The sequence below is a fragment of the Buteo buteo genome, chromosome 5 (assembly GCF_964188355.1).
Source record: "Buteo buteo chromosome 5, bButBut1.hap1.1, whole genome shotgun sequence".
Taxonomy (NCBI): domain Eukaryota; kingdom Metazoa; phylum Chordata; class Aves; order Accipitriformes; family Accipitridae; genus Buteo; species Buteo buteo.
The window spans coordinates 37707383-37944262 of record NC_134175.1 but is presented as its reverse complement, the minus strand read 5'-3'; the positions used below and the strand labels follow the sequence as shown (position 1 = coordinate 37944262).

Below are 236880 nucleotides of genomic sequence, written 5' to 3'. Positions count from 1 at the left end.
CATTTTCCTAGTCCTGGACCAGGACTGAACTGCAGAAAATACAACACAAACAAATAAAAAAAAATTATTCTTACCTGTAACAACGCAACCGTTTCCACCAGCTGGCTTTATCAACTCTATTAAAGACTGTCATAAAGATTCAGTGAAAAAACAGTGAACACCTCAAAAGAATTAAAGATCCACAGTAAGTAATTTAAAAGTTAACTGTACATCTTTATAAAAACTACTCTTGGAGTCACTAATTTTCATTAAAGGTAAATCAATACAAATGTTTGCATTTCTAGTAAAAAAATCTGATACAGGAAAACAATGCTTCTGGATATTATAGGGACTTTAAGGAATTTTTCAAACTATGCATGCGCTTTATTCTTGATACCATTATTTGGTGCACACCGAAGGGTTAATTTCTAGTGGAAAGAAAAGAACAGGCTCAAGAGAATTAAAGTAGATGTTTGCTGTACGTAAGCCTTCATGCATTGGAATCATTTATATTATCTAGATGCCAGCTGCATCACTCAAATATTCCACCTTAAAAATAATGTGGGTCCATGCATTTTCCTTAGAAAACCAGGAATAAAGCATAAGCCATTCTGAAAGAAAAGGGCAGATGATCCCATCAAAATGTCAACAGCTCTTTGTTATTCCAACATGGATTCTTACCTAAATTCTATATACTGTACTCAATTGCTGCAGATACTTAGCTGTTTCCAACTTTGGTAAATTACCAGTTTTCTTTTATTCATAGACAAATATTTGATCCATGATTGATCATGGAATACTATCGAGACGTAGAATTGAGGGTCACCTAGTTAGAATTGATACATTTCTCTTCACAGATTATGTGACATTTGTAGATGTCATTCAATGCTCTAATATCTTGAAGTGTCCCTGCCAAATTTAGGAGAAAACATTTACAGTCTTAAAGTAAGCATCCTTGACGGTTTAATGAGTCACAGCCTTGTGTATACAGATATCAGGGTCATCAGCATGCTAGAAGGAATACACATAAATGTCAAGCTAAATTTCTGTTTTGTTTCCAAACTCTATTTTGAAACAAGGCAACTCTACCAGATAAACCAAGCAAACATCTTAAATTGTGAAACTTTTTCTTAACTTGTCACTGTACAAGTGACAGAAATGCATGCTATTTCTACTACTTTACTCTGAAAGCCGAAGAACAAGTCTGGAAATGTTGCAGCATCTCAATGTCTTTACTAGGAATTTTGCAATACAGGATGTTCTCTCAAAACTTCACCTTTTAGAATCACATGAATAGGCTTCCAGAGAGGAAGAAAATGTGAAAATCTGAATCCCAAAAACTCAAAAATGAAGGGCAGGGAGAATTAAACCATTGCTTCAACATTTTCATTCATTTTAAGGCATTCACGGTCATTTATTTCTCTGCATACTTTGATAATAGTGACATTGAGTCATAAGCTAAGGGAAGACATGAGACATGATACTTCTCTTGGACATGGAGGTAAAGGTAAATTTAGTTTCTATATTGCAAAAATGTGCTGCTTGGAAAACAACCAGAGAACCTCCTACTCTTCCCCCCACTGCTCCTGATGTGTTGAATAGTAGCAGTAAGCCCCTTCCCTTGCACACGCGAGACAATGGTCCCTTCACTGTATGAAATCCTTAAATGCTTTGTTCTCCCCATTTATATCCCTTCACACAGATTTCTTATAGCTATTGCAGGTACAGCCCTGACAATTTAAGAGGAGTGAGGTCCTCTTTCCTGCCTAAGAGTGACAGGGGAATGTGGTCACAGCTAGCATCACCTGGTTTGATATTTGGCAAAAACTTGACAAAAAAAAGTACAGTGATGAGAAAGTCAAGAAAGAGCAGCACAAAATGAGGAGGCAGTCTCACATCTCCACATCCAGGCAGCTGTTTCACAGCACTGAAGTTACCTGGTCCAAAATGAGAGCATAGTGACAGACTAACCTCATTTAATCAGCTAATTCTGATAAACTCAATCAAACTTCTTGTGCAGAAACCTGGGCTGAAAGTGTGAACTAAACCTGGATGGGTCTATGCTAGAAGCTTGAGCCTCTAACACTTTAGCTAAAGGGAGAGAGTTTGATTAGCTGGAAGTTTGCTGAGCTTCCCAAAGACCAGTCCCTATAAAGGAAGAAAGTTTCATGATTTGCAATGCTCACATACACATTTCAGTCTAAATAACAAACTGAATATAACCAGAAATACCCAAACAGAGGAACTCCACATTCCATGAAGGAAAGGCTTTGATATTTCCCTTCCCTGTCATCATCTGATACCTTGAGAAGACAAAGGAACCTGCATGAAAATACATCAGATAAATTCTGGCTTGAAATGGGAACCTGAAACAGTGAAAACAAGCTATAATTTCCAGCTACTGCTAACGTTCCACTCCCCTTTCTCAAAAGTACATTTTTCCACCCAGTAATTCCATCTTATATGCAAAGAGAGGAATGAAAGAGAAACTGCTTATTGCAAGTATTTTATTTCAAATAAACATAGAAAAAAGAGCAAAATCATAAACTCATCTGTCTGTATGGCTTTTGCATTTACACATTTTTTTCGTGAGATACCATTTAGACCACTGCTGTGATTTTAGAAATTTTGAATGTCTTATTACAAAAAGAAGATAAAAAGGAATTAAAATCTCAGTTATGATCTGATCTTTTCAAATCCAAAAGACGTAGTAGTTCTGTATTCTAGCTATGGGGATTTGGAAGAGACTGTTCCTCATCTACTCCTGCTTCACTGAGGTCATTAGCTTGCTTATAGCTCTAATACTGTTGTCACACTACAGTGAGCAATAGTAGACTTCATACCCACAAATAGATATGATCCACTGCATACTATAGCTACTCATATTTAACTTCCAGAAACTGGTAACAAGCAGAAACCCAAAAGACAACTATTATAAGAGAACAGTATTTCTGGTCTACATAACACTAATGAGCTCCATCACAGCAAGACAAAGAAAACTGCCTGGATAAGAATAATCTTGCACAGCATTATCCTCTGGATGCATGTATACTTACAGATCTTCTGAGATCCTAGATTTAAAAAAAAAAAATAGACTATCCTTTCCTAGCATGTCAACACACTCCAGGCTTACCAAGACTTACACGGAAGACATTTAGCAAGGCAAGCAATCCTACATTCCCTAGACAGAGAAACAAATAGGTCCAAATCAGTTGCAAATCCTATCAATACTACATCTACTCATAGCCTCATAGGGGTATGATAATCCTAGAAACCACACAATTATTTCCTACTGAAATTGGATATTCCCATTCTATATAGGAAGCTTTTTTAAGGGAGGAAGAACAAGAAGGTTTGACCTTGCCATTAATGAAATGTTTCCTAGAGATATTAATTATCCTATCCACAAAACTCACAGCAAAGAAATCTTCATCTTCTTATATAAATATCAGAAAAGATATATATAAACACACACAATTTTTCTTTTTATACCATATGGGATGGAACTGTGCCCCAGACATGTTTTGATAAAGCTAATCTGATCAGCTATGCTCTTTTTTAAAAAAAATATTTCACAGGCTCCTGCTCATTGATATGGAAGGGTAGAGGCAGTTCTTTGGACACAAGTACCAGTCCCCAGTTGTCTCTTGCAATTAGAGGTTCCTATCCATCCCATAGGAATGTCCAGCTGATCACGAAGAATATACTGAATCATTGCTGTCTTTGATACCTGTTTCTCTTAGCCTCTTGGTTACAAAACCACTAGTCACTAAAACCATCAATCAGAATCACAGAAACGAACCAAGGAAAATATCTTCTAGCTAGCAGTTCTTACCCTTTTTTGATTTGCCATCGTCTTAAAAAACACTCCATAAAAACATTAAAGCATGACACAATAGGCTTCCTTGTTTTAGTCCATCTTTACAAATCCTTGAGCATGAACAACTCCTGAGACTAAAACATCACTCTTCCAGTCAAATTGTCCAACACGAGACTTCCAGACTTCAGATGCCAAGTAACCAATATTGATAACCAATAAAGAATTGGAGGATGCTTCCACTTGTTGCATTATCTTAAAGACATCTAAAAAATAATGAACTTTTTTCTGCTAACTTTTTCCCAACACCATGCAGTTGAAATACTAATCATAAAAATAAAGCAAAGGCCTAGGAAAGATTTTGTCCACTGAGAAGTAGCCAGTACAGTGGAAAAGCCTTAGGACCCTGACCTAACCCATCATCTGGGAAGCATAAAACTATTCCCCACCCAGCATACATTTTTCTGTAATTTAATTCATTTTAATTTTACCTGAATTGAACAACTGATATTTTATTGCTTCTTGTGGCAGAAACTCATTAATAGACCACTATTGTCTGTGCCAGTAGAATGAGGATAGTGTGCTATTTGTAACTTTTTTCTAGCCAAATAATTGCATAGATTTCATTTGCTCTCTCCCTCTCCCATAGTATTAGGTGGTGAAATTCCAACATCAATAAATTATTATAAATGTACATAATACCAAATTGTACATCAGTATAATTGCAGTATTTACAAGTACTACTTATGTGGCCCAGCATCATGACAGATAAAAACATTAACCTCTACCATACATTTGCCAATAATGCCTCATAAATTGAGATGACCCCACATCAGAAGATGCAGAAAGTAGAATTCAACACACTGAAACTGTTCACTGTGAGCCTAAAATCTACAGTCTAGCAAACACACAAACATTAGAGACATTTGCTTTGGTAGGATAGCATGGCTGAATTAGATCTTTCCTGCATCAACTTAATCTCACAGAGCAAATGAATGGATAAATGTAGCCATTCCTGCAGTCTTAGCTGGTGAGAAGGTGATTGATAAACTGCATCATGATATGAATTAGAAAGCTTTGCCAGCTGAGACTAATGTCTCAGAAATTTGCAAAGTTGGGATTTTTTGTAACCACCTATAAAATACAATGTAGGATAGAAGTGAAACAAATGGCTGCCCACACTTTCCAGCACTGATATCTATTTATATCACAAAACTAAGCTGACTAGCAACTAGTAAATTATTATTTCTTGGATGCATTTCGTGCCTTTGTTCTGTGTGAAAAGAATTGCATGTTATTTCATACAACTTCATCTGAAAATAACTGGTGTTTGACAGAGTTATCGTTATTACTATGCATTTATTATCTATGAATTTGTGACAATAACATAAAAGAAGCATCTATAAATGTGATAGTGAAATATTGATTGTGTTTTCAGTGGTATCTTAGAGGAAGATTTCTAATCAAGCCCTTCCAGATACGTGTAACTAATTCCCCACATACCTTTTTGATTCTCTAATCATCTAGAGTTAATGCTTCCTTTTTCCATCTGGGATGACACTATCTCTGCAGTATTTGGGAATCTTCAAGCAAATGCAAGTGGTTACCCCCATCTGCATAAAGGAGACAAAGACCTTCACAAGCTGAGCTACTGAGAGTAAAAGAGATTTGTCTAAATGTTTTTTAACTTCTTTTTGTCTACAACTGCAATTGTAAACTAAGGTAAGCACTAATTCAGTTAGAAAAACAAACAACTGATAACCAATTTCCAAAAGGAACCTAACTGCTAATGTAAACATGGCTGAAATCTTATGATATTACCTAAGAACTTATTTAAGGGAAGTTCTTAAGCACTCATTTTTATCAGCTTCCCTTAGACCCAGGTCAAAGATTTCTCTTCTGTCATAAATTAGCCTCTTTAACGTACACCGTAGGTGTTTTACTTAATTGCACACCCTAGATTCCCCATGTTACACCTTTCAACCTAAATAAACTGATTTTTTGTTTAAGACTAGATTTCTGTAATTGTGGATGTGTCAACGTTGATGTATTATACATTTCTCCATCAACAGTTCCTTTAGCATCTTAGTCATGTTCTCTGTCTACAGTTCTTTGACATTTCCCATGAGCACCTCCAAAAAACTGACCTTCATATGTTGGCATGGTTTCTAATTTTAAGAACATCAACATTTGCTAATGGGAAAGATACCACATGATGCTATTTTTCAGACCACTTCTAACAGTTACTTGCCCATACTTTCATATGGGCATTGTTTTATCTCATATTATTATACCTTTTCCAGTTTGTGTCCCAGCATGCAGTTTAAACTGTACAAATCTCCCATAAATGCTAATATTCAGATAAATGATTAAGATAATGCATATCAGGTCAGTTTGGTAATTGCCTATTTGCATACTCCTGGCTCATGGCAATACCACTTTGCCTAAATGTTCTTTATTGCAGGTTACTTGCATCATTTTGTATTTGTCAGGAGCTAAGAGCCCCCACAAACGTTCTGCAGTTCAGCTGACAAGTGGCAACCTGAATGCAAATCCTTATCTGCATTTTGCAGACAAAGAAATTTAACCTACTTTAAATGTATCCCAAACAGCTACTACTGCTTACTGGTTTCTTGAAGTTGCCTGAGCAACTTGCGTTCTGAAAAAATAATGGTTAACTTGAGCAAATTTGGGCAGTTTCATAGCTCATGTCCTGCATAGGGTAAAGCTCACAACTTTTTGCCTTTAAGAAAAATGTTTCATTCATACTTCCAAATTTTTCCATTTTTCCTCTAAAAATATAGAAACAATGTGATCTGAATAATCTGCTCACACCTTTCAGCTTCTGGTTTAGACACCAATTCTACATTTGACAGATTTCAAACAATAAAATGGTAAAAGCAGATCTTATCCTGAAACTTAACTGCAGCAACTATTCGCTTGCAGTTGTTTATCCCTTAGACACTTCCTTCCAAAATCCAGCCTTCCTTTAATCTGAGAAGTGGGCTGCTTCAGTGAGTTTACACTTCAATTTAACTGTTTTCCAACTAGATAAACACTTGACAGCAAACAGTACGTTTCAAACATTGCCAAGATTGGTACAATACCCTTTAAATGGTGTCAAAAGATTTGCTGTTTACTGCAATGCAGGACTGAAATTTACAATAGTGCCGGAAACATGCAAAATATCCCCCTAAATTATTTCCTGTCTTCTTTACTCTTATCTCTTCCAGACTGTAATCTCTTCAGAGTAGGAACTGTCTTTATTTTGAATTTCACATGACAGAGTGTCAAAGCTCAATGATTAACAAACTTTGTTAAAGATAAATCTCAGCAGAAGGCATACAGGACTGCAAAGGCTGTATTTTCTCTAATGAGGCCTACATGAAACTTTGGATGTACTGTACTATTTGTTACATGCAAATTCCCTTTTTAAGCAAGCATATGCAAAAGATAAACACAAATTGAGCACATTTATACATACAAGGGATAAGAGTCCTTGTCAAACAAGTATAACAAAACTCCTCTATCTTTGAGGAGGTATAGTAAGTACATTGCTTTTAATTTTTTTTTTTTTTTAATAGATACTCAATCACAGACTGTTAGTAAGGAATACTATAAATGCAGCACCACCTAGTGGTACCAAAACCACAGTGTAGTGTTTTCAGTGGTTTCGTTGAAGAAAATTACTTTGGAAACCATAGGGGAAACTCAGATGAAACTATTTTTAAAATACCCACATGACATCTACATGTTTGTTGTTTTTTTTTTTTAGTTCAGCATGAACATGAATAAATAACATGTTCAAGCTCTGGGTATACATTTACTTATTTTCTTTGAAAGGGAAAAAATATGTGAATGTGTGTATTAATCACAGAGGATAAAATATTTTTCTTTTTTTGTGCATAGATCTATACATATATATATTTTTTTAAATGATCAGGTATTAAAATAGTTACTACTCACACCTTCCCATCTAACTTTATTATTTATTGCTGCTGGTGTAAAATTTAGATGAAAACCTACATATGAATAAGTAATATCCAGCAGCTTTGGACCTCTTCCCTAATATTTTCCAACACACATTCCAGTAAACCATAGTTTATCTTGCTTCACTATATACAGTCCATGACATAGATGATCACCTTGCAAAAATCAGAAGGGTCTAATGTGTAACACCAGTTGGACTTGTCTCCCATAGTGATTGTATTGGCATATGTATTTATGTCTGTCCTAAGTAGCTGTACGGTGCTATGACTATAACTTGGTATAACTTGGATTTTAAATCATCTTAGTATCTGCTTTTCACATGACTCTGTAAATCCTCTATTGATACCTCAGGAGGTGAAAAACCCTGCAACACACCTGCCTCCATGGGAGCCTGCCAATGCAAACTAACATTGTTCTGGAAAAATGAGAATTAATGATATATTATACCCCTTCAGAGTCTTTCTCTGGGCATGCATAGGGGAAGTCTGGCACTAACAAAGATGTAAATCTTTAGTAATTATATGACAGTATTTTTTTACATTATGAACATGATGTGACAATGTAATATAGGAAGGAAAAAACAAACAAACAAAATCAATTATCAAAACCAGTAGTGGCCTCTTTTTTTTTTTGGTATGTGGTGCAAATAGCACACACATCAGGCACCCAAACTACTCTTGCCTCACCTCGTTTCTCTCGTCCGCCCCCATCCTACATGCAGTCCACAGCTCACCTCTCCAGTTCCTTAATTTTGATCTCATGTATGCTTCCATACATTATCTATTTGGTATAGCCCCAAAGCCTCCACTCTGTGACTCTCCTACTCCCTTTCCCCAGTCCTGTGCATGACAGCACAACTCTTCTGTTTCTAGCTCCAAACACACCCCCAGTGTCTACTTCTCTCATGTTCACAGCTGCCAGGCATGCTACTCTCCATCTTCATGGCCACATCAATGCTGAGGTATTTAGGGAGCTCATAAGTTTCATTCACCACTGGCATACAACTTTGCTGGAGTTGTGACTACTTCACCATTGACCTCATAGATTCCTTCCACGCCTATGTACCTACAACAGAGTAAGAAAAAAACAAAACAGACTGGCTAAATACAGTGATTCTAGTTAAACAATCACTTTATAGAATTCTTTTCACTGTGCTGCAACATTTCATGGCTGGTTGGGTTTTGCGTTTTTTTTTGTCTTCACCATTTCTCACAGTACATTTATTCTAAACTCTCATTCCCCTGATGGCTTGCAACTTTCTATACCAATTTGTTCATTGCTAGCTGGTGATACTTGTTTTGGGCAAGCACTGCCTTTTACCTTAAGCAGTAAACACCTTAACTTCAAGGTATTTGAAGAGAACATTTATCTCCTTCCTCCATATTCACTTTTTCTAAACTTCTAGATGTCCTTGCAGACATCAGTGTTTCCACTACCTGCTATCTAATCCAACTGAAAGGAGCATCATCAAGTCAGCACAATTTTGTGTCCAAAGAAACAAATTCTGCTAAGCCTATGGTTACATAGCTTCCAGATGTGCCAGGGCTTGATCTCCAAGCTTGTGGTCTGCTTAAATCACAGGGAGGCAGAACAAAAAGCTTTAAAGTATAACCTTTTCTCCACTCACAGAAACTTTATTAACCGGATAATCTTAGTAGTCGCCTTACCAGTTCAAATCAAACTCCACCTTTCTTGAACACATAACCACACTGTATATAGCACTTAAGATACAGGCTCACCTATTCTTCCCCAATCTCTGTCAGAGATACTTCATCTCATACGTTCTAGGCTGTATTTTTCACTATTCCAACACATTTGCAATTTCTAGTCATTAGTCATTACCTAGGTCTTCCTCTACACATTTAATTTTCAACTGGTGAGCTCCTCAAATAAATTTTTTTCATTCCCTACACACATGGCTTTTGCTATTAAATTCCATCCCATCTCTATTACATTCTGGGTTCTGGGGTTTTTTTAATATTTTTTTTTTAATACTTCATGCCTTCACTCTTTATATCATTAATATTCTTCTATGTATTAAGCAATCACCATTAATCAAAACATTGCATTAGAGTAAGTCCTAGGGTATTTCTTGAGTAACTTTGCCAGTAACTTTCGTCCAGAATGACAGTAATGTTAATATAATATTATCTCTCCTCCAACCAGGTCATTACACACCTTAAAATTCTTGTATGATTCCCCATCTTTTCTAGCTGAACTAGTAATTTCCCATGTAGCAGTTCTATCCAACAAGTTAAAAACTTGAAGATACTAAAGAAAAATGCAATTATAAATAGCAATTAAAATGAGAACCAGGACTTGTAAATTCTGTATAAATATTTTATTAAGTATAAAAGACAACTTACATGGATAGATGCTCTATTAAAACAAATCACAGGCTTTCTGTTTTCATGAAAAGAATCAAATGCTTTAAAGAGCATTTTAGAATGCCTCTTCCCTCTTCTACAGTGATGTATTACTTAAGGACAGATAACAAGGAGCAAATGTAGAGCAACATAGCAATAGCTGGTGTTTCTAATGATGTTATGACAATGGCAAAGGAGGGCACCATACAGAATCCAGATTTGGATTCAAGGCTTGGGCCCTTTGATCCCCAAATCAACAAACACAGGCAGAGTTATGGAGTCAAATACTCAATCCACAGACTTTTAAATAGACCTTTGCAAAACATCTCCTTTGGAATGTCAGCTAGCTCTGGCAAATACAACTCTCTTCATTCTATTTAAGATAGGGACAATTGGAAATAACAATGGGAAAGAAAAAAAAAAAAAAAAAGGAATAATGTGAAGCCCTGGAAAACAGCATCAGAAGGCAAGCTCATTCAAGGAAAAAACCCTCCACAGATTACCTGTTTTTCTTACAGTACATATACATGCTCAATACAGGAGTAACACTTTAAAGTCATCATGTAAACATTTAATCTTCTTACAGATCAGATCAATTTTGTTTAGTGTTGTTGTTTTATATATGAGATCCATACAAAGGAGATTTTTTTTTCTTTTGTCAAGACCTTGAAAAGGCACTACAAAAAGTAACAAAAATACTACAACAATGTGACTGTAGTAGTTAGCTATGTGGAATGTCATGTACACCATTAAAACTACAGTGTTATTTAATTTGTAACCTGTCTTTGACTTTTTACAGCTAGATGAGCAAAGAAAAATGTTGTCATTTTAAAAACCGCGTTGCAGAACGTTTTTCTAACTCTACATACATCTAAAAAGTTTACTATTATCAGTACGTAAACTACCTCACAAACAACAGTCAGAGCCTGACATGTAAACAGTTAACTATACATAATTACATAGTTAATTTCATATTAGGATATGTAGGTTTGAGCATTGTTCAAGGCATAACATGGTCCCAAGGTGTAAGGTTTCTCTCAAAAATGAGAACGTAAGGTTAGTGCAGTGATACTAAAGTTATCTAAAGACTAAAGTCTCATGCAAGAGAGACTTTTCTGTTAGTTGTCATAGGAAAAATAAAATAATAACTAAAAAAACCTTTCAGGTGTCCAGTCCTTGTATTGGACACTACATAGTAAAAAAAAAAAAATCTCCAAATACTTCTGCAGTCACATTTCCATCCCACAGAAAGCAACTGTGCACCTGCCTATGGATACAGCATGTTATGATGGGAAGTTTCCAGTTCTTACTGCTGAAGAACTGTGAAGACGGTTAATAGTAGCGTTTTAATTAAATGATAAAAATGTAACAACTACTTCATTTTTATTATTTACATTTGGTTTTGGCATAATATTAGCTAGATTAGTGAAAGTGGCTTGTGCTGTTCCACTCAGTTTATGCTTTGGTGATGAGGACAATGTCTGGGTTCATAACTGTACAATGTGACATTTAAACTTTTATTTTTAAGATTTTTTTTTTTAATTATATAGAAACATTTTATAAGGATTATGTTTGGATAAATTTTTAATTGTTCTGTATTTCAAGTCTAAACAAAGTGACATAAATTGTATTTTTTTTATCTTTAGTTTTCATATTACTGCATTAACTTTTTATTCCACGCAGAGTAAATGTTCTTACAGACAAGAGAAAAATGATCTCATAATTTCAATGTTATGTGGAAACTTTTAAAAAACACTGGAGGATGTGACACGGGAAAACATGAACTCATAAATGCAGCTAATTTTCACATATTATATAGTAACCCTCTTGCTCTCAAACAGAGTCAGCGAGTAGTTGACTTTTATGACAAAGCAGTGTAACAAAACCACTGAATGATACCAACATGTCTGAATTTAATTTTGTTTTTTTTCAGTGCATTTGTTGTTATTACTAGAAATCTTTCCAGGTAAAAAGAGATTTCAAGGGCAAGAAGGAATTTTTTCAGTATATATTTTCATATGTGTAATTATCTACTATAGGAGAGGTAATTTCTCTTATGTACTGGTAGATCTAAGGCAGAACATAATACTTGATCATTTTGCCAAATACCTACAAACCAGAGAACAAACGTGATTAAACATCCATAAGATCCAAGTCTGTTCCCATGAAAATCACGCAAGTATTTCCAAAACATTTGAGTCTCACTTTCTGTCAGAAAATCTCACATTGATGGAGTTTCCAGGAGTCAAAAGTCCATGGGTTTTGGCATGAACTGGTTTGGTTTTGGGAGAAATTTTGATCTCAAAATTCTGAAGCAACTGCGAAGATAAACAGGACAAGTATTAGAAAACCTGCAAAATTACAGATGAAGATTAGACTTTGGAAAAGAGAACATAACAGACTGTCACAAACAAAATATCTGTTGCCAGTTCTGTGGGGTCTAAGTGCTATAATTCCCACACAAGAAAGAAAAAATAGTTGTTACAAGGTAAAGATTATAGCTAAAAATCTTTCTCCTCTGATTGAGGGAGGACTCAGCCAGTCCTTTCTGAAGAATTTCCACACAACTAGATTGAACAGTCTGAGCTATCAAAGAAACTAAGGTCTCTTTCAAACCTTGCGAGCTTCCTCCCTATGTGTTTTTGATTTTGCTTCCTTTAATACAAATCAATATGTGTAATTATAAAACAAAGCAATAGAAGCGTCCCAATCCCATCACACACATTTCTCTTCGTGGGCAGAAGGAAACAAAACAAACATGAGACAGCAAGTGCACCAAGTGAAACAATCATCAAGGAGCCAAATAGTAGAACCTCTCCTGAACAGAATCACTGTGATTCAATCACACAGGTTCTCAATACATTAAACCTCTATTTCTATACACTTAATGAATGAAACTGAGAGAATTAGTTGCAAACATAAATCACAGAAATCGTGGGCTAAAACAAACTTCAAGAGATCTCACCTGTTTTGAAGCTGAACATAGAATACTTCAGCTATCTATTTTAAACTTTCAAGAAGAAAATACCACAACATCCTCAGCTTTTCCTAATATTAAATCTCAAACACTTTTTCCTAAAAACTAAGCACTCTGCTCTTATCCTTCTCCTAGTAAGTATGGTAAACAATGCACTATTTTCCTATACTTAACTACCTTTTCAGTGTTAGAAGTTTGATCAAATTTTCACCTCATTCTTCTCTTTTTCAAGCACCTCATTCTTAGTATTCTCTCCGTCTTCTGAATTGCCTCCAATTTGACTATATTGTCCTTAAAATGCAGCGCACACGGTTGGTTGCACATCATTGTCTAGCTGAGGATTCACCAGTGTTTGGTAAGACTGAGTAATTTAACTTCTCTTTCTGGCATACAACTTGCTTGTTAATACTGTTAATACATGCAAGAATTACACTGCCTTTTCAGAATTAGCATCATTATTATTGTTGGCCGATTTTTTACTATATCCCTACAGTCTGTTTCTATGGTACTAATTACCCAGCCAGCTGGTCAGCAATTTGTATTTATGCATTTGATTTCTTCTCAAGAGCAGTAACTTGCAACTGTCCTTAGTGAACAATTTTGTGTTGATTCTGGAATATTTCTCCATTTTTTCATAATTCTATATTCACATCCTCTGATTTTAACTTAATACATGTCAGCTTGATATCCTACGCAAACTCTAAAAGTATTCTCTAATCCATCATTTACACTGTTAATGAAAATACCAACCTAAATCAAATGCAGGACAGACTCTTATAGAATTTTAATTAAATGTTTTCCCAGTTCAACAGCAAATATTTGACAGCTACTGCCTCCAGCTATTTCTTTTTTCCAACCAGTTGTGCATGCGTTTTATAGGTACTTCCATCTGGAACAAACTTTATTTAATTTAATTGTGGGAACAATGTTTAGGACATGTGAAAATACTTCCTGAAGTCAGAATACATCATTTATTTTATATCCACCACATTAGGTAAATCATCAAGTCAAAGAAAGAAATCAGACTGGTCTGACATGATTTCTCATTGATCAGCTCCATGTTTCATGTGTTTCTATTTTTAAATTACTTAAATATCATCTCGATTCTTGTAAATAGGTTGTGTGCTCTTTTGTTCTAGTTTCTTTCCAGAAAACAAAAGCAGGCTCTCTATTACTTCCTTGATCCTCGTTTTCAAAAAGATGCAAGTATGTTTGTTTCATCCAGCCCCCTGAGAGCTATCTCACTCTGAGCTCTGAAAGACAGATGCTAATTGTTCAGAGATTGCTCTAGGAGTTTACTTAAGGAAATTCTAAGGCAAACTCAATCAAGTTTGCTTTGAATACATATAATAGGTCTAAATATTTTTATAGTTAAGTAACTATAAAGAGTCTCCAAATCTTTGAGGTTTGATTGCACAATCTGATCTCAATATTTAAGTTAAAGGGTGTCTTGTAAATGACAAAAAATGTAGCAGCTGTTGGGAAAGCTTTCTTTATGATATGAAGCCATGGAAAACAATATATATCAATATGTACTAACTATTTCTATAACTATAAATAATATATATCTAAAATGATAATAAAGTTAGAAGAAAGAATAAGAAGGGACAGAAAACCACAGAACATGGAAAAATTCTACTATTTGTCTTAACACTGTGGTCAGTAAAAGGATAAAAAAACTATTTTACACCTTTGTAGTACTGAATTCTTCGTAACTAAAATACTGAAACTGAGCAGGTAACTATACATTAAGAAAGATTTCCAATTTGCTTACAAAAACCTTCTGTACTAAATCCGTAGATTTCCTTAACAGTCTTACCTTTAGTTTTACTTCATTTGTACTATAAACACCTTTTCTTCTGCAATGTAGTTTAACTAGTATGCTACCTTTCAAGCATGATTATTTTCATTTTTTAAGCCTTTGCAGGATGAGTATGCTAGACAACACTCCAAAACAAAGTTTTTGAGCACTCTAAGTTATCCAGAAATGGTATACATAGAAAATTATCATACCAATATATTTTTCTTCTTGTAATGCTGTCACATAGTTCTAACCTGAATCAGTGCAAGATGAATTTCCAGCTCTGCAATTCTTTTTCCTATACAGCTTCGAATGCCATAACCAAAGGGGATGGAACCAAAATTGTCTACTCTGTCCAAATTATCTTTCCTCAGCCAGCGCTCAGGTCGGAACTCATTTGCCATTGAGAAATTTTCTTCGCTGTATGAAGTAGCATAATGACAGAGTGCCAGCTGTGTCTGAGGAAATATATTTATATTTAGCTAACTCCAATACACATCAAAAAATAAAAAAGCATTTGTAATTACTGTAATTTCTGCAACATGAGGTGATAAAAACTAAGTATCTTTCAGCAATTCTAGAAGAAAAAAGGATGCCTAGAAAATCAGATCCCTCTCAACTGGTCAAATGAAATAATCTTCAAATTGTTTTAAATTAATTATATTATAATATATACTTAATATATTCATTAAGTATATTATTGAATTAAGAATTCTGACTGTTTTAAAGCCACATTGCTCTAACACAGAAGTGCTGTCATTTAAAATAGAGCCATACAGTTCTACCATGATCTCTGTGTAATCTTTGAATAGTATGAAGAAAAGATTCATAATTTAAGAAGGAAATTAAACTCTTTCTACAAAGGGAATTAACATGCAAAGAATTAGAAAACCACAAGAATAATGAAATTTATGCTTTTTTAATCAAATTGTAGCATTGCAGGAAGATGTTATTAATAGACTCCACCCTGAAGAATATTAAGAACAAGTCATGATGGTAAATTTGATTAGCAGGTGAGGACTAAATCTAAAAAAACCCAAACAACAGCAATAAGTCAATTATAAAATCCATTTTTTGTCATATAAATGGGTATTATGGGAAATAGCTTCCTCTTAACACTCTAGCTTGGTGAAATCTTTTGAAATCAATGAAGCATATATATGTTGTAATTGCATTTCATACACAAAAATTAAACTGTGTTCTCTGCAGAGGACTGCAATAGAACCTACCCCTTTAGGTATCAAGTATCCTCCAACGATCAAGTCTTTTTGGGTCACTCTTCCATTTCCTGGCAATACTGGATATAACCTAGAGACAAATATTTGTGAGAAGTTCAACAGTAATAACTAGTACAACTTTAAAAGTTTAGATTCCAATTTGCATTCACAAATATACAATACAAATGCAATATGCATTCACAGCAAAAAGGTTTTTCAAAAGTACAGAACACCTTGGAGATTCAAAGACCTTGAATCATCTGTAAGAATATGATTAACACCTGAAAAAAGTTATTTACTTGTAGCTGGAAGTTGAGCTATTTGGTGTATGTATTTATTTGCTTTACACATGTAAAAACATGCAATCAATTGGTCAAGCTCGAGATGTTTTAGCACTACTGGGAGCTGAAAAAGCCTTGTTGATGCCTTCTCTAAAATCCTCTTATTCCCCTCACCTCACTGTGAACACTTGGTATAAACATGTAAAAAAAGCATGTCACATGCCTTCAATTTAAGTCAAGAAGCTTAAAATGATTGTAGTGGCACTGCAAAGTACCAGCATGGGGGAGGAGGTTGTTACAGTCCATCATACAGACTAATACTTAAACGGCAAAAATCAAGCTTTCAATTACCTACCTTAACAGACATGTCCTACATATATGATACTACTTCTACCATACTTAAAAATATTAAATATTATATAATCTATCATATTTCATTGCTTAGGCATCCTTGGAAACAACACTGCTACAATAAATAAAACCAGAAGCAGCAAATAGCAGTAACAACAACTAAATACAAATGTTAGCATGGACTCAAAATCCATTACAGCTGCGTGGAATTAATTTTTTTAATTAATGATTGCAGTTGTCTGTTACTTACCTCAAGGTTTCTTTCAGCACAGCTCTAATCAAAGGCAATTTCGGGACATCATGAGCAAGAGGAACTTGGTCTTTCCCCAGCTTATTGACTATTTCCTCATGAACACGTTGTTGAATCTCAGGGTGCTTTGCCAACAAGTATGTTGCCCAGGACAAAGTAAAAGAAGTCTAAGCAAGAAACCACAACCATCACCGTCAAGTCCAACAAGATTAGATTAAAAATAATTTCAAGCCAAGAAAAACAATCAGTTTTCAACTATGTGTTTTATACATCTGAAGTTATAAAACAGACTGGCAGTGATTCACATCTGGACTCAATGGGATGTTGTCAGATTTCACAATCCCCTCCTCCATCCCTTTTCCATCTAAAAATCCCCCCCATATCCAAACAATCCATGCTGATATTTTCCCAGGGAAATATAAAAAGCAACAGAAAAACCAAATGCAAACAAAACTACATAAACAACACTGAAACATCAACACTCTAAACAGCAATGGATTAAGTTAACTGTTAGTTTTCAATATGTATTTCACCTTTCCTCCCAACAAAAACATTTCACGGGAAACAAGATAAGAGAATACTACTCAGAACATTACTAACCCCTTTTAGGCATATGGTGGTCTCCTCATAGCATCCACACAACAGAATTTATATTACCCCTGCTAAGATTATACTTTATCCTTTAGTAAGCAATGCTACACCACAACTGGCACTTTCTATCTCTTGAAAATTCCAACTTGACTGAAATTAAGCATCCAATTGAAAGCTTTCTTAAGGAAGCTCGAAGAGGAGCTCATACATTTAAAGGGGCCCAAAAATGTTAAAATACACGTGTCCCCCCTCCCTCCTTAATGATTCTAATAATCATTAAGGCTCCAGAAAAGAGGTACTGTGTGAAAAATCATTTAAAAATATTTTATACGGAGGAAGAAACAGAACACAAGGCAGGAGACAGTTCAACTTTGAGACTTTGAGCACAAGATGATTTAAAGGAACCCATCATCTAATCCTTTTTCACCTCAGCTGGAAAAATTGCACTTCAGTGCACATTTGTGGTTTAGGACACACTCTGAAACCATGAATTCACTCTGTCTGTAGTAACATGGAACTAAGTAGAGTATTTCAACTCTTTTAAGTTTTTGTGATCCACTACTTACCATTCATTTAACGATGAGTCCCTGTGTTTAAGCTACCTGGATTTCAGGGACTATCCCATTCAAATACTAGACAGACTCAGGACATATTGCTTCTGCTATCAGCTGCACCCAAGACATTAAGGTCAAGCAAATGGCCTTACTTGAGCCCGTTTCCCTCACTGAAGACAGAAAATTTACCATGAAAAAAATGTATTTTCCATGTTCCTGAGTAAGTATGGCAGAGAAAGTGACAATGCAATCATTCTGTTCCTTACCTGTGTTGTTCTTGCTATCTTACAACATTTAAGAGAGAAAAATTGTAATTCCTACCCTAATTTTCTTGAATTATTTTTAAATGTATTTCTTTCAACTTGTGTTACAAAGACAGACAACCAGTATTGCTTTCTACACAGGAAACAGCTTTATTTTAGCTTCTCACTCATTAGCACAACAAAGCTTAAAGGCTGTAAACAATGTATGGGAAAAAACCCAACTTCTGGAAATGTCTTATTTTGCGCTTACAATTAAGATCAATTTAGAATGCAAATTCATCATGACAGTGACCTTTTATGTCTTGTCTTCCAACTGGGATATAATACTAGAAGTATCATTCTCAAAACCTTTCTTTTTTCTTGTAATATTGAGTGGCTGTCCCTTGCTAAAATGCAACCCTGTTCTATTCCTCTCAGAGCTCAGAAGAGCTGGCAATTGTGCCAGCTGTATACAGGACTTCTCTGATATAAACACTGTTTCTTCCCAGGTTCCCAGCTCCTTCATAACCTCTTAAAAATTAGCACTGTTCCAGGGAGAGCCAAAATGCTTTGTAGCCAAAAACTGCCTTACAATTCTGTTGAAAGCTTTTATAATCCTCTAAACCTCTTTCAGTTTCTATGATAAAATGAGATCTGAAGTAACAGCAGCAGGGGAAAAAAAGATTCCCTCAATTTCTGTCTTGTACTTGGAAATGAGGAAATCAGAAGTACCATCCTCTCACAAAAAGATTGTTGCCAGCTGAGAAAGCTGAGTCAAACAGAAAGAGAAACTCTTGCTGGCATGAATTTGAACATTGTCCTTTTACTTTAATGAGAACTCTGTCACACACTAAAAATGGAAAATTAATGGTCTGAAAGATTAGAAAATGAATGGGATGAATAACTGTGCTTTACTTAAGAAACAAACATCAAAAAGTTCTCCAAACTCATAAGCCCTTGGGATATTTAAGCAATGGAATAATCTTCAGCACATAAATAAGCTTTACATGTACTCCTTATTTCGGAACTCAAAAGTATTACTCTTGGGGTTTTATTTTTGTTTTCTTTAGAAACCTTACAAACTTGATTAAATCAAAAAAATCTGAATTCAATTAGAGATGGCCACTTAAAACGCTTCATTACCACAGGTCTTTGCCTCAGACTGACTGTATATTGCCAGCATAAACATGGGTATAGTGAACTTACACCTTACCCACATTAGTGCTGGCCTAACACGCCCCTCCTAATGGACTTCAGCAGAAACCAGGTATCTGATCCATAATGTGTGTCCCAGTTGACTTAACTAGCCATACATGAAAATCCTTTACCACATTCTACATATGAGTTTATTGATCAATTTTTTTCACACTATATTTCAGCAGCCTTTTCTATTGTGGTCTACCTAAAGAAGCACAAATACCAACCTGATATTCAAACTAGTAAAAGAAAATATATGAAATTGAAGCCAAATGTGAAGACAATTGCTATTTTATCTGTTCAATAAACTGTGGAACCAAATCCCAAATGATGGGTTCCTGTAAACCACAGCTAGAACAGAACACTGACTTCATTCCAGTAGAGAGATTACACAGTGCTGTAAGTATTTTCTATCACTTCAAAGATGTCATGACTTAAATGTGTCAGAAATTATGTCCTTATAAACAACATAACCCCCCTGAAGATAGCTGTGAATGGTACTGGTTTATGAAAACAAGTGTGCACAGGAAAAATGATAACAAGCTTACTGTGTCCACTCCTGCCAGAAGCATTTCAGTCATATTGGCATAGATCTCTTCCAAAGTAAGTTCCTTACTCACTAGAAGGTATGTAAGTAGCCCACCATTCACTTCTTCTCCTTGGTCCAGCCGAGACTGGATAGCCTTCAATTTGTTGTCAACATGGATTTGACCTTTAGGATTCAAAAAAATTGTTAAGCTTCCATTTTTATTTTTCTGCTGGTTCCATGTAGTAATGGCATTTCTCCCTTATGCTACACTACATAGCACGCCCCCCCCCCCCCCCCCCCCAAATATTTTTGAATTTGAATCTATTTTCTCAGGGAAAAGATAATAGAGTGGTGGTGGAGGTCCTTGGGTACTCATTGTAAGGAAAGACTGAGCTGACAGGAACCTTGGTAGCTCACAGCATGAGAATGCTGAGCATGAAGAAAGGACACAAGAGACTATAGTTTCTGACATGGAGTGAAGGAAGCTCAAGGTCAAGTTTTTACGCCCACCGGGCTTGTTTTCTGACGACTCTGCAAGAAGTGGTGAACTCTGCAGAGCATGCTGCAACTCAGCACACACAGGCTGCTACAAGATGTTAGCAGCAACTGGAAGGTCAAGCCACAGTACTGAATTACACTGAAAACAAAGATGGAGAGCATCAAGTAGTAACAAAAACTGAAAAACTTCAGTGAATAACATTTTGAGCAATTTCGTCCGCAGTCCCATTTATACTTTAGTGACTACAAACAGCATCTTCAGTGAAAGAAGGGCTTTAAAAAAAGGAAAACTCCTCAGAAAATTAATGCCTCACAGAATGAGCTTACAAAAAAGTGAACTAGAATCAACATATTCCTTTATGAAACCTACACAAATACACACATCACATACAGTGATTTTCATCATTTAATTCCTTTTTCACAAAGCGATTAAACAAAGAAACAGCATGACAACAAGTTTCAAACTGAACAAATTCCTCAAGAACAGTTTTTCAGCTGCTGTCAGGATAAAGCTGAAGTCTGCTGTTGTTTTTAACCCACAAAAGGGAACAAGAGAACTTTATCATGGGAAATAACTTAGAAGTGGCAGTGCAAAAAAGTATGTGTTTCACAGAAAATACACCTGTATCAGCATTAAATGGATTCCCTAATGCCTACTAGAGGTACAGATCAATACATATTAAAAATTAAACCTATTACACATACTGAAAGTTAAGAAACTAAAGATCTACCTTCAAGAAGACAAACACAGACCTACCTAGACCAATAGTGCTAATAAAATAAATTTAAAAATGCATGCAGCTTTCTAACATTAGAGAGGGAAAGAGAGTTAGGGGTTTTTAACACTCCAGAATGTTAAAAAAATTATCTATATTGCAAAAACAACTCTTTCTTCTTACTTACATGAAAGCTGATTCATAAAGTAGCCTGGAATGCTTTATTTACAGAAAAACATACTGTAGTACAGCAGTCTACTTCTATGTCAACTTATATGCTTGTATGTGTATATATAAACTTCACAAAGAGTTTAATTAATTGCTAAAGTCTAATATTTTACCCTTCTAGTCAGTTTTAGTGGTGATTATTTGTCAGAGTGCCTGACTGAATACTTGCTGAAGTCAACGAAACTACCCTCATTAAAATTTGAGTGGCTTAAGATAAAGCCTTAGCAAAGAACTTGGACCTGGAGTGAGGACTGGGTACTGAAACAGATGAAGACAAATAAAGAAACAGCAGTATAAAATAGGGGAATATTTAAAGTGTACAGGTAAAATTCTTTTTTCAATAGAGTGTTTTTTAAAACGGTTCCCTTGGCCAGTCTGCATTTAATATTAAACTTACTTCCGCCACCATGTTTTCTTGTAATTTTAGAAAAGAAATGCAGCAAGTCCTGTTCAAACACACACAGAACCTGCAGAAATACAGCTGAACTTTTCTACTACTAAATCTTACTAAATTTGAAGAGTCCATCCCAGGATTTGCAGAACTCTCTCCAGGGTTTTGGAATAAGTGGACGAAGCCATTTGGGAATAGCACCTGCATACATAGTGGTCTTAAACATACTAAACATCAACTCCAGAGCCTCAATATATTCAACAGTCTGCTGTGGGACGTTGTTTTCCAGGCAGCCCAACCGGCATTCATACAGAATAGTTGCCACACCTGCACATACAAAATCAAAGAATTTGCTATACACATGCATATATACATATTAATAATTTAAGGAATTAAAATGCTACCATAATGGAACTACCTTCCAAAAATATTTAGCTATTATTACTGCAGTTGGGAGCAGATCAAATAGAAATTTAAAACACAGTAAAAAAATCCCAGCTAAACATCATAGGGAGACAGTGGTTACAATGTCAATAATGCTCAGCATGAGAAAACAGCCAGGAATTCCACCAGCAGTAGAGCAGCCCTCCAGCATGTTTGCTGTGTTTCACATTGCACCGCTAATCCTGAGCCTGCCGTGTTGGCCTCTGAATACACAGGGACATACAAGTCCAAAGACATTTCTGGTAACTTGTGATAACACAGGACTTTCTTGCAGTGGCTATGCCTTTCTTCGTCATAAGCTGGTAGTAAATGAATAATGAGTATGCATAAATGGATAAAGAACTTGCACTCTAGACAGTGATTTTACTGCACACAATATACTCCATGTGGCCCTGAAAAACAGCAAGTGTGTGACACTGTTGCAAGTGACAATACTGACTCCTCTCTTGTTCCTGACTTGCTGTAATTTTCTCAGATGCTTTTCTGCAGTACTGCAGTGATCCCTACTAGGAATACCATTCCCTTTCCTCCCCTCAAATAACAGTACTTTATATATATTTTCATTAAATTCTTCTTCTCCACTCTGGACCATTTCTTACATTTATCAAGTTAATCCTTACCTGTCCATTAGTGTCCCTGCAATCTCTCAGCTCAGTTTTTATAAACACAGCCAAATTATCCAATACTAGACAGAGCTCAGCCAGAAACTGCCCTACTGGAGTTAGCCAAAATGTTCTCAGTTTGACAGAAAAACATTTCTTAATTACTTCCTGAACACAGGTTTCTAGCAATTTTTCCTGCCACCTTGCAAAATCTAGATCATATTGCCCAGTTTATTTATTAAAATATCACATATTATGGTATTAGAAGCATTCCTATTGTCAAAATAATCTTATTTAATGATTTTTCTAAAATCCAGTGAGGCAATTAGGTAATTTAAAAAAAAAAATTTAGATAATTTCTTAAAGCCATTTGCATCAAATCAGAAGTTTTTAAATAAATTTTGTGCTTTCATATTCATTAGTTAATAGTTTGTCTAAATCTTTCCAGGAAATATTAGAATAACTGTTAACTAGATAATTAGAGTAACTGGTCTATTAACACTCTAATCTCTTTTTTCTCTGTTTTTCCTATTAAAAGCAGGTACAATAATGATGTTTAACCTTGATCCTGCCCTCCATCAAACTCTCCATAAATTCTCAAGTATATATACAGAGATATTTTAAGAAACTTTTCTTTTTCTCTGTTGTTTGCTTTGTATTTCTTCTTTATTGACAAAAATAATTTTAAAAACTGGCTATTTTCAACTCACTCTTCCTTCCCTAATTTTCCTCCCTGGGAAGATATTTTTCTGTGCCTTTTATTTCTCTCGTGCCTCTTTCAGCAACTGCTAGTTCTTATGCATTCTTTTGCTCTTTACATGGTCCTTTCAAAAAAATCTTACACGCTGGTTCCCTGAAGAGCTGACAGTGTAAGTTAATTAAAACTGCAATTCATATAGGAAATAAGTGCGTGTCAGGCACAAGTTATAAATGAAAAGCTAAAAGAATGTGAAGAATTTAAACTAACCCATCAGTTAAAGTGAATCTGTAAGCTCAGAGTTTAAAATTCCGTAAAATTGGTAACTCTTAGTTTAATGCCATTTTTAAACATTATTAATGCAGAACAGACTGAGGTTAGTTTACCAAACAGGCAGCCAGCAATTTGATACAGCATCTTCATAGGTGAGCGGTTTGGAAGTTCTTGCAAATCTCAAATTATTCAGCTGCCTGTCAGCAAAGAGTACCAATGTTTTTAAAAGGCACTACGTATAACTAGATCAGGTTGTATGCAGTCAGTTGAAGGAATGCATGAAGTATGAATCACTGTTAGTTTTCTATAAGACCATGGGAAACGCCATACTAGCTCAGGCTGTAGTTCCATTCAGTGTTCCCTCATTAATGGTAGCCAGTGGCAGATGATTTTAAGGCAAGCATAACAATCCCACACTTGGCATGTGTAGGCAGGGTAAAGCAGTATCTTCTCCCACATTATGCTATGAACAGAATTTACATACATCACACAGTGATTCCTCACCTGGAATTTGGCCAGTATGTTGTCAGATTAACATGTCTTAGAAGTCACACTGTCAGAAGGTCAACACCCTTATTCTTGAGAAATTAATACAGAAATATGGAGTACTGAAACTGCTCAGGGCCTTGATTTTACATTTTACCTATATACCAGCAATTCCACAGGAATTGTCCCTTAATACAAGGTATCATCTCTTTGGACTCTACAAAGGAATTCCACTGATATCTACTGCCCTAAGTAGGAAAACACCTGAGTGCAGAACAAGCTTGCCTTTTCAGATCAATCACAATGGGGCACTAGCCATTTGACAAAAATGCCTAACCATAAGCACACTGCTTTATATGCATTTTCTTTACTGATATTATACAGCCTGGGCTTACCTTCCATTGAATACTTGAAGAAAAGGTTGTTAACATTGGTCACTGTTTCCCCATCGTCCTCTTGACTTCTGAGGGTGTGGATTCTTTTAATTAAGTCTGTGATAACTTCATTGACTCCTTCAGAGTAAACAGCCACATCTTTGGGTTTCAGAATTTTTTGCCTCAGTACACTTCTCATTTTTAGCCACTGTTCCCCCTCCCTAGAAGAAATTATTAATAATGTCTATACACAATTTTCCTTAACAATCATCACCTGGGTAAGAGCTCTGCAATGAAACTGTTTATGATTTTTTTCACGTCAAATGAAAGCAAGTGGTGAAATGAAAATAATGATAACGTATATTTGGTATTATGCTCCTACATTTTTATTCCACATTTATTGCACGTCCTCATTAAATTTCAGTGTTGCAACATGTACATGCATGTGTAAGTCAATCTCTAGTTTGAGTGACAGAACTTGTCCACTCAGTGTGCTGAATTTGACAAGTATCTCTGTATTAGTATTTTAGTAGCAGCTAACACAAGAAATTAGCAAAATTTGCTTATTAAAATTACTTTAAATAAATATTTGAATGGATAGTCTGCAAAATCGCTTTTACCTAGAATTGGTGCTTAATTACCAAAGAAAGGTATCACATTCAGATCTGACAAATCAATGATTTGAGCTAGTACCTTAAATTCCACTACTGATACATCACTTCCAGTTACCCTAATTCTAAACCTACAAAGGAATAGGATAGTAGACCTAGCTATAGAGAAACAATTTACAGCTAGATTCTCCTTTAGCTGAGCTATCTATTGAAATCTTTGTGCTGAAGACTAAAAATCTGAATTGCAGCATCTGCATACTTCCTATGAGCAGAGTATTTGGGAACAGTGGTTCCAGGGATATCTTTCAATTCCTTATGAAGACAGGCAATTATCTTTTATGCATTTATTTTAAATTGCTATGTATTTCCCATTAATTTTTTTCACCTGGAGCAATGCTGCTGCAGGGTACAGAAACTTATTGGCAAGCAAAAGAATTTAATCTCTTTAAACAGATACTTTCTGACTATCTCTTGATTTAAGATCTCATCTCACAAAACATCAAGGAACTGTTAGTTTGACTCTGAACTGCGGCTTAAGATTTGAGTCTGCAGTGCAATACATAACGCCTTTTGCCACCATGAAAGCAACAGACTGTCCATGACTCAGGAAATTAGTTTCCCTCTAAATAAACATCCTATGTCAGTAGGGACTGTGAGTAGTTCCCAGTGGCAATTAACCACACCCACATGCACTGCCAATTTATGCAAGCCGTAAAGACAGATAACTCTCTACAATCAGCCACATACAAAAATATCTGCACGAGGATGCACAAGAGTGTGAATTTACCATACAGTAACTTCTCTGCATTAATCTACTGAGGGGGTACTTTGGTGAACAATAAAGCTAAAGCCAACCTGAGCCAACAAGTCCACGCAGCACACTGCCAACCAGATGCAACAGTCTAGATCTGAAGCATTAAAAGCACAGTTTGCACGGTGCTGTGCCGAAGTTTGTAATCCCTATTCTGCAATACTGCTTCCAGGTAAGTGAGTCAGCTCAGACAACTCTAGCTGATACACACTCCCCAAGAATGTTTTTATGCAAGGCAGCTTGCTCTGCATTCAAACTACACATCACTACCATCCCTTTGAAAATTTACAGCAGAACAATTCCCCATAAATTCCTATGCTCTTCCCCCCACTAGACACACAAATTTCCCCACACAGTAAGGCCTGAATTCCCAAATGACCTGTACAGCCCTTCAGAAAAATCACTAAACTTTTACAAGAAAACAAAGAAAATTAAGGAGTAACAACACTTACGCAGAAATAAGTCCCGTGGCTCTCCCTCGTAGGTCTCTGTATTCCTGCCAGGATTCCATGTTAGCTCTTTGTGGTGCTCTACCTTCTGCTCGGAGGACTTGAGCAACCATATCTCGATCTGCAATGGATACAACAAACTGGGGACCAAAGTGAGACTTGAAGATCTTTCCATATTCCTGAGTGTGTTTTTGCTACAATAGCACCAACAAAGAGAAACAGAAGTAAAGTATTACTAAGGAAAATTAAAATAAAAGGAAACCGACAAATTTGTTATACAGTGAATCAATCTATCACATCTAGAACTTGATCCACAGCCTTCCGGTCAAGGAATGGTTTGAAATGTCAGGAGAAAGCATATAAGCATTACTGTCAAATATTCACAAGGAAAATGGAGAGGTCACACCATTCAGGGCCTCTGACTGAGAAGACCCAAAGCTCTAAGGCACAAAGCATGAGTGAAACCAAATACTGGGACATGGGGCACTTAAAAACACATCCCTTCAGATCAAACAGGTTAGAAAGAATGTCTGAAAAAGTGAAAAACATGGAGGTAAATAGGGTGAAATTAACAGTATAATACAAAGACATAGCAATTTACTTTTAATGTCTTTTGTAAATAAAGACTTTACCATTTTATTCTTTACAAAAAACTACTTATAAGTTTCTCACACCTAACCGACAACAATGATAGCATAGCAGCCTAGTGAAAAACTGTATTTTCTCACAGCTTCATCAGCAGTGAACTTTAGAAAGACATATGTTAATTCTGCAAAAGGACAGAAATGTTGAGGTCTTATCCCTGCAGTGAGGTTTATTTAGTGGCTGATCCACAAGTTGTATGATTCAAGCTGAAGGCAAGGAACAGGCAATTAAGAAAGAGCATTGGAAAACATTAAATTATGCATAAAAAAAACCCCAGAAGTTTTCCAGTAAGATTGCACTATCACTGTCCCATGAAATCTTACTGATTATTTCAAACAAATTTAATTCCGACATGGTCATCAAATGAAACACCCAATTCCCACGAATTCACTTGGAGTAGAGGTACGTCATAATTTTAGGGGAAAAAAACCTAAACTGCAAAGGAGTTGTTAAAGAGATATTATTAGGACTTTAGATTTAAGAAAGCTTTAAATTTTAAAGCCTTTATTTCAGGTTAAACTAGCAAGACAAGATAAACTGACCAAAGTTTAACTTCGGCATGTTACCTGCATCTAATCCCAAGACATCTGCTTGCAAAGTTATGTTGATGATAAATCAAAGATGTTTAATACAACTACACTAGTGAAAGTCTAGTGTTGACCAAAGATTAACTTATGAGAAATACTTTTTTAATCAGTCTCGGTTACAGAGATGAATTGTTTAATTGCCAACAGTAAGTTTACACATGAATCACTCTTCAGCATATGGTACCACGAGCTTATAAAAAAGTAACTCTTTTTGCCTGGTTTCCAAATAAAACAAGAGTTATGCAATTGTGGTCTCTGCCAGTCTCCTCTTAACTACTTTTGGAACACAACAGCCAATTTCAAGTTTAACAGAGAGTTAAAGGTCTCCTACAACTATATTCTTGCCATTTTCAAAAACCAGCATCTGGATTCAAATGAGACATACGTGTTAGTCACCCTGATGAGGGAAATGCTACAGTAGGATCTCAACTGTTACCGTTTCTGCTTGGTCTGCTGCTAACCAAACACCACATGCAGACCAATGTATGAAGAAGCACTCCCAAAACCCAGAATAGCTTTGCCTTGGAGTTATTTTAGGGATATTGAAACTGAACTTGGAGAGAATTGAGAGGATGAGTCTTTAAAGGAAAGCATGAGTTGGGAGACAAGTGCTGCAAGGAAAAGGCAGTGGAGTGAGGGAGACACAGGTCACCAGTCACAGAAAACAGGTTCAACAAATTTTGCTATTTTATGGAGCAGCTTGTTTTTTCCACTGATGGTGAGGTTTACATGGGAGCATAAACTTTAACAGAAAACAAATTAACTGTTGAGCCATCCAATCAAATAAATGAAATACTAGTTTTAAACCAGAAACAGATAAGGACAAGGTATTTGAACATCTCTTGCTTTCAACAGAATGATGTTCAGTGTATCAACTTCATGTTTAAAGATGTTCAGTGTATCAACTTCATGTTTAAAGAAATGCCCGGAATTTCTCCTCAATATTTTCTATCACAACATAGGTTTTCTTTCCCTTGATCCAAACCTTAAAAGTACTACACTTTAATGTCTCACATACCACTCTCACACCAGACATTCTTTCACACATCATAAATTCAAACTGCCAGCATCCAAACCCTCCCCCTCACCTTTCTTTTCTTTATAATTGCATAGCACTGATGAGACAAAAGAGATCTAACCCCATCAAATTAAAAATACTTTCCCTTTGTCATAATTGCTGTAGGCATTACTGCTTTGGCCAGGACTCACTGGAATCATGTTACTGAGAACAAAACCTCCTTTGTGAAAAAGTCCTCGACTTCCCCACCCCTTCTGCATATAGCGTACAAATACTTGTGTGTGCCGAAGGACATCGTTTAAGTAGCCATGCTGGTTACCAAAGGGTTTCAGATTAATTCATTCCTGATGTTCACTGTATTGTTAAATTTAAACAGACTGTTATTAATCCAGTTAATGCCTATTTGCATCCAGCGTGTATGCAAACAGGGCATCCATGACTTGTAAAATGATTTTTGAGACTCTAAACAGAATAAAAACTAGTATCGTATTACAACTCCTCCTTATCCTTCCTCCCGCTCCCCTTTCTAAGAATAACACTCGTTAAAGAATATATCCGTATCAGCTAGTGATAGTTGAAAAACATATACTATTTAGGTTGTCTTATATTCCTTTTAATATTTTGAATAATTTTCACTGTTTTGACTGTCAAAGAACTTGAATTCAGTGGTAGCATTTTTTTTTTTAGTGTTATGAGACTATGGTGAATACCTCTCAAATTCTGTACACCACCACAGAAGCAGAGAAAAAAAGAAATATAATGCAACAAAAAGCTCTAGCTATCATGAAGTTTCATCTGCATGCGTCTTGGTTAGCAAGCAATTAAGTTGAGCAATTCATCATTAGCAATCTAGTTTGGCTGCCATCAAACACAGTGTACACTGAGGAGCCTAACACTTTTTTTTAGAAATCTAAATGGTAAATACAACAAAGCCAGACAAAACCAAGCAACTTACGTGATTTTTTTTTTTCCTGTTTCCTGCCTCTTTCTGGTGTTTTTAGGCCCTTTGCAAATCCTAACTTTTGAATTTTGGTTCTCAAACGACTTAAAGTTCTGTCCTGTTCTCTTTAGTTTCCCTTCTCTGTTTTTACTTCCCTCTAATTTTTGTTGTTGTTGTTGTTATTTCAGTGATTTTCAGGCAATGAACATCTTAGGCTTGTCTGTGAATCTCTTCCTAGCGATCTGGGAAAGGTCACTAAGAAAAACAAAATAATAAATGCTACATTTGAGGTATTCCCAAAGAGATCTGTACTGCCAGTGGAAAGCATTATGGATCCACAACTGCAAAAGGGTGAAAACCACTGCTTTACTCCCTCAAACACAAGTGGCCGCTTTAGAATCACTTGGACTACCTGGGAAGGGGCCCCAGGAGATGCACTGTGACTTCTCAGGAATGAAACCCACGTGTTTGGCCAAGCAACAAGAAGAATTCATTTTTGGCTAGAGACAGCCTTACGGTAAGACACTTGCCCATGCCAACATCCAAGAAACGCAGTACGGAGGACGCATACTCGCCCGCCCAAGCCCCGATAACTGTCCTTCACCCACCTTCGCCGGGTGCGACTGAGGAAGGGGACCCGCCGCGGCCTGCGGACCACCCCCCAAGCGGAGGTGCCCAAACCACAGAGGGCGGTCCTCAACCCCCGCCCGGGTTCACCCTTATTTTACCGTCTCCTACCCCACAGCTGCCACACGCCAGGTGACAGGGGCCGCTCGCCCTCCCTCCTCCCGCCCCGCCACCAACCTCCCGCCGCCATCAGGCCCCGCTTCCCGCCTCCCCTCCCCCTCGCCGCACCGCCCGCCCGCCCGCGAGCCAATGGGGCCGCCAGGGGAGGGGGCGGCGGAGCCGGCCGGGGGCCGCGGGCGGGCGGGCAGCGCCGGCCGCCACCGCTGCCCCCCCCCCGGGAAGGTTTCAAACCGCCCGCCTCCTGCTGAGGGGAGGGTGGCAGCGGCGGCTGTGGGCCGGCCGGCCAGCGCTGACGGCAGCGGGGCCAGGCGCATCTACCGCCCCCTCAGGGGACCTATATAGAAGTATATTTATGTAAGGGGAGGCCAGGGGAGCGGTGAGGGTTGGGGAGACAAAATGGTCTCTGGCCACAGCGGGGGAGCGCCGGGCTGAGCTGAAGGAGGGAAAAGCGGCGGGAGCCCCCCCCCCCCTCCGCGCACCGCCCCGGCCGCCAGCCGCAGCGCGACTGAGGCGGTGCGGGCGGGAAGCCGCCCAGGGTGCCGGCACGGCCTCACCTTCAGGGTGGGCGCTGCCGCCCCACGTTCGAGGGAAGCCCCCGCTTCCCAGCTCCGCCCGCCAAAAATAAGCCCTCTGCCAAGTCCGCGAAGCAACCCGGTTCAAAAGATGGGAATTTCTAATTTTTTTGTCCAAGGCACCTACCTAAAAGTTCCAAAATACGCACAAAGATGAAGAGGGGGAAAGCTCAAAGACGGGGGGTGCCGGCGAGGCGGTCACCCCGCGTACGAGGGGAAGGGGGATCTCGGGCGGAGGGTGTCGGCAGGGCTCGGGGGCCACGTACTCCCCGGCTCCCCCCTACCACAAAAAAGCCAAAACCTCCGAGCGCTGCGGGGGGCGGGGGTTGAAGGGGGGGATCCTCTCCGTCCCGGCTCTTTCGTAACAGCGGGAAGGCGGCGGCGACTAGCTGCGGTGCTGGTAACCCGGTGGTTAGGCAACGCTTTGTGAGGGGAGAAGAGGAAAGGCTGAAGTGATCCTGACGTGAATAAAAATATTAAGTAGCCGAGCAAGCTGTACCTGGATTTCATGAATGCGGCCGAAGCCGTCCTTCCAGAAGAACTCGTAGAGGTTGTAGAGGGTGTTGGGTCCAGGCATTTCTTGCAGGCTCTTCACCCTGCCAAGCTGGTGCGGGGTGGGCTCCAGCAGCTCCCCTGGGCGCCCCGGGTCTGCCACCATCTCCTCGCCTTTGTTCTCTGCCGCCGCTGGTGAGTTATTCTGCACCTCCAGAGACTGGCTGCTGGAAAGTTTGGGCAGTTGGTGAAACCTGCCGACAAAAATCGCGTGGTAAAAGTAAGTTCTCTCAGATTCAAGCGCCTGCTTGCATTTCATTGTCAAAGCCCTCGTGAAGAAAGACATGTCTTTTAAATTCAGAAAGGTCCACTTTGCTCCTGCAGCTGCTTTTTATTTGGTTGCTCTTTCTTCACTGCCTGCTTTAACTTGTACAAGCAGCACTTCTTCAAACTTACTGCATGAGCATCAGTTTACACAGACCATTATTTAACGCTCCCTCCCCTAGGGCTGGAAAAGGGGGGTGGGTCTGGGATGAGACTTGAATAGAACGAACCTATTATTTTGTATAATTCAAAGCAGATAAGTTTACCCATTAAGCATGCAGCCAAAGTTTAGTTTTTCCCTCTTTCCCCCTTTGCTTTGGCAGAAAGCTCACATAAGGATTATCCTATCTTTCTCCTTCATTAAAAAGGTGGGTTTAGGGCTATTTTTTCTGTGGCATTAATTCACTCCCATATGTTAGAAAATACTGTATTTTCTGCGAGAAGTTCTCTTGGTACCATTCTTCATCCTTTAACATATATGGAAAACATTTCTGCATCCACATACAGATAGCAATGGTTTTACACAGCAGCCTTACAAAGAGTTCCTGTAAATTACAATATCCAGGGATGTTATTTGTATTGCAGAATGATTTATCTTTTGGACAGGAGCTTGTGCCAACTTTTGTAGAAAATCACCAGTGCCCTGTAACTACATAGTGTTCCACTACAGTTTTTCCTCAATTCGGCGGCATAGATCTGTAGTCACACACAGAGAACTTGAGCTCCAACCTGTGTATCAGTTTGGTTTGCACAGTTTCAGAAGTGTTTGTGCTATCTTCATGTGTATTTCTGTGTAATTCTGTAGGTGTTGGTGATAATCTGTAAAATGTTGATTAGTTTCAGAAATTATGTGGAAGAGACCACCTTGGTTTTAGCTGAATCAGAACCTCAGGTAAAGCTTGAGGACAGAGCAAAGTCTCAAGGAAGATCCACATTTCCAGAACTTAGTTATGAATAAACTGCTGGAAAAGTAAGTCTAGTGAGCTTCAAAGTTATTTGCCTTTGTTTTCCTTCTGTTTATTTTTCTACATTTATATTTTTGAGGCTGCAATCCAATTAAGATTTGTGTACATGCTTAAATTTTACCACTGATAACTCCACTGAAATAAATCTACCTCTGAAGTTAGACATGTGCACCAGTCTTTGTAGATACAGCAGTAAATATTACAGGAATAAAAGGCAGATGGTCAACAGTCTTAAAATCTGTAAAGTACATATTGGTTTGAGCTAAAACAATGTCTTTAAAATGGGCTTCATCATACTTGAAAGGGTCCAGAGAACAGCAACATTAAAAATTAAAAGGTTTTTTTTTTAAATGACATAAGGAGGAGGTTGAGAGAATTATTTCATCTGGGAAAGATGACTACCAGGAGCATGACAACAGCCTACAGATGTTTACACCTTTTGTTAAAAAAAAAATGCATGTCAGAGAGAGAAGACAGAAAATAAGGGGCTTAGTTTGCAGCTACAGATTTCTTGGTTAGATTTTCAGGCAGCCTTGCCATCACAGATATTTTGGGGATATCTCAGATATTTCAGATAGCCAACGTATCTCAGGAGGTTATGTAATTGCTATCACTGAACTTTGTAGTAACAGGTTTGAGAAACATCTGTTAGGCACGTCTGGGTACATCACTGTCTAGGTTACCTCTGAAGTTTCCCTTTTCCTCCTCCATTTCTACATGGTGTTGCTACATTATTTCTTTAATATTTATCTAAAGATGCGTTGAGAGACACAGTTACTCATAAAATAAATACTTATGAGGAAAAATATTAAAACCAGCTGGTGAGTGTAAAATTCAGAACAAGTTTATCATCATAAGTAAATGGAAGGCTCCCTTAGGGACAGTGGAGGACAAGAACAACAAGGAATATCTCCCAGAGCAAGTAGATGCACTATGAGATCTCTGCAGGAGGATTAAAAACCAGAACATTTATTTATTTGACAGAAAAGATGGACACACGTCCTAGAACATGCAAAGAACAATCCAAACTATCTAAATTATCCACACTATCTAAATTACATTTGTCATATTCTATGAACAATAACCACAAAAATTTAAAGGTGTTGAACAACAGTTGTCCCTAGATTGTAAGTCAACAAATAGAATGGAAAGAATAGGAATTCACTTTGTAATGAACAGCAATATAATCCCTTAGCTATACATATTAAAGGTTATAGCAGAATTTAAAAAAATAATTCTTAATCTCAGTACAATACTTCAAATTATTTTTTTTTTTCAAATTTATGCAGCAGTTCTCCAGCTTTAAAAATCATATTCATATTGTAATTCCTAGACTGATGGAGGGAATATATGCACTCTCCCTAAAAAAATGCTGCTCACAACTATCAGTATGGTAGGGGTTTTTTTTTATTATTTTAAAGTCATACACCATTAAGATAGTGTAAAGCATCTGCATCTGCTTTTGTTAATATGCTAGTGAGATAAACTCAGATACATTATGCTGTGAAGGCTACAGTTGTGCAACTGGCAGTAGCTTTCTCCTGTTGTACATTTTTGCAGTTAATTCCATATTTGGACATTGACTCTTTTCCCACCATTACCTCTTTTCCATAAAAAATCATTGCAGGAGAGAGTGTTTCTAGCCAAACTCCTTGAAAAAGAGTTTCAAAGTCTTGACTTGTAAGTACTTCACTAGAACAGTACCTGTTTTCCCTCTGAGGAATTTCTGGAGGTGGCAGTAGTCCCAGCATAGGAGCTGTGTTGTATAACCCCACTTTCATTCAGTCTTCTAAGCAGTTCACTTATTGTTAGATTTTTTTGTTTGTTTGCACTGAAAGAGTCTGAAACACAGATCCCATTTAAAATAAACAGGTAAACACTCAGAGAGTATGCAATTTCAGCAAAAGAGGGACCTGAAGGCAGCACTAATTATCCATATGCCGTTCACTTCAGGAGACATTAAACCACAGAACTTGTGTACAATGTACAGGACAGCAATACAGGACAGAGTGCTGTGTTATCATTTTAATATTATAAAGTAGAGTTGTCTTGTCTTTAATTGCAGCCAAGGCAGCTATGCTTCTTCACATCTGTAGCGCGTCTGGAGGATTATTTATGACATCATTTCTACCTTGCCAAGCTGTTCTTAAATAGTTACCTTGCTCACTACTGTATTCTCCAATGTAACGGCTACCTGAATACACATTTATGTATATTCTCTATTTACTAGCTCACCTGGTGTGGCATGTAAACCAGCTGCAGACATTCGGATCTCATTATTGGCAAATCTTTAATATTAGTCAAATAGTCTATGATTACCAGCTATCAAGTTTACATGTGCAGCTTATACAATCACAGTAAAGCCAATTTCAGGAAAAAATTCTAGCTATCCATCGTGCTAAGTCTCCTGAGGAATTTGATGCTCTCTCTGCTGTCTGGCTAGGCTTTGTTGTTGTTGTTTTTTAAGATAGCACTCAATGATGGAAAGTCTAAGACAGTTTCTCCCATTATCCACATGCAAATATTTATTAATGCAAAAAAATAAGAACAAAAATTACAGGAAAACCTCAAAGTATGTAATTAACTTTGAATAAGATTTTATACTTACCGTCTGTCTGCTTCTAAAGAAAAGGTGGAATATATGTGCCATTTGAGAAAAGAGTCCTAACCAGGGAGCACCTATGAGACACCTCCATTACTACTTACTATCTTGTATTTTTATTAGAAACTGCCATCAGTGTTTACAAACAAAAACAAATCCACCCCATCCTGAAGAATTTCCAGAGCGGGTTAGAGGCAACAGCTGAGTATAACAAAGAAATAAATGAAAAAAGCACAAAGTAGCAATGAATTAATGGTTAAAATTGCCAAATATCTTGGATATAACAGGAGAAGGATTTAAAGGGGAATAAGGATGCTGTTCTGCAGATCTGTATAAAGAGTGCCTGCCTTGTACAAAAGGAGATGTGAGTGGATTGACATCCACAGAAACGTAATTTTTAGGTAGCGCAGGTGGTGGACCAGTAGTAGGTCTGAGGACCACTGGGCCTAAAAGGCCGACATACTGTAGTTTGTCATAAGTGAGTAACAGATGACAAAAGAGTCACGAAATAGGTTATCAAATAACCCTGTTTTAACATTCAAAAATATCTATAAATAAAAGATATTTCTAGGAGGTTTGCTAGATGGAGTAGAAATGCAGAGCCACTAACAGATGCAGGCTCAAGTACACTATTGCAACACTACTATACAATAATTATCAATAATACTATAGTGACCCACCAGTGCAGATACAAGTTTGGTTTTCTACGTAAACTATGGAAGAAGAACACTCCAGACAACAATAGCCAAATTCTATGGTGGTTAAGTAACCAAGTACAGGAAGTGAGTATTTATGAATGTGAATGAACACATGTGGGCTACCACAACATGGAATGTGTAATTAAACTATTTGCTTCTCTTTGCTGTGCCAGATCATAATTGTGTGGTTCTGTTTGACTTTCAAATTAGAGTTATTAACGTATGTGCCTGCCACTAAGGTTGCTGCTTTACTGACACACTTAGCATCCTTTCTACTGCGGAATCTGAGTTGGAGGTCAAACTTGCAAACTGCAGCATTGTTAAATAATCAACATTATGAGTAAACCCCAAAATTGATGCTACAAGAGACAGATAAAGCTGAAATAAGTTTCCTAGAGTAGACCTGAAAAAGAGAAAGGAAGAGTGAAGGAAAGAAACCAACAACCACTTGAAAGAGCAGCAGAGGGTTTTACATAGTGAAAGGTTTAGGGTGGAACCTAAACTGGTGGAGGGATCGTCATTGCCTGATCCCATTTTCCTCTCAAATATGATCACAGGCTTGTTTCAGGTAACAGAAGTCCAGTAGTATTGCCACAGAACTCCCAGGAATAACAGTGAGTGTAGTAGCCATGATATAAAACCTCCTTCCAATCCACATAAAACCACCAAACCATAAAGAAGGGAGATGTTATGCCATCAGCACTAGCCAACCAAAACACATTTATGTGACTCGAAAGATAAGTATTTTCTCCTACTTCTGTGATCTTCCAGCGTGTATATTTATCAGACATCTTAACACCGACTCAAAAACACACTCAACAGTTCTTTAAACAATGACATTTGTCCTAGCCTGTCGGTCTGTCGAGCTTGTAAAACTGTTTTATATAACTACTCAGTTTGGACTTTTGTTATTTCAAACAAGTTGGAACACATGCCTCTTCACAGCAGAAGTGCTTGAATTTTAGTTAACTTTTGGTATGTAATGGGTTCACAGTATAAGCTAAACTTGACTATCAGTAATTTAGATTATGTATTATTTTTGGATGATAATTTGTCTCCAAATCCAGTCATACTGTTCTCTCAGTCCAGACCCCCTAGTGGGGTCATATTAATTGTACTTTGTTACCTTCACTTAGTTATTTCTAAATCCAATTTAAACTTGCCCTCCACTTTGTGTGAACTCTGACAAAGTTCACTTGAAGCTTTCTTTGTGTCCTAATAACATTGGTATTCAGAGTCAATGGTTACATTATCATCTTACCAGGAATTCTGTTTTCTTAGAATTATTCTCACTTTTTAAGTGTCTCGGTTATATCTGGCTTGTAGTTATTTGAATATTATTTTATGATATACAGTATAATAAATATTGTACTGTATGTTTTACATAACCGTTTAAATAGCTAATGCAGCTACAAGTATAATTTATGGAAGAGATTTGATTGGAGGCATTTAACTTTGCCTGAGTAACACCTTCAGCTAAGACTGTACAGATAGGCTCTTTGGAATATTTGCAAGGAAGAAAAGCTGAAAACAGCATCAAAACGTCAGAAATGTAAGCAAAAATTTTCAGTGTAGTTTGAAACATCTCTTTAGTGAAAAAGCTATACAGTTAGTCATGATTTTTGCCTTTTCTGACTGTCATCAAACCCATCTTCCGAAGATCTTCTCAAGTTGTGAAGTTACTTCTTTGGAATTTTAAAAGCCTTCTAAATTCCCATGCTTTTTCCTGAAAAGGGGACAAATTTGAACTTAACAGGCTATGAGGTGAGAACAGAGCTTATAGGTAATTTACTATTGAAGCAGCTTTAGTTTAAAAGAAAAATGAAAACTGCTTCTCTCAATCTTTAGTTTCATCTACCACATGACAACAATTAAAATCCTAACCGAATATTGTACAAAAAGATATTTAAATCAGAGTAAGCTAGCCAATCCCAGGTGTTGATAGCACTGTGCATGATTTACTGTTCAGTGTTTAACAAAAACCCCATGAATTGACTGCAACAAATGGAGTTCAGCTCTACTTGCAGACTTTTTGTAGCAGGTTTAGATCCTTATCCTATGCTTATTGTGTACCCCATTAAGTTATCCTGAGAACCACTTGCCTTTAAGTCCCAAGTTTTAAAATACACTAGAAAAAAAATTAAGGCATTACTAAAAATTATGACTATCAGGAGAGCATAAGGAACCAGAGGAATAGAAATCTGGTGTAGTTTAGTGCTTTGCTGAGCTACATGTAATGCTGCTGCAATTGTCACCCCAATGTCACTGTGCTCTTTTAGTCTAGAAGGCCATCTTAATGAATAACAACAATATCCTTCAAGCATCGATCCCTTCATAGACAGACACTTGCTGGTTTGCCACAAGGACGAAGAGCACATAAACACAAGTTTCAGTATTGTAGCCTATCAGAAACATAAACGAAGAAAAGCACTACTAAAAAATGACAATTCCTCAAGAAGATTAAGTTTCCTCAGTATGGAATTCAGCCTAAGGAGGTGGCCAGGGAGCAGAGTAAAAGCTTTTATTCCAACAAGGAAACCTGAATTACATCCAAGAAAATCGCACCTCCTCTGTCCACAGACTTCCAAGAAATAACGTACTTACCCCAAAGTTCACCCGCCTCTGCCATCGCTCATGGTCTGAAACACAGTTTTGCCACACCTATCTGTTATTTTGCCCCCAGTTTAGTGAGAGCCCTACAGCAAACATTTTCTCAGTCATCATCTAGCTATTGCTGTTCATTTGCAAGTCATCTGGATCCATGAACTGCATCGCACCTTGCTGCTGCTAGGAAACACAGAGTGTTGTGCAAGCATACTCACTCCCGTAGGGATAAACACAGCATTCAGAAAGGTATGTATATAGCAGTGCGAGGGCAGAAAGCAAGATTTTCTTCATGTGTACCATTTTCAAGGCAAACATGGAGCTCTCAGCCATGTTGTTCCACTGTCTACTTAGCAAGGGATCTCGTTATTCATTTGTGCAAGAGGCAGTGGCCAACAAGAGCATCTGATAAAGCACGAGTGCAGTCAGGTCCTCACAAGAGAGCTGGGTCCCAGATTCTTTGGATTCAGGCTACCGGGCAGCGAGAGCCCACCACGCACTGTCTGGTCACGGTGAAGCATTACGATTGCAGTCTACAGTACTGCTTCAAATGAAGACACCTGCCTGACAAAATACAGTGCTGAGTTTTGTGACTGAACAAGACAATTTACTTTCCTAGAGGGCTGGGATTACAGACTAATTCTGGAGCAGTCTATTGCGACCGCTGGGTGAGGAGCACTGCCGGACTGCGGATCAGTGAGGGTCCAGTGGAACAAAAGCCGCAGGCACCAGCAGTGTTTCTCAGCAACCAACCCCTGTCTGGAAAGCAGAACTGACCAACTATATGCCAGTACAGATGCTACCACGCGCAGCAGCAACTGTTTTGTAGTAAGTAAATGCATACCAGTCTGCCGCTCGCAGCTACGGTCTGGAGTAATAACAGGCAGCAATTACTGCAGTAATCATGTTGAAGTAATTAAATCTAAAGTTTGAATACCAACATGCTGTTAACTGAAGCATGGAGTCATTCTTACCTCGTAACATTATTATGCTTTACTTGATGCTGAGTACTGCATCCCACCCAGACCCATTACTTAGAAGAGCAAGATCATTAGTCATCATAGCCAAGATTTACTACAGAAGAACTAAAGCACTGACCTAAATCCAGCTACCACTAGTGCCACAATTACAAAAATCAGTACTACTATTAAGCCATTTCCACATTTAGTAGGGTTTTTTTTTTCAAGTTTATGAAGAGTGGAGAATAGTTCCAAAGCAATTCATAAAGTGTGTTAGAATTATGCAGAGGGACACTGGCTGACTTGCTCAGCTATCCCATTGTCACAGACCCCTCCCATTATACTAAATTATCATTTTTCTACTAACTGTTGCCACAAGAGCTCGTCCAAACTACTATTAGAAGTAAATAATGCTTTAAAACTGGGGAGAGGAAATCAGCACCAGAATACTGCACATAAATCTCTTCTGTATAAGCCACTCAAGCACTGTCATGCCCAGTCCCAGTTTGTGAGGCAGAAGACTCAGAACAAGAGAAAGAACCAGGCATTATGGTGTAGGGCTCAGAGACTAAAGAAACTTTAAACTGAACTGGATCAGTTCCATTTTCAAACTGATAGAGAGACTGAAAACAAGCACCGTGTGTTCTGAATTATGCTTCCAATATTTCTATATTCTCAATTTGCGAATTTATGCTAATAAGAAACAGCATCAATATTTTTCTGAAGCACTTTTGTCATATAACCAGAATAGCTCTACCATACATACTCCTTCCAGTATGGTAAAGATTTATACTGCCCTATTTTGAACCCACACATCAAGATCAGTGTTATTTCACAGGCTGTTCCTAAAACTCTACAAACTCTCAGCAAAAAACCACCTCATAATACAATACCAAGTAGCATAGCTGTTACAATATTAAGCAGATGTTATTTAAAAAGTGTTCTTCTGCCACAAACCACCCCCGCCTCTCCTCAATTCTTCTAGAAATGTACTGCAGTTTTCATTAAGAAAAAGCCCCAAACTCAGGAACCTTTCCTTCACACCTTTGCTTCCAACTCACCTTATGACAAGTCAAAACACTTTGATTCAGTAACTTCTGCAGTAACATTGCACTGTTTAGCAGTTAAGATGGTTTTATTGCATGGTTAATAAATAGAATATAAATGACAAGGGAAACAGCTTTTATTTCAGTAACTTTTCAACAGTAGCAAGAAAAATGAGGAAAAACGGAGCACAGGATTTATTTGTATTTACTACACACTTTCCTTGAGTTTACTTTGGAGACAGAGTCCCTCTTTCTCCTTGTCTTGGAACTTCAAAATATTTCCAAACAATCTGTTAGAATTTTAAGACAGGTTAAATCATAAGTATAAATTAGCTCCCAGATTAAAAATATTATGTAAAGTGCTCCTACCAGGATTTGTTCAGCTCAGTGAATGATTTTTATTTAAGCATTTTTAAAAACAGTATTTTGTTGAGCAGACACAATAATCAGATAAATAATATTTCAAACATCAGTACAAATGCCATTTACAAAACCTTTCCAGAATTCTTCTGAAAAAGGGTCTTCAGCTGATAAAAATAAATTCTATTAATTACCCTGAAAACCAGACAGGTATAACCAGGATCCAGTCACTGGATAATATCTTTCCTGTGGTAAGATTTAGTTCCTTTTTTCCTTTCACATTCACCCATGAAAGCACATATATTGCTAAGTAAATATGTGGCCATATAGATGCATATAAAAAAAAGTCTTTTAAAGGACCTGTCAGAAATTTCAACTCCATATTTTTAGTTATGGAATCAGGTACATGGATCCACAGTTTTAACAAAATGCACACATGAAGGACATCATTTCCGGAAGCGTTTAAATAGTGGATGGATGTGTTTATTTGAAGATGCCTTACTCCGTGAAGAGTGGTATTCCATGTAAACCGTATCATCTGCTCCTGACATAGAGCTCATTGTGCCTGTGCGACGTGACACCTGCAAGTAAGGGGAGAAAAAAACACATGCTTTGTGTGTGATTAGATAGACCAACTCTAACCTCGTGATGCCCCCTGGCTACTGGGCAGCACTGTTTATTTAGTGATCTTAATGCCAAAAAAGCCTTCAAAGTTTTTTTTCTTAAGAAAAATTTCTACAAAGAAAATCACTGCCTGCCACTCATCATAAGTATATAAACGTATGTAAGGTTTAATATGGAAAGATACCTTGGAGTGGGAACTCCTAATGCATTTCAGCACAATGCCATTTAGCTAAAAATTAACCCTAGAAAATTATTACCACTTGTAGCTTGATTTTACCTTATGTATCAATAAATCTTTCAGGCCATTTATTTTTCTCACATCTGCTGCTGAAAATGTCAAACTACTACCTATAATAATAGTACTTCTCTTGAAAATGAACAAAAGTGGCCCTTAGGCTTCTGCCCTCTGGGCATGAGGAAATCAGGGCATGATTCAAGGAGCACAGTGTCACAAAAGAGTATGTGCTGTGACATATCCGTATCTTAGAAATGTTTTAAAATATTTTCATTGCTCGTGACTTAGAATATTTACTTCCAAACCTGTAACAACAGATCTGTCATCTTCTCCCTCAAACATGAGGGAGAATTCCATGTCTAACTTTTTTCTAATGCCCAACAAGTTAATTACTCAAATAGCTAAGTGCTAATGCAGCTTAAAAAAAAAAAATAAAAAAAAAATCTGTTCTCCAATGTTTCACAAAGATACTAGGGCATCAATGACGGCACCACATTTAGAACTAAAATGAAATAGTCCAGTTCTGTCACGTTTGTGGTCATCCTTTTCAAAGCATTCTCCATTACCTGAGCTGACTTTGAACCATATTCTCCAGCGACTACTTCCTCCTCAGCATCCAGGTCAGATGCTTGCAGGACTTTCTGGAGAAGCTGCTGCTGTTCTTCTTTGGATGAAAAAGAAAGTTCTTCTTCCTCCATGCCCGCAAGCTTTGTTATTACCTAAGAAACAGAGCACAGTACAAGGTGAGGGCTCTTCCTCCTCAGTGCTAGCTATTCAAAACCAAGACAAGGATTTCTGATTCCGCATCCTGTTGGAACTGCCTTCAACTTTTATTAATGGTATGAACAGCTTAACACTATGGATAGTGCAGATACATATAAAATCTTGCTAAGTGGTGTACACACATGCACACACCCACATCCCTTGTTATATCCTAGCTGGAAATGCAAAATACAAACCTTTGGGGGGAAAAAAAAAAAGAAAAGATCTGGACAGAGAATGTCAGCCAAACACTGTCCATACCAGCTTGACCAAGAACCTGACCAAAGCACATATAGCTCAGATGAATACTCAACTTACTGCAAGGTCAGCTTCATGCTGTGGGCTCTAGATGTGTCTAGTTTAAGAACTAGTACTTTATATTTAACAAAAGTAATCCTCTAGCTTTCCCGACACTGAGAATTTAGCAATAAACATTGAGGAACATGGGAGAAAAAACCCTAACAAGTTGAGATGTATGATGAGTCGTTGAGAGACAATGCGACAACCTGCAACTAAGCACCAGAAGCAGAGCAAAAGGAGTCTTTCAACCTTTGTGTACTTAGACACAAGGTAACTTAGCTGTTTCATTTGTTCTCTTTGAAATTCGATGACAATGGATGCAGGGCACATGCCATCTACTGGCAATACAGTGCCATACATGTCATTAGCTGAAAAACCTCCTCTTCTGAAGAATTGAAAAGCTCTCAAGCTTCTCTTATAAAGCTTTATAATAGGCATCTTGCTTTCTTAATTAGAGGTATTTTGAAAATTTCACAAGATTTTTTCCTGCAGTTAAATGCATTCTGGTAAACGTATGTTTATACATGAGAGTCTCAGTTTTCCCACTATGTTTCCAACCTGAAGAAGTTTTGAGAAGGACATTCTAATTCAGCCATTTCCCTTATATAGTGTTTCCCCTCCTCATCTTTCTTTTTCAGCTTACCTCTTGAGTTAATACAATTAGAAACTAATTACCTCAGTAATCTTGGCTGGATCTGATCACAAAGACTGATTTAAAAAAATATAAATACAGCTTAAGGTAAACCAAATCCACATTAGATGCAAAGTACTATTTTTGAAAAACGGGGTAGTGAAATACTAGAACAAACAATTGGTGTTGTGGGCTGTTGTCAATGGCAATTTCGAATTCAAATACGGATGTCTTCATGAGAAACATCCTAGCTTTAAGAATCCATTCAGGGAAGCAACCTGTCCTACTATATGGCTAAAGGAACACTATGGTCCCCCCTCTGTTTGTTTAGAAGGGCATGTCCTATGATCATCTCAAAACCAAAGAAAAAGGAGTCACAAAAATCAGTTTTAAATTGCATTAGCCTGTTTCCAGTTGTGGTTGCAAAACAGTACGAATGTGATTCATAGAATGGAAAGAATTCCTGCTGCATCATCATTTTTTTAAGCTGTTCAACAGATGCCAAGTTTAAAGTTATCCCCAATTCTTTGATATAGTGAGTTCTTCTGCTGTTGGTTTAAAATTGAATATAGCCTAATTTCAGCCTCTAAATAAAAACACGATACAGTAAATAATTGAACTATGGTTAGGTAATCAATAAAACCTGCTAGCAGTAAACTCCAAGCAGTAAATTGTGATGACAAGACTCCTATTTAAGAAGTAAAAACAAAATATGTGATTTAGCAAAAAAATATTATTATTCCAGTCCTCTTTTTGATGAAAGGCAGAGAATGGAGCTATTGAGAGATGGTGAGAAGAAAGTAAGTCCTAGAAGAAAAGACTGTTACCCTTTTAAAGGAGTAATAAATTTTTAGTAATTTAGGAACAAAAATTCTGAAGGAGAGGACATCAGTACTGAAATAATTACCTAAAGATGAGGTAGAGTCTCCGTATTTGGAAGAATAAGATCTGCTGGGAATGAGATACACATAGTTGATCCTGGCTTGGAATGAAGAAACACAATAGATGGCTTCTTGGAAGTTTCTTCCACCCCTATTTTCTTTGATGCCAGCTATGACTAAGGCTTAAAGTCTGGCAAACAGAAGAAAATAGATATTCTAACATTTTAATCCTAAACTGCAAATAAAGAATGTTCCAGTACTGTTCAGCTAAAATGTTGCTCCAGATACTGAGCTGCCACTTGCACTGCTTTTTTTCCAATATTACACCAAAGCTCCTAGGACTAGGTCTTCCTTGCAAAATAAAAATCCCTCTATTTTAGCCTCTTTCTTGGTTCTAAAATCCAAAGCATTCAAATATAAGGGATTTGTCTAATCTTCTTGGCCATAGCCGCATAGATGCAATTGCTGTAATTAGTTGCAGCTTAGTAGTGATCTACAATTTTGTCAAAATACATTCACTACAAAGCAAAACAAGGTTTTTACCTATAAAGACTGTGGCATGTCTGTTTCAGTGTAAGGACCCCCTTAAAGCTCTCTTTAATGGGCCACTGATTACAGAGCAATTATTTACTTTAGCATAACTGCAGTTCAGCAAGGCTTTACCCATAGAGATGTCCCGTACTGCATGTATATGCCTCATGAGGAAAAGCTCTGAAATAGCTGAAGTGCAATCCAGTGGAGGCTGCCTGCCCTGGCACCTCATGCAATCTTTGCATGATTCTGTCAACACCATAAGCTTGAGCTTGCTCTCTAAAGGCAGATATGGGAGCCTTATCTTTTACTCTTCTTCTTAGCAACGTTTCTTATTGGGAAGGCCTCTAATCAGAGCAGTAAACTCCAGTTTTGTAAAGGAATATTTACCTAAAAGCAAGAGCTATCGTGACACTCTGTTGCCTTTAACAACCCAATAGATGAGCACATGGGGCAGCCCATGTATTAGAAAAAAAATAAATGAGATACACCATGAAATCTATAAAATAGAGGAGCTTTAGTGGAGTGAGATTTTATGTTTGGAAGAAGATGACACACAGAAATACATAATAAACTGAAGTACAAGGCGTGATCAATTTTCAAGTATGTCTGGGAGAAATGAGACAGCATTCAGCCCTTTACAAAAGGGACTTTAGGGGAAACTTGTGACTTTCAAGTCATGACTCTGTTACATTGTCAACACTGAAAATGTTCTCTATTTTGAGGGGTGTGGTTTAGTTTTAGGTCAGATTTCTACTCTGCAGTAACAGTCTTTTCCTGCAGTAAATTCTGTCATTTCTTAATCAACATTCAACCCAGTGATTTTGGAGATATACTTCATTCCATGACAGAACATTACAAGAGGAAAGTCAAACTGTTGGTGGAAGCAAAATTAGCACAGTCTGAAGACCACCATTAGCCAGAATAATTTCTGCTAACACAGAGCCACCATATCAACAAGTCTGCATCCTGACTGATTTTCTGTACCACTGTGGGCTTTGCACAGCACTGTGGAAATGGTGCATGAGACTAGTGTGTAGACAAGGATCCCTGAAAGGTATTTGTTTTGGAATGGGTTGCTACACACTTCAGACACCTAACTTTATGATTCCCAGAGTCAGATGTATGAATGTAGGACGGATGAATCCCGCCCATTGTATGTTGTCCTTAGCCATAAAGAAAAAGATTTTCTTCCCCTAGTGAAATACTGGTCTGAAACTGGAGTTCTTTGGAAATTATTTGTGACTTGTGAAATTTTGGAAGTTTTCTGAATTGCTGCCGGCCACTATGACATAAATATCTATCAGCAATGCTTTATGCATAACCAGTATGATAATGTATAATAGGAGGCCTGCATGGATGGACAACTGAACAGCATAAATATAAACCAACCATGCAAGTAACGTTCCACTTCACTCCCCAATGGGTCCTTGGTTGGAAGTTAGAATACTTACTTTTCTAGAAGCTGTACTAAGCTACTTTTATCTACCCTCACAGTAATAGAGACGATAAGACAATACTGGAACAGTTCTTGCTTGCGAGCAAAACCTTCATTAACACACTCCATAAGCAGTATTCTCAAGTATTTGACCTAGTACTAACATGAAAGAATATGAGTTATATTCTTAGGCCACAATTATAATAAATAGAAGGGACAAGTTACCTTGAAGCTATAACCTTGATCTACGAGAAACCGTTGTCGCTTTGTTGAATATGCCATTTCCTGAGTGTCTTGGGATACAAGAGAATAAAAAAAGGCATTGTATTCCTCTGCAACCATGCCTAGGAGACAAAGACACTGAGTGATTAGTTCCATTTGGAACACTGCAACAAAGAACAAAAAAAGGACTGAATACTGGTGTTTAAATAAGTTGTCTCTCCACAAAAACAATTTGCAAAGTTTAGCTGCAGCCAGACCTTACACAAACTGACTGACGAAGTACACAGCACAGAAATTCCTACTCTTGTTCTTAATAACTTCAGAATGGGTGAAAAGGAAAAAACAGAAAGCACAATTACACTGGTGCTCTGAAAAGAACCTGCTTCTTTATTATGCTAGGCAAGGTGAAAGATAAAATTATTTTTAAGTCTATAATGTAAGGAAGAAGTAAAAAGTCAAAAGCAAGGATTGCAACACATGTCAAAAAAGTTCAATAGAAAAAGACAAAGGAGAAGTTTTATCAATGTAAACCGGTGTTTGCAGTGGTTTTGCATTAAAAAAAGTGAGACAAAAGATATTTAGCTAAGAATTCATAGGGCTATTTGAAACCCAGGATATACCAGGCTGCGTACAATTTATTTTTTTTACACTTGCAGTCCGTAAGATCTATTACCCAAACAGCACTGGGTTATCTTTTAAAACCCAAGGTTTCACTAAGACTTTGTTAATTCACTAACATAGGTTTTGGATGCATTTTCAAACAAAGCCTCAGCTGTAACAAGCACAAACTGCACATAAAATAAGTGTATGCAGATCTTAGAGTGCAAGTAGAAGGTGTTTTAAAAATCATTCTTCTAAACAAAAAGCTCCTTGGTTATGTTTTGCAAAAAAACAACTAGTTGGAAACAAATCCCATTTTTAGAAGAAAGTAATCTGCAGTATCAAAAATGTGCTTTCTAGAGACTTGCTTTTTAGAGTAATACTACAATTTTTTAAAAACGATTCCATGTTAAGGAAATTATCAAGGAATGAAAAAATAAAAGAACCACCAAAGAACAAAAAGTTCATTTTCCTTCAGCTTTTTTTGTCCTTTGGAAGTTTTCCCAAGACAAAGCTTTACTGACCCAGAAAATGCTTTCATTCACAGGTATATAGGCATATTCTCTTTGACTAAAACATAATCCAAGGCCAATATAAAGAAGTATCACGAATATCCAGTTTCTCTGCAGTTCTATGATACTATGACCCAAGGCCCAGAGCCCAACAACCACCTCATTTACCTTTTTTGGCTCTCAGCACTCGCCCCAGTCTTTGAGCCTCCTGTCTTCGAGACCCACCATGGGACGAAATCTGAATCAGAACATTGGCTTCTGGCAGATCGAAGGATGTGTCACCTACCTATAACACAGAAGCAGCCTCTGAGCAGTATCTTATTTCCATATATGATCAACAAAGACTTAATACAAAGTACACCTTTGTGACCTGCGATACAAAGATGTCAAATGCACAACATGCATGTATAACTTACTCTTAAATGAAGTTCACTCTGAAGATAGGCATAAGGACTGAATGTCCTCACTTACCTTGGAAATGAAAATAGTGTTGATTTTTGGATTGTGCTTGAAGTTTTGTAGAATTTGCATTCTTTCTCCTTGTGCAGTAGGACCATATATGTAGGGTCTGAAAAGAACAGAACATATGCAAATTAAATCAATTCAAGATTTGTCAATCATTTCTTATGAGGTACTAAGATACCATGGCAGGGAGCACAGTACACAAAACAAAACAGATTTTGGTACAGCTTACAGTTTACTTACAGCTTGTTTGGCTATTTATGGCAGCTGCACAATTGTTTGTGGAACCCTCTGCCACAACCCAGTCTGCCAGAAATAAATTCCGACAGTTATAAATGTTTTGCAATTACATGCACCAATGAAGCTATATATCAACAGACTGAAGGCATTTGCTAAGCCTACATGAAAGACTGAAGGCAGCTGTTAAAATAAGAGATTTTTTCCCCAAAATCTACTGAGTTAGCACACTGACAGCTGCAACTTTTACTTCCTATTTAAACACTTGAAAATCCAGGCTTCTCTATCAATGACATGCTGAGTGTCACAAGTTGGCTGCTGGGTATTGTTCTGGGAGAATTATTTTTGCTTTTGAAGCTAACCTCTTGCCCCTCCTAATACCTTCTGAATCTACTGAAATGAGAACAAGGTCCCAAACATTCCATGGCCACGAGCAGCTCACAGTGGCATTTTACCTAAGGTTTCTAACGTTTGACAATGACTCACCTGCAACATTTAATATCTCAACCCAGAAGGCTCACACAAACTCTCAGTCACCCACAGACTTCATGAGTAACTTGGGCTACTATGAATTTTCAAGATTCTCTCTAGACTCTGGCTGTTTTCCTCCTGCCTAAGCAGATTTAAAAAAAAAAGCAAGCAGCTAGAAACGGCAAAGCCCACACAAAAAATGAGAAGCATGCAGGAGTGCATAGCCACTGCTTTTTCATCTGTTTCACTACTTTTCCAAATGCATGTTAACAAGCATCTCCAAATAACAGGAATCAAGTTCTACAATTTCTATTTTGTTCCCACTTCCACACATTATTTCTAACACAAGGAACAACCTCAAATGTTTCATTTACCTTTTAATATTGCAAATACATGGGTGGTAGCTGAACGTAAACATGCAGTGCACAGTACTAAGGTTTTCTATTCTTACCAACTAATTCCTGTGCATTGGCTCCTCTTGCTTTCTTTACTACAAACTTTATTCTAGTTTTTCTTTTACCGAACAATCCTAGTTACCTGTAATCTAATTCTTCTACTTAGTGTATTTAACCAGATTTTTAGAAAAACACAGCTAGAACATGAAAGTGGCAAATTAGTCAACTCTGAAAAAATACCATTGTTTTTCAATTAGTAGCTTTCAGTAATATTTTAAGCCTTATTTAAAATTTCATTTAAAATTTAAATCATGATGATTTTAATCCCCAACAAAAGTTAAATGGAAGTTTTAAACTGCATCTAAAGCATTTGTGAGCCTTCTGTTTCTTAAAGCCATCAAGAAGGTGTTCAAACACATTTTTTATTAAGAACAGAGTAACCTAGAACTCTTGGCTATCAATCCTCCATTTTAACCTGCCCAGATCCTACTTGGCAATGATTCATTAACATATATCTGACCATGTTCCTGAACCTAGAACATCCAATGCAAAATTGACTTTTTTTTTTTGACTCCTTTTCCTCGCTGCAAAAAGACATTTGAGAAATTTGGAAAGACAGATCCCTCTCCCATTAACTGACATAACTGTCAAAACCATGGAGGCATAGTCCTCCAGAAACAGTGATTTAAAGATATTAATAACACCAGTAAAGAACAGTCAGCACATGAGCTATATGACACTGGATGACAGACTCATGGGAAGACAGACTCATGACAGAGTAAAAGGTGGCTACGTAAATTTGAATTCTGCAGCCCTCAAAATTATAGTCAAAATAATTCCTGCCATGTGCATGGTCTTTCCCTGCTAGCACCAAGGGAAAGGGGGGTACGGGAGGAGCCGGCAGAGACAGCCAGACAATGGCCATCTCTCCTGGAGCGCACCCACCCTACGTGCTTGAATCAGGTCATGAGAAGTGCAGCGGGAACCATCCACCTACTGGGCCAGCAGAGGCCAGGCAGACACCCCCAGCCACTACCGCCGTAACCCCTGGGCTGCTCTCTCCTCCTTACGCATGTGATTCCTGCCTCACCCAAACCGAGAGCTCCCTTTGTTTCAGCCTGTTTCAGCAAACTATGACAGAAAATTCTCTGGTTAAAATAAAGACTCCCTCATCTTTATCCAGCACTGCAAGCCTCCTTTCTTTCTAACACTGACAGCCATATAACCTAGAGCTCCATAAATGATGTGAGGAATGGAGAATTCACTCAAGAACGTGAAAAGTAAGCACCTAATATTTCTTCAACTGTTTTTCCTGCCATGCTTCTGCAGCGTCTACCCCACTTAACAACTGTTGTGCTACTTAGCAAGCACCCCCCCAGCATCGCCTTCGCTAAAGGCTTTTTCTGTGGTGCACTGAACACTGCTAGAGACATTCCAGAGGCATCATTACAGCTAATCTCTGTCCAGACAGATTAAAAAAAATGATGAAAGAGACCACGGGTGTTGGAATTCATCCAGTACCATTAGCTCTGCTTACTATTTGATGTCACAGCAAGCCAACACAACATGGCTGTTAAACTACAGTCAAAACCGATCATGAATTTTGGAAAGTGTAAGGCTTGTTTGTGGTTTTGCTAAGAAGTACTGCTGAAATTCCTAGACATGAAATCATACACAGTCAAAATGCCCCACAGCTTCCAGCAAGCAGGTGTTATTTGGACTTGTCAAAGAAAGGATGAGGCCAGCTTCTATGCTTATTTTCCCCAATAACTGCTCTATGCCTTATCCTGGCAAACACTCTCCCTGATCATCCCTCCCCAAACCCTACAAACACACTGATGCTAACTCCTCATTAAACTCTATTTGTACAACCTTCTCTAATTGCAGTCACGTTAGAGTCATTTAAGGTAGCGGAGAAGCTCATGGGAGCCATATCCTTTGGTACAGCACAGATCCCCAAAAAACTTGTCTTACCTAAAAAACCTAAGGTTAAGACCTTTTGAGAATCTGAAGAGGAATGCCCTGGGTCTCAGAAGATCTTGATACACTCCAGAGAGTGTATATTTGAAAACCTCTGTCTCAGAGAGTCGGGAGAAGCTACCGTCTGTTAAAGAAATAGTTCTAGTGATATTTTTAAAAGTCCCTCATTTTTCCACTGGCTTTAATAATAATAATAAAATGGATTGAAAAATACCAGCAGTCTTTCACAGGAATCTTAGATGAAAACTCCTCTTCAGGCAAGTACTAAACAGAGATTCTTTTCAAACAGTTCTACACCAAAATAATGTTGCAGTGCCAATAAAATCCATCCAAAAAAATGCCCTCCTGAGCTCCTTTTTATATAGGAAGATTGGAGTTAAAGTATTACAAGAAACATCTAAAGACTACTGAAAGCTGTGAGATTACAAGACGATTTTCCAGGAAGGAGGAAAACAACGGTGCCGTTATTAGTTGTAAACACTTACTTCCCAAGTCTGATTGCATATTCCTTCAGTGCAAACACATTGTCAGCAAATACGATGATTTTATCATTCCGTCGCTCATGAAACTTAATCAGGAACTGGCAGGCTCTGAATTTATTTGGGTTCATGGTGTACAGCAATATCCGTTTCTTTGTTTTGATAGCTACGTATTCTCTATAAAATTCAGGTGACATTGGGCACCAAACCTAGAATTAAAAAACATACATACATGCACACACAAAGTAACCCTCCATTATTTATTTATTTTATTCCCATGGGAATTGAAAAGATACTGGGGGGATGACAATGCATTATAACTTTCTGTATAGCACAGGCCACAGGTTTTAACACAGTAATATCTGTACTAAAATGAAAGCTACTGGCTGGCGTAGTCCCCAGCACTGCCAAACTGTTTAACCTCATTAATATTCTGGCCTTCCACAATGCTTCGGCAGCGAGATCCATGACAGAAATAGGCAGCAGGACTGGAACAGGACTGGAAGATATTTCCGTTACCTTTCATATTTGGTAATTTTACTGAATGCTACGACTTTTTACAGAGCAATAATTAAAGGCATTAACTGTCTGTGTAATCACCCTGTCACAGCAGTCAAAGCTTTTTCCATAAAAATTAATTTTCATCCATATTCTGAAAGCTCAGAGACACATTTAGTCTTAATTACAGAACAAATTTACCAATCTTTTTTTCATATACCCACAAAGGAGTGACCTTTATTTTAACAGCTATTGAGTCTACACCTTTCAAAACGCTAGGAATGATTAGAAGTTTTCAACAGGTTTCCCTAACTATTATTTTATTATGTAAATACATATCATAGCACTGCACAAGTCTAGGCTTACTGAGGCATTTTTTCTACTGTAGCAAGAAAATAGAAAAAATTATGAAGTTTAAAAGTTTATGCCAATGCAGTGACACTATCTATAGCGTATAATGACACTATCCATAGTGCATATAATTCAGAAGACAGTCATTCTGCTGTACATGGGTTATTCCCCCATATCCACTGCACAGTTCAAATTAACAGAATACTGCAAAGAAAAGCCTCTTTCATAACCATTGTTCAGCTAAGGAAGTTACGTGACAATTTACAGAAGTTTATTTAAACAATCTGAATTGTCTGTACTGTTAAGAACTACTTTTTTGTTTCAAAACATCTCTTCCAGTGAGTTAAATGCTAGAGATGGCTTTTTTAATCCCTTAACTACATTAACAATAAACTTATGCATTGAATAGGCACTGTTGTTGTTGTATGCTGTCTATATGAAAGATTTAAAATTCTTAAATCAGAAGAGAATATTTCAAAGTGAGAATGAGATATGAATACTGAACATTTGATTGTAGTAAAATACTTCATCTATTGCTCAATGCTTCTGACTACATGGCAAACAATATATTTTGATTTGTATTTGCAATCTCTTCTGGATTTAGAAATGGATAAAATCTTCTCACTCCAATAATCTTTTCATTTTTACATTTTGCAAGATGCATACTTCAAACCAATAACTTAGTATGGCAGCAGGGAAAGGATTATTTCTAAGTTACAAAACCCTGAAAATACAATTAAAGAACAGGCTTGTTCTCTTTTTTAAACTTCTTTTAACTCTTTAAACTGTGCTGCTTGTTCGCCTTTAGAGCAGTGAAAGAGTAGTACCTGCAATGACCACGACCTGCCTTATCAGACAGCAAAACTGCCCTCTCTTGCCACCTGGAAAGAACTGCACTTAAAGAGCAGACCAGATATCTTTCTTGGCTATGGGGAATAAGCCAAGTTGATTAAAGATGCTACTTCTCAACAACATGTCAAGAAAATCCAAACAAATATGCAATGCAGTTGTGCATGCATTAGACTTGTTATTTATCAGGCATCAACATTGGTTTTTTTCATTCTTTGCTTTTGGTAGTCCCACTGAATGTTATTTCAAAACAGTGGCCTGAAGAATACAAATTTGCAGAATTTTCACATCATTCAGAACAAAGGCAGCCCATGCTTCACTTTTCAATGTCTAAAGGGAAGTTCAGGGACTGAGAAGAATTATGCTCCCAAGGCAGAATTAACCAAAGTGCCTAAGCAGTCAAATTTGATTTTGCAGACTGGTTACTTTCCCCTCAAGATAGTTATTTTCTAGATGCTCTACCCTTGCATTCTATTACTTAAAAATAGTTGTGGGGTTTTTTTTCTTCTACAACCTCCAGTCTGCACAAAGTTCAGAAGAACAGCTGACCTGCATCTTCATCTTTTATTCCAGCACCGGAGCTAGGAAAAATTGCACGAAACTAGCAAGACAGGTTTAAAAAAAAGAAAACAAACCAACAACAACCAACAACAAACCAACAACAAACCAACACCCCCCCCCCCCAAACAACAACAAAAAAAAACGAAAAAGAAAGCAAAAAAAGCCCAGGAAAAACCCAAGAGAGAGTTATGAAACTCTACCATTGCACACTGCAGCTACTAAAACTTTACTTCTGTTCAGTGGGAGTCTGGACAAGTTCATGAAAAAGAAACCCACTGATGGTTACAGAAACCACGTATAGCTCGTGAATAATTGAGGACTTGGAGAAGTATGAGAAGTAACAGATATGTTTGCCCTGTTTCTATACTCTTCCCTAAGGATCTTCCTTGACAATTACCAGAGACTATATAGTTAGACCTTTAGTCTGACCTAGAAAGGTTACTTTAATGTTCTAACATGCCTGTGTTTAAGGTTTCCACTTCCCTGATACCAGATTTTTCTCTCATTCATATGCTGGAAAGAACAGAGGTCACACCATTATATTGGAAAGAAATAGTAAGATCCAGTCCTATGTTTTCAATTTTCACCCTCGTGCATTCAGGCTTGAAATAAGCAGGTGTTTTCTTACGTTTTTTAAACTTTCTATTATCCTTCTTCATTTTAAGAGTTACAAGAATTTTCCTCAAACAACCACAGACTGTCTGCCGATTGAAGTCTCTAAAGAAGTCTCTAAAAAGCTTCCAGCACACCACCTGATGTTATGCTCATCATAACATGATGTTACGCTACCACAGAGAACTGAGCTTAAGATACAAAGTCAAGTCAGACAACACAAACGTCAATGGCATCGAACTAGGTCTACAACACTGCAACCACTGTTCACGTTTCTGAATGCTGACTTGGAGACAGCCGATCAAGCACCACAATCCCCACAAACAGGAATAGTGCTGAAGTCCCTCTGAAGAACATGCAGCTACTGGATTTGCCTACCACATGTTCCTATTGACCAGCGACAACCTGGCCTAAACTACAAAGTAAATGAAAAGTCTTCAGGGCACCTGTTTTTCCCAGTTAAATACTTACAATTTTATACATCTTCCTTAAAAAAGAAGTTATACACATACTAAATAAACACTAGTAGTACCAAAAAGCAGAGCATCACCTCAGCACACTGGACTTTAGCAATGTAGCCACTGTTCTGCAGCTCCATCCAGTTGGCTTCATAGAGCTTTGGTCCGATCAGGAAGTTCAGGTCAACAATTTTATCATCTTCTCTGACCAGTGTAGCAGTCAGCCCCAGTTTACAATGAGCTTGTACAATAGTGAGCACACGTCTGAACATTTTTGCTAAGAAATGCAAGACAAATTTTCTGTTTACTTTCCTGAATGGATTTAGAAGACAAATACTGCAACTTAAAAAAACCACTTTCATCAACTCCTGAACACAAAGCAAACACAGTGTTGGGAAATTTTACCCCATTTTACGTACAATTCTAACAAATCTGCGTTACAGCAAAACTTCATGCTGATTGCAGCTTTAGTTTACATCTTCAGTGTACTTTGAAAATCCCTGTAAACCTTCTGGCATCTTTATTATTTCCCATTTCCTGAGAGAAAATCAATATATTCAGAGATTACATGGCTTGTTTTAGGCCATAAAGTATTTCATAGAAAGAACTATGACACAAGGACTCTTGGCTAACTGTCACATTCAGGACTTCTAGTATATGACAGAATTGCTCATCCTTAGTATTGCTAGAGTTCACAGAGGAGATTCTATACCTTAACTTTTATGAAACCAAGAAAGAACAAAAGTGAAAGAACAGTGGCAGCAACATGCTACTTTGCTAAAATGGCAGTTAGTCATCAAGGTCTACTTCTGAAATCCATCATTTCTGTAGACACCACATTATATTCAAATGAAATCATGAGAACAAGGTAGAGCAGCTAACAGAATCCTGGGTGGTATTTTTAGCCAGGTTTATTCCACAGACACTTTAATACTACATTATTGCTTTCCAATAGTATAGATCTCAATTACATAGTAATTTCAAATACAACAGCTATTTCTGGACAGTAATCACTATGGTAACTCATTTTATTGAATAGAAATAGATATTAAAAGCTAGCCTACGGTACCACTATATCTCGAAAGGAAAGGCAAATGAATTCCTCTCCTCTTCAAATTTATCTACAGCAAAATTATACAAATGTAGTTCAGGTATCTTAAGAGCACTTTATCAACCTACACAGAAAAAGGCACTTGTATTTTACACTGCCGTTATAGAAAACACAGTGCCTAATTTGAAGGGTTTCAGAAAACTAACAGTCAGCTAAAACTCTGTAGTATCAGGGAAAAAAAAAAAAAAAAAGAAAAAAAGCAAGTAGAACAAGGCGGTTTATTTGTCTCAAAACTAAGCTATGGTTTACTCACCATATTAATCACAAGAAAAGACAGCAAAAAACACCACTTCTAAAAGAGCAGAGTAACATTAACAGTGTAAATAACATGAAAGGTTTGCACACCGTTTCCTTACCAGGGATAGTATGTACTTCATCAAGTATCATAAGGCCCCACTCTTGACTTTTAAGCCACTCCATTACTCTTTCTGCTTCCCAGGATCTTTTTGTCGTGTGTCCCAACATGGAATATGTGCTGATAGCTATAGAACAGCCAATGGGCTTGTCTTTGGCATCAGAAGTGAACCGACATATCTGGCTGTCATCGATGGTAGACCACATCTTGAATTGGGCCTTCCACTGCTCTACAGACACTGCAGAATTACCAAGGACCAGACACCGCTTGCGGACCGTACATGCAGCTGTCACTCCAACTAGAGACTTGCCAGCACCTGCAGGGGAAGAAGAGTGATATTCATTAGTCATCTTTCAGATATTACTGGAGTAGGAGGAAAAAAACAAAAGAGCAAAAGAAAACAGGAAAACTGTGAGAGGATATGAAATCATGTAAGGGCAAATTCTTTGTTGTTTCTTCACTATAATAGTCTTAAAAAAAAATAATCATAGAATCATAGAATGGTTTGGGTTGGAAGGGACCTTAAAGATCATCTAGTTCCAACCCCCTGCCATGGGCAGGGACACCTTCCACTAGACCAGGTTGCTCAAAGCCCCATCCAACCTGGTCTTGAACACTGCCAGGGATGGGGCATCCACAACCTCTCTGGGCAACCTCTTCCAGTGTCTCACCACCCTCACAGTGAAGAACTTCTTCCTTACATCTAATATAAATCTATGCTCTTTCAGTTTAAAACCATTACCCCTCGTCCTATCGCTACACTCCCTGTTAAGGAGTCCCTCCCCATCTTTCCTGTAGGCTGCTATAAGGTCTCCCTGGAGCCTCCTCTTCTCCAGGGTGAACAACCTCAACTCCCTCAGCCTGTCCTCATCAGGCAGGTGCTTCAGCCCCCTAACCATCTTCATGGCCCTCCTCTGGACTCGATCCAAGAGGTCCACGTCTTTCTTATGCTGGGGGCCCCAGAACTGGATGCAGTACTCCAGGTGGGGTCTCACGAGAGCGGAGTAGAGGGGCAGAATCACCTCCCTCGACCTGCTAGCCACAATTCTCTTGATACAGCCCAGGATATGGTTGGCTTTGTGGGCTGCAAACACACACTGCCAGGTCATGTTGAGCTTAGAAAGAAATGGAGTATTCACTCCTAAAAAACCAGCTGGAATGTCTGTTGGACACGTAACTGTATTTTCTCAAGAAATTAATTGTAAACAATGGCTTTGACAATTAGAAGCAATCATTTTAATGCTTGCTTAATTTCAAAAGCATGTTAAATTCCAGGTGGCTACAGAAAGCTTGCCCTAGAGGTGACCTTTCCCACTGCCCCTCCCAGCTATGTTCATCCCCTCACATAGCAAGTCCCTAAATCTTTCCATTCCTCCTTCACACTTCTTCCAGCATCCCTTACACACTCTCAGGCCCCTGCCGTATCTCCCATGTGCCTCCTCCACTCTCAATATGAAGGTCACTGGCATGCAGTCTCCTGTTCTATCCCTTTTCCGTTGCTTCCCGTAGGTTGTCCCAATCTGCACATTCCTCATTTCTTTCTCAAGCTCCCCTGCCCAGAACTTGTGCACATGAGCTCTTTTCTTCCTTGCACCCCCCCTTATGCCATATTTGTATTTCCAGTTCCCCCCAGTCTCCCCATTCCCAAGCAAGGAGCAAATGATTCCAATGGCAACAGCTTTACAATTCACTGGAAGATCAGCAGAGCTGACTTAGAGGGAACAGTGAAAGCATGAATGGTAATCTGAAGCTACTACAACCACAAATCAGTTCATCAGTCACTACAGGGATGTAAGCAGATGCCTGACAGCTCTATTAACCAGGCTCTCCCTCACCACAGCCTCACCATCCACTTGCTAAAAACCAACAGGACTCTGCACATTGGTACCCAGAACAGTCCCTACTTCTGTTTGAAATCTAAGCAGCTGTCATATTTGGAAGTTGCTTTACTACAGGCGAATAAAGAACAAAACCAACCCAGAAACTTACCACATGGCAAGACAATCACACCAGATCTGGCTCGCCCATTTCCAAACATCTTCCTTAGGCTTTTCTCTTGATAGGGCCTGAGGACAGCTGTAGGTTTCAGATCAATATTAATATCAGGATTCACAGAATCATTTCTGAAATCATATTCTGCCAGCAAGGGGTACTCCAAATGGATACAACGCTTCTGAAGTTCTTCAATCATCTCCTGAAGAAGAAACAAAGCGTCAGATGGTAAATTCTCCACATCTGAATCTTCTTTTTTCTTTTTTCTTACACACAACCAGATTATATAGTACCATGCAAAGTTACATTTATTTTTTATGCTCATGAAGTTTGCAAGAGTTAAAGTTTATTCCAAAACCTTTATTCATGATCACCCCTGCCCCCTCAAACATTTTAAATAACAGCTGATATTAGAGAGGGCTATTTAGACAAACGGAAAAACATGACGCATTAATCTCCGATGTGTTGTTTATCCGGCAGTGACTAAATTACATTATGAAGTCCTGCAACAAGGAACTCAGTAACAGACACAAAAGGTTCTGTGTGTTACACAGATGGACCTACCAAAGCTGCACATCTGTTATGTGGAAAATCTCCATACCTTGGTAATGCAGTTATTCCACCACAATGACAGGTTGATTCAATCACCAAGAGGTTGTTGGTTTGGGTTTTTTAAAATAAACAAAATAGTTACTAAGTTATCTTTTTAAAAAAATTCTGTTTTCCCCACTTAGACATCATTAGAATCACCGAGTCCAAAAACAACTTGAGAAATTCTACAAAAGCTCTCTGAAGGTCAAGCCAGGACTGTGCTCCAACCTCCAGCTACCCTTCTCAAGCTGTAAAATCAGAACCACCAAGAGTTCCTTCTGCAAACATGAACCACAAAATAAAAACGGGGCGGGGGGAGGGGGGGGAAGCACTCTGAAACCAACAGCAGATTTGCCCTCCACTGAATTCTCCCTTGTCTTGCACAAAGCAACACTAGGCCACACATGACAGGAACCTCCCTCAGTCCCTAGAGCCTTTCTCTGGCCTGTGAGCACTACGCCTTGTGGGTAGGGAAGGAACAATGCCCAGTCTGCCGCCCTCTGTACAGAAGAGGAAGATTCAAAGATTTTGGTAGGCAGAAGGAAAGAAATGTTAATGACTTCCAGCGATCTCCCCTATCAAACAAAGAGCCACAGTACTTTACAAAGTTCTCATGCTTATTTGCAAGTCCTGGGCACGTTCCTCAAAGCTACAAATGCAGAGACTAAAATACTTGTACCTGCTTGACTTCAAAGGACACTGTCTGTGTTTCCTCCTCCTCCTCCTCATCTTTGTCCATCTGTTCATAAAACTCAAATAAGTCAGCTGGGACATCTTGCTTATTTTGAGCATCTGTTCCCTGTGATGTTGATGGACCAAAGCCACCTTCACTGGATTTGGAAATCTGAAATAGATGGGACAGGAATTTTCACCAAGGGTTTCATTAGAGACACACTCTGCCCCCCTCCCAGTTTGGGCTTGTTAAGAAGGCACAGATCATTGCTGATAGAACCAAAAGCAACTGCTGATACAACAAACAAACAATAACAACTTCAAATTACTCAACAGTTTATCTACTGTTAGTTCAATAATTTTGAAACATGCGCAACATACCGCAGATTTACTTGTGAATGTCTCTGTAATGAGCTCTGTTTCTTCACCCTCAGCGTTTCTCAAGCGACAGTCCCTAATTACATGGTCTTGCAGAAGCTGCTGAATGACATCAGGGTGTGTACTTTCCACAAAATACCTAAAATTAAGAACAAACCCCCCAATTTTTATGAACTAATCAACTGAATAACTTACAGGAAGAGTGGCACTGATGCTTAAATATATAGCTATCCCAGATGCACTCTCAAGTATCCAATCTTGGGGGTGGCAATTTAAAAATAAAGAAATTATGGCAATCAAAATTTTTAAAAGATGCCTCATACCAAAACCATCGTGCACTTTGCCGTTATCCATGTTGCTCAAATGTTCCCTAACATAACATGAGTGGGAAAACTCCAGCAGAACTGCCTAGAGAGACCTCTCACGTACATGTCTTATTTATGACACATGACACGTCAATTTTTTTGAGACTGAATTGAGGCAAGTCTGTGAAAACACTGAATGTAATGTTTTAAAGTCCTGCCCACGGGACCAAAAAAGCCCCAAAGACAAAAATCTAAAACCTCCAAAACACAAACCATCTAAAAATTTAAATGAGTGCATCCTGAAATTGTTTCTCTCCCTGCAAATTCATCGATAATGATGCTGCTTGGAGATCACAGTTAAAATATGAGCCAAGAGAGACTTAAGTCTGAAGCAGCATAGGAGAAATCTTTTTCTCAGAAACACCTAGGAAGAGGACAAAAACCTGCTAGTAACTAATACTAGTGTTAGTTCTACCCAAAGCAGCAGGTTCAAAAAAGCAGCAGCACAAGCAAAGCATTAGATTATAGTCCCAGGGCTTATCCATGGCTGTTGGACAACAAAGAATTTTGCAGAAGAAATAAAAGGAATAAAGAGAAAACACAGGCAAGGTACAGACATAGGCTTTGGGTTTCTGCTGTCTCCTTCCTTTCCCTCTTCCTACCACAGAATCGCAGGTTTAGATAAAATTGGTCAGCTCTCAACTAGCTGACCTCTCAAGGTCCCTTCCAACGTTATCTTCTACGTTTAAAACAAATCAGATTCAACCCAGCAACAAGCATACACCTCTTGCCAATGGATTTGCTTATGCTTTCTGACTAACGGATTACAAGTCAGAATACACAAGACTGAAGGACAGCTGTAGAAAAACTTGTCTAACCAGGCTCGTGTAAATTACTAAGGAATGAATGAAACAATTATCTGAAAACTTTAAGGATATACTGCCAGTCCAAGCAATAAAGAAACAAGCTAGGATATCAAATTTGCAACCTACTTCTAAAAACATAATGATAACCAGTAGCAGCTCAGGACAGCCAAACTGTTCATTCATTGACTAATGTACTAAACGCTTTCAACAACTGAAAAAGCGATCTTGTATTGACAGATGCTACACTCAGCTGGGAGCAGTAAGACTCAACAGCTACTGAGACCACTCATTTATGCACAGCTGTGCATTTGGAAGACTTCCTCTGCCATGCTAGTTAAGAAAGAAGCCACTTACCTGTTATGCTTCAGTACCAGCTTCACCTTCCCATAGCTGACAGTACACAGCTACAAACGGACAAGAGCAGTCATTAGGAATAGGCAAAAGAGTGATTCCATGTTTGGGACCAAATGCTGCAATGCAGTTTAAGTCTTTGTGGGGAAGCATGGTATCATAAAACATTTACTTGTAATGTTGCTATACTTATGGAACAAACCTGAAAAGGAATTTTCAGAAGACGCACACATCACCTGACACAGAAGATGAGTCACAGATATTCAGTTTTTATATCCAATTCCAATCTGCTTCCCAGACTGCAAGAACATACTTGCAGGATAAGGTAGGCTATATTTTATAGTGCCTGGCTATTCCAGACTGCCTCCTATGTTCACAGTCTTCTTCCAGAGCAAATCTGAGGAAACTTTCCCCACGTACAATTCCTACTGGCTGCAAGTGTGCACAGATGCTTGAGTTTGCTTTTTTTTTTAAGATATAAACCCCATGCAGGATATATCGTGAAAATAGTATGTGTGCAGCAATATACTATAGAAAAACACAAAAAAATAAGATGAAGCCTCTGTTCTCTCAAAACAGTGACAAAATAGAATAAGACAGTAAAAACAATGAACGATTAAAAAAAATAAATCAATTAAGAAGCAGCAGCAGGAAAGGATTTCACTAGCAGCAGTAGATATATATCCAATGCCAATAAAATAGTTTACCTTGATAAACTGAATTATTCCATCTGGGACTCCAGTTTTGCTCAGTTTTTGTAAATAATCTGTGATGTCGCTTGTTTGTAAGCCAACACTAACAGCAGCATACAACGAGTAAGCAGTCAGCTTGTACTCATGAATGTGGGTTGGTCTGCACACAGGCTCAGCAATGGCAACCAAAAAATCCTGTGCGTATTTGTAAACTGGAGAAAAGGCTTCCAGAAAAATATGGCCGTCAGGAGCCTATAGAAATAAAAAGGAATGCTGAAGGTACAACGGTGTTAGTTGAACAGAATCAGGCATTTCCTATAAAGCAGCTGTTACGATATCGAGCCAGTCCACCACTTAGGTAGCAACGCATCATAGAGTTTCAAAAAAAGCATTTGCCCTAACAACTAAGTTACAAGAAAAAGAAGGAAGGAGACACAAGAACATACAAATTCTGTCTTCTGGAACGGTCCTCGATTATTTGTCCCTGTCCCTGTCCCTTCTATACCACTAAGAATAAACCACACCCAGATCAATTAAGCTTTTCCAGACTGACACGTTGGGATATTTTTTTCTTTTTTAATGCTAAGCAAATTGCTTGAGCAGAGGCAATCTTCCAGGCCTGCTGCCCCGAAACAAAACAAAACTCCTCACTCCTTTTACACAGAAGAAATGGAGGAGGAAAGATAGCACTTGTGTGTCACAGCATTCAGTAACAGACACCTTGCAGATGCTGGCAGGGCAGCCACCTCTTCTCTATATGCTGTTAGTACCAGCCAAGCCTTGGACAGGTTTATCATTGTCTCTTTCAAGGCAGGTAAAACCAATGGTACCAGTTACAGAGAATGACACCAGACTGTCTTTAACCCTGTTTCATTGCAGCATACAAACACCACTGCTGTGTCACCGCAACAACAGACCCCGCTCGTGTCTTTAGCCACCGCAGTCGCTTCTACAGGCCATTTTATCTCCCTCCCAGAAACATCTGGCTAAAGGCGCTCCACCGCCCCCTCCTGTCAACGGCACCCCCACGGCAAGGGATGCCGGAGAGAGAGGGGGCCTGCGAGCAGACTGCTGGGATGGGAGCAATCCACCCGGGCTTTCCGAGGGGCTCCCAGGCGGGGGCCGGCGGCCTTGCCTCGGGCGGCCCCAGGCTGCTCGCAGCCCGCACGGGCGCTGCGGGTACGGCGCTCGCCCACCCCGGCGGCGCCCGGGCAACGCCGCCTCCGAGGCAGCGGCCGAGGCCCACGAAGGCGACCCTGTCAGCTTCCCCCCGCCAACCTCCCCCGGTCAGGGACAGGCCCACGGCAGCCGGGGCACCTGCCCAGCCCCGCGGCGCGTCTCGCTCCGTGACGAACCGCAGTTAACGGGAAGGGCTGGCGCGGCAGGGCGGCCCGGCCGCCCTCACCCCCCCGCCGAGGGAGCTCCCGCCCGCCCTCCCGCCGTACCACCCAGAGGGGACGCGAGGCGTGGTCGGCCTTCAGGGGCATCTGCTGCCGGTAGTCCTTCGCCCCGTACTCGTCCACTTTGGTGCCGCTGTCCTCCACCTGCTTCCCCGCCGCGGACGGCACCGCCTCCTGCGACTCCTTGCCGGGAGCGTCGTCTTCGTCGTCCTCGTCGTCATCGTAATGGCGCTTCTTGGACTTCTTCTTATCTGGGAGCAAAGCCGGAGCCGTGAACGGGGCGGCACGGCCGCCACCCGGCCCGGCGGCACCCCACAGCGGACCTCCCCGCCCCGCGTTCCCCCGGCCCCGCTGCCCCCCGCCCGGCCCGGCCCGGTCCGCCCCGGCCCGCTCCGCTCACCCCGCTCCTTCCTGCCCATGGCCGCCGCGCAGCGCCCCCGCCGCACGCCAGCGGCCGGCCGGCGCGTCACTTCCGCCGCGCGGGAGGGGACGAGGCGCGCAGCGGGCGACCCACGCCGAACGCGCCGTCGATTTTCTGTTCCCGGGGCCGCCCCCGGCGCGGGGCGGGAGGCGCGGGCGGGCAAGGGCGCGGGGCCTCGGTGACGGCGGGCCAAGGCTGAGAAATGGCATTTTTAACAAAATAACAAATTAAAAACACAGGCTTCGGCAAAGCGTATCTTAAATTAAAAAACAAACAAACAAACAAACAAAAAAACAAACCACAAAAAACCGCCAATTGGAAATTCAGGGAGGAGAGACTGACATTCCGCATTCTTCTAAAGGACAAAACTCTTAAAAGAGAAATGACACTGTTGTCCCTACAGAGTGTTTTAATATATTTCTAAGTACAATTCGTGTCTGATTTTGGAAATACAAATACATTTCGAATGGTTAAAAACAAAAATTAAAAAAATATTCTGAACATCAGCCAGCTGAAAATATATTTATCTAGTAAATCATCTCTCAAAGCTTTTATATATTTAATTATTCTAACTAAACATAGTACCCTTAAAAAACAAGTTCATAAAAATGTAGAAATGAAATTGTGGAATAAGATTACTGGGAGATATATATACACACACGCACACATTCAATGCATACAGAGAATTACAAGGGGGGGTTGTTTGTTTGTTTACGTTTGGAAGGTTGTTAGACAAACGGAACTAGTAAGCAATGCTCAACTCCTGAGTTCCTCAACCAAGATAACCATAGGCTAATTTTTAAATCATTTTATCTTTTTTTTTTTTTTTTTTTAAACACAAGATATTCCATGTAAAGCAGCAACAGCAGTGCAGTTACTGGTAGCAACATCTCAAAAGTAATAAAAAAACCATACATCCAGACAGTAGTACATTGCACACACACGTGATTCTCATACACCCATCAACAATTGGTCAGAGTATTAAATCAGTGTACAAATTAAATATTTCCAAAAATGTGCAAAAAAGTCAACGTTGATAGAAAAAAACACCTTTGTGTACATACATTACAAACTGTGCCCAGCATTCAACTGAGAGTAAAAACATTTACAGTGAGAAACTGATAGATTAAATAGAGAATTTAATGGCTACATAAAAATGTACATTAGATCAAGAGTAAATTTACAAATTTTTATTCATAGCTTCATGAAAACTAAAAGCCTACGTTCCAATTCATCTAAGTCTCCTCCATGTATTTACAGTGATATTCCATTATATGACTCCTGCGAGGTCTGAGATGACAGACGCTATGCTTTAATAAACCGTTCCAATTTTAGGATGACACCACCTTTTTTACTGGTATTAACGAGAGACAAACACTAGGGAACCAACAATCTAATGCCTGTTCAGAAAAGAAAATGCAATCCTTGTTTTTAAATCCACGTTATATAACCTCTGGGGAAAAGGATCGTCTAAGTTCCGGGGTAAAAGACATGAAAAACCTCTGAAATATTTCCCATGAATATCCACTCTGGCGTTAAGAGTATCCTTTTCCTTCTCTCTCGACAGCAGACCCTGACCTCCAATCCTCATCGGTGGACTCAACGTAAGGGCTGAACCATGGGTTACAATTTTAGTATGTCTTAATCCAGTTCCTCTCCCTTCAAAATACATTTATGAACATTAAGACCTAGCCAAAGCATGACTGCTAGCATCGGTGCTTTGAAACGCGAGAAACTTCGTTTCCTCCATCCCGTCTACCCCTCCAATACGTACGTGTGTATATTGCTAGAGAAAACCCACGGGCTGCTCCAGCAAGCAGGGAGCTGCAGCGTCCTGGGTTCAAGTGACAGGGCCCCGGTATAAAGCGTACATGAACTCGCACCCCATTCGGGAGCTATCAGTGGCTGCCACCTGTGCAGTTTTTAAGTTATGCCAGCTAGAAAGAAAAAGAAACCGTGCAGGCCAGCTGGGGGAAATAAAAAGAGAAAGGAGCTCCTTTGTTTCTGACCAAGGATTTTGATTCAGAAACCCCGGGCTGGCAGCAATTCTGCCTGCCCCCTTTGGTGTGCATTTGTGGCTCCTCCTGAAGGCAGCACCGACACCCCTGTGACTGTGGGTGACGTTTGGGCTGTCACGTCAAGCGGACTGCTTCCCAGCAGCTTTGAAATGCTCTCACTATGGCGCAGAGCGGTTCAGGTCACAAATCTACACATCTTCATGGTGCTCCTTCCATGTCCCAAAACTCAAACCTGGCCATAAAAGTCACCAGGTTTAGTCACCAAGCTTATGCATTAATTTTAGAATGACAACAATAAGGTTAAGGTAGAAAGAGTTTTAAAAAGCAAACTCTTCATTTTAATGCTGGCATGAATTTTGCACATCAAAACAACAACTATAAACACCCAAATCTCTTAAATATGGGCAGTGTCTATCACTTTTTACTAGTACCTGCTTTACTCAGTTAGCAATAGCTTACTGATGGATATATATGTTTCTATAAATAACAGTACTAATCCTTGAAACATCACTTTTGGCTATATGTATATGGGGATAGAAAAGCTTTGGTAATTGTACGTGATTTTACACTGCAGGCTTGTCATTAACACCAGACAGGAAGTTACCAGCAAGAAGAAATTATACTGGCGGTAATACTTCTGCTTTTCCAGAAACACCATAGGGACTCACATTCAAGCACACAAATTATGCTTTTCTATAGGTGTGACAAAGACTTTCAAGATTAAAAAAAGTAAGAAATTGGTTATAAATAACTGTAGATCTGACTAATTTGCTCAAGTCTCTGAAGCTACAGTTAGACATTGCTCCAAGTTGTCTGAAAGAATGGCTTGCTGTACTGCGCTGTACCTACAGGTGCTACAAGGCTTTCAGTCAAGACAACGGCAGGATTAAGATTATCCAAAAGGCACAGGAAAGAATTTCATGGGCACGATGTTAGCTTCACTGAGATATCTGCTGATTTGCTTAGACACATCATATTCCTGTGTGTTGAAAGTAAACAGCTTTTAATACAGTACCACATTTATGAGTGTACCAACTGTAACTTCAAGTACATGAAGAACTCTGCTGCAGTCTCTACAGTAAACCCAGAGTCCAGTACCCACAGCTAGGAAGCTAAATCTCAACTCTTAACAGTACTTCTGAGAGTGCAGAAAAGTCCTTTTCTTGGTATGCACATCAGTGTACCATCTCCAAAACTCAAATACAAAACCTCTATTAGCACACAAAGCCTTCAGGAAGTGCTCCAAAAAGCACCTTTTAAAATTCTCAATTTAAATGTCTGCAGCAGATTATAACTAAAGTATACTTTTCAGTGCAGTTAGACGAATTCTGTTTTGGACACTTTGAAAAAACCCATATTCTAAGATTGTTTTGGTGACATGGAATTGCATGACATATTTCAACATGGTGTTCAAATACGAACAAAATTAAGGCATACAGATAAAAAGGCACTAGCTAAAAAAAAAAACCAAGTAACTTTTCATTTTGTTGTACTGAAAGGACTGTTTGGCTACAAATCAACTTGGAAATCAAGTTAAAATTTTAAGACTACTTAAACTGTCAAGAAAAAAAGCCTATGCAGATTTAACTTTGCAGTTATTAGATCCATACCTTTTTAAGTCCTTGCATGGATATTTCTATCACCCAAATTAAAAAAACCCAACTTGCTCTAACACGACTGAAACTTTCAGTCGCACTTGAGCAGGACTGTTAGTTACACCATTAATGTTAATACATGCAACAAACAGAATTACAAAATTCATTAGCAGATAAGCGAGTCCTTTGAAAATATGCATACTCACTGTGAACCCTGATCCTTGTTTTTTGAGAGGATGGCTTCATCATGGCATTTACAGAAAAGCAAAACAACCCTGCAACAGTATTGTTTTCATTGGCATTTTCTAGTAATTGGATTCAACAATTAAGAATAATTCATGATTCTAAAATGCTGGTATCTTTGTTAGTAAGATACTAGAAGTGGTGAGCAGGGATCTTGGCTCTGCAGCCTTCCTCCAATGGAGTTTTAAGCATGCAATTCCATGTGCCCACTCAAATTCTAGAACTAGGGTTTGTTATCACACCAGTAGTCAATGTTAAGTGTTTTACAGATGTTGTATATGTATACAGAGGTACTATGTTATTTAATGCAGCTTGTTTTACTACATTACCCCAATAGAGGATAAATATTAGCTAACCTTTTGTAAAAGTTTGATTTAGCTTCATAATTATTTCTAACTCAAAACATTTATGTTAATAACCATCTAATTTACTCTAAGTTGCTTAAGTCAGTAGACAAATTCTCCATAGAGATTTTTTTTTTTTTTAAAAAAAAGCTCAAGCCTAATCTTGGTTAAATTAATAAGATTTTACTAGAATCACTGGAACTGGCAAATGTCATCTTCATTTAAGAAGCACTGTCTTTATGTTGGCAGCTTTCTGTTATGTCAAAGAAATTAAGGAAAATGCATTCTGCAAATTCTTTTGTTCCTGGCTCCAAAATGCTTACCATTGTCATGACTGAATGCTGTTTTTTAGAAAAGGCACAAAAGCAGCAAACTCTATTATTCAGTAATTAAAAATCACAATGAGGAGATGATATTGCAATATACATGAGCCAGCACTGTTTCACAAAAAGGACACATAATTATAAGAAAACTAGATTCTGAAAGTTTTCAAGCTTCAGAGAGTGCAGTTTTGTTTTAGAATAGCATATTTAAATGTTATGAATGCTACAGATAAACCTGGTTACATTTTCCCTTTAATGTCCTTTTTTGGTAATATAAAATTTCCTTACCTTTTCAGATATCACTGTCCAGTACTGATTTTTATATACATTTTCACCTTGGTTTTGGTACCTTCTTAATCTGTTTGAGATCAATCATTTCAATTATATGATCTTTAAATTACCTACATAAACTATTAGGCTCTACATTAAACTTCCCATCCCTGCTGTCACTAAATCTTGCTTATAAAGCAAAGGTCCTTTACAGCAGAGTACATACCAATTCTTCTTAAAGGCTGCTTTCATAGCTTTTATCTAGGGACAGACAAGCCAAAAAAAAAAAGTCAATACAAGCTGAACTTTCTTTTCAGCCTTCTAAACTTTCTCTGGTCTGATTAGTTCTTCCCATACTCAGAAAACCTTGCACAGTTGTGTACCCTGACTGAGAAAATTATAGGCTGGGTAAAATATTCACATAAACCGAAGGAAAAAAAAAAATCGTTCTTACTCCACTACAGGTAAAGTGATTAAGATAGATCCATACTCCTGCTTATGCTCTGGTACAAAATTTGGAAGTTAGCAGAATAAATTCAAAAATCTCATGAGTGAACTACCATGGGAATGGGTAAGCTTATTTTTCTATCTCCACGCACTTCATAATTCTGATAGTTGTCTGAAGATACAAAACAGGTAGAGCCTTGTCAGAGTGGACAAGGTTCACAGTACCAGCCCATTCTGCCTTTACAAAACAACAAAAGCAAGCAATGAATCATCCAAAACAGTATACATTATTTCAGTTCTGTAGTCCAATAGTTTATTTCCAAATGACCTTTTATATTATGTTGTGTTCTTCTACAAAAATATGAGAGTTTGACTTCTCTGTTGTGAAAAGTCAGTCATTCACTACACCTGATCAGTACCTGGACCTTCAATTGAGAAGCAGTATTTCAGAGTTTTACTTTTGCTCTTTTATTACACTCTTTCAGAAATGGAAAAAGTGATTCACATACTTTTTATAACAGTTGGTAATCTGACAAACACCAATCATCTGGATTATCAGGCTGGAGTAATCACGCTTATGTTATTTAATTGCTGGCTCTCATTGCACTTTTGGCCTGTTCTTCATACAATCTTTTGTGCTGTGCCTCCTTGTTCATGTGGATTCATCATCGCTACCTTATTCAAAATATAACTGGAGTCTTATCTTTCTCAGTGACTTATTCCTGGCATTAAAAGATGTTTAACATTATTTCAGGAATTTTCAACACATCCTAGATGACTGAACTATGTTACTAAATTTTTTTTAGTGCATAATGGGAATAATTTTGTATTATTCAGGCACTTGATGTTGATATACATTCTATCCTAGTGCCCCTCAACAGCTTTGAAAACTTTATTTCGTATAACTCATTCTGAATTAAGTAACTCATATACTGCACAAGGGTTAGTCACTCCCTTTCCCCCTCAGCCATTCATGGGATTGTGGAGGAGAACTGACTCTGAACATCACTTTTTTTTTCTTATCTAAGATAACCATCTCCCTCCCAGCTTATGCAACACAGGTTCTCTTTGGCAGATACAGCAGGAGGCATTCTCCTAACTATTTACATCCAACAGCTGACCCTGGTCTATTATGGAAATTTTCCCCTTGTAGTATAGTAGTTCCTAGGAGTCTGGGTCCATAATCTGTTTACCTGTAATTATTTTCCTATTAAGATAATACACTAGTTCTACACCAAAACCTCTAACTAGTACATCAGTGTTGAGTTCTTTTTTGTTATTTTCTTTTGGTCACATAGAAGTACTGGTTAGACACAGTGCTGTACAAAGAGTTCCAAGTTCTTCCAGCTTTATCATTAATTCTCAGAACTGCATGTTCCAGCTTAAACTGTAAAATCCAGAAACTGATTAAAATGCTAAAATATAGTAAGAACTTGGAACTCTCTGCCACAAGTACCTACAATATAAAGAAGAATCACAGAGAAGTAACCTTCTTGTCCTTTAGCTGCATGTCTATTTTTCCCTGCACCCTGAGTCAGTCAGTGGTGTCAGAAAAAGTCACACAGTTCCTGACTGTCCAAGCATTTGTCTTTTTTTTTTCCCCCTTTAAATAAGGAACAAATATGTACTAAAGTGCTTTATCTACATGAACCACATCAGTACATTATAGAAACAAAAAGTTCTAGTCCTGGTGGGAGCAGGGGAGAGAAGATTCTCATTTTAGATACAAAATTTAGATTGTTTACAATCTAAGTGAAACAAAGATTCAAGAGAATATTCTCTCTTGTCTTTTTTTTCCTTTTTTTGTAAAAAATAAAAATAAAAGTGCAGTCAAATAGAAAATAAATGCAGTAGATGCAAGCTGAGTTGAGGCAGGCTGTTAGTGATAGTGTGCAAACGTGTGTCTTAGCAGTTCATCTGCAAATGGTCGCAGCTTGGCCTCGATAAAAATCCGTTTCAAGAAATCCCGAGCATGGTCGGAGACATGAGGTGGTAGCTGGGGGTTGGTTGGCTGAGTGGCAATTTTAAAGATGGCAGCCATGGCTTCGAACTCTGCCCACGGGGGCTTCTCAGTGAGCATTTCTACCACTGTACAACCTACGCTCCTGAAACAGAGGCAGAAGTGAAACAGCAGGTTACAACAGAGTCATGCCCTTCTAGGAAAACAAGAAATAGCAGAGAGCTACTAAAATACCACATATAAGTAGTGTCCACTTAACTCCACGGAGCAACTTCAGTGGAAATAGGTGTTCACAAAAATTGCACGTACAGCTCTACACTATCTCCAAGTTACATAAATCACTACCTACATCTTCACTTGATTACTTCACTGGGCCAAAAGCTACAACCTCAGTGAAGAGACAGTTAGGTATTTCTCTAGGTATTTCTCAGATACCAACTGCGTTATGGTACTGCCACTATTCAGTGCTCAGCAGGCTGATGCAGGCCACAAATGCTGTGCAGCCCTTGTACCCCAGCTCTTCAGATGCCTGCAGAACTTGAATGCACTTGAAAGCTTTCTTGCTCATTAAGGCCTAATGGAAATACAAAGCAACAGGAATGCTTTGAGTATACTGCATATACTGCTAGCTCATAAGAAATGCACAAATTATCACCAATGTATACTGCACAAACATGACATGGAAGTTAAAAAGTTTAAAACCATACCTCAGTAGTATCCTTTTTTAGTTAAGGATACTAAAAATATACTTAGATTGCCAAACAAAATTTTAAGATCCTAAACAATCTTTGTATACAAGCCTATGTTTAAAGGATTTAGGAAGGCAGAAAGGCATGCCTGTGGCCAGAAAAAAACTTTGTTCCTTAAGTCCTGCAAGATCAGCTTCTTCCAGTAACAAGCAAATGATACTATGAAATGGATAGGCTGGAATAATTTCCCAGTTTTCAGGAAGTTTTATGGTTTTTCAAGATGCATGCAAGAAGTTTTATGGTTAGACAGAGGTACACTTCTTTACACAACAAGGATTTACTGAATGACAGAAATCCAACTTCAATATTTTCTTCTTAGTTTTAACCAGGATTTTCTCCATCAAAAAAACATGTATTAATGTACATATTGGTACGAATACTTCAAAGTTGAACAAGTCAACTGCCTGAAATCTATAAGGCTGTCCTACTATTCAAGTATAGCAGAATATTTACTAAGTGATCTGAAGTAGGCTAAATTAATTTCCCTGTCATTCCCTGAAATTAAGAGTACTGCAATGGGTTGGATATAATGTGGTTCCTTTTTAAACACACAAAGTGTTACTACTCCTGCAGATCTACTGTTGCCTACCCATTATTCTGGGTGTTCACAGATCACCTGTGGTGCAAGGAATCTAATCGCTAAAATCATCTGTCCATTGGGCTGGAGCTATGTTAGACTATGTCTTATTACACAATGTATAACAAACATTCATTTTTGAAAGTTACCTTTCCATCTTAATTCTTAAATATTTAATAACAACTTAACCAAATTATTTTTCATACCTCCCATTTAAATCTGGTTAATTCATTCTTATGTGCTCATCTGTTAAAGGACCAGTGTTTCATTTTCTGCCTTGCATCAAAGGTATTTCAGTGGTAAAATTTCATTACAGGACATTGACTTAACTGATGCTTCAAAGCTTCACATGTTGCTTTCACCCAGCAACTCTCCAGGATTTACGAACAGTCTGATAATCCTCACTTCATGCAAGGTCAGTTCAGAGGATTCTCTTATGTACCCTAAATTGATGGGCTGAGGAATTGCCAAATGAAAAATTCCCAAATTTCAGTGTTACACTCTCCAAACATGACTGTAAGTGCTCACGCTTGCCACCTTCTTCAGCTTAAACCCCAGAATGAAACACTCCAATTTCAGATAACAAATACCTACACTGTCGAAAAAGAGCCCATTCTGAAATGAAACCTTTTGGTAGAGAAGTTTTTTTTTAACATACCAGATGTCTGCTTTTCTGCCATACCCTTCTCCACTAATAACTTCTGGACTCATCCAGTATGGAGTTCCTGTGACAGACTTCATTCCTGTACCAGAGAGACAGATGGTCTGCAGTCGTTTGCTGGCACCAAAGTCACCAAGTTTCACATTGCCTGCTGAATCTCGCAGAATATTTGCTCCTGGAAGGAAGGGAATACAGCATTATATTCATGAAAGGCTCATTAACATTTTGGTGTGGAAAACGGTAACAAAAGTTTGGATTCAGTGATACCATGCAAGATCAGCCTAGTATTTCAAGTCAGAGAATTTACTCTCTCTGCTCATTCCTATTACCCTATTCCAAGGTTCAGAAAATAACGAATTGTACACACTGGTTTGCATCCTAGGCCTTCTCCAGAAAGTGCCAGTCACTTTGTAAAGCCTTCCTAACGAAATAAGGAATATGCCATACAAGGGAAATAAAAGAAATGGGAAAGAAGTTTCCCCACAACTGAAAACCCCTTCATAGAATATTAGAGCAATATCTCAAACTGTGTTACAGATTTGTTCAAAACACTTATTTGTATAAGCATGTACAAATTGACCATGATATCTCAACCTTTTTTGGAACAAAACACTATCGATACAAAGCAACAGGAAAATTGTAAACATTTTGGGGAATACAACAGTATTGTGTTCAACACACCTATTTTGCACATCACCATCTTACTACATATTCATAACTTGCTTATGCAGCACTTGCAAGTCAGCTATATCTATCTGCAAAAAGTAAGTATGTCTGTTTCCTCAAGTTTCCTGGCAGTAAAATCAAAGAATTCTGAGTCATTTGATCAGGCAAGTCACCTCTGCCAGTCATTTCTTGTACTAGTGAAGTGCTAGGTAATTTCCATATAATTGATGAAACAAAACTCTGTAAAAATAAACTTTTGAGTCATGATGCTTTCCTCTGCACATTCTATCTATTTATAATGACATCATCCTTTGATATATTCAGAGCTATTAATACTAAAATAAAATCAGAAAGAAATTTATCATGATTGTTTTGGAGACAGACTATGGAAACATTTTCAGAAGTCTGCTAGAACATCACAAAGATGCTTATTTTTCCCCCCTCAGGTTACAACAGTGACAAGAATAAATGAGGGAAAGCAATTTCATTGATTTTAAGTCAGTATTTTGGCATTTTAGACTTAATTACATTTTAGCACTTCACACAAGACTGGAAAAGAATCTGTAGTAAAGAGCACTGAACTGTGCACAGAACTACCATTACCTTTAATATCTCGATGGACAATCATATTACTGTGCAAATAGTGAACTCCTTCCAAAATCTGCCGCGTATATTTACGAGTCACATTTTCTGTGAGTGCTCCATATGATTTCAATTGGTCTTTGATGGAACCCTATGGCAAACATGAAGTATAAAACACTAACATTGCTAGAATCACAAGTGGGCTAATACTACAGTTGAATTTCAATGAAATTTATGCCTGAAATGTAGACATTTAAAGTTGCAATACTTCTCTAGATCAACTTGAAAGCACAGATAGAGTTTTACTTCCACTGAGAAAAATAAAAACTTTGACAAAAGAAAGGCTGCACAGAGAAGTCATATACTGAAATGTTAAGCTATTAACTCTAAAACTGTCAAGCAGCTGAATACTTCCAGTGTCACGTACAGAAAAAGAACAGCAGTACTTTCACTCAAACAGCAGTCTCAGACTCACATTGGACAAGACACATGCCGTTTACCCTGGTTAGTTTATACTCAGGAAAAAAAAGGTTGTCAAGAAAAAACCCACCACATGCTGGAGGATGGTGCTTTATGTAAAAATTAAGAGGTAAACAAGTCTTGGCTTAAAATAACATTAAATCAAAGTTTCATAATTTTCTAACTATTTTTGTATAACTTGGCTTTGTCACACAAACTGCTAAGATTACTTCTGTGACACTGTCCGCCAAATCTCAGAAAAATTCAAGAAGCCCCCCAAAACAAAGCCCAGAACTCACCTAAAAAAACAAAGAAACAAACAAAAAAAACACCACCACCAACAAAAACACATCCACACACCGCTTTTCTTCTGTGGAGTCTCACAGTAAAGTAGAATGCTGTAACTATTCAGATATACAGAGCCTGTGTTTTTATACGAGCATGTTTTACTTCGTTCTGCTGACCCCACTTGGTGAGAAAAATGAAAATCCACAGTTTTCTGACCTTATCATACTTCTTAACAAAACAGTAGAAGAACAGTTCAGCATGTACCTAGGTGCCACACAAAAAACAAGCACCAAGATTATTTTCTGCGTGCACTTATTCCCACACCCATCTTAGCTACTTCTTGTTTTCCTGAAATAATTGAGCAGTTGTGATGGTGACTATGCAAGCTGACAAGCTGAAGTGTGGCAAAAAGAAACATTAAAATTCAGGACGATTCAAGAGTTTACTAATGATAATATAGTCTTTTCAAAGACATTGCCAGAATGGAATGCAAAGAACTTTTGTACAAACCACTGTAATTCTGAAAACCCGAACAAGCAATGGAGAAGAGAGGCTGCTGTAAGCACTTGTCAGTGGTACTGTTTTTAACTTTGGACATTTCTTTAGTATCTGTGCACACTTCCACAAAAGCTGTCTACTTGGGTGCTCATCATATTGCATAGAAAAGCTGGTTGAAGTGGACTGGCTCTCTTGCTTACCCCAGGCATATATTCCATGAATATAGAGAGAGTTCTTTCTGGTGGATCTCTCAAGAAGCCATAATACTGAACAATTCTTTCATGCAGCAGATTTTTCAGCAACTGAATCTCACATTCAAGTGCATTTACTTCCTAAAAGGAAAAAACAGAGAAGATTTACCACACTTGATGTAGTAATAACAATTTGGATTTTTTAAAAGCAGGACCATATGTACATATTAAAGGGTTATGTAAACTAAGTAACAAAATAGTCTTGTAGCTTATGTAAAGTTTATAAATTTTATAACAAGAAAATATCACCATTAGATTGATGGAAGTAAAAAAAACTATGCCTTTTCTATAAATTGAATTTGGGATGATTTTGCTGTTTTACTCTTATTTTGAGGTTATGTTTGTTTCAGAGCACAGTGGATATCAGTATGTATATGAAGTCAGTGATCAATATGCAACATGTCACAAGCCTCCAATTGGGTAAATAAATCAATCAATCTTTAAACCTTTGTAGTGGAATAATTAGCATTAATTCTTAACTTTTCCAGGATGACAGTTTACACTTTAAAAATGCCTTCAAGGACCACTTAATATTTTAATAATGAAATACAACAAAGAAAATCATTAACAGATATGGTGCTTTTGCTAAAGCTATCCGAAATACTAAAAATTTTGCAAACGGGAAGTAAGATATTTTGAAACAGACTGTACAGTAAGATGCTGAAAAAATACTAATCCACCAATTCAAACTTGACTGGAGTCCAAATTTCACCTAGATGTCTTTCATCAAAACTTACTGTTTATCCATCACAGGCTATTACTGATACCCTCACACTTCTGAGGTTAGAAGGAAAAGAGATTTTTTGACACCGAGAGGCACACATGACAAAATGCTATGGCAAGTGAGGTCACAAAACTGTTGCTACAGGAGACACTACAGTATTTTATATTTAACATTTCCAAAGCATAATCAGTTGTTCTACTACATTTTAAAGAAGTAGCAACAACAACTAGACTAGAAATCTACAGCACAAATGATCTTGGCTTTTTTCCTTGATCCTACATCACTAATAGCAGCAACTATAACTGGTGGCCACTCAATTCTGCAATCATGCTTACACCCATTGTTTCCCCGGCCTTGCTCCCCACAGTGCAGAATGCAGTCCTAATGCAGAAAAGTAATATTTCTTTTTCCATCCTGTAAAAAGCAGCAAGTATGGTTTGGGAAAAAAGAAATATAAAATCAGTGCTACTTTTAAATAGTTTCTCTCCTCAAGTGTCCAGTAATTAAAGAAGGACAAGTTCAGCTTTAAAAAAGAGAACAAACTGACAATGAAACATCTGCTCTTCAGAGAGACATGCAGCGAATAACAGTAGCTAGCCCTGATGCCCAAAGTTTGTTTTGTTTTTAAAAATTCCCCTCCCCCCCAAGATTAAAAAAAAGATAAGAATTTCAAACTCGCTTCATAGCCAAACAAAATATCCTTGAGAATTTATTTTCAGGAACACTTATATTAGTACAGATTTTTCTGTTTATAAATGCAATTTGTTCTAATTCCTACAAGTATAAATAATTATCTATTTCAGAGAACACTTCATAATGGATTGTTTAATTTTAGAGACTGAGACCGCACCAAATTAAGTTATATGTTCACTGCCTAAAGGTATGTCTGAAGATTAAAAAAATGGGATGTAACATTAAAATCAGGTAAACAAACTAATTCTCTCAGGTACTAATTCTCTCAGGATTCCTAACAAGGACCTGAAAACACAACATGTTTTAAAACATCGGAACATCAGTCTAGTCTAGAACACACCAATTCAGCAGAAGCCCTTTACAAACTCTCTCTTTTGTATCACTTACCTTGCTGGTTTCTGGACTATCAGGATCAAACTGAACTTGTTTAACAGCTAGTTCTCTTCCGGTATCAGCATCATAACACAGATATACTCTGCCAAATGCACCTTGACCCAGCAGTTTACCAAGTCTCCAGTTAGTTGGAGCTCGTGGTGCTGAAAATATAAGTATGTTTTGGTTTTCAAATGAGCTTATTATTCAGCTGATCGAGAAAAACTGGAATACACAGAAAATAATTTTTTAAAAGACTACATTTTTCAACAACAGAGACTATGCATCCTAAACCTCCCCATTTAAGTTACAAAGATCAATAAAACTTCCTGTAAGATGGAAAATATGAACTACTTAAATTTTTTCACAAACTAATTTGTGGTGGAGATAGACATACTTAAAACAACTAGCAACAACTAATCTGAAAAACAGAAAAAGCATGTTAAACAAACTTACTAACATTTTTTTCAAAAAATCGAGGCGTGATTAAAATGTTCCAGCTACTGAAGTCATCATGAAGTATATTTGCTCCTGAAATGCCACCACAGATATAAACCAGTACCACTTAAGGTCTACAAGTTATCAGAGAACTTGACCAACATCTGCAAAAATAAATAGTAACTACAACCTACATAACCCTTCTTGAGTCCTCAAGAGCCTAACAAATAATCAAAAATATTTTTACAGTGTTTTGTTATCACAGATGCAAATTCCATGTGAAAATGTAGATGAAGGTTGGCACAATAAGCAATGAAAAATCTGATGAGCATATAGTCTTGACTTTTTCCTATTAGAGAGATAAAAACATTATTCAATTGCATGTATTTTGATGACACGCTTAGTTTTGACTTGATATACTTGAAAGGTAAAGAGTTTTACAGTGGAGTTCACAAAATGCTTTAACTTACAGCGACTGGGTGGGCTAATGTCCATGACTGACAAGGTAGGATTGTCTATGTCACTTCCCCTCCTCCTCATTCGGTTATCTTCATATTCCGGCGTAAAGACGCTGCTTCCACTACTGGTGCTCAGTGAGTGATCAGTGGGACTGAAACTAACTGGTGATCGGAAGCTGTTTCCCTGAGTCCTTCTGGCTCTTGGAAAAGTTTTACGACCTACAATGATATACAAAGAATACTAATGTTGCACTACAAAAAATACTGCTATGCAATGTGTATGTGCAAATACTTTATGAATTCCACATAATGTAGTTATCTTCCACAGCATATATGATATGATGTAATGGTCATGACATTTACTGGTTTAACTTTCCACCTAGAAGAAAACAAACATTCATCACAGATGTGTGTAAGCATTAGACTGAATTAAAAACTGGTTTACTTTTAAAGTGACCAAAATTGGGACCAAATTCTGGAACTGGTCTGAAATGTAATCGACATACTTCAGAAACCTAGAGGACTTTGAGAGGAGAAAGGAAAATGCCCTGCCCTACTCTTACTCCTCTATTAAGGTGTAAATACCAAATTTCTGATAAATAGAAAAGCAAGAGATATGTTTACATTCCAGTGGTGCCTGTGCTGGCATCTTCGTCCTGTAAACTAATAAGAATTGAATGCAGAGAAAGACCTACACATGGAATCAACAGGGAGACCACAAAAAATAAAAAATAATAATAATTAAAAAAAAATAATCACAAACAATACACAATTCAGAGATGGCTACAGCATTAGAATAAAAAAAAGGCATTGATCTTCAAAAAGGTTAATTACAACAAGATGACTAACAAAATTCATGTTAATATATTTAGATAACATGAACATTTTTAGGTCAGCATAGCTTGATGAAGTTTCATCCTACAGAACTCAGAAATAGCTGAAGGAGTCTCTGATTCATTAGGTACTACACTGGAGAAGGAGTTTCCAGGGGACTGAAGAAGGCAGATAAAGTATCTTTGAAAAAGTAGACTCAGATTTATATACTAGCCTGGCCAATTTAAATTCCAAGAATGATAGGCAAACAAACAACTAAGCAGTTTTATCACTGAGAGGATAATAAGGTAGTAAACAAAAGTCGTAACTGGTTTGTCACATATAGCTAATCCAATTTCCCTATTTCATTGGGACATTTTCATAAGCTAACTACTGAAGTGTTGCACAGACCAACTTCCTATGTAGACTATGCCCAAGACAGATTCAGAACAATTAATGGTGATTTCTCATCACCTTCAGTCCACTTCCATACACTATTTTAACAGATGATGTATGTATGATGGAACATAATACACTGATATATTGCAGATGACATCAAGTTAATTGTAACTGGTCCGTTTAAAGATAAAAATCAAAATTCACAATGATATTAGTAAATTGGAGAAGATTCAGAAATCAACAAGACGAAATTCAGTAAGGAAGTACAACATACTTAAAGAGAAATCAAATCCAGAAACCACAAAGTGTAAAGTAAATGGTTGGCTAAAAGTCATGTAGAAAAGGATATAGGAACCACAGACTGAACAGCAGTAGCAGTCAGTATGGTGACCATGAAAAAAAGTAGTGTGTCATTGTGGAATGTATTAGCATGTATTAGGGGGTTTGCATGGCAAGGTTTTGGTAGCAGGGAGGTTACAGGGGTGGCTTCTGTGAGAAGCTGCCAGAAGCTGCGCCTGTGTCTGACAGAGCCAACGCCAGCCAGCTCCAAGACGGACCCGCCGCTGGCCAAGGCTGAGCCCATCAGCGACAGTGGTAACACCTCTGGGATAATATGCTTAAAAAGGGGAAAAAACCCCACATAACAGCAACTTCAGCTGGAGAAAGGAGTGAGAATATGTGAGAGAAACAACCCTGCAGACCCCCAGGACAGTGAAGAAGGAGGGGGAGGAGGTGCTCCAGGTGCTAGAGCAGAGATTCCCCTGCAGCCCGTGATGAAGACCATGGTAAGGCAGGCTGTCCCCCTGCAGCCCATGGAGGTCCATGGTGGAGCAGATCTCCACCCGCAGCCCGGGGAGGACCCCATGCCGGAGCAGGTGGATGCCCGAAGGAGACTGTGACCCCGTGGGAAGCCCACGCTGGAGCAGGGTCCTGGCAGGACCTGTGGCCCCGTGGAGAGAGGAGCCCACGCTGGAGCAGGTTTGCTGGCAGGACTTGTGAACCCACAGGGGTCCCACGGTGGAGCAGTCTGTGCCTGAAGGACTGCACCCGCGGAAAGGACCCACGTTGGAGCAGTTTGTGAAGAACTGCAGCCTGTGGGAAGGACCCACCTTGGAGAAGTTCTTGGAGAACTGTCTCCTGTGGGAGGGACCCCACACTGGAGCAGGGGAAGAGTGTGAGGAGTCCTGCCCCTGAGGAGGAAGGAGCGGCAGAGGCAACGTGTGACGCAACCCCCATTCAAAGTCCTCCTGTGGCACTGGCAGGGAGGAGGTAGAGGAAATCAGAAGTAAAGTTAAGCCCAGGTAAGAAGGGAGGTGTTTTAAGATTTGGTTTTATTTCTCATTACCCTACTCCAGTTGATTGGCAATAAATTAGGTTAATTTTCCCCAAGTTGAGTCTGTTTCGCCATGACAGTAATCAGTGAGTGATCTCTCCCCTGTCCTTATCTTGACCCACAAGCCTTTCATTATATTTTCTCTCCCCTGTCCAGCTAAGCAGGGGGAGTTATAGAGCAACTTTGCTGTGCACCTGGCATCCGGCCAGGGTCAACCCACCACATTTACATACCGAGTTATGGTTATATCCTATATTATACATGAAGTGGCCATGAGAAAAGCTTCAGCTAGAGTACTCTAGTGAGTTTTGGCCACCACAAGAATGGAGAAGACACCGCAAAAAAATACAAGGCTTGCAAAAATGTCTGAGGTAAGACTTAAGGCTTGAAAGAAGAAAACTAATGAGAGAAAACAGATGCATGTGTGATGTAGTTTTATATATGGGCAGTGACCAATTCTTCAATGTGTTAAAACAGAGTAACTAGTTACTAGTTTCATTTGCAGGAAAAATTATTTAGAACACATAAAAAGGTAAGTTATAAGATAAGCTATCTTCAAAATTAGTTACATAAAGAAAATGAGTATCTCTTTATCATAAAGTCAATTTAGAGTTTACTTAAAAGTCAGTGTGACAGATCTTTGCCTCTTTAATCTTGCCTTAGAGCAAGGGACTGGACCGAAGCTGCCTTGCAGTCCTTCAGTTTGGTAGTTCTGTGATTTCTGTAACAGAATTCCATTTATTCCTGTGCTCATTCCACACTGCAAATGAAACCATCTGGTCTTTGGAGAAATTTCTTCTTAACACTTCTCAACTAGTGCTTGACACACCCTTAAGTCATACAATCCTTCAGCTGCTTCTCTTTCCTTCCTTTGGAAATTTAACATGGGTTAAATTTACAACAATGTTACTACTGTCCAAATCAATTTTGTGGCCACATCAGCAGGTGCTGTCTTGCATTCCAACAATTGATTTCACCAGCTAATTGTTAATTCTTGATTTAAATCACTGCTCTTGAATTTTATTTAGTCTTTTAATCTGAGAAACTGTTAATAGGAACTCCACTGTATTTGGTTTTTTTTTAAGCAAAACAAGAAATGACAAACTGACATACCTAGTTTGGATAGAAAAGGGTCACAAAGGTCAAAAGCTTATACTGGATGACTTGTACATGGCCAAAGATAGAGAACATTTTCATAGCCGTGCATATGAGTCATGAATTCCGTAATCCATAACTTTACCAGAGGTAAGACTGCTCAGCAGCTCTATCAATCATTAGAAATTTAGCTAGTGATTTTGGGGAAAGAAGTTAAGCTTTCAATTTCTTCAATATTTTAATTAATTAAGGTTTTGCAATCTAAAATTTCTTCTTCACTTTTTAAGAAAATAAAACCTATTAATAAAGTAGAACTCTTGCAGTATTTGCACCTACCGTCATTGTAGTCTTGTTGATGATATGAAATATGGTATCTTCGGGGATAAGTCCCCCCCTTTCCAAATTTCTCAAATATTGGGATATCATACTCTACTAGAAAATAAAAAGATACATGTCAAAATTTAAAATGTGACAAAAGCACATTAAATTAATCAGTTTAGTATTATAAACTTAAACACGGGGGAACATACCAGTTGCTTGAAGTTGAAGCATCAGAGCAAAAAAGGTAATAGAACAAAAGCCACAAATCTAACAAATCACAAGAACTAAAAGGACATTCAGCTAAAAGTTCCAAAGGATCAAGAATTCAATAGCTCAAGTGGTTTGTAACCTCCTGCTTAAAGGAATGTCAGAGGACTGCAGCATGCCTAATTACTTGTTTTAAAAATAGTTTCTAGAGGAAAATTGGCAGAAACTATATTACAAAGAATAAAATTTAAAGATGCATAAATATGAAAAATTGGTGAATGAGTCAACACAGCTTGAATTACTAAAAACGTTAAATAGGTCTTCTTTTAAAAATTATTGAAGGAGAAAAGTATTCATAAGATAAAGGGAAAAGTCCTTCATGCATGCAGTAATTGGTTAAAAGGTAAGTACATAAGATGGGAATAAATGGTCAACAGTTCCACAAGAATGTGGGCTACAACTCATGCAGTTTAATTATGCATGAATTCTCTGGACAGAACAATGAATAGTGAGGTGACAAAATCATTTTGAGAAATAAGGCCAACAGAAGAATTGCAAAAAGCGCTTAAGAGTCTACGTGACTGGATGTTAAAATGGCAGATGAAATTCAATGTAGGCTAGTGTAAAGGTCTGTGATAGAGAGTTCCAATAAAGCAGCAGCTGAACTCTCTGTATTGGCTAAGAAGCAAATTAAATGCTATAAATCATTAAGACATACTGAACAAAGTTTTGGTCTACTCCATTTCAAAGGATTTAGTGAAACTGGAAAAGATTTAGAAGTACACAGATGATCAAAGACACAAAATTGCTTCTCCATAAGGAATGTAGGCCTCTATAGACCAGAAAAGCAACAGCTCAAAGGGAGACATAAAGAGGTCTATAAAAAAAAAAGAAAAAAAAATAATGACAAAGGGCATACTTCTTCATAAAACACAGTAAGTTGCACAACTTTTTGTCACAACATACTGTTTATACTGAAAAAGTTTATACAAGTTGAAATAGGGACTGGAAAAATTTGTAGAAGGAAAAAAAATAATCCATCACATCACAGAAAAGCTTCTTGCATTTGCAGAATCCTTAAGCTATACATGACTAGGAATGTATTCTGAGGAAGGAATACCACATGCTCCTCTATAGAAGCATGGTACTGGTTGTGACAGGAGGAAAGACTAGGCCAGATGGACATTTTTTCTGACACTATATACTATTCTGTTTTTGTTACACATCAAATCATGAGAATAAATATTGAATATGGAATTAATGATTGCTGTCTATCCCATCATCAAAATACCAGAGCATCCCACAGGAAAAATACAGAAAAAATATTGCAAGATCATCTTATTAGAAAAGTAACTGTAATAAACATACACAAGTAAACTATATTACGATTACCAAAGGCAAACTAATTTCTGACATTTCCAACTTTTTTGGTATTTATCTCTGCCACCTAAAAGTTTCTTATACATAGTTTTAGTTTCATTTAAAAGTGGTGCAATCTGTTAAACAGTCTAGAATCCTTAAAAGAAAAAAACACACCATCACATGGTTATCTGGATAAAGCTTCATAAACAAAATAAAAATAAGCCTTAAAGTATATACTAGACCAAAAAACACAGAACACCCCAGCTTCACTGGAAGCTAAATATTGTTCAACAGCAAAATTCTGTAGAGGCATGTCCGTGAGAGACACTTCAAAGCACTTTAAAGGTTACCCATTGCACTTCGTATCCTGAAACATGCACAACTTGGATTCAAGCCAGAGTATCATATGAAAACATTAGTAGTGATGATTAATTTATAGGCACAGCATGCAGTTCTCCTTCATTCTTTCACTTTGCAGAGCTTTCAGTTACAGAAGTCATGAGCACTTCAAAGTGATCCTCATTTCACACAAGAGAAAATGAAGGCTCCATGTACTGGGTTTGGCTGGGATAGAGTTAATTTTCTTCAGAGTAGCTAGTATGGTGTTATGTTTTGGATTTGTGACCAAAACAGTGTTGATAACATAGGAATGTTTTAGTTGAAGCTGAACTGTGTTTACACAGCATCAAGGCTTTTTTTGTTTCTCACACTGCCATGCCAGCTAGTAGGCTGGGGGTGCACAAGAAGTTGGGAAGGGACACAGCTGGGACAGCTGACAAAAGGAATATCCCATACCATATGAGGTTGTGCTCAGCAATAAAAGCTGGGAGAAAGAAGGAGGAAGGGAGGACATTTGGAGTTATGGCATTTGTCTTCCCAGGTAACCGTTAGGTGTGATGAACTCCTGCTTCCCTGGAAATAGCTAAACATCTGCCTGCTGACAGGAAGTAGTGAATGAATTCCTTATTTTGCTTTGCTTGCACGGGCAGCTTTTGCTTTACCTATTAAACCGTCTTTACTCAACTCACACGTTTTCTCACTTCTACCCTCCTTGTTCTCTCATCCATCCCACTGCGGGGGAGTGAGCAAGCAGCTGTGTGGTGCTTAGTTGCCTACTGGGGTTAAACCCCAACACTTCCAAAATTCAATAAATTAACAAAGGTTATGTGCCAACTTAGAGACGGATACTACAGTCCAGTCTAACAAACTGTTGTGTGCCCCTATCCACTGCATCATTTGTTCTTTTCAGAGAAGCAGGTAAGTTATACTATGCACATTAACAGTGGTGTTACACATGACAATCTAGAAAACATTTGGAAGATCTTATGTTTCATTGTATCTTTTACTGTGTGCATTTGGATTGGATTTTGTTGCTTTCTTTTCTCCTACCCTATTAAGTTTGTGTAGTACAATACCTCTCAGTGTGAACTTCCCTTCTAAGCCCTACTATTTGCAAGAGGAAGAGTTCTGGAAAGCTAGTACGTCCAGTGATTTTTGCCTACCTGAGAATTCCTGATGATTATCTGGATAGCTCTGTGCTCTTGGCATCCGAGATTTGGGATAGTTGTCTCTGGAAGTGTAAAAACATACAGCGTCTAAAACCTGCTGTTAATCTAGTACTTAAACATTTAATCTTACTGTCTCACAATTCCTTATGACTGATGAAAAGTTATTGCTATACAAGTTGCTGCACCAGTTTACAAATGTGGAACCCCATTTTGAAAATCAAATCTAGTAGGTATCAATAACAATTCAAGATCAGTAACAATGGAAAAGCTTGCTTATTGAGCTTAATGTAGTAAGAAAGCAACACGCTGTTAATGAGCAATGATATTAGTAAAAACATGAATTATCACAAGTAAAGCCACAAAGGAGCACTGTTATGTTTAATACCTTTATGGCTAAACACACAGGTTTACAGACTGGCAAAAATCTCTTATATAGCCTATAAAAACTCTTGAGGAAATTTAACCAAAGAAATGTAGAACCTTTTAGTGTCTCAAAATATTTCCCCTTCTCTCCAGGAAAGTCATAGGATTAAGAGAGTAATTTTATTGAGTTATAGAATGATGAAGAATTTTTTGGTTCTTACACAATCACATTGTTTCTTACCTACAGTTGGTATGTAACTCCCAGCCACCAAAAGGAATGGATGGGATTGCCAGTCAGAGAGACCGATTACAGTATATTTCAGTATATTTCCATAAACATACCAAAACAATGTCCTCCTCTTTCTGGTAAGAATTTCTCTAATGGGTAACAGAAGCTAAATGGAGACACAAAACCTACATCTTTGTAGGAAATATTTGAATGAAGAAGGGAAAAAAAAAAAAAAAGGAAAACAATCTAAGTAGAGGTGACAAATGAAGTAAATAAAAAACAACCAAAAGAAGTTTTGAAGAAGAAACATGAGTTGAATTAAGATTGCTGTTTCCCCTTACTCCACTTACCCCTACCCAACAAAAAAATAAAAATTTGGCCATTTGGTAGAACTTTTTTGGTAGCTACATTAAACACTGTGTATGTACAACATATCACACTTCAACCACAAAACACTTTCCATGACTATTGTTTTCTTGCTTGTGAAATGGAGACTCATTTAACTCAAAAATTTGTTAGACCAAATGTGTTTTTGCCCTCAAATCACATATTCTCAAATGAAATGGTACTATGGAATACTACAGCTCTGATTAATTGCCACAGGCAATGATTTCCAACTTTTTACCTTTCTACCAATTAAATAAAATATTTAATTAGCAGCATAATAAGGTATTGCAGTTCCAAATAAACGAGTAGCCAGTCTGTGCAACATAAGAACCAAGGTTATATGCCTGGCCAACCATAAGCCAAAAAGGAATATGTTCTGTTTGGCTTCCCTGGTGGCTGAAAAACTGTGGACAGTGACCCTTTTGAAACACATTAATCTCCTAACAGGTCAATCAAAACAGATCTCCAGACCCACCACAGTACACATTGCCTCTTGCTAACTGACAGGTTTAAACAAGGAAAAATAAGTGGTAAGTCTGCAATGGGAACAAGGGGAGAGGAACAGACAGTTAATTGCAAAGAAAAGGAAGGGATTGTCTGTTGAAGTCTTTAAATGATTCTACCCTCTTTCTTGAATTAGGTACCCTCTACCTTGCAAAAGGGAAGCTTACTTCATATAGCAGTACCTAAGAAATGTAAATTTGATGGGGCAGCTCACTGCCAGGGAATATACTTCACATATATGTAAGACTGGCAAAATTTAGTAAAAATTTTCATTACATTTGTAGGACCTGAAGTCTAATTTTTTTTTCAAATGCAAATTGTAAATAAATAAATAAATAAATAAAATTACTTCTATTTTCCGTGCATTAGCAAGAAATTAAGTATCAATAAGCTTTTATAAATGTTCTATAACCTACAGAGGAATTTCTGGAAGAAGTTCAGTAACAGCTGTCACTGGAGAGTTATTATGTTACAACTGATACATTATGCAATCTAATAAAGATAAATAATGAATGTAAGTAATTTTTACCCATCTAAAGGGCTGTCAAGTGAGGGACAGCTTCCCGAGCCAGAGTTTTCAGGACTGCTCAAAGACAACGGATCCAGCATCTAATAAATAACAAAGACAGACCAACAAGTTCAAGTTTTTGGTTTTGTTTTTTTGATTTTGTTTTTTTAAATACTTGAAGGTTTCTGCTTTGAAGCGTCTAATAATAAACAAAAACAAACCAGAAATATTAATTACTAGAGAAAAAGTTCGCTGCCTAGTTGAACCTGCATTGCATTCTGCAATCCTGAAAGGACTCCATCATGTTTCTCGCATCTAACTAGAATATAGTTAAGGTATTTAATCCTCTATCACGCTTTGCACATAACAAGTTGTACTGCTACATTCTTCCTGTATGTGCCATTGTCTCTTAATATTATAGCAATATCTGCATGAGAGTAGGTTAACAGAATAATAAAAAAAAAGGCTTCTAGAGGATAAAAAGCTGAGACAGTTTTAAAAAAATGTGGATTTTGTTGTCATCACCAAAGAAAAAAAATATCTCAAATATGACATAGATTGTGATGAATACGATTTATATAATCTCTGGAGTGGCTTAAGTTTGACCAACTAGCAGTCACAGAAAACAGCTGAAATCAAATACTGTAAAAAGCTTTTAAACATTTATCTCTGGTTAGGACTCTAAGCAAGTTATGGAGATTTTAAATAGAACTGAAGAGAAAATGGAAGGAGAAGGAGAAAGAGGGAGAATGCATAAAATTTATAAACACTCTGTTTTCACCCAAACCAAAATCCTGTTTCAAATAAAATAAACTTTCATGTGAAACTGGAGTTTAGAAAAACACCAAAGACAGATTTTTTTTTTTCCTAAAACACTTCTGACAACCTAGTAATCAATGCTTATGAGCTATGTGAAATCTGCCATGTATCAGTCTGAAGAAGTCATAAAACTGAATATCTAGGCCAGATCTATTACATAATGAAAACAATCGTCAACACTTTCTCTGTTTCTTGAATCCAATTCAGAGAAGAAGAAATGGATTGATAATCAAGAGCATCCTCTTGATTACCAGCTATTTCTTTTGGCTGATATTCATTTTGTTTATCTTGCACTACCACCCTTTAAGTTTTAAGTTGAATGACTGGCAAACATCACTCCCTCCTCTTCTGCAGTAAAGCAATCTGAAATGTGTTACAGATTTATTTTTCAGAAGTAGTGGAAAAAGAATCTAAATTTTGAATTATTGAATGTGACAATTTTCCCAGCCTGCCCCTCAAAAACAGAGTGGAAAGCTCATCTGTTGTCTTAAAATGAGCTCCTTCCTAAAATATAGTTTGTTTTGGTATATAATATAACATCTATTATTTTCTATTAATTGGACACCAGTCTTTTACTGTAAATTAAGTAGTTATCTCTCCAATATTTATGGTCTGTGCTGCATCTTAAAGGTCCTGGGCACATACTTTGCCAAGCATCAATCAGGGACTTACTAAAGAAATAGGGTCCAGAAAGTGAGTTTGCTCTGTACAAACTCAAACACTTAAGTGTACTCTGTATTGGGGAGGAGAACATTTACCATAGGTTCAGCAATTATATCGCTCTTTTCTCATGCTGAGCAGTGGGTTCCGAAAGGGAAAAAAGCCCATGTGCTGCCATATTAATTACCTCTATAACTTAATGCAGTATGGTCCAACTGGCAGACCACGGCCCACTTCTGTCCAACCCATCATCTCTTCTGTAGAGAAAGTGTGGGGTCTGCTGTCAGAGTGTGAATAGCTGTGCTCAGGCAGATCAACAGGAGAGCAGAGCAAAGCCTTCCACTCCCAAATTCCCTTCTTGTCTTTGTGGGGCAGGCTGTGACAGATGCAGGCAGCATGGTCAACACTTGCCAAAGTGACGTGGCAGCTTAGGAGGAATGGAGCAAATGGAGGTGATGAGTTCCAAACACTCCAACCTGGCCCTTGAAGCTGCTTAGGTTGAACTAAGCTGGCTTCCTATGAAAGTAAAATTCCTGTATTTAAACCCTGCTGACAGCTTACACAGCAATGCGTACATGACAGGTTACATGTTTCCTGAATACTCTGAAAGGACGTCCTGGGCCTCAGAGATTATCTGTCTGTATGACCAGTCAGTGACCAAAAGTGACTTTACCCAGGCCAAAAGTAATCATTTCACTGAAAGAATCCAGGCCTGGGCTGGATCTGACCACGTGGCTATGATAATGAATAGCACCCTGGTCTGGAAATTAGGAGATTCAGTCTCTATTCCCAGCTCAGTCGTTAAAATTGTGCAACAAATTGCACAATCTCTTTGCCTCTATTTTTATTCTATCATCTGTCTCTCATTTAGTCAGCTCATAAAAACCATTGCCTCTTGCCATTTGTGAATACAGTGCCAATGTCAACAAGAACTTGAAGTGATTCGGGTACGCAGCATTATTTTTTTTTTCCTCCTTAAAATATCTCTTTCTCCATTGCCAATTCTGTGAGCCATTACATTCCTCCATCTTTTCCTGCTGTTTTTGAGGGAGATACTCGGAAAGCAGGATTTTTACTCATGCTAAGTGTGATGATATCCCACACCAAGAATGCAGGTGAATATGGAGAACAAAATAGCATACATTTGTGATTCTCACACAAAAATGTGACCATGGAAAATATTTCAGACCTTATTTATACCAGACCCATTGCCATCCCCTTGCCTCTACCCCAACACAGTATCAACTGAGTCCAAATAATTCTGACAGATCCAAACTCTTCTTTAAAACCTCCTTTAATTACCTGGGAAAGTTGTAAAACTGGTCTTGCTTACATATCCTTCTCATTAAAATAAAGGGGGTTGTGCTTTCTAATGTAGACATCATTTGCTGTAATTTGTATCTATCACTACCTCACTCAACTATCACAGAAATTAAGAATATTGTCTTTCTCCTTGTAGCAACGTATTTAAATAATTGAAGAGACTTGAAGAGAGGAAGAAACAGGTTCTACAAGACTAAACAACCACAGTTATTTTAACCTTCTCTCATGGATCATGTTTTCTAGGGTGGTTGTCATTTTTTTTTAGCTGTTCTTTTTAACAATTCCATACCCCCACTTGAACAGCAGTATTTCATAAATCAACCTAAACCCCCCTGTAATATTAATAAATCACACACATACCTGATCCATACTTTCTGGAATGAATTCACCCTCACTGTTGATACTGGTGAAGGACCCATTTCGGGCCACCTGATGCAGCTCATCTGGAATGTATCCTGGGGGAGGTGAACTCCTATCACGAGTATTAGAACCTTTTGAAAGAAAAGGACTAGTCAGAGTCTCTTCACTAACCCAGAATCCAGGGGCTTTATTCAAATGCTTCATAGGCACTGAGCCTGCCTAGATGTCGTCTTGGTTTAGAAATTTTCCATATGCCTATGCAATACAAGACTTACATATAGCATTTAAAATCTGTAATCCAGGAGTTATGAAAAATTTGGGGCAGGGTTGCCTCAATAGCATTAAAAAGAATTTTCAGTATATAGGAACAGAAATATAATTTGCCTGCACACCTAGCTGGGTAAATTTCTTCTTTTGAAACAAAATAAAAATCCAAACCCTTCCACTCATGTCAACTAATCCTTTCCAACTCTTGAGAATGTCAGTTTTTCTTTGTAGAATATTATGCCTGCAAGAACATGAATACTCTATTCATAATAAATGTATAATAAATTAAATTGTCCGAAAAATTATTCATTAAACTCTCTAGTTTCATAATTAAATTTGAAAGTTAACATCACACCAACTTTAAAATATAAGCAAAAAGGTTATGTCAATGCCAAAATAAGTATCATAAACAAATGTTCACATATTGAGATTAAAAAAATGTGGGAGCCCTAAATTGAGCAAGGAAACACATTGCCATATAACCAAACAGGTTTTTCAGTAACTCATTCCTGTATCTGAAAATAAAGGGGAGTACTATCATCAACTTTTTAGGATACCCATCAGTTACCTCAAATAACTCTACATAGATTTATTTACTTGTGATTTTTATTTTGTTAATTTTCTGTATTATATATGTTTAAACCACCTTTGACTTGAAATTCAAAATCCACTCCCACGAGTGCAAACTCTATACTAGAGTCATTGATGAGTAAGAGAAATTCAAACAGTCTATGTTGAGAGCAAGATCTTCGTGAAGAAAATATTATATAAGAAAAGTTTTTACAATTAAAGCTACTGAAATATGTAGCTTACCTATAACAGACAGGCGCCTTTTTCTGTCTGTCACACCAAACACTGTGTTATCTATATCTTCCAGTGAGGGCAAGGGTTCCACGCTATTTACACTGGGTGACTGAAAATGCATACATATTACAAACTGCAGTTATTACTTTATACTCGTGACAAAGAAAATACTTCACAAACTTTATAGGCTTTGTGCAGCACATTCCGTTTTTCAGGCAGTCGAAAAGAAGCTTGCCAATGTATATCAAAATTCATCTATTTTAGCAGCTCATCTTTACTATTTAAAAATAAGTTTCAATATGTATTAGTATAGAAATCCCAGCAATAGCATGGCCATGATGTATTAGATAATACCAAAATAACTCAGTATTTAGCCTATAGTCCACTGCTACTGTTTGCTACAACAAACATTGAACTTGCCACAAAGGAGCGTCACCAACATATGATTTAACAGTTTCAAATAACTACAGCTACTTAAATTCTATGCACTTCTCAAATTTGTGTCATATCATCATCCTATTAAGGAACACTTTTCTATCACTGTAGGGAAGGCAAACAAAGAGAGAGGAACAGGATCTAGGAAAAAGTTAAAACTGAGTCAATACAAAATGCTAATAGATGCTTAAAGTGAACTGAAGAAGCAATCACTAATATTTTCAACTGAAAAAATGTCTTTAGTTATTCTTTAAGAATGTTCTTTAAGAAAAGATACAAATTATACTTCAATATGAAAACTGAGGAAAAATACATTTAGCATGCCAACTCATACCTGTGTATTTCCATGTATTACAAGCAATATCTTGAGACTCTTCATATGAACACTACGGTCAAGCAGTTCAACAGCTTTGTCCAGGTCATCCTGTGTGGTTAATGGAATGACAAGCTACAAAAAGGGGAGAAAAAAAAAAAAGTCTTAAACAGGACACAAGAAAGAAATGAGGAAGTGCAGAGAAACAAACAAATATGCTATCTTTCCTTTCATTCCAAACAGCTTGAAAATAAAATCTATTAAATGATGCTTCAAGTTAGCAACAAAATGACTGAAGTTCAACGTTAACTCTTCCTTCGGTTGCCTTGAATAGGTACAGCATGGTGGAACAAGTCTTCACAATGAAGGAGAAATCATTTTACATAGGTACAACTTCATATTCTACAAATTTCAGAGAAACATGTGCAACAGTGTCAGTGTATTTGCCATTGCCTAAATTAATGCAAGTCTATAAGATAAATAAAAATAAGACTATTTTATAGAGCATAAAGCACATTTTTGTATCTCACAATATTACAACTATATTTGAAGTTACATCAGTAACAGAATTTCTCCACTGAAAAACAGAATTTGTTAAGGAAGTGTATCAGGCATGGAACAACTGTAGTCCTCACTAGACTCTTACTTGGATCTAATTAATTAGAATTAACTTTACATACATGTATCTTTACAACAGAAAATGTTATGCCATTAAAATACACTTGAGATCCAAGTTCTGTAACAATTAAAATTGGGCTTATGTTTTGGGAGTGTAAATTACAACTTCTGCTTCTAACAAAGGAACAACGTAATATAGATTAAAAAAAAAAAAATCTATTCTACTTGTAAACAGTCTCAGTCAGTGATGCTCCAATACATCAGTGAAAATACAGTACTTTTATACGAAAAGAAATGGGAATGAGGGAGGAAGGTCTTGATAACAAATGAGTATGCTCTTAAATTGCAGTTTTAATGCTAATGACAGGTTATTACCATCACATTTCTGAAACATGACGGGATGATCTGCCAACTAGTGCAGAAACTGACAAGCAGAAAGCCTGCTCAAATGCCTAAAAATCTATCAGAGGAATGGCCATCTCTTCTGACCTTCCTAATCTCCAAAAGCCTTCTGTTGGAAATCTTTGTTTTGAGATCAGTTTCCCAGAAGTGCCTGGTAAGGTGAGTAACCAACAAACAGCAATTACAGGCATTTTCTTCTGCAAAGATGCAGATTAGATATAGCAATTATGTTGTGCATAACCAAGCACACGAATAATCTTTCATGCACTTTGCTGCCTCAAGGCAAAAACCAGAAGTAACTCCTCAGAATGGATCCTGCATCTGTAAATATATTTGCTATTAATAATTCCATCTCTACTTCTAAGGAAAAGCTGGAAGTAATATTGATCAGGCATAAGTGCCTTGAAAGCACTAGCACTGTTCTCAAGAAATCTTTGTGTTTCAGCCACTTTAAGAGGGGCAACAGTTAAGACTAGTTCTCCAATCTAAACATTACTAAATGCAGCATTCCAGCGATTACCAAACAAGATTAATTCTTAAAGAAGAAAAAAGTGTACAAGAATGGATAAATGTTATTTCAAATTTACAAACACGACAAAGCTGAAAGAGGTAAAGACTTTCCAAAGTCATGCAACAGGACTGTGGCAGAGCAGGAAGACAATCTACCCATTCCCAATCAAGTCTGAGACATAATTCATTAAGATATGACTCTCCTCATAGAATATTTAATGCATCTCCTGCCTGTCCTAATTTAGACAAGCCTTACATATTTGAGAACACACACATTAGAAATCTACGGTTTTGTCACAGGAGTAAGTTCTGTCACAGGAGCGGTTCTCACTGCTTATGAGAGCAAATTTCAGCCTTAAAATAATCAGGGTACAAGTCATCAAGAATTCAGAAGACACAGAATATTACCTCATTATTGCTGTAATGTAAATCCATAGTCTGTCCAAAAGCAACTTTAGCTTTAGCTGCAAGATCTTCAAGTTTAACAGGCCTTGGTAATTGCAGGATCCTGAAACACAATTTAAGTTATAAAGAATTTTTGTCCATTACTTATGAAAATCTGGCAAGTCATTACTTAAGAACGATCTTGGAATTAAATTTCTTATTTAAAAGACCGTAACAGGCTATGCTTTATTCACTGTCCTCCATATTTTGAGTCATTAAAAAGAAAGAAAAGCAGTGAAAGAGTTATAAGGGATAATCAAACATAAATTTAGATCTGATTATGACTATTTTGGTTGCATATGGCTTCTTTCTTAACTTAATGCTTTGCATGCCTCCATTCCAGAGGCAAATTCTTAGAAACTTCTAAAATTTTCTACTTCAGAAAACTAAAACAATGGAGTACCATAGGCTGACAAGCATAGGCATCAGAAAGGAATTACTCCTACAGTCCCCATTTTTTGGAAATCCAAGACTATCTTTTCTGAGGAAGGTAACTAAATGTCACCATCGTTACCATAATGTATTACACGCTCAAACTGCTGAGTCCATCACTAACTGTGCTTCAAGTGTGGTCCTGTAAGAATGGTGCAGTTGTAGGTCAACAACTGAGATTTTCTTTTAACTCAATGTCTCATCAAACCAAATAGCCCAAAATGCCTGTAACTGACCTTTTACTATAGAAAACGATTGTATTATTTGAGACACAATGCCATTAAACAAAAAACATTTTTAGAAGCAACTAAGCTAGTAAGGTACACTGAATTCACATTCCAAAAAGAAACAGTACTCAAATTTTGTGAACCAGAAAAATTAGCAAAGGGTAACTGTCTGTTTTACCAGTGTTTCAATTGGTATACTGGTTAGGGAACAATATTTCTCACTGAAATGAGGCTAGAAGCCAGGCCACCTCCAATTGAAAATTATTTGAAAAAAATCAAATCTTTAAAAAAAACAAACAAACAAACAAACAAACCAACTCAAAAACCAAAACAAAAACCCAGACACCACCATCAATTCTCACTGTAGTTACCAATTTGTTTAGCAAGCCTGGAACTCTACCCATCACACTGCACACTCCTTGGAAGAGAGTGCCACATTCACTACTGAAAAAAACTCTGGAATCACTTCTCTCTTCCACTTCCCTTTTTAAAAACTAGTGAGAAAGCCATTGCGTAACTTATTTTTCTTGCATAATTTCATTATTTTATCTTTAAATCTACATGCTCAGGCAACATAAGTATTACAACTCATGCTGAGCAATGAGCCTGTGCTGCCCAGTACCCCTGGGCAAGCAGGCTCAAGTTACTTGAGACAGTCCAAAACAGACCTAGGCCCATCAGCATAAAAGCTTGGGAAAGGTATCTTTCCACATACTTACTTTATACTTGTATTCATATTGATTAACTTAGTCCACTGTGAATTAAGATAAACTGCAAAAATGCACTGTCTGTGCAGACTGCCAGTGAGTAAACAGTTCTGTTTTAAATTCATGTTTCTGCTTATTTCACAAGAACTGCTAAGTAGAAGAGTCCTAAATTGTTGAAGCTTTTGAAAAGACTTATTTCCTCCAAATTACTTATAGCACTCAACCATTACCGATGCGCTGTTACATGTGATGTTCAAAAAAGTGATAAAAAGAAGTTGAAGAATGTTAATACCTATACTGCTATTTTACTACCCCATGTAAAGAGAGGGCACGTACTGTAATCAGTACGGACACACACTGATCTATTGCACATCACACTAAGGACTGCCCAGAAGTAGCATAGGTTTCATTCTGAAGCAATCTTTACTTAAGGAATATACCATTTCTACTGACAAATAGCATGACCAGGATATTATTTCCTTCTTCATGAAGTACTTTCTAAGATCTTATTTTCTAACCATTTCTCTATAGGTACAATGAAGGTTTATGGTTTCAGAGACAAACAGACAAAATGAGTTGTACACAAACCAGTTCTGCACAGAACTACAGATCAACGTCTGTAAAAGCTTTTGAGCAGCCATGAGAGCAGATATAGAGAGACAGACGTTTGTATATCTTAAGCATCTACATCACTCACCTCTCATATTCAAAATGAAAATAAATTTAACTGATTAGTCAAAATTACCAATGAAAACAACCTAATTACAAAGTCTAAAGTTTTCCTATTGCAGTTCTCAGACTGGTTCATCAAAGTACAATCCAATGTTGAGCTTTATGTCTAGGCTTCTTCCTCTGGGTGTTACAGTAACAATATACAATCATGCATTTATTACACACATGATACAGCAAAAAAATTACTTGCTGGTCTACTCATATTTGAGATCTATGCTAATGATCTAAGTAATTGTTCTAGGCTACAAACACCTACCTGAAGGGTAAACAAATGAAGGATATTACATGGGACACAGCTAAGGTAAGATACATCTACTTTTATGTATACTTAGAGCCCACATTTTTGACAGATTAATTCTCCTTAAATTATATTCATATCAAAAATTAAATTTAAGCTCAAACCAAATATACTCAGATATCTGAAATACTTTAAAGAGTTTATTTGAAACTTTATGATAGGAGCCCAACAAAATTCTATAAATAATTAAAAGACAAGACTGCTTCCTGTGGTCCCACCTTACCTTTTTTCACCTCGATGCTCAAATTTGACTCTAACATCGTTCTGTAAGAAAACCAATGAAGGAATCACTATTAGTTTGTTATTACCTCCTTTAATGAAGGACGTGAAATCTCATTCAATAATCCTACATCAGAAGTAAAATCCTTAAGCAGCCCATATTAATTTTCTGTCCTTTCTGATATACAAAGCATTTTAACAAGCTACTTCTGCTGAGGTATCTGAGAGGCTTCAAGTGTGTAAAAAATTACAATAAATTATTCTGAAGTGCAACACATGTTTCTGTAAGTAAACATGTTATTTTCTATCAATATATTTTAATATCATAACAGATTCGTGATTTCAAATTCAGCATGGAACTGATTATCACGAACAGGCAGGTAGATACTGTAACAGGATTTTATATACACTTCAGAGCTGAGCACTCCAGGCTTAAGAAACATACCTTGTTTCATAAGCATTACTGTAGAAACCCACACATGTAATTAAGCCAGCATTCATGCAATCAGTCTCCCAGTAACAAAGATACCTGTAAGTATCTGCAGTTACGTGGAAATAAAATTATTTTGCAAAATCATAATTTTAAGAATCAAATTCTATTAGCAACTATTGCAGGAAAAAAAATATGCATTCAACCATATATCCAAACAACAATGTTGTATCTTCCAAAAGAATTACTTGATTCACAAGTGATTACTTTCAAAATTCACAAATTGAAACAGAATGACAAACACATATTTCCCCCTCACCACTATCACATTTAAGCTCAGAAATGGCTCAATAATTTTTCTTCTAACTTTCTGAACATGTATTATTTTAAAATCATTTGGGATCATATATGCACATTAAAACAATGTTTAAAGTCACAGCTCAGAAATTAGTTATATGACACTAGCAAAGCACCATTGTGTTATATACTGAACTCTCACAGCTCTTAAGCACAGAATGAAAAAGATGTAGCCATTAGTTTTTGACAGTTTAAGAGCCAAATATATTCAAATACTTTGATCTTTAACAGGTTAAAACCAGATAGCACAGACTGAAGTTTCATAAAATATTGGACTGCCAATTAAGGATCCAATCAAATAATCATACAATTAACTCAATCAGGCTATTACAACAATTTGGGTAAAAATCTACATCCTATCCCCTCCTAATCTCTCTATATATAGTAGTTCAAACCTATCAACTAAGTATTTACTACTTTTCCATCTCTGTTCAGTATCTGCAGGGAAAAAAAAAATACAGCTGAAAAGAACTTACATTTCCAGCATATATGCAAACAAAAAATCGAGGCCAAAGATGCAATGAAGTAGCTTAAGTGTGTTTCTGCTGCTGTACTGATGTTCTTTAGTATGACAACTAGGCAATCTAATATACTTATAAAATTAATTCTAAAGAAGCATTCCAAATAAGAGATACTAGCACACCTTGGTATTTTAAAATAGTCTAGTACCAAATGATGATGATGATAATATATAAACAAACCAAGCTACATACAGTATCAAAATACCCCTATAATCTTCAATTTATCAGGATCAGAGTCATTTAAGCATACACTATGATCTGGTCTGAAATGCCACCATTTCATTTTGCTGCTAATTTAAGAACGTGAACAAAGAAAATGGCAGCACATGTGGGAGACTAATAGCTCATTCTGGTATGCTCACTGGTCTGGCAAGAAAAATAATTATAGAAGTCACAGCAGGACACTCTGTGTTCAATAGGTTAGTAAGGATATTAAAGATTACCTGTTTTTTAGGCGAAGATGATTTTGGTTTTCCTGTTTCTTGCTGGGGCAAGACAGGACGACTGGCCTTATGAAGCACAGCCAAATCCTGCATGATTGAATTTAAAGCTTGCTGCTCATCTGCTCAGAGAAAAAGACCAGATAAGAGAAGTGTAAATGACTGTTACGTTTGAAGTGCATTACTGTCTCATTTCACAATTAGGCAGGCATTTTTCTAAAATCTAGAAGTCCACACTACACTTCAATACATAATTGACAAATAAAAAAAAATTACTGCCATGTTGCAAACATTTTTATTTTATTTATCATTAACAGTGCTTAAGGAAATAAAACAACTTAATCAGTAAACACACTGAAACGGTTTAAAAAACTGAAGTCAAAACAGAGATTGAAAACTCTACAGAACTGCAGGCTGTATTAATAAGAGAAGGACGGGGGAAAAAAAAAAAAAAGGTTTATCTACTTTGTTTCAAATAATGTTCATGGATAAGATGTTAACTAGAAATCACACTTCCTCCCCAAATCGTAAAATAAAGAAAAACCAAGTACTTTTGAATAATTTTTCCTCTGTCCTGAACAGGTATGGTCATGCACACAGGAAGCATACACAAACTCCCAGAGGAACACCTCCACTGTCTGAGCATCTACTGATGGCCCAGAGAGTAATAAAAATAAATAAGTAAATAAATAAAACAAAAACCAAACAAAAACCAAAAACAGCCGCAGAACTTCTCCAGGACTGCAAACGTATGGTTTTTCAGGGCTTACAGGAGTAATTCACAAGGAGAAAGAGAAGCATTGAAGCCAGGGGACAATTTAGGGGCAAGAGTGCCACACAGCTTAAATTTCAAGTTCACACAAAATCCTAAATGTTGATGATCTGCTGCAGCTGTGAAGGCCTGAGGCCATGCTAGACAAGGTTTGCCCTGAAACTGGGATACTCCTTTAGACAGAAAAGCACCTAGGAGCTCAAAAGCCATCCATCACTAAGGGAAATTTATTTGTCACTAATATTTTGTATTAATTCTTTGCCACAGCGACATTACTATACTCAACATGTATCTAGAACGCTGGATAACAAAATTTATCTACAAAGGTGTTGATTGCATGCCTTCACGCTACTTCACAATGGATATGTTTGTTGAAGAATTCATTGCCAAGTGCTGTGATTTACAAAAAACAGTATTTCTCCAACATCGACCTGAGTAAAATTCGACATTAAAAATCAGCAAACAAGCATTCCAGTATTCAGCAATGATGAGAATTCCTTCACACTCTATTCAAATATAACCAAATATATTTGCCATATCATGAAATTGTGGGATTTCAGTGTTCTAATTTAATAGATTCCTAACAGATCAGAAAGATGGTCTAAAAATTCGTAACTGTGATCATCATTCATGCTGTCATTATTCGTAACTCTACTATGATATGCAAATCTACAAAAGCAAGTTTTACTAGCAATAGTTAAAGGCAGAACTGAAAGTATTCTTGCAGCTCAGTTATTCCTTTCTCACATTAACACACGCTTCAAAACTTGCCACAATTAAAAAAGTTAAACTATTTTATTGTGTTATAGTCTATTCTAGTGCTCAATGATAAAAAAAATAATTGTTCTTTTAGCAGTTGGTTGGAGGAGATTTAATTACCAGTGGTCACTAGGTAGCATATGTTTCATGCAAAGGAAATGAAAGCATTGTGGCAAAGCATCTGAGAGTTTACTGAATATCCGATATGACTCAACAGTCATTTCTCTCACACAAAATGCTGGAGAATATGAGAAATCTAGAGTGCTGTATTCCTAGATTCAGCTACTTTACTATTAAGCATGAGGTTAGGAAAAAAATTATCATAACAATAGAAGATAAACAAAAGCGATACAAAAAACATGTGTGTTTTGGTTGGTTGGTTTGTTGGGATTTTTTTGAGACTGAGCACTGATAAGTGATTACAATAACAACACAGTCAACTCATTAAAAAGCAAGTACAACTTGAAGAATCAACATCAAATTTAAAGTAATACAAATGTGCTACATATTTAGAAAAACACAGTTAGACCACCTACACAGTCCTGGCTTTGCACTGCAATGACACAACATAATATGATAAAATTCTTTAATATAAACTTTGTGGGTTTTTTCCCCAATAGCCATTACCATTTACAACACAGTAATATTGCTCAGTCACCTAATACCATGAATCACAATTTCCTATACTTGAATTTTTAAGTCACCACATAGTGAGGGAAAAGTGCTTTATTCCAATAGAAAAAAAACAGAAGTATTTTGAATATTAGCAAAGCAGCTGAACACTGCCTTTCATGTAGACATTACATTGACTTACATGGCCAAAGCACACATTTCCTAGGAATGGTATTACATCAATGGTTTTGGTCTTCAATAGAAATGAAAATTATCCAAATTAAATTTTTATATATGTTACATACAAGACTTACCCATAATGGCAGTGAGTCTGAAAACTTGAACTTCAGGGAAATGCCTGCTTCATTAGCATTATTTTATTTCCTAAAATGCAAAACCAAAAATACATAATTATTGAAATTGTCAGATCCATGTAAAACAGTCAACTCTTCATTTTTACAGGCACTTTTTCTAATATTCTACCTATTGAATATGCATATAAACTACAAATAAGATTGCATATTGAGATATGACGTGTGGAGAAAACAGATATTGTCCCCAAAGCCTCACTGGGCTCTGAGCAACATACATACAGACTTTCAAAAGACAAAGCCTGAACTAAATATTATTCTAGACTTAAGCTGATTTTAGTCTCTATCTACACCCCCAAATGATGACTAGTAGCTTAATTAGCCATAACACTGCTACATGGGATACAGATTATTAAGAACTAATTCTTTTTCTACAGGTTCCTGTATCTGGTGTTCAAAGTTCTGTGTTATACATACATATGTTATATACTACATATATATAGTTCATATATAAATATATATGAAACTCATAGCACAAATCAAAAGGCATCAATACCCACTGATTATATAAACTAGAAAATTTCAACTGGTAAGTTTTTTTCATCATAATTCAAGAGCATTACACAGATAGCCCAACACCCCTGAAAGCAAATGCGTCTGGAAGACAGCAGGTATTAACTTTGAATATACAATATCCAAGTTATCTAGAAAAGCAGAAACAAAGGGGGCACATTTATGAACAAACCCTGTCTATCACAATATCTTGAACATCAGTCAATTAAAAAAAACCAACCACAATAATTAAGGATCGATTAAAATAATCTTTCTATGAGATGCTATTATGGAGCTTAACAGCAAAAAACTAAAGACATATCCCTAAATAGACAATGAGGTTTGTTGAAATACAGGCTACCACAGGAAGAATTCCGAATTTTTAATGCAAGATATAGAAGAAAACTCTCTAATTTCTTATGCAGTCATTGCGACCAAGTAGGGAGAGCCTATTCCCTCCTCCCTTTTCCTGGCTGCAGTGGACCATCCATCCTTCTGACTCAGAGACAAAAGATCTACCCTACTCTGATAAAACAGATGATTTCCGTGCAAGTTCATTCAAGGACCTACACCAACAGAATATGACTCTTTGTTTTTTCTTTTTTAAACAGAATTTGTTTTCTCATGGTTTAGTTTCTTACCAGTGTCAAATGACACCTGATGCCAGCACAGGGCCACCTGTGGGAGCACATGGCTGAGAACAGAGGGGAGGTGGGCCAGCTCTTTCAGCACCAGCCAGCCAGGCTTCCTTGCTTGAATATTCTGCCAATTTTCTAGCTAACAACAAATTAATTACAATTTTCCAAAGGATCTCTGAGCATCTTCAGTTCAGCATCTAAGTTTCTGGCATTGTATCTCTTACATACTCATTTCATGAAAACAGCCTTTTTAAGCAGCATTCATTTCGCCAGTGGAACTAGAAAGCTTCAAGTACTTCTGACATGTTTTTCAGAAAGAAATTTGGACATGAGAGCCATATAAAGGTCTGCTGTATACTGCCTTTTACCTACACATCAGATGACTCATCTACTATTGTCTATTTCAAGCTCCATAATAACCAAGAAGAGATCAGGCTTTTAAAGAAGATCCAGAGGTCCAACTCTGCAATCAGAAATCAGTTCAGTTGAGAGAGCACCCAAGAGAGCACGTTAGAACCAAAATAAAGCTGAAAATACGATTCAAGTGTATCCAGTTACATATTCCCATGTCTATGGACAGCCTCAAAACATTATCTGAAGCAGCTTCCAAGTGTTGTGGGAAAGAAACTCCCATCTAATGCTTTGTAAAGTATTAAAGCCTGCAAGAGTGTGAGAAGCATATCTGACCTGGGCTGGCCACAGTCTTAAGACACAACCCTGATGTTTACTACTAACATGGTCTCCAGCCTCTTCATACCACCACAGTGGGAGACAGAAAAATCCGTTTCAAAAAAATTAAAAAAGAAAAAGTTTCTGTTGCTCCATAACAGAAAAGGAAAACCATGAAGATACAAAAGAAAGGGATTTGTACTAATCTTCAGAGAGGAAAACAGGGGCTGAATTTTCATTTATTTGCCAAGTGATAGTAGACGATCACTCAAAATAAGGACAGAATCTTTGGACCTTGCTCTCACACAAGATGTCAGGAGATCTGGTTTACTTAGTGAACTGGGATTACCTTTATAGCCTTAAATATCACAACTAACTTTTTTCCCCACATCTGATTCTTTGCATCTTTTCCATCCCTAAGAGTCAAAAAAGCAAAACAGAACATATATTCAATTATTTCCTATGCTTTTTTCTTTTTTGTATCAGCAGTAGTCTTGGGGGATCTTCCAAAGAATTATTCAGTAAAGTGCTTACAAAACATTTTTTTAAATTCTGTATTTGATCCAACTGTCTTAAAATGAGAGCTAGTGTCATTTTCATAAAATGTCTGATTTAATTAGCTCTATTAATACATTAAACAGAAAAATGTGTTTCATGACTTTGGATGAAGGACTTTTGTAACACTTCCTTGTAAGCATTTCAAAGCAATACGAAAGTTCCATGAGGCATTTTAAATCTTCTGCCACACTTTAAGAAAACAAGAACAAGTTATATCTCCAAACAAAAATACCCCAGATGTTCCTCTTCAACCTAGCTGAAATAACCAAACTTGGAAGCTCAAGATATTTGAGCTACAGGGCTCATACAGGGCAGGCAAGCTGAAGAAAAAGAAACACCTTAGGAAACATCTTCTGCAAGTTCCTCCAGCTACAAGAATTCATTCTTTAGTATTAATCTGTGGCATCTCTCATTAGAAGAACATAAGCTAATGAGTGAGCATCCATTTCTTTTCCCTTCCACTTCCTTCTTATTCCTCAGAAGAAAAAAAAAACAAACCAACCTAGAAAACTTAAATCTCTCTGAATAACTTAGGGACTTCTCACTTTATCATCCCTTTTAACCAAAATTCTTTCTGTTCAAATATAAAGTATAATTAATCACCAACTAAACATCTTAACAATCTTTTTGTTAGCATTTAGTATCACTTCAGAAATAAGCTAGCAACATTAAAATTTCAGTTAAGCAAGTGACCCAGATGAAACTTTATGAAGACTTCACCTTTGTGAAATGAGAAAACACTTCTATTTTTAACCGCTCATTTTCACAATGGCCTATAACAACAGGGTGGTGGTGGGGAGAGAGTAAAAACAAGCTGACAAAAATCAACACTTTTTAAACAAAAAAGTATACATTCAGTAGAAACGGGAAAAAAGCATACCCTACTCCATGGTTACAAAGTAGCATTAGCAAAATGCACACACAGAGTAGATGACAATCCAGGATAAAAAGGAAGCAAAACAGAGAAAACTGGAACTCAGAGGAAGATTCAGAAGAAGCAAAGGCAGCAAAACACAAGAGCAGATGCAAAGGTAGAGTAAGATTATGTCAAGGTCTTGCAGAGAAACACATGCAGCTTGAATTTGAATGTAATTAGAGAAAGGATGACAGAGAGTGAATTTCAAAAAGGTGATGATGTGATAGGAGTAGCAAACAAAGAAGAATATTCTAGCAACAGCATTTTGGAAGAAGGGTGGAAAGATGCTGATTCATATTCATGATTCACTTCCCATCAGCTACCTTCCACAGAGCCTGGAAGTCTTTCAGAATCAGAGAAAGCTGCTGAAGGATGAAAATATCCAGGTGACTCTTGGAAATTGTTTTTAGCTTTCTCATGGCAAATGAAACAAAGCCTAAGGGTGAATAAGTCATGCAGGCAATAATCTAGCTGCTCAAATACACTGTGCTAATTGTCCATATTCATACAGTTCTCCTATAATAAAAGCAACAGGGTTAAGCTGCCTCTCAGTTACTGAGAGAGAAAAGTACACAAACACCAGCATACATATTACATCGTCTCTCATGACTGACTTGGTCACATTCAAAAACTTGTAAGTTAGAAAAAAAAAAAGCTTTACCCTCTCGCAGTAGAGAAGAAAGCAAACAGATGCTATATGAGGTGAATATTTATTAAGTGAGCTAGAAGGGTGTTTTAGTTTTGTGGAATATGGAGATCACTAGTGTGCAGAAACGAAACTGTTTCTACAGTATCAAACTTAATAACATAAGTACAATTTTTAAAGAGTAAAATTAGCTATGGCTACAATGAGAGCCATAAACTAATCATATGAGAACAGTAAAGGTAGTATATAAGCACTTCAGAACATAAGCCAGTTTTCATGCTGCCTCATATGTTAAAAACCAAGCAAAAAATACAGTGAAGCAAGCAATCTATCTTAGCCTGATTTTGTAAGGAATTCAGACTTATACAGTAGCACTTCACCTACATGGAAAGGTGCCTTACACCTTTGGAGTCCAAACCTGTTCCAATAGTGGGGCAGGTATCTCAAGGATATCAATTCCCTACAAATTTTCACTAAAACTAATCAATCCAAGGATACATAGTTCCCCATTCTTGCACCAAATCAAAATGATACAGTGTGAACTCAAAAGAAGAAAGATGCACTATAATTATTCCAACCACAGGTAAAGATTAAATTGGAGATTATACTACATTAGGCATAAGCAAGTTAAACCAAAATGACAAGAAATCAAAATTAGCTAGCATTGCTGTTCAGAGACATACTTGTCTATAAAAAAAAAATAGATGATACAAAGAGCCAGGTAAACATGATAAGTGAGCATTCACAGGTAATTTTTCAGACTGTAGAATGGATAATCAGAATATAAAGTAAGACTATAAAAATTTATTTCATAGCAAGAAGAATGAGCCAGACAAAATGGATTTACCCCCAAAATGTTATTGTTAAACAAATGCTTGGTCTCACACAACCAACCTCTTATAAATCACAGTAAGCAAGGCTGACAAAACCTCAAATGATCACCTAGTCAAATACACCTACTTAACCATTAACTAAAATAATTTTTTTTATTTAAAATCAAATAAAAATAGTGTCTGTGAACAAGACAGCAAACAGTAATACCTACATCTGAACTTCTGTAGAAGAATTTTTCATAGCTCAAAGCAATTGTTGGCATAAACGACAGGAACTTACACAGCATGGCAAGCATAGAAGAAAATTCAGTATTGTTACAAGACATTAACAGATACCTAAAAAAAGGTAACTCCATAGAACCAAGCACAGAGGATTTTATATGGACATACACACAAGTGAACACTGGACAAAAAGCCACTCTTTTCAAAGAGTATGAAAGCAGCAGCAACACAAAATCATGAAGGACAGAAAAAAGAGAAGCAAAGAGCAGTAACAAGAAAAACATTTAAGCAGGTGACAGAAAGGTCTGTTAATAATTGGAGCCTAACAATAACACATCAGACGTGAGGCTCAGTTTTAGAAAAATTCAGATCTTTAACATATTGAAATAATACATAAGAAAAGTTGTTCACAGGGAAGTAGAAAAGGAAGAGAAAGATTAAATCAATCCAAATCAAAAGCCAATGACGCATTGATAAATTAAGGTAACATTTGGAAAACAAAGCAAAACAAAAATAGGACTCTGTGTGTCAAATTTGGAACATTAGAAATTAAGTTTAACTGCTGAATAAAATAACAGAAATATTCTTCCTGTCACAGTACTATGGGAACTTTGAAAATGAAAAGATATTGGAGGAGAATGAATGGATAAAAGTTTCTTAGGAAAAAAATATGTTAAAATGTTTGATTCCAGCCTTCTTTGCATACCTCAGGGAATCTTAAGGTGTGAAAGCCAGCAGGGAGGGATCTTGCCTATCAACAGCACACCAGTAAGGGCATGAGTCACAAAGCAGTAATACTTTCCTCCTTAGTTCTTCCTCTGTCACGTGCCTCCTTCTATGCTGAAGCACTATCCCAATAGCAATAAATGGTGAGATTAATTGCACTAGCAGGATACACTGAGAGGGTCCACTTAGTTCTGCTGTGCTAGGAAAGACTGGCAATCAAGCTCTGGCACAACAAGGAAGAGAGACACAATCTAGAGCAGCATCTCACAACCAGGGCAGTAATTCAGGACTGACTACCTGTCCTACAGTCAGACAGCATCAGATGGGAACTGTGCTCCCTTCTATTTTTCCCCTTACTGCTTGCTTTTCCATAGTTATCATCATTCAACAATACTATCCTGAACAGCTGAACTAAACCCAACTACCACTAAAATGACTGTTTGACAGAGTAAGGAACATAAACACATCAAATACTCCTTCGCAGAGAGAGCATTTCTGGTTCATTTCCTCCAAAAATACTTGGGTTTATTTTTCAAAATATTTTAAGTCTTGTTCTGATCATATGTAGCTTAGTCAGTATAGTTCTAAACTTTGCCCTGAATTTCTCACTCTCTTGTAATTAAACCAGTTTATTCAGAACCCCAAGCTATTTTAACGTAGTGTAGAGACCAAGCAACTTAAACACATAGTATCATGAGCCAACTACCTCTATCAGCATAATGGGCTTCATAAAACAATAGCACCCAACGCATTCAAAGTTAACAGACTTTTAAATAAAAATACATTAAAAGGAAAAAAACCCCACCCTCAGATACATGTGTTTTACTGAATTTAGATGGTGAAATAGCAAGTGGTGATAAAAAACAGGAAATAGCCAGCATCCATTTTTTGTTCTGGTTTTGAAAAAAATCAAGAGGATGTATCCAAACCACAGCACAGTGTTACTGGAATAGAAATTTCACCATCCACAACAACAAAGAGATACAATGCACTACTTCTAATATACTTCAGATCAAACATTTTAAATTAAAGATCCAGGGACTTAGAAGAGTCTAACTAAGGCTCTTCATAAAACTAGTGGTTCAGTTTTCTGGACCATTCTTGCAAATATTTGGAAATACGTGGAAAACAAGAAGATTCTAGTGGATTGTAAATATTGTATAAATAAATGAGAAGGATAAAGGAAAAGGTCAAAGAGCTGCTGATTATTTACCTTCATATCAATTGAGAGTAAAATAACGTAATAATTAGCTTGGTTTCTACCATGGAATTAAAAGTAAAAACACAGTAAGTGCCTTGATTTCAAGGATTATTAGTACTGCCAAGCAAAATATCACTTCTTGAAATGATTACAGATTAGTTAACAGAACTAACTACAGCAATTACCCTACTTAGGATTTTCCAACATATTTGGTTAAACATCACATGACATTTGAATTATTTGCTTTAAAGTCTCAATTAACTAACAGGAAGCTCAGTTGATGGATTAAAATAAAATATTTTGAAATCCATATTCCTATTTAGCAGAAAACATCAATGAACATGATTCTTCGTGCAACCCCCTACAGACAAGCAATGATCAGGTAGGCACAATGAGATATACAAGTTATGGCTTAAGCAAATGACCTGAATCACATTTAAAAACAGTCATAGTCCAGCAAAATGTATTTAAATACAGTTAAGTATTTTAAAATCATGAAATAGTTTATTGTGATTTTTGCCCCCATTCAATATTAATTTGTATTGTGTTTAATAATTTTTTTTAAGACATGAGCTGCATTTATGGTGCTAAAACTGACAGGACTGCATTTTGAACCTTTATCTTCCCTGCAACCAGGAGGGCACCGCCCATAATTAGAAGCTGTATTTCATATAAGTCTAAATATTGTGGTTTATTATGTTTATTCAATAATGGTTTTGCATTGAATGCATTTTAACATAAAGAAAATCATTTAGGAAATTGGAAAAAAGTTGCAGCTGCAAGATTGGACAGTCTTAGCAAGAGGCAATTCAGAAGAATTATTAAAACACAATCTATAATTATCAAACATAAGTGCAACACAAAATTAAAGAGCGATAATGCAATCCTTGTGTGTATAAAAATGCAGTGTATGCAGAAGCCATTTTGCTTCTGTACACAACCTACAGATACACTGTTCAGTGCAGAATATCAGAAAGACTGCAGACAGCAAGTGTGGGATAGCTGAACCATCAGTACCTTTACTGCTGTTACAGATGTATCAGGTATCTCTACAACATGCAGACTTGAAATTTCTTAAACTGAAGACTGTTAAAGTCTTCCTGGGAAGCAAAAAGTGAATTTATGTCTAATTTAGCACACAAGACCACATAGACTTACCTCATCTGTACAGCTACAGACATGATTTGGTATTAGTTTATTTTCTGAAAAGAATGGTTACTAGCTGTACTCCTTCCAGAGTTCAATTAAAAAACAAAACAAAACAACACAACAAAAACAAAACACGTAAAACATACCAGACTTGCATAAAATACAACTTCTAATTATGGATGGTGCCCTCCCAGTAACAAGGAGGATAAAATCTTGAAAAGCAGTGCTGTCAGTTCTAGCACCATAAATGCAGCTCATCTCTCAAAGTACTTTGAGAAGCAGACTTCAGAATGAACCAAAGGATCCAACGTGCCCAGTGGCAAAAGTAAAACTTCATCCTACTCAGATTAAATCTTTAGTTCCTGCTGTTCTATAAACTGTAATTTGACACATTCGTATAATATTTATCAGCCTGACGAACAACTATCTTGACTTGAATAAGTTTAAATGTGCTGGAAGGTTTGAGAATGCAAGGGCACAGTTTTTAAGGATTGTTCTCATAAAAATGCAAAGTTGCAGATAATTTGGTTCAAGATGAGTTTATAGCAAAATTATGCTTTTGAGATAAATATCTTAACACTTACAGCAATATTCACAAAGAGTAACTGTAGTCTAGTAAAACTAATCTCCCTACACTTCCTTTACAGTTGATAGGGAGAGATAAGCATATTTAGAGTTTCAAGGCACTTAAATGCAAGTTTCCTGCTTTGAATGAACCTCTTCTTTCCAAATGTATCAAGAGCCTCTATTGGCTAACCCTTCATAAGCCCACTCCACGTACACAAAAAAGACTGTGATTGGCCTCAAACAGAAAAGCATCTACTTTCCTCAGCAAGATCTTTCTTCACCTAATTCAAGTTTTACAGAACTTCTCCATTTCCTGTATCTGTTATTGCCTCAGCAGCAGCCAAAGCACTCTGACAGCTCATTTCTTGACCCAACTGAAGAATGACTTTGCTGATAAATCAAGCAAAGCTGCCTTGAAAGTCATGATGCTTTCTTGAGACCTGTTCATGATTCTAAGAAAAAAAAAGCAACTATTATGAAATAAACATATGCATTTTAAATTGAGGAAGGGTCACAACAGCTGAAACTTGCGGACAGATGCCACAATGAAACCTTGCAAAATATTTTAGTGTTGCCAAATTTGCAACAGTACATACTGGCTAGAAATCGACCACTCATACTCCTCTACTCTTATCTGAGATCAGATTTTCTCACAAAAGTATGTTAAAAAGTAATAGACACAGTTCACTGGGCTACAGATAATTGCGTCACGGCCTCCAAATCTCTCTGGCACCTTGGAAATTTATCACCACCACTGTGGTGGAAAGTCTCAGAGCATCACAACACTAAGAACAACAAATTCCTTACCATTAACTAAGCCAAACACTAAACAAACTGATTAATGCTATTCACATCATAAATAAGTTTAAGGCTTACTCAGTATATTAAGATAACATTAGAGTGCTCACAAATACACAGAGTAAACCACCTCTTTGATGTTTGTAACTTTTTCCTAATTTACTACCTTATGTGAACTGAATAGCCCCATAAAAGGCTTCTCAAAGAAAACTGTTGCATGAAATTTTAATCCCTACAATCCCATGAAACATGCACTACAGCGAGTGTCATAATCAGATTTAGGTGCTTCTGTTTCTCCTTCCAAAAATCTCAGTGGTGCTCTGGGCTCAGCACCTGCTGCTGTCATTTGGAGGCCTTCTGCTGAAGCTGTCATGAGTGGCATAAATGTTAGTTTTACCCCAAACTTACGACTAGCAACTCAAAGTATTTGTGAAGAAGGGCTAAAGGTGTTAAAATGAAAACCATTCCCCACTACAAATGTAACTGCATGTCCCCTTAACCAAGATCCTACGGGAGGAAAACTTTTTTTTTTTTTGTATCACAGACAGTTCACAGCATATACCTTAAAATAATGCAGTATATCTCTCTTCTTTGTGACAGAATTCAAGAACACCAGTTAAGCCAAAGAATTAATTGAACACAGTAAACAAGCTTAATCTTACCAGCACTACTGGTATTAGCGATTCCGGTAATCTTCACAACTCTTAAGAATGGAAGACTATGCCACAACCAGCGACAAATAAATTAATTTTAAGAATAACCATTCACTATCAAAAGTAAACCTTTCACAAACCACTTATAATCTATGAACATTATACTTTAAGCAAAAATAAAGTACATGAGAAAAAAAGCAGGCTTCCAGCAGAAACTGAGTATTACAAACAAGTAGAGCATTTCAATTAACGTATGAGAACAACCACATACAAATCATCAGTCAGATTTTGCTTTTGAGAACATACAGAAGAAAGGACATCCTTAAACTCCAGTAACTAGAAGAAAGGACATCCTTAAACTCCAGTAACTAGTTCTATCCTTTTCAGTTCATCTTCCAGTTTTGTGACCATGATGGGTTGAAAGATGACTATTTTGGGAAATAAACCAGAAAAATAAACCCACTCTCCACTTCTACAGCTAGTTTTAATATCTATCTTCAGGTGTTAAATCTGAGAAACTTTGTGGGTTTTTTCAATATAACCATCACACTTGACAGCATCTTCCATTCAGAGCAAAACTCACTGATTTCACAGCTGCAGCAGATGTGAGTTTTAATTATGGCTGCAAATCACACTACTATTATTTCAAATCAAGTGCCAAAAAAACTTAACACAACAATACATAGGAACCCTTCTGATTAACATGATCTGTCTGGTATCTGTGACACCAGGAAGGACAGAATCTAATTCTCTAGGGACGTTTTTGTGTCTTCACTGTGAAGGCATCTCAGTCTCATTTGCTATACATCTTCTAGATTTTGCAACAAATCAAGGAGGAATCCTCCTCAGTGAACAGCCTTTGTTGCATACTGGCTTACTCATTCCTCAAAGCACAGTCATTCCTCAAAGCACAGTTCTTCCTGCACATCACATAAAGCAGCAAAACAATGATGAAATCCAGAGTATAGTAATATAACTACAATTTTTCTCATCTTCTTCCGCTACCTTGCCACCAAGTTTTCCCACCCCATTAACACACCATCACCTGGAGCTTCCGTCTAAAATGCCTTTCCTGGCTCACACTCCAATATTCCTAGTTCATTACGCCATGTGCTCTTTCCCCATCATAATTCTAATTAATTCTCTACATTCAGTCAGACATTTCTTCAATTATTTCCATCCTCAATAATAACATAAAATGCAAAAGAGTCTCATAATATCCTACTTAAATATTCCATGTTAGTGTAAGACATTCATGAGCCATACTCATTTCCAATACAGCATAGAAAAAGCACTCCTGAATCAATCTCCAATTCAAGATTAAAACATTCAACAATGACAACCACAAAGAGCAATAAATTTAACCAAGGATCCACAGGTATAGGTAGACTCAGACCTCTCACGCTTGGAACTGTACAGAGGGTTCAATAATACCACTGAGAAGATGGACAAGTGTGTACTTAATATACAGTAAAAGAAACTGAGAAAACCTTGTGTGCATGCATAGGTAACACAAACCATGCAAAATCCAAAGTTTTTTTTACTACACGCATAATATGCTTGTGCATCATTTTTGTAGCCAGCAGGTCTAAATGGACAAACTTCTAAGTTTTTATCCATATTCAGTAGGCACTGTTTTTGAACTGGATGACCCACAAAGGCCAACACATTAAGACATTGCTAAGCTATCAAATACACAAACTCTTTTTCACTTTGTGCTTTGGTAACAATCTTTAGCTTTCTGCAAACCAGAAAAAAATGTAATTCAACTCAATCTCTCATAATAACATTTAAGCCAAAATGTAACAATAAAAACCTAGCTTTGTCAAAACATCCAAGAATCAAATGCAAAGACAAGAAGACAACGTACCCTCCTCATAAGGTTTCCTTCTTGCACCTCCCATAGCACATCCCTTAGAAGTGGGTATCAAATCATTACAATGACATCTATAATGCTACATAATCATACTTTTCCCTCAAGTGATAAAAATGTAAGAACCCTCATAAATACCGCTAATAAGGTATACTAACTACAGACTCAAAAGTTCCAGAGGAAGGATTACTATGTACATGCCCACACCTAATCATCATCTTTAAGACTACAGTTCCACTGCTAAGGTTGCATTTCTGTCAAGGGAGTAGTCCTGCTTGTCTACAGCAGCTGCTGCTTTCCAGCTGAACCTCAATGACAAGCCGGAGATCCAGAGCAAACAGATGATCCAGCTGAAAAGATTTATTTTGCGTTTTAGTTAACCATCAGCCTATCTAACTGATCTCACACTTCTACAGCACCAATACCAACACAAAGAAAGGAGCAAGAACTCATGCTGGAACCACCCTCGTGGCCACTGCACAGATTTGGATCTTTTTAAAAAATGGCATGTGTAACGCAGGGATTCCAGGGAACTACAAACAGTTAAGTGTAACCTATAACAAATAAACCAGAAATAATGAACATATGGATAATTATGATAGAGCAGGAAAGAGTAGATATGGCTGTTCCAAAATGAGATCCTCACTTTTAAATCTCTCTGTGCACTTCGAACATGTGTATAAAGAGCTTAACTTGGTCACTATCATGGTCTACTTGGATTTCCCGTGCTGGAAAAGTCTCACCAAAGCCTTTACTGCAGTCACATCAACAGAAAGGAGACAGACCCTTGCATGAATAAATTGGTTAAAATATAGAAAACACAGGACAGACACAGTTGGTATTCTCACAAGGAAGGATACCAGTGGAGCTCCACAACAGTCTGTGTTGTTCAGTGTATTCTAAATTACCCAGGAAACAGGAGCAAGGTGAAAAGTTTTCTGACACTACTGTGCCTATCAATATTACATTATTTGGGAGAGCAAGGAAAGGGCTGACTACAGTAGAGGAGGTGGTCTGTATCAGACTAGGGGACTAAGCAATAAAGTATATGATAGCCAGCACAGATGAATGGAAGTGATGGAAGTTGGGGGGCAGAGTGGAGGAGGGAGAGAAGCAGTTCTAACTTTGCACATAAACCAATGGGCTTTGTCCTGAATATTGCCAGCATTCAGAAATGAAAGCCAATGTTAGGCCTTATTATGAAAAAAATCAGTCCAAAACTTATCACTGTCTGCCCATCTTGAATATCACTAGCAGTCCTGGGGCCTTCAGCTCCAGAAGAGGATGTAGCAGAATACAGTAGTTTCAGAGAAGAGCAAAAGGTACAATCAGAGGCATAGAATGGGTTCTACAGGGGAAAACAAATAGGCAAGTTAGGACTGTAGTTTCAGAAATACTCGGGTGGAGGGAGGAAGAGATAAAGGGTTACAAAATTATATGAGGAACAGAGAGATGGATTGTTATATTCAACAGAGATTTTGTCGTGGTTTAACCCCAGCCAGCAACGCAGCCACTCACTCACTTCCCCCCCGCCAGTGGGGATGCAAGAGAGAATCATGGAAAAAAGTAAAACTCGTGGGTTGAGATAAAGACAGTTAAATAGGACAGAAAGGAAGAAAATAATAATAACAATAATAAAATGACAATAATAATAATAAAAGGACTGGAATATACAAAACAAGTGATGCACAACACAATTGCTCACCACTTGCCGACCAATACCCAGTTAGCTCCCGAGCGGTGATCCCCCCTGCCCCAGGCCAACTGCCCCCAGTTTGTATACTAGGCATGACATCACATGGTATGGAACATTTCTTCGGCTGGTTTGGGTCAGCTGTCCTGGCTGTGTCCCCTCCCAACTTCTTGTGCCCCTCCAGCCTTCTTGCTGGCTGGGCATGAGAAGCTGAAAAACCCTTGACTTAGTCTAAACATTACTTAGCAACAACTGAAAACATCAGTGTTATCAACATTCTTCTCATACTAAATCCAAAACATAACACTATACCAGCTACTAGAAAGAAAATTAACTCTATCCCAGCCCAAACCAGGACAGATGGATTGTTCCCTCTCTTCTGAAAGAAATGTGGCACCAAAGGAATCCAGTACAAGTTTTAAAAAAAAACCAAAAAACTGGTAGATTTTAACATAACAAATAAGATACCTGTAGAATTCCTTACCAAAGGATATTTGTATGCCAGACATTTAGCTGCATGCAAAAAAAGGACTGGCCAAGTTTGAGGATAAAAATCCAAAGGTTACTAGCTACACAAAACTCACATCAGATTTAGAACAAACCTTTACTGAAAATAGCTAGGGATTGAAAGAATATTCAAACTAAGTATTATACACGCTTGCCCTGTTCTCACTCTTCCATAAGCATTCATTCATGCTCACCATTGGAGGAAGAATACTGGATTATCTTTTGTCTGATTTCATTACAGATTAAGATTTTACCTAAAACTTGTCAGCCACTTCACCAACAACGTTTAGATTTTCATTTGAAAGTCTCATTTGGTATTCATGATAGTGCCAATATCACAGACACAGAGCCTTAATAGATATTCTCTAAGGGAACTTGCTGCAGCAGCTTAAAAAGTTATTCATTACACTATCCACTTCATCCCTGCCTGAAGTTACTACACTTACAAGAAATGCTTTTCTAACTACTACTTTATACCCATTCAGTTATCATCAAGCCATTATGGAAAAGACAAAACAGTGCTTGAAGGTTTGGGGGTTTGCCATTCCAATTGACTTTTATAAAAAGAAAAAAAAAAGGTCTTATGCTGAACTTAATAATTGTGGTACTGCTAAAAATACACATAGCTAGTGTGACAAAACAACAATTAAATACAGGTTGAGCTTTACCAATCAGTTTTCAGCAGTTAGATTAAAAAAAAAAATATTTAGGGTGACAATTCTCATGTTCTTCAATAGAACATCTGATTTTCTTTACATTTTCTTTAGAAGTTTATTTATTGCTTGTGTCTATTATTGTTGGTTTTTTAATTCAAACAATAGTTTGATCCAGATGTTTTCCAGTTTTCAAATCTTTGTTCAAAGGTGAGACTACAGTTCCTATCGCTACCATTTTGGTAACATGGCATTCAAACTGTTGGTATTTACAGAACTCTCTTGTCTAAATTATTTTAAAATAATTTTGAGGATAGGTAAGAGGTAATCAACACTGACTACTTGAATACTTCTTCCTGCAAGAAACTAAAGGCCTTCTTTAATAATTATTATTGGTATCTGTTTCCTTTTTTGTAAAGGCAGCACTGCTGAAAGAATCGCACAATTTATCCCATCTGTGATCTAGTCCCAAAAATTATGGATAAAATCATTCGCATAAGTCAGATAACATGGAGTAAAGCCAGGGAACATGTTGAACACATCTGTTTTGTAGATGGCTCTGCAATTCTTCCAATAAAGCACGGCTATAGGATAAAAACTTCTTCTACTATGTCATTGGACCATATGACATCTCAAAATGACAAAAGCCTTGTTCAGGTACAGTTACACTGACAGAAATTATCTTAGCAATATGACTTACTTCAAAGACAGCACATGTATAAAATAGACTGGTAAAGACACATTTTTGCCAATAGATTCTGCATCTAACCCTAGGAGAACTTGTTCTCAATCAAGTTTCCTGTTGTAGAGCAGGCTTACGTTCAAAAGCCACAGGGACTGTAAGTGCTGGGAAATAGATGTCCAAGAGGAGAAACTGCATACTTCCCTGTAGAATAACTTACTGACCAGTGATCCTGCTGAGTCTAGAAATGCTTATTGCAAGAAAACTAACCTGAAACAAAGACTGAATTCAATACAGTGTAAGATTCTATTCTTTGAAAAGGTAACTCAAATCACATATATGAAGAAAGAGATATGTGATGTAACAAATACTAATCCAAGCTCCCATGTTAACAAATGCAGGAGCCAAGAACCTGATGATGTTGGAAAAAAACCCCAAACCCAAACCAAACCAAAAAAACCCCACAACCATACCTGTGCACCCACACCCTAGAATGACATTTTAATAAGGCTGTCACATTACTTCTGCTGCAACATATACAGTAAGTAAATTACTCTGTTGCTGTAAGACTTCGTCTGGGCAACTTTGAAAAAGATACAGACAAATCACACAGAGTCCGGTGAGAGTTAACAACAGTAACAAAAATCTTGAGAAAACATGACCTGTGAAGAAAAGGGCTGTTTGCACAGTTTAGTAAAGAGAAGTCTGAAATAAAAGGAGACAGAGGAACAGTCTTCACGTATGCAAACAGTTGGCGCAAAGAGTACAGAAATCATTATCCTGCATGAGTAATAATAGTTGGACAAGAACTAACTGGCTTAACTAGCACCAAGACAGACTTAAGTTAAATATTTAAGAAAAGCCTCCTAACTATAATGATAGTTATGTACTAGCTATAATAAGACCAGTGAAGAGGTGTGGTATTCCCTTCTTTTGAGTTTTTTAAGAAAAGATCAGACAAATGTCTGTCAGACATGATTTCAGTATATTTGCTTCTGCCTCAGAGTAGGGACTGACCTCATGAATTCCCTTCCCTTCTTAGACATCTATCACTCCTTTGTTTATCCAAGTGAGAACTGTTTATCAGTGTTATCATACCTGAGCTTCAAAAGTACAGTCTTTGCAACATAAACATCTGAAACATTTGAATTTCATTACATTGCTGTAGTCAAGACTGTTAGTGTACTTAGCACAAAACATCTCAGGAACACAAAAGCAGCATCTTTTACTACTGCAGATAATCCACAGAAGTGAGCGAATGATTGAACAGAAATACAGAAAGAGAAGCAAGTGAGGAAAAAATAGCGAAGGACTCAAAGAAAAAAATGGCTGAAAACAAAGCTACAGTGAAAAAAACCACAACCTTTAGCGTAAAGAAAATTATTTTCCTCTCACGTGAAAAACTAAATTACAGTTTACTGGTATAACTTCAAAAGTATGCAGTAACTTGGGATATAGAAGTAAACATAAGGAAAAGACTTCACAAATGAACAGGAAAGTCACGTCTTTACAGGCCTCCCTATATTACCCATTCCCGACTCTCAGTTTTTGAAGCACACTGCAGATACTCCTGCTTTGGCCTTGCTCAAGTAAGTCCAACTTCAAATGAACTCATTAAGCTGGGCTCTAAACTATGCCATATGTGTATTTGTGGGTCAAGTGTCTCTAGAGCAGTGGTTCCCACAGATTGAAATCAGTGCAACAACCTAACACAGAACCACATCTTTCCTCCACTTCTTGTCACCAAACCTTCTGCAGCTTCTCAAAAAATACACTTAAGGTGAACATATTAAAACATCTCAGAAAAACCTGTAAACAAGCATGTTTAGTCTAAGAAATTAGGTTAACATAGAGCCATAAGCTGCATTTGTCATTACTACTATATTACTAAATCAAGATCTCGTGCTAAGATCCAGAAGTAAGAATCACTGCTAACGGACTGCATTCTGAACATGTTCCCACTGCCCAATTATATGTTTACGATGTTATTTTGCAAGATATATGCAACTATAGCATGCATGATCTGTCTTGACCTCTTCCTTAGCACTACAAAATACCAGAGTATTAAAATAGCAAATGCAGCATTTATTCTTTTAAAAAAAAAGATTTTTCTTCTCTCCCACAGAAAAATTAGTCGGCTTAATAGAATTCACTGATTTTTTTTTTTTTTTTTTTTTTTTAAATTTAACACTGTGTCAGTTCTACTTCAGAATTTTATATGCTTAACTTTAGAAATTAAACTTTCAGGACAGCAAACTTAATTGTTTGCCAATTAGATAAACCTAGGTAGAGTCACTAGTCAATATACATATTTAGATTAGTTTGTCATATGTATGAAAACAAGCTCTACAAAAGTAATAAGATGTCCTTACTTACAGTGATCAGTCACATTTTCATCATTCATTTATTTTTCTCCAAATAGGAGTCTAAATGGAGGATAATGTTAACAGCAAAGATCTAAAAGGAAATTATTAGACAATACATTCATTATTCCAGACCAAGTGTGTACCTCTTGATAAATCAGAACACCTTTGGCTGTGTGTTCCATGCAAGAGGGGGAATCAATGAAGGAAATTACTATATGACCATTCTCAGGTTGCATTTTATAAGAAAACATCATTTTCAGTTCAGAGAATGCTCAGTTACAGAGCCACTGAACAATCTGTCACAAAAATAAATTACATGTTATTCATTACTTTTGACTTAGTTTGCTGATGTAAAAAGTCAGCCTGCAGTAAAGATAATATAGATGAAAGACAAAAAATGAAACTTAAGATTGCTAGTATGCAAATCTTTTTTCAAAAAGCTCTCCATAAACTCTTATTAATAATGACAAGGTTTTAAAAAACAGTAATTCTGATTTGTACCTAAATTTTAACACTGTATTTTAGGAAATTGTAAGAAAGAAAAAGTTAAGTAAAAGCTATAAATATGAATTAAATTTACAGCATAACTGACTTTCTTGCTTCCTCCAGAAGAAAACTTTATCATAAAACAATAAGTATTCTGCATTTAGCCTCAACCAGCTTTAAATTCCACAAGCCTGTGCATTGATTAGCTTTCCTAAGAACCACAGCAAAGAACCACTGACAGGTCTATGACTCTATGTCATGATATTAAACAATAAGATAATGCTCTTGTCACACTACATTAATAAATTCTACCTGTCACAGATATCTGCCTACTCACATATACTATAAAAGCTCTCAAGATTACCAAACGCCACAGCTATCTTAGAAAAAGTCTCCTCTGACACTTTAGAAATCTCGGCAAGCCAAGACAAGCAATTCAGTTCAGAAACACGTTTTCTTCACTGTAGTCTTCCATTAGTGTCAGGTAAACCACTGACACAGAGTTCATCAAGACAAGCTATACACAGATTTTTCTCCAGCAATGAGTCAATTTGACAAACATTACCTTTGCTATTCTGCTTTATCAAAATACAATAAAACCTTGGGGGAAAAAAAATCAAATTAATTATATACAGCCTCATTATCTGAATCAATATTTGGGTTCAATACATTTCAGGGGCAATCATGATGGAACACAAAGTGTAAAGAAAACAGGAATTATAACAAATTCTCATTTTCTAATATATTTCTGAGGAAAGCAATTATTTTAAAAGCCACTGTAAGCAAAGGCATACATGAAAGTAAAATTTCCGCATACAGTATTTCTGTCATTTTCAAATGACAGTGAAGGGTTTAGCCATAGGGTAGGGGGAAAAAAAACCCCAAACAACAAAAAACCCACCTAACTCGTGGCTGCCCATTCCCTTAAAACGCTCTATAAGAGAATTTCATAGAAAAAAAACCAAAACATTTTCTAGGTATATTCTAGGGTATTCTGCTAATAAGTGCTATGCCCCAAGAGAATCCAAAATGTTGTGCAAGACAAGCATGTAGACATTCATTCTGCAAATACTACGTCTTTGGCATATACATAGCAACACATTTCTGAAGGCCTCTTACGCTCTGCAACGTGCTGCATTGTTTAAAGAAAAGAAATGTTATAGCTGAGAAACATTTTCTGCATAGACTAGAAATCCCCCTTATTTCCAGGCAGGCTTCTATTATCTTCTACCCCCCTCTTAGAGGACACTTCACGATACAATACAGCTTAGAAGCGCTCAGCTTATTTAATGCTTTGATCTTCGGTAATTCCACAGCCAAAAACTAAAACCAGATTTATGAAGCAAGAGAAGAAGCCGGGGGGGGGGAATAAACAAACAAAAAAAAACACCACCAAAAAACCGCCATCAAAACTCGTGGGTGCTGCAATGCACCTCAAAAGCAGTAAGGGAAAAAATAATCTAACATTCACTTTTTCCCCCGACAAAAATATCTCGCAGAATCTGACCTACATACCCAATTCGTAGCACTGCTATCACTGCAGAGCAATTTAAAGACAAGAGACGACAGCACCAGAATGCAATCACAGGAAGGTTTACGGTGACACATAATTACTGGCGGAGCTCGCGAACCCCTTAAGATTCTGCAGCCGTAACGTACACAACTACCGCGTCCCGTCCCCCCGGCACCTCCAACAACCGCACCGCCGCGCACCTCCTCCACCTGCACAGGGACGCGGCTCCCGGCGCGGCGGGTCGCGCTCGCCCCCTCCCCGGGTGCCGACGCTGCCCCAGGCGCCCCCTACACCGGCGAGCCCGCCCCCCCCCCCCGCCCCCGCCAAACACAGGCGCATCCGCGCAGCTGAGGGCCGCCCGGCCTCTCCCGCAGCCACCCCCGCCCGCCCTGCCGGCACCGACCTGTGTCACAGCGGAGGCCAGGCGGCCGCGAGGGACCCCCCCCCGCGCTGCCCGGCGACGACGACGGCGGCGGGCGCTGGGCAGGCGGCGCGGAGGGAGCGGCCAGGTTTCCGGAGAGGAGCCCACCCCCCCCCGGAGGAGGGGGGGAAGGGGCCCGGGGCCTGCCCGCGCGGGGGCACGGCGGGGAGGGTGACAGGAGGCACCGAGGCCGGCGCGGAGGGAGCCGCTCGCCCGGGCGGCGGAGCGGGGAGGGTGCTCCCCGGAGCGCCGGCGCCGCGGCGGGACCGGGCCGGGCCGGGGGAGGGGGGCGGGGAGGGTCCCGTCAGGCGTGAGGCGCCGGCGGCCGCCGCCGCTTCTGCTGCCAACCGAAAGCTCCGCCTCCCCCCCCTCCGCCGAAACTCGTGACGTCGGCGGGAGCGCCGCACGTCACCGCGGCCTGCCGTCACGGCGCACGGGGCGGTCGCGAGGACGACGGCCCGCCTCTGCGCGCGCGCAGAGAGGGGAAGGGGCGGGAAGCCGGCACCGAAGGGCGGCGGAGGCGCGTGCGCAGCAGCCTCCCCCGCCTCGGGTCACGGGGCGGCGGCGCCCCCTCCCCCCGCGGGGCCGGGAACCGGCGGGGCCTGAGGCGGGGCGTCCCGCAACGCGCCTTTCCGTAAGGCGGCCCCGCGGGCGCCAGGAGGCCTGGGACGGGGCCGGACCCCCGCTGGTGCGGCGGTAGCGGGGGACGCAGCCGGGGCGCCGGCAGCCTCCGCCGCGGCAGCTGGTGCTGGAGCGCCGCGCTGTGCTCCGCGGCACGGGGGAGCCGCCGGTCGCTTTTGTCAGGTGATGCCGCGTTGGGCCCAGCCTCTTGCCGTTCTGCGGTTTGCGACGTGTGCTGTTCGAGGAGCGGATGGGAACGTTCGCCCCGGTACAATCCTGTCTCCTCAGCTGCTTACTGCAAAAAAAAAAAAAAAACCGGTCCTGAGACAAGCCCCCCGCCACCGTCCTGCGGTCGGACAAGCTGCCGTGACTCCATGGCGAGCCGGCTGCGCACGCTTTTTAGGACAATTCAAAACGCCGCTCCGCTGCCCGCAGGGTGCCTGCTTCTCCCAGCGCTGGCTGCCCGTCCTCTGCAGAAGCCACCTTCTTCCCTCAGGAAATCAATACGTGCTAGGAAGAAGGATGCTACCCTACATTAGTCAGCGAGGAAGCACTCCCCAGTACGTAGCAGGACAGCTATTACTGCTACCCTCGAAGTCTAAGTAGCGGATGACTGTAAAGATTACTATGGCACTGTAATTAGTTTTGTACAGATTTAAAAATAAGCTTACAGGCATGAGCCGTGGTGTACGAGATGCACGAATGACCTGTGCATGTTTAGCGAACCCCCTTCTGTGACATACTGACGGGCAGCATGTGTTCAGAGAGTCGTACCGAGGTAGTGGTGATCGGTGCTGCTGCAACTTGACTACAGCACAGTAATCCCAGCTGAGCTGCCCCTCACGTGCTGCTTTCTGGCCGTGGGGCCGGAGGTATTTGACCTTTAAGACAATCAGAGGTTTGTAAAGCCTGGACAAGCCCTCAAAACCTACCCAAAACAAGGGTTGGGGGCTTTTTGTGGCCACCTTAAACAAACCTGGGAAAACCTACTTGAACAGAAGTTTAAGACTTACATTGTTACTATAGGCATATATAACTATGCAGGGAAGCTCTTGCAAATAGACAAGTCTTCAGTGGGACAGGACCTCGAGCTGCATACCCAGGGAAGGAAGTAAACCTTCAGTGGGAACCACGTAAGAAACTAAAAAATTGCACATCAAGGCCCACAACCCGAGTATTTTGAGATCTTCCACTGAAATAGGCCGCAGAAAATGATAACAACTAATACTGTCATCTTTAAAAAAAATGGAACGAAGAGGACTGTGCTAAAGAAAAACCAACTGATGAAGCATATTCAAGAAAGGCACAAGGCTCTGAATCACACTGATTAATAAGAACTCCAGAGCCAACACGAAGGAGATGTAGTCGTACCTCAAAGCTAAGACACTTTGTTCCATAGTTGGCAAAACTGTCAGCCATGTTCATGAGACACTTGTCGTGACCAAGAGCCTTCAACTAGAAAGTTAAAAAGGTGACCTTCTCTGCTAAATGATAGGGAAAGAGCCAAGAAAAATGCTGACGTCGTGTGATGCTCCTGTACCATCAAGCAAGATCAATGAGCCACAGCTGCTTACACAGCTTTGAAAACACATCCAGTGTTTCCCTTGCCTTAATGTTCCAGTTCATGGCCATTTGTCAGTTTTAGCATCTTGCAAATGGATTTCACTGATGGAGGAAGGGTTAGCGAACAGTAGGTTTTGAAGTCAAGAGTTTCTTCACTACAGAAGCAGCTAGCAAGGGTTGTGGAAAATCATCCCACATTCCTCTACTCATGCGGTCCTTTGTATTTCTGCACAAAGACCGCATAGCACAGAGCACTCTCACTGCACTATGAGCACCATCCCGAGAGTGCTTTGCAGAGGTGATGTACATCCTGACAGGCATCAGCGCTACTATGCCATAGTCCCTAAAACAGAGCATCTTCAGTATCAGGAGCAGGATAAACAGCTAAATATTGACTTTGAGATAAAAAATATCTATCAACACCAGGGACAAGCACTTATGACACTGGATCACGCTGAGCACAGCCCAAACCCAGAGGCATGGTTCTGAGATCATGTGTCATGCTACTGGAGCAAAGTAAACCTTATAGAAACAGTGTAATTGCTGATATGGAAGAGCATAAAAATAGGTGACAGAAGTTGCAATAAAGCATATTAGTTACTTATGCATTCAGTACAAGCCCTATACAGACAATGGAAGTTGGGAGGAGCGGGGGTGGAAATTATAGAGTAAGCACATCTTAGGATAGTCTGCTCAAGCAATTGACTGAAATCTGGCAGTGTGGCTCTCCCTGGATTCCAGAATCAATACCTCATTGCAATAAGAGGTTCTCACCTTCTAGACATACTGCTTGAGGCTAACAAGTGCCTGTATTAGTTAACGCTAAAGCCACAGCTTCTAAACACTTTAAATGGGAACAAACCAGATGCTTTTCATGGCCATGCCTTCATCCTCCTTTTCCTCCCCAAGTTTCTTTGCCTCCCCACCACTCCTTCCTATAGCTGGCGCCGTATTACCATGTTACCATGTTTTGAACTACATCCAGAAAAGTATCTAATTAAATAAGTGATTAATTTCATATTTTTTAATCAAAAGAGGAGTTACCTGGCAAAGGAACAAGCTGCTGGAGATAGAGCAGATAAGGGAAGTCAAAACGGCTTCTTTTGGGAAGAGCAGTAGCATAAAGTTTGTGATGCCAGGATATTATAACATGATCAAGAGTCTTTCCTCACCAGCAGGAGGACCAACATTCTGTTTATAAATTTAAATCCAGCTCGCATGCATTGAGTACTATTTCAAGCATTTGCTAGTCCTACCGGTCTGCTGTGCTCCTCTGCCTTTCCATGAGAGAAGGAAACATGTGCCTGCATCTCAGTAATTCTAGTTCATCTCAATACAAATGCCCCATCACTGTGAGGCTGATGCCAAAAGACCGGAAGAGCAAATAGCTTGGGGAGGACAGTCCTAAACCTCTGCTGGAAGATTCATAAGAGGCTTCATCTTCCCCCCTAGCAACTGTATTTCTTATCCAGAAATCTCCCGTCACACTTAGTATTTTGCATTTCAGGATGCATTCCCACTGCCCAAGACATTTAAGTTTAGTTCCAGAACAAAATAAAGAGCAGCTAGCTATTGGCTTGTCTGTAATACCTGAAATGACCTAAGTATGGGAAAAATGGAGTTGCTTCTCTGGAAAAAGCACACTATAAATGAGCCTGGGCAGCAGTACTGGTACGTTTGTTTGCTCCAACCCTGTCATTGAAGTTTATAGAGCAACTCATTTACCTTTAGGACTCAGCCATATTCAGTAATCCAGAACACAGGCACTGTTGACTCTACTAATAAGATTATTCCCCTAATGTCTACATTACTCAGCCATTTAATGCAAGTCTGCTAGTTGAGATGGCAAAAGTAAACTAGGAGATGCTGATTAGAAGTATATGAAATTACACTACCTGGCAAATAGCATGCTTTCTTAAAGATTATACAGGATGTTCTATACAATGATTCAGAAGACTAACCATAGCCATAAAAGCTTGCAACAAGCAACTGTTGCCTTGTATTCATTCATTTACATCTTAAGGCAGACAATGGACCTTACTGCAGAATGACACTACACAGACTATATTGCCTTTAGCAAACACGATGACTGTTAATCTTTAAAGAATGACGATTTTTACAACACAGACTTCATTTTACACTAAGTAAACCCCCTGACTAATCAAACTTCATTTTACGCTAAATACCCTGAATAATCAGTATTCTGCTTAACACAAAGAATATCTGTAAAACATAAGGCACATACACTTGATAAAAATTCCCCTTCATGGAACTACACTGCTTTCATAAATGTAAAGTTCTACGACACATATTCAGATATAGTACCAAACAGTGGATAAGCACCTATTTATCAGTGAAATGAGTATCTGATAGGGGGTAGGCAGAATAGGTACAGGTTTAGCCAGAGGTAAATATTAAAGCAACTGAAAAGAGATTTCTAACAGAATGATAAATGTGTCATTCTAACATTCTTCTCTTATTACAACTGTACAGTACAGCAAACGTTTAAGTTTCAGTGTTTGCTCAATAATCTCCTTGATTCCTCCTAAGGTTCCTTAGCCCTTTTCCCACAGTTGCATTCACCTCCCTTGTAAAATAAATAAAATGAAATCAAGCCCTGTTCTCTGAACTTCAGATACCCAAATCTTATAGAGGTCAAGGATGTTTTTGTTACCACACCCTTTTTTTTTTAACCTCTCAATGCCCTTTGATCAAGGGCTGTTGTTACAACAGCAGCATAGGAGCTTTGCTACAGCTTATATTATCTGTGGCACTAACAGCAGAAACCTGAAACATTCGTGCTGCCAGCTGACACAACACTGAGTTTCTGCAAGGCACTGCGAAACTTTTAAAATCATTTTAATCTGCATAAAAATGGACCGAACAGGCAAAGACCAAAATAAAATTTCATGTTCTCCTTGGTGCAAGAAGAAAAAATGGGGGGGGGCGGGGGGGGGGAGGAGAAAAAAAATCAGAGGCTGTGATCATTGCAAAACTATTACAGCAAGAGAGAGTCAGTATCATAATAACTAATATAATGTGATAAGCATTTTAATATTGTGCACAGTAAGCCTCAACACATAGAGGACATTAATATTATTACTGAAAAAAAGAAAAAGCAAAAAAAATAGAGAACACTGATGTTTCCCCTTTTCTTTTCGAGGATGTATTTTCTGCATTCTTACATCGTACTTACCCCTAGAGTATTCTGAGTATGTTCTCCTATTGCACTAAGCTGCAGCACATTTGGCTCCACAAATGCTGGCTGTTTCAACTTCTTGCCAGGGAAGAAAGCACACACAGGAACAAGCCTCTCCTGAAGAACTAGCTTAGATCTTCTTAATAGATCCATTGCTTTGATGGAAGTTGAAGAAGGCAAGGTCAAATAAACGTTCCTTCTATTCAGTGCAAGTGGAAAGGTTTGTTATAGTTCTTACTTGTGGAGAAGTTTATTAATTGCAGACTGAACATGTCTCCCACACAGGAGAATGCTCACTTTTCTAATGTTTCATTTCACTGAGATGAGTGATGCATTTCACCACCATCATGTATAAACTTCCCCTCTTTATGAATATTCAGACTCCAGCAAAGTTAAAGAGGAAATTTGCAACAGTATAAAATAATTATTTCCAAGTTTATGCTCAAATCCTGTAGAGAACAGTTCTGGTATATAATAAAAGTAATTTAGTTTTAACAAATCACTTCCATTTCACAAATCTACAGTCCACACGTATCACAGAAGCTCACAGTTAAACATGAAGAGAAAGTAAATTCCACAAGTCTCGAGCCTGTTCATGTTTAACCTTCTTTTACAGAAAGATGTTAAGAATGTAGAAACAATCTCTTAACAAACTAAGTAATTTCACTTAAATGCAATGGGCTAGGCTTCTAGAGCTAGTTATCTAACACGTGCATTTTCTTCCAGGAATTCTCTTGCTGCGTACCCTGAACTAACATTTGCAATAATCAAAATATACCTTGCACAAGAGGTTTGAAAAAAGCTGGTTTTATCTCTGTACAAGTTTCTCACAACCACATAAATGACCACTCAGTTACTAAGGATGTATCAGAAGGAGAAAGCATTTTGGCTCAAACTCCTCCTCCCCCACAAAATCTGAAATTCATTCAGATTTTCATGAAAAAGCAGTCTACATGTACCCATGTAAGTCCCCATGTTTTAATGAAAGACACAAAAGTCAAACATCTTTGCAGAGAACAAACAACTGGCAGAGACTCTTACATTCAATCCTAAATGAAGTATTAAAGAGGTCACTTCCATATCAGCAACTTGATTCCACAAATTTCAGTTGTTACAGCAAACACAGTCACCACTTATTTTTTATATTTTGATTAAAGTTATCAGACATGCCTTAAAGTGAATAAAAAGAAGTGAGTAACTACAAATCTAGCCTCTTGGAGCAATATATTGCAAGATTTCTGGTTTTTTTAAATGGAATCTCTGCATTGATCACAAAAATCACACCTATTTTAGAGACACTGGTGAACAAAATTGTGTTAACATTGTAAGACATCACAGTATGGATAGAAAGCATTTTAACTGGTAAATGAAGGATTCTGAGTTTCTCTTTTTAACAGTATAGCATACTGCAGAAAGCACTGCAATATACACCACAGCTTTTGCTTCAAGACTTTGCATGTCAAATTGTTGAATCTATACTGTTTTCCATACTGTATGTTAAAGCTTAAGTTTATTATCAGATTATTCTATTACCAAATATAAGTTGCAGCCAGCTTAACTCCATTATGTTGTTTTATCTGCAAACAATTCAAAACATTCCCAATATGATATGCCATATTAGTTTGAACATTAATAACAGTATTCTGCCTTATTTTTAATTCTTTTCAGAGAAATACCTACCCTACTTAGTCTTTAAAATCATTGTTGAACACTCAGTGTGTGGCTGAACAGAAATAGCATAGAGCTAACAGCTACCTCAAGGGTTACCAATGCAACTAATAATAACAGAGATTTAAATTATCTTCTCCCCAAATTCATTCAGAATAGAAGGATTCTGAAACATTCCCTCTCTGCCCCCTTCTCTTCAAAATAAGTATTTTTTTTTATTCACTTCTGACTGAGATTCTTCATTACTTAATGCCTGTGCAAATGGAGAATTTCTTTTATACCTTCTCTTCCCAAGAGACTGAGTGTTTTCAGGGCAGTGAGTGTTTTCAGAGAAGAAATTTACTATGTACAGCCTTTCAAGTTTTAAATATATACCAATGATAATCAAGGCACTCAATGTAGTTACACAAGAGCAAAAAAAAAAATATATTACTGAGAAAAACATGCCCAAATCACAAAACAAGATTATCAGCAAGTGTGCAACTGGGAATATGGTGAAATCTCATTCTTTTACAGCTTTGGCTTGAACTTGCCAGAAAGAAACTCTTTAAGCATTTCAGAGTTTTTTCCTTCTGGTGGTGAGGGCCATCTGTCATGATCTGAGGAAAACAAATAAAACAACATACTTAGTTGATTGAGAAACCAAGCATTTTACTTTTGTGTCCTCCCATTGCCCAACTTCAGTCACTTGAAGGGTATTATTTTGTAGCCCATTTCTTACCAGGTATTTCTAGGATCTGGCTGTATAAACTGTGGCCACCATCCACAACCATGGTTATCCCAGTTATGTAAGAAGCAGCTGGAGATAGTAGGAAACACACTGCAGAAGAGATCTAACAAAAGAATGACAATTTTAATCTGCCTTAAACTCCTGGGAATTGTTCATAGCAAAGATGCTTGTAAAAACTTTTGCAGGCAAGGTATAGCAACATTTTCTACTCAATAATGAAAACTGTAACAGTCTTAAGGCCATCTTTCCAGGGACAAACATCAAGTACATAACAGATGAAAACAGTAAGCTCTCAAAAATCCGCATCAGATGCCAAAACTCAAACAAAAAAATTGACCGGTTTATCAAAGATTCACATTCTTGTGGAAGAGAGCTAAGTACTTTTAAGATACACTTTTTTCACATTAATATTCATTCTTTTAGTGCTCCCTGCTGGAAGTCAACCTTTTCAGGAATTAATGTCTACTATGAAACACTTCAGCCATAAGAGGCATCTAAATTAAATTTTCAGTGTAACAGTGACTACTGGTTAAGTCTCCCACTTGGTACTACTACACATTATTACAAGCTTTTTTCTTTTTTAATGTTGCATTATGGTGCAAAACTAAGTCTTTCTTTGTTCTCCACATAATAAAGTGGCTTCAAAATAGAGACAGAGAAGTAGAAATATTACAAATGTTCTGAAATACGTTACCTCCTCAGGAACCGCTAACCTCTTGGCAGGAATCTTTGGCATGGTGTTTAACCACATCATTGCACCTTGTTCTCCATAGTTTGCAACAGCAGTTTCCGAAAATACTATTCCCTATTTTAAAACAGCATAGTGAAAATTACGTTCTCCTGCATATGTTTAAACTGTGATAAATGTAAAATTGTGAAGTTGTCATTACTGGTATTTTCTGTGGGATTAAACTATCTGAACAGCACTTGAATGCAAGTTTTTAAATTTAATGGAATGGTATAATTTCTACAAGAAGGTAATTTGGCTGCTAGCCACATCTCTATTCAAGCACAATAATTCAGATTATTCCAATTCTCCACTGTCACTTCAATAACTATGAAGTGGAGAGTATAAAGAAGAAACTCAAAGACTGTTTTGAAATTACAATCATTTCATATAAACTTACAGCAGAAAACTATAAAGCCCCAAGAACAAGTTCTCAACAGTTTGTTGTAAACCATAAAAACACTAGATTGATTTTATTGTGAATTACGGAAGGGGACAGATTTCACAGTCAGAATTCAGAGTCTCCCTACTTAGCTGCTATAGAAATAGAAAAAGGCAACTCTTTGCTCTGATGATCATACAGTCCAGTTTAGACTTCAGAGGCAAGATGAAGGCTACAGCAATGGGAACACAAGGTTATATAGATTAGTTATGACAGAACCTTTAGGACTCAAGTTCAAGTAAGATAAAAAAATGTGAACTCTTCCATGGAGTACATGCTAAGATTTCTATTCTAAGATATCCGTGAAATGTGAGTGACTATATTTTGGGAGCTAGGGAAGTAACTCACACGTGAAACTGGGTTTTTTTAGAATGCATGTTTCCCTCTCTATGCACCCATTCCCTACATGTTACTCTGCTCCTATAAAGCAGTAACAGTTTTGTATGGTTACCACAGACCTAGTGTGTCCATAAAGGTGACAGAAGGATATAAAGTATTACTGTAACTACAACATGGATTTTTGTTACCAGGATAGTAACAAAGCTAGCAAATACTTCTGAAAGAGCCAAACCACTGAAGCGTTGGCTTGTCAAAAACTTCTTTTGACAAGTGCTATAAAGTATAATTAGTATGATTCATTAGGTAATTAGCATGCCTGAAAAAAATATTCACATAATAATGCTATCTTAATTACTTACTTCCCCAAGACTTGATAAATCAGAAAAAACAAATAAACAGGAAAAACAAGCAAGTAGATCTTAAAATTTAACAAGTCTCCAGATGAGCTGGGCCTCCAGAGGCTACATAAGAGCCATGACCTGAATGATCATCACACATCTGCCATTAAGCATTCTGTGCTATGCCAAAGAAAGCGAGCCAGATGTTTTAGGACAAGAGGCACAACAGGATATACAGACATCCTACAAAGATAGTAGAAAGATCTTCCTAGGGACCAGTTAAACAAATTTGACACTTAACTATACTGTGAGGTAAGAGAAATTCTGAATGTAGAAGTAACTGGGCAAAGTTTACCTTTCCTCTTTTGTTTTCAAGGGAGTAAATGTGCAAAACAAATTGTGGCTAAGAGTGAAGATTACACAAATCAGAATCTCAAATGTCAAACCTAGGGCTTCTATGTAACCTCTGTATCCGCAGCACCATGCACTAGAAAATATAGCTGCTCTTTCCATACAGTTATTTAAAACAACTGCTACATGCTACCTACTTCCTCAGAAATGTGAGGTAGGCATATTTTAGCTGACCTGTATAGCAGTTTCCTGTCTGCGTATATTTGACAAGAAAAAAATCAGAACACACATTTTTACATATAATTTCTTTGAGAGAAAGTCCACTCCAAATAGTCTTTTTATGCCTAAAACTAGCCTAACTTAACATGTAGCATAACTTTGTAAAGACAGGTAGAAATCATCAGCATACCTGAACCTCAAATAGAAAAAGTTTTGTGAACTCAGAAATTATGTACTCATTACTGAAACACAAAGCATTTGGTAATTTTATGTCAAGGGTTTGTAAGACAGGTTACCAACTCCTCCCAGGTATCAATTCATTAAGCTAGGAAAAAAAACCAAGAATGCCAAGTCAAAGCAGAAAGCAGAAGCCATTTTATCCCACATCTCTGGCTTGTCATCCAAACAGTACAAAACACTCTCAAATGACCTGAAGAACATAGATGAGGGAATTATAAATAAATAAATAAATACATACATAAATAATCCACAAACAGTTACAGGCTATAGATTTTAAAAACCCTTTTGGTCTTAAAGTTTTAACCATGAACACATATGATGGCTAAGTTTAATCAGATCATTTGCCATTACTTACAGGAGCAACACTGTTGATTCTTACTCCACTGTGGGCCCATTCTAAAGCTAGAGTCTTGGTTAGGTTACTCACTGCAGCTCTTGCAGCTCCTGTATGCCTATTGAGAAAAGAAAGCAAAAGAAACATCTGTTCCCTCAGCTAACAGTGCCCAATGTTAATTCTACCACAGCCTCACTAGGGTAGTCAGAGTAGCTTTCTATGACTGCACCAAGCATCTCAGAGAGAGAGATATGTTCTAGTTTGTAAGTTTGACCATAGCTTCACAGTTCAAACAAGCTATGCTATGATTTCCTGTAATTTCTGGAAATACTTACCATCTCTTCCCCAGCGTAACACGAGATCAGCTACATTCTACTGCAGAAGCAGGCTTATAAAATGAAAAGCAACTGAAGGCAAAGTTCGAACTGTGTAAAACTACGAAAGCTAGGCTGCATAGGTAAAGAAACACTTGGAAGGACAGTGCTCTGAAAAATAGTTTAGATCTTCTGACAAACATGACTAAAATAAGCCACTATTCAAAAATTGCCATAGATGGATGGAGATAGAGATGACCATAGGCAGAGTGATCTCACACACTTTGCTGCTATAGGACACTAGTCTGAAATGATTACAAGTTTGAACAAATACAGACAAAATTACTGCAGTGAATAGCGGACAGTGGGACTCAGAAAACTAACAGAGTTTAGTTCCTTTAGCCTAGCAAAACAGAGGAGATAGATACAATAGATTCTCAGATACCAGGAAAGGAATAAGGAACACTTCAGAAAAACATAAGAAAACCCAACTTATTCATACATTTAGGCCAGAAATAAATAAACTCCAGGTACTCTATAAGCAAACAAACTTGACTAGTTTTATGTTCAAAACTAATACTTACGAAAAACTGTATCATGTGATTTTTGGCATGAGTGGTGGCTGGACTTGTAAAGGCAAGTCTTTTTCAATAGTACATTTCTAAAACAAGTATCAGTTCAACAGGAATTTAATTTGAGAGTAGTTTTGTCTATCCATCTACATCCACACACAACAGTTATTTGGGAAATTTTTTTCCACTGTTAGTCAGAATTAGTTTTTTTATCTCTTGGTTCAACTCTCAAATATAGCTTCAGCCTATTTGCTGTGACAATTCAATGAGACCTAACCAGAGTGGAGAAACTCAAATAATTGTAGCTTCAGCACCACCCTGTGGATCTCTAAATTTATTTTGTACTGCCAAGAACAAGTAAGAAAATATTTTGCTGTTCCTTAAAAATTTTAAATTTTGGAAACTTTAAACACTGAATCAGGACAAAGAGTGGTAACGTAATATTTGCTCAAATTATACTTTTATATTTTCTTCAATAGAAACTCAATTTCAAAGTTTAAAAAAATAGGTAGTTTCAAAGAAGAAATTCAGACTTTTTTCAATTAAGAAACTGTCAAAATGCAGCATTTTGATAACTTCAAAATTTCCTTTGAAAAGAAAAGAACTGAAACAATTTATTTTCCGAGCACTATTTCTATTTCAACAAATTGGAACTTTTTGGCGGAAAAGTTTCAAACAGGAAGACTCCTGCTCACCCCCATTTTGAGGATAAAGAAATTTGAACAAATATAGTACACATAGGGATATGGAGAGGATGCTGCATATTCATGTAGACAGCTGTGATCATTTGTGTCAGTATAAAAGAACTACAAATGTGGTAATATGTTTGTACCCATAAGCCTTCTCCCAGTCAAAAAATGAGCAGAGCAAATAGAACCAATTCTCTGCATCAGAGACCTTCTCCAAGAAAGATGGCTACAAAGCAGGAGTAAAAAGGAAAATGGGAAAGGCAGGCATTATGTGACCCAAAGGACAAAGACAAAACCTGGTAACATACTAGAAACGTTCCTCCTAGTCCCCTGTTCCCAGTCCAACTCCCATAACTCATTACACCATCAAGACCTGTAAACTAACAGTAGAAGAAAACAACAGGTGCCAAGCTCTTGCAAACCCTCCAGAAATTTGGAGAGAGAACAAGTAAAGGTTACGTTTCAGTGCAACTAGTCCCCCTAGCATACCACTTCCAGTGAAAGCTTCACTGGCAAGTCTTGCTTCATAGTTTCTTACAAACAAGTTGACAGAGACCAGAGATGCCATTTACTCCTCTAGTCTCTACTGAATTAATAAGAGATCCCCACACATACAGCCAAGTGATACTATTGCTCTCTCTTGACCTAACTACCGTATTTCTATACTCTACTGCTGCCCAGTGCACACCGTTCTAAAATGAAGTATTCAGGAGCAATTAGTACTTCTAGGGGAAAAAATATAGGAAAATGTAAAAATAAAATATGTATTACGACATTCCAGGAAAGCCATTTCTCACGGCAGCAGTAATGTTGACAATGACTCCACCATGTTCCTCCATCCAGGCATTGTACACTGTATGAAGGAGGAAGATAACCTTAAATATCAGAAGAAATGCATACAAATGAACTTGCCAACTGGAAGCCAAATTTGGAGCCTTAACTCCAATTACACTACACATTTCCTGTGCAGATATAGATACACAATCTGCTCTTCGTACCATAGCCTCACCACTGGATTGGTGAGATAACAGGTGCGGTCCACGTAAGGCTCAATGTTTGTCAAGAAGCCTTTTGGTGGCAATCAAGATTTCATGCTTCCATGTAAATTACTTTCATTTCCACATTCCCAATGCTATCTGAGAATCACCTATCATACTTAAATTTATCTTTAAATTTACATTCCTAATGGGAGAGAAATCTTTTCCTGTTACACACAGTGAATACAGGCCACAGAAGTTAAGTGGCTTTCCTATAGTCTTTTAAATGAGTATCCAAGCCAAGTGACTCCCCAAACCTGGCCTTAACCAGAAGATCATACTTGCCTAAATGTATGCTTGTATATATGAACAAATGTAATGTACAGTTTAATATAAAGCTTTGCAGATGAGATTCATGGAAACAAATATCCGCTGTCAGAGAAGTGTGTGAAAAAAGAAGGTAGGCAAACTTTACATTTCTTGTCTTCTGGTATTGCTGTAAAGAACAAAACAATTAAACAAAAAAGGCTTAATGGTCAGTCCTTACCTGCTTTGCAGCAGTAGAAGGTCCCTGTCAGATTCGTGTCTATCACAGCATTCCACCCTTTTGCACGGATGGCTTCAGAAGAACTTGAGAATTGGCCACCTCCATTATTCACCAGGAAGTCAATCTTCCCATGCAGACTCAGTGTAGACTTCACCAAGGCTTCTACCTGAAACAATATTTGTTAGTGTGGTATGCTGATTAAGCTATATACCCAATTTGATTATCAGACAGTATTTTCTCTCTCATGTCCTTTTCACACATAAAGAGGAGGTACCAGCCTTCAGAGAGGCTGGAAGATTGGTATGACAGGTTTAGTCAGCCAAGAAGGATTGGGCTGAGTCCATGCTTACTTAGGAAATCTTCCTGGTATAATGCAGGTGCTACACAGAATACCAGCACTGAAAGAAGGGGATTTAAGCTGCTGAAGGCTTGTAAAAACACACACACACAAAAACCTGCTACTTAAGACCTACTAAGAATCTCCTGACATTTTTCACAAGGGTGAGGGTGTTCACATCAAATGGTGGAAGAGTTCCATATAAAGTAGCTACTGGGTTTTTTTTCTGACCCATATACCTGAGCATTTTAAATAGAAAACATAAGTCATCTTGTGAAGTTTTAACATTCTCATCTAGAAGTTTTGTACATTCACTAAAGCTCTGACATAGGAGTTGGCAACAGCCAATCTTCTTATGCAGACCAGGAAGGTTAGTCTGTTACCCTACAAAACATGAACTCTAAAAAGTGCTGGAAATACTACAAGTTGTCTTCTTCAGCAAAACAAAGGTGAATATTTGATTAAGCAGATAGCATCTGTCTATAAGCAGGATGAATACTTATGATTAAGAGCACTGTCTGGCACTATTTACCTTTGGGTACTCTGAGAAGGTATTAACAGCAAATAGCAACAGACATTTTATTCACTCAACGAGCTGTCAGTGCAGAAAAGGAGTGGCTTAAGTTCATGTAGAAGGAAAGAGATTTTGAGAATCTAAACCTAGTTCTAACACTGACCTAATCTGAGCTACAGGCTGTGAGCTAAGCCTTTTACACTGTCTTCTGTTTTGGAAGTACAGCAGTTTTATCACACACACTAAACACAAGAGAACTTCTGGAGGGGAATGTATTTCAAAGCATTCGAAGATTTTACAGATACCAAAGCTGATGTATTTTTCCTATTACAAGATAGTAATAAGAACTCTATAGCAACTGCTTAATAATTTAACCTTTATCTCAAGAACCAGGGTAAATGGGACAACATGACTGTTTCCTGCTTACATTACCTATCATAACTAGATACCATGCATCACTTATTCCTACTCAAGCATATATAAAAAGTTAATCCAGCATCTGTGGTCAAAGAAAACACAGACCAAAAAAACCCCTAAAAAACAAACAGCAGGAGCAATGCTGCTGCTGAAACAGATTTGATTAGGGGAAGGATATCAATCAGCCTTCCTCTGTATTGAGTTAGCAGTAAAAAACATCAGAAATAAAAGAACAAGCAATGCATGATCTGTATCTCACCAAGAGTGCCACCAACTCAGTCTCATAAATAGCTGCCTTACATCTTGTGCTGCTAACAGTTCAGGATGGTTTAACAGGATAGTATGGATCCTGTAAGGATGCATCTCTCTGAAGAAGAAAACCTAAATATATAGTGAGTGAAGCCTGATTGAAAAATAATGCCTGCTGAGAAAAAATGCCTTAAGAAAATAATTTTAATACCTAAATCACCATCTTTAAGTTCTGAATGTCATCTTATTCCTCACATCAGTCACTGCAGCTTGTGGGATCTGAGGGAAAAGAAACCACAAAAAAAATCAAAACACCTGTGACAGCGGTCCCAAACCCATGACTGGTGAGAACCACCATGCCACACTAAGACTTCCAGGTTTGCTCACAACCAGAGAAAACTAAGTTATCTGTCACTAGGCAGCAAAAGTTGTACTTTGCTCAGCAATATCAAACTCTTCTCCTTGTCAGCCTGAGAATCTTGCTTTGAATATTGTTCTCCATAAGTCACTGAAGTATGGGCTCATCTATGGAAGAGAAATGGTTTCAGTACAAGGAATGTTTGAACAGACTAAGGCTATTCAGGCTGGGGGTGGGGAGGGAAGAGAAAGAGAAAAAAGGTAAAATGCTAAGAATCGTAAAAAATCCTCAACAAACAACAAATTAACAGAAAAAAAATCCACTAAGAAGGGACATTACAAGCAAGTTTTCAACAGGTGGACAAAATCTGCTATGACATATCAATTCAAAATGGTGCACATGTTGTATTCTAAGAAACTCTGTTGTTGTTCCTACTTGTCACACCATATTCTCAGGGCAATAAAAAAACCCAACAAACGCATATCAGTTCTGCTTTCCAAAAGCTAGGAAAGGCTAGCAAGCTCTCCCGTGACAGCTCAGATGGCTCCAACTGTAGCAATCTTCACAATGTCTTCTATGTTGTAGAGAAAGCATCATTGCAGTGCTTCTCACAATTACAGTAAAGATGGTGACAGCAGCCACCAGCACAGTGAGGAAGAGAGTCTATTGGAACACATTTAAATCACAGTGAGAACTAAAGAAGATTCCTTTCTATTCCTAATCAAAAACCACACAGAAAGAACTTCATTAAAAAGCTATTAAAGACTCTCTCCAGAAGCAAAGCAAAACCTCACAAGGTAGAGCTAACAGTTTAGAACGTTCTTCTGAAAAAAGACTGAAAAGAACAAAATCAGGCACTTCAGACATAACCAGAAGACTGGTGCTCTTCAATAAGGAACTCTTTTGTGTGACTGCAACTCAAAAGTATTATTGAGTAGCACACTTCCAAAGGTAACTGAGATGACAGTACTTGCTGACACAGAGAAAAGGGACAAATGTCCACATGCATTCACAGGTCACCTTGAACTTCAGTAAAACTCAACAGGCAAACTATCTACTACAGAGTGTTAGAGATTTGCTCTTTGGGGACTAGCACTAGTAGGCATTCTTGCACAGTGATAACAGGTATTTTTACTTTGTGTTATTGCTGTGTTATTTTAAAGTATGACAACAGGAATCTCTTATCCACAGCTCCCCACCAAGCCACAGTCTTCCACTACAGGCTTCACACAGACAGGCATTACGTATTTATAAGCCAATTGAAACTATGCTAAGCTATAAAGTTTATTGGAAAAGAAAAGCTACTACTGAACTCAGACACAAGATAAGTGCTAAATAGTACTGTACTGAGTCCGTCTCAAGAAGTCTTGTTTGTCAGATGTCCAAGTGATAGATTTTAGCCTTGGGATCTGGTCCAGCAGCAGTTGTTGTTGCTGGAGCTTGAGTATGGACAGAATTCTGAATTGCTGATTTCAAGACGAGCAGTGGCCTACTAGAAGTACAAGGTTTTATCTTCCACTTACCTGGATATGTCTTCTACTTACCTAGATGCTAGTTAAAGAAATGTTTGTCCAGAGCATATAGCACAAAGGCTTTACAAGGGTAAAAAGTTCCTCACGTCTTTCTTTCCCCCATCTACAGATTTGCTGTAGCTCAACATTTAAGATACACAAACACATGCTTCCCCTTCCCAACGCCTACAAAGATAAATAGAAAGCTCTTTTTACAACAGAAAAAGGATAGGGTCTCTCTCCTCCACTCTGGCCATCGTTACACTGAGGCACTGGAATTAATTAATTAGATCCTTGGATTTGGGTAAAAGAGCTTGCTTTGAAAAGATGCACACACACAGACAGCTGTCTGGCCTGCATCTCAGCAAGAGCAAACTGACCTGCTCTTGTTATGTTCAACACATTATGTGAGCAGTGCTAGAAAATATCCAAATAATTAAAATCACTTCAACTTCATAATCACTAAGAAGCAGTATTGATCACTATATATACTCCAGACCACAGGATAAGAGACAGGTGCACAATCAGTGCTTCAGGATAAGGCCCTATGAAGACAGAACATAGAAACCTCATGTGTTCTTACCGGCATCCCAGAACCTTCTACTCTTCCATTTTTAAAAACAAAACAGGTTTGTAATCCTTTACAAAACACTCAATGGAAAACTAGCCAAAAGTAGCAGCAGCAAACTCGTGACAGAAATAAGCCTGACAGGTTATGCAGTGGTTGAAAATCCTCCATCAAGCAAGATTATTTCTTGCACTTTAAATGAAAAGTAAGCTTTGCTAGAAAATAGAAAGCAAAAGGGCCTCTGAGGATGAAGATTAAGAGACTTAAAAATGTGAATTCATTAAGCTATTCCCATGATATATGCCATCAAGCTTCTGCAGCAATTAATTCACTGCACCTTCTTTGACTCTTCCTAGGTCATAAAGAACTCTAACAGACATATCGCACTATATGATAAGGGATGAATCTTCTAATGCTTGAATTTCACAGATCCAAACTAGGGCACACAAGAGGAATGAGCTGTGTCATCTTCAAAGCAGGTCAGTTACTTTAAGATTTGCAATAGGAGGGAAAAAAAATTAAAAAATCATCTGGCAATTTTGAAAGCACTTTCATCTTTCTTAGATTTCCTCTATTCAAAGTCCCTCCCTTCAGTTTGCCTGATTACAAAATTAAAACCAGGACAAAATTCATAGGGGCCTCTAGAGAAACACAGAACAACTGATGGAGGGATAAGAAAAAAAAAAAAAAAAGGTATGCTACGGTAAGAAGATGGCTTGTTCCTACAGGTGATCACAGTGGCTTCCTTTAAGAGAAAGATTTACTCTTAGAAAGGTTTCAGTGAGATGTCAAAGAAAAGCATATACTAAATGAATTATGTAGTTCTTCAGGAAGCTTCCTGGGCTTTGTAGCTTATGATGGATCAGTTCTGACATCTAAGGAGGCTTGAACTTCTAAGTTTTTTTCCCTTGTTGAAACATTTATAAGGTCTTTCTCCTTCGCACATTCTTTGGTACCTGAAAAAGAGGATGTAACGACTCACAGGGAATACTTGTAGAGGCTGTCCTCTCTACCCAACAATGTGCTTCTGTGAATTTCTGAGGTAAATACTCTTCACTCATACTAAGCTGAAACCAGACAATGAGTTGTAAAGCTATTAATGAGTAGCATATGGAGCCAACACAGTTGTACAAGTCTTGTTTCTTTAAATGCCCTCTCACCCCATCTTCCACTGTAAACAGGAAGCTACTGCTATATTTGTGAAAATGCTGAAGTGAGCTATATTGCTGTGTTGCCTCTACTCAAGATTTACCTCCTAGGCTAGAAAAATCCTTCACCACGTCTTTTACTGATCCCTGTTCCTGACTCCAAGTCCCAGGCACTAAATTTTAGGTTAAGAATGGAATAGGTTTTGAAAGAGGATGTATGATGCCTTTGAATAGAAATAAAAGCCCAAAGGTACTTTTCATCTAGTCTCTGCAAGGTAATCAAGTGCAAATTAGAAAAAAAGTATTCACCATTGCTGCCCTTAGCAAATATAATAAATAAGCAATAGTGAGCGGTGGGTTGTGGAAAACCTGCCACATCCCTCAGTTCTAAGTTCTGATGGTTTTTAGCAGTGTAAGTTACCGACTGATAATGTAAGTTTATCTAGCTTCAACTTACAAACACCAAGCACCTAAGTGTAAGGAAGTGCTATCCTCACTACAAATTTAAAAGCTGAAAACGTGATCCATGTATTTCTGGTTCAATAGTAATTTGTAGAAATTAAGTAATAAGTGGCCAGGATTTAGCAATCTTTGAGAATCTCAGCATTAAAGAGCTAAGGGAAGAGGACAGAGCCAGAAAAACAAGAGCTAAAGAACCAAGATCACAAGATGCCTCTAACCGGTGAAAATATCTGGTCTTGGAGTGGGTCATCTGGAATGGATAAATATTTGTTTAGCAGGTACACGTAAGTTCTTATGTTAATACGCAACAGAAATTGCATTCTTTATTCAAAACTTCCACAAAAGGCTTATGAAATTTTCACAGTGATTTTTTTCTAAATAGGACTTCAACAGAAAGAAGAGCAGTTGGAGAACTGAATTGAGTCAAACTATAAGACTGAGTCAATGACCAAAAAATTCAAGACTGGAGTTTAATCTACCTTATTCCTCTCAACGCTGTCTTCAATAGATACATATATAAAAATGACAATGGTTTACGAGAACTTCCACTGGCAGGAGACACCTGATAGAGGCTTCTCCAATATTGTATGAAAAGTTCTAAGAAAGTTCTGGTGTGTCTGTAAATGAGTAGAGCTTAAAACAAAACTGGAAACAAGACAATTCTTTGATGAAACTGCAGCGTAATAGCAAAGACAGAAGTTTCTCCAAGTATCAGCATGGCTACCAGCAACACAAAATAATGCCTAAACACTTTACACAGCACTATAAAAAAGGATTTAAAAGCACCTTCAAAAAAGTCTCCAAAGCCATCTAAGGCTGTTTTATCAAATATGTATTTAGCTGCACTTAATAAACAGGAAACAAAGAAGGAATGGTAGTTTGTTCAGTGGAGATTAACTCATTTCACCATCCAAGCCCTCTACCATCTCACAGAACACTGCAGTTCCCACTAAATCATTTTTAAACTGGTGCAGAAATAAGATTCACCTGCAGAAGGCTATTAGGCATGCCAGAGTACTTTCTGCAAGAACACTGATGTGAAAGAAGGCTTAAACTTTTTCTCTCTCTTTACCTTTAATCATGTAAGTTGCCCTCTGACATCTGTCACAACCTATTATATCGCACTGCTGATGCTAGTAAATACAAACCTAAAATTCACTGGTAGGTGAAGTGACATACTGCACAGCCCCAGGGTTCATCTCCTTCAGGAGAGAAAGTCTAAGTATATCACTATAAATATTTTATGGCATGAGCTGTTCCATAAGGGAAGAATTTTATTTTTTATTTGCTTTATGGTTGTATATTAGGATATTTCCAGAATCTACACAGCTACTGAAGGTCATTAATATTTCTTTAAGTTATGCTAGAATTTAACAGAGACTTTGAAAGGTTAAGAAAAATGTAGCAATCAGTGGTTACTAGAATATTTTCTAGCTGTCTTCAATAAGTTAAAAGTCCAACCTGATGCTGGACTTTTAAATGTTTAATTACACAGATTAAAAAACTTAGGAGGTGAATACAGACTTCTGAAGAAACTGGATTAAATACTTTTGCTCTTGATCTTCCATTTTTTGTAATATAAAGAAAAAAACTCAACTGGGATAGTAGTAGTTTGTAATGAGGCACACCTCAAATTGTAACCAAAATTGAAACATGACTAAAAATAATAACTGTGGTGCTTTTTTGCTTTAATACAAGCAAAACTGACAATGCAGGCCACTTGTGTCAAGTCACAAGGTTGAGATTCCATGCTATGACTTTGTGTTTGAAGGAACCATTCTGAGGTCTCCATCTTCACAAGTTAACGCCCCCTCATTGCTATCACAGAAATGTGACACAGAACCATGCTAAGTGGGCTCCAGCTCGGCTGTATAACATCCCAGTTCCAAGGCCTCCCTCTCTCAGAAATATCTGAAATACGTATGCATGGTCAGAAAAATATTTGCCATTACAAATGCTTTCTCGCTTAGCTGGCTAAAAAATGGTCTTCCCTTGGAAAGCACATCTTTATCTAGATCAATTTAACAGTGCTTTACTGCCCCTTTCCCCAGATCTAAGCCACTTTTGAGAAGGCCAAAGACGACCTTTGGAGATCTGAGAATTTATATATACAATAAGCTTTTGACATGTTAAGCCCCAGAACAAGATCACTAGTCTTTACCTCATCTTCTTTGCGGATATTACACTGTATGGGAGTCACTTTGGCAGGACACATGGAAGAAAATGTATTATTCAGTTCTTCTGCAGCAGCTTTTAATCGGTCAAATTTACGAGAGGCAATAACAACACTGCAACCTGTAGAGACAAAATTAAACATCCTTCAGCTAACATAATTAAAATTACAGTTATGCTAGTTTTTTAATAAGATCATGGAGATATCTTGTAGGATGTGCGTTTATTAGTCACTGACTAGAAGATACAGTGTTGAAGTTCTTGTAAGAGAGAGAAATGACTGATATCAGGTGCTTCTTAGCAACAAGATCCCACTGTGCCAGGAAAAGAGCGATCAAAAAACTGTCCATGAGGTTCCCTCTTCTTCCTGCAGAAGGGAAGATAGCCTGTGAGTTGCGGAGTCAGCAAAGTAGCTTTCAGACATCAGTTTTGCTGCCTCTGCTCACAGCTGCCTCATTTATCAATTATGTGATTTAAAGATGTTTCAGCAGATCTTGATTACAAAAAAATGCTTGTTCCTAAAACCACAAATATAATCTAACTGTATGTCTAGCTGTAATTTTGACTAGTGGTGAGCAAATGTAACACTGCTTTTTAACCCTACAGAGTCCGAAGGAAAGGATGATAGCCTCACGAGATTATTTCCTATCTGCAGACTATAGACAGCAGGAACAGAGGCTTCCCTGTAGCACCACCACACTCTGTAGAATCCTAGCTCAGAAAGGAGAGGAAAAAAATAGGCAGAACCTCAAGTCTTCTGTTTTTTTCAGCATTTGGAGGCAGAAGGACTCATTCTACAGAGAAAAACAACGAAAGTGCCAAATTAATAGCAAGCACTTACACTACAACCAGTCTAGTTTCTTCTGTCACACCAGTGGACTCAGGACAGCTTTAAGGCTTCAGTGATTGCTACTACATAGACTAAAACAGACCACACCCAATTAATTCCCAGAGCAAATCCAGTGGCGTGTAATTTCATATTATGGGTAAAACAAATTACTAGCTTCTCCTGCCAAGCAGGCAAGGACATCTTGCTCCCAGTTCCCCCCTTCCATAATCTCAGCACCACAGCAGAAGCCATCCCTTCCTCATAACAGCTCTGCTGCTCATCTGCTTTAACATAAACCAATTCAACACCCTCAAACAGTCAAAAAAAAATGTTAACATCTTGCCACGTGGGTTTTTTTTTTCTTCCTTTGTTGCTATTTTACTGAGTAGAATTTGGCCTATCGTGATCAAACAAACACCAGAATCAACTCAAAATAACTAGTGGGAGTAAAGAGCAGCAAGCTGTTCATTTGGCTCAGACTGTCTTGTGAAACTATACATAAAACTGGAAAAAAAAAAAAAAAAGAGGAGTTGAACTCTTCCAGAAGGAAGTGCTGCAACTACATATCCCTAGGAATGGGAGGTTCACCTTCAATCAGTGGCCGTCTTAAAACAACACATGTAAAGATACTAGTCCCTGATGTCTCCTGATTTTTTAAATGAAGAAGTCAAATCACCTGCACAACCACCTGACTAACACAGAGGAGAGTTCATAAAATGGCACACAATTACAGATTAAAACAAAATACTAAAACACAGCAGCACAGTTATATTTATCAACTTAAATTGTTATCAATGCACATACTGATATAGAATAAGGTCCAGTAAAGACTATATTTTTGTTAAGTACGCTAACTGCGGGAGAGGGAGATTCTAACTCACTGAGGAACACTGGATACCTACTGTACAAGCCTACACTGCTTCACTTATTTTTCTTCACAAAGAATGACCAGTCCATTTCCTGATAGGGTCAGGGGGAAAGGGGCACAAGTTTCCAGATGAAAGGTTTAAATCTGTCCAGAAGGCTTCAAAGGAGGCAAGTTATAAAAACAATGTACACCATGACTGGCATTATCTGTCACTGCTCCTACAGGTATTTCCTCTCTAGCCAGCCCCCCTCCAAAAAAATACAGCCTAAAGAGCAAGGTGTACATGGAAATAGTTCCCGGCCATCTTCTTGTCAGGAGTAGCCAGCAAGTCTGCAGGAAAGGAAGGTTACTCAGACTTAAGCCATAACTCTTTCTTTATTTTCTCACATGTGCTTTGTAGAGATTTCCAGCCTTGTTTTCTATGTAGGATGTTACGGACACACACTTTTGTTATTTGTATTTTGCTTGAGAAAAATAATGCAGATCAAATTAAGTACAATTTTAAGGTAATTGGGTAACATCATCAACCAACAGTGTGATGATGCTTAAAAAGCACCTCTTTAAGGGAGCATGTAAGGACATCTTAAAAAAATGCTTAGTTCCCCAGTAATAAAAAGGTAACAGAACTAACCCCTCACTTCAGCTCTACAAAGCAAGTGGAAAGCTGAGGTGACAAAGGCCAGGAGAGGCAGAGATGTCTCCCAGCACACCATCTTAACAAAGAAAGCTCTTTAATATGCAGTGGAATGGCGTGGTACACATTTCAACAGCGCAAAGCATGAGGAGCCTGGCACTGTGAGGCATAATGCTAGTGTTGGTATTTTGAAGACAGTGACGCAATCACGAGAATAAACATTATCTGAAACCAGCCTGATGTCGATGATCCCTAGCACTTATGTTGAACTTGCAGAAAAGGTGCTGCAAGGTGGATGACTCAGAAGACTGCCTTTCACTCCAGATTTTACCACTTGTCCGTAATCAGCACAGAAGGAGAACCCATAAAGCGCACGCTGAAGACATACATTAACTTCAGGACATTTCTGTCACAAGCACTGAGAGACAAGCACCATTTCTCGAAGCTTACTGTGCAGACAAGAGTTCAAAACCATACTATTTCGTAAGACTCAGTTCAACGACCAGATAATCCTCCAGGTAAACAAGACGAAAACTCACTTAAGAGGGAGAATGAGAGAAAGGGCCCAGGTTTAATATAACCTCACTTTGACCGCTGTATTTAAAACAGCGCATCTATTAAGTGCCAGCGGGTCAAAAGACATAGCCCCACGTCAACCTCACCTCGTTCTCGCCATTCACTGACTCCCGTCACAACGTCCCACCCATAAACTCCTCACACACACGCTCCCCGAGGGCTGCCTACCCCCAAAACGCACCACAACCCCCGAGCACTCCCTGACCCGCCTCCCCAAACTCCATCCCCCGCCTTCACCTCACGCCCGGCCCTGCTCCCCCCAACACCCACCTTGCCCCGCTGCCCCACCGGGGCTCCCTGAGGAGCCCCCACCCCGCCCGCGCCCACCTAGCGCCAGCAAGTCGGCGGCGATGGCCTTGCCGATGCCGGTGCCGCCGCCGGTAACGATGGCCACCCGCTCGCGGAACAGCTCCGCCGCCAGCACCCCCCGCGCCGCCGCCGCCATCTTCCTCGCCCGCCCGCCCGCTCCCCCCTCAGCCAGCGGCCCGCACAACGGCCGCCACCACCCCCGCCACGTGACGAGAGGCCCCGCCCGCTCGCGCCAGGGCTCAGCGCCGGGGACGGCGAGCAGCCGGCGGCGGCGGCGGTGCCCGGGGCCCCGGGCGGGCTGCGGCTGAACGGGGTCGCTTCCCCCGTCCTGCGGCACGGCACAGCGCCGTACTGGGGCCCCGCGGGCGGAGCCGGCGGGCGGCAGGTAAGGGGAGCGGTTATCCACGGGTCGGGGAACGGCCGGGTCTGTCCCCGCGGTGGAGAGACCGTTGGCCGCGCGTTCAGCGCCTGGGAGGGCTCGGTTCCTCAGGTAACGTCCTGGTGCCTCGGGGCCGCCTCTGGGAGCTGCAGCCTCGCAGCTAAACCCACCGAGCCCCCCGTCCGTGGTCTCGTCTGCTTCAAAGGGAGGGGTTTTTCCCATTTTTGTGTACCGTTTCGGGTCACCTTCCACAGCGACGCGGGAAGACGCCCTCAGGAGCATGGGGCGTGGAGCCCCAGCCGGGAGAAGTCAATGTAATGCTCTGAAGGTGTCATAAATAGCAGAGGAAGCTGCCGGTGTTCTCCTGCCAGGGACCCGCGGACAGAGAATCCTCTCTCCAGGCACGGACTTTGTCGGGAAGAGGCCGTGAAGGCTGAGGTGATACCGTTTACCATGTCCCTACCATAGCCGGTTTGTGCTAAAATGCCTTTATGGGGATCTTTTTCACTTAAAATCGCCCTCAGTAAGCTCAGTATTAATTACACGATTGGCACAGAGAACAGGCAACGTTATTTTCCTTTCTGTCCTACAGTGAAGTGACAGAGCATCTTTGTCCATTGCAGGTGATTTTAACCAGCGCTGATGTGCCCAGGAGTGTGTGTGTGTGTGTGCATGTTCAGTGTCTTTTCAGGCATTTTCTCTGTCTTTTTCAATAGAAGAGATGTTTGGAAGTATATGTCAATTTTGTCCTGTTATTTTTGCCTTAGGGGAGATGGCTGATGTGGGAAGAGAGCGAGAAAATTATTTTTTTAAAAGACTTATGAGTGAAGTGGGAGAATCATTGAGTCTGTTTTGGTTTTCTCATTTGTTAAACAGATTTATTTGCTTTTCTTAAACATGTTCTAAGGTTTAATACTTTAAAACAGAGACAATTGTAAGATAACATCTTTATCCTGAAGTTCAGTGTGTTTCAAAGGAAGCTGTATGACCTCCTGTTAGTGCAGGGAAGGGGAAGCATGGAGAAGTTAACAGTGTGTCCAGACTCATTCAGCAAAGGGTGACAGGACAGGATGCATTTCTGCATGGTGACTTAGGCTGGTGAGGCAACCATTAGACAAAGTTGCCTTCTGGGTGGGCTAATGTTTGCGAATGTTTTAAAGCACAGTATTACTTTCTGGAGGCAAAATGTGAAGCACTGTGGGTGACACTACAAGAATTTTTTTTTTTCCCCCCATTAATTATCTTCCACAATCTGTAGACTCCACAGATCCCATTAACTGCCTCTGGCTGCCTTACATATCTTAAGCAGGCTGTATCAGAGCGATCATTAATTAACCCCAGGGAGAAGCACTCATCTGTGCTAGTGAACTAGATCTTCATATTCCAACCTGCCTGCCATCCTGACTGAGCTGCAGGCCACCAAGGAAAGTCCAGTGGGCCTCTCTGCTCATACAACTTTGCTTAATTTCAGTGTTCTTCCCAGAGAGCACAATCAAACGATTTTTCTTCCCTATCAGTTGCTTGGTTTACTCAATAGACATAGAAATGCCATAAATACAGGGCTGAACACATGAGTTAAGGTTCTGTGAGTGAGGGGTGGGAAGAGAAAGGGCAAAGGCATAAAGACTGGAGAGTAAGGAGGTGAGAAAAGGAGACATCCACTCCTTGGCATTCAATGGAGGGTAGCCCCTTCTGGTACAAAATCTATCCACAAAGAACAGAGCTGAGATAACCAATGCTCACAGATGTTTTCAGCAAGGAAATGGCTTCTATTCACTGTCATGTGGGTTGCCTTTGAACCAAGGATTCAAAGTGTACCTTTGTGTGAATCGATTTTATGCTAGTGGTTGAAATTCAAAATTATTTAAGCTGAAAAGAAGAAAATCTTATTAACTACAATAAATTTTAATCTTCTCCTACACTTGTAGTTTCTTATTCGCAAAGGAATGTTCATTTTCTTTTATTGGTAGCATTAAAACATGTTGGTCTGTTACTACATGCAGCCATAGTGGTAAATTCAGTAAGCAGAAGGCTCTTCTTACATATTTATGTTATTCTATAAACTTAATGTTCAGATTCTTAATTTTTATGTGTTAGGAAATAGTGTCTGATCAGACAGCTGATTTTTTATTTATGTATTTTTTCAGTATGTGTCAGCTTGCATTTGGAAGAAAATAAATCTGCATTTAAAGCCTTGGAGTCTTCATTTTCATTTTTGAAGTTAAAAACAATCTGAACTTTTTTTCCTTGGTATATCTATCACTTAAGACATTAACCATTCAAAAATCAAAATTACACATTTAGGAAAAAGAATTCATCAATATTTTTTTCCAGTTGTCAGCTCCTTCAGAGTTGTGGGATTAGCACATGCCGTTCTTCAACATCTACTTTTTTATTTATAGATTGAAGAGGAAAAACTAGATTTCCTGTTTTTACAGCTCCCAGATTGTGTCTTGGCTTTGAATGAACTAGTTCAATTTGTTGAGATGAATAGGAAACTCTGCATTTTCAGAAAAGGCTACTTTTGTCAAAAGCTGATTTTGTGCTTTGCCAGCCTATGGCTCAGCTATTCATCTGATGACATCTGCCAGTGCAGCACGCTGCCATGCCTTAAAAATCCTGGCAGCGATAGGTACTGCCTTAATAATTCCTTATAGCCTGCTGTCCTTCAGGGGGTCTGTGCCCTTCCATAGCTTGTAATCCATGTTGGCAAGGGGGAAGGTCTCAGAGTTGTTAAATACCAACCTGATGTGAGAAAACAGATGGTTCCAAATAGGAGAGAAATCTCCGCAGCATCCAGACCCCGGGAGAGGTATCTCTGGGGCCAGCAGTCAGTCTCACAAGGAGGTGAGAGCAGAGGATATTTAATGAAAAGCATCTCAGTGCCAGAAATAAAACTTTAAGGTCAAAGACAATTTCTGACAGAGGGTTTCTGCTAGGTAGCCTTCAGAAAAAAGCAGGCTTGCACTCCAGCAGTCTCTGCTTTCCCAGAACCCCACTCTCATGGATGCTCCAGTTTCATATCTTTCTTCTTCTGCGATACCGAATTGCACAAAGCATAACAATCATTTCTCCTCCCTGCCCCCCATACCTATTACAAGAAGTGCCTGAATTGAGCCAAAACGAAATGAAACCCGGTGTGAGTTTCTGTTTCCATACCTCTCTGGACCTTTTTGTGGGATTATGCAAAAGGCCTATTTGGAAATCCCTGCTATTTTCACCTCCTGTCTGCATTTTCTCCTGTGGCTGTTTTTCCTTTCATCATCTCTCACTGGCAAGTGAGAGCCTTTCTGTTTTGTGGCTTCTGGTTTCCATGTCAGAATGCCTGCTGGTCAGTCCCAGCTGATGGTCAGGCTCTCTGGTCAATTCATCTCTTTAGGGACTTCCCCTCTGGAAAGGTACTTCACTCTCAGTGGTATCTTGGGGGATTTCGGTCTAATTAGGAGATGAGCAGGACTTTGCAACCTTTCGTCATTATCCCTAGGAATTTCATTCCAGTAATTAAAAAAAAAATACAGGAGATACCAAAGACAGACGCTCCGCTCAAAGCAGAGTTCATAGTGGTGCAAGATGTAGAATATCAGCATCAAACAGTTTGAAACCGGTACGTGGACAGATTTTCTAAATAATCACACCCCCTACTAATACCATACTAATGATACTGAAGCATTCACTTATCTGCAATTGAAAGTGCTGCATTTTTAATACCCTGGCATCACGGATCTGTATCTGCACTTGTATCCAATCGAGAGTCCCCTGAGCCAACTAATTCCTGCTGCTGGAGATACTGTCTAAATATCTTAGATTGTATTTACTGTGCAATGCATTAAGCAATCCTGAATCACTCCCAGGGGAATCTTCCAGTTCTCTGTCTCTGCAGTTTGGCTCTTCAGTAACTCCTGGGCTGCCGCTGGGTGTAACTCGGAGAAAGCTCCAGTCTGAAGCCCCCAAATATCTTGCCTAAATAAGAACCACAGGATATAGTTTGGTGTTGGTATTTTTCAGATAATCCTTTCCAGACTGGATTTACAATTGACTGTGTTTTCCACTGGGCTGCATGGCTGCAACTTCTTGCTTTCTAATTGCAGGTATTTCTAGGTGTGGTCTCTCCTCATTTTGTCCGCGTAAAGCACTGGAGTGCTTGATCTTGCCAGCACAGAGCAGGGCAGGAAAGGAGAGACCACCAAGATGGTCAGGGATCTCCTGAGTAGGAAGGGAAGGAGAAAGAACCTGAGGTACCAACACAGGCTCCTAGTTTTTAGATATTGTAAAGGTCAGGCAAGAGTCCAGCATGCATTAAGGCATCCTGGTGAGAGCACTGCGTGATTTCCTAAGGAAAGGAAACAGAGGTCCTTCACTGAAATAACCACCTGCCAGCCAGGTCTCTAGCTAAGCTAGGACTAGGACTGTGCTGTCTTGCATTAGCATGAGTGCTTCACACCCACCACTGGTGCTTCATGGCTCTGCAGTCTTCAGACATAGCAACTCCCAATGTTTCTTACTTGCACATGTGTGTGTGCATACACCGTGTGGAAGGTGTTTTCTCTGTACTCTGGAAAGGAAGGTGAAAACTCTGGTTTCATGTACTACATGCTTGCTCTTGTTACTGTGTTCTAGGCATCTGCTTGGATGCCTAGAGGAGGCACAACACTGGTTTGATGTGTGCAGCAAGCTCCTAGTCCATCTTCCAATCCCATCTAATATCAAGCCTTCAAACTGAGGATGAATCAGGTATTATACCAATAAAAATAGATGCTACACTTGATCCTAGCCTAAAGGCACTGCTGTGGAAGTAGGATACTGGGCTCAAGTTGGTGGGACTGACTTCATTTGGCTGTTCCTGTGGTGCTGTGTAACCCAGCAGTGACCTGGTGGATGGGGTAGGAATTACAATGGGCATCTGCTCTTTCAAGGTGCAGGATGGCCTGCTTTGGCAAATGCAGAAGTGAGGGGTAGAGCAGGGGAACAGAGAGATCATGTCTCCACTTCATCGTTGATTTTTTTTTTCCTACAGGATTTAGGGACTTTTACTGAGTTTATTCAAGATTCATGTCTAAACCACTTGGTTTGCTTTGAAGATTTCAAACCAACATCCGTTTCCAAGTCATTCTCCTTTTAAAGCCTTAGTTCTCTTTAAAGGCTAATGTGCATGTACCAGTCATTGATATTTTTAGCATAGTATAGTAAACATAAAGAAACAGAACTCATCCCTGTGGAGGCAGTGGGAAGCTTTGAGTCCTTTGTCTTAATTTCTCTTTCTTCTAGCAGTCTGGACAAAGAAGTGGGGAGACAAAGGAGAGACAGCACTTCAGGCTTTTGCTCTAAAAAAAACTAGACCAGTACAGTTTGGGGATTTTGAAAAAGTTGGTATGCCAGAAAATCGATTAGGCATTTCATTTAATATAAAATAAAATTTTAGTATGAAATAAAAATGCACAGCTATGCTTGTATGCTGTTTTCCAGCCTTCAGTAATACTGATCTACGCAGCAGTTATTATTCTGTGACATTTGGAAAAGTTATGGAACAGCAGAGGAAAATAAAAAGAACTGATTCATAAAACAGATACTCTGTAAAATGTCCTTGACTTTTAAAAAAATCCTTTGAAAATGTCATCCAGAAACAAATTAGTGATACTTTGGAATGCCTCTCTCCAGTACTTTTTTTTGTTGTTTTGGCTGTACCTGTAGAATACTGTCAGCAAGTGTTTGGGTGTTTCACGGAAGGATAGCAGGGAGAGCAAGGGGCCTGAGCTGCCCAGCATGGCACCGGGAGCCAGCGAGCCCTTAACCCACACCCAAGCAAGTCCAGCATTACTGCAGCTTCACTGATGGTCAGCCCATGCTGGCCGATGCAGGTCTGGCTCATGGTGCCAGCAGGATTGGTCCAGAAACTGCTCAGCGGTGTGGGGCAGTGCTGGCACTAATGCCACCTGCCAACAGGCAGGAGCCGTGTGCCAGTGATAAATGGGAAGGACTGGGCAAACTTAGGTCTGTCGGCTCTTGCCTGCAGAGATTGTGTTGCTTGCCCGCTCCTCCCTTTGCTTTTAGCTTGAGCTTTTAGCACCCTCTCCTCCTGAGGGGAAGGCATGGCACAGGGGGGCTCCATTAGCAAACAGCCATAAACTTTTTGGTGGCATGAGTCGTCTTACTGCATTATCCCCTCTGCTCTGGTCTGGTGCTCAGTGCCATCCTCTGCTTTCAGCAGTCCAGCTTGAGGTCTGCTGCTCGGATACACACCCAGAGCATGGTCATTTTTCTTGTCTTTCTCTCCAAGAAATGAAAGTGCTTTGAAGCTTGTGGATTAAGCAGGGAGGGAAAGATGGGTGTGATCTGTGAGCTTTGCTGTTTGCTTTCTCCTACTTTGCTGGGGTGGCATAGGTGGATGTTTCAATTTGTGCCTCTTGCTATTGTTATACAGGCACTTAACACAGCCTCGCAATGGGCTGCTGCCATGAGGGGTAGTTTTTCTCCCCTTCCTTAGACGTTCTTTTCTCTAGGGGTAGCTGCATGGTGAACCTGATGAGGGAATCTGTCTGGCTGAAAATAACATTTTATTTTCTTTTAAAATGCAAAAGGGTTCTTTTCAGTGAGCTAAATCCCCCTGTCAAGCTCACTGCAAGCTGCCCAGATACTAGTACTGATAGGGAGGGACTGTTCTTGCCTCACCTTCTAATGTGTCGTTCATCACAGCCTTGAGTATTTGCTAGATTCAAGTAACTGTGTAATCTAGTTTGAGCTATTTCACCATTAAGTGGAGACAGAGGTTGTCCTGTTTCAGCAGGGTTTCGTGAGGATGCATATGTGAAAGATCATGTGGAGTCATTTAGGTATTTAAAACAGATCCAAAGCTATTGAGGGAGCCCTACTGTTTGGCCCTCTCCCAGCGTAAGGTCCGAATTAAATGTGCTTTCTTACATAGGTCTTGCCACATGTTTTTTGTAGGGTCTGGGGCTGCATGTCCTGCATTAGACCAGTGTGTTTTATCATTACATGATTGACTGGTGACAGCCAGATCTGTCCTGAACAGCTGGATGCATCAGATACCATCCATTTTTCATGTGTACAGTCTGCCAGCAGATAACCCCCTTAAAAATACTAGGAATTGGAAATAATCCTTTGGGTAACATGCATCCTCAGAGACATGCACAAGTACATGCACAAAATCAGAGGTGGGGTTGGGTGGAGAAGGGGTTAGGGATGGGGAGGCTATAGAGTAGAAGGAGCAGGCAAAGGAGGATCCATGGCTGGGGAGCTCTCTCTCAAGGTGTGTCTCTGGGGTAAATTTCCCCTTATCTCTCCCCCATCCTGGGTAACTCACAGTGCTTCTAAAGCATGGGTTGTTTTTTGTTTCTGCAGATAACTCCTCCATGATGTTAGTGAAGACACAGTGCCAGTCCTTCTTACTTGTTGTACATTTTATGTGACTATAAAAATAAAAATTGATGCTCCTTACTGCTTACCATCTACATTTCTTCCTCTCATGTCTGCTCTGAGCAGTCATAAAAAGGTTACTTGTGCTGTAGCAAGGATTTAAGATCAAGGATTTTATTAGCTTGCAGGGAGACTCTTCTTTCCTGTCTGCATTCAAACCAGATAATTTCTCTTGTGTTAGCAGCAGGATCAAGCCCTGAAAACCAATGGAAAAAACTTCCTTTGACCTAAATGGTGCAAGGCCAAGCTTTTAGGCTTCTGTTTTGTGTGTCAAAGACTAATACTGTCATGGGAAGCGTAAGCAGCAGTAGCTTTCCTGCTTAGTAACAGAAGACTGTGCTTCTAAAAATTCCTCTACAGAGTGTTTTTGCAGAGCCGCCTCCCCAGGGTTCTCCATCTGTTTTCACACGGAGATTAATAACAAACTGTTTGGCTAATAAACTGGTCCCTGCTATCTCTGAAATTTGACCGTTTCTTTTCCTTCCCTCCCATGGACAGTTATTAGATTCCTGTCTGCCCCTGTGCTCCCACGTGGGAGACCACTAATGTTACATGCGCAGCAATTGTCATGCTTCAGCTCTACAGCCGGGCTTCTAAGGGGTAAAGATGTCAGTGTATGGCTGAAAGAGTTGGTGCTGTGGACAGCTGTGTAGTGCTGAGTGCCGGCCTTGTTCTTACAAGCTGTAAAGAAAAGGAAGAGAAGAAAAACAAGCTTTCACTACTGTGATTTCTACAAGAGTCCGTATTTTGTTTGCAACTGCGGAGAAAATATTCCCAGGAAAATGGGACTGGGGCAGGAACCTGTTTGATTGACCAGCATCCCTGCAGGATGTGGGGCTGATGGTGGTGTTTCGAAGTGCTGTGTTCAGAAGGTCTAGACCAGGTGGCAGAGGGTACCCCAGCTGCTCCACTGGCAGAAACAGATTAGAGAAGAATAAACGTCTACTGTGAAAACAGGCTTAAGATCAGGAGAGATCTTTGTGATCTTTCAATCTGACTGCTCCCTAATACAAGCCAGAGGACTTCCCCACATTAGCACCTCTTCTGGTCAAGTACTGGTGACCAAACTGCTGTCAAGATACCTAGTCCAGATTTGGAAGTTTCCAGTGACGGGACAACTCTCCACAGCCATCCATGATGCATATCAAGTGACATCTACCCACTTTGTTAAAACACCTACCCAACATCTGCCCTGTATTTGTATCTTTCAACTTTTTATCTTACTGCATCCTCCTCTGCTGGATCAGAGGGATCTTCACCACATTTTTGTTTCTGATGTAGGTAGACTGACATCAGATTTTACCTCCTTGTGCCTTTAACAGAATAATCTGGGATCCTTCACTTCCTTATCCCAAGGGCTCTGACCCAGCCATGGCAACAGCGCTTTGTAGGGACTTGTCCCCCATTGCCCATTCCCTCCCCTCTTCTCAGCTCAGGAGCAAGAGAAGAAGAAACTGAGCTGCCACCCCTTGATAACCCTGCTGTTGAGGTGTTTCTTTCTAGTCCTGGTGGTAATTCACAGTGCCAGTAGCTGCTATAGTGGGGGTGGGAACGTTAGACATAGCAAAATAACTCAGGGGTCATGGGTGTCTTCTGGTCAATAATCAGCATCCCGCCTAACCAGTGAGCACAAGAACTGGACACAGATTTCCGGTGCCTATCTGTGACAGATTCAAAAGTGACATCACCTTGCTCTTCCTTGCATAGTCAAGGTTGGCATAGTCAAGGTTGACATAGTCCTTTAGGCTTTGGCATCACACTGAGAACTGACATTCGCTTATCATCTACTGTGAGTTTAACCAAGGTCACAGCTGGATAAACTTTAAGAAAAAAAAGCCCAACCACAAATCTTTGCCTGTAGCTTTGTGTTATTTTCAAATGTTACTGGCAAGTCATCCCCTCTTCAAGGCAGTAGGGACTGAGCGTGGAACTACAGCCAGGAACTTTGGGAATCTAATCCCAAATCAACTTCTGTGTCTCCAGACTTTTAGTAGATCATCCCAGCAGTGATGCTTTTGGCTTCTCTGTGGCTCCAGGCCTGCTTTTTTTTCACCACCTCTGGGAGGGGAATCTCACTGTTGTCTCAGGGGCTCATTAGGCTCGAGGTGATTTAAGGATTTTATAGATGCAAAACATGAAGTTTTATTGCTGATTCTCAGAAGAACATGTTAGAGCCTATTGTACCTCCTGCATGAATTTACTACAAAGAGTGAGTTTATTCTATAGAATAAATTTATTCCATTTCCCCATAAAGGCATTTTTAAAAAACACTGAATGAAAGCTTATGTGAATTCCAATGGATGTGGAGAGATACTGGGATTCTGCCAATGTTAACACATTAAGAGCCAGAACTTGCTATCTTTGAAGTCCGTGGATGGTTTGCTTTGGAGTTAAAAGGGGGAAGTGGAAAGCAAAGCATTAGATTGCACTGTGAAGTTTCTTGCATATCCCATTCCTCTTTTATATTATGGTATGTCAAAAACTGCACACTGCTTGTAAACAGATGTAAAGGCCACGTTCCTCAGGCAGATGAGGTACAAGAACTATATTGAGGAATTGCTTTTCATTAGCTCATTTATGTTTTTTTTTAAGAGGGGTGGTGGTGATGAGATGCTTTTTCCAGAAACCCAAAGGTTTCTGGGAAAAACTCCCTTCTGGTTTTTGCTCCATTCTCTGTTGAGGTTGGACTTTGGAATGGGAGGAAAATGCATAGGTAGTGACCTTGAACACCCTCCCCACCAAACTACACTTACTTGGTACACCAGATTAGGGCATTCATCATCACTGCCCGTCTTTGCTCTTGCTTCCCTTGATCAACACTGGAATATTTAAACTGAGTTGCTTCTAGGTAGTTCTAAAGTGCAACACTTGGAGGGTATTTGCAGTAAATTTAGTATTTTATAGAGCTGTTTTCCAGTATGTCTGCAAATTTAGGCATACATTTTTGCACGGCAAGTGTAAACTGAGATGGCAATCTGAACAGTCTGTTCCTAGCCATGCTGCAGAGCTAGCCGAGATATTCCCTGCCCAGTGATTTAGGAGTAGTCTGACTTCTGGGATATGCCAAATCATGGGCTTTTTGAATTCCATTTTATGTGGCTTCTGATCACCAGGGAAGATTTATTTTTTATAATGCAAAAAATAATCTGAATTGTTGAGTTCTTCAAAGCCACGTAAAGCCAACTGGCCACATTCTTAGGTGTTAAATGACACAATTAAAAGTGGGGTGTGTGTGTGGGGATGTGTGAGAGTGTGAGTGTATGAGGCATAAATAGTTGATCTAAAGTTCTGCAAAAAATTTCAAAACAAACCAGCAAAATCTTATATCTGTGGGAAGACCAGGACCATACTGCCAAATCTAAAAATGCTTAACTTTTTCCTAGCATCTGTTCAAGTAAAACAATTTCCCCAGCATTGTGTGGGCTATAAATTATGATAACTGTGTTTCTTAGTTCCATGTTAAAGAGATGATTCAGATACTAGGTAGACGCTTAATTATTGGTCATATGCATTCTTTTAAATATAAATGTTCACGTAAATGTTCAACAGAACTTGTTAACAGAGTTGTTAAAACATTATTCAGTGTATTCAGATTTGTACCTAAATACTTCATGAATACTTGGCAGTCAGTTTCTTAACTGTTATGAAATCTGAGAACCATTAATCCTGCCTCTTCCATGTTCACAAAACAGGATTTGTCTGCCTCAATGCATGTTTAATTATATGGTTTTTACTTAGGCAGCTTACCCATAGATAACAGTGTCACTTGATATTGCTGTTAATTTTGCTTGAATGAGGAGTAAAAAACTGAGCCCTTATATTTGTTAAAAGATTTGTGAAGATTTGGGTTGTTTTCCCTGCCCAGTCAGAAGACTTTGCTGTGGTTTCCAATTCCTTCCTCCGTGAAGTCATCTTAATAGTAATTTTGCTTTAAATCCACTGTATATACTGTATTTTTAAGGTTTGACAGCATGACATAATGCTAAATTGGTAAGGTTTGAAACATCATTCATTTTCACATAACTTGATTACTGTTTGTAATATCCTTGCAACGGGCAGTAAATCAGGAGACTCTCAAAATGAGAAAGGTTGGCATCAATATAGCTGTTGTAATGCAGGATGAGTGCAATGTTCCTGCTGCTGTTGTCTCTAATCTAGGCCAGTCCCCTAAATCAGTCAACTTATTTTTCGTCTATGGTTTCATTTCTTCATTCTAATGCATGTGGGCCAAAACTATTGTCTTCTATATGCTTCCAGCATTACAGAGGAATGTTAAATTCACCCAGGAAGCTGTGCTTGTTTAATCTCTTCTTATGAATGTTAATACTCTTTCCTTTTCCAGTAGCTTTACTTTGTTATATTTAAAATTGGAACCTGAGAATCAGGATTAGGTGATATTACAAAACATGTATCCATGTAATAAAATTGATGTTCAGGACAGTAATAAGGATCTTCAGATGACATTTAAACCAGTTGAAAGTAACCCTTTATAGGAAGATTCTGGCAATTTTTTCTGCTTGGTAAGAAAAAGACACTTTTTCAGCCTTCTCTCTCATTTTAGGCTGGGAATGGAGTACATAGTTTGGATGTCAGCAGTGAGACATCTTACCAAAAAAAAGCATCCATGGGACCGTTGTCTAATCAATGACTTCTAAGTGCAGGAGCTGTTAGTTTGGAGACAAGTGCTACAAGATGCCAAGTGAGACGCTTGAGAGCAGCAGTGGGATGGAGGAGACCATGCAGAAAGAGAGCAAGTCTGGAAGCCACAGCCCTCGCCACGGCACCATGAGAAGGGCCGTGGCAACCACTGTCACCTTTGATGGGGAAGCCACTATGGACCGGAGGAAAAAAAAGAAGAAAGAGTCCCGTCCTGAGTCAATAATAGTGTATCGGTCGGAGAATGAGAATAAGGTAGAAGAAGAACAGGTGGATGAAGAAGGAGGGGAGAGGACCTCCGAGGAAGGCTCCAAGTTCCTGGGTCAGTCCATGGCAGATGGTATGTATTCCTGGGAACACCCACTTTCCATAAACTTTTTTTGATGCCAGCATGCACTAAGGTCAAATGGAAGTGCTGGTGGGACCAATCTTCTCCAAGACTGCAGGCAAGGAGAGTTTGAGTTCATACATGAAAACACTCTGAAATAAAAAGCATTACAGGCTGATTTGGGGTGTCTTCTGCTGTTCTTTGCAGAGGTTGGTTGTTGCCACTCTCTTAGTTTTAAATGTATGTGCTGGTTGGGCTTGATCCAGAAAAATGCTTTAAACTAATGATGCTGTGATCAAGCCCCTGTCCATGCCTAAAACAACTGCCCGTTAAGTGAAAGGATGGAAGCAGATGGATTTAGTGGCTCTACCTGTGATAGGGAGTTTTACTCATTGTCTAGGATTTGCTGTTGCCTTCTGTTTGCATATTCTCAGCACAGCTTCCTCTTTAAGAGTGATTATTTGCCAAAGTCATTGTGGGGCATCTCGGAGTCACTTTCACTTCTGATGTCTGTCCTGAATACCCTTGCAGTGAAGAAGTATGGAAGGCAGGTTCTATGGCTAATCCTCTTGTGAGTCAGCAGTGCAGGCTGAGAGGGCCTTAAATGTGAATGCATGCTCCTGGTCCATCAGCTGCACTAGATTCCCCCATGATCCCAAGCCCTGTCCTCATGGCTTATCTGCTGCCTTCCTATTTTTGTGGGCCACTTCAAAATGCTCAGCCTCCTTTTAAGAGCCTCTGAAGACATCCTTCCAAGCTAGTCAGAATTAAGACCAGGAGAAAGCATATTTTAGCCCCATAGAAGAGTTTATGGCCAGTACCACTGCAGGGACCATCCTAAACCAATGTCACTTGGAAACTAAGGCAGTCTGTGACTTCAACACACATCCCAACACTTTCCTGTTTGGTGCCTTTGTTGATCCCTTATATAATATATAATTATCGATATATAATTATATAATATATAATTATATGAGAGTTTGTAAGTTTTTTCTGAACTTTGAAAATTAATTTGGATTGAGATACAGTGCAAATGTAAAGTGAAATATTAGCTATTCAAGTATAACTCCACGTTTGGACGTGCTTATTCCAGAACAAGGGTCTTAGTCCTATTTATGTAATTCACTCCAAGTGTCCACACTGTTCGGGAATAAATCTATGAGGGTACCAGAGAAAATAGGCATACCATTTTGATTCAGTTACTCTGTCTCATCTCATTCTCATATACGCCTGCAGCACTTCCCCTTCACATATTGTCCCCAGTGCAGATGCTGGAGTCTTCTCCCTTGTGATTTCTGTCATCTGGAATTCCTGTCTTCTTCCTCATTAGCTCCTCTTCCATTTTCTTCTGTGACAATCTTCTTTATACTGCCTTACTTCTTGTGTTCCATCTTTTTTTCATTTAACTATAACTCCATGTGCACTATTTAATTGTCTTTGGGGTCTGTGGAGATTTACACAAAGTAATCCATACAGAAAATAAATCTAATGTAGATGAGTTTATCTGTGTTTGTAGGTGTCTGGAACATGCCTTTAGACAGCCGCTATGTCACATTGACTGGAACAATCACCAGGGGAAAGAAGAAGGGTCAGATGGTGGACATCCATGTCACATTAACGGACAAAGAGCTGCAGGAACTGGCTAAGTCAAAGGAACCTCCTAAAGAGGATGTACCTGAGAAGAAGAAGAAATGTGATGTTGGGCTGGACAGAGGACCCCACATCATCCTCTGGACCATCATCTGCCTCCCCATCATTTTTGTACTGTCCTTTGTGGTTTCATTCTACTATGGAACCATTACATGGTACAACATCTTCTTGGTGTACAATGAAGAGAGGACCTTCTGGCACAAAATCACCTTTTGTCCCTTTTTGATCATCTTCTACCCAATTATAATTATGGTTGTGTCTTTTTCCCTAGGCCTGTACTCGGCTGTGGCCCAGGTAGCATGGTCCTTTGGGTACTGGTGGCATGCTGTCAGGGATATGGAGAAGGGCTTCTGTGGCTGGCTCTGCAGCAAGCTGGGTTTGGAAGATTGTTCTCCATACAGCATTGTTGAGCTGCTAGATTCTGACAACATCTCAGGTAGTCTCTCTGGCAAGAGCTCTGCGCAGGGGGTTGAGACCTCAGCAGTCTGAGCCTTTGTCCTGGCTGACTATTTTGGTCATATGCGAGTGGTTTTTCACCTAGAAAAAAACACACTGATTTTTTTTTTATATATATATATATTTAAACACAAAGTTAATGAATAAAATATTGGGCTGGGAGTGCTCTTTAAATGTCACAGAATGCAAGTGTGCTAGCTTCACGTGGTCTGGGTGGGGAGGTGCATGGCTCTACAAGGATTTATCATCTGTTTTAGCTAATTACAACTTCTGGGAATGGTGAGAAAATCCAGGTCTGTGGGGCTCAGGCTGTTTGTGAAGTGGCAGAGATACATGCTGAAAAGTCCACTTCTGTAAAGTTAGACTTTATTTTTCAGGAATAGGACATAACAGTGACCTATTGACCCAGTGAAAAGAAGTCTCTACTCAGGGAATGAATTTCAGGAGGTAGGAACCCATTCAGAGGTGAAGGCTAAACTGGAAAATGTGTGACGTTCCTGCAGTTTTCCTAGAAAGGGTCCTTTTCCAGTCTTTCCAACAAGTGCAGCAAACTTTCCAGGTAAGCTAACTGCTTAGACACTGTCAGAGTCTGAGAAACAGACCACTGGAACAGTTGTGCCCAGCCTTTCACTGGCAGAGGACAGCATAGCCTCCAACAAAGGCACGTGAGCTCTGCACTGACCTGAAACACAGCCATCACATGGTGGAAGAGTAGGGCTTGCTCTGTAATGCAGTGCATGGGGACCTGACGGGCCTGTCACCAAGCACCCTCCAGTGACTGTAGGTGCACAGATAGGTGCTTAGGACACACCTGCATTTGATCTCTTGATAGGTGCACTGCTAGGAAGGAATGGGTAATGGGAGTCATACGTGGTGTGCAGTGCAAACAGTTGCATTATAGGGAAGAAACACCTGCTCTGAGGGTGATCAGTTTGCATGTCACTGCAATGCAGGTGTGGACCGACGGCACCTGTATTTTGGGAGGTGGAGTTGAAGGTGCTTGGGATGGGAAGGTCTCACTGAAACAGTCATTCTGTTTTTCAAGTCGCTCTTACGGAAGAGCTGCTGGACCTTCCCTTCCAGAACAGGGGCATCCCTGAGCCCGTGTCTGTTAGTGCTAGTGCAGACTGCATTAATGCCTCAGCTCTGGAAGTCTGTGTCCCCCCTACACTTCCTGGTTAATTATATGGAAGCGCAACGGATTATACATCTTCCTGCCCTCATGTCTCATTTTCATAATTGGTTTCCCTCCTTTTGGGACTTTGCATGGCATCTTAGTGGGCTCCCAGACCAGGCTGAGGTGGCCACCATAGACTGGAGAAATTTTAATTGTTTCTTTAAAAATTGACTAGGAGAAAAGTTCTTTTTCTGGATTGACTCTTAGGGTTTTGTCCTGAGGAGGACATGAAGAAAATACGAGAGCTATAACGGACTCTAATGGGGACTGAGTTACATGTCTGAAACATGATTGATTTTCTGAGTGCTCTAGTTCAGCTGGTGCTGCTAGAAAGTCTGGCTCAGCCCCAACCCAGAGGAGCCCACCATTTGCATGCATGTAGGTAGGTAATTTGTAGTGTGCAGTCAGTCAGGCTGCACAGTCACTCATGTCTGTATAGGTGTTTCACTTTCGCAGTCTCCCTGTCAGGGGGGAACTGCTTTAGTTTTAGGATGGTAGGAGAAGCATTCAGAAGCTGGATTTCACAGGAACTAATGCTTCATGTTGCATTTCAAGGATAAGCTCAAGACTACACTGTCTGTCTGTCCTGGTTAGGACAGCTGGGAACTGGTGATGTATAAACAAGCCCATCCGATCCTCCAGGCCTGACATGGAGAAATAAGTGAAGTCCCTGCTGCATCCTTGTTCTGTCTCCTTCTGGGAGGTCCAGCCAAAGCAGCCTCTTAGCACTGGCTTGGGGATTAACCCTGTGAATAGTATACAAGCCAAATATCAAGAGCAGGCTTGGCCCCACAATTTACTGACAAAGCAGAGGTGCTCCCTGGGCACAGGTACAGCCAAGGCTGCATTTGCTGTTTCCTGATGCACAGCTCAGTTTTTACTGGCTAAGTCCTTAAAGGCAATGACCAACTTCCAGGAAAAAAAAAATAGACCCCAACCTGTGAGGCAATGGCAGGTAATTCAGTGGGGTTCAAAGAGGCTGACATATGCCTGGGACCAGTTCAAGCAGTGAAATGCCTTTCACAGGGCTGTTTCAATCAGGGAGCTTGATATGCCTCTGAATTAATACAGAAGCTGAGGATAAGTCATGGCAGTACTGGCAGTCTGTAGTGACCCAGCATAGCCACTCTGCTTAATACTCCTCCACATGGAAATCGCAGGCTTCCACATGGCTGGAGGGTGGGAAGAAGTGATGCTTAACAAGCATTAATGGGAAGGAAGGCCCGCTGGCAAGTGTTCTCACGCTTTGCCTAGAGGGACACTGCTGGCGTGAAAGGACTGGATTGTGTATCTTGGCCCCAACATGCAGCAAACAAGTGGGTTTGGGGGAAGGATGGCTGGCAAGTGTGCATTGCTGCAGAAGGAGAAAACCCAATTCAGCTGTCACTGCCAAAGAGCAGCTGTTCAAGGCTAGACGACAGGCTGGGGTCAGTAGCACAAAGAGCCTTCAGCTTACAGAGGGCTTGAATGATAAATACTAGCTCATTACAGAATACAGCCATGTGAAATGTCTGCTGAGCTGCAGGATTTGCTTTCAGATTGTGAACAGCCTGCCAGAGTGGAGACAAAACCAAATCTGTGCCTCTCACTGCTGTGTAGACACAAAGGAGCATCAGAGAAGTTGTAATACCCTCCCTCTGCCACGGCAGCTATGCTTCTGGGTTTAGAGGCCACCTCTTTGGGGATATACTGGAACAATCCATCATCTGTTTTCTACTTCTTTACACTTAACCAAGCTTGCCTCTGCTCCTGCCAAAGTCGGGGTGTTCTGCCATTGATTTTGGTGGGGGCTAGTTTAAGCTTGGGGTTAGTTCTGGTGCTATTTGTAAAAGTTTTAATCAAACTTTTCTCAAAACAACTCTGGGTAGCTTTCTCTCTTGCCTGTTATCCCCCAAGAGCGGTTTGCCTGCTGCAAAATATATAATCATTATCAATTGTTGTAACAGAAAAAAAGCACAAGTTTTTGTCTTGTTCTATCCTTGCTTTCAGAAACTCACAAGTAATTTCTGCATATGTGCCACTGCCAAACTGCAGGGAATTCCAGTTATTCTGATTGTTGAGTGTGTTTCTGGCTGTTCTAGTCTGGATGTTCTTTTTAAGTAAAGATAGTGTGTGTTTGCTGATTGTTATTTTTAATTGCATTCCCTTTTCCCATCCTTGCTGGCCTGGGTGGAGAATAAAGATGTACATGGCTTTAGAAGAGTGTTGCTCTCATGCTTCTACTTGACTTCGTGTTAAAAACAGTGCTGTGGGATGGACGCAGTCATTCTGTGCTGATAATTGATTACAAGTCATTATCTTTGAAGACCCACTTTAAAATGTGTCTGAAATGGGTCTCAGTTTTACCTCTTTTTAACCTGTGCCTATCCAGAACTGTCAGATCTCTGGGCCCTGGGTTATTCTTTGGTTTTACCTCATAGTGCACAAATGAAAACTTTTGATTTAATTTCACTCGTTGGGTATCTGTTTGGCTTTAGCCCCAAGGATCTGTAAGGAGGGACAGGCTTCCATACCAAAATAGGAAGTACCTTTAACTCTACAAATACGGTCTGTGTGTCTGTGACTTGGAGCTGCTATTTACAGCTGTGCTGGGAAGATTTCTTACATCCCCTAAGTACTCCAGACATGTCTCTGATAATTCAAAGGAGAATCCACCAATACAGTTCTTTGAGGTGTCTAAATATTAAAAGATACCCTCGGTGCTCTCCTACACAGTCTTAGTACAGTGCTACTCTCCTGCTAGCACAGGGCAAACACTTATTTGACATTTTCTTTCTTCTAAGAAGGAGACATGGATCTTTAGAAAACCCAAATGAAATTCATAGCAGAGGTCTAGCACAGCTTCAGTGTAACAGCTCTTTGAGCCAAAAGGCTACCTGCAGGTGATTTCCTCAAACTGGCAGTGCCATGTCCAACACAACAGCTGGAAATACCAGGAAGGTGCTTTTGGTGTGATTCCTGCTGCAAACATTGCCAAGGGAACAGGATTCCCTGCGCGACAGATGTACGTTGGGGACTTCCCACCTCCAGTGAAGAACCTGGTGAAGGACGCACAGCTTCCTGGTGTGGCAGGGTGGGATAGAGGTAGTGGGCCCAGAGAATTAGCTCATTAGCCTTTGCAGTTCTCACCTTTGAGGTACAAGGTAATCGTTTTATAAGATAATGGTTAGCAGTGGGAGGGACTCCTATTGAAGACCTTTGCACCAGGCAAAACACACCTGTACGGCTGCACCATGTATTTCACCAGGGGAAGAGGAGGTACTAATTCTGTCTGCTGACTTACCCATCCCATTCAGTTTCTTTGAGAACTGAAATGATCACAGCATGAACTGTGCTTTTAACCACAATTAGTCTCTTGAATTCACCCTTCTAAACCTTCGGGCCAGTGCTTTGAATCCTGAGGCTGGGATCCTGCAGTTCCTCACTCTGAGACTATTAGCAGGGACTGCTCCATGGATCCATGTGGCCACCCCCATGCATACTTTTTCAAAGCTGCAACCACTAGTTAAGAAAAGTCATTCCATCTGCTCTTGCACACTGAAGCATGCAATTACACTAGCATTTAAGGAGAAAATAATTATGCACAGCCCGAATTCCTGCACTGTGATGGACACAATTTTGCTCAAAACTTATGCAAGCCCTTTTTGTCCCAGGCAGTGAATTACTGTGAGACTAGGGCCCTTCCTGCTTCTTTCCAAAGACTTGTCAATGTGGAGGCAGTTAGATTAACGTGGATTCATTTCTGAGTAGATTAGTCCATCCAAATTCATTCCCTGTATGGAAATGAGAACTCGGAAAAAAGAGGGAGGTTGAAGCAAATTCATGGGGCTAATCCACTTAGAAATGCAACTTTTCAATTCATTTGGTGAATTAGAAGGGACATCATGTTTGCTTATCTTAACTACTAAAGCATGATTTCTCTTCCAACAGGCAGCCACTTAATGATGAGGGAGGGCTTGTGGTTGTGTGTTTGATCAGGGTGAATTGCCAGGGGGTTCAAAAAGCTCCCTAAGCATCCTTTCACATAAACAGGTGAAGTGTGTCTGCATGTGACCAAGCAGCCCAGAGAAACAAGGCTTGAGGGGCTCTTATGGAGCCCTCTTGGTCACCCAGTTCCAATAACATTCAGTCTTCTTAATTTCTCATCATTACATGGTAGCTGAAGTCTGTCAGAATGCATTAAAATAAAGAGAAAGCCTGAGTTAGGCCAACAATGCCTTTGTCCCCATGTTAAAAAAATGCCCTTGCTTCTAGCGTGCTACAATATAAAACCTTCCCCCCAAAATAGAGCAGCTAAAATCCATTGTGGTTTTCATCCATTTAAATTAGGTATGCCATGGATGAATTTGACCTGGAGCCCTCTAAGGTAAAAAGTTTATGCCCAGATGTGATCTCCCTGTCTTAGGGCTCCTTTTCCAACCATTTCATCCAGCTGGAAATTTAACTTCACAACATAAAAAAGGCTAACTCCTGAATTTGATAGTACATTCTGCCTAGCAAATAGCATAAAAACCCAACTCCCAGGCAACATGTTCCCTCAGGGCTTGGTTTATTACAAGTTCCTCCATCAGTAATGTATATTAAGACCAACGTATTTCAAGGTGCCTTTGACTATCTTCATATGTACGCCAAATTCTTTCTGCTCCTACAGTGATAAGGGAAGTGAATCAATTATTTCTACTACAAAATAACAGCAAACTGGCTTATTGTGATATAACACAAATACAGCTTCATTTATTCTACCCTGGTTATCTGAATCACCTGCAGTTGTGATCCTAACAACCCCAAATATCATAAGTAAATTGAATGGCTTTGACAGTGTCAGTGCTGGGCATGAATCCAACAGCTCCTGGGGTAGTCAGCCTAAGGAGAGCATGCCTTTTACTCAGTCTTTCTTTCTAAAATACATTACTTGTCTTAAACTATGGAAGTTTCAACTTCTAATGTCTTTCACTATGATGTATTTAAATATATTGTAGAGAGCTGCTTTTATAGTTACAGGCAATTGCTAGAATATCCTTCCATCATAAGGGAGAGTTTCCTTAACACTTTAACTATGTAAAAGTTGCATGCAGAATTAATAAACACAAGCAATTTTAACCTTCATTAATTTATTCAGATGAGCTCTCCTGTGACTTAAGAAATGAGCAGAAATAATTCCTAGTATCTGCATGTAGTAATAAAAAAAGTGAAATATTTAATATAGTAAGCAGTATCATCCCAGGGCACATCTCAGTTCTCACCAAATATGTGTTGGTAGAGCTACCTTTAGTGACTCAAAGCAGGTAATAATACTGACTCCTCTACAATGCAATTACACAACAATGAACTCTAATATTGAAACAGGCTCTAAGGCAAAAGTTTCATGTGGTGGTGGTGACTTCAGCCAGCCCCACAATTACAGCAGGATTGCTCAGAGGCTCCAAATCCACCCTAAAATCAAGTCTCTTGATGGCTAAATTTGCCATTTATTTCAATAGAAAATTATAAAAATTTGAATGTCTGCCTTGCCTAGTACAAAAAACCCACATAAATCAGCATTTGTCATCTTGATGACTCTCTTCCCTCCAAGGAATTCCTGCAAAAAATTACTGATGGGGAAAACTTGAAATTATTCTTCCCCTGCCCCTACATCTGACACTGTCACATATCTGCTAGTGTCATGGGTTAGCATCAATTTATACAAATAAAAACCAAACTTAATCCCTTCTTCTTTCCTCTCAAATAGCAGCTCCCTCCTTCACACTGCTGCTTTGTATCCCAAAGCTGTACAAACTGGGAACTCACAAGAATTTAAAACATGACATCCCATCCTCCATGTTGCAATGCTCCATTTTTAAAGTGCATTGAGGCTGATACTTCTCAAAAGATCCAAACTTCCATCCCTTCAGTCTGATTTCAATCTGTTTCCAGGTGCAGGCAAACAAATAAGGATTTAAAATGGGATCCTCTCTTCCAGCTCGGAAAGAGCCTTGTTCGGCAGCTGAAGACTCTCCCCATCCCCTCCCACAGTCCGGTTGGATGGATAAGGAACAAATCTTGTGCTTTGAGGATTAAATTGGACCATTAACCAGCACGTGTGTGTGCCTGCATGCCTATGTGCATGACGGGGGGGGGGGAGGATGAAGCAGGGAGGATGCTAACGGCTTATCCTTGTGCTTCCGCAGAGCAAATCCTTCACACATTGAGTTATCCTGGCTAGCTTGTCCAGAACAATCCCGCTGCATGAAAGTGCTTTCCAGAGATGCTGAAAACACAGCTAGATTGCTAAGGGCTGCAAACAAAGATTTACTGCACAGAGAGAGGTGAGAGAGAGGGGAAGACTGTGAAATGAAGAGCATGGGAAGAACAAGATGGATGAGATTCTGCTTCTGCAATAACCCATTCTGAAATAGCCAAAACAAGACTTCTGGGCAAAATGTTGTTTTGCCGTGTCCTATAACACAGTCTGCGTTTTCCCCAGTTTCCAAGGTGCCGTTTCATTTTATTGGCATCTACTTTGTACTTACTACCTCTTCCTAAAACACTGGCTTTAACTTTTTCCCAAGCACTATTTGATACTCTCTTGCTGGGCTCTTGCTTTCCCCAAAACAAGCATATTTGACGTGAAGTCTCTGGGCCTTTCCAGGAATCCAGGCGCTCTGGAGTTCAGTTGAGCCAAACTATTTCTATTAATTTTAAAGACAATCAGGCCCTACACTGCTAACACTCCTCTAAAATGTAATAAAGAAATCATCTGTTTTAACAGATTTAACAACTAATCCAGAAAAGTCTGCCAGAGTTATTTCAAGACTAGAAATATGTGTCAGGTTTTCAATTACTTAGCAGCGGGAAATATTTCACCTCCCGTAATACCAGCTGAGTGGCCCTCGCATCGCCTCCTTCAGAAATCCTTTGGCTAATCCATGGATTTAGAACTCATGAAAACATCATCCTAAGCAGAAACCCAGATTAATAGATTTTAAATGTAGGAAGAAATTTTTAAATCTACCTTCCAAAAAAAGTGCAATGTAAAAGTATATATATATATTTATTGTTTAATTTCTGCCATACGTGTATGCAGAAATTCCTCTGCAGTTTGGCGGTGCTTGCTGGGTGCACACTACCTGATTCTGCAGGCTGCAGTGCTTCCTCTGTAGATGACTGGGATCATGTTGCCCTCCAGTGGCTGAACTGAAAAACGGGGAAAAAAGCTCATTGCAGTATTTTTCTTCTGTCTTAGAAAGGCATCCAAAGTCTACATACCATGAAAGTGCAATGGCAAAGACTAAGAAGTTACATCATGCCAACTTTTAATATATTCATATAAAATTAATCCCTCCCCCTTCCTTATAGGTATGCAATCTGAAGCAATCTTCAATCACAGGAGTTCACGCTATTGTGTCTCTGGCATACCAGCCTTATATAGTAGGGCATGTGAAAGCATTTAATAAGAAGCCAATCCAGCATTTTGGTTTGCCCTTATATTTCAAAGTGTGGCCAAAACCCATTTGCACAGATTGTGCAAAGCAATCTCTCAATAATACATGCCACTGTAACATGTAAGTACTTCACATAAATATTCTTTTTTTTTTTTTTGCAATAGCATGTGACATAAATGCTGATAAACTTATATGTGGCAACAAAGGCACAAGGATTTTAAAAGCTACAAATATCTATGAAGTCTCAGTGCCCCTCTGAGATGCCTTGCAGCTGATTTCTTCAGAACATTTAGCATAATAAGGCATTTTCTGTGTTGAAAATGAAGCTCCTTTCATGAACGCCTGTAAGTGCTCAGCACATACACAGATCTGACTATCTCAAACTGAGCACTAAGAAAATGTGACTCACATAACCAGTGCCTACTGGTGAGAGACTTGGGTTCAAGTGATTTGTAAATCAGAACACAGGCAACCTGCTGAACAAACCCAGAGAATTTAATTCTTAAGATGTCATTCAGCTACCATAATCATACGAATTTCCTCTTTTAATCTGTGTCTCCCAATTTTTGTAATAAATGAGGCAAGAGTGTTATGACTCCTTTAGTGCACAGCCCTAATTTTATCCTAATATGTATTGAAAGAGATTATGGCATTGTGGGACTAAAAAGTACCTGCTCCTGTAGTTGAACCTGTATCATAATATTTGGACACAAAGTACTTGATTAAGGTTGCAAGAGAAACATTAATATCAGAATTTCCTTGCATTTTGGAGCTGTACGTTTACAACTTTAACATTCTCTTTACTTCTTAAAGAAAAACACATTAAAGAAATAAAATGAAATTCCATTATATAGACTCCTCCTGACAGCCACATGGGTTTCAGCTGGGCTGAAACCTTTGGAAGCACAGCATATGCTTCTGCCTTTTTAGCTAATTAAATAATTGACAGCTGTGGAAGACTGTCCACTTACAAAAGTCACCTGCAATAAGGCAGCAACACAATTAACACCAGCAGCAAAAAGTGATTCAAGATAAAACAGGAAAAGTCAGAGCACGGTTAAACAGTGGAGATGTTTTCAAATCAGCTGAGTCAGGTGAATTTCATCCAAGGGAAATATAAAACTAGCTAAAGCAATTTCAGGAACAATAATGATTTTTGTTGTAATGATGGGTGAGATATAACATCCACTTTTAAAAAGGACTGAGGGAATGCAAAGATGTCAGGGAGTTATATGCTATTCCTGCTCCAGTTACTGGAAACTAGTGTAACAGATAATTGAACCATTTATAAGTGCTCAGAAATTAGTAGGTAAAAGGAAAATTGGGGCGGGCTAAAGAAAAAACAGTGTTGAATCAACCCTTTTTGTTGTTGTGAGAGAGAAACAGGCTTTTTTTGATAGAAATTATTTACTTTGATTTTAATAAGGCTTTGATGCTGCTTTAAATGACATTCTCATAAGTAGGCTAGGAAGCTATTGCATATTTTGATGTATGATAAAATAGCTGCAAAAGCAGCTACAACATTATATATAGAGCTGTGTCTAGTGGTTATTCCCAGGGGTGGCCATCTCAGACTGAGCACTGTTCCTTCATGACTTTGCTGAAGACAAAATGTGCTTATGAAATCTGGAAATGATACCAAACTGAGAGGGATGGCAAGCACAATGGCTGAGAAGATGAGAACTAAAAAATGATTGTCAGAAATTTCATAAATGATCTGAAAGAGAAAAAAAACAGGATGCAACTTTTTAGGCAAATGTGCCATTCTGTTCATCTGGAATAATGAACACCACATGGAAGAACTACTGGCTGGGCAGTGATCCTGTGGGACAGTATACACGTGCTACAGAAGAGTGTGATTCTCAGTGTGACTCCATGGTAGTGTGAAAAAGGTAAATACCATGTGGGGAAAAGGGGTTGTAATGCGGAGTTGGCTTGTGACTTCATGCTTTCCTTCTTTGTGGCGCTTAATAAGGCCTCTGCTGGTGTATTACAGCCAGTGGAAGTTTTTACTCTGCCTGAGAAAAGCGCATTAACTGGATAGTCTGAAGAAGAGAAAGAGACTGGTCAGGGGAAAGAGGAGGCTGTAAATTTAACAGCTGGCATCGGGGTTAGTGAGGAGGAAAAGCAATAGTGACACTGTCTTTTGGAAGAGGAACTATGACCATGGACCCTCGGAGTCTCTCAGCTCTGTGCAGAAGGATTTGTGGAGCCATTTCTGATGTATTCCCCATCTCCTCTGTGGTGGTGTGGGACTATGAGTTGTGGATGTGCTGCTTTGAAGTAGTTTGTGTATCAGCAATGATCCACCCATTTGCCACAGTTCTGGAGCCCCTGAGCTAGAATGTGCCTGGTAGGACACACCCCGAGTCAACATACACTCGTAACTCATTACCTTTCCTTACTATTTAGCTTTCTAATTTTCCTACCAAAACAATTTCTTTGTTTCCTAGTAGACTCATTTCCTTCCATTGCATGAACTAAACAGAAAGTGGACTGAGCAGGTAGACCAACAGGTGGATTTTTTTTAAATTTTTTAAGTTTATTAAAGGCACAGTTTTGTAATGTGCTAAGTGTTCGTGAGTCATAGACAGCCAAGAGGACAAGCCCTGTGGACTTACAGCTGATCCTTAAAGTCAAAGACCAGTTTCGCTTTAGAGAGTGAAACCAGTGTTTGAGATATTTTCCCTGCAGGCATATCCCACAAAAGCAACTAAGCAAAGACCATGTGTTAGGCTTGGGAAGGACCATCAGGAGTCACTAAACAGACATAATAAATACTAGTGTTGGTCTGCACCACAGTTTTGGCATGTGCTTGCAAGCAGGTGTTTGGAAAGACCTCTTGGGAGAAGACAACTGTGCACACCTCATGAAGCCCAATGCAGGAAGATGCTAGCAGATGTGCTTCTAAGCTCTGCTTTGCTTTGGGTGCCAATTTCCTGTCTACTTTGTCTTTCAGCTTGCTGCCAGGCTGGTACTGGTAGAAATACAAAGCCAATTAGTGTCACAGTGTCCTTGCCCTGCTTTGTTTATCTCTGTAGGAAATTCAGTTCATAATTCTTCAGTTTGCAGTTAGTGCCCCCTTCTATGTATGAATCCAGGTGAAGAATAGGTAATGATTGCAAAGTTAATTCTTCTGTGGAAAGTTCTGCTTCATGTATCTATTTCAATAAAACTATTGGGCTTGATCCCAGATGGCTACGGTATTCCTCTTTCCACCAGGCATTTATCCAAAGTTTTACCCTGTGGGCAATTGCTCCAAGAGGGAGAAAGGCCAAGTCATCTTTCTACTTTTACATTGAAACCATTCACATTTGCTCAGAGCTGCCATAAGCAGCTGGGTCCCAGCTGCAACTCCCTGGATAATACATTCCTTCTTGTAACAAATCAGGGAAGCCATTTTCCTTGTAAAGGGATCGAGCGAAGTTAAACACAAGGCAAGCCCCTTATTGCTATTTCCCAAGAGCATGCTTATTTAATCCAGGCTTATTTTTTCAGGGGGGAGAAAAGTAACCAAAAAAGGAGTAAGCAGATGAGTGAGTGAGAACCTCACTGGGACTAAAGTCTGACTCACTTTGTTGCAAATGAGATTACAGCTGATCACCCTGGATGCTGAATCCTCTGAGATGTCACATATCTATTATTTATACCCGGAGACTGGCATTCTGTAAAATGGAAATGGCCAATTAATCACAAGCATCTTTTGGCTAGCATTTACAAGCAAAGATCTTCAAGTCTTAATCCAGGTTAACAAAGCCCCAGCGCCCCAAGATGGAGGTCATTAGTCAGATCTGATGATTACCTGTAAGGGAGCTCTATGCAGACTTGCAAAGGAAATGAGGATTAAAGTTTGTTTCAGAAATGATTAGCCAGTTTTCCTTTGAATGGTAGAAATAGATCTGAGGAAATTTGGCAGCATGAAGGCACAAAAGGGGGAATGTTTGAGTTTATCGTTTATGCATTTTGCTGAGAGAGTTATAAGACCCCATTCATGCCAGACTGAGAGTTAATGTATTGAAAGATCATAGATGGAGTTTTACGGTTACAGGTGTCTTTTTATTCAGACTTTGTAAGGGAACAGAGTGCTGTACCTGGGTTGGGCACACCAACCTTCCTGCAAAGCAGAGGTTCCTAGTTCATACCCAAATTAGGTTTCCCTGAGTAATGTTTACAATTACTGCTCTAGCTATGACAGTTTGGACCAAAGCCTGGGATTCAGCTTTTATGTCAAATCTAGGATACAGAGAGGACTATGAAGGGGTTCGTGTTGATATTCTGTGCCAGCAGTCAGGGCTGGGGTTTTACTTCCCAACCCTGGCATAAGAATAAAATGTTCATTGATTATGATGCCTGGCAAAATGCTTTTCTGCTGGTGTGTAAAACCCTCGCTGATGAAGTTGATCAATTCTTGTTTTTCCACTCTTCCCATTTGGGTGTGTGCGTGCACGTGCACATCTCTTGTCTCATGCATAGACTGCAAGCTATGTCGAAACCAGTTGGGGTGGGGGATTGCCTGATTGCTAGGCCAAAGGGGGGGCCTTGGTCTGTGCTGAGCACTCCTAGGGACTAAGATAACATCAGGGATAATAATAATAATAGTAAGCAGACCTGATTTCCTTGGCTGATTAATCTGAAATCTCCTTAGAGACATTCAGAAGACAACACACAGCTTTCTCTTGCAGTTCCTGACTGTTGTTTTTTTTTTATCTACAGGTTTCCCATAAAACGTTTGTCACATTGCTAAGCTGCTCTGTTCCTTTGATATGCAAAGCGCTTTGAAGAGAGAATCCCTCAATTACCAATATTCCCAAAGCATGGCAATGTAGTAAGGAGGGAAAGGGGATTTTTGTCTTCAGACATCACTCAATATAAAAAGGAAACACTTGTGTTTGCAGGGTCCATCTTCTGGCACAAGGTTTTTGAAATGTTCATGTGAGATTTACTCTTTTGTAGCTATACTAATATCACCACTTTGCACTCTGTTTTGAGAATAATTATGGATAATAATGTGGTTTTTGAGATACACTGAGAATAGAAAGGACACTGGTAATGATATTCTCAAAGGATACAGGGAAAGTAACACAGAACAAGAAGTACTCAATATATGTGATGAAATATTTGCCATTCTCTGTACATCTCTGCTGATGATTTAATGTCTAACAGGTGCCAAGATATATGGGATATAGCATCTATTATAAAATCAGCAGGCTTCAGTTTCATCAAAGACCCTGGATGTAATTTGGGTAAGAAATTCTCTCTATTATTAATGTTGGGAGAAAGCTAGCGTGGTGCCAATGTTTAAATAAATAAATCCTGTCCTACTGGTGATCCATGGGTAGAATGTGGCTTATTGGACACTTCCATCCAGCCCAAAGCCCTGTCCTGGTGGCGAAGGGGAACGGCTGTTCTGTGGGACCCCCGTGTGCCAGGAGGAAGCTGGAGAGCCCTGGGCAGACGGGCCCTGTGGGGTGGGTGACAGATGGGGTGAGGCAGGAGAGGACAGGAGGGCCTCTCCGGCCCCAGAGACTTGACCCGCTGCTGCCCCTCCTGAGACCTGAGCCAAGTCTACTCAAACCAGGCTTGTTTTCGGCTACACGCTGCTCACCCTATAGCCAAAATTGCAGCTACAGTCATGCCTGTGAGATGTGGCACTTTGCGGGGGGATGACCTGACGAGAAAGATGGCGGGGGGGGGGGGAGACACCCCACATCTCCCTCCCCTCTCACCCAGCTGGGCCATACCCGGCCCAGCTGCCCTCTGCGGCCTGCCCCGCGCCAGCCTCGGCCCGACTCGAGGCCGTGTCCCCTCCTTGCTGCTGGAGCCTGGGGCCGGGGCCGGGCCGGGCCCCTCTCATCCCCTCAGCGCCTTCCCCCCTCGCCCGCCTTTTGTCTCGGTCCCGCCCGCGCGGCCGCCCGCCGCTGGGTGGCGCCTGCCCTCCCGCGGAACGCGAGACGCCGCCGCCGTGTTCCCGGGGCGGGGAGCGGGGGGGAGGACGACGTCGCCGACCGGAGCGCTTAGCGCGGCGCACCGCGTCCCGGAACGAGCGAGATGGCGCGCAGCGGCAAGGTGAGGGGAGAGGGGGGGTCTTCCAGTATCCCGACAGCCTTTGGGCACCCCCCCCACACACACTTTGTCTGCTGTCTCCCCCGGCCCGGTGTGGCGGGAACGTGCCTCAGGGATGGGGTGCCACGGAGGTGGTGCTGCCCGCTTGGGCCCGGCCGCGGCTGAGCCCCCCGGGGGGTGGGGGGCCGTGACAACGGGTCCCTCCTCTGCGGGCCGGAGCCGCCTTTGCCCGCCTGTAACGCGAGGGCTGTTTCAGCTTTGGGCCCTGGGCCCGTGGCGCCTGTGGCGGGGGGTGTTTGCGCGGCCCCCGTCCTCGCTGTGGGGGGTTCTGAGGGCGCCTGGGGGTCGTTCCGGTAGTGCCTTTCTGTGAGCTGAACGTGGCCGGTCCGCTCATGCTCACCTGAGGGAAGGGGCTGTAACTGCCGTGAGGCGGCTTGTCTGTACCGCGGCCCGCGTGGGGCGGAACGGGCCCGGCTTGCCATCAGTGACCTGACTTCGGTATTAGTAGCAAACGGCACGGCAGCCGCGGCTGCAAAATCCACCTCTGAAACCGAGTAGCTCCTCCCTGTGCCGACCTCCGAGTTGCTGCTGGTACAAACCAGTCTAATTCAAAGGGACTTCAGTATTCCTGTCTCGGGGGCAGCTGTGGTTTTAAGCACAGTGCAGCTACCACAGGAGTAATTGCCATTGCTCTTGCTAGAATAATAATAGAAATGGTTTTGCCCTGTTAAAAATGCAGTTTGTTTGTCTGGTATGTTTAAGGAGTCCTGTTGGTGAAGGCCACGTTAAGTTCTCTTCTGATACAGGGACGTTTAATATCTGTTAAACACAGGTTTTGTCTGTGCTGCAGGCTGAAGTGCTGCTGTAGCTATATCTCAGCTTTATTACAACTAGCTTCAGCACTAAGAGGTTAGAGATAAAGGCAGGCTCATTCCATTTTCACCCTTATCAGTACTTGAGCAAAGCAGATTGATGTTAGCTCAGGTGTGACAATGTTGTCCTACAACCACACATGCTGAGCATCTTAAAGGCATTGCTTAGTATACTGCACCTGAAAAAGGCAGTACTGGATGCTCAGAGGTGAGATGCACAGAAGTTAATAACAAATGAAGAGACACATACAGGGAGTTTACCAAAAGAGAGACCTGCCCTCTTCCTGAAGCAGGATTCCACATACCTGAGTAGGCAGCAGGCTTGGAGTTTGCTGCCTTCCAGAAGAGCATGTTAGCACTTGACACTTGATTGTTCTTTCTTAAGCAAAACAGCAGCTCTTCACTTCTGCACTTGTTTGGTTTCTTTGCTGTCATCTTAGCAGCTGTGAAGAGCATTTTACCTGTTTTGGACAACAGGATTAATTCAGCTGCCAGCCATTGTGTGTCTTGAGGCAGTATAACTACAAGCCAAGGGTCTGCAGTTGCTGATGGTGGTATACTAATTCCTCAGGCTGGCAGATAAGCAGTAACAAGGCTCTTGTGAGAACCTAGTGCAGCCTCAGTTACTGCCTCTATTCTACTCTAAGCTGCAGACCTAGCTGACTCAGAGGCATTAATTCCTGGCTTCCCGGCAAGCCACCAGTGAAGGCAGAGTGAGGAATAGAGTGCTGAGGCTGAGTATAACCTGCTGGACATCTTGTGGAGCCCTGTTGCTCAGCTTCCTTTCTTTCTTTCGTCCGTCCTTTCTTTCTTTCGTCCGTCCTTTCTTTCTTTCGTCCGTCCTTTCTTTCTTTCGTCCGTCCGTCCTTCCTTTCTTTTTTCCTTCCTTTCTTTCTTTCTTTCTTTCGTCCTTTCCTGGGAGGATGCAGGGAGTTAAACCAGTGCTTGTTAAAATGACAGGGGAGGTGCACAATATATCCTGGGAAAAGAAGGAGAATAAGAAAATGGTTTTAGAGCTGCTAATACAGAGCATTAGACGGCTAATCTGGGCAAATTATTCTTATAAACTTGTGTGGTGGGTTGACCCTGGCTGGAGGTCGGGTGCCCACCAAAGCTGCTCTATCACTTCCCCCCCTCAGCTGGACAGTGGAAAGAAAATATAATGAAAGGCTTGTGGGTCAAGGTAAAGATAGGGAGAGATCACCCAACCAATTACTGTCACAGGAAAAACAGGCTTGACTTGGGGAAAATTAACTTAATTTATTGCCAATCAACCCGAGTAGGGTAATGAGAAATAAAAACAAATCTTAAAATACCTTCCCCTCACCCCTCCCTTCTTCCCGGGCACAGCTTCACTCCAGGATTCTCTACCTAGCCCCCCCAGCGGTGCAGGGGGATAGGGAATGGGGGTTGGGGTCAGTTCGTCACACGTTGTCTTGGCCACTCCTTCCTACTCAGAGGCAGGACTCCTCACGCTCTTCCCCTGCTCCTGTGTGTGGTCCCTCCCACGGGAGACAGTCCTCCATGAACTTCTGCAACGTGGGTCCTTCCCATGGGCTGCAGTTCTTCACGAACTTCTCCAGCACAGGTTCCTTCCATGGCATGCAGTTCTTCAGGAACAGACTGCTCCAGCGTGGGTCCCCTGTGGGGTCACAAGTTCCACCAGAAAATCTGCTCCAGCGTGGGCTCCTCTCTCCATGGATCCACAGGTCCTGCCAGGAGCCTGCTCCAGCACAGGCTTCCCACGGGGTCACAGCCTCCTTCAGGAATCCACCTGCTCTGGCGTGGGGTCCTCCCCGGGCTGCAGGTGGAGATCTGCTCCACCGTGGACCTCCCTGGGCTGCAGGGGGACAGCCTGCCTCACCGTGGTCTTCATCACGGGCTGCAGGGGAATCTTTGCTCCGGCGCCTGGAGCACCTCCTTCCCCTCCTTCTTCACTGGCCTGGGGGTCTGCAGGGTTGTTTCTCTTATATGTTCTCACTCCTCTCTCTGGCTGCTGTTTCTGTACCTACCACAACTTTTTTTCCCTTCTTACATATGTTATGACAGAGGCACTACCACTGTTGCTGATGGGCTTGGCCTTGGGTCCGTCTTGCAGCCGGCTGGCATTCGCTCTGTCAGACATGGGGGAAGCTTCTAGCAGCTTCTCACTGAAGCCACCCCTGTAACCTGTCCCCCCCTACCAAAACCTTGCCACACAAACCCAATACAACTCGATATTAAGAATTATCTATTTGGGTGACAAAAAGAATCAGGTTCTTTTGGTTGATGTTTAAAAAGGTGTTTGGAGTTATTTGCATGGTCATATGCAAAAGAGCTTAGACTGACACCTTTTCTTTCTGTTCATCCCTTTTGCTTTGCAAAAGCAGACTATGCATCTCATGTTGCTTGACAGTCTTCTGATTTATGTCCATGTCCTTTTGGCAGCTTCACTTCTTAGAGAACTGGATATATTTTGTGTTTGAAAACAAGGTGACTGGCTCCAACCTAGGTAATACCTAACTTTCCTGTGTTCTGGCAAACAATAATTTTTTGTGGGCAGTGTAATTTAAGCTACTGGCAGTCCACCAGGCAAGATTTTGATGCATATTTAAAGAACCTTGGTTTAATCAGTGACAATGAATTTGAGCTGGCCTTTTGTCAATGTCCTTGGAGATGCAGGGCATAATTTTGCTGAATTTCTCTTGTAGCTTCATTCAGCTGGATGGTAAAGTTACTCAGGTTAATCAAGATAAGTAGAGTCTGTGGAAGAACTTTAGAGGAACTTGGCAGCAGTTGAACGAGAGAAATTACAAGAAGCAATTTTATTTTATTTGTATACTTGTTTATAAATCAATTAAGGGGAAGACTTGGGCAGTGTTATATATAGATCAGTTAAAGCAATGGTCAGAAATGCAAACACATATGCTAGCTTGTAGGATTTAAGCCCGAAAATTGAAATCAGAATTCATTCTTCTAAGGCATTAAGAGCATAGCTGTGCGCTGCAGACGCCGGTGGTTGCTGCAGACACCTCCAGTAGCATAAATGTTCTGGCTCTCCCTGGAAGCTATAGGAGTGCTGTCATTTTTACTGTTCTTGGCTAAGACCAAAGAGTGGTCTCTACAGCTATTATGACCTACTGTGAAGAGTGGATGTAGCTGTAGAGTTTAGGGAACAAGTTTGTATCTCTACCTTGTGTTGTGCAGATATACTGTATTGTGTTATGCTTGTAAATGTCAACCAAAATATTTCTGTTTTATTTCCTAGTGTAGAAGAGCCCTTAGATCCCTAAAAAGTTTGCAGGGTTGTATAGAAATTGCCCCTCTTGACAGATTATTGTGTAACATAGGATTTTTTGTATTTTCCACTGAGTTGCCTGGAACATGATACAGGATTAAATGATCCTCAGTTCAGTGGAGTTGTACTGGTTCTGTCCTCCACCATTGTCTCATATTAACAGTTACTGTAAAAGAAACCACTAGTGATGTAGTTTGATTTTTAGGTTTTGTATGTACCCTTTCAACTAATTATGCTTATATTGGCCCTTTTGCATTCTTATTCAGTATTGTCTTTCCTTTCTAGGCAGCCATAGTGCTGTGCCTGGATGTAGGCTTTACAATGAGCAGTTCTGCCCCTGGTGAGGAGTCTTCACTTGAACAAGCCAAGAAGATTATGATGAAATTTGTGCAGCGACAGGTATGTGTGACTTTACATGTGATAAAAAACTGTTAAAAAGGGAGAGGAAGCAATAATGTCTATGAAATATTTTTCTCATTTACTAATAATTGAAATAAATGAGAAATGAGTAAGAATTAGTCTGGTTTTATGCAGGAGTAACAGTGCTCTTTATTTCAGCTGTACTTTTGTGGATGAGATGTGGTGGTTGGATTGGTTGCTCTTTTTCTTCAGGGCAGTAGAAGCTTTTAGGGAAAACAAGTATTCTTATCTTTCTGTAAAATGTTTCAACAGTGTTAAGATTTACCACACTGAAGACTCATTTCAAGGACTAAGTCAGCCAACTTTACTTGTTTTATCCTAGATATCTTCATGTCAATCTGTTAGTTTAATTATATCTAAACCAGTGAACTTTCTGTAAGATTACATTTTTGTAGGATAGCACTTGAAAAGTAAATCCACTGTACTTGACATTGTTTCAAAATTAGTTAAGCTTGCTGGAGTCTGCCCAACATAATTGTGTATGAATCTACCTGTGTTTTTATACCTGTTTTGTGTTTTCTCTGTTGCCAGGTTTTTGCTGAGAGTAAAGATGAGGTTGCTGTAATTTTGTTTGGCACTGATGGTACAAAGAATGACCTTGCCAGTGGGGATCAATACCAAAACATTACTGTACATAGGTCACTAATGCTACCAGATTTTGATCTGCTGGAAGACATTCAAGATGTGATTAAACCAGGCTCTGAAAAAGCAGACTGTATCCTTTCATTGTAGAGCACTTTTTGAACTGATTCAGCTACACAGAAGGCAGGAAGTTAGTGCTGTGAAATGGGCTCAGATTTGCCTCCAAAGTTTTAACTGCTATCAGAGTTCAGCTAATTTGTGGTTGTAAGTTTGTTCAAAAGCAGATTAGCTGCTTTTTGACGTGCTTTTAGGCTAGCAGATGGAATCTTGGCCTTGGGGAATCATTGCTTTTATGAAGTGTTCTGTTAATTAAAGAGAACAAAGATAGCAATAATATAATTTTAGGCCTCAAATAAGGCATCTGCCTTTAAAAATAGTGTTGCAAAACTTGGTTTATGCTTTTTTATCAAATAAAAATACTGTTTACGAAATATGTCAGCAGAAGCCAGACAAAACAGAATAGAGGTTTATCAAATTGGTTTCTATATAAAGGATTTCTAACATTGCCCAATGTCACTTGCTGGTTTGAATGTTGTTTGTGTTTGAATGTATTCTGTTGTAAGTTGCATAAGGTGAAGAGTTTTAAAAGAAGGTAGTCTATATAGTGTCCCTTTGTGTGTTTCATTTACCTACTGTTCAACTTCCTGTGTTGTCTTCCCTCTTTCTGGCCGCAAAATGATTGTTGTGACACCTCTATTCAGACAGTCAGAGCTGTTTCAGAGAGGTGTGCAGCCAGTCAACTGTATCTTAGCAGAAGCAGTCATGTTTCTTCTCTGATGGGTGGGCAGGTTTGTGTGCAGTGATAAAAATACGTTCCTAATGAAAATTGTGATGAGGAAGAAACTATCAAGAAATTTCCAGATGCAGATGTTTTGAAAGAAAACTCGCATGAGAAAATGGTATTGTATATTGAAAGTGCAAGTAAATTTTGTTTGTGGATTCAAAGTCATGTTGTAATGATTAGGTTGCTCTTTCATTGGACTTGAGCCTCCTCATTGACAGTTAGAAGATTGGGCCCTGAAACAGTCTTTTAACTGTTCCATCAGATAAATGGGGAAGAGACAAGATCACAAAACAGACAAGTTATATAGGAACCTCTTGCACAGTAGATATTTGAAGAGTACTTGTCTCAAAAAATGGTTTGCTTGTTAACTAAAATGCATGTTTGTCAGTGTTTGGGAGGGGGTCAAAACAGAAGATTGTTTCATAGGAAAACCACTTTTGTGACATGATTCATGTTCTAAATGAGATTTTTCTTAAATTTGCTTAGTCCTGGATGCAATTATTGTGTGTATGGACTTGCTTCAGAAGGAAACAATGTGAGTATGTAATATAAAGCCTTTTACAGAATTCTGACCTTGCACTTTGGAGCTGATCTGATTTCTTGTCAGTATTATATTTCCAGTATTGTGTAAAAATGGGAAATACTTTTATAAAAAAAACCCCAAACATTAAAAACAAACAACACGCTACAGGAGTCTGTCCCTGAAGAATCCCCAGGAGACAATTAGCTTCTCCAGACAATCTTAAGAACTTTCTGATGCAACTGGAAACTTTGCAATAGATTCATGAGAATATTAATGCCATTATACAAGGCACAAAGACTTTACTTAGTGTTGCATTTCTTGTGATCTGTTTTCAAAAAACATTAATTCAGATGTTAAAACGCATAGAAAAGGACTACCAAATTTGTAAGGGTGATGGCATATCTTACAAAAAAAAAAAAAAGAGAGAACAAAACTAGAAAGGTGAGTTTGTTCAGCCTAACAAATTAAAGGCTGTTGAAGATAAGGTCGCTGTTAGTAAATACACAGGCTGTGGGAGATAAACGTGCGGTAGGGAAAAGCACTGTTTAAGCGGAAAGAAAATGTTGGCACAAGTGTTAAAAAGTTGTCAATGAATGTACTTTGACTGGAAATCTGACTGTGTCTAACACTGGGTGAACTGATGGTCCAGAGGAAGGAAGATAACCTTATTTCCTCTTAAAACACAGATTGAACAAGTTGTTAAAAAGATTATATGATCTAATTGTGAATGCAGAAGACTAGACTTAGTGATACAATTTGTATTGTTATGAATAAAGTATAATCGGCATGGAAAGCTGTATCAATTTAACGGTTAAAACTGAGTTGTGAATTAAAATCAGTGTATTTATGGCAGTATAACCTTGAATACCTACAGAGCAATTGCTTTTGTTATCTTCTGAGTAAGTTGTTCGTATGCACCAAACCCTTTGTTACGGAGTTTACCTTCAGTTGAGAAAATAATGTCAGGTAAAAATTCAAGAAAAATCACCCTTATGTTTGAATATCCAGATAAAAACTGTATCAGTTTAACTGAATTTTGCTCTGTAGCTGGCAGAACTTTCTGATGTTTATTGGTACTACTTCTTAGCATATTAAGTAGGCTTTGAAGTCCATCTTATCCAATGAATCTACTGAATTAGCTTACTAAAATGGCACCCCCACCAGCAACAGTAATTTAAAATATGTTTTCCATTTTCACAAGGACAGACTTATAGCTGCAAAGGAAATATCCAGTATAGTCAATAAACAGCCTAACATATTTTATTAGCATTTTATATATGTTGGTGAAAACTGGCAGAATTCCATTCATTTAGATGTAGTTAGTGATTTAAACAGTCACAAGGCTAGAGTCTTCAATTTTAGGGAGTAGGAGTGAGTAGGGGTAATCACATAAAAATAAAAACTTGCCATAAATAATATGACCAATGATAGAATAACTTCTATCAAGTAGGTTTGTTTGTTTGTTTTTTTCTTTACAAGTATATTACTTTGGTGAAGTTTCAATTTTGTAAGGAAAGAATTAGAAAAAGGCCTTATAGATAATATTTCTGATATATGTAAATTTTTTTTCTGTATTTTAAGAGGCAAGAAATACGAGAAGAGACATATTGAACTGTTTACAGACCTTAGTAGTCCTGTCAGTGAGGATCAGCTGGAAATTATTATTGCTAACTTGAAAAAAACAGGAATTTCACTTCAGATTTTGTAAGTATGGAAGTGGCTGTTATACACTTTCTTAATAACGATCTTGAAGGAACTGGTGATCTGTTGGTGTATTGTTTCTATAGAGGTGTACCAGTACGTAACATGATTGTTGTAAGTACTTCTATCAATTACACATGCCGTGAATTCCAGTTATGAACCAAGTCACCTTGATTAAGTGATGTGCAAATACAGGTTAAGATGATGGCTTCTTCTCCAGTTAAGCTTATAGCTTAGAGGCAAAATCTAAAATGGGAGACAAAACATCTATATAAGCAGAGAAGTGGGAAACAATGAGTCAGAAATAGCCTCAGAAACAGTGCTTTTGTCACAGCAACAGCCTAGATCCTTTTAGGTAGGGGAGTTACTGGGAAGAAATAATGAGGTAGCGTTGCAGATGTTTATAGCCTGATTCTGGTGTCAGTAGAAAAGCAAGTCTGAAGAGAAATGCTATATTCACAGTGATGGGCTTGGAAAATGGAAGTGGAAAATGGAAGCAATGTCTTAAGTGTTATGACAGGAATCCCTTGGCTGTCTTGATATAGGTATAGGCATTGATCTGAAGAATCAATGGTGGTGCTGAGATCTGTTATTAGTTGTTGCACATGATGGTAACACAGGAAGCTATAGGCCTTCTAGTAAGAGTTTATTTAAAAGCAAAACTTTGTGTGAATGCTAATGCTTGCTGTTTATAACAAATAATTTCACAGGAGAAAGTTAAAGCTGCAGTTTTACTTCTGATCGTTTTAGTATTTACTTTCACTTAGATCCAGCGTTCTGTAAGGAGCAATGTTGTGAACTTGATAAATTCATTAAAGCCATTTGTGGACCCACCTCCAAAATAACAGAGGACTTAGGTAGGAAAGCATGACTGAAAATCATGGGCTGATCCTCCACAAAAAAATTCTTTTTTGCTTGTGCTTGGGAGAGGCTCAATGTAAAAATGTCAGACTACTCCCAGGTTCTGTCTACACAGCAAAAGAAGATATGCTTGCAACATGCCTTGACATGCCCCTTCTAGCTTATTTGAGCCATTCTTGGCATTGGAGGCAGGGGAGACACACCACCATGAACCTGAGTACATGCTGCCAGCCACAGTACATCTTTCAGAGGCTTGGTATTTAGCCCCTGATACCTTGTCTCCATACCTGTAGTTTGCTGTGCAGAGTAGCACAGATGCTACCACCGCAAGTTAATGTTGCAGTTTTATTCTGTGAGATTTCTGGTATGTCTTTACATTTTCTTTGACTGTAACATAGCAAAGGAAAAGCCCCATAGCTAATAGAAGCACTAGGGAAATGTTGCTGTTACAGTATTAGCTGCAGATTTACACCCTGTCTCTCAGCCACACGAGCAAACGATGCTTTGAGAAATACATGTACAAAGGTAAAATACTCAGGATACTGGTTTAAAAATAATTTCTTGCTAAACCTTGTCCTTTTGTTATAACCAATGCTTCCATCTCTTACACTCTGTTTATTGATTAGGTTGTAACTTGTGGTAGATAGTTGGTTTTTCTCCCTGTTATCAAGTCCCAAGCACATGCTGAGCACTGTGTAGCTTTGGGTATTACACAGTTCTCATCACAGGAGTCTCTAAGCACTGTATAATAAAAGTAGTCTAACTTTTATGTATCAAAGGTTTGAAGCTTTTTGCTCTTTTAACAGCTTTAAAATACAGTTTCTCTATTTGTCAGTGGATGCTGCTTCCTAAAAAGGTACCAAACACTTTGCTGAAGTTTGATCTTTAATTCTGCTGTATGTGACATTGTTGTGCATATTGTTAACTCTCCTTATTATACGTTGCTCCACAGATAAGTTTAGTGAGGACCAATGAAGTGAAAGTAAGGTAGAGATCTGTAGGCTACTTTTTTGAAAAACATAATACAATGCTAAAATTCTTTTACTTTGTGGTAAAAGGCATCATGTGGTTTGTTCAAAATTGGATCAGATGAAAGATTTGAAAAATCTGCAGGCATTGTCAGAGGCATAGAGTGGAGGATCTTACACATCTCTCTTTTCTCTGGTTATTACACTTAGTTAACTCTGTTATATTTTGAAGAGCAGCAAGATCATTTTATCTATAACCCCTGGCTAAATTTTAAAATCTGGTTCTTGAAGTGCAGGAAAATGTCATCTTCAATCAGAAATTCACCTAGTATTGTAAGCTATTAAAATCTCAAAGAGTAACATTTATTCCGGAAATACCTAATAGCCCCACTGCAGAGTAAGTCCCGTTTACTGGCATTTGGAGCCAATACAGAATCACAGGCCTGGAATGGCCTTTATCAAGTCATCTAGAGCAATCCTCTGCTTCAGACTGGATCAGTTGTATGTATGTCATTGCTGAGTGATGTTTGTCTAATCTTTTTATAAAGATTTCCAGTGATGGGGACTCTTCTATCTCCTCAGGCAGTTGGTTTTAGAGATTATGGTTTGAAATGCCTTTATCAGGTTTTTGAATATTTGACCTGACTCCATGATGTGATTTGAGTGCAGGCTGAATATGAAGAACCAATTGTTCCCTTCCTCTCTGCAACAGCCTTTTATATTTAGGACTCTCTTGCCCTCTGACTCCCTTCTCTATGGGTTTTATTTTGTTCAATCTTTTTTCATAGATCTTGTTTTCTAATCAGCATTGTCTTTACTCCCTAATCCCTTCCTGTCTGTGGACATCTTTATTGACATATGATGCCCAGAACTGGTGCAGCACTCTGGTCAAGATGTCACCAATGCCAAGGAGACCTCTAATACTACTACCATGTGTTTCACAAGCCATGTGGCTCTTTATACATATGATTGCAGCTAGATAGAAGTCGTTGATCCTGATACAATTTTTGTTTTGGTTTTGGTTGGTTGCTTTAATTAAGAAGAAAGTTAAACTAACTGCTTCTGCTTGTGTTCTTAGTCTGCCATTTCCAATGGATGTTGATGATGGAGGTGGAGATGTCAGTGCCAGTGTACATTCTCATATGCACAGAAACTCTTTTCCAAAAAACGGTTTAACTGAGCAACAGAAGGAAGGAATTGATGTGGTGAGGAAACTGATGCATACTTTGGATGAAGAAGGAGGGCTGGAAGAAGTTTACACTTTTAGGTAAACTTGGCTAATCCTCTTTATCGTACTGTAAATTTACTTTATGATTGCTTCCCCAAAAGATGAAATTAAGTAAGTAATCAGTCACTTGGCTTTCAGTTTCACTGAAGTCAGTGAATTTTATAATGTATTGTACACTCAATCCCTTTCAAACAGCTTCTTCAGTGGCTTTAGAATAAGTAGAAGAGCTTACAGATTTCAGTGGAAAATGAATTTTCTGTATCTGTATTTAAAGAAAAAAGCAGTTTTCTCCCATCTTTAGTGTTGGTGGATTTTGGAGGGAATGTTTCTATAAATGAGATTTGAAAACTATGTTTTGGAAAGAATTGGAATTTGTGACATACTGCAGGTAGAACATTTGCATTTAATGCTAGCCTTTGTTTCTTGGTTGCAGACTTCTTTTAGCTCACTAGTTTATCAAACTCCCACAAATGTTTTGAGTAATGTTGTTGGTTTGAATCCTGCTTTTTAATCACAGACTACTGTGCCGTTCTGCCAAACAATATACTTCTTTTAGCAGCATTCCTAATGAAGGAATTGTAAGATGGTTTTTCACTTCATGTTTCCCCAATGAAAGAATAAAAATGTATGTGTGTCTCTGAAAAACTGTAGCTAATGATATAGCCAAGACTTTTCCACATAGGTGTTGTCTCAGTTGGGAAACAAGCAAAATGCATCTATGCACCTTATAAAAAGTCTGATGTTATTGTCTTAGTAGTTCTACTCTACAATTATGAAGTGTGATCTTTTAGGCAACATGTTTTTCAGGAAACTTAGTAGACTATAGCTGTAATGTGATTATCAAGTGTAATTTTTAGATGAGGTTGGTACCTGTAGGTTTGCATGCTATTATTTGTCATTTTATTTATGGGGTTTTCTTCCTGCACCCTGCCCAACTAATCTGCTTTGCACGTCAGCAGCCAGTTAAACTGTTACTTGAACATTAGTGTGGTTTAGTGAAGAAACATGTATCACTGTGTGCGTATTCCTTACTAGTCAACAGAGCAGTCTCAGTCTCTAGAAAAAAGCAGGCTTTCTCATTGCATCAAAAGACTGCACAGAAAAGCAGTATCTTTCTGGGCCCATTTATCCTTTAGGATAATCCATATGCATGAAGCTATATGTGGCTTGGCGCCTGCTTTATATGTTTTTTTTATTGCAGGTCCTTGCTACTGTATAAGCTGTCTTTGTGCCATGCTTTCAGGGGAAATCCAAAATCTTTGGTTAAATAGGCATTTGGCAAATAAATTAAAGCTTTAGTTGTTTAAGTTGTAGAAGGATACGTGAGGTTTTAGATGCAGTTAAGTTGCTTATCAAGCTTTAAGAAGTGAGCCTTGCAAATTTGTCATGATAACTTACCAACTCAGATACACTCTCTGTTTTTCTATATCTGTTATTCCTGCTGGTAAAAATATTTCAACTCTTGTGAAAATAAATTAGTCATGCCAGGAAAGTAAGTGAGAAAATTTTGTTGTATTTTTGGGGGGTTGATATTCCAGCTATCGGACAGGAGATACTTCTGCTGCCTCTGGGTTTTAGGGGTAAGGATTGGAGAGCAGAGGAGGAGAGACGTGTTTTTAAAATACCAGTTGAAATGTGCATTTACTGGCGTTCTATTGGCTGAGTCTTCTTTGATAACAGGAAGCGTTTGTCTTCTATACGTATAAGAAATTAAAGGATAGAGTTACTATATTAAGCTTAAATGACAATTTTTAGGCATTTGACACTTAGGTATTTGATTTTCACGTTCATTCTTGAATGTAGCTGTTGCAGTACTTTTAATGATATAGTAACAGGTTCTTTTTAAAAATCCTATATTAATGTGTCTACTGCCAGAAAGAATAATTTGTCTTCCCTTCCTTCCTTTCCCCAAAGGAAAAAAAGATTAAAAAAGGAAATACTATGTTTATCTCATTATAAAAATTCCGGTGCATTTTCTCCTTTCATTTTGCTTCCATTAGAATTTTCAAAAAAACCCTGCTCATCCTAAGAAACTTGAAAAGTAGAATACCCATTTGAATTCTGTATTACTGATTTTAGGAGTTGATCTTAATTTCTGCCAGACAAGTGCTTTAATCAAGAAAGAGGTAGTTTGGGGTTTTATCATCATGTGAAAAAGGTGAGGTCAGTATGGTTTTATCTTTGCTTCATCGAGTGCTTTCTCTGCATTGGAATTTTACAGCAAAATAGCCAATATAGTTTGTTTTAGGTGAAAGCTGTTCTGGGTGCAAGCCTATTTGATTCCACAATAAAATATTATAAATTACTTTTACTGTAAATTTTAAATTTTTGAACTCCCTTGCTTAAAGTTGTGCAATTAAGTTAACACTTTTTAGTATAAAATCATTACAGTTCCTTTTTTGTGCATTTTATGAACTTGTCTGTATGCTTTTTAGGCTAGAAATACTCAAAGTAACTTGTTTCAGTCTAACAGGATGCCCTGAAAATAATGAGTTCATTAGTACTGTATAAAAAAAAAAGTGTCAAAAGTTAATTACCACACAAAATACTGTTAATTGAAACTGGATTCTTTATTTCTTCACCTCCACTGCAGAAAACATTTTACCACTTAGAGAGCCTTTTCTAATTTGGGTTGTTCAGCTAGCTACATGCCCGAATTGGGTGAGTACAGATAAATGTAAAATGCTTAATAAGCAATTGTGTAGTTTCATCACAAGACCTAACATAACCATGTCTTTAAGCCCTAATGTCACACCATCATAAAGGCTTGAGATGGGAATAATCTACTGTACCACCTCTTTTTTTCATTCTCTTTTCTGACAATAGTTAATGACCAGATTATTCATACAGTTTATTTACTAATGCTTTATGCAGTCTAAGCTGAAACAATTGGACTCCTGCATCTCCTTGAAGAGAGTGTATTGTCTGTAATATTTTATTACAGTTCACCAGAGTTCATTTCTGTTTTCCTGATTCCTTCATTTAGAGAGAGCCTGGAGCGTCTTTCAATGTTTAAGAAAATAGAAAGAAGACCTATGGCTTGGCCCTGCCAGCTCACTATTGGTTCTAATTTGTCTATAAGGATTGTGGCCTACAAATCAGTAAGTTCATAAATCATATGTTTTAGTGTGTTTTGGCAGCAAGTTAGGTGCAGCTGCATGTTTTTTCCTTAAAGCTAAGAAAATAAAAGCTAAAACAGCATCCAAAATAATTGTGGTAGAGATTTTGTGTGCGTAGAAGCCAGTACTTCTAAAACTGTGGTTCCCACAGCAACTCTAACTTCACCATATTGTACACATATGTTAAAGAACTAAAATCCACAATGTACAGAAATAGAACTAATTGCTATCTACGCTGTGACACTTAATGGTATTGAAGTTGACGAACCTGATTTAAGAATGCTGCGGTTGTGTGAAGCTTTCCATTCGGCATCAGTGATAAGTCTGCAGCTCAATGAGACTTAATATATATTTCTTAAGCCCTAGGCATGAGAGGAATTATGCACATGTGTATGTAAAATGGTGGGCGTAAATGTTTTACCAGCTATTGTGTTGAATTGCATCTATTGTTATTTCAGACTTGGGAAAAAAGCTTGTTTGCTTTATACTGTTTGGCAGAGCATGTGCACAGTCTGTTTCCCTTACTGTTTATATGGGTCCTTCACACAGTGCTAGGAAGAAGTAAGTGTGTTTAAACACAGGAAATGTGCAAAATTCCAGTTACTGAATAATTATTAGGTAACTATATAGTGTGGCAGCATTGATGGATCTTGTGAGATGGAGATTAGTTGGTTTCTTATTTGAACCCAAGACTAAGAGTCTGGCCAGTATTGCAAGGTTTCAGGAAGATGTATTATGAAGTTGAAATATATCTAATTTCTGAGAGATAGGCATACTAGCATTGAAAGAGACCTCTGCTGGCAGCTTTCTATTTATACTTATTCTTTTTTTTTTTTTTTAAACTAGGATATTGTGCCAGACCTGTACAAATATGCAGTAAGAGTCCCCTCCCAAAGGTGTTTATACACAAAATAAATTAAGTTTAGGAGACTAAGCAACATGAACCGAGTGACTAGCCCAAGGTCATAGAGCAGTTGGATCAGAGCTAGGAATAGACTTGTGATATCTACTGACATAATCTATTCTGTCTTTTCTGCCCAGTTCTCCATTTTTCTTCTCATTCTCATCAAAACCATCAGTTTCACTTAAGTAGAGAGAAAAGAAAGCATTTTTCTTTCCCTGCATTTGGGAAACATTCACTCATTGCAGATACTTACTTATTCCTTCTTTTCCCTCCCAGTCCCGTAATGCAACTGGGATCTTTTTCTGCCTTTTGGGGAAGTTGCAGTAATATAGGGTATTTTTATCCTGTAGTGTAGTAAGCCTGATGAAAAACTTGGGCAAACAAGCTGAATGAGCATTGAGTCTTCTCCTATCTTTAACATGTATCTTAATGCTCCATCAGAAGCATTTATGTAGGTGGAGGAAGTAAAATACATAGCAAGCAAGTTACATGTTATCCTGTGACTAAAAGAGTTCCACAAATGACTTAGCCCATGACTTTAAAGAATAACCAAGACAAGTATGCAGTCAATATGATATAGTTCAGGTGTTAGGTCTCGTGCAGATGAAACAGTGTGCTGAAAGCACTGTGGTAGCAGTCAGAGATGCATGTTTGGGGCTGTCATTATTAGTCCCTTATTGGCAAAATAATGCAGCACTTGGTCTAAGAATTTTTTGCATGTTCTGGTAAGCACTCTGGATCCTGCTGAAATGTTAAATGTTCCTTTTCTTTGAACTCTGATATGAAGGTCACAGAAGAGAAGGTGAAAAAAATTTGGACAGTTGTGGATGCTAAAACCCTCAGAAAAGATGATGTGCAAAAAGAAACTGTTTACTGCTTGAATGATGATGACGAGACAGAGGTTCAGAAAGATGATACTATTCAAGGTATGACTTCTTTATGTGCACCCTGAAGACAAACCAAAGACAATGGATTGTAGTTTTAAATCACCTAAGTGCCTTTTAGTTTTATACTTCGAAGCCTAGCTGTGATCTTAGAATGTAAATTCTGTAAGCTGATGGAAGACTGTTATGTGAGACTCTTTGTCTTCACATATTTTAAAAATTCTTACTTTTGCCAGTAATAGGAATAATAATAATACCACCAGGTGGAACTCGGAAGGCACTACAGCTTCCTAAATTATTCTGTGGAGGATGATACCTCAGCTCTGCAGTGAGTAGTGCTGCTACCTCTATCCTGTTTTCAAATGTTCAGTTGTACTGATAACAGGAATACTTTCATAACACTGCTTTTTTCTAGATAAGCAACTGCTCCAGGTATTCTGCAATTGGGAAGATGAAACCGTTAACGGAAGGTTTAGTGTTCAAGAGTCTATTAGCTTTGCTGTTTAAATTCCATAACAGGTTCTATCTGAAGTAGTGGTATGCAGAATACTTCTTTTATAACCTTCAGCTTCGTTCTGAGTGGATTAAATTCCTTAGAAGACTAAAGGCTCCAGAAACAGTATGAAATAGTCTACTTTTTAAAAATGGAGTTAAGCAAATATGTTTAATTTTTTGCAATATAGATACATTTTGTTACTAATTTTTTCTTTCCTTGCTGTTTCAATCCCACACAAGTAGGGCAAGTGTATTAACTATAAAGGGCAGAACTACTCAGTAACAGTATAGAAAGTCCTGTCAAATGAATAAAAAAATTGAAAAATTAAGATAAATACTGTATTTTTTTTATTTAACCTCTTTCAGTTGTAACAATCATAGGTGTTTTGTAGCAGTAGGAGATAAAAATGTCCCAATAACAATGTGATTTTCTTTGTTTCTTTAAGCAAAAATGATAGTTAAAAGCTAGTAGTCTGTTTATGTTTGTAACTTCAAAACTTCTAGTAAAATAAAAATATCCACTTTTTATAGTGAAGTATTTGTACTGTTTGTTGGGTTTTTTTTATGTTCTGACTGCCTAAGTTGGTGAGTGGTTGCGGGATGCTAGTAAAAAGAAGTGATGAACAGTTCAATGTGAACAAAAGAGACCAAAAATTTCTCTATCAATGGTGTGATATTTCTTACAGTTAAAGAGCTGCTGATGCCTTATGGACTTTTGTGGGCTTTTTGAGAAATGTCATAATTAGACAATATTTTGCATTTGAAGCACCCATACTGAAATTTCTTTCATTCTGCCTGTGTGTTTGTTTTTCAGCTTCCAGGAAAATGTGTCTGCATATAGGTTTTTCATCCAGGGATTTATCTCTGTTCCTTCTGTTTTCTTCGCACCTGAGGATATCATCCTTAGTCTGTGACTGTAAAATAAAGTGATGATGTTACAGGGAGGGTATTAGAGCTTGAGATGGGCAAGGAAACAGTTGGAACAGATGATACCTCTGAGAAGCTAACAGCTTCCTGTTTTGTGGAGCTATCCCTGTAATGTAAGGCATGGGAAGTAAAACACAAATACATAGAAAGACCACTTGTGCGTACAAGAGTGTTTTGGTTTTCCGTTGTGTGTGAGGGTGTATCTCACTTCCACTGTTAATACATTTTGTTCTGTGAATCATTCCTGGTGTCATTTCCTGTCCATGATTTGTGGTATGTTTGGGTTTTTTTGTATTATGTTTGCAGGGATTGTTGCAGTCTATTTGCTGAAATCTATTCTGATTTGCTTAAATCTATTTTGTGAGCATAGTTTTGTTGGGCAAGATGTTCAGTTGCTTTATTTTCTTTGCCGCTCACTATGAGGGTAGCTGTGTTACATAAAGTGATGTACAAGGAGTGCAACTGCTGTTCGTACAGAGGTACAGAGCTTGTCTATGGGGTGTGTGGTTTTTTTGTTAACAGGGAAAGTAATTTGATGAGCATGTGTGGAGTGTAGCTGTGGGGCATGCATGCATTGTTAAAATATTCAGAGAGCTAATTTCGGTGTTAGAATTGTAGGCCCATATGCTTACCAGATGCTCTTCTCTTGTTCTCCAGGGTTTCGCTATGGGAGTGATATAGTTCCTTTTTCCAAGGAAGATGAAGAGCAAATGAAATACAAAACAGAAGGAAAATGTTTTTCTGTTTTGGGATTCAGCAGATCCTCTCAGGTACAGTACTAAACTTCTTCCCATTCTACTTCCTGGGTTGTTCAAGACAATTGATTTTAGTTTGAATTCACTAAAGTTGTGGTGGTGTACTGGGTTCCAGTATTGCGAATGGGGCATCTGCAGTCAGGTATACAGGGGTGACTTATTTGCTGATTCTAGTACATGTAAACAGTATGTAGTTTTGTAAAGGAGAGAAGGTCATAAATGTGGCCATTGGGTCCTCAAGTGAAGCCAGAGCCACTGAACTCAGATCTCTGCAAAGTGGAGGCAGAGGTGTTGTAGTCTCACTTTATCTCATGAACTTAAATAGTGATGCCAGATCTGCAACAGAAGATGGTGTCTCTTCTGTTCAGGTCATGTAGAAGCCTTTTTGGGCTTTATCCAGCCACAAGTGTGTTCTTTTTAACAGAAGAAGCCTCTCCCTCAACATTAAAGAAATGTTAAAGAAAGCCTGAGAACTGACTGCATTTGTTTGCATTTCCATAAAGATTAGTTTGTGAACTGTGACTTGCTTCTTGTTTCTGCTATAACAAAAACTAAATGTAGCAAAGACTTCATAAAGCTTAGATGAAGATAACATCATTCAAAAACTCTCCATATTTCAATGAGATGCTTGGTGTTTGTATGCAATTACCTGTACTTGTGGTATTAACTTTGCCACTAAAAACTCCCCATATTTCAATGAGATGCTTGGTGTTTGTATGCACTTACCTGTACTTGTGATATTAACTTTGCCACTCGTTTTACCTGGAAGTTGTATGAAACTTACATTGAGCAAGTACCTTAAAAGCTATCCAGTACAAGGTGACTTTCTGCAGAAAATCCAGGACTTAAGCATTAGGAGAGCCTTAGGCAAAGGCTTAACAAAACCCTTCTTGAAGCAGGACACATAAGGAGAAAGTACAGAGATGTGAGCGCCAGTATTTGCTAGAAATATTATAGAATCATAGAAGTGTTTAGTTTGGAAAAGACCTTTAAGATCATCGAGTCCAACTGTCAACCCAACACCACCATGCCCACTAAACTATGTCCTGAAAAGCTTTATTTTTTCTGTTAAGCTGCTCCCACTCTTCTACAGGATATTGCACAGGGTGACTGAAGCTTTACTCTTCTTGGAGTTCACTGCACCCAGTCCCCTTCACCACTCAAAACTGAAATGAAATCATAGGGCAGCTCTGTGCCTTCTGTTCTGAAAGCTCCCAGCTCTCCTGCTCTTCTCTGAAATGTCTTGCTGCCTGAACAAAATAGAACACTTGACAAAGGTTGAGGAATTGTTACCTTTGCCAGGATGCTAATGAAAGAGGAAGTATCTGTGGGAGTTTGCTCCCAAATGGATGTAACTAAACCTATTTTTACTTTACAGTACAGGTGGCACAGACCCCTGCATGTTGCTAGATATGCCCTTAGACTACTGCAGTGTAGTGGTCCAAAGCATATTATTAACTGAGGAGCCAGCAAGTCGATTTATTGAAATGAGAAGCCAGCCTAAATGAGAACTGTAACCTGGTTGCTCCTTGAGGACATTGGGAATTTAAACTTAAGTAACACAGGAGCTTGTGTACGAAAGTGATTGATCGAGGAAACGTACCACGCTTGAGTTTATACACCCTAAATTGACCAGGGCAGAGAGATGTTAGGGACTGCTAAATCCTGTACCAGAAACTGGATCTAACAAGTGAAATTTGTGTCTGAACCGAGTGTTTTAATGAGACAATTTCTTGCATCTTTTAATGCGTTATTAGCCTACAGCCGAGTCTTACTTTCTTCGCTTAATTCTGTAAGATGTATTTCACCGTGTGCAGTGTTTTCTTATGCTGGAGGCTGGCCTCCTATTTTGACTTGAAGTCTGACTTTTATTGAAAACAGAAACTAAGAGGAAAACAGATGAGAAGAATCATGCTTTTGTAAGTGTGCTGTTATTTCACGTGGAATTTTTTTCCACCATTGGTCAGACAGTGTGGTAATACCTTCAAATACGTTGTAGGAATATAATTAATTGTAGGAATATTTTTGATTCACATAAATATGTCCCAAAGAATTAACAAATTGGTTTTATATTTTTTCAATGCACAAAATATTTATTGCTTTTGATAATTTTTATGATGTGCTGCTTTTGTCTGTGGATTTCGTAATGAATAGGAATTACATCTTAAATACAGCGTGCTCTGGCCTGTAACTAAGAGTGCGAGTAATTATGCCCAGTAGTAGCTGCATAAACCTCAGTGGAACAAAATTATTCAGGTTTGATTGCAGGATTAAAATTACACTGTATAGAGAATGATATCAGGAAGTTTTCAACTACAGCTGGAATTTTGAAGACCCATGCTTTCCTTATGTTTTGGCTCCTAAGTTTTATTGCTTGGAATCATAATACTGACACTGTTCAAATGTGTGTATTATATTAAATTGTTTCTCTAAAAACTTTGGAGAAAAGATAATTTATTATTAACTAGAGAAACTGGAACAGCTCCAAATACATAATTAAAGAAGGAATATAACCACCTTATATTATTTTTCTGAGTTATTCACATCCCTCAGGAAAGAAGATCAGAGGCCGCTTAAACTTTGATTTTTAATTTATAAGCAACGCCATGTAAATCAAGAAATAATACTTGAAAATATTACAAAGGGTTCTTTTTTTTCCAAACAAAAAAAGGTGTAGTGATACACACATCTAGTTATTTATACTATACCGAACATAAAATTTTCTGAGCTTTTAAAGACAGAACAGGAAAGAATGATTGCAGGTAGAATAATCTGACTTGAAGAATCGTGCTGTAATACATTAAATAGATCTGCTCTGGTGCAAGTTGTCACTGACTTCAACAGCATTATGGTAATTTGCTAAATAATGAAACTGCAGGTTAATTTGGAGAGAGCATAATTTGAAGGGATTTTTCTTTAACAAAGAAAGGTCATTTTAACTAGTGTTCATAGTAGTGTGCAGTCTTTGTGACAGGTTTTCCACTATTGCAGTGTTTCTCTGGGTGTGCCTCACAGCCTCTGTAGCTCCAGCTATTCCAGCAATGCGCCTTGATGAACCTGGTTTGGGTTTGTGGGGTTTCCTTTGGGGGAAAAGGCGGAGGGTGTGTCATCTATGTTCATGAACAGCATAAACTCTGCTAACAGAAGTGCTTCTTTGCCAGCACAACTGTAGATACTCTAGGTTGTGGTTGAAGTAGCTTTATTAATTAAGGATGTGACTTTTTTCAGCTCCTTTTTGACGTATCTTTGCTCGGAAAATTTAATAGCATAGATGTGACGTCAGTTAGGTTTAGGTCTTTTAACTACTGTAACCACACTGACTTTTGGTTACTGCAGTATTGTTCAGACTGGTAACAGCTGCAAGTACCATAGTCTTTAATTCCTGCCCACCAATAGGAAGGTATGAGAATATCCTGCTGAATATGACTGAATATCCATATTGAGTGATAAATGGAGATATGAAGCATATACAGGGCTTTAACTTCTATGTGTAGTAATTACATTTTGTGGCTTCTCACTTGAGTAACGTAAGTTGTTTCATAATTTAAATGGTCTAGTTGCATTAATGACATTTTCTTTAGATCAGTCTAACTCTTGACCATTTGAATCTGTAGATCCAGCAGCATTACTACATGGGCAACCAGGTCCTGAAGGTCTTTGCAGCGAAAGATGATGAGGTAAGGTGAACTGAAGTTTAATGCTGAAAGTGCTTTGCTGTGGAACAGAATAGTAGTGACGCTTGAGATTGTCCTGTCTTTGCATGTTAATAAACCAAATATTTTTAATGCAGATTACAGATGTCTTGTTCCATTGCCTATTAGGATGAAAAGAAGTCGGATTAGACCTCAGATGAATACCATATCTCATGAATAATGACAAACTGTTAAATACTATGTTTGTGCAAGGGTGTGGGGAACCTGGAATTGGTGCTTAAGTCTATTCTCATGCAGAGCCACAGTGTGTCCTGTCACTGTGTTACTTAAAACAGACCCCCAAATTATTTTAAATATTAGAGGTAAAAAACTCACTGTAATGCTCTGATGTTTTCCTTTAAGGGTCTGACTTCCCTCCCTTTTTCTCTCTCTTGTAATACTGTAATACTTCTGAGAGCTCTTCACACCTACTGGAAAAGGTGGAGTGTGCTGGATCTAAAGTTTTCTCAGCTTTGAACAGATCCACTATCATGATGAGATTTGACCTTTCTGCTTCTTCATTTTTTGAATATGAAAAATGCTTGTGTTGAAGTTATAGCTGAAATGGGAACTAGTCTTGACTAAATCAATGCTGTGGAATTGACCGTGAAAGACGTATTTCAGCAGACTAATGAGAACTTGCATGACTAGACTTTTCTTCTCTCTCCCCTCCCCCTCAAGAATGCAGCAGTTGCGTTTTCTGCCCTTGTTCATGCATTGGATGAGTTGAAAGCGGTAGCTATAGTGCGTTATGCTTATGATAGAAGATGCAACCCGCAAATCGGAGTAGCTTTTCCCTATATTAAGGATGCATATGAGGTAATTTTTCACTCTTGCCTTTCTGCAGAGGGCTTCTGTATTGATGCTTTACAAATACTAATTAATAAATGATCAAATTTGAACCATATGAATTTGCAGTGTTGTGTAATACCAATATGACTTTTCAGCGTGATTTTAGGAAATAGTACCCAGTCTTAGGACAAGGAGGTAATAAATAGTTTTAAGAAAATTCCCTAGAAAAAAATACATGGAAAAATAATGCCGTATGTTTCTATTAGTATTCTCTATATTACAGTTTTAAATAATACTGATTTATATTTCAATAACATAGTAATAATTTCATTTTGTTATCCTGGAAGTCTCAATTTTTTTGGTATCTAGAAACAGTGTAATCACACAGTTATATAATAAGTTACTACTGTTTTCTTTCTGTGTTAGTACCTGCCTCTCTGCATACAATCCAAAGTTGCACTAGATTCTTTTGTTTTCTTAAACTATGGATTTATCTCCAGGATGCTTGGTAGTGCAGAATTTGAACTTGATAGTTGGCATGGCATTTCAAGCGTGTCCAACTACGCTGTTGTCTTTGGGTTTCCAAGTCAGCTGGTACTGAGGGGAGGAGCTCACAGCATTTAAAGCTGTTGTTTAAATTCATGTGGAGAGTTAGGAAGACAGTAGCACGTTTATTTACTTGAAAAGGTTATTTTAAAAAACAGGAGAAAAAAATGAAGTCTGTTTCTTAGGAAAAACAAAAAAAAAAAAGAAGTTCTGTACACAGCAGAATCTTATTTGAAATCATTTTTTTTTTAAATTCTGAGAGACCCAGAAGCAGCACTGCATATCAGAATTTTTGCACCATATGTTTCCACTGATCTTACTTACGAGAGACTATTGAAAGAGCTAAGTATGTGTAGCATGGCTAAGCAATGACGAAGGTGGGGGTGGACATAACAATCTTCAGACTTTTGAAGGGTATAAACATAAAGAATGGAAAAGAATTATTTAGGGTGGTATGAACTGGAGGAGGTATTTGAATAAAGAAAAAATTAGGCTGAGAATGTTAAAAAAAACAAAACCAACTTTTGACTCGGAAACACAGTAAGCTATGATAAAACCCCCCAAAGCACCAATATATGGATTATTTAAAGCTTGGCTGGTTGAGACTCTGCATAGGAAAAAGGGATTGGATGACCTGGGAGGTCTTTATTCCAACAGCAGAAAAATTAGGAGTGTAGCCATCGCTATATTATAATTCTGTGTTTTATTCTGCTTAAAGCTGTGTTGCTCTTTAAGTTCTTTAAGTATTTTGATACATACAGATATTAGATCTTTGGATTTTTCTTATGTGTTTGTATTGCCCTGATGGGATACTTTAGATTTTTTTTCTTCAGGCTCAGTTTTTCTTTCTTCTTTCATCTTGCCCAGTGTCTCATCTATGTGCAACTACCCTACATGGAAGACTTAAGACAGTACGTATTTTCATCCTTGAAAAACAACAAAAAATGCATTCCTACAGGTAAGATAGTCCCTTGCTGGGCAACTGGACAAAGTAACCTACTTGTCTTCCTTTAAGACACTAAAAGAGTTAGAATATTTGGCTTTCCAATGAAAACATCAGCTTTGTCATTATTTCGGCTTAGGAAAAAAAAGCCCAGGCCTTTGGGAATACATTATGGTGATGTCATCTTGAAGTATAAAGCCTGTATCAAAACTTTGCCAGCTTAGTTGCAGTCTGAGCAGACTTGAGGTTTGCAGGCAGTCTTTTGAAACTGTCCTGTTAAATGACTTCTGGCTCAGGTTATGGGATTATTAGTCTGACAGGATCTCTGTGATAGAGATCTGAGATTTAGTCCTCCATATCCTTTGATCTTTGAACTCATTTGTGAGACTAAATGGCCAAACCTTGTGGGAGTTACAAGATGTGATTAGCTAGCTAGAATTAGAATAGAGGCATCAGCTCTGTTCGTCCAAAGCTGGTCCTGTAGCCAGTTGCAGTGTGGCCTGTAAATATAATGTACAAAGGCAAAGACTGCTTTTGCTGTGGTGTGTTGATTTTTAAAGCATGGACTTACTGGTGTCCAGATTCAGATGGAGGGCGTCTCTGGAGAGCCCCTGCAGCCATACAAAACTTGACTCACTATTCTGAGAATTTTGCACAGCAATGAGCATAAATGGATGTAGTTTAAAATCCACTCCCACTTCTTTAATTTGTTATGAGATCCATTGAATGGGCATCTGCATGTCAGGGTATATAAAGCATGCTGAGTTGTTTCTGAAACAGTTTCTATTTTCTTGCCTGTAATCAGCAGTTTGAGAACAAATCCAAAATCTGTCTTACCAAAGCAATAGCGGACTGTTGTGAACTGTGTTAATTTGCAATCATAACTTTTAAAATTTATATGACACCATTTAATTTTTCAAACCAGCTGTTCTTCTTATTTTCTAAGTGGCCTATAAACCTTCTGTTGCAAATAAAAACATCTTGAAAAAGAAGAAAAATGGAAGCAAAAAGGCAGCAATAATGGAGGTCTTGGGGGGGAAAAAAAAAAAGGCTTTATGACTTTACATTGTAGTCCTTAAATAAAGCAGGGAGTTTATTACTGTGTCTGTTATCCATATTCTTTATTGGCATGTCTATATCTGCAGTGTATTCTGTGGCATGTAATGACTTGGTCAAAATCTCACATTGGAAAGTGAATCTTCACTTATAAATTGTTTCAAGAAATGCATCCATCTGCAAATGTATTTAATTTTTCTTTGTATGTGATTGCTGTCTTAGCGGATCAGTTATCTGCTGTTGACTCTTTGATTGATTCTATGAATTTGGTTTATGAAAATGATGATGGAGAAACTTTTGAGGACCTGTTTAAGCCCAGCAAAATCCCAAACCCTCATTTTCAGAGGTTGTATCAGGTGAGATGAACTATATGACATTTTTTAAAAACTTATTCTGTTAAGACTTTTCACCTTTCTGTCTTTCCCTAATTTACACTGAAAAGATCTGCATTGTGAAGATGGGAATATAAAGTCTTTTGCATTTCAGTATGGGGTAGCCCATGATTTCTGTATTGTCCCTGACATAGATTTTTTTCTTAAAATTTCCAGTTTCCAGGAAGCAAGGGAATTTACACCTATGCTGAGGTGTCTGCAACAGCATCAGTGATATTCATGGGCACCTAGACTAGACACGTTAAAACTTGTTTGGGTATCTCAAGACTGTATTGCAGCTATCATGGTGCAGAAATAGACTCAGTCTTCAGCTTCTGGGTAAAGAGAGAAATTGACTGAAAATCAGGGATCTCTTCAGCTTCTCATTCTGTATCTCATCAAATCTTGAGCAGAGTCACTTTTCTGTGCATTGTTGCATCTAGCAGTGGTTCCAAAACAGATCAGTCTGAGGTGAATATGATCTGTCGTGAATGATTAACATTGTTGACATTTAAAATATTCCATTTGGGTGTCTGAGCTGATGCATTTTACAGGCGAGCAGAACAGTTCACACTTCTTGCAGTTATTGTATCAAGCTGTCTACATTTTGATTTACATTCCTTTCATATCATGAAGATTTTCATTGCAACTGTGAGGATGAGAGATTTAATTATACATTGAAATTCAAGTGTTCAAAAAATGACACAGCAAATTCAAAAATAATCATAGAATCGTAGAATGGTTTGGGTTGGAAGGGACCTTAAAGATCATCCAATTCCAACCCCCCTGCCATGGGCAGGGACACCTTCCACTAGACCACGTTGCTCAAAGCCCCATCCAACCTGGCCTTGAACACTTCCAGGGATGGGGGCATCCACAACTACTCTGGGCAACCTGTTCCAGTGCCTCACCACCCTCAGAGTAAAGAATTTCTTCCTTACATCTAATCTAAATCTATGCTCTTTCAGTTTAAAACTGTTACCCCTCGTCCTGTCACTACACTCCCTGTTAAAGAGTCCCTTCCCATCTTTTCTGTAGGCCCCCTTTAAGTACTGGAAGGCTGCTCTGAGGTCTCCCCAGAGCCTTCTCTTCTCCAGGCTGAACAACCTCAATTCTCTCAACCTATTCTCACTGGGGAGGTGCTCCAGCCACCTGATCATCTTTGTGGCCCTCCTCTGTACCTGCTCAAGCAGGTCCATGTCTTTCCTTTGCTGGGGACCCCAGAGCTGAACACAGTACTCCAGGTGGGGTCTCATGAAAGCAGAGTAGAGGGGGAGAATCACCGCCCTTGACCCGCTAGCCACACTTCTTTTGATGCAGGGCAGGATGTGATTGGCTTTCTGGGCTGCAAGTGCACGTTGCTGGCTCAGATTCAGTGTTTCATCCACTAATACCCCCAAGTCCTTCTCCTCAGGGCTGCTCTCAATCCACTCATCACCCACCCTTTATTTGTGGTTGGCATTGCCCTGACCCACGTGCAGGACCTTGCACTTGGTCTTGTTGAGCTTCATGAGGTTCACATGGGCCCACCTCTCAAGACTGTCAAGGTCTCTCTGGATGGCATCCCTTCAATCCAGTGTGTTGACCGCACCACACAGCTTGGTGTTGTGGTCAAACTTGCTGAGGGTGTACTCAATTCCGCTGTCCATGTTGCTAACAAAAATGTTAAACAGCGCTGGTCTGAATACCAACCCTTGAGGAACACAACTCCTCACTGGTCTCCACTCCAACACTGAGCTGTTGACGGCAACTCTTTGAGTGTGACCATCCAGCTGATTCCTTATCCATCAAGTGGTCCATCTGTCAAATCCATGTCTCTCCAATTTAGAGACAAGGATGTTGTGCGGGACAGTGTCAACTGCTTGGCACAAGTCCAGGTAGATGATGTCCACTGCTTTTTCCTTATCGACCAATGCTGTAACCCTGTCGTAGAAGGCCACCGAGTTTGTCAGGCACGATTTGCCCTTAGTGAAGCCATGTTGGCTGTCACCAATCACCTCTTTATTTTCCATGTGCCCTAGCATAGTTTCCAGGAGGATCCGCTCCATGATCTTGCCAGGCACAGAGGTGAGACTGACTGGCCTGCAGTTCCCTGGATCTTCCTTTATTTCCTTTTTAAAAATGGGGGTTATCTTTCCCCTTTTCCAGTCAGTGGGCACTTCCCTGGACTGCCACAACTTCTCACATATGATGGATAGTGGCTTCGCTGCTTCATCTGCCAGTTTCCTCAGGACCTGTGGATGCATCTCATCACGTCCCATGGACATGTGCACCTTCAGGTTCCTTACATGGTCTTGAACCTGATCTTCTCCTATGGTGGGCAGTTCTTCATTCTCCCAGTCCCTGCCTTTGCCTTCTGTGACTTGAGCAGTGTGGCTGGAGCACTTGCCAGTGAAGACTGAGGCAAAAAAGTAATTGGAAGGAAAATGACATTGCAATTTATACAGCTGCAGAATTGTATTGTATACAGAACCACAGAGATATATTGAGTGCATGACTCCACTCTGAAAATTGACCAAAAATGGTATTATATCAACCATGTTCATCATATCTCAACAATTCCAATTGAAATTTTTTCAGTTTACAAGTTGGAAGAAGATGCTTTTTTAAATTAAGAAAACTTATCCTAGCTTCCAAAAGCCATGCTACTTCAGTATTGTCAAAAGAATCAAAGGATCTGAAGGTCATATATATATTTCAGGAACACATATAAGCCCACTGTCTTCAAATCCTACACTGACTGACACCTGAAGAGCTTGGTGTTCCCTACAAATTCTGCCAGTCATATTGACAAGACAGTGTGCAACTGAATGCAGTATTTGGTCAGTAGAAGGTTATTGTTGGGAAAGAGCTTAAAATGGGTTGACTTCTGCATGACTCATATTTTAGGAAGGATTGTAAAGCTTGTGTATTACAAAACAACTATGTTTTTGCTTGTAAACAAAACACATAGGGGATAGAATTTTCTCTGTTATATTGCTAGATACAATTTTGCATTCTTTTGGTTCAGTGGATGTCACCTACCAATGAAAGCTGTTTGTTTAGGTCTGCCATTTGTCTTCTGAAACAGTATGATGGTGTTGTCCCAGCAGTTGAGTCAAGTGCTGCTAGAAGAGAGTAACTGCATATCTCACCAATTTCTTTAGAGGGTAATAGGGTTTTGGAAGGGTGAATGCTACTGGTGAAAAAAGTATTTATTGACTGTTTCAATGTACTAGGCAGTAGAGAGTTCCTGTCCACAGTGCTTGCTGTTTATAAAACGCTAAATTACTAGTCCTTTTAGTGCTTTCTTTTGGCCACACACAGCCCCATTTTTTTGTCTTGGTTACAAAACTGCTATTAATCTGTATAAGTTGCAGAAAGAATTTTTGCTGCAAACATGTTCCAGATTCTTAATATTTTTCTCTTAGGCCAAGAAGCACTGCTGGTTCCTTAAGAACTATGAAGGAAAATTATACATCATCTTTTGAATGTAGCCAGTAAATTGGTTGGGCTGAACAGGACCTATAAATGGTTTGGAAAAATAACTCTGAAGAAAGGATGAACTCCTCCTTCATTTCCTTGCTCTGTTGCCTCATGAAGATATTTGGAATGATAAGTGACACAAGAGCCAGAATTTAAACAGAAACATCAAGCTAAATTATATCTCTGGAGGTAGTGGTAGGCATCAGGAAATGACAGAGTGGGTGGAAAGGAGTTGCTAATGCTTGCTGGAGTGGAAGATGAGGAATATCCTATATCCAGAGTTTCAACTTTTATTCCTTGCTTCCAGAAAAGCCTAAGTGAACTTCCATAGCTTTTGTGGTGGCAGACTTCCAATGTTGTTGCTTAACTTGTTCCTCTTAAATACAGGGATTTGAAGCACCTAAGATGTTTGGAGAATGCAGTGCATTTTATTTGATAGCCAAATAAACAAATTGCTTAATAATGATTGTTCTGTACTGGGCGGGGAAGACTTGCAGGGACAGTGGCCTGCAGCATTGCATAGTTCATGGGATCCAGCTGCAGAGTCTGCATCTAAATATGCTGTAGTGGCTCTCGTTAGACCACATGTAAGCGACCTTAGAGGACTGAGCTCGTTTATAAGCGGTTGGACTGTATGGTTATGTTCTTTCGAAAAGCAGAGCAGCAGAGGGACAGGAGGTCACTCACAGAAGTCTGTAAGGGCTTTCAGCAATGAGTAATCTTATCTTTGGTTGAATGTAGTGGATCTGTTGGAAGGTCATGTTGAAATAGTCACAAACTAGGTGTAAACGGAAGTCTAAGACACTCGTGTTGGGATTCAGTTCACACAGGTTTAACCAGAGCTAGCTAACTAGTGAAAGCTGAGTGGTCCAAGTCTATTCTATAGTCTGTGAAAAAAGAACCTTGGGAAAGTAATTGATCCTTCTTGTTTCAGAGATCCTAAGTACATGATAGTTGTGGTTGTGTAAATTGAGTAGTTGACTGATAGAGACTAGATGCTTATCTTTTAGATAGCTGAATCTGCCTCCCGTGTTCTAAGGCTTTAAATACCCTCAGGTTCCTGTAGTATTTATAGATTTGCTAAAATGCATTCTTACAAAAGCGTGTTCCTAGATGCTGTGTGGAAGGCAACAAGGCAGGATGCTTTCTTGCAGTAAATTTCTGTCTATTCATGTATTTATGCTGTTGCTTATCATGGAATTAATTATGTGAAAAGCCCACTTCATTACATCCATTGACCAGTATCTTAGTGTGACCCTTGTTCCTGAAAGCTAGCTACATCTCTAGGCTGGAAATGTAAGGAAATTAGGAAGAACAAGGAGGAGCTAGTACATTGCTGACAACATGCATGAGTAGAACAGTGAGTGGGGAAGCCAGTGGCAGCATGGATTGCTTTCTGGCCAGTGAAGGTCGAGTGGTTCTTGCTGGGCACAGAAGGAAGAGGAAGCAAGGTTAAAAGGGACTGTTTGGGATTGGAAACTCCAGGTTAAGTCTGTTCAACTTCATCTCCATTCAGCACCTGAGTTTTGATGGTACCTGCCATCAGGTTTCAGAGATTGTCAATGTTCTAGTTTAACCCTAGCCAGCAACTAAGCACTGTGCAGCCACTCTGTCACTCCCCGTCCCACCCAGTGGGATGGGGGAGAGAATCAGAGGAAAAATAAGTAAAACTTGTGGGCTGAGATAAAAACAGTTTAATAGAACAGAAAGGAAGAAAATAATAATAATGATAATAATAATTAAATGACAATAATAAAAGAACTGGAATATACAAAACAAGTAATGCATAATGCAATTGCTCACCACTTGCCGACTGATGCCCAGTTAGTCCCGAGCAGCGATCCCCCCCATCCCTGGCCAACTCCCCCTGCCCCGTTTATATACCGGGCATGACGTCACACGGTACGGAATACCCCTTTGGCCAGTTTGGGTCAGCTGTCCTGGCCGTGTCCACTCCCAACTTCTTGTGCACCTCCAGCCTTCTTGCTGGCTGGGCATGAGAAACTGAAAAACCCTTGACTTAGTTGTTGCTAAGCAGTGTTTAGACTAAAAACATCAGTGTGTTATCAACATTATTCTCATACTAAATCCAAAACATAACACTATACCAGCTACTAGAAGGAAAATTAACTCTATCTCAGCCGAAACCAGGTCAGTCATCTACCCTAAAACCAGGAGCAAGTGGAGGCTGTGGCTACTCAGTCTGCTCAGCTCTTGTAGCTTCACATGTAGAGATTTCAGATGCAAAAGCCTGAAAAACACATTCACAACAGGGGACTTAGATTTTTTGCTTTGTGAGTTTAATTCAATTTCCTAATGTTCTTTTAATATTGTTTTTTTGTATCACAAGAGCCATTACTGCAGCTTCCAGCAACATTTTTCTCTCTTTCAAAATAATTATGCCTTAAATCATTACAAGTGTTTCCAAATCAGTAGCCTTGTATGACTGCCTCCTTTTGAAAGTACGCTCTAATATGGATTGGAATCTTAATGGCAGCATGAAAGCACATCAGTATTGATGTGTAGCATATGGTCTGGATTTTCTTTTATTGGCAGCTTTTCAGCATGAACAGAGGGGTTTGTTTGCTTTGGTTTTGTTTTTTAAATTAATGTCATGTCTGACAGCCAACAGGAGAGCAAATCTCTGCTGTATTCCTAGTTTACTGAGTAGTTACCTTCACACTTCTGTCTAATTCTGTCTAACCCAGTACAACAGGCTTGGAAAAGTTATTCTCCCATGTACATCACATGTTTTTATGTATGTGTGTGCATGCACTGGTATCTGTGTATATATATGTACATACACATACATCTCTACTGCTATTCCACACTTCACAACATTTTAGAGATACCTACTTTGTTTTTAAAATTCTCAGTGGAACTTCTGTAGCCTGCCTCATTAACCTCATCTCTCTCCCTCTGCTTGGCTCCCTGACTGCATGCACTTTCTTTACACTTTGGTGAAAAAGCCTTCTCCTCTGTAGCTCCTACCATCTGTTCCAACTTTGATGTACATCTGTCAAGCCCCTTCATTCCCACATTCTTTTCAGAGTTAATTTGCAAACATATTCTGTGCCTCACCTGTGCACCTTTAACTTCTCTCTTTCCATTTGCTCTTAAACTGGTGAAAATTTCTCTTGTATGCATACTGAGTTTTATTGACCAAGAAGAAATATTTTCTTTGAGGGACAATAAACTGTGACAATAACTGGAATACATGGTTGGGATATATATCTCGTTGCCTAATTTTGGAATGTATAGAAGTCTCTTCCATGTGACTTTTATAATAGAACTGCATTTTAAAGGTAAAGTGAAGTTAAAAAGCTGAATAGATGCAGATGAGTGTTTTATTCCTGGGTTTTTCCTAATAATTTTCATAGAACTCATTCCAGTGAGTGTGGGAACACTCATCTGCATCAGTATTCTTGTTTAATATCATTATTAATCTCCTTAAACAGCTGACCATGTGACTTTCAATCCTCTTGTGAGCTGGAATATTTGTCAACAATATGATGGTAGTTTCTTAATATGGAAGATATTTTGCGTGTACCATATGATGTTAGACATACAGGCATTATATTAAAGGCACATGAGCAAAGAAAAACTTTTAGTTTAAATTGTTTCTTGCAGTGTTTGCAGCATAAGGCTTTTCACCCCAATGAACCATTGCCGCCAATTGAACAGCACCTTCTAGAGATGCTGGAGATGCCCTGTGTGGTTAAAGAAAGGTGTCAGGCTCCTCTTGAAAAAGTAAAAGCACTTTTCCCCCTAAAGGAAGTTGGCAAGAAAAAAGAAGAGAAGACTGCTCAAGACATCTTCAAAGACAAGTAAGTTGGATATGTATTATGAATTTTTCTGAAACTTTTTTTACACTTCAAATTGTTTTTGCTGGATGAAGCAGGCTTAGAGTCTTTTGAACATAAGATCAATGAGTTACACACTGAAAAAATAATGATGGGTGGAGAGTATTGTGGTACCACAGTATGTCTGGGGTATTTTGTTGAGTAGTGGTGGTCTTACTATTATGGGGCAAGCTACACCAGAACCAGTCTGTAGCTTCCTTATGTCTGTATTTGTAGTCACAGAATCACAGAATCCATCAGGCTGGAAGGGACCTCAGCAGGTTTCTTGTTTAACCTGCTGCTCAAACCAGGGTCATCTCTGAGATCTAAACAGGTAACTCAGGGCTTCAACCAGTCTGGTCTTGAAAACATCCAGGGATGGAGACTGCACATGCTCACTGGGCAACCTGTTGCATTACTTACTGTCTCCTGGTCAAACAGTTTGTCCTACTGGTAGTTAGAAAATAGTTCAAATAAGAATAACAGAAGGTCTAATTTAGTATAAAAAATGCTGCAGAGCTTTAAATTAGCTGTAAAGATGAGTGTTCCTTCTCAGCATGCTCAATTTATGTTGTTCTGTAGCTTTCATTTTGAATACCAAACCAAAAGAAAAGCAGCTTCATTATTATCTGCTGTGCAATAAATGTGGATGTCTCGAAAAATCAGACTGTTATGGACTCTTCCTGGAACATCTGTTGTCTGAACAGTTTTTAAGATAGAATTATTTTTTTATGTTACTACATATATTGTGTTTACTTTAGTTGTGCTGCAAATATGAAGAATAAATGCTTAATTGCTACTGCATTGGTACTGTCACACCAGCCAAATCAATTTGCTCAAACAAAAATCTGCTTTTTAGAGCTTAATTTATTGAATGCCTACAATATAACTAGTGGGTCCCCTAGGATGTTGGAGAGTTTTCAGCTCCTTCTCCCTCCCTTTTGTCATTTTTAGCTTAGTCCTTTCAGTGCAAGGAATAATGTCTTTGAGGCATTTTGAGGCCTTGCTTAGGTGAGCTGTTATATATCCTTTACCTTGAGTTGGCTAGAGCCTCCTCAGTGTGTTATCTTTGGGAAGACATGAGATGGGACTTCTAACATTACTGCTCTGGAATAGTGACCACATTTCTATATACAGACTGGGAAACACCTTGCTTTTTATTTTGTTCATTGCTGTGTGTGCCTGTCTTGCCTTGGTGTGTCTGTGAATTCATACTGATTAAATTCTCTTGTCCTTGCTCTGTGCCCCAGTTTCTCTGTGTTGCATATACATACATTTATATGTGTATTTTAAAAAGTGATAGAATCAGTTAAAAAAAATAAAAATCAAAACTTGGCTTCAAACAAGCTAGGGAGAGAATTTAAACAAGAAAGTGACCCATTACTGGTAGTTGCTTAAAAACATATTGCTCCAAAGGCATCAAGTTGACAAGCAAGAAGGAAAGCTATTTTGTTTGAAAACTGGTTTCCTTTAGAGGGGTGATGAAAGCAGCTATAAAAATAATTGAGATAGAAATTGGTGTAGGGCATTAAAATGATTTAAAAAAAATCTGTAAAGGAGGCAAAAGGATACAGACTCAACTATGCAAAGAAGAATGAATCGTAATAGGATTTTTAAAAATTGCAAAAAAATGGTATTGCTGTAGTATTGAATGAGAACAGTAGTATTATCATTACTACAACAGATGCGTTAACTGTATGGTTTTATTCTGTGTTTGGGTAAAAGCTGAGTGGTATAATGAAATCACTTGATAAAGAAAAGTACATCACTGCAACAATGACTAAGAAAAATGTTAAACAACAAATAATATTCAACTTTTAAAAATTATCAGATCTAGGTAATTTGTGCTAAACTGTTTTGAAAAAGTTAGCTAGAAGCTCTCTTAACCATTATTTTTGTTTTCTAAAACTGATTTGTGTCTCCTATTATCATATTGACCAGATTAATGTCTACTAAGGCAGCATAAATGTAGACATGACATCTTAATACAGATTTTAATATGCAGCATTTGTTTGTTTTGCTTTTGCTAAGCTCTGTGTAGTTTAAAAAATCCAGTAAAATAGAAAGCATTTTACTTTTTCCTTCTTAGGTTGGTTTTGGAGAGGCTGTTACCTCATCCAGCTTTGCAGTATGTGAGAGGCTTCTATATAAATGTAGAAGTGGGTGTTTTAAATTAATCTTCTATTTTATTAATTTTTCTCAAATAGTAGTTGAATGTTTTACAGTTTAAAAATACTGCTAATCAGTGCATTACAAGTAACAGATTCTAAATGTCAGATCCTTGGGTGGTAGAAATGGGTATTGATTCATTAGTTTCTGCAGTACTCTAACAAACTCTTCTGGTTAATGACAGCTATAGATTTGGTCCTAGGCAGTTAAATGCAGCATCATCATTTATGTTCTCCTCCTTCCTCTAATCTCAAAGCATTTTGAATCAGTAAAAATAATGCAGGAGGAAAGAGATTTCAAGACATTGCAACTGATTGCAAAACACCTTTGGAGAAAAATATTCTAAAAGAGAATTTTCATTGTTCTTTGCACCTTTCATCAAACCACATCAATATGCAAGAATTTTGATTCACGTAGAAATTCTAAACTCACTGGTTTTAGATAACTGTCACTTTCTCCATTTTACGGCCAGGCATATTGGCTGTCAAGCAACTTGTTTAAGGTCAGCCAGAAGGTCAGCAGAGTTGAGAATGAAGCAAGGTATCCTATCCTTGTCCTGAGGCATAACTAAAGTCATCGTTTCTCCTAGAGTGATAAGTAAGGTTATGTTGGATGACAGGAGTTGCTGAGATGGGATTTCATTTCAGTAGTGACAAAATTAAGTAAAGGACAGAGAAGACTACTGAAACAAAGTGGGATAAACGCTGATTGTAAAGTAGGGGAGGAGTGTGCTATAGAAAGTAAAAAGGAAGACTGTACAAGTTCTTTCTAACAGTTGATTGCTTCTGTAACGTGCAGTGCAGTTTTTTAAAATCAGTTCTAACCTTGTAGAATGCAAAGTGGCACCTAGTCCAGGATCTCTGGCTTTGTCCCTACATTGTCAAGCAGTTTCTTCTTTTCACTGCAGTAGTAGAATTTTTAAGAAAAACTTCCTACTTTGTTTTGGGATTCCTTGAAAGCAAATACTGCCGTTTAGATCGCTGAGTAGCTTTCAGTCATTCTTAAACTGAAATCAATTCTTCTGTGTCAGTAGCCTGTCACATTAAGTGACACAGAACACAGCGTCTGATTTTTTTCCCATTTTGTGATTACCTGGATTTTCCTCTGTTGCCAAGATGTGCTCTAAAGTTTGCACATTAGATGTTACAATTAAGTTCCTAGTTTGAATGTACACCTTGGTATATGTTACATGTGAGGACAAAGTTAGAAAGTAGCCTAAAATCAGAATTACCTTTTTTAAAAATAACAAATAATCTTTTGAAAGCATTTTGAGGTGTAGCTTAAAATGTTGTAAAAGAGTTCTTACGTGCTTAATTGGGGTTTGTCTAGCAGGTTTTGACTGGTGTAAGTGGTGGAGAATATGGGTCACTAAACTCAAAAGCCACTGTGTAAACAGGTTTGTAGTAGCTATCAATTCCAAGACAGAAACTAGCAGATAATTTTTGAAGAGTAAATGAATTTCTCTCTTAAATGTTAACTTTTCATTCCCACTTCATATTTTGAATGAATCTGGTGAGAATAGCAAATGTTATGTAATACACTGTAAATCAGTAAATCATACACTGTAGATTATCAAGGTTAACTCAATATACAGGTTCCAAGTAAAGTGACTGAAGATATGTATTTAGAAAGGTGGAGAAGGTATGTATATAAGCATGAATAATCTCGCATCTTCAACAAGCGGTGCCCTTGTTTTATGCTAAGATTAAGTTTGATCTCTGTTTCTACTGTCTGCATTGTGCAGCCTGTGGGGAAAAATGAGGCATGGTTTAGTGTTAATTTTGGAGCAGTTATATAATGAATTTTTGTTCAGTGTTTGGTGTGTATTTCATTAATTTACTGACTCCCTGTTTAGTAGGCAGGACAGTTTAAGTGTTTATATTAATTTTTTTTCCTTCTCATTTGCAGCAGTGAAGATGGACCCAACCCTAAGAAACCAAAAATTGAAGATGAGGAAGGTAGCTTTAGCATCATAAAGCTTGCTGAAGGCAATGTCACCTCTGTAAGCATATTTTTACAAATCTGATTATTAAAGGGGAAGATAAATTTCTCTGAGTGTATTATAGTGAATATACAGAATTCCTGATAAAAGAAGGGTTTGTAGCTGAAAATGGCTGAAATACTGTCTACTTGTAGATTTGAGACTCTCTGCTAGAGATTGTAAAGACAACTTTCTCTGCCCTTAGGCGTATGTTAGCACAAGTTTCCATCAGTCTTCTATATTTTAGGACAAAATTCTCCCCCAATGTCTAGAACTCTAAAGGGCAAGCCTGAGGATCTGAAGAAAACAGAGTCTCAGAACTGGGGTTCAGTGGTTGAATTTTGTTCTTGCTCCCTTTCATATCATCTGCAACATAGAAGTTGCCTCTGTATATTTAATCAAGGGTATTGCTGTGATTTTTAGAGACTGTTCTCTGCATTAGTTGAGGTTCTGAATCACAAATTTGTCTTAATCTTGCTTCTAGGTCTAACTTAATTCCAGATGTTGTGTACATGGGTAGATGAAGCCTGTATCATAACTGTGCGCTTTCCTTTATTTGATTTTTCATATTACAGGAAAAAAAGTGATTTAATATTGAGATAACTTCACTTGTTTTCAAATGTGCTATTCTTTAAGGTTGGTTTTTAAAATGAACAATTGAGATTTAAAAAAGATTTTAAATCTAAAAAGACTTAAATATTCTGTACTGCTAACATAAATTTCTGATATTTCCTGAAAAGTGACATTGCCAGATTTAAAAGAAACATGAAGACACCAAGCAAGCTTATTGAAAGATCTGTGAACTATTTTGACAGCAAAGCATAAAAATTTCAAATAAACTTAGGAGAATTTTGATTCCTGAAAGGAAATTTTAAGCAATGTAATTTTTTTTTTCTAAACTTACTGCATCCATTTTTCAGTAAGTGTTTATTTATATTTGACCTGGTTTTAGTTCCTTTGTAAGGTTTCTGCACCTGTATGCCTATTTAGAGCTTCAGCTTTAAGATATCAGACTGGACCAGAAAGGGTAGATGAATTGAGTGCAAGCTTTTAATTTTGAGCTTCCTATTGGAGTGGCAAGCCAATGATTCTGTACCCACATGCCTGGGAGCTCCCATTCCTCATTAAGCGTCTGTCAAGATTAGTGAGAGGTCTGTGCTACAGAAAGTCTCAAAGCTGAACTAGCAGATAACCTGAATTACTGTGCTTCTGACCTCTAAACCCCAGAGAACACGGTTGGCTTAACAGTGCAGCATAGTAAGTTCATCTTGCTCATGTCATAACTAACCTTTGCTAGGAGTACTGCACGTTAACACACATTGCAAGACTTGCATTTTATGAATCTGCATGCAGAGAAGTGTAGAGCTTCTGTTTCCATATTCAAATAAACAGAAATTTAAAGATTCTTGTTGCCTTTTAAGAAGAAAGAGATGGATATTGGCAGATGATGGTATCATTTTGGGACCTTTTGTAGGTTGGCAGCGTTAACCCAGCAGAAGATTTCCGAATTCTGGTGAGGCAGAAAAACGCTGACTTCAAAAACGGTAAATGAGTTTCATCTATCTTAATTATATTTACTAGCATCTTCAGGGTTCAGTAAATGCAATCCGTTTGTCTAAACATAAGTTTCTAGTGCTATATGAGATGCTCTGGAGTTTACTGCTTAGCTTCTAGTGCCACTCAGCAAAGAAAGGTGTCACTCAATTCCCGTGTTAATATTTGCCTTCCCCATTTGAAAGTCTCAGATATCCATGTTTGTGTAAGATGGCACTAGACAGCTACATTGACGCATCTGAGCAACTCCTCAGGTGTTTTTAACAGAAGATCCCTTGGTACTGACTGCGTCATTCAAACTGGGTATCAGCTTTCATCTAGCTTCACGGGATCTTTCTGTGTTGGATGCACATGGCGAGAAGCTTGTCTTCTGCTGTCTACTTACTCTGTTCCATGAAGAAATAAGAATCTGATGCCTGAGATTTAAGTCATGCAAAGAACATTTCTTACTGCTTGTTGTAAGCAAAAGAAAGGTGAATTTAGGGTGTAAAGAGCAGGTAGTATGTGACTCTTAAAGATGAGATGAGGCTCTTTGTGCACTGAATCTATTCTCAGCGTACAGCAAAACAGGGTTTTGATGCAGAGGCGAGGAAGAATACAAAGCACAGGTCAGCCACTGTCTTGCACGCCATAAGTCTGAAAATGCAATGGAATTATCATTTATTTGTATGGTATTTCCCTACTAGAATAGCTCTACAGAGATATATGTAATCCAAAGGTATCTTAAAAAGAATGCACAAGATGGATGGGGTCCTTTTTTCTTTTAAAAGGTGATTTGAAGGTTGTGGCAAGATAAACCTCATCTGCCGAATAGCCGCTAATGTAACATTTCTTTTCAAAGAAAAGATTTGCAGAGATGCTGAGGTGAGGTGCTAGGTATTTCAACATGGCTATTGGTCCTTTTAGACATAGTTCAAGGAGGGTGTTGAGTGGTATATTGATTTGTGATACAGTCTGTTAAAGCCTACTTAGCTATTTCTCTCCAGAATTTCCAACTCTATAAGCCACCTAGCCAGCTTTTTACATGGATTTTGTGTTAGATGCAGAAGAAATTGTTTATTGAAAAACTATTTGGAATTGTGTTCTCAAATCTCAGCTATATTAAGATGCAGTAAAAAAGCACTGTACAATATATTAGAATAAAGAAACTGTGAAACCGTTGACTACTTCGTTACGGTAATTAATTTTATCATGTAGGAAAGCTTTAAGGCACAAATAAGTATAGTGATTACCCTTGAAGACGGTTTAACTAAAGAGTGCTTAAATATGTCCACTTGGTAGCTGTGCTGGAGATAACTGCAGTACATGTTTGGATGGCTTCTGAAATTTTCAGCAATCTGCTTTTATTTTTTGTGTGATTTGCTCTGTAATTATAAGGGGTAGTTAGACAGAATGTAGCGCAGTCACCCATTTAAAGGAGAGATAGAAGCCACTATAAATAAAAGCATGCTCTGCATATTACTTTTTTCTTCTACATAATCCTTTTTCTGCTTTAGAGCCTTTTAGGTAGCTTAATACATAAAACATTACAGGCATGTTTTTAATGGCTTGCTGTATTGCATTCTGGTTATGTAAATAGTAAATTCTACCTTAAAACTCTTCAGTGGTTCTAAGGGGTTTTTTTAGTATAATTTTATATCATATTTAATGATGAAACTTTTTTTTTCTCCTCTGCTAGAACATGTGAAATGTAAAAAGTCTTTGCAGGAAACGATAATCTATGGTATTCAAATAGTTTATTGGCGGAAAAAAAAAATTACATTTTATGTGTGAGGATACAGACAGGAGAACTACTAGGTTGCATTCTGTTTTGCTTCTTTCTTGTATAAAAAGAGCATCGAGTGTACTCTTCCAAACTGAATAGAGCCGACATTCTCATTTTAAAACAAAATAGCAACAGAGTCCCTCCACAGGGAGGAGAAAGACCTTTCAACTGTTTGATTGGGGGTGGGTTTTTTTGGTAGATAGAGAAGTTGCAGCAGTAGGAAGAGTTGTACTTTAAATACTGACAGTACAGTGGCTTTTTAATTAAGCTGCAGGTTAATGGCACACATCCCCTTCAGTCCACAGCAAGTCTCTCACCAAAATTGTAAAGTTATCAATACCAAAGTATGGCAAGGTGAATTCCCCCCCGCCCCCCCCCCGCCAACAGCTTGTAGGAAGTCCTAATTGTATATTTATCATTGAAAATGAGTACCAATGCATCTCCTGCAGTGGCCTCACTCGGATTTGATGATCAGGGTTTGTGCTGTTTGTAGGAGAAGCCTAAATGCAAGTTAGACACCCTGTGTCTGACACTGCATCCCACAGTGGACCAGAGCAGAGAAATGACACATTCACTCTGAGAACCGGGTCACTAATGTATAAATACATATTTTTAGAAAATCTAAGAGTTTCAAATTGGCAAGGGTCTTAGGGATAGGTTTTCTGAGACTAGCAGCTCAATTTCTGAAACAGTAATCAACTTTGGTTTTAATTGACATCTGTGTAGTTTACTACAGTAGAGACCCACTTATGGCTTATGCGATGAGTTTTGTGTGATGGTGTGAGCTTACTGGTTAATGTTGATTGCTCATGTAACTATTATTGTGTTTCCCCACCAGATATCTTTACTTTCTTATTTGCATTCACAGCCAGGGAGATGTCGTTTTATGCAGGTCTTATTTTGAGCAGGTTACAAGTGCACAGTCATCATGAAGAACAGTCTTCTGATAACAGCTTCTGACATTTTTGTCAATGAATGCAAATAAAATAGATTAGTTTGCCTGAGTAGAATCTAATTGTTACTCCCAAGGGTATATAATGAGTTTCTTCATTGCTGTGGCTGCAAAGAAGATTCTCAAAGGCACTGAGTGCTTGCCATGTTTGTAATGCCAAAGGAGTAGCCACATGACTACAAGTTCATTCTGTTGGACTATTTACAGGTTTCCATCCATGTCTGCATTTCTGGAGAGCAGAAGGTGTCTGATATGCTGTGTTGTATTTTCATAGGCTTCTGTAGAAGATAGGATGTCTTAATGGGGAGTAAAAAAAGATATTGACACATGCATAGTGTTTTCTTTGGTTTTAAATTTTCTGGGCGAGTTTATAGGCTGGATTTCGTTGCATCTTACAGGACTTCTATCCGAGAACATGATGTCTGAAGTCCTGTAGTTGAAAGAGCTTTTTTTTTTATTTTATTGATTGTCAGCAAAGAGAGAAATCTGCAATGACAACTGTAGTTTATGGTCATAAGAAAAAATGTCCATAGACAAATTGTACCAAACTCTTGTTTTTATATTTATAGCAAGTATGTTAATATTTTTATTCCTAGGCATTTCTAGAAAAATAAAGTTAAAAGAGTCAGTAATTGCATGTATAGATTTCAGCAAATATTCCATTGTGCCTGAGGTGTCACACTTTTCCCATGGCTTGTAGATAGCTTCTTAAGTAAAATGTAAAACACTGGTTTTGCACTGGATGCTTTGTATGCATAAAAGAATTGTGTATAGGAGATTTGCAGCGGGAATTCATTAGACAGTTGCAACAAGAATGATATTTTATTGCAAGATTTTCTGTAGAAATGTGTATAGTTAACTACCTTTTTAGACCTAAGATAGTTTTTTAAAAAACTGGTATTTACTTTCAGTTTTTGTTAGCATATGTCTTTGCAGTTCATCTGCTTTTTTATCTTACTGGATGTTTTTGTGTATTTCGGAGACTGTTCACGCTTTACTGCTAGGTAGGCCAAATGCAATGGCTGGTTTGATGAAAATGATTCAGGCATTAGGAGAGTATTTGCAAACCAAATACTTGAGTATATAAAATCACTTTGAAGTTTTCTGTACGTCTGCTTCACAGAGAAGATGAAGCCAGATTTGTCTTTGAAGGGCATAGCGATCGGGTGAGACGCAAAGCTCTGAGTTGCAACAAACAGAATTTGAATTAGATGTTATGGGGAAAAAAAATAATAAAAATCACAATGGTGGTAGTCAAACACAGAAAGAGGGGCCCAGAGAACTTGGAGACTCTCCATCTTTGGAGCTACTCAGAACTCAAGTCCATGGAGCAGTGAGCCACCTAATCCACAGTGACCCTGGTTTGAGCAGGGATTTGGGCCATATGTCCTTCAGACATCCAGCCTAAATCATTCTGATCCATACCCACAGGCCATTTGGAGGGACCATTTTAAAATTGAACAGCACCTCATATGACACTGCAGCAGTTCAGCAGTCTTGATCTTCAAATTCTTATTTCTTGGCTTAAAAATGAAGGAAATCCCTAAAAATTAGGACACTTTTCAGTTTAAAATCTTTCTTCTTTTCAGTTACAAAAAGATCATACCTGCAGAGCAGTAGTTTAAAATTAATTATGACGTGGTTTAACAGATTTGTCAGTGACTCTTTAAGCACTGTCCATGAATACAAATCATTACCACCATCAGTGATAAATCAAAAGATTGATAATAGCAGGATTCTTCTGTCTACAGAAGGAACTATTTTTTTTAATCTGATTAATTTTTTTAAGGGTTAAAAAAAACCCCAAGGAATTGAACTTGGACTATAATACAGTTTTAGCTACTATTATGCTGTAATCTTGTTGGCCTAGTAATCCAGAATAAGGACTGAACTGAACAAACATGAAAATATAACTACGCTTTTGTACTGTAACTATTCAGAGATAACAAGTTAATATAATTGTTCATGGCATATTTCACAAGAAATAACGGCACTGGTGAATGTATTTTAGAGTAGGGAATGTATCTGAATGCCAGTGGGGAAGGGGTTAAATTCTGTTAAAACTAAAAGATCTTCTCTTCAGAGATTTTTTTTTTTTTTTGGCCTGTTCTCCAGCCTTTAATCACTATATTTTGTTATCTAACCATTCAGGTACAGTAAAAGGAGAAAGCAGAAGATTAAAATTTCTTGGGATGTTCTGCAGAACATGCTGGAATTCCGGTTTATGCAAAATGTTGAAGTTTGTTAGTTCACTTCCTTAAATATGTGTGTGGGATGAGGGAAGTTGGGAGAGAAGAAAAAAAGCTGTTGTTACACAGTAGTAGCCTGTCAGTTTGTAACTCCAGGACCTGCTCTTCAAAACCGCAGTGCCTGAGATTTGTCTGGGACATATCAGAGTTAATGCTAATATTCACAGCTTAGTTAAATAGACATCTTTATGCAGAAGGTGCCTTTCTCCAAAACCAGGGAGATCTATTTTTTGCAGCACCCAAAACCAAAGATTCATACTAATGGAAAGACAGGTAATGGACAGCAGGAAATAAACAAAGTTCTCAGACCTACAAGTGTAAAGGAGCAGAATCCACTTTGGAGAACTTCCAGTTATAATCCTTATCTACCATCTCTGGTATTGTCTTTGGCCCCCTGAAGTAATTTGTAGTCTAATCAAAACACAAGAATTTTATCTATTTTAGATTCATCAATCATTGGCCTATCATTTAAGGGAGACCCAATGGACAGACCCAACTTTAGCCAAGCTGTTTCAAGATGTTAGAAGAATCTGACTTAAAATATTGTTGCCATGTAACCTGTTTCTTGCATATATTATGGTCTTTCAGTGCCTAGTAAAAAGTTGAAGAGTTTTTTTGGTTCCCTACAACAGATTTCAAAAGGAGGCAGCTCACAGTCAGTAGCAAGAAAAAGTCTTTTCTTCTGATGCCTGCCAGTGCAATCAAATGGAAAGGGATTTTAAAAAAAATTAAATGCAAAAGAAGTAGAGTGTCTGATAATTTCAAACAGTATGCTGGAATCATTCTGACAATAAAGACTTTTATTGCACCCTCGTAGTGCCTGGGGTTTTAATTTAACACATCAATGAAAAGGCAGTGTTTGAAAAAAAACACCACCACCACTGAAAACACCAGCAGGACTTGCTTTTATTAGTGCAATTCGTAAGAAATTAGAACATTTAATGAGAAAATCGTTAACCATGAAAAAAAATGGACTGACTTAACTTGGAGAGCTTAAGTAGTGAGACTTAAATTTAGTTTGTCAGCTACTGGTAAAATAGAGTGAGCTGATCACTTCTGGAGCAGTAGGCACTTCAGCACATTTTCTTGTGTGATAGGTACTGTTGGACAGAACCATTACACACCTCCTTTTCTAGAAACTCCGTAGAGTCAAAAGCTAGTGGGAGAATATCAGACATGTCTCATTTCACTCTTCAGAGATGCTGTCCCTCAGATTCAGTTCAATTAGGCCTTTTATAGAACATAAATATAACAGTTAGCACTGCTTATGCTTACAGTGAGCAGAGTGGAATACAGTAGTTAAACATGTCTGCTTCTTGGTGTGTTTGTTTCTCCTTGTCTCTTCCATCACTCTGGCAGATGATTTTCCATGTTGTTTCTGTGGCTGAAATACTTGCAGTGACATCTATGCCCGTAACATCTGAATATAAGAAGGGCTATAGGTCAGACTAAAGGTTCTGCTAATCCAGTAACCTGTCTTTAACAGGACAGGCAGATGCTGTGACTTGCCCAGAATGTTTTCCTGCATTTTCTTCCTCAATGGCAACATCATCTTTAATCTCCCTTGATAGAGTTTCTCTTTTAAGAATTCTAAGAATTTGTTCAAGCATATTTTTAAGCTGTTCAAACTTCTATCATCCCACAGCAGCCTGTGGTAAAGAGGTTAACTGGTTCTGTTTGAAGAGGTACTTCTTTTTTCATTTGCTCTTAACACAACTCTTTGCTCTTGTTTTGAGAGAGGTAGTGGACTATCACTCCATCCTTTTCACAATGCTTCTGAGTTTATAGATCACTACTGTATCCTCCTCACACTTGTCTTTTCCCAGGCTGAGGTGTCTGCCAGATGGTAAAATCGGACAGTTCCTCACCTGTAATTAAACATGAAGAAAATAAAGTACTAAAATCCAGCAGAATTTAGTTGGGCTTGCAGAGCTCTTGGTGACGTTTTCCACTTGTCATGTTTGCAGTGTTTTATAGCTACCTACCTTTTAGGAGCTCAACAGTGAGGATGAAACTGGTGTTCCCCTTCTTGTTGGTACAAGTCTCATTGTTTGCTTCTGCTTTTCTCTGTCAGGCATGCACAGTTTATAACACTTATCTCCATAATCATAAACAGCATTGCCCAGATGAAAAATCATCAAACTACCTGTACAGAGACAAGATATACTGTAATGTCAACAACAACAAGGTAGTCTTTTAACTGCAATCACCCTACAGATGTTGTTTTGGCATTATTACACCTTCATTGTAAATTTAATGCTTTTATTGAAATATGCATGTATTTCAAGGGATGCTTAGGGGGGGTATGCTTGCACTGTAGAACATAACCTCCCTCAGCTTTAGGATCCCAAATGTTCTGGTTTTACTTTCTATCAAGCAAGCTAGGCCAGTGCTTTTTTTCTTGGCTTTCAGGGAAAGTCTTTTGCCTTGGCTATGCTTAGGTTTCTTCATAGTATATCTAGCTTTTCCAGAAAGGCTGAAGTAATTGTCAGTAGCTTAGATAACAGTTATCAACTTGAATAGCTTCAGGTGGTGTAGGTATGATTAACTCTTTAGATGCCTGTGGAATAGAAAGGGAAAGATGTAAAGGAAATTTTTTTTTTTTTTGCCTTGAAAATGTGCATTCTTTGATTTATTTATTTCTCCTTGTCTTTCAGTGAGTCAGCAGCTGATAAACCGCATTGATCAGTTCCTGGAAAATAAAAGTTCACAGTATTACATGAAAGGGATCAGCTGTATCAGAGTTTTCAGAGAGGAGGCCATGAAGGTAATTGTTAATATGTGAAAACTCTCATCTCTTTCAAATTAAAGACATGATGGGACTGTTTGCTGTATTAGAAACTTGAGAATTTATTACTATAGCAAAAAGAATTGATTTGTAGATTAAAATCTGTTATGCTGTTTGAAAGTTTAGAAATATATTTGCATTTTATGTTTCTTTACTGGAATTCTTACTGGAATGGTGACTAGCTTCTCTGGTCTTATTTGCTGGTTTTTTTGTTTTCTTTTAAACATAAAAACAGAAGGCCTATGACCTGATGCTTGTAAAAGAAATATAAGCAATCCTACAAATTTCTTCTTCAGTAAAGCTAGTTACAAGAAAGTCTTTCTAGCTTTTTGAAAGGCAGTTTTTGTGGCTCACCTTTCCTTAGAACTCTTGGTTTTAGTAGAGATAAAACCCCAAATCTGTAGTGACTTTTGTGTTCGCCATGTTACATGACTTAATGAAGAATTAAGTTGGCAGTGCTCTTTAGTATTTTTAATATTTCTTGTTTATCATTGCTGTTATTTTTTTCAGCTGTTCAAGGTGCAGTGCTTTAATGATTTTCTGCAGGCCCTGAAATCAAAGGTGGAAGACAAAGCCTTAACTGATTTCTGGGAGATCCTGATACAAGGTATGATGGCATTCAAAAAAAAAAATATATTTCTAGTTGTATTATCCATTATGTAAGAGAAAACTTAGTTAGCAATGGTACACTTACCCCAGAGCAGCATTTTGATATGGTTCATTCCTGCAGCCTGTTTAAAAAAATTAAAAAAACTTTCACATTGCAGCTTCCTTTTTTGCACTAATAGTTTCATATCAGCAATATTCATAATGCCTTGCCAAGTCTTGTTGAAATGGTAAATTAATTGTGGAAGAAGAGAGACAAATTAAATGTTACAGGGTCGGGAGAAGAAGATACAAGTTCAGCTGAATTTCAAAATAAATGGAAAAAACTCATGCAGCAGAGATATAAAAAGATTCTTCCAAATTAAGCTTCAAAAAAGGCACAGATAGCATTGAAATATGTCACGGATCATTTTGTATTTAAGCAACCTGAAGGACAGAATATGTGGTAATATGACACCTACCTATGATTAAACTGAGATACAAGGCAGTGCAATTCTGAAAGACATTCAGAGACTACGCAAGTGATAAATAAAGGAACATTTTCACAAATACAAAACATGGTGGACTAAAAAAAATCTTTTACGTCATACTCTTGTTTTTAATTGGAACCAATGCTAAAAAAATCTGTTAAATGTCCAGCTGTATCTCTTAAGGCTGCATGCTATAAAATGCAATTATATGCTTTTGTATAGCACCTTTCAAAATTATGAACTCCAGACACTCTGTAATGTCTACTTCATCCAACTGTTTCAAAATATAAGATGGGAATTTGTTTAGCAACCCAAACAGCACAAGACAACACTGAAAGAATATTATTTTCAGTAGTATCATAGGGGACGTTCTCTGAAGAAATTTGAAAAAAGAAACCATCAGACTTTGAAAGTAGGAAACTTGGATCTTCCAAAGCCAGGCTAGAATAATTTTTAGTTTGTACAAGCCAGAGTTTTTGACAAACTGGAGTATATTTTTGAGAAAAAAAAAATTACAAATAAAAACAGGGTTGATATTTTCATACAAAAAAGATTATCTTCTTGTGAGAAGATGATAAAATCATGGTGCTTTATGCATAATCTAGTTGCTCTCACTAGGTAGCTGAAATTGCTTTTCACTTGCTGCTATCAAAAGCAGAAGTCCTGTTTTCCCTGCTTCTTGTCACATGATCCATCCCCTCTTTTCTGTCAAATGTGGCATGCGTTGGGCCTTGTCATGAGTGACTGCAATCACCAAAAGAGGATGGGTGTGAGTTAATGAGTTAGTGGCTCAGGAGCAAGGCAGATTTGTTTGACAAGTTCACTTCTCATGAAAACCTGCCATGTAGTTCTATGGGCACATTAATGTGGCATTACACTTGTGCTGCTTCTGAAACCTTTATGAATCTACTGTTCTTTGCCCTCACACCCACAGCTTCTTTATTCAGGCACAAGCATTTGTGTAGCCAAGTGATGAGCTAGACTGGAAAAACTATTGGGGTAAAAAGTAATCGAGATTTTTTTCTGGGGAGGGGGTGTCGTGGGCAGGGGTGTCACTGTACAGAATGGTGGTGCTGGCACAATCAAGGAGCAAAGCAGGGGCAGGACCAGCACTTTGGTAGTCAGACTGCAGGTAGTCACAGCATAAGTGTTTTGTACGTTAGGAGTTAATTTTCCTAAGGACTTAAGAGCGTGCTGTGAATGACTAAAAGTGTAATTTCTAATAGATTTTCAGCATTTCATCTGTGATCTGTGATTTCAGTCTCTCATTAGTTTGATTGTCATAATATTAGCAGTTTCCTAAATGGATACTTCCACAAGCTTATGAATATGCTCATTAATTTATTTTTATATCATAGTTTATATCATAGTTGACTCATTTATGCAAGTCACATTTTCCTTTGAGCAATATTTTTTTATTTTTGCTGGTGATGATGACACATTCCGAAGTTGGAATTTGGAAGACTTTTTTCATTTCTAACATTAAGTGCATTTTTGGGAAGCCTTCTAATGATATTTTTATATGTCTTATTTTTTTCAGACAGAATTTCTTTGATCACTAAAGATGAAACAGAGGAAAGTTCAGTGACTAGTGAAGAGGCTGAAAAGGTAACGTTTTTTTAATGAGAATCTATTTATATAGAGTCCTTGTTGTGGAACAGAAGATACTTTCTTATGTGGGTAAATCTTTAGGTGAATGAAATAGGATCCATATGAAGGAATAAGAGTGTTCTTTTGCCACACAACTGAAATTGCCTCAGTTCAGAACAAAAATAATTTGCTAGCATGTACCACAGCATTTTTCTTTAATTGGTCTTCAGAAAGTAGCATGTATTGACATTGTTACCTGCAAATGTCCTCTACAAAGAATAGGAGCTTCAGGAACTCAGTGTAGTGGAACAGCTATAGACTATTTATATATGCAGGATGACTATTTGAACTTCATAGAAAGAACTGTTTTCTCATTGTTAGCACACAAGTTCAAAAATTAGGATACTTTTTTGTCTAAAGGTGTTGTGAACTTTAGCAATATAAAGTTATTATGGCTAGTTTTCACCATATATGAGACAATATCAGTATTTTCTACTTTACGCAGTTCTTGTGGATTCATGCACATCATAGACGATGCTGGTAGTATTATTGGTGATCATATTAGATCCTTTTGGAAATGAAAGTTTTGGAGTATTAGCAGGTATTATTTCTACAGAAATATATCACTTCAGTAACTGCAGTGATGAAAGGAGGATGTCACAGTTACAAAGTAGTGAATTCTAACAGGCAGAATGGTGCCTTCTGTTTGAAAGCAAGCAGAATTCAGAGTTGCTGTCAAAAATTGTATTGGTGTGGAGAGGGTAGAATGGGCATTCTTGTATCAGGCTGCTAGCCATGATTTTAAATAGTTTAGGAGAAAGAAGGTCCTTGTATTACAGACCCCTGAAGGTAAACCCGTAGCTAAAATCACCAAGTACTTTGCAGAGAAGCAGCTTTTCTAAAAGATGCCACATTGATTTTTGCAACTTGCAGGCCTTACATTAGCAATAACCAGAAGGGGATGGAAGTAGGTTCTCCATGAGTGAATTAATGAGTGGCTAAAAGGTTGTATTTTAGAAACTGCTTTTTTCATCTGTAACAATTTACCTCAAGGTGAAGAAGGCACAGAAATGTCATGAAAATGAAAAGCTAACAAACTAAGAGTCCAGAAAGCTAAGTACATGTGCAGGGTACAAATGACACAATATGATGGTTTTTTTAGACAGGAAGGATCTACTGGCTGTTTCTCATCATACATAATTGTATAGAGCAACTTTTTTCCCCAGTGGTGGTTTTAAAGAGTATCAGTTTTTGTTATATATTCCAAATGCTATGAATTTACTTGGAAACTTCCAAAGACAATGTTTTTCTTGAGAACTTTGCTTTCTAGCTTGAAATTACCATTGATGCTCAAAATGTACTAATGCTGTGTGAAATAGCCACTATTCCTAAAGGAAATCTCTACTAGCCACGAAGACCTTACAGCATACTGTTGTCTTAACTGTGAGCTTGTGGTGGCTAAAAAATACTGTGCCTGCATAGGAATGCAGCAGAAATTATGGAGTACCAAGGACTAGATTTACAGCTGCCAAGCTAAGCTGGATCAAAGCATTTGTAGGCTGACTTCAAAATTACTTTTCTGTTTAACGTCATCCTACAGTCAGCCAGGTGTTGCAATACAGGAAATTCTTTTGTGATTGATTGAAGGTCCTACCATGGCCATAACTTCCCTTTAAAATAGGGGAATAAGATTGCATGAAATCAGCTCTGCAAACAGAGTTCTCTAACATGGCAGTTAACTTTCAGAATAAATGGGTTGCATCTTTTTGCTAACTAGGCAGTTGGCAATCCCACTTATTCACTAGATAACCACCTCTCCCCATGCTCTCCAGACCCAAACCCAGAACCCTGACTTGCTGTTGTCTGTTGAAGGTTCATATAACTTTTTACTTGAGAAACTGGAAGACTGCTTATTCTTGGAGTAAGATCTGCAGGAATAGAAAATTTTATCTTGAGGTTATGGGACTGACCTAAAATCTAATCCTCCTTGGTCCACTTAAACCCTACCACAGTTTTCCTGTGTGATACAAAGCCAGCATTTTCCTAGGTCTATAGTAGATTGCAAAAATGGTTCATTTGTTTTATATACTGAAGGTGATACACTTCTCTAAAGGGTTATATTGGATCTTTTAAAATATCACACAATAGAGTAAGATGCAAGTTTTCTTCACCTGTGTAATAGATCACATGCAAGCATGTAGGTCAAGAGAATGGCTGTCAGTGTGGTCCTATGTGACACAAAAGCCTTTTCTCTTACGTGCAGATTGCTAGCTGATAGCAGTTTCAGGACTGTTTTGGATATAAGATTTCAGGTTTAGAGGGTTGCTGTTTGAAGGAGAAAGGAAAACTTACAAGGCCAATTATTAGAAAGGTAACATGTAAAAAATTTCTTTTTGGATGAGCTAGGTTATCCATGCATATTTTCTTATCACTGAGAAAAATGATTCTAGGTAGGGGTTTTTTTTCTGTAATAGCGGAGGTACTCATTTTAGAGCATGATGATGATAGGTTAAAAGAGCAGAAGTGTCAAGTTCTTTTTCTGGTTGCTTTGGGGAAGATAATGGATTTCAGCACAACTATTATATGTAATTTGCTTTTGCATAAATGTAAAACGGATTTTGGAAAAACAACAACTTTGTTCAGCATTTGATGGAAACTTCAGTTTCAATTTTTTGCAAATCTTCGTCATACATTTCTTTAGCTTTTAGCTTTCTTTACCTAATTTCGTGTGGGAAAGCTAATTTTGAAAACTTTGAAAAATGTGCTACTTTTAGAAATACCATTTGACTCTTAATTAACTGTGTAAAATGAAATTTGATCTGGCACAAAAAGCCTTTCAGAGCTGACAATGTCATTAGTTTTTATTTTCATAGTTTGTGCTTTATATTACTACTAAATTGAGAACTTTTCCAGAAAGAAAAGTTACACAGACGTATGGCATCTTGAAATTCTAATTCCTTCTGGCCCTGTCACCTTCTCTTTTTTTTTTCACAGCTACAAAATCTGTATAAGTTGAATTCAGAATGTTAAAATTTGAGTGTTGTCTGTGGAGTAAGCTTTCTACATTCCTCTTGGATGTTGCCGATTAGGATGTAGGAAAGGTCTGACCTTTGGGTATTGAGACAACTGGGCAGAGGTTGTCTACATCCTCTGTGTTTGGTGTTAACCAAAACCAATGTATTTGCTTTTCATCCTAGTGGATAGCTGGTACTTTGCACAAATGGGATGCAGCAGGTAACTTCTTAGTGTTTTACTCCTTGTCTAAAGCTGTCACTATTGTTCTAGAGAAGGATCAGAACACTTTATTTATGTAAAATAATATTTAAGCTTTTTACAGTACATGTGTATTGTCTCAGAGATTGGTAGCGCTCTGGTAGGGATCCCATGGCCTTTTACACAACCTCCTTGGCTGTTACAGTTGAAGTCCTCAGGTAAACAGTAGCTTGCTTTCAAGAGCCAGCTGTTTGCACAAAAGAGTTACATAAACTCTAAGCAGGTATTTATAGCCTGTTTAATGTGGTTATTTTTCTAACTAGCTGTTCTCTTTCATCATGTAGAGTTACAGCGAAGTTGTTTCTGAATTAAGGATGATGGAACTCAAAGTTATGGAATGTGGCTTTTCTTCCTCCTCAGTTTTCACAGCCATCTTTTTATCTGGGGCAGGGTTGTTCCTGGCCCTGTATACTTGTTCTGGTACATTTTAATAAGAAAAAGAAAATTTATGATTTTATAGTAAGGATATTTGTAAAGAGACTAACTAAAACTTGTAGACAACTGGATACTTTTTAAGTAAGAGTCAAGTATTTGTATTTTTTTTTCTACCTTTCTAGCTAAATTGTTTTTTTCACTATGTTAGGCTAAAAGAAAAATCATTCAGAGGGGGTTGTACTCCCGATATTGTCTGTATGTTTGATTTCAGTTGTTATAGTATCTGAGCAACTTACCTTTATCTTCTGTTTATGGATGCCATGCTTTAAGTGAAGGGCATATGGTAAGTTGTATCAGCAGCTATGGCAATAGAATTTTACATAATGAATTTTCTATTTTTAAAGACTGGCATTCTAACCATCTTGCATGTTTGAAGGCTTTTTTTAAATTCATGTCTTTGTTCATTTGTTAAATGTTAATTGAATTAAATGGGAAACTTCTAAGTTCCACACAGAACTAGAATATCATACTTAAGAAATTTGCTAAACAAGCCATTGGTCAGCTTACGTACATATTCATACCGGGGGGAGCAATTTGCTGTCCTTTAGCATTTTGTATCTACACACAATATTACTTTAAAAATTATCTTTTTTTAAGAACATAAACATGGCCATACTGTAATGAACAAAATTTCCATCTAGCCCAGAATCCCATGTTTGACAGTGGACAATAACAGATGGGTAGGGAAAAGTGTACAGTCCCAGGCTCCAGCAACTGATGTCTCAAGTACTTTCTGTGCTTGAGGTTGTTTCTGTGGACTTAGTAGGCTTCGAAGGATTTCTTTTCTATGAACTTTCCTCATCTCCCTGTGAGACTAGGGGCTAATATTTGCAGCATCCTTATTAGAGGGTGTTCTACAGCTTAACCATATGTTGTCTGAAGAACCATATCCTTTTGTTTGTTTTTCAACACACTTCACCGTAAAATCCTTTAAAAGCAAGTCTTACGAAATTTCCTGTAGTTTAAGATTACTTTTCAGGGTGAAAACCAGAACAAACTTCCTTCATAATTTTTAATTATAGGTGGATTTGTTTTGATATACAAAGGAGACATTCTGTTAATTTAATATTAAGGGTCTGAGTTTTGTCAGTATCATATAAATACATTTGTATTTTCAGTTCTTGGCTCCGAAAGAAAAGAAAAATGAAACTCTGCCTCCCACAGATGAAGGTGGTGATGTTGATGACTTGGTGAGTACTGTAAAGACCTGATGTGGCTTTAGAATTAAACTGTAACTGAAGGGTGCAGTGAGAGAGAGAGTGCTTCTTAAAGCAGTAGGTTAGAGTGCATGGCTTAGAAAACACCTAAGGAATTGAGTTAGAAAAGAGCCACACGGAATTACTTATTTGCTATTGTAAAACATAACCAGGTGTGTAATTTAATGATGGCAAATACTGTTATGTAGTAACACAGGTGTTTACATAGGTTAAACGTGTCCTCTAGTGTGTTTCGAAGGAGCCAGTGAGGCTGCTCATTTGATAGCAGATTGTTATAATTTACTATAATAGCATTTAACAAAGCTTGTAGATCTAGAACAGCTATTTATGTGGGTTGAAAACTAAAAATAATTTTAAACAACATGTTTTAATCTTCTCAGTTAACCTTCTCTATATAGGCTTACTGAAATTCAAGGATTTCAAGAGGGTTTTTAATAAATATTGTAGCCATTTTTTACAGGCTGAGTCATTACAAATCTGTCTCCAAGGCTTAAGCTGATGGTGTAGACAGTTTTAAAGAAGCTTCAATAGCAGGCAGATTTCTACTTTTGGACTATACTTTTTTAAATCTATAAATTGCACATACAATTATGTGAAGATGAGATTTTTAGGTTTGTTTTTGTACTTTATAGCAGCTTAGTATTAAGTTTTGTGCAGTCCATTTTTGTTACATGATAAGAATTTCTGATTTTTTTTTGTTTTCTGAGCGCTAAACACATGTAAGAAATAACTTGAATTCAATGCTGCTTCTTCCAAATCTGTTTCTTCTGTTTGCAGCTGGACATGATGTGACTGGGCGATATATGGTGACTATACAAGCAAAGTTTTGAAAGAGATCTCTCTGTGAGATGGGGCACAGAACAGGATGCTAATGGGAAGACAGAATATCCATCTTTATTTTCTTGAATGAGAGCAGAAGTCCAAGAGACATTTCCAGTTGGTATAAATGTCATCCGACTTTTCAAAACTAGAACAGAAGATTGAAATAATCTGAAGTATTTGTGAAGTAATGATAGCATTAAAGCATCTCCTTTTTTTTTTTTTTTTTTCTTTAGCACACTGAATCTAGCTTATCCTTGGTATTGCTTTCAGCTAAACCTACTAAATTTAATGAGAATCTGCACTGGCATCTAAAATTCTTGTTACATTGCCTGGGAAGGAAGACAGAAATGTCACAGTGAGGTTACCATGTAATGCTGAATCTTTAGTGGAGGTAACTCCATAGTGTTATTGTTACAGAAGGGAAAAAGTCTCTATTTTCATGCTTTTTTCCTATTAAAAAAACAGAGAAAAAAACCCACAAAGGCTTATGGGAAAAAAATTTAGGCCAGGGAGTCACAAAGTAATAGTTTGAAATACACAACAGAATCTAAAGCACACAGCAAAGCCAAGTGTGCTGATTTTGCCACACTATACCCAAATCAGTGATTAGGGTCATCTCTGTACTACAGGTTCTCTATCCTGTCAGGTCAGCAGCAGCTAAACAGTCTCTGCCCCTTTCTATTATACATTTTGCTGTTTCATATGCTGGGATTTCTGATTTTTTTAGACTTTTAACTAGTATGGTTACTGTAGATACTGCTGGTGCTAACAGGATGAATGAATCAGTTGTATCCCCATTTCATACACTGCAGGTAACTGCTAACACAGAGCAGAAGAATCCATGAAAGCTGTACACTGACACCTGTGGTAGATAACTGATAATAGTAAACATTGGTAACCAAAATGGAGTACTGTCTACACAGAGCAATCCAAAGTAGTCAAATACTGCCTAGAAAGAGATACTCAAATTTGATTACAGATCTGGAGAGACACTAATGACACCTTCACAGATGTTTTTTTGTTACAACCAGATTCATCCCTGTAAAAGCTGTTCTTTCATTATTGCAAATGTATAAACATACTGTGCAAAATGGTATTAAGATTATAAAAAAGAAAAAAATCATGAGCTGTAGTTAAAAATATTTTGGAATATCTGCACTTTATACTGAACAATGGCTCTGGTATAGGAAATGGCAATTGCTTTTTGCCCCTACCTCCCTACACAGCGACCTGCTCTCTCCCGTCTTACATCCTATCCTGACTGAGTTCATGCAGACTTTGAAAGGGTTTCTCAAATGCAGATGGCAGGGAGTAAGTGATCTTTCCAGAGCTTTAGAGCATTTGTGTCACCAGAAGATATTTTTCTGAACTGTAAATAAGAAAAATGTGGTCAGTCCATTGTTTTGAATGTCTTTTAAGGCCAATTTATAAAGTATAACACTGGCTGGGGTTTTTTTACATTTTATTAATTTGTTTGATTAATAAAATATTTTTAAATTTGCTTTTGTCTTCTTCAGAACCATGTTTGCTAAAATCACATGATTAACTACTTATGCAGTACCTAAGAGAGACTATCAAAACCACCTTTTCTGGGCATACAATGTAAACACTGAATATCAAAATCCCTCTACAGAAGCTGAGTGCAATTACTTGTTCTATTCTTTACAAACTCTAAACTTCACAACACCCCAATAAAATAATTTTTACCGTTTTGCAGAGATTATGAGAAGTCTTGGTCAAGACCGGAAAGGATACAGAATTACTTTGCAAATCAAAATAAAATAAGGATTAGGCCTTTCTGTTTCTTTTGAACTAGTTGACCACATTTTTAGAGAGTATTGCTTCCATCAAGCAATAAACATTTAGTTCGTGGAATATTATTTCATAGATCTTCTTGTTACTTCTACAGCATATTTAGGCTCAGTATGGTAACTGAGTTGCTAGTACTGAAGAGGGGCATGGGAATTTATGACTCAGTTAAAACAAGTGAAAACAAATTCTTAGAAGGCAAGCAAAGTGTCTTTCATTCTGCCTAGCCTTCTGAGTATCAGTCATAAGAAGCTGTGATATGTCTTACTGAGAGTCTATCAAATAGCAATCTGATTTTACACTTGTTCTTTGGCAAAGGGCCAGCTTTCAGGTTCTTATTAAATGACTGGAAGAAATCTTTCACTTAGTCTAAGCTCACATTTTCAGTTATAAAGTCTGACCTAGTTACTAATTACATTCAGGATACTTGTTCTGAATTGCAATACTGGCCAGTCTTCAGAAGCAATAGAGCAGTTAGTCATTTACTCCAAAAGCAGACATGCAGGAAACACCATGCAAATTTGTTTTCTTGCAAGCAGCAGAACATCCCTTGTCCTGTACTTTATAGCTAGCGATATTATCAAAGCGTCTAAAAAAAGAAAAGATAATGGCTGTGGTTTTGTTATATGTTACTGATTTATTTTTTTTCCCCCTGGAAGGAATGCCTCTCTGGAAAGCTCTTTAGGTGCTAATAACATGGGACAGTAACCTTGGCTAGCCTTGTTTGCCAAGAGATCAAAGCTTATGATTGTTGTCTTTCTGTTAATCTACTGCTCTGATACCTCTTTAACTCATTGGGCGGTAGTATCAGTCAGCTTTGATGGAGAAGCAGTGATTTCAGCATTATGATTTAAAAGAATTTTATGGAAGTTGATGCTGGGAAGAGGTGAAAATGAAAGGAATGAATAGTTTGGCCTTTTTTCCCCTCTTTGGCTGGCCTGGCAGCTGAGAGTACCAGCCAGCAGGCTAATCATGTCACATCAGCAATATCATGTGTTGCCTAGTCTGCAGGTTCTCTTCCTCAACTAGAAGAGGAATGTGGAGTAGAACAGATATTTTGTAGTGTGGACTTTCGGAGGTGGAAAGTATCCAGGGATATTAAACCAGGAAGAGTAATTAATATGGGAGGGAGCTGGGGCCATAGCATGAAACTGTGAATACTCCACAGAAAGGACAAAATACTGGTTTGGGGAGCCACAGAGGAAGAAAGAGGCTCTTCCAGTAATAATGTACCAGTAATCTGTAAGTAACCAGGCTATATCAGTTCTGCTAATGAATTTGGTTGCTCTGTCACTGAGTAGTGAGGTCTGCTGACTCTAACAGTTCTCAAGTCTTGTCTCATTCATTTTTGTATTCAGAAACCCAATTTGTGCTCTTGGACAGTTGTGAAAATGTCATGGAAGTAGTGGAAGATAACTTCCAAAATGTTACATAATTGAAGACTTGTGATTTGTGTGATACTAGATTGGCTTGAAATGAATTGTCAGGTCAACAGCATGGTGTCAACATGTTTGGTGAATTCTGGAGGCAAGGCACCATCTCTGTCCTTATGATGTAGCATAAAAGTATGACACATACCATTAAAACACTTCTAATGCAAGGAGATCTGTTCTGCTGCACTGTGGTCTCTTAGTTGCCAGGGTAGTTTTTCTTCTTGCTAACTTTCCTGATATTTTGGTTTTGGCAGAATTGTCTGTTTGGTGTTGGGGCAGGGTCTTTGGAATTAGAAAATGAGGAAGGAAATTCAGTCATCTGTGGAAGACTAGGAGAAGTTATTTAGGTTGCGAATTCTGCAGACAGGGCCCATCTCTATACTCTGCATTTGCACATTGCTTAGCGTAGCAGATCCTGCTCTTAGGATGAGGTTGCTGGCCACTACCACAAGTCAGATGATATAAGGTAAGGGAGGAGTTCCTTCGTGATCTCAGTTGGGTTGGGGGTAATCTGGAAAGAGAAATCTGGAAACAGGAAGAGGAGGGCTTATATTTTGTTAAGCTGGGAAATATGCTGGTAGATATTCCTGTTGTGCTTATAAGCAATAGGGTTGTTTTGGTTTTGTTCCACACTCCCCCAACCCCCCAGTGAAATAAGCAGTTAACTTCAGCTGTTGGTTTGTGATAGAGGAAAACTCATTTCCACCAAACTTTCAGCTTTGCTTCCTTTTCCCTTCTGTCTTCATTCTTCTTCTCTTGGTACTAGTACAGCATTAGACGCATAATGGAGTGCAGTGTGGGGCAGCATTAACAAGAATCCCTCTTTTGAGATGCAGGTTACAAAGATTATTTAAAAAAAAAATGTTCCTAGCACTAGCAGGGGGCTGGAGGCCCACCCAGGCCTGTGTTTCTAAATTCTTTGAAGAACTACTGCATAAAAAAAGAACGGCTTTCTTTGTAAGCCTCACCACTGGAAAGGTGCTAGTAAATGAAGACAGCAAGAGGTTACTTGTCTTTCTAGGTGGTGGAGTTTATGTATATAGCATTTCTGTGCACTGTTTTGAAGGCAGCTTTGGGAGAAGCTCTGCACCAGTTTGGACTCTTGTAATTACTGAACTTGAAAATTTTAGGCAATAGATTACCACATACTAAGGAAAATAAAGGAAATGAGAATAGATGTGAGGTTTTCTTTTGTAATACTGTCGTGATCTGATATGAAGAACTAAAATAGATACATTAAAAAAGTCAAGGCTGTGATTTTTAACCTCTCTTACCTTTTCCGAAGGATGAAAACCCACACTGAACTCTGCATAAAAATTTGGCATAGAGGCAGAGATACTCTTTACTGTACAAGAAAATTACTTGGAAAACATTTGAACGCATCTTAGTTTAGCTTAAAGTTTGACCATATTTTTCCAGGCAGCAAGTTTTGATAAGTGGAAAGATTAGGGTCCCATTCTACCCCCCCCCCCCGCCCTTTTGCTGTTCTGGAATAGAACTTTCATTTATGAAAATGAAAGAACTAAACAAGAACTACAAAACCTGCCCCTTCTTCTAGTTTTTACAGACCAGACATAATTTTAGTGCATCTGTGAGCTGAGTGCCTTAAAATAGGCCCTTCACTCATCTGACTTTCTGCACATACTTACTGTACTTTAAGCTGGACAGAAATTAATCTGCTGCCTTTTCCCAATAACTTTGTGAAGTCAGCGTGCCTAAGACACAGTGAAATGAATCTTGTTCCTTCTGATGCCTCACCAGTACAATTCTCAGCTATTGACCATCAAAAGCACTTCTTTTACCAGCAGCCTTAAAGTACTCACAGTACTTTTTGCTGTTACCAAATCATTAATTATTTCACAACACTAAAAAATACTTAAATTTGGTCATACACATATTTACTGGTGCACTAATTCTTAGGACCCCTCTATATGCACCAAGTCAGCTGTTTGGAGTCCTATGAGAGTTTGGGAAGTCTATGAAGGAATGGTAGGTTGACTGTAGAAACGTATTTAATGTTGCTTTCAATGTATCAAACCAAAGGATTGTTTTTCTTCCTTATTTTTACTGAGTT

General features: G+C 38.7%; 6 protein-coding genes and 1 non-coding gene across 15 annotated transcripts; 2 read left to right on the top strand and 5 right to left on the bottom strand.

The window, feature by feature from the left end:
• Positions 1-10119: 10119 nt before the first annotated feature.
• On the bottom strand, positions 10120-32174 carry CYP27C1 (cytochrome P450 family 27 subfamily C member 1). 2 transcript variants are annotated; one of them, XM_075029356.1, is made up of 10 exons: positions 31731-32174; positions 26726-26916; positions 24873-25072; positions 22093-22302; positions 20162-20325; positions 17030-17196; positions 16160-16238; positions 15185-15388; positions 12378-12470; positions 10120-10525 (listed from the first exon to the last, which is right to left on the bottom strand). In XM_075029356.1, the coding sequence occupies exons 1-10, from the start codon at positions 32067-32069 to the stop codon at positions 10496-10498; spliced, it is 1677 nt and encodes a 558-aa protein (XP_074885457.1). In that variant the 5' UTR covers positions 32070-32174; the 3' UTR covers positions 10120-10495. The 2 variants fall into 2 exon arrangements, with proteins under 2 accessions (XP_074885457.1, XP_074885458.1); XM_075029357.1 differs by lacking the exon at positions 10120-10525 and having other exon boundaries at positions 12354-12470.
• Positions 32175-40988: 8814 nt separating this feature from the next.
• ERCC3 (ERCC excision repair 3, TFIIH core complex helicase subunit) lies at positions 40989-64567 on the bottom strand. Of its 2 annotated transcripts, none has more exons than XM_075028712.1 (15): positions 64484-64566; positions 64129-64334; positions 62699-62935; positions 61995-62044; positions 60473-60608; positions 60099-60263; positions 58826-59030; positions 56838-57152; positions 55463-55647; positions 52048-52250; positions 48489-48585; positions 48186-48303; positions 46909-47027; positions 42707-42859; positions 40989-41862 (listed from the first exon to the last, which is right to left on the bottom strand). In XM_075028712.1, the coding sequence occupies exons 1-15, from the start codon at positions 64500-64502 to the stop codon at positions 41728-41730; spliced, it is 2343 nt and encodes a 780-aa protein (XP_074884813.1). In that variant the 5' UTR covers positions 64503-64566; the 3' UTR covers positions 40989-41727. The 2 variants fall into 2 exon arrangements, 1 of the variants encoding a protein (XP_074884813.1); XR_012650502.1 differs by lacking the exon at positions 40989-41862 and adding an exon at positions 44741-44904 and having other exon boundaries at positions 64484-64567.
• A 1059-nt stretch (positions 64568-65626) lies between these two features.
• MAP3K2 (mitogen-activated protein kinase kinase kinase 2) lies at positions 65627-122497 on the bottom strand. 2 transcript variants are annotated; one of them, XM_075028714.1, is made up of 17 exons: positions 122226-122497; positions 101925-101994; positions 99471-99589; positions 97724-97764; positions 95069-95168; positions 93152-93265; positions 92392-92491; positions 91312-91442; positions 88171-88250; positions 86153-86220; positions 83097-83189; positions 79133-79339; positions 78240-78388; positions 76385-76516; positions 74961-75090; positions 73689-73866; positions 65627-71849 (listed from the first exon to the last, which is right to left on the bottom strand). In XM_075028714.1, the coding sequence occupies exons 2-17, from the start codon at positions 101926-101928 to the stop codon at positions 71624-71626; spliced, it is 1872 nt and encodes a 623-aa protein (XP_074884815.1). In that variant the 5' UTR covers positions 101929-101994; positions 122226-122497; the 3' UTR covers positions 65627-71623. The 2 variants fall into 2 exon arrangements, with proteins under 2 accessions (XP_074884815.1, XP_074884814.1); XM_075028713.1 differs by having other exon boundaries at positions 83097-83192; positions 122226-122495.
• A 6091-nt stretch (positions 122498-128588) lies between these two features.
• Positions 128589-147238, bottom strand: PECR (peroxisomal trans-2-enoyl-CoA reductase). The gene is made up of 8 exons (XM_075028707.1): positions 147084-147238; positions 143839-143972; positions 136114-136279; positions 135361-135442; positions 133036-133132; positions 130719-130829; positions 130016-130127; positions 128589-129893 (listed from the first exon to the last, which is right to left on the bottom strand). Exons 1-8 carry the CDS (start codon positions 147199-147201, stop codon positions 129805-129807), a joined length of 909 nt encoding a protein of 302 aa, XP_074884808.1. The 5' UTR covers positions 147202-147238; the 3' UTR covers positions 128589-129804.
• Positions 147239-147327: 89 nt separating this feature from the next.
• Positions 147328-165329, top strand: TMEM169 (transmembrane protein 169). Of its 3 annotated transcripts, none has more exons than XM_075028709.1 (3): positions 147328-147450; positions 159437-159871; positions 161376-165329. In XM_075028709.1, the coding sequence occupies exons 2-3, from the start codon at positions 159568-159570 to the stop codon at positions 161996-161998; spliced, it is 927 nt and encodes a 308-aa protein (XP_074884810.1). In that variant the 5' UTR covers positions 147328-147450; positions 159437-159567; the 3' UTR covers positions 161999-165329. The 3 variants fall into 3 exon arrangements, with proteins under 3 accessions (XP_074884810.1, XP_074884812.1, XP_074884811.1); XM_075028711.1 differs by lacking the exon at positions 147328-147450 and adding an exon at positions 147725-147882; XM_075028710.1 differs by lacking the exon at positions 147328-147450 and having other exon boundaries at positions 157038-159871.
• Positions 152059-152241, bottom strand: LOC142031705 (U2 spliceosomal RNA). Its single transcript, XR_012650602.1, has one exon. It is a non-coding gene; the product is annotated as a U2 spliceosomal RNA (small nuclear RNA).
• Positions 165330-176535: 11206 nt separating the features above from the next.
• XRCC5 (X-ray repair cross complementing 5) lies at positions 176536-233065 on the top strand. 4 transcript variants are annotated; one of them, XM_075028703.1, is made up of 21 exons: positions 176536-176629; positions 181061-181174; positions 181727-181910; positions 183108-183156; positions 184726-184848; positions 187753-187941; positions 190889-191003; positions 192713-192851; positions 194889-195001; positions 198601-198663; positions 199360-199497; positions 200884-200974; positions 202238-202371; positions 209482-209678; positions 213771-213864; positions 215318-215387; positions 223021-223130; positions 223662-223758; positions 225768-225835; positions 230644-230715; positions 231520-233065. In XM_075028703.1, the coding sequence occupies exons 1-21, from the start codon at positions 176612-176614 to the stop codon at positions 231532-231534; spliced, it is 2193 nt and encodes a 730-aa protein (XP_074884804.1). In that variant the 5' UTR covers positions 176536-176611; the 3' UTR covers positions 231535-233065. The 4 variants fall into 4 exon arrangements, 3 of the variants coding, with proteins under 3 accessions (XP_074884804.1, XP_074884806.1, XP_074884807.1); XM_075028705.1 differs by lacking the exon at positions 176536-176629 and adding an exon at positions 179926-179989; XM_075028706.1 differs by lacking the exons at positions 176536-176629; positions 181061-181174; positions 181727-181910 and adding an exon at positions 181932-182736.
• Positions 233066-236880: the final 3815 nt, after the last annotated feature.

Excerpts from the sequence above, each read along its gene's own strand:
- CYP27C1 (XM_075029356.1), bottom strand. The coding sequence starts at position 32,069 with ATGTCTTTCTTCACGAGGGCTTTGACAATGAAATGCAAGCAGGCGCTT. Across the intron at positions 26,917-31,730 it reads GCCGCATTCATGAAATCCAG|CAAAAACACACTCAGGAATA; the intron begins GTACAGCTTGCT and ends GTGCTATTGTAG. Across the intron at positions 25,073-26,725 it reads GCCACGGGACTTATTTCTGC|GGAGGGGGAACAGTGGCTAA; the intron begins GTAAGTGTTGTT and ends AATTTCTTCTAG.
- ERCC3 (XM_075028712.1), bottom strand. Across the intron at positions 52,251-55,462 it reads CTAAAGTCCAGTGTGCTGAG|GTTTGGTGCCCAATGTCACC; the intron begins GTGATGCTCTGC and ends TTTTAATTCTAG. Across the intron at positions 47,028-48,185 it reads AGTGCTGAGAGCCAAAAAAG|GCATGGTTGCAGAGGAATAC; the intron begins GTAAATGAGGTG and ends TTTGTCTCCTAG.
- MAP3K2 (XM_075028713.1), bottom strand. Across the intron at positions 97,765-99,470 it reads CATCTTCGCCTAAAAAACAG|AACGATGTTAGAGTCAAATT; the intron begins GTAATCTTTAAT and ends GTTTTCTTACAG. Across the intron at positions 71,850-73,688 it reads GGCAGAAAAGCAGACATCTG|GAGCGTAGGTTGTACAGTGG; the intron begins GTATGTTAAAAA and ends CCTCTGTTTCAG.
- PECR (XM_075028707.1), bottom strand. The coding sequence starts at position 147,201 with ATGGCGGCGGCGGCGCGGGGGGTGCTGGCGGCGGAGCTGTTCCGCGAG. Across the intron at positions 133,133-135,360 it reads AATGGCTTTCCTGGAATGTC|GCATACAGGAGCTGCAAGAG; the intron begins GTAATACATATT and ends TTTTCTCAATAG. Across the intron at positions 130,830-133,035 it reads GAATCAACAGTGTTGCTCCT|GGAATAGTATTTTCGGAAAC; the intron begins GTAAGTAATGGC and ends GTTTTAAAATAG.
- TMEM169 (XM_075028709.1), top strand. The coding sequence starts at position 159,568 with ATGCCAAGTGAGACGCTTGAGAGCAGCAGTGGGATGGAGGAGACCATG. Across the intron at positions 159,872-161,375 it reads GGGTCAGTCCATGGCAGATG|GTGTCTGGAACATGCCTTTA; the intron begins GTATGTATTCCT and ends CTGTGTTTGTAG.
- XRCC5 (XM_075028703.1), top strand. Across the intron at positions 181,175-181,726 it reads TGAAATTTGTGCAGCGACAG|GTTTTTGCTGAGAGTAAAGA; the intron begins GTATGTGTGACT and ends CTCTGTTGCCAG. Across the intron at positions 199,498-200,883 it reads ATATTAAGGATGCATATGAG|TGTCTCATCTATGTGCAACT; the intron begins GTAATTTTTCAC and ends CATCTTGCCCAG.